This window comes from Antechinus flavipes, chromosome 5, assembly GCF_016432865.1.
Source record: "Antechinus flavipes isolate AdamAnt ecotype Samford, QLD, Australia chromosome 5, AdamAnt_v2, whole genome shotgun sequence".
In the NCBI taxonomy this organism is placed as follows: Eukaryota; Metazoa; Chordata; class Mammalia; order Dasyuromorphia; family Dasyuridae; genus Antechinus; species Antechinus flavipes.
This window is the reverse complement of record NC_067402.1, coordinates 50,284,872-50,506,422: the sequence shown is the minus strand read 5'-3', so window position 1 is coordinate 50,506,422 and position 221,551 is coordinate 50,284,872. Positions and strand designations below refer to the sequence as shown.

The window sequence follows — 221,551 nt, the reverse complement described above, 5'->3', positions numbered from 1 at the left end:
CCTGGGCAACCACACTCCCCAGAGCAGTGCTACTTGGCTACAAAGAGACTTTTTTTTATTTTGTTCTAAAATATGTAGTTTATAGGATTTGATTAGAATATTTTGAAAAGTCTTATGCAATTACAAAAGAAAAACACCATCAAAACATTCATACTTTTTGATTCTGAAATCGGATTTTTATATTCATATTGAAGATTAGTAACATGATACAAATATATTAATAGCAGCAGTTGTGGCAATAGCCAAAAAATAAAGACAAACTATATAACCAATGATTGTGGAATGGCCAAATAAGCTGTTGTATCTAATTGTAATGGAATTTTATTCCACTATAAGAAATGATAGAGTTGAATAATAAATGTGACAAGATGTAAAATAGTGTAGAATGAAAAAAAAATCAAAAAAACATTTAAACACTGATTTCAATGTTTAAAGGAGAGTGACATTAAACATCAGCAGTGATGGCAAACACAACACATGGCATGTGGATTGTCTTAAGATTCATGTACATTATTTTCATTTCTTTTTACCTTTTCATAACAGAAATATAGTTACATATACAGTCATTTGCAATCCCTTTTTATGTTCTTTGTTTAATTGTTTATGGGATTTAAGATTTTGGGGAAAGAGATGAAGGAAGGAGGAGAAGGAAGGAAAGAGAGAGAAATAAAGGAAAGAAGAAAAGATTAAAAGAGGGAAGGAAAAAGGAAGAAAGGAAAGGAGAGATGAAGAAGGAAGGAAAAAAGGAAGGAGGGGAAAGGGAAAGGAAGGAGAAAAGAAAAGAAAGAAGGAAGGAAGGAAGAGAGGGAGGGAGAAAGGAATAAAAAAGGAAAGAGGGAGAGAAGGAAAGAAGAAAAAGAAGGAGGGAAGGAAGGAAGAAAAAAATGAAACCCTTTCTACATGCACACACACACAAAAACAATTTCAAGCCCTTGATCATCAGGTAATCATTTTTCTTCTAGCTCTAATGCTAATTAGCTGCATCACATTAGAGTAGCCATTTAACTTCTTTTATCCATAAAATTAGAGAGTTGAATAATAACTTGATATCTAGAGTTTCTTCTAGTTCAATATCTATGACCCAATGATAATCAAATGAAACTAAATAATATCAAAGGTTGCTTGTTCTTTTAAACTCTTTGATTCTAGTATACTCATTCTGTGAAAAATGAAGGGTGTGTAGCTATCAAAGATCTGATAAAGCAAGAATTTCAAGGTGTTCCAAAGATTAGGTTGATTAGAGGAAGAGAATAATAGAGATAGCATAACAACTAGACAGGTGAAGTGAATGAGAGCATGGTTGTTTTGAAACTGTACATAGGTGACATGCTATAAACTAATAAGGCTGAATTCAAAAGATTAAATTTTGGTAATTCATTGTGGAATTGGTAGATCTACAGTGGAGTGTTCCAAGGATTTTTGCCTGTCCCTATTATTTAACATTGTCATCAATAACTTAGATAACTGGCACAGATGCTACATTTTCCACAGAATTTGAAAATCAGAAGAAACCTCAAGAACCATTTGGTCCAAACCATCCAGAAAAGGAAAACATACCTGACAAATGGCCATCAAACCTCTCTCTAAGGAATTCCAAGGAGAGAAGCTGTATCCTTCCCTCCCAGATGGCTCATTCCACTTTTGGACAGCTCCAACATAAATCTAATTATATTGCAATTTTTATCTAAGGGTCTCAATAGTTTCTAAAAATGTTACTTAACTGAAGGCATCCTTTTCTCATTTATAAAGAAGAAATTTAATTTAAAAATTATACAATTAGGGCAATTTCAACGATTTTAGAGATAATTTACAATGTAATCTTTTTCTGATCAAAGACTAAGAATATGGACCAAGTTGCACTAAATAATATGTAAAACTATTGAAGAAAAAACTATAGACTGATAGAAGCTAGAAGGGCTAAAGCTAGAAGGGAGTTTATTGTGAGAAAATGATATAAATGAGATAGGATGTTTGCAAGGAATAAAACGTAAGCTATATAAATGTTAGCTTAAGTACATCATAATATGAATCAAACACTTCTAGGTAGTTCCAAAATAACTATTTACAGTCAGTTTTAAATATTTGTTCTCTTTTCCCCCATCTTTTAGTTTATTCCCCTCCCTAAGAGGGGAGAGAAGAAGACAGAGACAGAGATAGGCAGACAGAGAAAGGGGGAATGGAAAGAGAGGAGACAGAGACCAAGATAGAGACAGAGGAAGAAGAGAAGAAAAAGGAATGGAAAAGAAAGGAAAAGAAGAAAGACTCATACATAATTAGAGACAAAAAGAAGAGTGAGGGAAAAGGGGAGAGAGACAAAGAGACAGAGACAAAGAGACAGGAGAGACATAGACAGAGACAGGAAGAGAGACAGAGAGATAGACATAGAGAGACAGAGGGAGGAGAAAAGAGAGTGAGACAGGGGGAGAGAGACAGACAGAGAGGGAAGAAGAGAGAGACAAAGAGGGGAGAAGAGAGACAGGAAGAGAGAGAGAGAGAGAGAGAGAGAGAGAGAGAGAGAGAGAGAGAGAGAGGAAAAGAGAGAGAGAAAAGAAGAGAGAGAGAGAGAGAGAGAGAGAGAGAGAGAGGAAAAGAGAGAGAGAAAAGAAGAGAGAGAGAGAGAGGAAAAGAGAGAGAGAAAAGAAGAGAGAGAGAGAGAGAGAGAGAGAGGAGAGAGAGAGAGAAAGGAAGAGAGAAAGAGAGAGAGAGAGAGAGAGAGAGAGAGAGAGAGAGAGAGAGAGAGAGAGAGAGAGAGAGAGAGGGGAAGAGAGAGAGAGAAAGGAAGAGAGAAAGAGAGAGAGAGAGAGAGAGAGAGAGAGAGAGAGAGAGAGAGAGAGAGAGAGAGAGAGAGAGAGAGAGGAGAGGATGGGGAGTAGGATGACTGCTAGCCTTTGAGTTAGGTAGCCTTGGTTCAAATCCTGACTCTAAAAATTAGTCTTCTCTATCCTGTATATACATCTTATGTTTATGTGCTATTTCTTCCCTTGAGAATATGAGCTTCTTGAGGACAATAACTGGTTTTGCCTTTCTTGGTATTCTCAATACTGGGCATGGATGCGTGGTAAGTATTTGAAAGAGGCAGTGAGTGGCTCAGGGGATAGAGTACCAGGTCTAGAGTGGGTAAGACTTAGTTCAAATTTGGCTTCAGACACTTCATAACTATGTGATTCTGGGCAAGTCCCTTAAATTTACTTTACTTCAGTTTCCTCATCTGTAAAATGAGCTGGAGAGAGAAATGGCCAACCACTCCAGTATCTCTGCCAAGAAAACCCCAAATGCAGTCACAAAAAGTTGGACTGAAAAGCACTTGATAAATGTCTGTTTGCTTACTAGCCATGGGATTACAGAGATCCAACTTAAAATTTTGAACTGTCCTCTTTTTTACATGAAAATTAGTTCAGAAAGTCCTGGGACCTCAAAAGTTATTAAGTTCAACCCTTTCATTTTACCGATGAAAAATGAAGTGTCTTGCCCAAAGGCCCAGAAATAGTAAGCATTAAGGGCAGAATTTGAACTCAAGTCTTCTGATTTCTAGCCTAGCGCACTTTTCTCTGTCTCATTATCTCCTATTTGCAATATTTGCTTCACAGAATTGTTGTTCAGATAGGCATGTTGCAAACTTATTAAATGTGTTATTCTCTCTCAGCTCTCAGTTTCTTCTTATGTGGAATGGGGATGGTGATACTTTTACTCCTCAAACTTCCAAGGTTGTAAATAGGAGAGTTTTTTGTTAACTTTGAAGCAGTTTATACATGTGAACTTTTATTACTAGCAGCTATGTATTTTAAAAATCCTCCCTGAGACAGTATTTATAATAGAAAAAGTTTCTGTTGAAAAGAAATGGCCAAAATGGAAATTTAAAATTTAATATTGAATCCTATCTTATGTCCTGCTGTGTACATGAGCATTTTCTTTTTTCCTTCTTTTATCATTTAAATTTAAAATGAATAAAAAAGAAATAGCCAGATTTAAATTAATTTTTTTTTGGCTTTCTCCCATTCTGTTCTGTTCTTTTTTTTTTAATCTTCTAGACAGACTAAAGAGAGATATATTCTTTCATTGTACACAAACAACTTTTCATAATTTCATATACATTATTTGATTTCTTGTCCTGGCTAAAAAGATCTTGTAGTGATTGAAACAGTTATTTTTCTGAGTTTATACATAAATAATGAAATGTTTTATATTTCGAAGTTCATATGTGACCCCCTCAAAAACTAGCAGATGACATTATTATTCAAAGAGAATGCTTTTTAGGTAAAGAGAATCAAATAGAAAGGTCAGCTTCTTGAATAAGATAAAATGTATTGAATCATACAAGATAAATTAGACTCTATTAGGTCTAATGTAGAACTGTATCTTTAATCCAGTGAAAATTGGCAAGTATGATAAGCTAAAATAAACTTTTTCATCTAAATGAAGGATAAATCTACTTAAATAAGATTTTACTAGAACTCACTTCAGTGTACTCACTTTGGGGAACATTACCCTTATTCCAATTGAGACTTTTAGAACTGCCTTCAGAGACAGTTCCCTTCATGGAGCTGAGGCACTGGTAAGCAGAGGGGAAAGAAAAGAGAAAATCCTACTGCTGTCAAGAACCCTTGGGTAGGATGGGCCAAACTCAGGCCCCTGGAACGACCCCTGCTATGTGTTTGTGTGGAGCCTGAACAAGGATCGAACCTGAGTGGGGTCCATGCACTGGGGTTAGGGTCCCGCTGTCTAGGCTGATTTTTCTAGTTGTCCCTGAGTCCTCCATACCTTCAGGGGAGTTCACTATAAAGATCAATGGAGAGGCAACAGTGATATAAAAAAGTTGGTCAAAGACAAGCCAGCTGGCACACTATTGGATGTTAGTCAAACCTTTTGTGCCCCAGGCTAGTGTTCTTCAAATTAATTTAATAAAGCATTCCTCAGAGTAAAAAATGTAGGTTGATTTAGAAAATTTATGCATGTACTAATAAATTACATTATGAACCACACAAAAATAGACATTAAAAAGAGATAAAGGTGAAATAAATATTTAGTAATGATATCAAAATCTTTTTACTCTCACTAAAATATTAATTTTTAAAAAAATTAAATATTGATAGTAGCATACTTTCTATGTTCTGAGCAGTTAACCAATTTTTTTTTTTTTTTTTTTTTTTTTTTTGCTGAGGGAATTGAGGTTAAGTGACTTGCCTAGGGTTACACAGTGAAGTATTAAGTATGTGAGGCTGGATTTGAACTCAAGTCCTCCTGACTTCAAGGCCAGGGCTCTATCCACTGCACCATCTACCTGCCCCACAATTAATCACTTTCAGTGACCTATATTTTGTTTCTTGGAATTTCTACTATGTCACATTGGCCATTTAAAACTTCTACATGCTTTACCTATATTATTACTAATTTACAAATTAGATCATTACTTCTTCAAATTTGTTTTTAAATATATCACCATTAATGTTTGACTATAATGCTCCCATCAGAAATCAATAAGATTTTGTTAATAGAATTGACATTTTAAAAAAGATGTGTTACCATCTGCTTTGCTGTTGTACTCTAGGATCCCTGGTACAATGCAGTCTGACTTATGTCTCTCCCAGAAAGATGTTTTACTTTTTAGTTTGGACAACCAATATTTGATACAATATCTAACAACAGAATCCTTCCTAAATGCTAGCTGCTTATTCACTCGTTCATAAGAGATGATGAGAGAAAATGAAAGTCCACATTGAGGGAAGCATCACGAGTAAACATTCAGAAGCAGGAAGTCACATGGTTCTTTGGGAAACACAGTTGAGTACTTAAGTATGACTGGAGCAGAGAGTATATATTGAAAAAGAATTGGAAATTACATTGAATAGGAAAAAATATAGAAAGATTATGTTCCAACTGAAAAATTGAGCAAAGGAGGGCTTTACAGGATGGGCAGTAAGAGCCCACTGTCAATTATTTATCTGGGGAATAATGTGATGAAATTAATATTTTAGAAATATTAAGTTGGAAAGGGATGATAGAGTTTCCATTAGATGGAAAGGGAGAGAGATTGTAAGTAGAAGGATCAGCTAAGAGATAAGTTTATTAATTCATGTGTGAAAGGAAGAGAACCTTGGACTAGGGTGGTAGAAGTGTGAGTGAAGGACCGACAGTCTATATTAAATCAAGCTGGCTCTCTTAGCTAAGCCAAAAGCTCTGGGTACTGGCTCCTGAGAGAGACCAGGTGGAGCCTGGCAGCTGCTGATTACTGCAATTTGGAAGTGTGGGTGAAAGGCAAGGACTGAAGTGTGGAAAAGGGCAGTGTCCCGTTGTCATAAGAGCTCAGGGAATGATTGTTTGGGTAGGGCTTTGTCAGAACCCAGGTCATTCAAGTTGAGAAAAGGGATGGAAGGAGGATAAAAGTCTAGAGAAGCATGTTCTGAGGACAAGTGAACTGAAATGACATGGATGAGAAAGGTATGAGAAGCCAACCAGCCAGTTATCAGATAAGCAGATGAGAGGCAGAGCATTTGAGTATCATAGTCCAAAGCAATAGTTGTAAACTCTCCGGAGATAACAAATTGTATTGTAATTTCTTTATGAATCAGCTCTTTAACTCTGTATCCCAGTATTTTTTTTTTTTAGGCTTGCCCTGGCCTTAAAGGACCTCACTTCTCAAGGATTCTGTCAGTAAAATATCTTTTAATTTTCTCACTTCAGAAGTAACATGAGTTAGAAGATAGAGGGATGTTTTGGAGGCAATCAGTCAACACTTATTTAGTACTTATTATGTGAATTGAGCAGTAGGATAGTATAATGGATAGAGTCCTAGATTTAGAGTAGGTAAGAACTGAGTTTAAAATCCTGTCAAGAACACTTTTTAGCTATATGACCGTAAACAAGGCTTTTAATTTCTCTGTGTCTCTGTTCTCTATAAATGATGCTGTTAGACTTCTGGTCCTAAACCTGTGATTGATTACTGCCAAGTGCTAGGAAAACAAATATATAACATGAAAAACGTTATGGAACCTAGAGCTATGGCCTATCCTTGCCACTCAGGGATTTCATAGTGAAAAATACTAGATTTCATAGAAAATAATAAATAGATAACACATAGTAACTCATAAAGTGCTCATACAATAATCCTTCCCTTTCCAATAAGTTCTACTTTCCACCTCAAAGACCTATTCAAGTCCATTCTTTCATCTTTATGTAAGACACTAGCCTTTCAATATTACCTTGAGAACTTGGGTTATCTTCAGAAGAAATATGAAATTAAAATCGCTAGAGAGTAAACCCTTCACTTACCAGAAGAGAAAGTAAAAGTCCAAGAGCATTGTCTAGGTTTTCAGGGACAATTAAATGTTCCTTGCAAGAATGGAAAAGATATTTCAAAGGAGAAATAAAAGCAAAAGCAAGTTCTTTTCTTGGATTAATAAGTTGGAGGAAGGAATATGATCAAGAAAAAGAAAAAGAGTCCCTAGTACCTTTGAAACAAAATCACAAACAGGGATATGCTTTAGTCATCTATTAACAAGACTGCAAGAGCTGATTGTTAAATTCTCAGTATGTTATTGACAATCAACCAATGCTATAAATCAGGGCTTGATTTATTGTTTTGTAGATTGTCTAAACTTAAGAAAGTGATAGATAAAATGATGATAATGCAAATTAAACTTAAATGTTGGTTCTGTCTCCTCCCTCCCAGAGAACTGATCATTAAACATTTATTAATAATACTAAGCAAGGATAGAACTAGACTCTTTTAATAAAAGCAGCTTCTTTCTATCTCCTAAGAAAGAACCAATGGAGTCTGAATGCAAATTAAAGCATACTATTTTTTTCACTTTACTTTTTCACGTTTGTTTTTGTTTTTGTTTCTTTTCACAGCATGATTCCAGGGAATGTGTTTTTCATGATTGCACATGTATAGCCTATATCAAATTGCTTACTATCTCAGGAAGCGGGGAGGAAAGGGAGAATGAGAATTTGGAACTCAAAATTTAAAAAAAGAGAATGTTAAAATTGTTTCTACATATAATTGGGAAAAATAAAATATTATTGAAAAAATAATTTTAAAATAATAAAATAATTTAAAAAGAGAAGGAGCTTCATATACTCCAAAGAATGATTGTGTGGGTACACATAATAAGAGATATTTTGGTTTGGAAAGTTACAAGCATTGTCAGGGGAGTAAATTGATATATTCTTTGAGGATCAAAAGCAGAGTTGGTTTGATTGTAGGAGGCCCAAAACTAGATATAGCAGTAGACTGAGATGCTCAATTTGGACAGTCCAGGATGGGAGAGTTTGACTATCCAGACACCTTCTAGAGTTGTTTTTTTTTTTTTTTTTTTTTGCCAAATAAAAAGCCAGATACATATGGCTTTATTGCCTTAGTAATCACTTCATTCTCTAAAAGAGAGAGGAATGATCAGAATGATTTTCTCCCACTGATTTCCACACAATCTGTTTCCCCTGGAATTCAAGTAGTCCCAAATCCTGCATTTGATTTTTAAAAAATTCAAATATTCAACTGGACATTACTTAGCTAAAAGATTAGTACAACTCTGAGGGATTTATTCCTTTCTGTCTCCATTTACTTTTCTCAAAGATTTATCATGCATAACTTTTCTAGTATTCTATTTACCTCTTTGACTTCTTTCTTATTTATTTTGTGGTTTGATTTATCTAATTCTGAGAGTGCAAGGTTGAGATCTCCCACTATTATAGTTTTGCTGTCTATTTCTTCTTGCAGCTCTCTTAATTTCTCTTTTAAGAATTTAGATGCTATACCACTTGGTACATATATGTTTAATATTGATATTGCTTCATTGTCTATACTACCCTTTAGCAGAATATAATGCCCTTCCTTATCTCTTTTAATTAGGTCAATTTTCCCTTTTGCTTGATTTGAGATCAGGATGGCTACCTCTACTTTTTTGACTTCACCTGAAGCATAGTAGATTCTCCATCAGCCTTTTACCTTTACTTTGTATGTATCTCCCCGCTTCAAATGTGTTTCCTGTAAACAACATATTGTAGGATTCTGGCTTGTAATCCAGTCTGCTATCTGTCCCTGCTTTATGGGGAGTTTATCCCATTCACATTTATGGTTAAAATTACTAATTCTGTATTACTTGCCAAATTGTTAACTGCTGCTTATGCTTTTCTCTTTTCTTTCCCCCTTACCCCCCTTGGCAGTATTAAACTTGTGAGACCACTTGCCTCTCACAGCCCTCCCTTTTTAGGATCCCTCCCCCCACCTTAGAGTTCCTCCCCTTTTCTTATCCCTTTTCCTCACAATTTCTGTATTCCCTTTCATTTAGCTTACTCCTTTCCTTTTCACTTTTCCCCTCTCACTTTTCAATGAAGTGGGAGAAGTTTCTCTGTAAATTGAATGTCTAATATTTTTTTCTCTTTAAGCCAATTCTGATAAGAATAAGATATACACTATGTTCATCTCCCTCTGAGAGATTTATGATGAAAAATCCTATTTATCCTCAAAGAATGAACTGATGGTGTCTGAATACAGATTGAAGCATATATTTTTAACTTATTTTTCTTGAGTTCTTTTTTTTTTGTTTTCTTTTACAACATGACTATTTTAGAAATGTTTTACATGACTCCACGTGTATTAAATTATTAATTGTTTGTGTTCTCGAGGAGAAGGTATAGGGAGGGAGGAAGGGAGAGAATTTGTAACTTAAAGTTTTAAAAATGAATGTTAAAAGATAGTTTTACATGTAACTGGGGAAAAATAAAATACTCAATAAATTTTTAAGAAAAAGACAATTTGGGATTACAAATAGCCACCTGACCATAAGGTTAGACTAAAGTAATTCATGTTAAGAAAAATGGTATGTTTACATTTTAGGTTCCAAGTAACCTTGCTAAATGTTTCTAAGCTTTAGAGCCTTACTTGAAAAATGCTTTTTTTAATGCTTTCTTTTGTTTACTTCTCTTCCTTCCCTTTTTTGAAACCTATCTCCATAGCTGCCTAGTTTCTTCCTCTCACCTTTTCTAGACTGGTCTCCCAAAGATATTGATAATTACCATCCTTTATTCATCCCACTTCATTTGGTTAACATAATAAATGGAAGTTTAATCATTCTCTTTTTTCCCTAGCTCTTTGGAGCCCAATCCTCTGACTTCCTATTCATCTAATTCAAGTTGAATATTAAATCTCAGACTCCATAAACTAAGTTTTTTCATTAGGTAAAGTCTTGGAATTACTGTTCCTTACATTGCTATCTCCAGCTAGATTGTTTTTTTTTTTTTTTTTCACTCACATGTAGCTCTTAGGTAATTTACGTGCATCAGTGCCCTTTAGTAAATATAGGCTTACTCATCTCATTCAAATTCTATGGAAGGATAAGGAAAGAAGATAAAGGTTTATAAATGACCTTTGGCTAGGGAACTTCTATGTTTTCTGGTGTTTGGATTTCTCCCTTATTTTATAACAGCTAAGAAGGTGTGTTCTTTTTTGGGTGGAGAAGGTGAGGAGTCACTATCATCTACTCATCCAGTTGGACAGGAGTTATGCTGGTAGAATTTGAAATACCATTTAAAATGATTTTATTGCATTTTTCTACTTTTATATCACATGAATCCTTAGAGAAATTAACTTAAATAATTGAAATATTTTAGAAAAAATCCCATTGAGCATAATAAAGACCGCAGAGGTATATAATTTCACAGCACTAACAATTATAAAGATATTGCATTTTCTTGAAAACCTTACATCTGGAAAAATCTTGGAATTAATGAATCACCAATGTATAAATTTTCTAGTTATATATTGCCCTCATGTGGCAAGTGAATGATATGCTGTATTTAAGGAAAACCCTGGCTATAAAGAATCCTATTTCTCAAATTTTTGTGGTTACAGAACACACAGAGATATATTTACAGTACTCACAAATGTAGGTCTAGGAAGAAAATTTGGTTCCCTTCAGATTTTCCTTAAATAACCTCTGTTATTATAACGATTTAGATTAGACTGTGATTTCAGTAGTATAGGGAACTCCCAGATGAAGAAGCTCCACCAGAGTAGATTACCATTCCCTCTGAAATTTATAATTATTATGCATTTGCCTAAAGTACCGAGAAGTTAAATGATTTGCCCAGGTCATGTGTCAGAAGCAGGATTTGAACTAAGGTTTCCATGATTCCAAAGCCATTATTCACCATTCACTACATCACACCACCTATCTTATTAAACAAATAGAAGGATTTATTAAGTACAAGGATAGGAACTGGACCTGTTATTTTATTGATGTAGGGAACTTCCAGATAAAGAAACCTTTTCAAATGAAGATCAGCATCAATAACTTGGAAGGCTTGGAGGAAAGGTTTTTAAGTTAGGGTCCATGAATCTTAAAAAAATATTTTAATAACTGTATTTCATTATAATCATCATTACACATAACTGTATTTATCATAATATTTCATTACCCATAATACTATATATTTTATCTTTAAGTATTTAAAATCATTATCCTGAGAAGGGCTCCATTAGCTTTACCACAGTGCCAGAAGGATCCATGATAATTAGCAGTGGCAACAGCTGCTTCCAGAGCTTTCAAGCCACAGCCAGCAGCTGGTCAGAAGGAGATTGGGTGGGTGGGTGGGGTCTCTTCATTAGCACTGAGGTAGGACTCTGTTGCTTTGCCCATACTCAGATCTGAGTTGCAGAGCTGGGTGGCAGTCAGAGGGTAAGGGAGAACACCAGCACACTAGGCAGATTGTTGTTGTTTGTCTTTTGTTCTCAAAGAAGACCATGACGTCAGGGAGACGATGCTATGACATGCAAGTGAACTGGACTGAAGTGAAGGAAGACTGGGCAAGGGCACTTGTCTCACTTTCTCCAAAGCCAATAGGATCCAGTGACAAGATATAGCTCAAGATGACTGAAAATGGCTCTGGAGCAATGGGAGACCTTGGGTCTCCATTTAACTGTGGCCATACTGATTCAGTGATTAAGACTAGGTAACAATTGAGGCAAAGAATCTCCTCTATCACTTAGTCTTAAAAAAATCTCAAAGAGGAAGAGGAAGAATCAATTTCTACAGTAGATCAGAGAAATACTACAGGCTATTTTGATTTTAGTGATACTTTTGGTAAAGTCTCTCATGGTATTTTTGAGGAAAATACAAAAAGATTCAGACCAGAGAGTATAGTGCGGTGGATCTGTAACTGTTTGAATATTTGAACATAAAGAATAATCATTAATATGTCAGTTTCATGTGGAGACCCCCAGGTATCTATGCTTGACCCAGTGACTTGAATGAAAGCTTAAGTGTCATGCTTATTCAATTTATAAATGGGCACAAAACTGGGAGAGGATAACTAACTTGCTGGATGACATCAATTTCTAAGGATAGAACATTGGACTGATTCTATTAAGCTGAAATTTAAGAGAGATAAATACAAAGACTTACATTTGAGGTCAAAAAATTAATTTTACAAGTTCAAGATAGGAGGAGACTTGGTTAAAGATCAGTTTTCTGAAAAAGAATAAGGGTGTTTTAGTAGATAGGTGAGAAAGATTTAATTATTGGATATCAACCCATGTATTGATCCTGCATTTTGAAAGAGTGCTAATTCTTCTCTGTTTGCTTTCTGAGACCAGAACTCCATGGAAAGTAAAGGAGTGGAGAGAGTAGAAATCAAATTACATGTCTTGTACATCATGCCTGCTTGTCTTATATAAAGCAGACAATGTGAATATTTTAAGTTCAGGATCACATAGCTAATAAATGTCTTAGACCAGATTAGAACTTGGGAAATTGAGTCTTCTTGAGTTTAGGCACAGCACTCTATCCAATGGACCATTGAGCTGCCAGTAGAGCAAAATGAATTATACAAGCAATGTTACATTGAGAGAAAATATCACACTGCTTCTTGATTATTCTTCACATAGGCCTGGTTGTCCAACAAGTGTCACTCAATAAACAAGCATTTATTAAATGACTACTAGGCACTAGATACTGTATTGGATGTGATGGGTAGACGGCCATATCTGTATTCAAATCCTTCCTCTAATGCTTACTAACTGTATGAACCTGGGTGTTGACATTTCTCAGCCTCAGGTTTTTTCATCTATAAAATGGGAATAAACATAATTCCTACTCATAGGGTTGTTGTATCAAATGAGATAACACATGTAAAGGGATTTGAAAATCTTAGTTCTGTATAATTGCCACTTATGACGATGTTGATTTTTGAGTTAAAGTCTGCCATTCCAATCTTGGGTAACCCATTAAACATTTCTGAGCCTCCATTTACTCTTCTATGAAATGTAGGGAATACTACCTGTAGTATCTATTTTCTCCAGCTCCTAAGAGGATAAGATAACATGAGATGATAACTATAAATCATTTTGCAAATCATGAAGCATTGTAGAAATGTTAGCTCTTCTTATTTAATCAGATTTCTGCCTTGTTGCATTCAAAAGAGGCACATAAGCAATTTAGAAAAGAATACTGTGAAGTATAAAGTAAACACAATATAGTTTAGAATATGTACTATAGGTAAAGAAAAGAGAAAGGCTGGTTTAGTCAGGGAAGGCTTTCTTGAGGAGTCAAATCTTGAACTAGACCCCAAAAAGTGATCAAGGTGTAAATGAGGAAGGGAGAATTGTGTGTTTAGAGTAAAATGAATTATAAAAGCACTATCACATTGGGAGAAAATATCATGTTGCTTGCTGATTAGCCTCCATGTAGGCCTGGTGGTGCAATAAGTGTCAGTCAGTAAAAAAGCATTTATTAAGTGATTTCTGTGCACCAGAATTGTCCTGGGTGTAATGGGTAAATCATCATACAAAGGTAAAAGTGAAACATTACCTGTCCTCAGGGAGCTCACATTCTATTGGATAAAATCATTTATATGAAAATTTATAAAAATACAAGATAATTTTTTGGGGAAGTACTGTTGCTTGTCCTTTGTTCTTGAAAATGGATCATGATATCAGGGAGGTGATGCCACGACATACAAGTGAATTGGCTTGAAGTGATGGTGGTGGTGGGGGGTGGACAAAGTCACTTGCCTCATTTTCCCCATCCAGAGGTATCTGGGTCCAGTGGCAAGATATAGATCAAGATCATTAGAGATGGCCCTGGATGCTTGGCCTAGAACCTGTTGGTGGCCAAGGAGAATCGGATTGGTTTTGGTTTAGGACTTGATCCTTAAGAAAGAAATCTATCCAGTAAATCCCAAGATATCTTAGGAGGGTTCAGAGATGCAAAAGAGAAATAACTGCTTTTAAGAGCATCTGTAGGTAATGGTATGATACACTATATGGACAGAAGGAAGAAAGGAGGGAATGAGGGAAGGAAGGAAGGAAGGAAAGGAGGGAGGGAGGGAAAAAGAAAGGGAGGAAGAAAGGAAGGAAGGGAATCTTTCAACCGATCAATTCCAATTTGGGGATTAACTTTACTCTTATAGGTTATTATTTGTCCTTCATTTTTGAAGAGGACCGTGACATCAGGGAGTTGATACCATGACATACAAATGAATTGGATTGAAGTGAGGGAGGACTATACAAGGCTACCTGCCTCACTTTTCCTTCAGAGCTATCTGGATCCAGGGGCAAGATGTAGATCAAGATGACTGGAGATGGCCCTCATGACAAGATAATATTTGTAACTCACAAGAACTTTCTTATGATTAGGAATGTTGGAAAGTATATGCATTGACAAAAGGTACAGGTGCAAGTTGAATACAAAGAGATGCTACTTAAAAATATTAAGGAATTAAAGAGGAATGAACTGGGTAAAAAAGGAAAAGGAGAAGTAGAATGTGGTAAAAATAAAAGAGGGAAGAACAATTTTTTACAATGGAAAAGAAGAGGAGGTAAATGAAGGGGAGTGAACAAACCTTACTTTCATCAGAATTGGCTCAAAGAGAGAGTAATATGTACATTCAATTTAGGGACTTGAATTTCACTCTACAAGAAAGTAGGAGGGAAAGGGATAAGTGGAGAGGGGATGATAGAAATTAGTCAGAAACAAAACACTTTTGAGTAGGAATGGGGTAAAAATAGAGAGTATAGAATAAATAGGGCTAGGGAATAGGGTGAAAGAAATACAATTAGCAAAAGTAACTATGAAAAAATTTTTTATAGCATTTTGTACAGCTATTTGAACTTTGTCCAACAGGCTACAAAACCATCCTTACCCTTTGAAGTAGAAATACCACTACTAGATGTATATCTCAAAAGAGATACAAAACAAAAAGGGAAAGGACCTATGTGTACAAAATATAACAGCTCTTTCCTGGTGAGATTTATTGAGGGAATGCCCATCAATCGGGTAGTGGTTGAACAAATTGTGGCATGTCGTTATAATGGAAAACTATTATGCTCTAAGAAATGATGAGCAGGTTGCTCTCAGAAAAACCTGGGTGAACTGAGGCAAACTAAAATGTACTGATACAAAATAACTGAAATGCTGTAGGATGTTCAACTAGGAATGACTTAACTATTCTTAGCAATATGGTCCAAGACAACCCTGAGAATTTAAGGTGAAAAATACCATGCATCCTCAGAGAAAGAGTTGATGGGGTTTGAATACAGATTGAAACGTACTTTTTTTACTTTTTGTATTTTTCTTGAGGGTCTTTTTTTTTTTTAGTCTATGATTTCTTTTACAACATGACTATTATGGAAATATTTTGTATGACCACACTTGTATAACTGATAATAAATTGCAATGAGGTGTGGGGAAGGAAGAAAGGAGAGAATTTGGAACTCAAAAATTTTTAATGAATGTTAGAACATGTTTTGTACATATAAGTGGGTAAAATAAAATAGTTAATAATTTTTCAAAGGGAATAGTAGAACTTTTATTTACATTTAATTATATCTAAATAAATTGAGTCAGATTGACAGTGGCATCTGTACTTGGTCTATATGGTTACATGTTATATACTCAATTCAAAGTATCCTTAAGAGTTGGAGTTCTGTTATGTCAAAGGGTTCATAGTGCTACTCTCTCTCTCTCTCTCTCTCTCTCTCTCTCTCTCTCTCTCTCTCTCTCTCTCTCTCTCTCTCTCTCTCTTTTAAAGTATCCTTAAGAGTTTAGAATTTCATCATGTCAAAGGGTTCACACTGGTCCTCTCTCATTCATTTGCTTTCAGAAAAATGTGATAGAAGCAGTTTATGTGTGCCTGATTAAATGGATTTTGGGATTACTTTAGGTTGTTTTTAACTAAAGTAATATTAACAAAATGAAGGGTTAGCTTAAAAATATTCCTGTTAAATATAATTTTATTAATTGAGCACATGCAAACAAGAAATTGGCAGGGTTAATGCTCTTTTCTCAGTATTTATTCATAATGTAAATTATGAGGTTAAAAACAAGGATGATCTAATGGGATCTGACAAGAGGTCAGCCAAAAAATTCAAAATTATCATTGAAACAAAGAATGACATCAGCTATTGTTAACAATGAATCTCTTCTTAATGTGACTTACTCCTTTGATATTAGCTAATGAGAAAATGAAACCGTCATGATTAACAGGGAACTTAAAAACTTTTCATTTTCTTGCTAAAAACTATGTCATTCACAAAACTTCTTATGTCAATATACTTTTCAAAATTTGGAAATCGAATCTTAAAACTTGATTTAAAATGTTGCAAACCAGCTATGTCCAAAGGGCTTTAAAATTGTGTATACCCTTTGATTCAGTAATCCCACTGCTAGAACTATACCTGAGAGATATCCTCAAGGAGAGGGGTGTGTGTGTGTGTGTGTGTGTGTGTGTGTGTGTGTGTGTGTGTGTGGTGGCTAAGAATTGGAATTCAAAAAGATATCCATCAACTGTGGAATGGCTAAGCAAGATGTACTATAATTGTAATGAATATTATTATAATGGGATATTATTGTACTAAAAGAAATAAGAAGCAGGATAATTTCAGAAAAACCCAGGAAGATATATATGAACTGATGCATAGTGAAATGAATTAGAAGAATATGTACAGTAACAGCAATTTTGTTCAATTAAGAATTGTCATTGACTTAACTATTCTCAACATTACAATGGACCATACTATCTGCCTCTAGAGAAAGTATTGATATTGATTGAATATAGACTGAAACGTGTTATTTTTATTTTCTTTCATTTTTTTCTTTTACTCATCTTTTCTTCTACAAAATGACTGATATGGAAATGTTTTACATAATTGCATATCTAACTTGTATGTGATTGTTTAGCATTTCAGGAAAGGAGAAAGGAAAGGAAGGATGGAATTTAGAACTCAAAACTTTAAATAAAAATGGTTTTTTTAAATGGAAATAGTACTGCCAAACCAAGACATTCAGTGAGTTTTGAATATGTTTGTTAAAAGTATAAAAATAAAATATCTTTTGATTTTCAGGAATAATGGATTAATACAAAGAAGTTTACTGGCCAAATTTCTACAATGACCTTGGCATAATGATAGATATGTTTGACAAATTAATATCATGATTTAATGAGGGTAGTCTATAATCATTGCTTCCATTAGAATTTATACGTCTTTGTGAAGAATCATTTTTAGTTCTGACAGCCATTTAAATCAAATGTTAAAATAAATGGAATTTAGAACCAGGCCATTGACTTGCCATTTCATAATGTATTAGATCCAGTTTTTAAAAAATAATAGAGCATATCCAACCACACTGCTTTTACTAAAGTAACAGCTAGATGGCACAGTGCTTCAAAGACTGGGCTTGGACTTAGGAAAACAAATTCCAATACTATTTTGTGTTTCTTTCACTACTGCTATTGTCAATGACAATAATAGTTCTGTTGACTTTGCCAGGCCATCCATTTTGTTTTTTTATCATTTATTCTTTATTGTACCTGAAATCAATTTTTTGAGATGCAAGAAAAGGTAAAATCAATTCTCAAACTGTAATTCCTAGTAGAGAAAATATCATCTTCACAAATTACAAGGCAAATGGAAAATCTTTATGGTCAAGTACATTGACATGTCATAAATGTACCAATGACAACTAGATTGTGTAATAATTTGGCTGGAATCAGGAAGAATCAGGATGTTTCAATCTGGCCTCAAGCACTTTCTTGTTGTTTTATCCTTGGCAAGTTATTTAACCTGTGTTTGCTTCCATTATCTCAATTATAAAATAGGGCTAATAACAGCACCTACCTCACATGAGATAATATTTGATAACATTTCTACAATTCTTAGCACAGTGCCTATTATATACTAGATGTTATATAAATATTAATTATTTATATTCACGTGATATTTCATTGAAATATTGCTATTTCTCACACACGGAATCTCCTTTTTCCAATGTAGATCAGCATTTTTGTGGCAACTTAACAGTCTTAGAGACCTGCCTATAGCACTGAGAAGAAGCAGCGCTAAGGTTTCCTCAGAATAATATCAATCTGGAGGCAGCTAGCTGGTATGGTGGATAGAGCACCAGGCCTGGAGTCCAAAAAACCTGAGTTCGAAACTGACCTCAGACATTTACTAGCTGTGTGACCCTGGACAAATCACTTAACTCTGCCTCAGTTTCTTTATCTGTCAAATGAGCTGGAGAAGGAAATGGCAAACCACTCCAGTATCTCTGCCAAGAAAATTCCAATTGGGTCATGAAGAGTTTAACATGAGTGAAATGACTAAACAACAAACACATAATGTGTCAGGGGAAGAACTTGAACTCTGATGTCATTTGCTTTTGCCTTAGCTATACTTTCTATCATTATATAGCATATGAATGAAAAGTTAACAGAAAAGGATTTCAAATTATTTCATCACAATTGATTCTGGTTTGCAAAAAATCTTTTCTACAGCGTTTTATATTGATAATAAACTTGGAAAAAAAGGCACAGAGTATGGATTCTTATTATTTTTTTCCTTCTTGTCATGAAACTCTTTAGTACCCAAGTGAAAACTATGGATTCTATCCCTCAGAATCATAAATTTAAATAATTATAGGAAGTGCTAAAATCTGTTTAAAGAAAAAAATATATATTTATTCCAAAATAATTAACATTTGTAATTCTAAGATTTTGTTTTATGCATTTAAAACATGATAAAAATAGCTAGGATGGTGCAGCACTTTAAGATTTGCAAAGTACTTTACAAATATTATTTTATTCTTATAACAACTCTGGAAGGTAGAAGCTATTATTATATCAGTTTTATAGATGAAGAAACTGAAGCAGACGTTAATAAATATGTCTTTTAATAAGCAAATGAAAACATTACTAATTAAAATAAATAATTAATAAAATGAGCAAATAATAAAGGTGTAAATTTTTTTCCTATCCATGTTAATATTCCCCCCCACTCCCGAAATCTATCCACAGATCCCCTGCCAACTCAGAATTAAGAATCCTTGACATAGAGTTAACTTTAGAATAATAATTATACCTTTATTTAAGAGATGTTGTTAAGATTCTTTCAATGACTCATTCCCTTGTCAGAAACTTTATAACTGGGGTAGAAATAACCTAGCCGTCATAGGACTTTGACAATGAGAATAATTGTATGAAAGTATTAATGAAAAATTCCCAATAAATTTCCATCCCAGTGCCTCACTGTGACATGGAGATAACCCTTCATTCTCAGAGGCTATTCCATTATTGAAAGTTCCAGCAAGTTCTGCTTTGCTGGAAAGGATTAACCCTGCTTGCCTCAGTTTCCTCATCTTTAAATGAGTTGCAGAATGAAATGGCAAACCACTCCTTTGCCAATGGCAAGAAAACCCCAAATGGGGTCATGAAGAATTGGATGTAAGTGAAATGACTGAATAACAGCAACATGATGACAGGAATGCAGCAAACAACTGCGACCTGAGTGCTAATGCTTTCACTACGAGATTACCTTCCACTTATTCTCTCTTTATTTTGTATGTATTCATTTACATGTTTTCTCCCCCATTAGAATGTGAGTGACTTGAGCATGGGTTTTTTTTTTTTTTTTTGTATTTCCAACCTGTGACATAGTATCTGGAACACAGTTAGTTTTTAATATATGCTTATTGGACCCATTGGCTAGCTAGTTTGAGGAGATACTGGCTACCAGATGTTAATTTTTTGGATTACAAATCCTCCTTTTAAAATATTGACTAAAATATGGAAACATTAAGGGTTGCTTCTATAGCAAGAATCCCAACTAAAATAATTTCAAATAGTCAAAAAAAAACCCTCTGTTTTCTTTGGAAGTCTTGGAGATGGTCAAGGGGAGAGATGAGATTAGGCTAAATTTAAAGGGAAATGGAAGAGAGAACTATTTCTAGGACTTTATTTTCATTACATCTACCACAGCATATTGTCACTGAGCTCAGTTTGCTGTTTTAATTTTTAAAAATGAGAATAATAATGCTTGAGCTGCCTCTTAGGATACATATTAGACTTTGTAGCTCCCCAAATCATTCACCCAAATTTCCATGTACAAAACTTGAAACCTATATCCGGTGCTTCCTTTTCCTCTTATAGAGTATTAAGTCCTCTTGTATATATACTTCTTTAGTCTTTCTTGCATTTTCTTTTCCTCCCCTGCTGAAATATCAATATAGGTCTCTGTCATCACTAATCTGTGACTATGTCAAAGGCATACCTATGCATTTTTCTAATGCTGCTTCCTTCCAATGTAACCTTTAAAAAATCTCTGTCAGAATAACTTGGTCATAGGGCACATAATTTAAAGCTGTAGGTAACTTTGGTGAAAATTGCAGGGGTTCTTGAACTGGATCCCCTTAATTAATGGACTCCTCAAGTGGTCAATTGATAGATTTCAGAGGGGTTATGAATTTAGATGGAAAATTATATCTTTATTCCAATGTAATTGATATCCTTTGTAATCTTACATATTTTATGTCTTTTAAAAAGTCGTTCTGAGAATAATAAAAAGCTAGCATTTATATAATACTTTATGATTGTCAAAACATTGTATGACAAAGTAATAAATGTTTATAAATATTTTCTCATTTTATCTTCACAACAACCCTGTTATTATCCCAGTTTTATAGATGAAGAAACTAAGGCAGTGAGGGGATCACTCAGGACCACACAGTGTCTGAAGCCAAAGAATTTCTTTATTCAAGGGTCAGTTCTATCCACAGCTGAAAAAAAAAAAAAGCTGAGATTCACTAAGTAGCTGAAAAGGGATCGTTAGGTTTCATTAGACTGCTGAAGGGATCTGTGATCCCAGAAAAAGTTATGAATTCCTGATCTATTCAATTCTTTCACTTTACAGATGAGGAAAATGAGGCCTCAAGAAATTACATATATTATTGCTCAAGGTCACACAGTTAATGAATTCTGTTAGTAGTAACAGAACCTTCTGGTGGCAAATCTTGGGATCCTCCCAGCTGCCGGGGTCCTGTTTTGCAATTCTGTAGTGTACTATTTTTAATCTATGATTTCATCCCTGTACTGACCTCTACCAACATAACTTGGCACCTTCTCTACAATTTGTAGTCGTAAACTGTTATTTGTGGTACTGGGAGAGTAAGTGACTTGCCAGTATATAGAAGAGGTAGGGTTTGAACCAGAGCTTCCTCATTCTGATATCAGCTCTTGTTGGGTTATCTTGTTTAATGCAAGTCCTTCTCCTATAATTTTGCCTGCTAAAGGTATCTGAGTTTGAATCATAGCCCTTTTAATAGACTAGTATCTCCATAAGGACATGGGATGGCATATGTGCCATCCCAGCATCTGTCTCCCCCTGGAACTAGCCTAGTGCCTAATATAAATGCTTAATCAATGTTTATTGAATGAATGAATGAATATTTAATGAGAATACTAATGTGAATGGATCACAGACTCATAGCTCTTGTGCTGACAAGGCCCTCGAAGGCCATCTAGTCCAATCCCGTTCATTCTAGGGATACTGAGGCGGGAGGAACTTCTCCAAGGTCACACCCAAGGTTCTCTGACTTCCAGAGACCGGGAGAACTAAGTGAAGGATGATGATGATGGTGATGATGATGATGGTGATGACTCTCAGTCCACGCTTGCTGCATGTGTCCCCAGGATCTAGCACTATCAAAAGGCCCTGGGAACAGAGCAGCTAATGGAGCCGGCCCTCTGGGGCATTGTTCTCTTTAGCCACATATCCTAACGAGCATCCCCTAATCATTCGGGGCCGCCAGTGGTCTAGCTCCAGGTTGGCTCTTTCCCAGGGAGCTGGCCCAAAGCCGAAGCCCAGAATTCCCACCACCCCAGCAGCCTGCGTAGTTCCCCTCTTCTTGCTCCTAGATTCTAGGGCAGGGCCAGCTGGGCTGGAGCAGGGCGCTTTGACAGCTCGGAGTGAGCCAGAGTAGCTTAGAACGCGCCTGGTTAAAAAGTCCCGGAGGCGAGCTCCGCCTTCTGGGCTTTTTGATTGGCTAAAGGGATGGATGGATGGATGGATAGATGGATGGTCTGGTGGGTGGTTGAAGGGAGGAGGGAAGAGAGAGGGGGTGGTGTGGGGTGTGTGAGCGGTGCGCGAGCGGTGCGCGTGTAAGCGGTTCCTGAGCCCAGGCTCGCATTCACAGGACCAGCAGAGGGAGGAGGTGGAAGAGAGGGACGAGAGGGGAGGAGAAGGGGGAGAGAAATGCTCGCTTGTGCGTGAGGATCTGCGGGTTACCAGCTGGGGTGCAGACCTGCGGGGCGGCCAGCCCCTCGGGTCTGCGGGGCGCGCTCAGGGCGGGGGTAGTGCGTGTGTGAAGGAGGGGGCGTTGGCGACGGCCGCGGTAGGAGAGGCTGCAGCCCGGGAGCGGGCTCGGGCCCCCACCTCTTCCAGACGCCGGTTTTCCTCCCCCGCAGCCTCACACCTCCTCCTACTTCTCTCCCAGCCCTCGCGCCCCTTGCCCGCCTAGCTCGGCCCGGGAGCGCAGTGGGTAAAGGACGGAGAGGGGGCTGCACAAGACAAAGGGGGCGCGGGGGAGCAGCTGGCGATGGCTTCTCTGAGCCTGGGGGGGCTGAGCGTGAACCGTAGCGGCGGCAGCAGCAGCAGCAGCAGCAGCAGTAGCTGCAAGAAGAGCTTGAACGCCCGCAATGCTGCAGTGGAAAGAAGGAACCTGATTACCGTGTGCAGGTAAAGAAAGCCCCGGGCTGGACGGGGAGGCGGGGGAGGTTAAGGGGAAAGATGGATAGTGTCTGGGCTGGTGGGAGCCCCAGCTGCTGGTGAAGCCTCCCGGGATTTCTCCCGCGGCCCTCTCCTCCTCCTGCCGGCCGGTGCCCCTCGGGAAGAGGACGCAGAGCATCTTTCTGCAGGGACCAGAAGGGAGGAGGAGCGTGCACCTTCATTTGCCAATTGCCAAGTCCCCCGGTGCTGGCTTTTCTTACTCCAGCCTCTCCCCGGAGCTCTCTTTTCTCCCTTCCCCCTACAAAGCTGCGTTACCTGCAGCATCCTCTTGGCTCACCTTCCTCCTCCCCACCTCTGCGCCGCCGCCAGGTGCAGGGGAGGCCTGGCCTCCGGGGAAGAAGAGGAGGAGAAAGGGGAAGATGCAGTCTCCTGCTCTGATCTCTCTCCTCCTCCTCCTATCTCTCTGCAGCTTAGGGTTTTTTCTTGGGCTTCCTGGGCCAGGAGAGAAGGTAATAACAGTGGTTCAGGGCGTATCCTTAGGGGACACCTCCACAGCTTTCTTTAGGGCCTGAGACATTCTCACTTTCCCCAGATCTCAGTCTCCGAGGGCTGGGGAGTTTTGGGTGACGAGAGAAGAACGAAGTTCTGGCTGTTAGGACAAGGAGGAACAGTCTTGCATGTAGGAGTGCGGCCTCCTTTTAGAGGTGCTCCCGAGATGGAGCAGAGGATCACTTTTGGTACAGTTATTCCGTAGGAAAGGAGGGCCGACGTTCCAATCAATTTTTCCTTCCTGCCTTTTTAGAAAATAATGCAGCGGATGTAATTAGAACTTTGAGAATATGTTTTATGGTGGGATGGGAGGTCTGTATTCAAGTGATACTTTTGACAGCTACTCAGTGAAGATTCTGGGCAATCCTGTCTGCCTCCAACCTGAGATCCTCTGTCTATTAAATGAGGGTGGGTGGTGCAGTGGGTAATGCTGGATTTCGAATAAGGAAGATCTGAGTTTCACTGTTGTCTTATACTATCTAGCTGTGTGATCCCTTGAAAATCACTTTCTTTCCCCGAAATTCACCCAGCGTCCTGAAGTTGGTGATGGAAATAGGGGAGTAGTGGAGGTAGCAGATGACCTAGGTGTGGAAGTGTTTTAATTCCACTTAATTCCATACTAGGTAGATCTTTGTTGTGGTGGTTTCAGTTTTAAAAGTTTCTGTGTAAGAGTTATAACGCATGATATAAGCATGTCATATAAGAGGAAGTATAGAGTAGTCTCAATATCCAAAAGACCTGGATTCAAGTTCTGCCTCCAACAAACACTGACTGGGAGAATCTGTAAATAATCCCTTAACTTCTTCCTCCAGCCTAATTCCCTCTTTGTCTATTAGAGGCAGGCAAGAGTGGTACATTTGTTTGTAGAGTGCTGGAATTGGAGTCAGAAGATTGTATACATATATATAAAACATATATATGTGTGTTCCTATCTTGCCTCAAACATTTGTAAGTCTTAACATACCTCAATTTCCTTATCTGTAAAACAAGAATAATATCATCTACCTTATAGAGTTGTTGTGAGGATGAAATGAGATAACATAGATAAAACACTTTGTAAATCTTAAGGGTCTATATAAATGCTACTTATTAACTGCAGAGCAGTGACCAAACTGCAGTTAGAGAAAATTTTCTCACTGGAATTCCCCTGCATCAAAGAACTCATAATCTGGTTTCTTTTTCTTAACTCTCCCTCCAAAAGACAGTTTGTCTCTGTCTTAATTTGCAAGGGAAAAAATAGTTATTTCAAAAGTTTGTTTTATGTAATCATATAAAGTGGTTGTTCATTTTAGAGATAATCATCACCTTTTTAGTATTTGCTAATCGTAGGCCAAAAATGTTAGATTTCCTTTGTTTACCATTTGTCTCTGTATGCTCCAGCAGACTGTATATTCTCTTATTCTTTGTGTTTTTGTTTCCTAAAGTTAATTTACTTTAATCAGAGAGGTATCTTTATTTTTAATATTGGACTTTAAATAAATATGGGATTTTGCTAGTGAAAATGCTCCCTAAACTCTGGTAGAGGAGTTGGGAAGGCTTGGAAGGTTTGGAATCACCTCTGACACTATGACCTTGGAGAAATCACTTGCCTTTAATTTTCTCATCTTTAAGAAAGGGAAGATTTACCACATGATCTCTAAAACTTCATTCTAGCAAGTGATTTTAAGTTTGTGTATCTGGGTTCAAATTTTATTTCAATGTTAGTACACATCTGCACATATTAATTAACCTTGGTTTCCTCATTTGCGAGATGAGAGCTGGACTAGATTTAAAGTACATGGTTTAAAGTACATGATCCTTCTCCTTGTGTGTCTTTCCTTTCCACATAGCTAATTTGCCAGACCCTGCAGTGGCTTCCCAGTAGAGAACAATTTAAGGGTTTTTCTTAGCCTGAGGTTCATGAACATTAAAAAAAAAACATATTTCAGTAACTGTATTTCAGTATGATCGGTTGCTTTGATAATTCTGTGTGTCTTATTTTGTGTATTTAATAACATTTTTGAGAAGGCTTCACCAGACAACTAAAGGAGTCCATGACATGAAAGAATTAAGACATAGGTTTAAGGGCATTTATAACTACTTTCTAAGTGAGATACTAATAGGATTCAGAAATCACTTATTCAGAGGTTAAACTTGTTTGTGTCACAGCCTCCTTTGTCATGATGGTAAACCTATGTACTCCTTCACTCAAGGACATTCTCAAGGTCTCTGAGGAACTTAGGTATTGATGGTGAGACATGGGAGATGCTGATACAGGATTGTCCAGCATGGAAAGCCTGCATCAAAGAAGGTGCTGTGCTCTGTGAGCAAAGCAGATTTGCAGTGGCTCAAAAGCAATGTGAGCTGGGCAAATTTAGAGATATCTCTTTCCCAAATGTTCATACCGACAATTTGTGCCTGAGCTGTGGTTAAAGGCTTCCATATTCACATTGGTTTGATTAGCTTCAGTCTGACATACTGTATATTGACCCTGACATAGTGATGTCATTTTGATCTCCTTCCATTATGCAAGATGATGATATATGCATATAAATGTGTATAATCAGTTACAGGATTACAATAGCATAAAATAAGGCCAGAATTATGCAAAAAGCCACTCATGTTGAAATACAGATGTCAAAAAAATTATTTTAAGTTCATAGAAGTCTTGATTAAGAATCTGCCCCCTCTAGTCCAACTCTATAATTTTATAGACAAAAGAAATGAGATTCAGACATGAAGTGACTTAGAGACAAGGTGAAAGCTCCTCATTGGCAGAACATGTTATTGACTATGCTCTGCACTAGATCGTTAGCTAAAAACAACACTCTTCTTTGCATCTAGAGGTGATCTTTCATGGTATGTGCCATATTAAAGGTGAAACCTGTCTTTATTATTCTGGGGATATTCAGTATTTGTTCTTAACTTCTAGTTTTTTTTTTTTTTTTGCCCTTGAGCTTTATGACTTTTGCTTAATACCTTCATTGGGAGCAGGATTAAGAAAGAAAGAGATGAAGAAATTTTAATGAAGTACTTTGAAATGTTTTTAGGAGTTATATTAAGCACATTTTTCCACATGGGAGGAACAAAGAGGATCCCTATTTATTTATTTATATTGCTAGCTGATTATAGTATATTATGATGAACAACAAAACATTTAAACAAATATCTTTTTTCCCTTAAGTTTACATGCAGCTTAAGTATTATGGTATACACATATATACATATATGTATATTATATATACATATATACATATATATATATATATTTGTTGTAGGCTCTTAATAAATTATTTTTAAATTAAGTTGAGAGTTTGCATGTTACATTGATTATTCATTGGGGGCTTGCCAAAACATTTCTCCCATTATCCTAAATAGAACAGAGTTGATGCTATATTTGAAATGTCTTCATTTTCCAGCTCTAGAAATTAGACCTATTTCCTAAATGTCCTGATAAGTCCTGAGCAAGGAGAGCCATTTAGGGCCATTTTGAAAAGTTTCTTTACTTAAGTGGAACAGTCAGAGAAAGTATTTTGTCTACGCCTCTTGCCTTTGACATCTCCATTTTCAGATCCTCAAAGTCTTAGCAGTTCCTCCTAATGTGTTCTGTTTTCAATTGATTTTGAGAGCCAGGTAATAGTTGAAAGAGGTCTGGAATCAGGAGACCTGAATTCTAAATCCTGTTAGCTTCAGTTTCCTCATCTGTAAAAGGAAATGGCAATTCATTCCTCCAGTGTCTTTGCTGAGCCAGACCCAACTGAAATGACTAAATAAGAAAATGGGTGTAATATTAGCACTTACTTCACAGGGTTATTGTGAGGATCAAATGAAATAATATATGTAAAACACTTGGCAAACTTTAAATTTACATAGATGTATATATGTGTGCATAAGTATACACATATGTGCATATATATTAGCTGCTATTATTTTGTAAATAAAGATTTGCTTTCTCTAGGACATTTTAAAGAGAACATCAAATGTCCCTGGTATCTCTAACATTATTCTACATAGTAGGTAATCATTACATATTTATTGAGTTAAATAGGATCTTGACAAGACTCTTCCTTCAGCCTTTTTCTATCTTTGCATCTTCCCTCTATATTTTTGTTGAACATTAACAATTCCAGTTCCACATTAACAACTGTCTACAAGACATTTATTTCTCTTTCAATGCCAGAATTTCCAAAATGTCCCCCTCAAATTCTCCTAACTTCTAACTATATTCCCAACTTCCCTTTTTTTTTTTTTTCGGAGGATACTTGCATTCTATTAATGACTCAGATTGACATCCTTCATCATCTTTTGCATGAAGCTCTTCCTGCTTTGCTCTCTGTTTTTAGTGTCTTTCCTCTTAAAGAACTTTGTATTCACTTACTTTGTATATACTATTTGCATGCATTTATATTATATTGTATCTATTTATACATTTATTTTTTCCTCAATAGAATGTAAGCTCATTGCAAATAGAAATTGTTTCATTCATTGTAAGAATCTACCACAGTGCTTGATACATAGTAAGTACAGAACAAATACTTGTCAATTGATCATCTTCCCCATCTAAACAATTGCCAAGAGACTTACATGAACTGATGCTAAATGAAATTAGCAGAACCAGGAGATCATTATATACCTCAACAATGATTCTGTTTGAGGATGTATTCTGATGGAAGTGGATCTCTTCGATAAAGAGATGCTAATTCAGTTTCAATTGATCAAAGATGGACAGAAGCAGCTACACCCAAAGAAAGAACACTGGGAAATGAATATAAACTGCTTGCATTTTTGTTTTTCTTCCTGGGTTATTTATACCTTCTGAATCCAGTTCTCCCTGTGCAACAAGAAAACTGTTCGGTTCTGCACACATATGTAGTATCTAGGATATACTGTAACCTATTCAACATGTAAAGGACTGCTTGCCATCTGGGGGAGGGGGTGAGGGAGGGAGGGGAAAAATCAGAACAGAAGTGAATGCAAGGGATAATGCTGTAAAAAATTACCCTGGGATGGGTTCTATCAATAAAAAGTTATTTAAAAAAATAAATAAAAAATAAACAATTGCCAAATGTTGTTGATTCTACCACCACAATTTTCTTTCCATTTCCTTCTTTTTAACCAAACAACCATGATTCAAATTTAGGGACTTATCATTTCTTATCTAGATGATTGCAAAAGCTTCTTAAATAATTCCAGTATTTCTCCACTTCATTCCATTAATTGTCAAATTGATTACAAAAAAATATAGATCTAAACTTATAGATTTATAAGTTTATAAACTTGTCAATGGTTTCTAAGGATAAAATCAAAGATCTTTTCTTTGATATTTAAATATCAAACCTAGATTTAAATTTAAATATTAAAATCTGGAATTTACCTATTTTCTAGTTTTATTTTATGTCAATCTCTTTCACATATATTCCAGTCAAAGTGGCCCAAACTTAGAGTGTGAAAGTGTTGTCTGCATCTCCACATATCAGAAGTCTTCACTGTGTTTTCCTGTCTTTCAGGGCCTTCCACAATCTTTGGTCACCCTACCTTCCCAGCAATGTCTATTACTAATCCACTATGCTATACTGGGTTACTTTTTGTCCACAGCTCAATTATTCTTTATCACTCTGTCAACTCCCCTTCCCAGTTTTCTGCTTAAAAGCAGTATACAGTTCTATTCCCCTTCATCATCATCCTACCCATCTTTTTTTTTAAATAGTATTTCTCCTCAATTACATGCCAAGGCAATTTTTAGCATTCATTTTTACAAGATTTTTGACTTCCAAATGTTTCTCCCTCCCTTTCTCCTTTCTTCCTAAAATGGTAGGCAATTTGATATAGATTATAGATGTGCTATCCTGTAAAACATATTTCAACCTTAATCACAGTTGTAAAAGAAGAAACAGAACAAAAGAAAAAGCAAAAAAAAAAATTAATAAAGTAAGTGAAAAATGTATGCTTCGATCTGTTTGTAGAGTCCATAAGTTCTTTATCTGGATGTGAATAATATTTTCCTTCATTAGTCCTTTATACTTATCTTGAATCATTGTGTTAATGAAAAGAGCTGAATCATTTGGAGTGGATCATTATATAATGTTGCTAATACCATGTACAATTTTCCTATACATGTAGGTCTTTTTCTGCTTTTTATTATTCTCTTTGGGATCCAGATATAGTAATGGTATTGCTTAATCAAAGCATATGTACATTTTGGTTGCCTTTTGGGCATAGTTCCAAATATTTCTCAGAATGTTTGGATGAGTTCATCTACCAACAGTACATGAGAGTCCCAGTTTTCCTACACTCTCTCCAATATTTAGCATTTTCCTTTTTTGTCATATGTCATTCTGATAAATATGAGGTGGTACCTCAAATTGTTTTAATTTGCATTTCTCTAATTAATATTGATTCAGAGCACTTCTTCATATGCTTTATAAATAACTTTGATTTCTTTATTCAAAAATTATCTGTTCATATCTTTTAATCATTTATCAATTGGGAAATGATTGGTATTTTTATGAATTTCACTCAGTTCTCTGTATATTTGAGAAATAAGATCTTTAGAAGAGATACTATGAAGATTGTTTTCCCCCTTTTGAGTTTCATCTAATCTTGCTTGCCTTGGTTTTGTTTGTACAAAGCTTTTTAATTTAATATAATCAAAACTACCTATTTTATATTTCATAATGCTTTCTATCTCTTGTTTGATTATGGACGTGTAACTTACTTAACTTTTTAAAAAATGTACATGCTCACCATTTAGTGCATCTATGCTGTGTATTGATATTACTTCATTGTCTATGGTCCTTTTAGGAAAATGTAGTTTCCTTTCTTAACTCTTTTAATTAGGTCTATTTTTTGCTTTTGCTTTGTCTGTCTGAGATCATGATTGCTATCTTTGCCTTTTTTTTTTTTACTTCAACTGAAGCATAACATATTCTGCTTTAGTATCTTTATTGTGTGTGTCTTTCTGCTTCAAGTGAGTGTTTTTATAAATAACATATTGTAGGATTCTGGTTTTTGTTCTATTCTGTTATCTATTTCCATTTTATGGGACAGTTTATCCCATTTATATTAATTATTATAATTACTGTGTATTTTCCTCCATTCTATTTTTTCATCCTGTTTATCTTCTCTCTCCTTTCATCCTTTCCCTCTTGACAGTGTTTTGCTTCTGTCTATTGCCTCTCCTAGTCTACCCTTTCTTCTATCAGTCTTCCCACCTTTTATTTCCTCCTACTTCTACATTCTGTTTGGTAAAATAGATTTCTATATTCAAGTGATTTTGTATATTATTTCCTTTAGTCAGTACAGATGATACTAAGGTTCAAGGGATACCCATCAGCTATCCTCTCATCTTTCTCTCCACTGTAAGAGGATTTTTGTGCCTCTTTGTGTGAAATTATTTATCCCATTCTACCTTTCCCTTTCTTCTGCACCAGGATACTCCTCTTTATCATCCCTTAATTGTTTTTATGTAATTTTCTCAAATTTGCCTTATATCTGTACCTTCTGTCTATATATTAGGAATACTATTAATGGTATAGTTTTTAAGATTTACAAGTATCATCTTCTCATGTAAGGATATAAATAGTTCAGCTCCATTGAATCCCTTATGTTTTCCTTTCCCTTTCCACTTTGTTATGCTTCTCTTGGGTTTTGATATTCAAGATAAAATTTAATTTTCAATTCTGATCGTCTCCTTATGAAAGCTTGAAATCTGTCTATTTCATTGAATTATTATGCTTACCTTTGTTGGGTGGGTGATTCTTGGTTGTAGTTCTAGTTTCTTTGCTTTCCAAAATGTCATGTTCCATGACCTCCAATCCTTTAATGTTGCACCTGCTAAGTTTTGTGTAATCCTGATTGTGGCTCCTCAATATTTGAATTGTTTCTTTCTGACTATTTGCAGTATTTTTCCCTTGACCTGATAGTTCTGTAATTTGGCTGTAATTTTTGTTGAAATTTTTATTTTGTGATCTCTTCCCTAAGATTATTGGTGGATTCTTTCAAAGCTTGTTTTAGCTTGTGGTTCCTGTAACAGCAGAGTTTTCCTTAATAATATCTTAAAAGATGCTGCCCAGGTTCTCTTTTTGATTAAGGTTTTCAAGTAGTCCAATAATTCTGATATTGTCTCTTTTCCTGGATTTATTTTCAGTTTAGTTGCTTTTTTCCAATGAGATATTTTATATTTTCTATTGTTTTTTTTTTCATTTTTTGAATTTGTTTTATTGACTCTTGATATTTCATAGAGTCATTAGGCTTCCAGTTGTCCAATTCCTCAGTTAGCTTTTGTACTTCCTTTTCAATCAGGCCAATTGTTTAAGGAAATGTTTTCTTTTTCTAAGATGTTGATTCTTTTTTTCATAATTCTCTTGCATCACTCTTGTTTCTTTTCCCAATTTTTCTTCTCTCTCTCCTTTTTTAACTCTTCCATGATTCCTTTCTGGACTTGAAACCACTTGCTATTTTTCTCTGGGGTATTAGGCATAGATGTTTTAATATTGTTTTACTCTTCTGGGTTTGTGTTTTGATCTTTCCTATCACCATAATCACTTTCTGTGGTCAGATTTTTTTTGTTTCTTATTCATCTTTTTAAGCCTTTTTTCCTTTCTTTTAAATTTGAATTCTAGTTCTAGGGTGTAAGGGATACTGTCTCACTCAGACTTCTTGTTTCAGGGGCTGCTGGGCCTAGCTATTTACCTGGTGTTGCTAGGTATCATTTTGTACTAATTACCTGTGCTTGTGGAGACTGTCAATTGCACAAGGGCAGTCTTATGCATCATACAGGGCTTGATAAATAATAGTTGAATTAAATTGAACCACAAGAACCTGTGCTTTACTGATTAGTCTTAATTTTTTATCCTTAGGCTTGTTCTTGATATATTTGGAATTTTACCAATTTACTAAATAGAAAGATAATTAATATTAATGTCATCATGAAATGGCTCAACATTACTAATTAACAAAAGACCATGAAGTGATTTTTTTTCAAGTTGGTATTCATCCCACAATCTAGCTAGCAACTGTTGCTATGGAGAGAAGTTTTATTATGCCAAGGCTTAATGGAAATATCTGATGATTTGAATGAGGTAAATGTATAGATGGGGTTTTCTGGGAATGGTAGGTGGGTGTACAAAATACTCAAAAAGCCAAAGATTCCAAGGGATTTATTATTTTTTGAAATGTTAGTATATGATAAGAAGAAGCAACAAATGAAAGAAAATGTTAGAAAAAGTAGGTTAGTGGTACTAGAGAACTTACTAGTAAGATTCCTTCTACTCACAAAGATTGTAGATGGCAGACTTAGAACTGAATGTGACCTCCAATGTTGCATGACATGGTACCCTTATTTTAAGATAAGAAAGCTAAATGAATAAGCAAAGTATTAGCAAACATTAGGGACACACAGATTTAATATAATCCCTGCCTTTAAGAAGCTTATATTCTTTAGAATGAGAGAGTGTAATGTGACATAAAAACAAAATTTGGGTTGAATCTGTGATTGGTATAGGGAATTCCCTGCACCAATGCGGGACCACTACTTCCTCACAACTTTATTTCTAATATATATTTTAAAAATTTTGAGTTTTAAATGCTCTTCCTTTATTCCATCCCATCCATTAAGAAGATAAGTATCATAAGCATAGTAAACATTAAGATACTGATTTAACAAAGAAGAGATTATGAAATTATGAAACCCTGAGCAGGGAGAGAATGGTACAATGCAGGGAGATGAAATTTCGCTGTCCTTTTATTATTCCCCCTGGGAACTTGGTCTCCCTCTGACTTTGCATTATGATTCAGGTGCTGTTTTTTTAACCTATTAATGTCAGCTCTATGTACTTTATGAAGCCTTGTGTCTTCCTTCTCTTTTCATCTTATAAGATAAGTCACTTATAAGGGCTAATTTTGCTATCAAATAGAAGATGTCAGTGATTGAAATCCTTATCTGACTGGCACAGATGGAACTTCGATTCTTGGCTGACACTTTTGGAGTAGGGACAAGATAAGAAAATGGGCGCCTTCCTTGCTTCCTCTTTCAGGGAAGGGGATATAATTTATTGTTTTCAGTCAAAGGACTCACCAGCAAGACAAACTTGGATTTATTTTTACAGTTCCTTCTAAATATGCTCTTATTTAGAGAATGCAGTATCAATGTTTTGCCTGTTATTCTATGTGTCTGTAATTGAGACTTGTATAGAACTGTCTGGGAGGGGAAAACTCTTAGGGTTTTTGGCTGAACCAAGTGTGTGTATATGTATGTGTGTAGAACAAAATCTTTGGAGCTAGAGATGTAGACTTGTAAGTTATCTACATAAAAGAGATAGTTGAGGTTATAAAGTCTTAGTTATAGAATAAGGGTCAAAAATATTTAGTTGATTGACTTAAACCAGGTAGATTTCAACCCCATACTCCAGAACTTATTTGGTTATAGTATGGTGTTTATGGGCTAACCACCTAAAATTGTATGTATATGTATTACATGTGTGTGCATTTATGTATAAACAGAAACTGTATGCACAACCTATATGAGATGATGTTGTGTTAGATATGGCCTGCTTTATCCAGGTAACATATCACTGTGGTAAATATTCAAGATATTATTGGAGGGACCAATTTTTCAAATGGTCAGCAAGTGAAAGTAAGATTTGGTTTTAGGAATAATTATGCAAGTCTTGGCTGCTCAGTATTGTATGTACAATACTTAACAAAGGGACTTGAAGTCATGACTGAGAAATTAATATGGAGAAATATGTCAATAGTAGCCAGAACAATGCAGGCAGCTATTTCTGCCTTAGTGAAGACTCAAGAAATGACATACTTTAGCAACTACCATAATGTGCTCCATTTGAGATGATAATTGATGATATAAAAAGCATGAAATCTTGATTGGATGCATAATGGAAAAAAAGTCTAAATAAATGAAAAAGCAAAAGAATTTCCAGAGAAAGAAATAAACAATGAAGATGAAAGGAAAGGGTAGACTGTTGAATGAAAATAGAGAGAAAAATTAATTTAAAAAATAAAGCAGTGAAAAGATTTCAAGGGAGAGTCAAATGAAATGAAACTAGAAAACTTCAATCAAAATGTTCATAATTAAATTAGCAATTTTAATTTTGGTTGCAATATACAAGCATCCACTAATGCATGCTAACTTAGCAGTTCATTTGTGTGTTATTGTCTTTGAGAATTGCCTGGGGTATGGAATCATGCAAACAGAATACTTTCTAAGTTAATTTTTCTTCCAGAATACTCACTGTGAAGGAAGTGGGATCTATAGGTATAGTAGATAAATGATATTAATTCCAGCTCTAGATATTGCCTTTATTACTGTATTAGATTCTCTAATTAAACTCATCTATCAAAAGTTGAATTCCATGAATGGAAAAAACAAGGTCATATATTGTAAGTAAGTGGATTCAAGAACTCTTGACATTCTTTTAATAAACATCTATTAAATCACTGTTCTGCACAAAACGTTGTGCTAGGTGCCTAGAGATCCAAAGACAAATACAAGCGTCTGTGCCTTTAAGGAATGTAAGTTCCTTACATTCTATAGAAGCTTTTATTCTGTTACGGCCATGTGGATGACCCCCAAGTCTGTATCTCCATCCCTAATTGTTCTCCTGAAGTCCAGATAAATGCCTTTTTAATGCCCACTATCTCCCCTTGGTAGTATTTTTAACTTTAAATTCAACAGTTCTAAAATTGAACTCATCTTCATTCCCCCCAAAACTGTATTTTTTGATGTCCCTATTTCTGTTTAAAGCAATAATGTCAGTTTCAAGAACAAATGCCTCTCTGCAATGATATGTTGGCTTAAAAAAGCCACAAATTAGCATTAGTTGTATTAATTTTTTTGTTTATTTTGCATTTAATCTGGTTTTGGACAAAACTGAGTTTGATAGCTGTGAGATAGACCATTTCCTGGTCATCTTTCATCTCTGCTCAGAATCAATGAGTTCTCTTTGGCCCCTCCTCTCCCTTCTTCCAAATCTATTAATAATCAACATCCATTATTTCTACTTCAACTTTGTCTCTTGATTCAGTCTCCTCTTTTCTATTTCTACTATTAACATTGTTATTTAGATGCATGATTTTTGCCTGGATAATTAGTTACAGCATTCCTCACCTTCAGATTTTCCTCTACCAAGCCATTCTATTCACTAAGCTCTTTCTCAGTCTATTTGTGTTGAATTGGACTATTTACCAGCCTCTAAAGTAGGTAATGACTTTTCTTCCCTCAATTCCTCACTTTTCTTGTGTTTTCTCCTCTCATATTTAAGTTGCCTTCCTTCATGAGCTTCTAAAGAGCTACCTCAAGTAACCTCCTTGATTATTAAAAGTCCCAAATAATATTTTCTTTCTCTGAATTTTCTTTGTGTTTTATGCCTTTCTTATGTACCTAGCAAACATTCTGTTTTTATATTTTAATCATTTTCCTACATGTTTGATGTCCTGTGATATAGTCCTTCAGGTTTGGGATCATGAATTATTTATCATTATATCCTATCCACTATCCAAAGTGGCTTGTACTTTTTTTTGACAGAGCCTTTATTTCCTTGTATAGGAAACTATATTACCAATGTATAACAGTACCTCATGTGCAACTCACAGTCTTAGATATTTCCTTGGGACACTCAGAAATTGTCAAGTGTTCAGTGTCTCACAGACAGTATGTGGCAGAAATGAAACTTGAATTGAGGTCTTTTATGTATTACAGTTCAGCCTTTTATCCACTCTGCCATGAGACTCAACCAATTGATTTTATATTATTTACACTTCTTTGGTAAATGGAACTTAACTTGTGCTGATGTCTATTCTTTTTTCCATTTCCCATTTTTCAGCATCAACATCTCACTTAAATAGAACAAGTTACAGTTGGTCTCAATTGGACAACATGTCTTCACATTGTTTGAATGTTTCTTTGAACTTTATATTGGTTTTCATCTTCTAACATGTCAGTGGTTTGACTATATATAGACTATTGATTTAGGAATGATTTCTAAATTGATTATCAGTTATTTCCTATATGTTGACCTAAAATTTGTTTCGTTTATTTTTGTGTAGTTATGCTACCCATATCTAATATTTCTTCTTGAAAATAGGGCTTCATAGCTTTACCAGATGGGTCCATGACAAAAAAGGTTAAGAAACCCTTCTATAAAATACACACTGGTACAGAAGCTGCAATTATTTTGATAGCTATCTTTTTGCAAGTGAGCATTGCAAACCAGATGATAAAGTGTCTAATGAGGTGATATTCTTTCCTTGTTGTCTTTAAATAAATAATAAAACTATTTTTGTTCTCTCTTCTCATCCAAGATATCTTTGTTTCTTATGCTAAATAGAAAGACGGCTCACTTGCTCTTCAGTTTTTATTCATAGCAAGAATATCAAGATTAATTTGACTCAGATCCTTCAGTAATGTGTTCACTTACTAGACCATCTCACATTTGGAGTGTTAACAGATACGTCAATATTTGAAGATGCGTGAAAAACTGTGATTTGGAGCACCCTTTATTCCCTTTTTTACTACCCTACAGACATGATTGAAAAAATAGAATGGGAGGAGCATAGGTCTGAAAGCCATTTTGTACTTGTTTACAAGTACAAAATAGCAACCCATGTTTCAGGAATTTGCCGTAGCCAAAGAATTCATCACCATGCAACTAGCCCACCAGTAATAAACTCCTCTGTACTTACGTTGGTCATTGGAAATTAGACATGGTCTGTTACCGGGGCCATATGGAGTACAATAGAACTTGCCAGCTCCTGTGTTCCATTGGCTCCTTCAAGAAATAAGTCATTTCCTTGCCAGAATGAGGCATTAGAGTTGGACTTAGTGCTAAATGTTTATTGAATTGAATTTATGCTGTTATTTTTTCCCCTCTATTACTGTGTCTTTGAGAACTGGAATTCTGTGATGTGTGTGTGTGTGTGTGTGTGTGTGTGTGTGTGAGTGTGTGTGTGTGGTGTGTGTGTGTGTGAATATATATGTGTCTGCAGATATGGTACTGATACCTAAACCAGGTAGGCTGAAAACAGAGAAAGAAAATTATAGACCAATCTCCCTAATGAATATTGATGCTAAAATCTTAAATAAAATATTAGCAAAAAGATTACAGAAAATTGTCACCAGGATAATACACTATGACCAAGTAGGATTTATACCAGGAATGCAGGGCTGGTTCAATATTAGGAAAACTATTAGCATAATTGACTATATCAATAACCAAACAAACAAAAACCACATGATCATCTCAATAGATGCAGAAAAAGCATTTGATAAAATCCAACATCCATTCCTAATAAAAACACTTGAGAGCATAGGAATAAATGGACTTTTCCTTAAAATAGTCAGGAGCATATATTTAAAACCATCAGTAAGCATCATATGCAATGGGGAAAAACTGGAACCTTTCCCAGTAAGATCTGGAGTGAAGCAAGGTTGCCCACTATCACCATTATTATTTAATATCGTATTAGAAACACTAGCCTCGGCAATAAGAGTCGAGAAAGATATAAAAGGAATTAGAGTAGGCAATGAGGAAACCAAACTATCACTCTTTGCAGATGATATGATGGTATACCTAGAGAACCCCAGAGATTCTACCAAAAAGCTATTGGAAATAATTCATAATTTTAGCAAAGTAGCTGGCTACAAAATAAATCCCCATAAATCCTCAGCATTTTTATACATCACCAACAAAACCCAACAGCAAGAGATACAAAGAGAAATTCCATTCAGAATAACTGTTGATACCATAAAATATTTGGGAATCTATCTACCAAAGGAAAGTCAGGAATTATATGAGCAAAATTATAAAAAAGTCTCCACACAAATAAAGTCAGACTTAAATAATTGGAAAAATATTAAGTGCTCTTGGATTGGCCGAGCGAACATAATAAAGATGACAATACTTCCTAAACTAATCTATTTATTTAGTGCTATACCAATCAGACTTCCAAGAAAATATTTTATTGATCTAGAAAAAATAACAACAAAATTCATATGGAACAATAAAAAGTCGAGAATCTCAAGGGAACTAATGAAAAAAAAATCAAATGAAGGTGGCCTAGCTGTACCTGATCTAAAATTATATTATAAAGCAGCAGTCACCAAAACCATTTGGTATTGGCTAAGAAATAGATTAGTGGATCAGTGGAAAAGGCTAGGCTCACAAGACAGAATAGTCAATTATAGCAATCTAGTGTTTGACAAACCCAAAGCCCCTAACTTCTGGAAAAGAATTCATTATTTGATAAAAACTGCTGGGATAATTGGAAATTAGTATGGCAGAAATTAGGCATGGACCCACACTTAACACCATATACCAAGATAAGATCAAAATGGGTCTATGACCTAGGCATAAAGAACGAGATTATAAATAAATTAGAGGAACATAGAATAGTTTATCTCTCAGACTTGTGGAGGAGAAAGAAATTTGTGACCAAAGATGAACTAGAGACCATTACTGATCACAGAATAGAAAATTTCGATTACATCAAATTAAAAAGCCTTTGTACAAATAAAACTAATGCAAACAAGATTAGAAGGGAAGCAACAAACTGGGAAAACATTTTCACAGTTAAAGGTTCTGATAAAGGCCTCATTTCCAAAATATATAGAGAACTGACTCAAATTTATAAGAAATCAAGCCATTCTCCAATTGATAAATGGTCAAAGGATATGAACAGACAATTTTCAGAGGATGAGATTGAAACTATTACCACTCATATGAAAGAGTGTTCCAAATCATTATTGATCAGAGAAATGCAAATTAAGACAACTCTGAGATACCACTACACACCTGTCAGATTGGCTAAGATGACAGGAAAAAATAATGATGAATGTTGGAGGGGATGCGGGAAAACTGGGACACTAATGCATTGTTGGTGGAGTTGTGAACGAATCCAACCATTCTGGAGAGCAATCTGGAATTATGCCCAAAAAATTATCAAAATGTGCATATCCTTTGATCCAGCAGTGTTTCTATTGGGCTTATATCCCAAAGAAATACTAAAGAAGGGAAAGGGACCTGTATGTGCCAAAATGTTTGTAGCAGCCCTGTTTGTAGTGGCTAGAAACTGGAAAATGAATGGATGCCCATCAATTGGAGAATGGCTGGGTAAATTGTGGTATATGAATGTTATGGAATATTATTGTTCTGTAAGAAATGACCAGCAGGATGAATACAGAGAGGCTTGGAGAGACCTACATGAACTGATGCTAAGTGAAATGAGCAGAACCAGGAGATCATTATACACTTCGACAACGATATTGTATAAGGACATATTTTGATGGAAGTGGATTTCTTTGACAAAGAGACCTGAGTTTCAATTGATAAATGACGGACAAAAGCAGCTACACCCAAAGAAAGAACACTGGGAAACGAATGTGAACTATCTGCATTTTTGTTTTTCTTCCCGGATTATTTATACCTTCTGAATCCAATTCTCCCTACGCAACAAGAGAACTGTTCGGTTCTGCAAACATATATTGTATCTAGGATATACTGCAACATATCCAACATATAAAGGACTGCTTGCTATCTAGGGGAGGGGGTGGAGGGAGGGAGGGGAAAAAAAAAATCGGAACAGAAATGAGTGTCAATATAATGTAATTATTAAATAAAAAATTATAAAAAAAAACAATATGATCAGAGAACATGATCAGAAAAATATTATGCTGTTAATAATTTTTGCCACAAATATTCCATTAAATATAAAGAGAATAAAAAAAAAAAAAGAATATATATGTGTCTGTATGTGTGTGTTAAGTGATTGAAAAAAGGCAAGAATAACTACTAATGTAAGAGTAGTTAAATCAGCAATTATTAAGTTGGAATCTCTGGACCCCAAAAGGGCCCTGAATTGGATTGGGGGGGAAAGCTCTTTATTTTCACAAAGCTCCAATGGAAATTTTATATTTCCTTCTATTATTTAAAAACATTATTCTTGGAAGGAAGGTCTCATAAGCTTCACCACACAGCCAAAAGGGATCTAGGATACTAAAAAGGTCAAGAATCTTTGCATTAAAACATGTGAGATATTGACAATAAACTATGGGAGGAAAAAATGGTGGTGCTTAAAAATGAAATGTCTTAATTTCTGTAAGCCTCAGATTCTTTGTGAATAAAAGGAAAATAATGCTGCCTGTAAGTATTAGCAGAGGGCTATTCTGGAGATCAAGTGAGATAATATGATAAGGCACTTTGTAAACTTTAAAGTTCTACTACCACAACAAGTACCACTGCTCCTAATATTAGTTAATGTTAAATAGTGCCTATCAAGTGCCAGGCTCTGTGTTAAATGTTTTATAAATATTCATTTGATCCTCATAACCACCTTGAAGGATAGGTACTGATGTTATCTTCAGTTTGCAGTTGAGGAAATTGAGGCAAATGGAGATTAAATGTTTTGCCTAAGTAGTGTCTGAAGCTGGATTTCAACAGGGGTCATTCTCATTCCAGGCCCGGTATATTATCTAGCTGTCCTGGATATTAATAATATTACTCCTCACTCAGGGCTCTAGGTTTTAATGTTTTAAAATTTTTGTTTTATTAAAAATAAGTCTCAAATTTAGTCAGAAGTTTTAAACCTGTGATCAATGAACTTAGTTTTAAAAAACATTTTGGTAATTTATTTCAATATCATTAGTTCCCTTTGTAATCTTATACATTTTATTTTTGGCAAAGGGGTCTATAACACTAGGATGATTTAAGAATCTCTGATTTTAGGTATAGTTAGATATTTCTCTCCAATTGTTTGAGGCCAAATATGAGTTCGTAAAAATGAGAGCTTTTGATTGTAGCACTAGTATTCTGTCTACTGCATCACCTAATTATATATTTTACACTCTTTTGTACCGTATATGTGATTTCATTGGTGGAGGAAATAGCATCTACCAGTGCAGAATAGATGGAGTCTTTCAGAGTTTTCAGAGAGTTCTGAGGGAGGACATAAAAGTTTCAGTGACTTGCAGGGTCCCACAGATAGGAGTTGGACTTTGACTGTGAGGGCTGACTCTTTATCCAATATACAATAATGCTTTCATATATTTCAATGTGCCATTTAATTTTGGGGAGCATTGTTGTTTAACTTTTATAAGTCTTCAAATGTATAAATACATTTTACAACCCTCTGGAAAAAATTTCTAAATTAGGATAAGTTTTTTTTTTTTTAAGGGAAGGGATTTGCAAATTAATTAATCATTGACATTAATCATGACAATCATATTGCTTTTTCTTTTCTTTTTTTTTCATCCACCCTTCCACTAAGAGGAAGATGGAGGTAGGAGGAGCACTAAAATTGTTCCAACTATTTAAGAAAAATAATCATCAACCATTCTAAAAGTACTAACTAATCAAACAATGACATGGTGATTCAAAGTTTTTTTTTAATTAATTAAAGCAATTCCTCTAAAAGCTGTTGTAGGCCATATTCTTTTCTGACATAAATAGGCACTTCTTTAAAAGTAATTTTTCCTTTAGCTTCTTCACTAAAGTAGGTAGGATTGGCCCAACAAGAGGATAATAATTGATATAGCAGACTCATTGTTGATACTGGAGCCAGGAAGACTTATGTTCAAATCCCACTAAAGAGAATTGCTGTAGATGTGACCCTAAGCAAGTCATTAAATTTTTCTGAGCTTCAGTGTCCTCAAATGCAACAGGGATCTAAACATGTGTAGTAATTGTTCCTTCACAGGGCTGTTGTCAGGGTTAGATAACATAATCTATGTAAAGTATAAATTACTAGCTGGCATTTATTGAGTGGTTTAAGGTTTATCCCAAGATGTAGGACCAAGGAGATATTTGAGACCAATTTCATTGTAGTAAGCTTATTATTAATTCAATTAGAAATAGCTACTGGATAAGGGTATACCAGTCATGTTTTCTGTTGTAGAATAATAAATGGCCATTTCTTGTATAGGAATTAGACTCCCATGTATTTACTTAGAATGAATCAGTTATCACAGCTTGATCATTCTTGGATAAAGTGATAAAATAAAATTTTTGAAATCAGTAAAACTTAAAACCATTTGGGCTGTGGAACAGATCCATACAACTTTGAAGGTAATGATCTATGTGACAGCTCATGGTTATATACCTTATCTCACAATAACTTTGTGAAATATAGCACAGGTATCAATTCTGTCATTTTCAGGTGTGGAAACTGAGGCTTAGTGAACATATGACCACACAGCTAATAGTAGGGATAAGATATAAGCCTCTTGAGGTTAAATTCAGTGTTCTTTTCTCATGTATAGCCTATCAGAATATCTCCTTATTTGTTAATAGTCAATGAATGATGGATCATGATTATAGGTAATAATAGGGTGAATTATTAAATTAGATATTATAACTATGTTGAAAAGATATATTGGAAGAATAACGTGATGACAAATTCAAGCAGAGTAGGTGACCCATCTTGGATTCTTCTAGATGGGTCTAGAGATTAAGGATCTATTTGAGTGACTGCTATGCACAATTGCTATAATATGTGTGTGTGTGTGTGTGTATTCAGAAATGAATTTTTATCAAGGCTTCCATTACTTAACGTAACAACAATTAAGAATGCTCAATTCCTTTTTGTTTCATACTCACTAAATAATATTCTGCTATTAATTGGGCTTCCTAGGGCACTAGTAACCCAGAAGGGGGTGCCCTCACCAAGCACACAAAGATGAAGTGCTTATTTAATTGAATTAGAAATGGCTACTATATAAGGACATGCCAGGCTTTAAGTAATGTTTTCTATTGTAGATTAATAAATGGTGATTTCTTGTTTATGAATAAGATTCCTATGTGTTTGCTTAGCATGAATCAGTTACCCAGAGCCTGATCATCCCTGAGTAAAGTGATAAAATAAAATTTTTGAAACCAATAAAGTTTAGGACCACCAGGGCTATGGAACATATGGGGAAGAAACAGAAATCGTCATCTAGACAATGCCCTTTGTTCACTCTATCTTCTAATTCAGGGTGGCTTTCCTTCTCTCCTGCCTCGAAAATAAAATCTGAACTTATGGCATTTTTACCGTATGTGTTTTTCTAGAGACAAACTCTTATCCATACTTAAGGAAAACTAAGAATAGCTAAAATTTGTATTCTCCCAAAGAGCTAGAAGCTCTGCCTCTATTCTCAGTAAATATCAAGGCTGTTATCAAGAAGAAAGATTAGTTTGTTTCATCTTTTTGTTTGTGTTTCATTTCTTTGTTTTTATTTCGTCTCTTTGTTGTGATTTCCTATCCCCTTTTCTTTCTGTTCATCCTTTTGGGGAACAGTGGTTAAAAGGCAGACAGGGAATGGCTATAATCTTTCTACTGGGTGATGGTGCCCCAAGGATTTAAGCTTTCTATAGTAACATTAAAAGCATGTAAAGTAAGAATATTGTACAGTCTCCTAGATTCCATAGAGGATCTGTTGGGTAATTAATTATTGATTATTAACAGTCAACAAGACACATATCTGTATATCAGAATAGTTGAATTAACTAGACCATGTCTATCCTGACTTTTGGCTTATCAGAGGTAGTAGTTTAATTGAATTTAAATATTACCAAATACTAGAATAGCAGAGAGCTCCACATGCATGTAGCCTGACTCACAGCTCCCCGAGGACATACCTGAGAAGTGGTCGTCTAGCTTCTGTTTGAAGACCTCCTGTAAAGAGGAGCCTGTCACTTCCAAGGTAGTACATTCTATATTGAGAGAGCTCTAGGAGGATATCCAGTCCAAGTTTGCCTCTCTTCCAACTTCCACCCATTGTCCCTGGCTCTTCCTTTTGAGCCCAAACAGAACAAATCTCTTCTACTTGTCAGCCTTTTCAGTTCTTGAGGACAGCCATCGTGCCCCAAAATCTTCTCTATTTTAGGTCAAATATCCCCAGTTCAAAGGCTTCTCTTTGTCAGAAATTAAAGGTCCTTAATTCTTGCTCTGGATACTTTCTACCTCATCACTAAATGCTTCATTTAAACTGTAGCAACCTAAAGTAAGCACTCCCAAAGCAGCAAGATGATCACAGAGATGTTTGAAGGGTCACTTCCCTAATAAAAATCTCCTTTCAAATTGACATCAAACCATTCATGGCTTTTTTTTTTCAGTCACTGAATACTTTTGAATTATGCAAGCATTTGTGTTCACTATTCTATTTAGATGAGGAGTTCTTAATCTGTGGTCTATGAATTTGAACTTTAAAAATATTTTGGTTATTATATTTCAGTACAATCGATTTCCTTTGTAATCTTATGGATTTTATTTTATGCATTTGAAAATTTTATTGTGAGAAGAGATCCATAAATTTTACCAGATAGCCAAGTCAGTTCATAACACACAGAAAAAGGTTAAGAGTCCCTGATTTAGAGGGTCTTTTAAATCTCAGCTGGCTAACAATCAGGAAAACCATTTATAGATTGTAAAAAACAAACAAGATTGAAAGATTTGAGAACTTCAATCAAAACAACGATCAACCACTGTTCTAGGGGAGAGTGATAATGAAAACTGTTGCCCTTCTCCTAATAAAGAAGCAATGGAGTAATCAGAATGAGGTATGGTTTTGGTATTTGGGAGCTATATTTTTTTTTGAGCGCATATTCATTGCAAGGGTTTTCTTTTTCTTTTGCTCTTTTTTTCAGGGAAAGGAGGAAGAAGGAGGGGAGAAAAATGAATGCTTGATAATTGAAAAAATTAGTTTAGAAAAAGAATCTTCTGAGAAGATAACCCATGGGGTTAGTTGTCTTCCGAGTAAAAGGGAGTCATTTTTTTTAACTCTAAGGATTGAGTGTCTATCAAAACCTAGATAAGTCTCCAGCACTATCTTAGTTTCCTAAGATATTTTTAAAGAGCTCTTGATTTAGCTGGGAAATGCAGGCTGGACCTTGTCTCTGCTGTGTCTGTTTTCTAGAAGCAGCAAGGAGCTCTTGGCAAAGCCTCATAGAGAATCCCCTGATGAGCAGTACAGAATTAGTTCTACTAAGCTGGAGCCCTGAGATTCTCAGGAGCCACCTTTTTTTCCTTTTCCCTGAATCTGTTAACTCTTCACTTACCTGTGAAGCTATCATTTATATGGTCCCTAGTATATGCTGTGCTAAGTGCTTTAGGTAATCCAGATGGCTGAAGAAATAATGCATTTCAGAATTTCTTTATGTAAATCTGCTCTTCCAGTAATTGCAATGTTTAAAAATGTATACCACCAGGTTCAAAATATAGGCCACACTGTAGAAGATTTTTGCACACTTGAACCCCTAAATAGCTGCTCCATTTTTATTAGAATGGAATGCTAATGCCTTTCAAAATCTTACGACTTATTCTGAGAATCAGACTGATAAATGGATGGCAGTATTTCCCATATGTAAATGGAACTCATTTCCCATGAGCTGACAGCTGTAAACACAATTGAAAGATTTAAGTAATTTTAGAAGTAATTATATGTAACCAGGTAATTTCTGAATCAACTGATTTGTAACTAGTGACAACACTACTGTAGCGTGTTGGACAGGGATTTGGAAGGTCTGATGCTATGGAAATTTAATATTTTGATTAATTTCTTTCCTTAAATAGTAGTAGTTTGTATCCTGAGGGAAAAGGTAAGGGTAGAAGCTAATAAAAGTGGAAGAGAGAAGCAGGTTTATTCAGTTCTTGGTTTGTTAACACTTTGTCCTTGTTCTGTGTTTTTTTTTTTTAAATTTCTTAGTCTTTACTATCTTTATTCCCTATTTAAATCTTCTCTGTCATTTGGAAATCAAGTAAATCATCTATTTCTTTAGCATCTGCCCCTATTATTTGGAAGCACATTGAGGTTGTAATGTGTTTGGAATTAGCTATAGTTTCAGGATAATGAGGTATAGTTCATTTGTCCATTTGTCATTAGCTTACCAATTTCTTGTGACCCCATTATGGATTTATATTTTTAAAAAATTTTCCCAGTGCTAATAACAAATTATCCTAAAACTTTTGTTGTCCAGGCCTACTTAAATATACAATGAGACTGGGAATGTCTTTTTTCTATCTATTTATATCATCTTACTTAGTTTCTACAGTTTACATGCCATTCTAGGGAAAGTAGTCTTAAAGATGGCAACTCAATGTTTTAAAGAGTCTGTCTTCCCTAGGAATAGTGCTCAGGAGAAAACCAATGATATTCTCATATTTTTTACTTTGGGCACCCATATCACAGTAAAAATGACAGCTACTAACATTGCCCCAGTCACACATTATCTGCCATGATGAAGATGAGGCAGCCTCTTTTCATTCAATGGGAAGTGTTTACTGCCTTGGAAAAGCAAGGTCACTCAAAACTTACTTTCTGTTTCTTGATTTGGGTTTTCTTTTAATGTTAAATAGTTTAATTTCACAATTTTCTTGCAATATAACCATGACTCAGTAGGGAATTCCCTCTCAAGGGATTTACTTTCCCTCTGAATCAGAAATGCCAAATGGTTAGCCACTTATCAATGACATAACATTCTAAACATAGTTGGAGTTTTACCCAAGTCTCCTATTATGAACAAAAAAATAATGACTTTCTGCCACATAGGTTAAAAATCAGCCAAAACCAATATATAGTTTTTCTATCTTTTAAAAATTGTTATTTTAATAAATGATAAATTTTTATCATTTTTAGCTAACTTTATAATTTTATAAGGTGTTCAAGCCAGACTGAGAATGAAGTTTCATCTTCATTCTTGTAGACACCTGGTTGGTAGAGACTGTTCAACCAATGTTTGAAATGAGATTAGTTCAATGTAAAGGCTTTTAATCCTTTGTTTGAAAATAGAATTTGTAAGAATATAAAACAGTAGAGAAAGAAACCCAATTTCCATTTACCTGTAGCTCATAAAAACTTTTGCACAGAGCTTCCTCATACTTGATTATCATATTTTTATATTCCATACTAATGTCAAAATATGTGGAGATAAAGCTCAAAATTTTGATATTAGCAGCTTGACTTTTGAGGCCCAACTGAGTAGCCCCTGATTATATTATTTTAAAATTGTACCAGGAGTGGGGCTAGAGGACTTTTCTATAGAGCTGATTAATTCACTCTGTCTACTCCTTGAGTAAATAAGTGATTGAAATCCTTGCCATTAGGGGCAGAGAACAAATTAAGAACCTGACAGAATGATAAAATAAATAACTTCGAGAAAGCATTTTCTGTTTGGAGAGGAAATTTATGGAGCTGCTTCAATTCTAAGGACAAGTATCCCTTTATAATAATAGTGACAAATGATGTCAATATAGAGTGCTTTAAAGATTATAAAGTTATACACACTCTCACACACATTTCTGTCATCCAATTCTTACCACCTCCTCAGTCAACTAGGTTTTTTACAAGTATTATTATCCCCGTTTAACAAATGAAGATGATAAATGTTCAGAGAGATAACTAGGTAAAGCTTGGGCTTGAAATTGGGAAGATTCATTTTCATGAGTTCAAATCTGGTCTCAGACTCTTACTAGCTGTATGACCTGGATTAATCACTTAGCCCTGTTTGCCTCAGTTCCTCATTTGTCCAATGATCTGGAGAGAAAAATGGCAAATCCTTCCCATATTTTTGCCAAGAAAACCCCAAATATGGTCAGAGAATTGGACATGACTGAAATAACTGAGCAATAACAAAAAGCTATGAGCATTTGTTACCTGTTTATATGCCTAATATGTGCAAGGAGGTGAATTTGAACCAAAGCGTCTTCCAACTCCAAGTCTGTGTTCTACATATTTATATAGTTTATAACTTCTCCCAAAATCTTAGTAGAATATTTAGGTCCTGTTCCCCTTCTAGTTTATTCTTCACCCAAAGAGTTATCTTTTTCTTCTTTTACTTTTTTCTAGCATTATCACAATACATATTACACAGCAGGTGCTTAATAAATGTTCTAAGTTACTAGTTTATAAATAATAGCTAATAAAATAAAATTAATAACTTTTGGGTACCTAATATGTACATTTATAAACAACAAAACAACAAAAATAGTAAGCATAAGTAATCTCATTATTTCATCCTAGGTTTTCTGTCAAGACCCTGATTGATCGATCCTGTTTTGAAACTATTGATGACTCATCACCAGAATTCAACAATTTCGCTGCTATTTTGGAACAGATTCTAAGTCATCGGCTAAAAGGTAAATACCAATTCCCTACCTCATTTCCCCCACCCTGGCATTATTTTTTATTTATGCTGAATTAAATGTTTAAAAATGTATGTAATTGATTGTGACTGGGGACTAAGGATGTCACATCCCTGAGAAATGAGAAACTGATCCAAATACTCTGAGCTGGAGGGTAATTGGTGAAGGGTCCTGCTTCTAGAAATTGTTGAACCAGTGCTCTCAGATAAAGTGAGACAAAAGCAGAAATTAGTATTTGTCAAGCAAAGAGAGTAAGAAAGCTATTTTCCCTGAGTATCCAAGCTAGGGCTTAAAGAACAATATATAATAACTGAAATATAGGCAAGATGGTTGCCAGCTGCAGCAGCTTGTCAAAGGCCTCCAAGATGAGGGCTTTGGAGGTTATCATAGGTTGTGATTTGCCTTTATTTCTTTATAAACTTATAAATGTGGTAGCATTGTATAACAGAGGGATTACATGAATAGTGTTTGATTTTTATTAATTATTAAGAGAAATCAGTCTTTACAAAAATAACATATCTATGCCAAAATAGCAGAAAATTTAAAATTAAAAAAGATGTCTTATCAGATATTGATACAACCAGCTTACATAAAACAAGTAAAATAAAAGATCATTTTCATGACTTTTCTTATATAGTATAAATCTTATTATAATTTCATTTTTGAGATTTCATTACCCTTGATATGCAATAATTTCATTTAAAATTGTCATTCCTTAAATTTTTGAAGGAAATTAGAAGTAGTGTTATTTCTACTCAGAGAAAGTATGTTTTTTGGGAGTATTACCTTTGTATTATTAAAGATAATTTCAGAAATAACTATGAATTAATATTCTGCTGTCGAGAAATAATAATATTAACTTCATTTGGGGAATGGCAAAAGAACACAAAATCAAAGTGTCTAAGAAGTCTTTAAGAAGGCATTGGGATAGATGGATAGAGCACAGTGGATATAGCACTTCCTGGAGTCAGAAAGACATGAATCTTATGTCAGACACTTATTAGTTGTATGACCCCAGGGATGTCACAGCCCCTCAGTTTTTTCTTTTGTAAAATGGATTTAATAATGTACCTACCTTATAGGATAGATATCAGAGGAGATAATTTTTGTAAAACATTTAGCAAAGTGCCTGGCACACAGCAGTCCCTTAGTAAATGCTTATTCCCTTCCTACTGAGAAACCCCCACAATGATGTATGCAACCTATAACATCATAGAAAAAATATTGAGAGCCTGCTGAGCCTAAAGAAATTGGATCCATAAAAGAAAGTGACTTCCTCTCTGATGAACATTTGTTTGTTTTTTAATTAATGAAAGCAATTATTTCAGAAGATACTTCCTTATCTTTCAATGATGTCAGCATAAACATTATTAGACTTGATTAAATAAATTTAATTTTGGAAAATGAAATAAATGAGAACTCATAGGTGACTAAGTAGTCTCGGCAAATTGTATAGTGGACTGGGAGGAAAGCTAATAATTTCAATGATGTTCCTATTATAGGCAAAGAATAATGGTGCATGATCAATAATTTATTACTTTATGTTTTGCTATTGTCTTTGGGATGACTTACTGTCACCATAAGTCACTGTGAAATTGAAGTAAGAATAGCTATAAACTGTGGAATAAATGATCCATAACTTTGGGAAAGAGAGATTTTAAAAGGTCTCATTCTTAGGGTCAATATAAATTGTTTTCTACTCCTTAGTTCTCTAATGGTTCATGAATGACTTTCATTTGGAGCACACTGGGGGTGGCTTTTATAGCTCTTATAAACTGAAAAACTTTACAGCATCATATGAAACCTGAATAATTCCTGGCACCTTGACATAGATAGGAATTCTGGATATATATATATATATATATATATATATATTTCCTGGCTTTCTTGTGTTTGATAATTTTGAAACTACTGCTTTTTTCAGAGTGCTAGGGTAGGAAAATAATAATGCTAACCATAGCTAGAATCTGGACAGTACTTTAAAATATGCAGAGTGCTTCACAAATATCTCATTTTATACTCATGATCCTGGGAGGCAGGTACTCTTATTATCTCCATCTTACAGATAAGAAAATAAGCCCAAGAGAGGTTTCATGCCTTGCCCAGAGTTACCCAACTCATAAGTGCTTGAGGCAGGTCTTCCTCACTCCAAATGGAATGCCTCATTCACTTCACCAACTTCCTAGAAAAGGAATAAATCCTCTTGACACATAGTAGGTTGTTTCAGTAAAGCAGGATGCAGAAAATTTAAAATTAAAAAAAATCCTAGATATTAATAAAAAGAGGTTTGCTTCCCTTGATTATGCTAGAATTACAGCTATAGATGTGAAAGGAAGACAGCTAGTTGAGCAATCTCATTTTACAGCTAGAGAAACTGAGGCTCATGAGGTTCTTTGGCCAAGGATATTAATCATAGTATAGTAATAATTCATTTATCCAGATCTCATTGACAGATTATCCTTAGTAGCTAGAAAAAATCAAAAAAAAATCATGAATTAGAAGCATAGAATCAGAATCTTAATGTAAAAAAGTTAAACTAGAAATAGATGATGGGTTGAGTTGCATGCCCTGGCCAATTCTGACTATTAGAGGTAGACAATCGAGTAGTTCTACCCATAGAACTTCCAATTCGAATGCTTATCTTATTGGAGGATGTACTTCACGCATGAACTGTCCCCTCTCTAGGATTAAAAGCGAACGTTATCCCAGGATGATTAAACCAGGCCACCCTAACCTTAGAGGCAAAAAGTTCTGGGTTCAAATCCTGAATCTGCTATTTACCGTTTGTATGATTATTAGTTTCTCTCAGGTTTAGTCTTCTAATTTTGTAGATTTTTTTGTTGAGTAACTGAGATAATGAAAATTGTTGTGGTTGTTGTTAGTATTATTTTTAAAGAATGAATCTCCCTATTTCGCTTACAAGTTTAGGAGCTACTTGAAGACCTGGCCCACTCCAATCTTCATGAAAACTTAGACCTTTCTGAGTTGGATTAGTTCATCCCTTCTAAAGCAACCTGTTATCCTTTCTACCCTCCATACCTTCATTCCCAGAGGCTCATCATATTAATTTGAGACAACATAGATATCCAATGATCCTGACCCACAACAGCTCAGAACCCCTGAGCTAATGGAATGTAGGTACCATCCCTCAATCTAAGCAGGAATTAAGAGTGGACACCACCAAGCTAAGAACTGAAAAGATCCACATGAGAGATTGGACTTGAACACAGCCATTCCTGACTCTACAGCCAGGTCTCCATCCATTATATCATGCTGCCTCTTATCTTCATTTGTAAAATGGGATTAATTAAGGTCTTTAATACTTTATTGTATTACTGTACTAGAAGGACTGAATGAGGTAATGTAAGTAGGATACCATATAAATATCTGTTAATAATACTTCACCTAATCCAACAATAACATTTATGATATTCCTTAAAGAGGATCACACATTGGTATCTTTGCTTTGGTGTTTCCAGTGACAAGGAGCTCACCACTTAGAAAGCAACTCATTCCATTGTTGTCAGCTCCGATTGGTGGAAAGTTCTTTATTATGGTCCCTTTGAGAACCAAACCAAGTAAATTCAGTCTACCTTCTAGATGATAGTTCTCCAGGTATTTGAGATTGCTGCAATAACTTTACCAAGTTGTTTCTCTTTGGGGGTGGATATCCACAGTATCATCTATATCCCACACTATGTATCAGACTTGCTGTTTTCTAAGTTATCCCTTTAAATTCCACTAGTGTCTTTAAAATGAGCCACCAAGAGATGAATTCAGTATTCCAAATAGTCTGTCCAATATAGAATCTTGGAGAATTAATGACCATCAAATCATAGAATATCAGAATCAGAAGACTCCTCAGAATCATAGAGCATAGATTTGGAGCTAGAAGAGAGCTTAGAGACTACTGTAACCAACACCTTATTTTATAGGCACTGAGGTTAAGAGGTGAAAAATGATTTGTTTGGGATCACATAGCTACTAAATATTTGAGGCTGAATTTGAACTCAAGTCTTCCTGACTCTAAATCCAGTACTTTGAGCAATGTGGTGTCCCCTAGCTGCCTAAAAGTGATCTAGTTATCTGGTTATCCAGAGCCTATCTCTTGTGATCTGGATCCTGCACTTCTGTTACAAGTAGTTACAGGTTAGATTAGCTTTTTTTGCTCACAAAAATTGTAACGGTGCCTTTTTTTTTATCTGAGCTTCTCAAAAGCTGTCCTATCATGTCTTAGAAAAGTTCATATTTTAAATCTAGACCCAGGTTTCTGAAAATTATCAGGAGCAAATAAATATTATGTCAAATCAGCAAGCATGTCTGAAGTGTTTACTGTGTGTCAGACACTGTGCTAAATGCAGGGAATGAACATAGAAGCAGAAAAACTGACACTGTCCTCAAGGAACTTGCATTCCAAGGCATGAAAAGAAAATGAAAAGTGACTGAGGGATGGGATGGATTGTAATGGTGAGCAGCCTTCTTTGGTGGTAGGAAAAATTCAGGTAGTCAGGCGCCTAGAAGTAAATGAAGACATGGTCAGCTTGGGCTTTTTTCTTAAAAATGGTACTTCTATGAGGGACCAACCAATAAGAAGAAGGGGATGTAAGGCCTAATCTTAAATTCAGTGTAAGAAGAGCAGGAATGAAGTGAACTCCTAGGGTGAGGAGACTTTATAGTGAAATTCCATAGGAGAAGAATATATGTTAGGGTGATATAGCTTCATTTTATCCTGCTGCCATTTAAAAAAAAATTCTAAATCTAATTCATTGTATTAGTATGTTTCCATCATTTTGGTATCATTTGCAGATTTGATAAGCAGTTCTTTTGGATCTTCGTTCAAATCACAGATAAACATAAATAAAAATGAGTTCAGAGCCTTTCAGCATGCTAGGAGAATGCTTGGATGACATTTATTGATTAGTCTTTGAAGTACAGTTTATTCATGATTATACCTAACACTACTATGTTTCAGTTCATATTTCTTAATCTCATATTTAGAACATGTGTTTTTGCCTTTCTTTTTATCCCCAATACTCAACACAGTGCCTAAAAGATAGTGAGCCATTAATAAGTACTAGTTAACTTACTGACTGAATGACTTGTCTACAAAGAGACCACCGACTTCTCAACTACCAACATATATTTCACAAAGTACCTGCTTTGAGGTTACATCTTCTTATTCATATGAGAATCAGTTTTACTTGAAATGAACTTATTCTTATTTTGAATGCAATTTAATTAAACAGTTCATCATCATCATCATCATCATTATTACTACTTCAACAATAATAATAACTACTACTATTACTACAACTACTACTACCACTGTCACCATCACCACCATCTATTATGTATAAGGGACTAGGCCAGTTCCTGGAGATTTAAAGCTGTATATGGCTTGAGCTTTGCTCTCAAAGAGATTAGTTTCGTGGATAGAAAGGTTGAAGTCAATGAAAAGAAGAAATCCAAGTGAGATAGTGAACAAAATTTGAATAGGGAGAGACCATTTTCCATGGAGTTGGGTAGACAAGGGTTAGGGAAAACTTCAAGAAGGTAGTGGTATATGAATTGAGCCTTAAAGGATGGGAGAGACTTTGGTAGGTAGAAATATTAAGAGAATCCAGGATAGGTGATAACATGAGCAAAAGCACAGAAACCAGAGAGGGCTGAGTGGTTCTCTAAATGAGCTGGGACAGATGATAAAAAGTAAGTTTGAACAGGTAGGCTAATAGATTGGAGAGCCAACAACAACAACAAGCAGATGATGGAAGGTCTTGAATATCAAAATCAAGAGTTGAACAAGTTTTGTGAGCACGATCATAGTAGTGCTTTTAGAATTAGCAATGTGGAAGCTGGAAGGAGAGAGAGTCCAAAAACACAGAGCCAGTTAGGAAGCTATTATAGTAATTTAGGTGAGAAAAGGGGGAAAACTTTTATGAGATGATTGCAGTCACTATGGAGCTGTTTTAGACATGTTGAGTTTGACAATCTAATAGGACATTCAGGTGAAAATACCCAGTAGGCTATTGGAAATAGGGATGTGGACTTCTGGGAAGAGGGAAGGATTGGGGGTAGAGAGATAAATAAGTAAGCCATCTACATAGAAGCAGTAATTGAAAGCATGGTTGTGATGAGATCACAGAGGAGAGAATAAAGATAGAAGAGGACCAAGGACAGAGCCTTGGACAGCATTAATATTTAAAGGCATAGCAGAGTGACTAGAGAAGTAGGAGGGGAGTACACCATGGTGACATAAAAATATCTCATATTTTCTGATGTTTAGAGGCTTACAGAACAGTTTCCTTATAACCTCCCTGTGAATATTATTATCTTCATCTTATGGAGAAACAAATTGAAGCTTGAAGATGTGAAGTGATTTGCTCAGAATGAAATAGTAGCAAAGTCAAGATTTGAACCCTAAGTCTCTTCTGAATGCCCAGCCAGTGCTTTTTTTTTTTTTAACTATATCCCAAAGCCTCTTTAAAAAGGAGAGAAAGTAATCAAGGAATCATTGTGTTATAGAGAGATTGAGGAGAATGAATACAAAGTAAAAAAAAAAAAAAAAGAAATCCTTGATTGTGGTCTGAGCAAAGGAGTGACCTTGAAAGCACTTATTTCATTAGAGAAGTGGGCACAGCAGCCAGACTGCAAGAGTTAAGTGGGCAGCTGGTAAGAGAGTAGAGAATAAGAGAAGATTCTCTTTTGATTATCACCAATTTATCTAGTTCACACAAACTTGTTTGACTGTTGTCTTCCCAACTAGACTGGAAGCTCTTGAACCCAGGAACTATCTTTTGTCATGCTTTGTACTCCCATTGCTTAGCACAATGCCTGACCCATAGTAGAGCTTCAATAATTGCTCGTTGACTTTTCTGAAAAACATGCTTTTAGAAAACTTCATTCCAGGGCAGCTAGATGAAGCAGTGGATAGAGCACCCATCCTGAAGTCAGTAGGACTTGAGTTCAAATCAGGCCTCAGATACTTAACACTTATTAGCTGTGTGACTCTGGACAAGTCACTTAAACCCAATTCCCTTAACAGAAAAAAAAAAGAAAAAGAAAACTTTATTCCCCAATGAGCTTGGATAAGAGAAGGACCTGGAGAAATATGAAACTTTTTTTCTCCCCTTCCTACTGTACTATATTTTGCCTCTTTAATAAAATTCTTTAGTTTACTTGTATAAGATGAGAAAATAGCTATTAGAGGGAGTTTGCTTTTCCATTATATGCAACTGGAGAATTTGCACATAAGAAATCTTTTGTAAAGTTATAAAAATTTATTGTGTAAATACTTGATGATATCAACTCTTTCATGTGAGGTTGGCTTTGAGATGGTGCTTTTTCCATTTTATTATTTAAAACTATAACATGCAATTAATTCAGATTAATTCATGACAGAATATTATATTGTGCTTTGAAACAGCACAGTTCATTGAAAAAAATGGAGGTAGAGTTCAGAGACCTGAGTTCAAAATACTGGTTTTGTCACAAATTATACGTAAGATGATATGCCTCAGTTTCATCATCTACATAACCATGAGCAAATCACTTTACCTCAGTCTCAGTTTCCTTATCTGTAAAATGGTGTTTATAGTTATACCATATGCCTTCCCATAGGGGCTGCCAGACAGTGCTTTGTAAATCCCAAGATAGTCTATGAACATGAGCTTTCAACAAGTAGTTAAAAAATTTTAACATAAATAGTACTTAGATTTTGTTACATACTATTTATGATCTCTAGATAGATTATTTATATCACAGATCATGTTTATGGTTTGAACCATTTATCATTCTATGGTGGATAGACCACCCACTCTTCTAACTTGGGGAGCATTCACTGAACAACTTTAGTGAAGGTCATGTAAAAATCCCATCCTCAGTTTAGTGACTTTAGGACTCTCTTTTCTTAGCAGCTCAATTCAATCACAAGCTATTTTCTAGTTTTGCTCTGGAGAAAACTTAAGGTAAACAAGATAAGTTCAAATATTTGAAATACAGTTGTGTGAAATGAGGATCAGATTTGTTTTTGTTGGCCCCAGAGGGAAGATACAAAGGGAGGGAATTTCAAAGACAGATTGAGGCTGTGTGTCAGGAAAAACTTCATAGAAAAGAAAGCTGTTCCAAAGTGTAATGGTCACTTCCAAAATGTGTGAGTGCCTCCTTCTCCTGGGCCCTTCAAGTCCAGGCTTGATGGCTGCTTATCAGAATGGTGGAGTGGAGAATTCTGTTCATATTAGGAAGACCTCCCTTATACATTAGCAGCTCTCTATGGTTCCCATCTCCTCTCTTCCAGATACAGGTGAATAAAGGTTTGTAACTTGTCTGGGGCCAAATGACCAGCAATAGACTCCCATTGTCCCCACTTCTAGGATAGTTGCTCTTTGCACTCAATTCTATCTAATGCAATATGCTTTCTCTCCATTTTCACAGTGAGGAAAAGTCTTTGATGTAACCCAGTAATACCGTCTATGGCTAATGTACCTTGGAGGCTTTTGTTCTTGGTATCTTACAGACTGAGATCTTTCTGCAATATAATTTCATGCAGTAATTGTTGCTGCAGGAAAATAGCTGAGTGATCAGAAATGTTTAAAGTGATTCTGCAGATTTATCAGGCAGTGCAAGTCATAGGCAAGAAGGTTTTATTTGCTTTTCTGTTTTTGACAGACACACAAATACACAGAGAGGTCATTATTGAAAAGGGAGAGCAGATTTGGCAACAAGAAAGTGTATTGGATCACCATTAAAGAGTTATCTTAAAGAAAGCCAATTTACCCTCCCCTCCCTTTTTTAAAAGAATAACTAGAATGAAATTTGTTTGAAGGCTGGCAGAGTGGAAGAGGGACTCGCTTAAGAGTCAGAGGTCTTGGGTTCAAACTCTGCTTGTAAAATATTCCTTTTGTAACCTTGGACAGATCACAACTTGTTCAGTTTCCTATCCATCAAATGAAAAGACTCAGACTAGACTTGGACATATCCTCCATCTCCCAACCCATGATCTTCTATTGATTTTCCTTCCCCTCATCTAGCACAACCCTTACTACCATTGGGAAATAATCATTCAATTTTTGAGACAATCTAAATAACTTCTTTATTTAATCCAAGCAATTCTATCCACTCCAGGGATCTTAATAAAATGGAGAAACCTGACAAGATTAATCTGAGCAAAGAACTTGGATCCTTTTAGCTCTTTGGCATACAATATGCTGCTGAAGCTCAAAAGCTAATACTAATCTTCTTACAATATTAAAATTTATTCAGAACCGGCATTTACACGGCAACTAATGGCTTGAGGCTAGATTATATGGAACTTTACTGTGTTATTTAAATGGGCATGATGAATTCGGTGACCAGAGTTCATCCAATCAAAATGTATTTTAAGTTGTAAAAAGAAAATACTTGTGCCAAAAATAAGGACTGTTTGTGTCCTTTACTTGGGACTAAAGAAGAAATAGATGAAGCTTTATTATACTTTTGATTCTATCTTGGTCATCATACTTAGTAGGCCTTGGAAAGCTGTGCGCTAGACCCTAACTATCTTTGTCACCCTTATAGCATTCAGATTTTTGAAGCAAATTTCCCATAGGTAACTCAGAATCAACATGCCCCAAAATAGGAATCAATATTTTCACCCCAGATCCTATGCTCTTCTAAACTTTCCTGTCATTGTCAAGGTCACCACTATCCTCCCAGGAACCCAGGCTTTCAACCTTGGGTCATCCTTGACTCCTCACATGGTCAAATCTTGTTGTCTCTATGTTCATATCTCTTGTGTGTAGGTCCCCTTATCTTTATGTATACAGACATAACTCTAATTCAAGCTTTCATCACTTCTTTCTGAGTTTGTTTTCATAACATTCTCTTCCAACCTTTAGTTTTAAGCCTCTCCAATCCATTCTCAGCCTAGAAACCAGGATATTTTTTCTAAGGAGTAGCTCTCATCACCATCCCTTTTTCTCCCTCCCTCCATGCCTCTTTTTTTGTCACTCTCTTGCTCTTCTTTTTTTTTTCTCTCTCTCTCCCTTCCTTTCCTCCGTCTCCCCCTCTCTTTATCTTTTTCTGTCTCTCTCTGTATGTGTATATATTTCCATGTCTGTATTTGTCTGTCTTTGTCTCTCTCTTTCTCTTGCTCTCTTTGTGTGTCCTCTCTAGTGACTCTCTTATTTCTGGGATCAAATATAGACTCTTTTGTTTGACACTGAGATTTCTTCATCCATACATAGATCTATATTTATATCCCTCCTATAGCAAATGGTTTAGGTGTGTATCACCACACTTAGCTTAAAGAGAAATTAAGAAATTAAGCAATGTACTCAGTAATGCAGCAGATTCAAGATTTGAATCTAACTCTTAAAACCAGAGATCTTTTTTGCTGTTATGTTACCTCTATTTAGCCTAATGAATTCTTGAACTTCTGATGTAACTTCCTTCAGACACAATCTTTTTTCTAGTGTCATCCTATCATAAAGCAATAGTTTATTTTTATTTCTTGAGAGACATTGTGACTGATAGCCCTTCTTAGATCAGATGCTGGCCAAAGAATCAACCCCCTGTTCATACCAAATAGCATTTGCAATAAGATTATGCAATAAGACATTTTAGAGTTATCCCTCCCTGATCCCAGAGTTTTCATTTCTAAAGTAATTTGGCATGATGATGCTTTCTCTCTGGACCAATCACACTGTTCAGATACTCAAGCAGGAACTCTGGCTTAGACCTCAAAGTTCTTCCTGGCTTAAAGGCCAAAGGTACCTCCCCATGAGGCCACCTTTTGAAGTACAAGATAAACACTGCATTTTGTTAGAAACAATGGATAAAGATAAACCCATCCAGTTGGCTTTTGAATTCCATGTGTTTATTTTCAGATTTATAGAAGTGTGTCCAACACTTGGTTCTCTGTGGGCACACACACACAAAAAAATGAGAACTTCATTGTTTCCATAGCACACACAACTCCCCCAGCAAGAACCCAGACAACTAGAGGCAAAGCCTGATTAGAAAGATAAGGAACAGGTTCTGAAGGCTACCGGAATTTGGATCCATTAGACAATGAACAAGGTCACTATGAAAAAACACCCTCCCTGTTTTTAGTCTGCCTTCCAAATTTGATGATTGGAAATGCAGAAGTACCTCAGCAAATATCTTCACTGCCAAAAGCATAAAAACACAGAATTCATTTTTGGAATATCCAGAGCGAAACTACATTAGGCAGAGATCTATTGTGATAAACAGAGTTAAATCATTTAAATTGCCTTTGACAATAAAGTTAACTCATTCAAACTCATTAACCCAAAATCTGGTCATTGCCATGTTATAGTAGTCCAGCTTAAGTATAATTGTGTACATTTTGAAGGGAAAAATTCTCCCTAAATCTATAGAGGAATGTCAACTTTTCATGCTCTAATGTTATGTGATTATGTGGTAGTTCATAGGAGCCCAAGATTTAGATAAAAACTTTAGAGATCAAAGACCTCATTTCAACCCCAATTTATCAAAACAAAACCAGAAAAATTAAGTGATTTACTTCTGATCACATTAGCTGGATAATCAGGATAAAGTTTGGGGTTTGTTTAACTCTTTAAAATAGTTATTGTCTCCTTTGGTGTTTTATTTTCTATTTTTCATTCATTTTTGTAGTCCTGAGTAGAAACATTTGTAAACTCTTCTCTTGTTTTGGGTCTTTCATACTCATAAAAACTTATGAACTTCATATCTTGGGAAGATAAAGAGTTCCCCCCTTTTTAACTTCAAGATTTTTCTTCTATAATCATGTGTCTAGATATTCCAATAAAGAAAAACCATGGGAGACAGATGGTATTGATTGGCTTCAGATCCACATCTGGTCAATAGCATTCCCATTTAATCATTCCCAGTTTGAAGAGATAGGACTAGAATTATGATCATTTTAGAAATGAAGATCTGTAATTATGTGGATGGAAGGAATCTCATTTGGTCTAGACTTAGACCTGACTTCTGAGGATGATACCATGGCCTGCCTCTAAAGAATTTTGGATTGAGGATGACTGGAATTCATGCATATCCCTTGAGGTTAGAATAGGATCCAATTCCCAGTGATTCTGAATAGCATAAAATGAGAATATTTCCTTGGATTCTTTCAGTACAGCACCTCCAAAATTTCTTTCTGTCTCTACTGCTAACATCCTTAGGACAAAGTGGTTGAGATAAGTAAGAACTAGTACCTCTAGGGTTAACTTATAAATATTTGGAGATGAATTATAGATTCAGGTAGGTAAGTGGTGTATAATGGATAGAGTAACTGTCTTGGATTTAGAAAGAACTGATTTCAGGTTCTGCCTTTGATATATATATAAATTGTGTGATCCTGACCAAGTCATTAAACCTCTAAACCTTAGTTTCCTTTTTTGGTAAAATGAAGATAATAATAGTGTCTGCCTTCCAAGGTTATTGTGAAGATCAAATGAGATACTATTGTATGCATAATGTCTGACACATAACAGATGTTTATATAAGTGCTAGTTATTATTAGCATTAATAGTAATTTGTGAAATTTTCAGATCCTGTACTTTTTGTTATGTCCACATATTGGTCATTGTATTACTGATTACCCACTTCTTGAGAGAGGTGAGAAGCTAAAAAGATGAAATTAGAAAAATTAAAATTAATTGGTTGATTGTTATTCTTAAATAACAATCATTTATTATAACACTACATTACACACTTAGGAAACTGGAACAAAAATAACAATCCCTGTTCTCTTGGAACTTGCATCCTATCTGGACAGCCACATACATACTGTGTGTGTATATGTGTATGTGTGTGTGTATATATATCCATATATATATCCATACACATACGTACATATACAAACACATAATAAAGAGTAGTTTGGAAATGGAATATATTAGCAGTTAGAAGGGCATCAGGAAATACTTCCTGTAAATTTAAGTGGATCTGGGAAGAAAATTAGGGATTATAAATTCAATTTAAATACCACCTTGTGGCAACACCTGCATCTGGTTACCTAACTATCTCAGCAAGGAAGTACTTCTCTGGCTTACGTGGTAGTGATGAGAGGCACCTTTTATCTGATCATTAGGGCTCTCCAGTATGTTAATAGTAAGTGGCTATTTATTTGATGGCACTTTGAAGCAGTTTACATGAAGTACTCTTATACCTGTAGCTACAGTTAAGCAATTGGAATAGAAATTTATAATATTCACATATAATATTAATGTTTTAAGTATATTTTAAGATATCTTTTGATTTTATCATATAACTCTTCCTGTTATGCTGAAATTTAAGGTGACCAACATTTTTAAGTTGAGAGAAATAAAAATTTGTTGGATACATGTACTTCAAAAAAAGAAATAAGTAGTTTTACTGTGGGAGTTATTTTCCAAAAACATATAATATCACCAGAATGAATATTTGACAGGAAATGCAACAGTTCTCAAGTAGTTTCCAAACTGTTACTTTTCTGTGAAACATTGGAGGATTGGACTCCATGAAGTCTACTTTTAAAAAATTTGCAAAATCTTGAAATGCAAGAGATGTTGCCCTGTAGGAAATTCTATGAGATTTAGAGGATGCTTCCCATTAACATGAGGATTAAAGCATTTTAAATGCCTTGTTTTTTGTATGGGGACTCAGTTTGATTTAAAAAAAAAAAATTCCAAGACATATAAAACACACAATAGTCACCTGTTGTCTCTCCCAGTGATCCAGTTCTTATTACAGCGCAGGAAGAATGCAGCTGGTCTCTGATGTCACTTTTATTTCCGTGCTTATTTGTCTATGTCCTGAGACCTTTATGCTCCTGCCAGAAAAATGATGGGATATTTCCAGTGAGTCCCAGGGATTTTTTTCAACATATTTGGTATAAAGCAATTTAGTGCAGAGGCTGATTACGTCTAAAATGACATTATGTATTTATTTTCTTTAATGGAATATATTGTGTTTTCTTTAGGTTTTTTTTTTTTTTTTTAGTGTAAATCAAAATTATACTTGAATCTGACTCAGGACATCTTGAGTCTGTGAGTAGGACTTTTGTGACATAAAAGTCTGCATTTATTTTGTTTTTGAGGACAACAATTACCCAAGTTTGTGCCTCTCTGATAATTTTATTTCTGTATTCCTAGCTCTTTAGTTCAAAACTCCTTATATATAGGTTTAAAACCTCATCAAGCTACAACTGAAAGGAACCTCAGAAGCTTTTGAACCTAATACTCATTTTCTAGACAAAGAAGCTGAAGCCTAGGGAGAACCTAAGGGTCCCACAAATAATAAATGTCAGATTGTTATGGGTAGCAGATTCCCAGTTTAAAAAAAAAAACTGAATTATCATGTTACTTTGCCAGAAAATTGAAAGTTAAAATCTATTCAATCTGACTCAGCTAAGTGATTCGGTATTTGGTGTTCTGGACTTGGAGTGAGGAGGACCTGAACTCAAATCCAGTCTTAGACACTTTTTAGCTCTGTGACCCTGAGCAAGTTCTCTGTGCCTCAGTTTTCCTAAATGCCACCTCCTATGACTGTTGTGAGGTTAAAATAACATGTTAAATGATAGCAATCCTTAAAGCATTATATACATTCTGGGTATCATGATTGCTTATTATTCATTGAAATTCATTATTTGCCCAATGTAATCTATTCCTGGGAATCAAAAATTGATTTGCATTATAAATGTGTATATACACATGTATATATATACATATCTCATACATGCATAGTTATAATGTATATATATATGTATGCATCATACCCATAGACATATAAACACACACATTCACATAAATAAATAAATAAATGAAATCCTTTATTGTCTATATGTTGTAAAATAAGCATTTCCTCCTAGTTTTGAAAGTATTTGAAAGTGTAGAATTCCACATGGTCCAATTGCAAGTGGATGAAAAGATTTAGATTTCTTTTTTAAAAAAATGTTTCTTTTGGTGATAATAATCCTGTTAGTTTACCCTATTTTGGTTCAACAAATAAGAAAACATCATGCATGCAATCTTCAACTTTAAAAGATTTAGTCACAGAATCTGACCTCAAATCCTAATTCTGCTACTTAACACTTAGGTCACTATTCCTCACTGAGTATCATGTTCCTCATCTGGAAAATGAGAATAACTTTTAATTCTTTTACCACTAAATCGATGATTCTACCATTTCTTTCTTTATAAAAGACTTCACAAAGCTCTTTGTGACTTAATACATCCAGGAAGTTGACAAATATTTAAATAATTTTTCCCATATATAATTTACATATGAAATTTGAAAGCAAATTTGTTGTAGTATAGAGTAACCATATCTCACTGGATATTCCTATTTCAAGCTCATGATCTTTAAAACAAAGATCTTTATAGATAAGAATGTAACCATGTCCCATATAGAAAGTATTATTGCTGGCTTTATTCAAGAGAAGGTAATTCTGTTTGTTTTTTTAACTACTAATTAGCTAGAGGGCAGCTAGTTGGTATAGTAGAGTGCTGGGACTAGAGTCAAGAAGACTCATTTTTTTGAGTTCAAAGATGGCCTCATAGACTTAATAGCAGTGTGACCTTGGGCAAATCACTTAATCTTGTTTGCCTCAGTTTATCTAAAATGAATTAGAGAAGCAATTGGCAAACCACTTCAGTTTCTCTGCCAAGAAAACCTCAAATAAGGTCAAGAAGAGATAGACATGACTGGAAAACAACAAGCAATTATCTGCTGTTGCTATCCTACCTATAAAATAAGTTGTCAAAATGTAAAAAGGTAGATTTACAAGCTAAACTGTCAAAATGTAAAATTTAGACTTTGAAATATTACATAGAAACTTTAAAGAGACACAATTAGTGAGGGGATGAAATATATGCTGTTTGTTCTCTGTGGTGTTTTTCTCTCCCTCTTTAAATCTAAAAAACATGAAGAGAGAACATCAAATGGAATCTCTTTCTCCCTTACAAGTTTCCTGTTTCTATTATGAAAACATCTACTACTCTACAAAAAACCCTTTGGGAGCCTGTTTTCAGTGAAAGATCTCCTAATGCATTCAGGAGTTGCAAAAGACATCTATATGCTCAGAAGTATCTCAAACTCAGCTTTGTTACATAAAGGGAACACAATGTATATGATAAGTAATCTGAAGCCCATCGTCAGTGTTTAGTATAACTCATCTTCACTATTGTTAAGGGGTTGCTCCAGCCAGATTATTCATTGTGAGGGGGATGGATTTTTGAAGCAGGGGAATCCTGGGCAAGTTAGAGCCACAGATTCCTCTTGAGTTGGACTCCATGGTTTTGAAGATCCCTCCTATATCTAATTCTAGAATTTTTTTGCAGTGAGTGAATGTAGAAAAAGTATAACAAGGGTTAGCATACAAAGTAGGAAAGAACAGGTAACAAATACATAAATCAAAGTTATTTTTACTCTAACTATTGCAGCTCATTCTTTGGGGAAAGTCAAATATTTAGCCTTCAGTAAAGCTAGTTGTAGCTAAGTAGCCCTTCATTCACTCAGCCCATTTGTATACCAACATTTGTTCTTCAAAGGAGAGTCAGACATGATTCAATAACAATTTTGTGAATCTGATGTTTTATTTTTTATTGTGAAGCCAGCAAGTGGCAAATTCATAGCATGTATGCAACCCTGATGTCCTGGGTTTCAGGTCTTTCTTCAACTTCCTCCTAACCCTCTTCACCATTTTACTTTCCTTTTTAAAAAGTAACAAATCTATAGAAATGTTTTTCTTTGTTGATTCTAAAAACTGAACAAAGATTTTGGCACTGAACTAAGATCATATGTATTTTAATATTTTCAAGGAAAAGCATTCCACTTAGCATTTCTACTTTGAGTGGGATAGGAGAGTTTAGTATACTATCTAGGGATTTTTTATTTTACAGTTTAAGTAAATGGTTGATGTGACAACTAGCAAGGTAATTATAACTGACTACTTTCTTTTAATCATCTCCTTCTGAGGTTACATATATTGGCATATGTACCCCCTGTACTAATGGAAGAAGGAAAAAAGAATGTGGAAAATGATTGCCACAAATGTCATCAGCAGGAGAGCTGTACCCAGCCTAACAGCTTTTTTTGTTTCTGAAATACAGTATGATTTAGTAAATGAGAAAATGCTTTTCTGAGAAAGGCATACATATAGATATTCTGATGAGTTCTTACAAGGGAAAAAATGTTTTTGCATATTACAAGTTTGAGTTCAAAAGTTAAAGATTCACATGTCCCTCCTAAGAAGGAATGTTGGGGATTTGTTTGATAGTTAACTCAAAATTGTATAAAACTTTGGCTGTCTGGGGATCCCACACAGATCAATACAGCAAACAAAAAGAGAGAATTTTAACCCATCTGTTTTTTCATCTTAAAATTCACAATGAAAAATTACAATCTCTTGAAATTAAAACATTTTGTAATATTAATATTGGTTTTCTATCAATAACATGGCTTCTTTTTCTACATTGACTAAGATCAATATTCCAGATCAATAAACTGAGCTCTCAGGTATAAAGCCTAAAGATACAGGTAGCTTCAAGGCATTTTTAGTTCAACTCATAAAAGATGGAGAATTAAATCAAAATGGAAAGATATTGTAGCATCTTTATCTATAGACTGTCTATAGACGGGCTTTTCTTTTAATTAGGACAGACTGATTTTCTTGCTGTAGCTTATTTCATTAAATTGTTGCATGCATACATACATTATGGGAGGGAGGTTATTAGATAAAAGTAATATTTATTACTTTAAAACCGACTGTATATACATCCTATTTAGGTTACTCAATTTGGAATCTTAAATTGGTTTGCAGGTATCTTAAATTTGTATGTTTCTTGTGTGTTTTTTTTTTTTTGTTGTTTTTATTTTTTCAAAGAGATTTCCCAAAGTTGCAGATGGCTGGCTCATCTCCAAATAACTCTTCAAGGTACTCTATGCTGGTGATATCTCCCGCCACTGAACTGCTCGGGAGCATGGAATTGACTTACTGGGGAGGGCTGTATCAGTTAAGTGACCTTTTTTAGTACATTGCATGGGTTTGCAAAGCTTCCATTTTTTTTCTACCCTAAAGGGTACAAAAAAATGTTCTGATCTTGATTTAAAAATTAAGTTATATTGTAAACCCACACAATATAATAAACCATTAAATCTTGCAACATTCTTTCTTACATTGCAGTTTTATATTTCTGCTAGGAGTCATGGTGCCTAATTGAATTTTAAAATTATTTTATTAGTCATATATAAAGCAATTTCCATATCCTGAGTTCTTTCTGCCATCTTTATTATTTATTTTGAATACCATCTTTTAAAAAGTTAGTATCCCAGTTTTGGAGGTGCTTAACAGTAATTTGATATTCAGAGAAGTCAGGTCAATTTCCCAAAATAACTCCAAGCAAATGGATAATCTATAGTCAGTGATTCATTGAGCTCTTCTTGAAGTCATTGAGAGATCATATTCATTGGTCACCACATTCTGCAGACTGTAGATCACATTGTCACAACCTGTATAGTCCTAACAAGATATAAAGTAGTAATAGCCCTCTGAAGCAGTCTACAACAAAACCATAAAATCAACACCCAGTGATTAAATGCTATTTTGTGCATGTAAAAGGCAGAGTAGCATACTGACCAAGAGGGATGGCTTTAGAATAAGGGAGACCTAATTTCTGGTTCTTTTTCTTATACATATTAGCTGAGTGGCCATGAGTAAATCAAATAACTTCTAGTTAGAAACAAGTTGTTGATCTGTTTTGTGGAAGAATTCCTGACAAAGTATTCAAGATCAGGTATGTTATACAGAAACTGACCACAAAAGAACTTACATTTTACTGAGGGATATACAGTACAAAAGGATAAGTGAATATAAGGTGATTTGAGAAAGGACCCCATTTGGGAATCACCTATAGAAGGTGAGCCTTGAAGGAAACTAGGGATGAGAAGCTGGAGAAGGAAATGGCAAGCCATTCCAGTATCTTTGTCAAGAAAATCCAAATGTCAGACATACTGGGAAAAAAACTAAGGACAACAACAGCCAAGGATTAGAAGAAGCAGAGGTGAAAATAGAGGGAATGCCAAGCTTAGATTATTAAAGATATATAAGTGATAAATGAATCAAGTTCAAGAAGTTCAATTTAATTAGCTTTCTAATTCCCAGAGAATCTAATTTCCCAGAGAAAGAAGAAGTTAATGATGTTACTTTGCTTTGGCATTTAAAATATTCAGGGAGGGAAAATCCCTTATAGCAGTGGTTCTCAAACTTTTGTTTTCAGTATCTTTATCCCATTAAAAATTATTGAGGATTTCTCCAAAGAGTTTTTGTTTATCTGGATTATATTTATAGACATTTACCATATTGGAAATAAAAACTATTTTTTGAATTTGTAGACCCTCTAAAAGGATTTCAGAGATCCCAGGATTCTCTAGACCATACTTTGAGAACCACTGCCTTATAGCTTTACTGGGGGGTGAATATGTAGCACTGATTACAAAGTTGGCTAGTTATATTTCTCTCTGTATGTGAATAACATATTAAACCTTCTTAAGTCAAATTTGAAGGATGATATTTATATTTATTAGATGGAGTTGAGAAGAACCTATCTTTTTTAGAAGGAAAGACAGATACAACAGATAAGGAAACAAACTGATCAAAGATATTAAAAGACATTTAGTGACACAATTGAATGAAATTGTGGGAATGTACTTGTCTTTCCTTATTTGTAATTGTAGCATTTCCTGAATCCTAATCAGGGGATTGCATATTCAAATAAAGTCACATATTGATTAACACCTTTCCTTAATTACCAAATTTCAGATTCTTCAGAATCAGGAGGGTTAAGGAATAAGTAGTGGCAGTGGAAAACACAGAATTTATCATTAAAAATTATCTTATTATTTGGTCATGCTGCATTTTTTCCTTTTTTTGAAACAAAAAATACTTCTGGTATTTTGATAACCTGAGGAAATTTTATAAAGAAATTATCCATTTCCACCAAATTTATTGTGCCTTTTTATATTTGTCTTTTCAAGACCTTAAATGCAAGTTAGAGGTCAGAGTCTAAGTTTGCCTAATAGGCTATTTACATCATTTAAATGAAAGGCAAGCTCTTTGCTTGGTTTATTGGGTCTTTGGGGAATGTTTCGAATTTAGAAGTACACAAATTTTGTTATACCAAATGAAGAAGGAATCCTGGATGCTTTCAGGTTTTTTTGAGGGGAGGGCTCTGTTTTGCATAAAAAACAACTTGTATTCTTTAGTTATTTTTGACAATATAAAGAAAAGCATCATATTCAAAAGTATTGGTATAGGTGAGGAAAGCTGCAATCAGGTATTCTTTTCATCAGACTTTATAAGTAACAACTGTTATTTTCTAAATTTTATATGGTAAAGTTAACAAATTGGTCTTTATTCTAGTTTTGCAAACCTTATGGACAAAAACATAAAAACTGAATTGTTTTGCAATGTAATTAACTTTTCAAATTCCTGGGAGTTTTATTTCTTTTTTAGTAGTCTCCCATTATATTGAAAGGCTCTATATCTTAATAACCATTATTTATTTGACGAAGGCTATGAATATTAAATTAGTCAGCTGAATGTTACCCAGCAATTTAGTTGATTCAGTTTTTCACAGTCAACTTTCACAGCCCTGTGAATAATGAGGACATAGCAATACTATTCTAACAAACCTCTATGATCAAATATAAATAATTTAGACCTACCTGAGTCTGCTATGTTTGAATAGATATGATCTTGAGCTGAAAGAAACTCATTTGCCTTTCTTCTCTGAATATTATTACTTAGGTCTTTTTTTCTTAAAGGAATTAATTTTCATTTGTGGCTTTATCACAAAACTTGTTGAATATAAACCATGATCAAGAATGATGAGGATAAAATGGAAAATAATCAGTTTCTCCCATTTAAAAAACATAAAATTGTTCAATTAAAAGTGAGTTAAAATACCAGATTAGCTTTGATTAAGTTATTTGTAGACAAATTTAGGACTGATAGAGTATAGAATTGTGTTCTCAAACAACAGATGAAAATGAAGTTGAAAACTGTATTTCCAAAAAGGATAAAAACTATGATGAGAAGGAATTTTTACATATATAATTGTCTCAGGACCTTAAAATCTCACTGGTCTTCAGGATAAACCATCAGAATAACTTTGGCCTTTTAAAGAGACAACAGCTTTATTTCCCTAGTATTGCTCACTTATTAAGAGAAATTACCTTAAATATTACATTCTTTGAAACCAACAAAATTGTATACCAACAGGATCTAATTTGACATTTTTATGTGATATGAATGCTGTTAAGCTTTGCTGCAGAAGAAGAATAGGGACCTGGTTTGAATCAGCCACAAATGTATAAGATAATAACACAAATTAGGTAGTGTTCTGTAGTATTTTGGAGGTTCAGAGAAATATCAGAAGATTTTTTCCCTGTACTTTTGAAGTCATTATTCCAAAACAGTATCATCATCAGATATAATAGATAAGGAAACATACCGATCAAAGATATTAAAAGACATTTAGTGACACATTTGATAGAAATTGTGGGAATTTACTTGTTCAGTAAATTTATTCTCTGTAGTAGGCTAGTGTTCTGGATGGCAGAAAAAGTCAATTATTTTTATATCCTTGTGAAGATTTGGGGCAATATCATCTTTCCTAAAAAATAAACAAAATGGCCAGAGAGAATGCATGAGTTGAAAAAAGTACCCCTCTATTTCCCTAGTCATTGCTTATCAAGGGTAGGCTCCTTGGAGGAAAGATCCCTGAAGTCTTTGTTGACAATATCTAAAAAGTTCTAGCAACATTTCCTGTCAGAGGTAATTAGAATTTCCCCAAACTAGAATTGTTCCCAACTTGAAAGCCATAGTTCTATAACACATTGATTTTATTTTGAATAATATTTTAACAATTGTCTTTCCCTAATTAATTGATTGGATAATTAGTTAATGCTTTTTGAAAGTATGATCAAACATGCATCTCTCTGACTTTAACCTTGCTTAGTGAAGATTATAAATTAAAAACTTTTTTTTTTGGTTTAATAGTCAATGTATTAGGCACAAAGGGGATGTCTGCTAATTACTAATATCCAAAATAATCACCTACAAACTCTCATTTAACATTTTTTTAGATTTTTCCCTAAAACATAGCGGATGTTGAAAGGCTACTATATTTAACTATAATTCTAAGGTTTCCATACAGTTTGATAAGTGGATGAAGATATTTTAAAGATACTTTGTTTTATTTGAAGTTCTTGGAAGCCATATTGATATTGTTCTCTCAAACTGTTAGTGTCTCTGATTATCCAGTTCATTATTTGGAAGGATATACTGCCATTTTTAGTATTAAAGCATATAAATTGAAAGCCATTGAGATAGGGGAGCAGCTGGGGCTTCACTCTTTGTTCGGTTATGAGTTTACTCTGGCCCAGATAGATCTGGTCTTTTTAGTCTCACTGTGTTTGTTTCTTTCCTACTAGAATGGAAATGAGAGTTTGCACTATGGCTCTAAGAATGCTTTATAAAATAATTATTAAGAAGCTTGTTAAGAAGTCAGATATGCCCTCATGTCTCTCTTGGGTTTCTGTGGTCCAGTACAGATGAACTGCTTGTTCATTTGGTATATGGTAGACCTAGTCCTCTGATTTCTCCCTGACCATGCCTCTAGGCTTTTGGGAAATTGAACTGCATCTTAGGTATGGGTCTCATATGTGTGTATTGCCCTTGAGTACCTTTTCCTCTGTTCATGATCCTCCTTCCCCTGACACATCTTCCTCTCTCCTTAGTTGGTTTCTTGTTGGGGATTGGGGGATTCTTTGTGTGATCTTCCTCAGATTTCTTCCTCCAACTCATAGATGCTGCCTCTTGAAGGAAGGAGTTCTTTTGTAATTGAACTCTGCATAAAAAGCTATTAAGTTATAAGATATGATAGAAGAGGAAAAATAGCTAAAGGTGGAATCAGATATGATTGCTTGAGTTGACCTATACTATTTAGCATATTTCCCCATCTCCATAAAATGTTTTCTTTGTCCATGTCCAGTAACTAAACTGGCCTGTTACTGTTGCTAAGATGGTTTCCAAATCATTGACTGCTGACAGTTAACTCTTGGAGGTTGCTGGACAGCAGCCTGCATTAGGAGGAAGTGGAGGATAAGAGATGGAAGGACTCTCTATATATATAAGCTGAAGACGTCTAAAACTTGTAAATAGGAAAGCAAACAGGGCTCTTCCTATCCCAGGTCTTCAACTGTCCCTCATGGAACCATAACAGGGGTAGTTTCCACATTGCCTTTCCTCATCTCACCCATAAAAGCAGACAATTAATCAGTCCACAAAGAACTACATACAAATGAATGTGGTGGTCTTGGAGACTTGGCTTATATGCTTATTGGCTATGTGGCATTGATCAAGTTAACATGGATTTCTTGAGCCTCAGATTTCTTAGCTGATAGAATTACTCTTTATCCTCTTCATAGATATTAAACCAGTATAGACACACGAATGGTTGTTCTTGTTCTAATTATGCCCTAGAAGAGAATTTTAGATAGGTGAAAACATTTATAGGTTTCTGGGTAGAAGAGAGGTGTGTAGATATAGGACAATTGAGAGAATTGAGTAGGAAGGGCACTGAATTAGAAGAAAGTAAATGAACTAAAGAATCCTCATTTCAAAACAATTTACATAATACTTTAATTCTGAATTATTTATAGCAGAAAGGTGGCTGGCTTTTAATCTTCATTTTATATCTAGATAAACTAAAGTTGGGAAATTTTTAACTGGTTAGAGCATAGCAAGAACCATATTGATTCCATCTAATAATCTATTAAATTGTTTAAAATCAGAATTTTAAAGCTCTTGTAGATATTGAAAATAATTGAATCCAAATGCTCAAATGAAATGAGGAAACTGAGGCACAGAAAAGGTAAATGACTTGTTCCCAAGGTCATTGGCAAAACCAGGTCTCCTGACTCTCAGTCTACTGCTCTTCCAGCTCATTTCTCTTTAGCTTATGGAATTTAGGAATTCTGGCATTTTGAACTTTCCAATCTAGTTTTTTATTTCACCTTTCCCCCTCCCCCATATTGTAATTTGTCTCCTGAAGGTCAAGTAACCTGGTTTGGCTATGAAAGCCCTCGTAGCTTCTGGGACTATATCAGAGTGGCCTGCCGAAAGGTTTCACAGAACTGTATCTGCAGCATTGAGAATATGGAAAATGTCAGCTCTTCAAGAGCCAAGGTAAGGAAGAAAATAGCCCAAGCATAAGTATATGTATGTACATATGGTATATAAGCTACACTAATATGTAGCAAGTATAATCAATGTTCAACAATTCTGATTCTAGGAAAGAAATATTCATCCTGATTGTAATTTGTTTCAGTTTTAGAGTTACACTTGTTTAAGGCAATTAGCCTTCTTCGGCTGATATTTTTCCCACATTTTGCTTATTTTTTGGTGTTGCTCAAAGATGTTTCCTTCTCTGGACTGCCATAATGCTTTGCTTAACAAAATTGTTTTATAAATAGAAGAAAGGTGTGAAATACTTCCATAATAAGGCAAGAAGAGAAACTTCATTGTCTTGGTATAACTCAATTAAATTAATATTAAAGCAAAACTTTAAAACGTAGTCTTTGCCTTATAGAAGCTTATTCTCATGTTACTCTGATTAAACCATGTACTAGTGACATACGATAACACCAATAAATAAATGTCTTCAGAAAACAAAATGTTTTTCCCCTAAATCCATTTTGCGTTTTGTTTTTTCTTGATAAATTCATATTTGGTAAACATCAACTCTGTACCAATTTAAAGTGTTACAAATAGCCATCACATCATTTAATATTTAAATGTAGCTGTAGGATTTAATTAAATATTGAATTCTTCATTTTTAATTTGTTCATTAAAAATTGGCCATGTGGAATATGCTTTTCTATGAAGTTGATATTTATGTTTCCAATCTCCTTCTGCAGAGTGAAATTTTAGATAAAACTTAGGGGGCTTTAATATTCTATTAGAGACTGTTTCAACCCCACAGTGAACAATTAAATATTTTTACTTCATTACCTTTCAACTATCAGGCCCAGAAGCACATAAAATCCTGAAGAGCACCAATTATCCTTTTTTTTTCTTGTATCTAGCATGATGCTTTGCAAATGGTAGGTGCTTAATAAGTGTTTACCAAAGTAAATTCCTAGGAGTCATTAACTTACCCATTCAAACCATCCCTTTTCTTGTGACATCAGATTTCCTTAGTCAATCTATATATAATTCTTAAGTATTTACAGCTACTGGGCATGAGGCTAAATGCTGAGGATTCAAAGATACAAATGAATTTTGTGTCCCTAGTACTTAACATAGCACCTGGCCCATTATAAATGCTTAATAGATGCTTGGTGATTTGTTGCCTTCAAGGAGATTACAACATAAAGAGAGACAACTTGTATATAAATATGTTCAATATATATATGTGGCATTAATGGAGGGAAAAACTAGTATTTGAGGAATCAGAAAAGGTCTCATATAGGAGAAGCCATTTGAACTGAGCTTTGAAGATAATTAGATAATCCTAATGCAGAGGGAATGATGGTATATTCTAGGTATTTATAAAAGTCCCCCAAACCCTGAAATAAAAATGTTATGTGTGAAAAATGACATAAAGAACAATTTAGATGGACTGTCTGCAGGGTGAAGGGGATTCCTGTATAACAAATCTAGAAAGCTGGGTGGTGCAACTTTGTAAAGGACTTTGAAAGCCAAAGAGAAGATTTTTAATTTGATCCTAGAAATAATAGGGAATTATTGGAGTTTATTAAGTAGGGGGAGTGACATGGACAGATCTACATTTTAGGACTCTAACTTGGGTAACTATGTGGAAAATAGAGTATAAAGACTCTTAATATATTGTCACAAATGTTTTCCTGAATTCTCATTCTCCTCCTTCTCTTCCTCCTCCTTCTTCTTGCTTTTGTTCTTCTCCTCCTTCTCCTCCTACTCCTCCTTCTCTTCCTCTATTCTCCTCTTCTTCCATCTTTTCCTTCTTCCCTCCCTCTCATCCCTTGCAAATCTTTCTTGCATTCAAAGTATCATTTTAAAAAAATTTAGGTCCACTCAGGAGAATTATGATCATTATTACCTTAATCTTCTCCTTCAAGCTTGTAATTAATTTGGATTTTTAGATTATGATTATAAACTGTTTTATATATTATCTTTTAATTTGGTTTGTATATAAAAGGTTGCTAAGAATTGGAGAACACCTGAAATTGCTAGATAAGGCAATTATCAGATAGCATCATGAAATGAATTCCCTTTATTTAAGTAGGGGTCATTCTGAATCTGAAAAGCATATAAAGATATGTTATAAAATTAAAAGTTTCTAAACTAAGTAAGCTAGTAATGAAAAAATGGGAAATGGATGGAAGAAAGTACATTAACACAGATTTTAACAATTTCCTAAGGAAGTTTTATCAATGTAAATCAATTGACATAATGAGAAGGCCAAAAGCCTAAAAGCTGTCTTAATCATCCATCACAATCTACTTGCAAAACTAGGAGATGTGGCAGTTAAAGGGAGTAGTGGTTCATAATATAAAATTACTTGTAAAATCTTACAGAAAATATGATAGAGGATTATGAGGAGTAGAACAGCTCTATTAAACAGTGAGAAGCAATGAAGGAAAACCATATTAAAGAAAAGTGTATTGAGAGATTTAAAAAGTGGACTAGAGAGCATTTAGGGGTAATAAGGGCTAGGGGGATAACAGACAAAAGGCGGGGGTGGGGGGGGAATCTATAAATATTTTTTACAACAAACTTAAGGACCATGAAGTTGGAAGTTAGCCCCATAGTAGTAGATATTCTTCTAAAGGTGATAGAATTATCTCTGAAGAAAACAAAAATGACAAAAGTAGCTGGCTTAGACCAATAATGTCCAGAGGAGATCCTTGCAGAAAATAAAACAATTCTCAAGGTATATAAAGGAGAACAAGATACCAAAAGTATGGGGGGGGGAATCTTGGAACTTCTTACCTCCAAAAGACAAGAGAGCATCAATAACAACTGATCCATTTTTTTTCAACTACATAAAATTTTTATCAAAATAATCTACTCACATATCTAAAGAGCATTCTCAACATGGCCCTAAGAAAGAGGATAGCTAGGCTCACATAAGCAGTATTCCAAAGTGGACTATATCTTTACTTTCACATAGTTGACTGAAATGTGTAGCAAATATAAATCCCCACTATACTGTTGACCATTAATCAAACAAACAAAAAAATCTATTTCTTTTACTATAACATGTTAGCTCAGCACTTAGTCCACTTACTCATCAGGAAGGCAGAAGTATCAGGTATCTTAAATGTGCATCCAAATACTGAGCAACCCCATATCATACAATATCAGAATTGGAAGACCCTTACTTGTTCAAGTAATACAAGGACAATCTTTTCTTCTTTAATGTCCCTGACAAGTGGCTATCCAGCTCTTGCTTGAAACCTGCAATGAAGGGAAATCCACACCTTCTGAAGCTATTCATTCTGTTTTTGGATAGCTCTAATTATTAGGAAGTTTTCCTTATATCAAACTCAAATCTGCTTGTCTCAAACTTCCATCCATTGTTTTAATTCTGTCCTCTGAGACTAAGCAGAAAAAAATCTACTCTTTCTTCCACAAGGCACTCCTTCAAATACTTGCCATCAGTTCTCAAGTCTTTCCAAGTTCTCCTTTCTCCAGTCTGTACATCCTCAGCACTTTTAGTACATTCAATATGGCCCTAATTATAGATAATAGTTTTATCAAACAATTATCAAGCATTTTATGAATTCTCACACGACATGCCTAGTACTGAGCATAGAAATACAAATAATGAGGCAATCCCTATTTAGAAGCAACTTACATCCTAATGGAGGACACAACAAATAAAAAATATTCACCATAAATAAAGTATATATGAGTTAAATATAATGTATATAGGGAAGGAGAGTACTAGCAGTTGAAATCTGTATCTTTAAGGAAGAAGGGGACTCTGTGAAATGTAGGTAAGAAGGCATGGAGGATGGCTAGTACAAAAACTTTGAGACTAGAGATAGAATGTTACATGAAATAATGTGATTCTTAGAGTTGTGTATTTTTTGCATCTCTTAAGCATTTACATGCACCTCCCCCAGGTAGAATGGGCAATTTAGGAAAATGAAGACTGAGAAAAAAAAGGTCATTATCTTATTATTTAGGAAATCATTGCTGCTGTTAAATGGAACAATTTGAATAGACTGGTGAGAGTGGAAACCAAATTTCAAGTGACTGAGGAATGAATGGGCAAGTGGTGACAGTGAGAATAAATTCTTTTTTTTTCACGAAACTTAGTAATGATAAGGCAAGAAATTATATGATATTTCAAAGGGATGGTAGGCTGAAAGAAGACTCTTTTTAATGCCCTGCTATGGATTTGATAGGAAATCAAGAGAAGATAAATAGTTCCACTAAGTAACAGTATACACCCAACTCAGGATAGTTTAGAAAAAGGACCTGTGATTTTATTGCTTCAGGGAACTTCCTAATAAAGAAACTTTTTCTACCAATGCAGGTCAGCACATTCTCAATATATATTCTTAAAGAATATCTTAGACCACTGGGAGGTTGGGTCTCATCTATTGTTGCACAGTCAGTGTGTTTTAGAGGTAACACTTGAATTTGTCTATATGGCTTTAAGGCCCACTCACTGTTCACCACCATGTTGCCTCCTTGGCATAGGAGCATGAAATTGTATTGCATCAACTCATAATTTTGCAGTTTCTCCAGATATGCTTTTCAACATGAGAGGAGATTAGAACTTTAAGAGTTGGGTGTACACATTGGTGGGGGGGTAGGGGAGAAGTGTGTTCTTTATAGTTAGAAATTGTCAAAGTAACTACAGTTAAGAGAATCTGATTGAAATGTTATTTGGAAGTCAAACATTTTCTCATTGTAGGAAAATTTCTAGCTATTTGTAGATTGCTGCTCACAACAAATTAGGTTGAGAAATTAAACAGGAGAAGGAGAATGGGGAAGTTGCAAAGGGCTTTTCACTCCAAATCCTTTCCCAGAATTAAAGGCCCATGTTTTTTAAAACTAATATTCTGTTGCTGTGCTATGGCTGTAAATCTCTGGGGATAGGTGGGGGAGGAACCAAACCAAAAACTCAAAACTAAAAATGATTAATAGGCAAAGGAGAAGCAATTGCTTGGGGTAGGCAGCCAGCAATATATAACCAAGAAGAAACTTCAAGGAACTCTAAACTAAAAGTTAGCTGAGTGAAAAAGAAGCTATTCCACTTGAAATTCCAAGAGAAAAGGAAGAGGATCCCTGGAACATTAGGTTGATGTCTATGGATGAACTTGGCAGATTGGAGGACATGGATGAAAGTCACATGGGATGGGTAGGTTGAATGAGTTGAACTCTATATTAATGAAGGAAATATCAAAATTGATGTTATCCTGGATTCAATTGAGTATTTTAAGTATCACTCACTAACATTCAGATTAAATTGTCTGATCTTGTGACTTTGTGCTTGCAAGAGATATCCTTGGCTTAGGTACCCAAACAGTGGTTGTATAAAAATTTCTGGGGATCCTAGAAACATTGGGATAACAATTTATAAGAGATCCATAGTAGATAAGTTTGGGAGTCTGTTATTGGTAGTATGATGCCAGTGTAGGACCACAAATTTACTACTGAAAGTTAGAGATTATCTAGTTCAATCAACCCCCTTCATTTATCTAAAAGTATGATGAAACCCTTTCTTAAACAATGGTTCCTTGATCTTCACTAAGAAAACACATCTTTTAATATGTCTGTCCTAGTTAAAGGACAGAGGATTTTGCCTAAGAGTAAATGTCAGAACAAGTTAGGAAGAAGAATTCTGGTTACATAGCCCATTGATTCTTTTCAGTTCAAAATTGAACTTTGATCCCTCTAACTACTAGAAAAGCTTCCTAAACTTTGTACCTCCCCAAACTTTCCTTAGCTGCCAAAATGATCCTGCTCATTCACAGATTTGATTGTTTTACTTTTTTGCTCCTTCCTCTACCCCCCCCCCACATTGAACTATTCCCTATTGCTTACTAAATAAAATATAAACTTTTATTTGCAATCAAAAACCCATATAGTCCATCTCTGTTCTACCTTTTTCAACATTTTAAACTCTCTCCTCTTTATATCAAATTTGACTATCTCTTCCCTGACCTCATTGTTTCTTCTCTTCTCTTTTTTTCTTGCTCAAAATGCATTTATTCTCTATCTCTACTCTCTTGTAATTCTTTTCTTCCTCCAAGACCCAGCACAACTTATATCAATAATCATTTCTTCTCTGAATATTTAATTACTCTTGGTTTTATTTCTCATATGGATAACTCATTCTAATTTTTAAAAAATATTTTAACAAATAGGCATTATCTTCCTAGATTGTATCTTATTCTAATTTTTAAAGAATAGTTTAAATATTCATTCTCTTCCTGGATTGTCATTCTTTTAAGTTTAGTTATTAAGACCTTAAAAAAGAAGAAAAATTTTGTAGTGATAGTAACATGGTCTAAATACAGTAGAAACTTAATAAACTTTTGAATTCTATTGAATTAGTTTCAAACTTGGGTATGAAAGAGAAAGTATAGATAAGTCATAGAGAAATTGCTACTGCTGTGAAATGGATCTGTAGAAATTTAGGACTTGGAAATACTTGAGCAAATTGAGAAGGGTAGTTACTTTGCTAATTTGTTTTCAAAGTTATAGAACCATGATATGTTAAAGCTATTTGTTCACTAGTATATCCTTAGTTTCCTCATCTATCAGATGAAAGAGGTGGACTTAATGGCCTCTGAAGTCATTTTAATCTTTAAATCTAAGACTCTATAGTCATACAACTTATTAATTTTGCAAATGAAAGGTCCAGTTAAGTAAAGCACCTTGTCCAAAGTCACATAGCAAATAGTAGATCTCAGATTTGACTAGAGGTTATCCAATCCTAGTCACATGCATTTTCATATCCTCTAATCATCCTAATTAAATTGTAGAATCTTTTAACATGCTCCAAATGATTTTCACCCCTTACACTTCTTTCTAATAAGAGGTGTTAGATCTTTTTGGTGGTAAAAATAAATAAATATCAAACTCATCAATAGCTTCCTTATATCCTGCTCCCCCAATTCCTTAACAACAGCAACAAAAAAATAAGGAAAGAAAAAGAAAGAAAACAAAAAGCAGATTTTGAATCTATATATTATTATTATTCATAGTTTTTCCCCTGATTCAGATACACAAACAAATTCTCTGTTTCCCACCATTACAGCAGTGCAGTAGCTTTTTGTTGGGGATCTATTTTGGAATTTTTTTCTTGCGTTCCTTGGGATCTCTTTGGAAAATGGGGATTATGTTCATAGCATGACTTTGAGAAAACATAGACGTCATCTATTCAGTTTTTTCATCTTATAGATTAAAAACAAACAAACAAAAAATTACCCGAGGGGGTAAAGTGATTTCCCAAATGATAGTAGAGTCTGTTTAAATTTAGGCCTTTGTACTCTAGATCAGAAATGCTTTTTCCATTACATGACCTTGATCCTTAGAGAGAAAATAATTATTGTATTAATATACTAAGGAAAATATGCCATCAGAGAAACCAGTGTGCAAGTAAATAATTCCTATATATTTAAATATTTTGTCTGATTCAGTACCAAAGTATTAAAACATCTGGTTAAAAATATATGTTTAAAAATCAAATCAAAATATATTGTAAATGGCAGATTGCTAAGATATACATACTATCTCTAGTCAGTGCAGTTTTGACCTTCAAAAGTCTAAAACTGCACTAAAACTTTTGGGACATTCCATCATTCTATTTGCTTCTTGGAGGCATGGTACACAGATTATTTTTCTTTTTAATTTCTTGTTGCTGTTTTTAATTAAGTATTGATTTTGTTTCTTCCTCCTTTCAGGGAAGAGCCTGGATCAGAGTAGCACTCATGGAAAAACATTTATCCGAATATATCTCCACAGCTCTGAGAGACTTCAAAACAACCAGGTTTAAAAGCCTTTTTAAAAAATCATTTTGGCATATTTTGTAGGTATGAGATAAAGTCTTAGCTTTAGGAATGGATTTAAGAGTTCTATTTCATTTCTGCAATCCCAGACTGCTTTATTTTTCCTGTTTTCATACTTCCCCAATGCTTTCCCACATACTTTCCTGGTCTCAGGAAAAAATAATCCTCTTTGAATAAACACAATTTCTATCTCTGAATATTTTCCCAAGCTGTACCTTGTGCTTGGAATGCTCTCCCTCTAGGTTCACCAAAATCATTGTCTTTATTCAAACTATTATTTGCGAAGCTTTCCCTGAGTAGTTTCCAGAGAGGTATAGTAAATTTTCTCTATGTGTACAATTCCCAAGTTTTCTTTCATACCACATCTCACAGTGTGCATTTATCTCTCTGCTTTTGCATAATGTTAATGTGTCATTTAAAAAAATTGTAGTTAACTTATTTATTTCATTATTTCTTCCTGTAGTTTTTCTGTATTTAACTCATAAATTTTCAGGGGTCAGTGACTGTTTAATTAAGTGTTTAATTTAATTAGTTTAATAGTTAACTAATCAAGTAATGGTACAAAGACTCAATCTGTGCTAGGTAAAGACAGGTACTTTATATACATGGAGTTATAGGCATATATATTTATATATACACACACAAATATATACATACACACATCTAAATATATATACACATACAAATATTATATATACATATACATTATATATATTTTTTACTTTCCTCCCTTCTTATTGAAGAAGATGACACAAAAATGCATAAAATTGAGAATGCACAAAAATATATAATGCATACACAAAATACACAAAAATGCACAAAGACCTAAGAAAGGAATTATAAAAGAAAGTAAAATTCTATTCCTTCCTTAAGTGGAGTTTCCTTCTTATAAGTTATTAAACTGATGATGTCATTTATTATCAATATCTTGAGTCAATGGTGTTAATAAGGAAATGGTAGCATGAAGAGGTAGAAATTTCCCCAGTGCCTTAAAGCAAAAATTGAATTCTAAACTCCAGTATCTTGGCTCCCAGACTTTGGAAGACCCTTTTTGGAGGAAGTTGCCATGTTTGACATTCTAGAAAAGCTTGAGAAAAGCAGCTTCTAAATGCTAGGAAGTATATTTGTCTTTGGGTCATCCCAGATTTCATTTCTTTTCCTTTGGGGAACTTATATAATATAGCACTACAATATAGTAATATAATATGTAAGACTTTTGACTGCTGTAAAGCTAGGAAGAGACTCTTTTATGTATAACATATATATTTAATTAAGAAAAGGAGAGTTGAGACTTTGAGAAAGTTATATTGGGAAATAATTATTAATATGTTATAAAATCATTAAAACCAGTGCTTTTAATCTAGGATATTTTCAAGGCTAGATTGTAGAGAAAATGGTACCTACCTATAGAGAAAATGGCTTTGTGGATTTATTTATGTTTTTCTCTTATATAAAATGTAAAATTTAAAGATCATTTAAAAATCATTACTAATAATTAAGTTGAGTTAGTCAATTTGAATATCAAAATAAGTAAATTTGATCTTTTGAGCCAGAAATCCTTAATCCTTGGGTTCCATTGGCAGATTTCAAGGGGCTGTGAACTTGGATGGGAAAAAACAATTGCATCTTTTTTTTTTCACTGACTTTTAACTGAAATTCAAGATTTCCTTCAATTATTTAAAAACATTACTCTGAAAAGGGATCCAGTGGCTTCATCAGATTGTCAAAGGGGTCCACGGCATGTTCTTTTTTAAATTCTAGATTTGGAATTTTACCCAAATCAAAGATTTTATCATGAAGAAAACAAAATTAAAATTTATATGCATAGATAAATATATACCTACATATATACTTAATATACTTATTAATGCTATCACATGAACATTTGAAGGACAGTAACTTTTACCATAAAGTATCTAGTAATGTGTTAGGGATTGGTAGATCATAAATGCTACCTTGGCTTGAGCGATTGGACTGAGTAAAAATATTGTTCAGATAGGATATTATTAGAACAGTCTTTTAAATGTTTACAGGGAAATGCTTGTTGCCCTGCTCTGAGGTGTGAGCCTTCCTTTTTGTTGTAAAGGAAATGATTCAGCTGTGACAAATCCCACAGAATGAAAGTGCTTTCTTATACACTGTTCAGAGAAAACTATTTCTGGGCTTTTTTTTACATATATATATATATTAATCAGTATTTTATTTCTGGAAGGTAGTCTGTAAGTTTCAGGGGAAAATTTTTCTCCTTACAAAAATGGTTCATTGAAGTGGAGGGCAGATGTGTTGTATGGACAGTTATTTCAGCCCCCTACCTCCCTGAGCTGTATAATTGCAAAACAAAATAAAAGCCAAAAGGCTCATTATGGATTTCAAGGTGAAGCATTACTCCAGAAACTAAACTAAATAATCACTGTGATTGAAAAAACAGTACCAAGAGGAGAAAAACACTTGGAAAATGGATTTGATAAATGCAGAACCTAAAACAGAATATTGGAAATAGTAATAATCCTTACCTTTGGCTTGGCTGTTGCCCCACCAACAAAAGCTATGTAGGTAGAGGTGAGAAACAAATGCACTGGTCTTCTAGCCTGAGAGCACTTAAATCAAGTGGATTTCTTCTTGTTCTGCCCTTCACAGATAAAGAGTAATGAAATCCTAAAAAGTGGTGATCCAGGAGTTCACCCCAGTGCAGGAGGAGGAGCTTCATGAGCCAAGGTGGGCAAGCTGGAAAGCACTGACCAGTGAGAATCCTAGAAGGGACTAGGAAGGGAGGGGATAAAGTAAGGCTCCTTCTTGGGAAGCTGCATATGCTTGTTGTTGCAGAACAGGAGAGAAGTTCAATGAACCTCTTTGCTAGGATGGAGCTAACCATGGGGAAGAAATGTAATAAAATCTCAAGGAGTTTCATTTGGGGTAGAGAGGCTTGCTTGGCTTTGGCTGCCTCTGGAAAATGGCCACAGCTGGCAACTGACAAGGAAAGCTAGAACCTGAAGCTGAAAAAAATGGGGAATTGCATATTAGTAGGTACGAGGGAAGAACAGTGAGTCTCCAAAGGAACAGTTTTCCAAAAGCAAAGGTTTGGTCATGTGGTCTCCTTGATCAATAAACTCCAACAGCTCCCTATTATGTCTGGGATCTTGTGTAAACTCCACCATTTGGCATTCAAATCCCGTGAACTACCTCGTCTTTTCCTATCTTTCCAGCCCTCTTCAACATTATTTCCCTTGCCACACTCTATAATTCAGCCATAAGGATCTTTTAACTGTTCTTTAAACATGTAACAAAGTCAATCAAGAAGAATTTATTAAAACACCTACTATGTTTCAGGAATTGCGCTTCTTGACATAGACTCTGAGATAATAAAAAATAGTTCTTGCCCTCACAGATCTTATATTCTATCTTGGATTCCTGGTTTCTTTGAAGTCTCCCATCGAGGTCTCCCATTAAGATTAAGTTGTGTCTGTTTTGTATACTTTTAAACATGTACATATTGTCTCACACGTTAGAATGTAAGATCCTACCAGGAGAACAATTTATATAATAATAGAAATGTTGCAAAGACAAATAATGGTGAAAGATTTAAAAACCCTGACCAACACAATGGCTAACCACATTTCCCAAGTGCTGCTGATGAAGCGGGATACCCATCTCTGAAGAGAAAGATGAGGCATTCAGTAGATATAGAATGAGTCAGACTTTTTTTTAATTGTGGTCATGCTGGACTCTTCATGTTTATTATTAGGATTTTATTTTTATTTTCCAATGAGGGGAAAAATGAGAAGATTTAAGTAATACTTGCTAGTTAGGGGAAAAAATTAAAAAGTTATATTTAAAAACTCCTTAGAGGAGCTTTTCTTTAATTTTTGTATGTCTAGCCCTTTGCACTCTGACTTATAAGTGCTTAATAAATGCTTGTTGATTGATTCAGTTATATTCTGAGGAATTCAACTGTGGAAATAAGTGAGAAATTGAACTTTTTCCCTTGTCATCTCCTCCCCCAAGTATATCATAACTTATTCCTCCTTCCCCTGACAAATTAGAAATTAAAGCTGAAGGAGTATCCAAAATATTGGAAATTTTAAAATAGATTTAAAAGTTTTTAGTTATAAAAATTTGAATGAGCAAACAAGAGAGATACATATTATGGCGATAAGGTGCTGACATTTGGTTATTTTTTTTTTTAGGATTATGGCCATCTATCCTTCTAATTTACTTTGTCAACTATGACAAGTATATCTTGTCTAAAAGTGAACATGTATTTGCTTTCAAAGGAGTGTGTCCCTTATTCCAGACACTTATATTAGGGGCAAAGGGAAGAGAACTTAACAGTAACACTTCAGAATTTGTTGAGTTGTTATGGAAAAAAATTAATTGGTTCATGCCATTTATAGTTATGGTAATATTGAGCAGGAATAAATCATTAAAATGTTTCAATAACTAGAATTTTTGTAGTTTGTAGTTGCATACAAGGATTCTTATATTTGAGATAAGACATTAAAGGGGGATCTGTATAGGCTTATAGAAGTTAGTCATGGAATGATTTCTTGGGTTTGTTTTGCAAATGTGATTTTTTTGTATAAGGAATGGTTATTGACAACTGTATAAGAAATGTATGTAGATTGGAAATTACAATTTATAATCTCAGAGGGTTATCTGAGGGCACTGAGAACATAAATGATTTATCCATGGTCTTAGAATTTGTATCTAAAGAGGCAGATCTTGAAACCGGCCTTCCTGATTTTAAGGCCAGCTCTTTACTCCATTTACTCCACTTGATATCTCTTCATAGAATAAAGGAGATAAATTATAAATGATTTCATGACTGAAGAAAAGACATTGTAGGTGGAATATGAAAATCAGAACCCATGTGAGTAATGAAAAGATATTTATGTGCTTTGAGTCAGCATGTGCCTTAGATCTAAAGATGTTGCCCAAGTGCTTCTGAGTTTAAAACTCCTCACATTCTGATAAATTCTAATACTGGGGGAGGGTTTTGATTCTCAGTAGGAAGAAAAATCAAATGATGACTCAGAATTTAGCGGCTTGTCATGATTCATATTATAATAGTTTTATTCTCAGCTTATATGTTAGAAATAATAATAAATATTCATTGAATCCCCATGCCTAGGACAGTTCCTTGTCAACTGCATAGCTTCATAAATGCTTATTGGGTTTGGAAGCATCAAGGATGAATCCTGGACTATGGGCATTACTCTTTTAGTCAACATTAGAGATAAATCAGCTTAGCCATCTGGGAAGAGATTTCATCTATAAAGAGCAAATGATCCATGGTATGTCTTTGCTGCTCTGCTACTTAGGGAGAATTAGATTTAGTAGAAAGTCTTTCTTTTTTTCTGCCAACAATCCTTTGGATAACTAACTAAATTCCACAAATCAATTATATTGCATAGGTGATTTTTAAAGATTTAAAAGTGACACTGTGGTGTAATAAACAGAGAGGTAGTCTTGAAGAAAGAAAAGTATGGAATGAGGTCCTAGATCTTTTTTATACACCCCTCTGTGTATACACATATATGTACATATACATACACAATACATACACATGTAGATAAACTTCATGATGCTGGTCAAGTTGCCTAATGTCTCAGTGCTCTAGGCAACTCTAAGACCAGAAGTTGTGGAAAACATGTTGACCTTCATTGGCAAATGGAATTTTCACACTGATATCCCCTAAAATGATAAAGGGTTAAAAAAGCCAAAGAGTTAGTCACTACCCTATCCCTATGTTTCAAATGTTCTGTAAAGCACTGATGATAAAAATATTTAAAAAGAAAAGAAAATGGCTATATAATAGGAAGATGTATAGGTTTATCTATCAAGTGTCTTATAGTGTTTAATCATGATTATTGAACAAATTCAGTTCACTATGTCTAGAAATATATACCCTATTCACTTAATGGATATGTGATCTCAGCTGCATGGGTACAGATGATTTCTAATCTTAGGTAATTCTTGCTTATGTACTTAAAAAAAAAGAACTAATGATTTTATGAGTAATGTATAACCTTAATTTTGACTATTAACCCTGAAAGTAATGACTGACCCTGTGATTTCACTGGCAACTGGTAATACAAGAAAAAGGAGAAACATATATACATATATATGACTAAATACACATATATAGACACACACACACATATAAGAATTGTATATATGAAGGATCTAACTGAGCTACCAGGAGTTGATAAGATTATCAAGAAAGAGAGTGAATAGATGAGAAGCAGGAAAAAACATTCAGGGCATGGGAGATAGTGATGACCAGCAATAAGTTGGAGGAGTTCTTAGACTGGTGAGAGGAAAAGGAGGCTATACATGGGGCACAAAAGCAAAAGGGGAATATTCAGGAGGAGCAAGTGAATCACTCAATGGTTTTTGCCACAGCTGATAGCGTGTAAGGACTAAGGAGAATCCAAAGGATTGAACAATTAGGAGGTTCAGTTGCATGGTAGGAATGGAGTGTAGGCTATAAAAAGTTGAAAAGTGAGCAGGTAAAGAATTAAAGAAAGGCCGTGAATACGGACAGCTTTCTGGGAGTTTGTCACTGAAAATGAAGCTGGTTCAAGGATGAATAAAGCCAAAGGACTTTAGTCTTTTAGTGACCAAAAGTGTCTAAATGACCTTTCGGAACATTGTTCAGAATGGGAGCCATAGGAGAGCATCACAAAATTCTAGTAAGTTTCAGTTGTAGTATAGTCCCCATCAGTGATTTCTTTGTGATAGGAATTCCTGGCAACAAAATTCTCTAAAATTGCAACTAATCTTCACCTGATAGTCTGAAAGACTTGCCTGGGGCACTTAGGGTCCTATACTCTGTCTCAAAGATGGAATTTGAATTTGGATCTTTCTAACTCCAGCTCCAACACTCTATCAGTTGTACCATATTTCTTCCATATACTTCCATTGTAGATATATTTTATCAATGAGCCAAGTATACTTGGAAGTACAGTTACTTCTTAGAAGTCTTTACTTGTACCTTAAATGTCAAAATAATAAGAAAAAAAATAGTCCCTCCAAAAAAAAGTGAACAGGATTCTTCCTGATCAGAGTAAAGATGTTTGTTATGTGTTTGTTTTTTAACCAAAAAAAAAAAAAGGACAGGGTTAATTTACCATTGGAATTAATTTGCTTTATAATTTTTTAAGCTTGAAGATAGTTCCTTTGTAAAATTCTTTGGAATGTATTTTTGAAGTTCACTATGTTATTTTGGCTAGGTTCTTATTATAGAAATATTTTCTTTAGGACAAAGAAATATTTTTCACAAAAAAAGGGAATGTCTTGAAGTACATATTTGAATATTATTTGAATTAGTCACCCTGGATTCTTATTCTTCTTTCATTTATTGTATATTCTTGTTGACATGACCATATCTCATTTATGCATCATTTTTTCCATGAGGAAAAAATGGGAAAGATAATATTTGTTTGTAATCATGTGAAATATTTTGAAATTGTTGGTAATAAGAATCCAGTTTCTTGTACAAAAATATTGACACCCTAGATGTGATTAAAGCATCAAAGTTAAAGGCACATTCAAAGACTTCCACAGAACTTAAAAGCACAGAGAATTTATTAGAACCTGGTTATCAAAGCACAACACTGTCAATGACTACCTGGAGAACCTTGTGGAATCAATCAACAAATACTTTCTAAAAGCCTGCGATAGACAGTATGCTATGTTATGCAGACAAAAGTGAGATAGTCTATGGTCTCAAAGAGTTTATAGTGTAGAAGGAGGTGCATTGTGAATGTGTGTTTGTGTATATGTGAAATCACGTAATTTTGTATCTGCGCTAGCAGATAGTGAGATTAGGAAAATCTTCATGTGGCATATGAGCTGAGCCTTGAGGGAAATCATGAATTCTGACAGATTTAGACAAGGAGTCATAGTACATTTTGGTGAAGATCTTTTGTGTATAATGGATCCCATTGACAATGTCTGGGGAAGCCTATGGACCTTTTCTCAGAATAATGACTATAGAGACACAAAATAAAATACCTTCCTTTGCAAAGGAAACCCCTATATTGAAACCAGCTATAATAATAATAATAATAATTCATATTGCTCTGCAAAAGATGACATTGATATCTTTTCCCTTAAAATTAGCATTATATCTTAGAGCTTCCTTTAGTAATACATGGCATTTACATATCTCTTTAAGGTTTGCAAAGTTTCTTACATATTATCTCATTTGATCTTCACAATAATCTTGTAAGATTAGGGTTATTATTATTCCCTTTTACAAATGAGGAAACTATGACAAGTTAAGGACTTAGTCAGGATCATACAACTAGTAAGGTCTCCTTTCTGAAAATGTATTGCCTAGCTTATAGACAGAGAGTAAGTAATTGTTTTTTATTTTCCTCTGTGCTTCTTGTTTATTTAATGTTCTATATCAAGTGTTATGATATTAATAAATTGTTCTTTTCTACTTCCCTTCTTGGATTCAAAATTAGTTTGATATATGCTGAAAAAGTAAGCAAGGCAGATGCTACTCCTAAATAGATTTAGTGAAATTTTCTTATAAAAACAAATTATCTTCTTCATTACCTGTGTTAATGTAAATATTAATTTAAAACCATTAATTATAGTTCATTAGATTAAATTAGTTATATCTTGATTCATTAATGTTATTTTACTACAAGATTCCCATCTATTATCATCTCATTAATAAATCTTTCCTAACATCCTACTCAGCTACCTCATCATGACATAATGATGACTTTGATTCTTGAAGGAGATGTTAGCCAAGAATAGATTCTGACCTGTGCTACCAAGTGAGAAAAAGACTGATGGTCTGCTTCTTAAGATAAACTAGCCTAATTAAATACAGAGAAGTTCATTACCAGAAGCCTGGCCACTAGATTAGGGTTAAAATTTCTTGGGAAACAGCTTATTTCATAGAACACAGCCAGAGGAGGTATGGAAGAGGTAGTCACCATGATTTTAAGAGAAAATATGTGTTATATAAATATATGAATAATATAATAGATTTTGGATGCATTGACATGATAGGTTAAAATTTCCTAAATTCTCCTATTAAAAGAGGTGCATAAGGAGTCACATCTCAGCTTTTCAGAAATATTCTTTTTAACATTAATGGAAAAATGGAGCCCTGACTGCATTTAGATGAAAATGGCTTCCTTATTCAGATTTGGTAGTGACGTTGACCTGTAAACTTTTTTCATGCATTATTCTTTACTTTGACATCTTATCTACTTTATCACCACTGCAGTATTGAAGGTTATAATATTTTGCAAAAATTTAGGCTTTCCAGAGTTTGTTTTACTTTGTTTTTTAGTATTAAAAAAAACATCCACAGAAAATATAAACATTGATCTGTGTTTATTCTGAGACCCAAGAAAATTCATACTCAAAGAATAAATATTTTAATTGCTTCTTTTAAACATTTTTTGTGTTTAGTCTGAGAACTTGAATATGCAGGCTGATGAAATATAAGAATAATATAGGAACTAGTAGGATGTAGGTATAAACTATGGACCTAACAGTCTATAAAAATTTGGTAAATTCCTATGAATGGAAAAAATTCATAGATTGAATTTGCATTTTTGCATTATTGAAAAATATGAATGACCCTGGGTTCATTAGTAATTTTATGTATCAATAGTTTTTCATATATCTTACAAAGCCTAGTGTTGATTTTATATAAGTAAATCATATAAGGAACCCCAGTTTTTACTGAGTCCAATGGTTTATATATCAAATTTGTTTCTTTTAATGAGTCTGCACATTCAACTGTTTCTTTTTTTCCCAGGAGATTTTATGAAGATGGAGCAATTGTCTTGGGTGAAGAAGCAAATATGCTTGCTGGCATGCTGCTTGGACTCAATGCGATTGATTTCAGGTATTCTGGCAAATTCTGTGTAGTTTATAATACTTTCCCATATGTTATTTCCACCTCAATGGGTTCTACTTTTATTTTATTGTTTTTAGTTTATATGTATGCAAAAGGATTTATGTTGTTAGTTTTTTTTGTTTGTTTGATTGGTTGGTTTTTTAGGATGGAGAAGAGGGTCTGAACTTGTGATTTCATCAATTAAAGAGCTCCTTGTGTGGAAATAATAATGACAAATAAACAGCATTTAAGTGATGCTATTCTCTGCCAGGTACTGGCACATAATGGGTACTTAATAAATATTTGTTGACTAATAATTTTTTATCTCGTTTGATCCTCACAACCACTCTGCAAAATAGGTGCTATTATCAACTCCATTTGACAGATGAGAAAACTGAGGCAAAACAGATTAAGTGAGTTGCCTGGAATCATACAGGTATTAAGTTTGTGAGGTTAACTTTGAGCTCAGGTATTCCTGATTCCAGGGCTGGCACACTATCCACTGGGCCACATAGCTGCCCTGAATTGGTGGGAATTCCATCCACCAGTACAGATCAGCAATTGTTCAGTAATTTGGGGACACTGAGTGCTTAAATGACTAGCATATGGTAAAACAGAATCTTCCTTATAATATAGCTAATCCTCTATAGGTTGTACTATGCTGCCTCTTATCACAAGCCTAGGTCCTGATATTTGATTAACATTCTGATTTTTTCTTTTTGGTTTTAAACCTTGATGGAAAAAAATCTAAAAATGGTTTGTTTTCAGAAGGGAGTTAGTGGCAAATGAAATGAAAGGAGCTGCCCAGTGGTTGGCATCTGGCACTTACATAGCCAAAGCACCAGTTGTTATACTTCTCATTCCAAGCACAGGAGTATGATCTGACTCCCTCTGCTTAGATTGGAATATTGCCCTTAGAGGAGCTTTTCTTGAATGGGGCGTGGGAGGTGGGAAAGGGAAAATGTCTTTAATGTAGAAAGAGATGGATTTCAGTGGCTTCTATACTGATAAGACCAAAATCCCAACATTATATTTTAAACCCTTCTAGGTTTTGTTTTTGTTTTATTCCTAAGATTATACATTATTTTTGGAAATTGGCTCTCACTTTGATCAAGTACATTTAGTTAGGTTTTTTAGATCAGAAGTTCCAAAAAGTGGTAGTGTACTAACATGCTACTACTGAAAGGGGCAGTGTGATATAATGATAGAATACTGAACTTGGAGTGGGGAAGACCTGAGTTCAAAGTTCACCTCTGACACTTTCAGGCGATTATGGGTAAGTTACTTAAGCTCTGTGAATCTCAAACAAAGCTCTTTACGTCAACAAATGGTGACATCCACCTTGGTGGAGGGAGATCAACAAAATCACAAGAACTTGATATGTTGACTTATTAGTATAATTAGTTCTAAAGGCAGTTTTTTAAAAAAAATTAGCTTTTACCATACATGGCCTTTAACTTGAGATGTAATAAAATCAAGATTGAAAAGAAGCTATTCCTTCATTCTTCTAAAATTTCAGAATGCCATAGAAATTGTACAGTTAAAAAAAACTAGATCATGTTAGTGAAGTGTATGTGAAGATTAAGTGAGAAAAAAATCTTCTAAGGATTTGATTTTTTTTCTAAAATGATAACTCATCTTACAAAATTTTCTTTACTTAGAAAGTGAGAGAAACATTCATTGAAGTAAGCATAATCTTTTAAATTAATTTCTACCCCTCTTAATTCGTGAAAATGGGAGCTTTTTCAACTTTAGTAGGTTAGAATGATGAATTCAATTAGACTGAGCATAATATTGATGTGGCTGGGGTTGTAGGATTGATGTTTTTGAGAATATGATTTCATACAAATACCATCATTACCACTGGCTAGTTATCTCTCTTTTCCTTCTTTCTTTCTTTCCTTTTTTTTTCTTTCTCTGTGACTTGTCCAGAGTCACACAGCTAAGAAGTGTTAAGTGCCTAAGATCAGATTTGAACTCAGGTCCTCCTGACTTCAGCTGATCTTCTATCTATTTCACCACCTAACTACCCCTAGTTATCTCTTTAGTGTATACCATTGATCACAAGAGGAGCCTGGCAAAAAAAATGTATTAAAAAAATGGATTACTATGGATTATCTCACGGGTAATTAAAAGTTCATGTGTCATATATTGGAAAAATCATCTTTGTAAAGAAAAGAGTGAATATATGTAGACTGTGTTCCATTCTTCTGCTCTTTCTAAAAAGGTTCATTTCAAATGGGAAGACACACTAAATTGAATGAATAAAATGTTTAGAGAATTATGGGTTGTAGGGTATTTAAAAATTGATTTTTCTTTGAAAGTTCAGCCCATGAACTTTTAATATTTGGAATGGCTTGTTGCAAAAATGTTGTCATTTTTGTGATGATCATTTCAACCAAAACTTGGGGATATAGAATCATGTGATTTTGGAAGCAGTACAGTAGCTTAGTATCTTTAAAGGTCATGCAGTTAAGGTTAAATAACTTGTTGAAGGTCACATGGCCAGTAAATGGCAGTTAGATTCAATGATCATTCATCGTGTGTCTATCCATTTTAAGTATTATTTCTATTCTTTTAAAACATTCTAAGCTAAGAGAGGTACTATGGTATAGCAGATAGAGAAGCTGCTTTTGGAATTAGGAAAGTCCTATCTCTACTTTATACCACCTTTATAAGAAAGTCATTTAGCTTCTCAGGGTCCCCCAAACTCAGGACTTTAAGTTGTATATGGTGGAAAGCATTTCTTAATCAGAAGGTCCCTACCTTGATGAGATCTCAAATCTAGTTCAAAAACAAACTTGTAAATGAAGTCTTAATTTATGTAGACAGTGTTAGGTAGATTAATTCTTCAAAAATAGTAATTTTCTTCAAAATATCTTACTTTTATTTAAGACTAAAGTAAGCCTATGCAATTTGTAGAAAGATTTATGTAAAGAGACCATATCAGCATTCTGGTAAGAAAAATTTTTTTTTAAATCTAATGAAAGAAAGAAGAAAAGATAGCTCTGAATCAAAAGAATACTTCTGGGACTTGATTGTTTTTCAATAAAGTACTTAAATGCTATACAATCCATCACTGTGTAAAATGCCTCGTCAATAGTTTAGAAGTGTTTCTTTTGAAGTTTTAGTTGGCAACTACTGAAGATGACTTAATGCAAACGTTATTCTACCACCAATTTGATGACAAAATCAATGTATCAATAGAGCTAGGCTTCCTCTTTTAATTTTTTAATGCAAAACACTTATTGATTTTTTTTTCTATTATCTTAGCTTCTGCCTGAAGGGAGAGGGTTTGGATGGCAACTTCCCAGCTGTCATAGATTATACACCATATTTGAAATTCACCCAAAGGTATTTCATTTTTTCAACTATTTTGCTGTAATGAAAACTTCTTGCACATTTGTATAGCTTGTATACAAAATTTATGTTAATCTAATAAATTTTCAACTGCCTTTGGTAGCTCATTTTTAAGAAACTGAAGATCTATATTTCCTTCCTTTGTGAAATTATAATAATTAAACAACTGTTATAGACTTATCTCAAATAGATCATTAATTCATTAGTAATTAATTCATTAAAATCAGTTAATCCAAATTTTCCGTATTGAAAAGTATACTTGTAAGCAGCATAGTACTGTTAAAAACACCACAATGAAAAGATAGAATCAAATCAACTCTGAGAATGATCAAAGAGTTATAGATATTGGATTGGGAAAAATGTAGATATCATCAAGTTTAATCCCTCTTTACAGATGAAAAAACTGACTAGTAGAGCTTGAGCCAATGGACAAGCATTTATTAAGCACTTATTGTATGCCAAGGATTGTGCTAAACCCTGGAGAGCATAAAGAAAGGCATAAATGTTAACCCGGCCTGAAATCATTTACATTCTATTGGTTTGGACAGAGTTCCAAAGTGTTGGAAATAAGTTTTGCATCATTCTAGGTTGATGTCACTGATGTCACAAATCAAGATCACTAGTTCAAAGAAGGATTACGTATACCTGATAGATGGGGAAAGGGGATTAGAATCATAACATAATAGTGACAATAATATGGGAAGAACATACATTTACCAACACATCAAACTGAAGTTGAATAAGATACTACAAAAATATTTTTAATGGCTTTGTAGCATCCTGAACAAAAGGGATATATCTTTCATTTAAATATAAACTCGGTAGGGGCGAGGATGCCACAAAGTCCATAAAACATATCTAATGTCTTCATTTGTTTTCTTTTGGATTATAATTTTCCATTTAAACATTATGCAAATGGTTAATGGAGATTCCTACTATTCTTTCTATAATAATGTCTGATTATTGATGTTAATAGATAATTAAACATTATCTATTGACCAGCACTGTGCTATTCTAAAGAACTAATGTTAAAAACATATTCCTTGATTTTTTTCTTTCCAGGATAATGTCCTGTTTCTTAGAAGTTGTCATTAAATACCTGAATTCATTTAACTGTTATGAAAGTAAGAACACATGAGAATAATTAGAAATTTGCTTAGAGCAATTACTATAATTGGTGCAAGCCCAGCTATCTCATGACAGAACCACATTATTGAATTCATGTATTTAAGAACAGGAAATATGTATTAGCTTCATTTGCTTTCGTGTGCCATTGTATTCCCAATTGAAAGTCACCTTATTTCCTTCTAGTATTGTAGTTCTTCCTGTCCCAATTTTTCATAGACACTGGGAATGGACAACATATTGTTTCTGCAATATGGTAGAATTCTTCCAGGTGTGCATGACCTTGTCTATGTTCATACAAAGCTTTAGATCTTCTTCTTTAGATCATATCTCCAGGGATGAGAAGATTGATTTGACTTGGGCTCAGAAATATTTATTGCTATTAAATTAATTGTTAAATTAAAATTAAAGCTAAATGTTATGGATTTTTTAATTTCAAAAGTTAATTTTTATTCAAATGTTTCATATAAATAATATTTATTTTTATAATATTTTGTATTTGTAGTTCTGATAGCATCAGCAGTGATGAAGAAGAATTAAGGACTTTGGGAAGCAGTGGTAGTGAAAGTAGTACTCCAGAGAATATTGGTCCTCCTTTTATCATGGATGAAAATAGTTGGTACAACAAGTGTAAGAGAGTTAAGCAGAAGTATCAACTCACTCTGGAACAAAAGGTACTTAATCAAGTCATCACAAATTAATTTGATCCTTTACCTCAGCCTAAATTTATTTTAATAATATATTATAAGGACTGTATTATGTGGATCATACGGATTATAATTATAATTATAAGGATATATATTATATTTATTAGTATAAGGAAAAACATTTTAATATTCTATTTTTAATTTTTGAGTTCCAAATTCTCTCCCTCCCTTCCTTATTTCACCAATTCCTGAGACAGCAAACAATTTTCTATAGGTTATACATAGACAGTCATGCGAAACATTTCCATATTGGTCTTTTTGTGAAAGAGAATAAAGACCAAAAAAAAAAAAAAGCCAAGAAAAAAATAGAAAAACAGCCTGTTTAGATCTATATTCATTCTTTCTTTATTCTTTCTACTTTCTTCTTCAAAGAATCTATTATTTTTTCTCTGGTGACAGATGGTATTTTTCATCATAAATACAATGGAATTTTCTAGGGACATTGTATTGCTGAGAATAGCTAAGTCATGAATAGTTGATTATTATATAGTTTTGCTGTTACTGTGTACAATATTATCTTGGTTCTGCTTACTTCACTTTGCATCATTTCATAAGTCTTTTAAGGCTTTTCTGAAGGCATCCTATTCATGATTTCTTATAGCACAATAATATTCCATTACAATCATATACCGCAACTTGTTCAGTCATTCCCCAATTGATAAGCATCCTCTCAATTTGCAATTCTTTGCCACCACTAAAAGAGCTGCTATAAATATTTTTGTACATACAAGTCCCTTTCCTTTTTCTTTGATCTCTTTGAAATACAGACCCCATAGTGGTATGGCTGGTTCAAAGTGTATGCACCATTTAATAGCCCTTTGGATATTGTTGCAAATTGCTGTCCAGAATGATTGGCTCAGTTCACAACTCCACCAGCAGTATATTGATATTTCTCACATACCCTCTAACATGTCATTTTCCTTTTCTGTTATATTAGCAAATTTGATTTGTATGAGGTGGTACCTCAGAGTTGTTTTAATTTGAATTTCTCTAATCAATAATGATTTAGAGTCTTCACATGACTATAAATAGCTTTGATTTCTTCATCTAAAAACTGCCTGTTCATATTATTTGACCATTTGTCAATTGGACAATTATTTTCATTCTTATAAATTTGACTAAGTTCTCTATATTTTTGAGAAACAATGCCTTTATCAGAGAAATTTAGTGTAAAACTTTTCTCCACCTTTCTGCTTTCTTTCTAGTCTTAGTTTTATTTGTACAAAGTCCTTTAGTCTCATCCTAAACTTATACTATATAATTTCAGGATTGTTGTTGTTGTTCAGTTGTTTTCAGTCACTTCCAACTTTTTATGACCTCATTTGGGATTTTCTTGGCAAAAGTAATCAAGTAATTACTTCATTCCTTCTCTAGTTCCTTCTCTAGTTCAATTCCTTTTCAAGCTCATTTTTACAGATGAGGAAACTGAGGCAAACAGGGTTAAGTGACTTGCCTGGGATCATTTGACTAGTAAATGTCTAAGGCTAGATTAGACTTTAGATCTTCTGTCTCCCTCCTAATACTATTATCTGTTGCACTAGCTAGCTGTCTATAATTTCTGTAGTACTTGCTTAAAAGAGATGCTTTTTTTTAAATTTAAATTTTTATTTTTTTAATTTAATTTTTATTTAATAATTACTTTATATTGACACTCGTTTCTGTTCCGATTTTTTTTCCCTCCCTCCCTCCACCCCCTCCCCTAGATGGCAAGCAGTCCTTTATATGTTGGATATGTTGCAGTATATCCTAGATACAATATATGTTTGCAGAACCGAACAGTTCTCTTGTTGCATAGGGAGAATTGGATTCAGAAGGTATAAATAACCTGGGAAGAAAAACAAAAATGCAGATAGTTCACATTCGTTTCCCAGTGTTCTTTCTTTGAGTGTAGCTGCTTTTGTCCATCATTTATCAATTGAAACTCAGGTCTCTGTCAAAGAAATCCACTTCCATCAAAATATGTCCTCATACAATGTCGTTGTCGAAGTGTATAATGATCTCCTGGTTCTGCTCATTTCACTTAGCATCAGTTCATGTAAGTCTCGCCAGTCCTCTCTGTATTCATCCTGCTGGTCATTTCTTACAGAACAATAATATTCCATAACATTCATATACCACAATTTACCCAGCCATTCTCAAATTGATGGGCATCCATTCATTTTCCAGTTTCTTCTTCACATGACTATAAATAGCTTTGATTTCTTCATCTTAAAACTGCCTGTTCATATTATTTGACCATTTGTCAATTGGACAATTATTTTCATTCTTATAAATTTGACTAAGTTCTCTATATTTTTGAGAAACAATGCCTTTATCAGAGAAACTTAGTGTAAAACTTTTCTCCACCTTTCTGCTTTCTTTCTAGTCTTAGTTTTATTTGTACAAAGTCCTTTAGTCTCATCCTAAACTTATACTATATAATTTCAGGATTGTTGTTGTTGTTGTTCAGTTGTTTTCAGTCACTTCCAACTTTTTATGACCTCATTTGGGATTTTCTTGGCAAAAGTAATCAAGTAATTACTTCATTCCTTCTCTAGTTCCTTCTCTAGTTCAATTCTTTTTCAAGCTCATTTTTACAGATGAGGAAACTGAGGCAAACAGGGTTAAGTGACTTGCCTGGGATCACTTGACTAGTAAATGTCTAAGGCTAGATTAGACTTTAGATCTTCTGTCTCCCTCCTAATACTATTATCTGTTGCACTAGCTAGCTGTCTATAATTTCTGTAGTACTTGCTTAAAAGAGATGCTTAAAAAAAATCTTCTAATTTCTACCTTTTGGTATCTTGTTTGTTCTTTCTAATTAAGAATATAGGAATTCATCACTACATCAATTAGACTTTTATTGTTTGACAGTTCCTTAGTGCCATAATTCAATAGCCTAATTTTCTTTTCTTTCACATTTTGTTTATTAATATTCATAGGACACAGAATCTAGAAAAGATCTCTAAGATCATCTAGCCCATTCTCCTTATTTTATTGATGTAGAAGCTGACATTCCCAAATGGTATCTCTAATACCAAACTAATGGCTCTTTTCCACACATGTATTTATAGTTTTAATTTATCAGTATATATGACATTCATTGGATTTAGATAAAGCAGTAAAAATATATAACTACTTTTTCATATAGTGAAGTACGTGTACCTATTGGTTATTTTCAATTTATTTATTTTTTAAAAAGATTTTATTGATGTCTTTTGTTTTTAATAGCCTGAATTTCTCCTGTATCCTCACTTCCTAGAGATTCATTTCATATAACAAAGAATGTTTTAAAAAGAAAAGAACAAAGAGAAAAAACAGTGAAACCAAATTATACAGAAAAAACTCTGAAAACATGGACAGTATTCTGCAGTCTTCAAAGGAGAAGGGAGTCATCTTTTTAAATCCTTTCTCTGGGGTCAGGCTTGTTCTTTGTGATTTTTTTTTTTTTGTAAATTACTTTTGAATTATTTTGTTCTGTTTCTGTCCATTTACATTATTATTTTCTTGGCTCTGCTTTACTCACTCTAATTAATGCAGGTGATTCTGTTTTTTTTTTTTTTTTTTTTTTTTTTTTGTATTCACCATATTCATCATTTGTTTTAGACTAGGAATATCCCATTACATTCATTACTTCATTTAACTATTCCACAGTTGGTGGACATCTGCTTTGTTTCTAGATATTTGCTATCACTCAAAGTGATACTATTATAAATATTATGTACATAGGTACTTTTTAAAAAAATTGATGACAATTGATTTATTTATTAAATAGTTTTTCTATTAACATTCTATTCTGATGCCCTTTGTAGTATGGAGGTAAGCATTAGTTTTCTCATGTTATAACAGTGAAGTTCAAGCTCTGGCAGGTAATTCTAAGCTAGGAACACTTCCGATCTAGATCCTTGCGTGGTAATGAATTATTCCCTATTGTTAGAACACTAGACTCCTAACATTAAAGTATCTCATCATCAGAGGTCTAACCACTAGGCGATGATTTATTTTGGTCATTACAACTCCCTTATGCTTTTCACAGTACCTGGCACATAGTAAAAGCTTTGACTTGCAGAGGTAGAAGTCTACATTCAGTTTGTTCAGTGATAGTCTCAGCACAGACAGACATATGAAAATAAGAGAAACTGTCATTCCCTTGTGTGGTAGGATAAAGTATAGGTTCACAAGTCCCAAATTTCCCCCTTCTTTAGACTTCTGTTCTTATTCATAAATTGAACTTATTTCTTTGGGCACTCAGATATTTAAAAATTGTAATATTGTTTGCTGATGGAAGTGTTCTTCCACAGGGAAGATTATGAAAAGATCCTGGATCCTGGATCCAGTTGACAGTTTTCTCAGGTTCTTAGCATTCTCATATATGATTTTTTCCTTTGTTCTTTGAAAATATCTCTTTAAGGATCTAGGAAAACCTATATTAGGCTCTTTCTTTACACAAATTCTCTTGGACCTCATAATATCAAGTAGTTAATATATCTTCTAAATTAGCTTAAAATAGTAATAATGATGACAAAAGTTGATATGATGATGATGACAAACCTTGAAGTTTGGAAAATGTCCCAAAAGTTTTAATATTGTGTCAAGCTTTAACATCTTTACATGGTCCTAAGGCTTCTAGGAAACTCCTTATTATCTCATGAATGCCTCAAAACAATTCTGCACATTAGGCACACTAGGTATTATTATCCTCATTTTATAGATGAGTGAATTGAGCTTCAAAGGGCTTAAGTGATTTGTCCAAGATCACACAACCAGTAAACATCACAGATAAGAACTATGCTTGTAGGTCTTCCTAATTTCAAAACCAATGTTCTCTCCATTATGCCATGTTGCCTCTCTAACACAGCTCTATTTGGCCTGTCACATAAAAATAGGTCTTAAGTGGCTCTTTTGCACACCTACAGATGTGTTTGAGTATAATCCTATTCTGGAAGTGCTGTGAAATCCTGAAGCTCTTTCTCAGGCATGGGAAAGATTAGATTATCTAAGTATATTTTGGATGTTAAGTACTCTTTATTATGTTCTAAGACTAATAGAAAGTTGGTGTGCACAATGTACAGAGATGAAAACCCTTTAATATTTGAATGACCAGAAGCTCATCCCCGGACCACATTTGATTATAGGGAGTTTCCTGTAGCAGGGAGTGACTCAGGCAGAAGAATGTCAGGAGAAGGAGTGGCTGTCCTAGATGTTAGTAAAGAGGAGGAATACAGGAAGAGGATACCAGAGTGCTTTTAGGGAGTGCCTGCTTTCCTACCTCAAATGTTCTTGAATGTGATTTCCTTGAAAAACAGAGTTTTATTACTTCGTATTCCAACTCCACTGAATCTGGAAGAAATTTTGGGTATGTTTCTTTAGGTTGCAGTTACTGTACACATTGAAAATAAAGGTATACCATTGGCCTTTGGGTACCTGGAGATAGAAATTGTGGCAATTTCAGGGCTCTATAAGATTTCGTCCTGAAACTTAAAACAGATTCTTCCAGAGTCAGTATGGTATAGAGGATAGGAAATCAGCCTTGAACTAACATAAGGAAGAGATTCCAGTCTCACTGACTCTACCAGAGCAAGGCTAGCTAGTGTCTCTTTGTAGTGGCATCCTAAGTAGCTTTTGGTTTCTCTTCTCTAATGAGATTAGCTCAAACCCCTCTTGATTAGGTGTACCCCATTGGTGACTGCCACTGACTAGTCTCTTGGTTCCATTTAATTGCCTAACTTTAGAGGTACTTTTGAAGTAATTTACTTTGAAGATATAGCAAAGAACACAAGTACAAATATTCCCTTCAGTGTCTTGAGGGTACATTCCCTATCTCATTTTAGTTCCTAGGGAGAATGGGGCCCACGTTTAGCACAGTTTCATAGAAAACTATGAACAGGTCTCACCCGATTCAGTTCCAAATAGGGCAATGGTTCTAGATGGATTCTCTTGTTTTTCCCTACTGAACTCACTCCTGAAAATTGTTCTTTTACTCTATGGAATTTTGATTCTGGGTTGCATGAACTCCAATTTCAAGTGGATAAAAAGTGAATATTGCCCAGATTGTGACGTGCTGTCATATAGATAACAGAAGCCTGCTAAATTATCAACAAAGATTTATAGGCCATGGAGTCAGTCCATCAATTTGTGCATCTTGGATGGGCATAACTGATGAAATGTTTTCAATAATTCCAACTGCTTCCTGCCTCAAAAGTCAGTCTCTTCCACAATAATATTCTGCAGGAGATGCTGTGTAGCTATAAATTGTGGCACACCATAATCTCTGAAGAATTATAATAAGAAGTAGCCCTAAAGATAATTGGCTACAGCCTGTTCTTTAGAATGACTAGTGTAAAGAGTTGTGTGTAAAATAACATTATTAAGGACATATGTGACTAAAATATGGAGAAATATGCCTGTCATGGAGTAAGAGTAGAAGCAGCAGTTGGATATCTTGAGGGAATACATTTTCATATTATATTTTGGTAAAGTTTCCAAGTGCCATGTGGCTCTGTTGGGCAGTGCTACAGATGGTAGTTTTCAGCTTAATGAAAAGAAAAAAAATTCTAACAATTGCCTCAGCCCAATGAATTAAATGGTTCATCACTGGAAATATTCAAGAAAAGTTTGAATAATTACTTTTCAGCCACATTGTATAATGGATTCACGTATTGCATAGGATGAGCAGTGGATGAGACCCAAAGTCTCTTTCAGCTAAAAATTCTGAGATCATTTATGGTTAGGTTTTTTAAAACTATTTTGTTATCACACATAAAATACTATACTTTAAAAAGTTTTCATAATATTATGAGACCAAGATGCCAGCTATTGGGAGGGTGCCAAGGAAATGTTACATTACGTTGTCACATTGTTGTTACAGTGAGCTATCTTGGTGTTCCTCTTTTTCCAGGGCTATCTTGAAGAATTGCTACGACTTCGAGAGAACCAACTGGCTGAATCTGTTTCTCAAAACAAGTTACTGCTTCAGAGGATTGAGGATTCTGATTTGACCCACAAATTAGAGAAGGAACAGTTAGAGTACATTATTGTGGAACTGCAGGACCAGCTGTAAGTGACAACCTTAAAAATATTCTTTCCCTCCCCCACATACACACAAACTCCAAAAAAGCTTTGGTGACATACAGAAAAACATGAATGTCAAAGTCAATCCCTCTTCTTTTATTTGTATCCTGTAGGACAAGTTCCAGCTTCCTTGATTATCTGAAGTGCCAAGGTGGCTGGGTGAAATTCTTTATTTAAAAATCTTATCTAAAGAAATTTTAATTTATTTTGTTTTATTTCTGAACTTAAAGTACCCTCAAAAGAAGCATTTCTAAGTACACAACAGAACCCTCCCATCTACCCACACCCCCCCCCCAAAAAAAAACGAACTCACATTATGAAACTATGACTTCATATTTCAGAGTCCTTGCTTTTCCTGGGGGGGAAGAAAACATATAACAAATTCTATGTTATTTTCAACACTTCTGTCTATTTGTGCTTCCTTCTGAACTTCCTCTGTTCCCTCCCATGCATTTCATCTAGCTATGAGGACAGTTTGTTTCATAAGAACACAGGAAGCTTCTGTCCTGTAAGTTACTTTTCTTCAGGTTGCTTCAAATAAAATTGTTCTCCTGTTTAAGGGAGTTTTTCTTGGATTGGCAAGCCAGATTTGTTCTGAGCTTTACTGATTAATCTAGCTTTAATGATAAAGTCTTTTAAATGATTCTTAAATTAAGTTCTTAAAGTCCTTAAGTGGTAAAGAAAAAAAATTGGAGAACAACCAAAAAAACCCACTTTAAATGTGTTATTTGTGTCCATTTTCTCAGTTTTACATAGCAGTGAATCAGTTTCCTCACTTATGATATGAGAAGGTTTGGAGTACATGATCTTTGAGGTCTTTTCTGGTTCTGAAATTCTTGCTCATACATAGTGGATTTTCCTCATCTGAAATTAACTAATTTATGGAATGGAATGGAATGGAAAGAAATTAACTAATAATATTGTTGGGAAGTGATTTTAGTTTTCCTTAAATCCATGAAACAGGCATTTTTTCCTGATTTTTTAAAACTAAAGTATGAAAATAGGAATTTAAAAATTATATAAACTTTTATCAAATTGGACTTTTTTTATTTAAAAAAATCAAATTCTGAACCCACGAAAGTTACCAACCACTTTGTTGGTTATTTGTTTATAGATCACTTTACAGGAAAGCTCTTGTCATTTGTCCTTTTTTTGTTTGTTTATTTGTTTGTTTAAAGGCAGAATCATGAAATTTAAAGATCAAGCAGGGAATAGTGGATAGAAAATTGTCCTCAGAGCCAGGAAGACCTGATTTCAAGTGCTGCCTCTGACACAAACTGACTGGGTGATCCATGGCAAAGTTACTTCTTGTGTCACTCAACTCTATAGGATTTAATACCTATCAGAGAAAATCTGAGAAAAGTTGCAATCTACTTTGATAAGAAGAGTTCCTATATTTGGAGTTTGTGAGACTGACAAAATTATTAATCCTTGCCATATTTTTCTAGTTAGAAATTGCTATTGCAGCAACTAGGTAACTGAATGGATAGAGGACCAGCCTCAGAGTTAGGAGAATTTGAACTCAAATCTGGCCCCAATCTCTCACTAACTTTGTGAACCTGGACAAGTCACTTATTCCTGATTATGGAAAGAAGAAAGGAAGAAAGAAAGGAAGGGAGGGAGGGAAAGAGGAAGGAAGGAAGGAAGGAAGGAAGGAAGGAAGGAAGGAAGGAAGGAAGGAAGGAAGGAAGGAAGGAAGGAAAAGAAAAGAAAGAAGGAGGGAGGGAGGAAGGAAGGAAGTAAGTTACTATTAATGCTTGTTGTTGTGTCTTACGCATAGTTATTGTTGTTGCTATTGAGTCATGTATAACTTTCCATGACTCTATTTGGGTTTTATTGCAAAAATACTGGAATGTTTCACCATTTCCTTCTTTAGTTTATTTTTCAGATGAGGAAACAGAAGTAAACAGGGTTAGGTATCTTGCCCAGGATCACATAACTAGTAAAGATCTAAGGATGGTTTTGTTAAAGACTGTGAAGGATTCCTCTGAAATTGTCTCTTTGAGTTGTCATATTTTTCAGAAACATTGGATCCAGGACATGCAGGAGGCTTTGAATGAGTCAAATGTGTGTTTGAATGTGTGCCCCTTCACCTCAGTTGACTTAACTTGTTGCATGCACCCCAAGCTGGATCTCTTGTGTGCCCTTGAGAGGCAAGACAGGTGCCAGCCAATGTGTGCCAGGCTGGGAAAATGCTTGTGCATATGAGGTTCTTTGAAGTTAAATGGATCCTCCCATTTTCATAATCTAGTAAGGAAAAAAAAATGTAGCTTTTGCCATCATCTTTCTCCTCTCCTTCGGGAGAGGTTTTGTCCTTTTTCCTCACTTTTTCCCTCCCATATATGCCCCTTCCTCCTTCTGTCATATTGTCATAAATATGCAAACTTCTGAAAGGACTATGAACTCTTTGAGTTCTGCATATATGTTGATTTCTCCAGTAATAACCTTGGTTTTTCACATAAGTCTCCTTGATGTTGTTTATCCATTGACAATTTGAACTCAGGTCCTCCTGACTCCAGGCCTGGTGTTGTATCTACTTCACTAAGGTGCTGCACTAAAGCACATAGCATCTATTTGGTAAATGTCAGTCAACTTGATCTTCTTATTATTTTATTTTATTTTTTACTATTTCTGTGATTTTATTATGAATGGACGTCCCCCATGAGAAACTTCTACAAAAGCAAATGGCCTCTTTTTCTATAACTTAGTTTTAGGATTGCTTTAGGGCACAAAGAAATTTAAGAGATTAAATAAGTGTCTTGACAAAGATCTCATAATAGGTGTCAGAGACGGGTCTTGAATCAAGTTCTACCTGCCTGAGGTCACCTTTCTATTCACTAGCCATATTGCTTCTTCTCATGCTTGGTTATATTATACAAATTAGACATATAATTAGTTAACTAATCATGATGTTAGAAAAATATAAATAGCATTTATACAATGCTTTAAGGTTACAAAGTGTTTTAAATATATTAATTTAATTTTTTCCTTGCAACAACCTTGTGTGTGAAGTAGGTGCTATAACAATATCCATTTTATAGATGAGAAGTTTGAACCTTAGAGAGATTTAAGGGAATTACCCAGGATCCCACAGAGAATAAAAGCCTTTTTTCTCTTTGGGCCTTACTACCATCACTAAATACTTAAATCCTTTGAGAAATTAGTAAACTAATTTTACCCATCTCTAAAATGGAAAGGTTAGATGTTCTATAAAATTCTATGATCCTGTGATGAGTAGAGAAACAAATAATGAACTAGTACCTGAGAACAGATTCTCTTGTGTCTAAAAATTTAACTTAATGACTGGGCTGTTACAACCCTAAATGTATTTCTCAGAGAGAGATCAGCTGTCTGACATGGACTTAAGAATCCTGGATCTCTGTTGAAAATACTGAACACAATTTTAGCTTTACCCTAAAGTGATCTAATGGGATTTCATGAGAGCGTGAATTATTACTCTCTGAGCCGACTGGGGTATGGCCCTGTAATCAATGATCTAAAACGTTTGTGATACTCAATACATGGAAAGGTATGATGGTTGGAGATGGAATTTTTATATGGGGACAGCAAATTGGCTGAAAAAGAGTTTCATGGGATTGATGTGATATGCTTAAAAAGATAGATTGAAATCAGACTAAAAAAGCTATAATTATTTTGTAGAGGAATTTATTTTTTTATCCTAATGGGAATAAGATATCACTGATGATTCTTGAATAAAGGAGTGGTATGTTTAAACCTATGCTTCAAGGATAGCAGGAATATGTAAAAGACAGTCTGGAGAAGGAGAGCTTAAGAGGCTGGAAGACAAATTTGGAGATTGTTACAAATATCTGGATATGGTGGCAATAAGGTCCTGAACCAGGTGGTGATCATGTAAATACTGAGAAGGTGATGACTAACAGAGATGGCATGCAAGTAGAAGAATAAGATTTGGGAAAAGATTGAATATTAAAAATAAGGAAGTGGGGAAAATTGATCATTATCAACTTGGGGAAAGTTGATAATGATTCTCAGATTGTTAACCTTAATTGTCTAGAAAAGGTAGTGGTTTCAATAGAAATAATCGGTTTTTGGCTAAGAAAATAAAGACTTATACTTTGAACATATTGAGTTTGTGATGCCAGTGGGAGTTCAACTAAAGATATCTATCAGACAGAGACATGGTATCAGGAAAGAGTCATGGGTCAAATAGAAAGTTTTGAAGTTGTCAGCAAAGGGATTGTAATCAAATTGTTGAAAACAAATGAGATGACCAAGAAAGAGAGTATAAGGGAAGAGAGAATAGGAGAGCACCCAGGACAGAACTCTTAAGCTATATAACCAGAGTGGGCAAGACACGGAAGATGACTGATGTCATGAAAATCTAGAAAGGAAAGTCTAGGTGGAAGGAGACAGTGTTTGCAGAGAAGTCAAAAAGGTAAGAAATTATTAAGAGGCCATTGGATTTGCCAATTAAGATCTGGTCACTGATAACCTTGAGAGATTTATTTCAATTGAGTGGCAGTCTCCAAATAAGTGGAAGCAACAACTATAACCAGCCTTTTCAAAATAGTTCATTGGTGAAAAGGTAATAAAACTTTTAGAAATTGGAGGGTCAAATCACAACTTATTGAAGATGAATACTATCTAGGTATTTTTGAGGGCATCAGAACAGATAACAGAAAGTAAAAAATTGAAATTTGGAAGGGAAAGGGATTAACAATTAGGTATTCAGGAATAAGAAACAATATAGTGAACAATAATTTACTTTGTATCATAAACTGGAGGAATGAATATAAAATGCAATGTCATTCTCCACCATCTATCTTATTGTATCAATCCCCAAAGTATGGATAAAGCATTTGCCCCTTAAAGATCTTACAATCTATTGGAATACACACACACACACACACACACACACACACACACACACACACAACTTACATGCAAATAACCATTATTCAAAATAATATGCAAGTTTGAAATGTTTTGAAAATGAAATAATTTGTTTTTTGGAATGATTCTGCTAAATAGAACTTCCTGAGATCAAATGTTCAGGCTTGTTTTCCCACTGGAAATTTTTCATTCCCCTATTTAATACATTGTTAAATTTCTATAGGTTATTATGCTAGACAAAATCTGCACAAATCTCTCAGATTGTGTGAGATATTTTGTTATATTGTAGAATAGATCATGCTTGAAAATTATAGCAGATGGTACGTTTGAAGAAGAGATTAGTTGTAGGATGCTATACATGCTTATTCCCTCCCCGCTCCTTTTATTATCAGAATCTTAATAGGATGTGCAACAGTTTCCTGTGTAAGATTTTATTTTGTATGCTTCTTACAATTATAACATTTCACATGTTGATTTTATTTAAATAAAATAAAACGTTCAATGGCCTTCTGATGATAAATAAGGAGACATTAAACAGGAAGAACCTGCTCACCAAAAGACATTTATTTTGTGAGAGAAGAGATCTATGACAGAGTATAGATTCAAGAGGATTCCTTTGTGGACAGGGAGGTACTCTGGATACTTTAATTTGAAAATGAGGTTGTGTTAATTCCTTCAAGCTACCAAACACTAAAAAGTTTCTCTGACAAGATTCAGAAAGACATTTAACCTGTCCATCCACAAAGGGAATATCAAGTGGATGAGGAATGTATATTGCCTAGGTTACAGTTTGCATTTGGATGTCTATGGAGAGAGATTTTTCATCAATGTATGTAAAAAAGGTTGGTTACATGTAGCTATATCCCCTCTCCACCACTTTTCCTTCACATGCTAATCCTAGCAAACATCCTAGACTAATGTTTCTATCTTGTTTCCATTTTGTAAAATTATCTGATTCAATGTCTCCTCATTCTTACTTCCTTTCTTGGGACATGGGAGATTATTTGTACACTGGGTTCTCTCTTTGACCTCTATTCCTCACCATGCAGAGGACAGCTAATTTTACCATAGGCAGCTTTTCTCAAATATTTATAATTTTTAGTCTCCCTCTTCCTTCCCTTCTTGTTTCTAGATTCTTATAGTAGGGGAAAAAATGTGATAATATTTTTGTCTGGTGTCTTTTATTGCGGATGTTGAGTATTTGAGTTCCATTTAGGGTTATAACCTTTCACTAAGGTTATATTCAGATGTTTCATTGTCTCAGATGGTGAACTTGGGATCTTGACAAGAGGACACAATCTGACAGGTCCTAGCAAAATAGGAATGACTTTGAGTGTGGTTTCCTCATTGTACTGTGCATATGTCATTCAAAGAACAGGGTAAGTTTGGAGATTCATGTTACCAGAATGATCACCACCAGGGATAACATTTCTTAGTCACAGCAACTCATGAAGGCCATTGGCTAAAATCTAAAGATAGAAGGATTGGCCATTATATCATTGGAGGGAAGACCCACATTGAAGAAGCCATAAGACCTTGAAGTGACAGTATAAAAATGAGCCCCCAAGATCGTTATCATTTCATTAAATGGGAGCTCATTATGCTTTGGTAGACTTATTTTAGGGACAATCTACGTTTATAACATTGTTTCATGAGAAAAGGATTCCAGATTCCAAATGATTGACAACTGTTAGAACCTGATCTAGTAACAATGATACCTCATGTATCTATAGAAGCTTAAAATAAACAAGATGCTTTTCTCATCACCTTGGAAGGGTGGGTATTGCAAGTACTGTCTTCATTTTACAGATGAGGAAACTGAGGGTCAGAGATACTTTTGGTCACATGGTGAGTGGGAGAGCTGGGACTCAAACCAAATGTCCTAAATTCAAGGTCAGTGCTTCCCCCCCAATATACATTAAGATAAGGACTATTCCATAAGATAAGAAATTTGGGACAACTATAGTGTAATAGGATTTTAGAACTCCAGCTGGAAGAGGCCTTAGTGACCATCTAGTCCAACCCTCCTCATTTTACCAATGAGGAAACTGAGATTCAGATGCCCTTTAAAAATCTCTGTCTTTTTTTTAATATTCAAATACAGGCTAATATCCAAATCTGTCTTAGTAATCTTTATCTTCTTCCTTTGGGAAGAAAATTATGTGAAATTGATCAACTCACTCATGTATTATAGAGACAATTTAGCTAGTAGGGAAAAGTCATGATTGCTCCGTTCATTAATGTCAGCTGATAAATTTTTATTAACATCAGTTGATAAATTCAGCATATTATTATTGGCCCACTTTTTTTTTCACTTTACCCTAATAACTTCTCTGTCATTTGAAATTCTCACTAAACAAAGAAATATAATTAAAGAAAACAAACTGACCTATTGACCATATTTAATAAAATGTGCCCCTTTTGTCATTTCTAGTTCTATACCTGTTTAATGAGAGGAAGGAGGTATGTCTTCTCTTCACTCCTCTAGTCAAAATTAGTCATTGTGTTGATTTGAGTACTGATGTTTTAAGAATTATTTTCTTTTATATTATCATGCTTATTGTGAGTATTGTCCTCTTTGTTTCTTTCTGATTTAGATTATACAAATCTTATTTTTTCCAAATTTTTCATATTAATCTGTTCTTATGGCATAATATTATGTCATCGACCTATGTCAAAATGTATTCTCTATTGAAGTTCATCCACTTTATTATATTTTGCTACCCCACACCCACACAAATGCTGTTATGAATATTTTTTGACATAAACCCCCCTAACAGCCTTTTTTTTGCAGTGCTGCTATTCTCAGTTTACTTTTTTTACCTCCTTGTAGTATTGTCTATAGTATTTGTTAAAGGATGCTAACATCACATGAATATTATTTATCTTTTTGGATTTTGTAAGGTAAGACTGCTTAAAGTGCTGAGAGATTCAGTGACAGAGCAGTTCTCCCCCTGTTTGAGGCAAATGCTTAGCAGCAATTGGAAGCATATGGAATGGTGCTACTGATTATAAAATGAATCATCTTTTTCTTTTAACTGGCCGGAAGTGACTCATTAAGAGGAGAGAAGTAGCAAGGAATGTCATGGTTCTTGCTAATATAAATGTTGCTAATATAAATCTTTTAAAATGCATGCAAAAACAACAACAAAAGAACCCCCCTGCATTTTACTGAATATTTTTCTGTCAAGTTTTTTTTTTTTTTTATCATTTTCCAGTTTTTCAAAATCCTGTTAAATTTTAAAGAAATTAAAATTGCACCTTAGGTTCTTAAAATTTTTTTTTTATCATTTTAAAATGAAGCCTACACATGAACCCTTTGTTAGTTCTTTAATTTCAATTAAATTGATCATTAGTGTCTATATATATTAAAGAGATACTGTTGGATTTAATCAACTAATTTGAAAACTTGGAGCAGCTTGGTTTATTTATACTAACCCCTTTCAAAATCCCCTTCAAAGGAAAGTAGTGAAATGTTTTATTTGTCATTGTTGAGTTGTTTCAGTAATGCTCAACTCTTTGTTCCTCCAATTTGGAATTTTATTGGCAAAGATACTGGAGTCACTTGCCATTTGCTTTTCCAATTCATTTTAGAGATAAGGAAACTGAGGCAAACAGTTAAGTGGCTTGCCTAAGGTCACACAACTATTAAGTGAGGCCAGATTTGAATTAGTGGAGATAAATCTTCCTAATTCCAAGTCCAGTGCTCTTATGGGAGTGTTCAAAAGTTAGTATAACTCATGACTTTGTAAGTAACATTTCTGTGGTAACAATGACTGGAAAAATTTTATTACTCACTTAAAAAAATAATAATATATTTGGTACCTTAAGGAGACACTAAAGGGTTCCCATTGCATTTTTTAGGAGGGGAATATTTGTCTCTTTTCTAATACTCAGAAGGTCATTTTTTTTAAGTAAAAAAAGACGTGGAGATAACTGATTCAATGACCCTTTTATTCTTAGCTGTCTTGGGGGCAGGGATCACTGTGTTATACTTCCATTGCTGGGTGTTGAGCATTGCCTGCCAACCTTTTATAAAGCTTTTACAGTCACTCTACTCTCCAACATTAACTTCGCAGTTGCTCTAGTTCAAATTAGTAGGATATTATGCCTGAGCTCATAATTTAGATTCTAATACGACCCAGCTGTTGAGAACAGCAAGAAGAAGTCAGGAGGGAAAAGGCTTTGAATCTACTGTTATAAAAGCCCCAATTTTTCAACAAAATGAAAGGGTAAAGAAGGACCTGAGATGCACTGATTTCAAGTACCAAAGGGTTTTAATATACATGATCTTGATATTGTTCAAAGAACATATAGGCTGTTAACCATCTGATCAGTAAAGAAGCAGAGAGGGATATTATTTTTTCTTCATTTTCATTCTCCTTCTCTCTACCATTTCTAAGGTCCTAATCTCAAATGTAACTTAAAGTCAGTTTTTGAGAGGGGGAAACCTTATCATCATGTGGAATTTAAGAATATTTGTGGTAAAGATGGAATTAACCACATTATCTAGTTTAGCAACTCTTGGCTTAAATAGGATCTGAATTTTGATTTTTCCAATATTCAAATGCTCTATACTTTCCCAATTTCTTTTTTATTCTGTATTATGAAACAAATTTTTAACAAAGTGAAACACTTCTCTGTGATTAATGGTAGTATTGCCTTATGTGCATGTATGCATATTTACCATTGTGATAGAAGTAAGTCAACCAAGAGAACAGAATAAAGAGAGGTTCCATACAGATGGAGAGATCCTCCAAAAGCTCCTAATAGTAGATGATATTATGTTGGTTGCATTAAGCTGTAGTGTTTGTAAAACCTCATGAAAAACATCTGTAACTTTTCAAAGGGAGGTCAAGTTTTTGTTGAATGAGGTCAAGTTTTTGTAGTCTTTTTGGTTGGTGATAATTATTTGATAATGGTTAAATTTCCTTAGATAATAGTATGTTTTTGATATTTGTTCCTTTACCCATTTCTCACTTTTCAGCATCAATTGTCCATTTGAACAGGTCAGGTTAGAATTTTTTTTAGTTGTTCACCATTTTTTCTACTCATCTTTCTAACTTGGTATTTACTTTTATCTTTGTTATAACTAGTTTGTAGTAGAATCATATGCTACTGTTAATTTTTAAATGTCTCACACACCTATAATCTGTCCTGTATTTTCTCTTAAAATATATACAATTTCATATTTTGGAGTTGATGTTTGATGTTTGCCATGCCCAGTGCCTCCTGACTCCCTTTATGAAAAAGAGAGGCTTCAGTTCCCATAATGAAGAAAGGATTCATGTTATAAAGCATCAGACTTATGTATAGTCTACTAAATAGTGTTTTCCTTCTTTTATTTTCTTATTCCTGAGCCATATATTCCAACATTTTCCAGTCCTCCCATTTGTCTACCTTTGCTTTGAAACCAGTATTAAAGCATATTTATTTTAATACAAAGGAGTTTAACAAATTCTTCATAAAATTTCTCTACCCCATTCTCTGCAATGAATGGGTATAAATTGCAGCAACATTAATGGTGGATTTTTGTTTTTTTTGTGGGTTTTTTTTTGCCTATGTTCATCACAATCACTAAAAAATTAGCTAATGAAGTATCCTATGAAACTATGTTTATTGTGGCCTTTGGGCATATATTAACACCAACAGTCCCACCTCCTTTATTTGCTTCTATGAGGAGAACCGTTTGCTTGGCTGCTAACTTCTAGTTTCATTGATAAAAAGAACACCAAGAATGTCTCACTAGTAAGTCAGTTTGGGGGTTGTTTGTCAAAAGATACTCTATTTAAAATACAGTTAAGTTAGTTTTTAGAAATGAATTAAATGTATGATTCTTAGGACTATAAATACTAAAAATATAATTGGGTCAAATTTTCTAAGTGGAAATAAGTAAAAGATTTCTTTAAGATAGAAGATAGAATCTTTTAGAAAAATAACTGAAGTGCTAAATGATTTTAAAAATTATTTTCCCTTCTCTAGAACTTTAACATTCTGTGATGATTCTTAGCCTTAGGACTGAAGATTGGCAGCTGATTTTCATGAAAGAGCTTCATGCGAGAGTCAATGTAGATTAATGGAAAGTTTCTATTGGCATCAGAACCCCTGATTTAAAATTCTCCATCTGATGTAATCATTTAACTTTAGCTAGTAGCTTAACATCTCTAACTAGTTGTTGTTTTTTTCTTCTTGAGACTAGTAAATAGTGATACGGGTGCTACCTATCTGATAGGGCTATTATGAGGAGAATATTTGTTTTTCCTACTTAAGAACTTTATTATTATTATTGTACAATTAATCAAGCAGGACTTATTTTTTTTCTTTTTTTCCCTACTTAATATTTTCCCAATTACATGTAAAGATAATTTTCAATGTTCACTTTTATAAAATTTTGAGCTCAGGATAAGCTGCATGGCTAGATGGCACAAGGACAGCTAGATGGCATAGTAGATAGAGTGCCAGCTCTGAAGTCAGAAGTACCTGGGTTCAAATCTGGCTTCAGACACTTAATATTCCTAGTTGTGTGATTCTGGGCAAGTCACTTTATCCCAATTTCCTCAGGGAAAAAAAAAGATTTTGAGCTTTAAATTTTTTCTCCCTCCTTCCTCCCCCTTTCCCTTCCCAAGGTAGCAAACAATCTGATATTATATATGTATAATCATAGATACTACTTTCTTTAAAAAATTTTTATTCATTTTTAAACTTAAAGACAAAAAGACCAAAAAAAAAAATCATGTACATAGCACAACACAAAAGATGCAATATGAAACCATGAATCTCCACATTATTTACTTTTTTGAAAAATTATGTGATAAATACTGTATATAATTTTCAAAGCTACCCTGCTTTTCCTTATGAGTTTGCTGCTGTTGTTCTTTGCTGTGCACTTTTCCCCTCCTTCCTCACCCCATGCTAGATCAAGAAGGTCACCATTAGATACAGATGTGTGTATGTGTATATAAACACATACACACACACACACACACACACACACACACACACACACATATATATAACTGTCCTATAACTATTTCAGTTTATCAGTTATTTCTCCAGAGATGGATAGCATCTTTCTTCATAGGTCCTTTTTAGTTGGTTGGAATGTTTATAATGCTCAGAGTGATTTAGTCCTTCATAGTTCTTTAAATAGTATCGCTATTATCATACAATGTTCTCATGGTTCTGTTAATTCCATTGTTTATTATTTCATACAACTTTTTCCATTTAAAAAAAAAATCAATCAGCTCATCATTTCTTAAAACACGACAGTATTCCAGAAGACAATTTCCAAACTATAAAGCAACTATAAATTTTAAGTTACTGATACGAGTGGTAATATTTGGTACCCTTCTACCAATAATGTCAGTGTCATAGATTTTCAGAATCTCAGATGTAGGAAAAACGTCAGAAGTAATGTTGTCTAATACATCCCTACCAGTCAATTCCAGGCAAAATGCTAAGTACAGGGGATGCAACAAAGGCAAAAACATAGACTTAACTCTCAAAGAATTAATTCTAATAAGGGAGATAATATGGAAAGAATTGTGCTTTCAACATAGATAGAGTAGATAAATGAAAGATATTCTCAGAGGGAAACTAGCAATAGAAAGGAATGGATCTATTCAGGAATTCTCTGGTTCCAAGTGGTCATTTAGCTTCTGATTGAAGACCTTCAATCTTGAACATTTCCTAAAATATTATTAGCAAATAGTTTTGTTTTTCCCCCCAACAGTTTTTTGGTGTCATTGTAAATATCAGCAAGTCATCTTTTGATGACTAAATATGTGTTGTTGGAAAAAATTCAAATTCTAATGCAACAAAAAAATTGACGTTATATCACCTTGGTTACTTGGCTCTATATAAAAAGGAGAATATGTTAAATACCCTTTTCAATATTAAATGATTGAATAATTTTGATTTAGGGTATAATTGGGAAAAGCTACTACCTATGTCTTATTGATATCTGTTTCATGATTTAAAGATAAGACTCAGTTTCCTCTGAAAATGTGTGACTAAAAAAAGGGAAAGTCTGTTATGCTCTAACTTTTACTGTTGATTGTAGCAGTAAGGACAAGCTAATTTAATAATCTTTTAACTGATCCATGGTAACAGAAGCAGAAGTTTCTGTGTCATTATCTCCTAGGAGGCAAATTGTAAATGTGGAAACATTAGGGCCTTTTATAGATGGTAGCCGAGTCTCAGCCCATTTCTACTAATAGTCTATGCCAAATACAGCTTTGATGCATGCAAAAGAAGGCATAGGATATAGAGATGCTTTTCCTGCAAAGAAGGTAGAAGACAGTGGAAGATTATGAACAGTTTTGCCTTTTCACAGCAAAAAGCATTAAAAGGGAAAACAATAATACAGAAATCTTGAGTCTTATCATTTCTAGAACATATATGTTATGAGGATTGAAAAAAGATGTAAAGTGAAAGAAATTTGCCTTTCTGCAATATATTTTCATAGTTACTGATAATAGAATTCTTTTTTTTTTTGATAATAGAATTCTCAAATTTGGATTTTAACTCCTCAGTTTCCAGTATACTATGTGAAGATTTTCAAATGGTATTTAGAGAAGATTAATTGGGAAATTATTTAATAAGGATTTAAAATATTGGCAAGTAGATGACTTTCTTTGTAATTCTGTGAAAAATCAACATTTCTGTTTTGCTGATTTTCCCAGTATGAAATTATTTAATCATTTGCTTATGATGAAAAAATCTAGCTTTTATATTTTATTTTTTCCAATTACATATAAAAACAATTTCTAACCTTCATTTTTTATAATTTTGAATTCCTAATTCTTTCCCTTCTTTTCTTCTCTCCCCCTCATTGAGAATGCAAGCAATTTAATAAAAGTTATACAGTGCAGTCACACAAAAACAAATTTCCATCTTAGTCATGTTGTGAAGGAAAACACCAACCAAAAAAAAAAAAAACCACCCCCCAAAAATAAAGTTTTAGCAAAAGTATGCTTCAATCTATATTCAGATTCTAAGAGTTCTTTCTCTGGAGTTAAATAACATTTTTCATCATAAATTGTCTTGGGTCTTTGTGATGTTGAGAATAGCTGATCATTGTACAATATTGTTGTATGCTATTCTCCTGGTTCTGCTCACTTCACTTTGCCTTGAGCTAATAAGCTAAGTCTTTTCAGATTTTTTTTAAAAGCTCCTTGCCCATAACTTCTCATAACACAATAGTATTTCATTACAATCATATATAATAATGTGTTTGGCTATTCCCTAATGGATGGGCACTCCTTCAATTTCCAATTTTTTGACATTACAAAAAGAGCTGCTTTAAATATTTTTGTACAAATAGATCTTTTTTTCCTTTTTAAAAAAAATCTCTTTGAAATACAAAGCTAATAGTCATATTACTTTGTCAAAAGCATGCACAGTTTTCTGGCCCTATAGCTCTAATTTATTCTCCAGAATGGTTGGATCAGTTCACAACTCCACCAGCAGTGCATTGCTGTCCCAATTTTCCCATATCCCTTCCAACATTTGCCATTTTCCTTTTCTGTGTTATTATCCAATCTTGTATGTATGAGGTGGTAACTCATTTGCATTTCTCTAATCAGTAGTGATTTAGGGCACTTGTTTTTTTTCAAATGACTATACATAGTTTTGATTTCTTTATCTCAAAACTGCCTATTTGTTTCCTTTGGCCATTTATCGGTTGGAAAATTCTAGTCTTATAAATTTGACTGGGTTCTCTATTCATTTGAGAGATGAGATATTTATGAGAGAAACTTGCTGTAAAACTTTTTTCTGCAGCTTTCTGCTTTCTTTCTAATCTTGACTGTCTTGATTTTGTGAAAACTTTTTAATTTAATATAATCAAAGTTATCTATTTTACATTCCATAATGCTTTCTATCTCTTTTCCCCTTCTAAAACATTTTCACAAAATCTAAGAATTTCAGAATTGTAAGGGATTTCAAAAGGTATCTAGTATTTTGTACCTGAACAGAAGATAACTCTGTAGCATCTTGTAGCTTGCTAGCTTCTATTTGAATGTTCACTATTTCCTATCGTCAGCCTAGTCCATGTTGGATATCTCTGATTGAAAGGAAGTATTTTCTTATGAAAAGCAAAAATCTGTCTATATGAAATTCACCCACTAATCTTAATTATGACTTTGGATCCAAGCAGAACAAATACAAACATTTATCCATTTGTCAGCCCTTGATACTTGAAAACAACTGCTTATTAATTCATCTGGTATTTATTTCTAAAGGACCTGCTATGTGCTGATCATTGTGACACTAAAGATGAAACCAAACCAGTCCCTACCCTCAAGGAACTGATCTTCAAAAGCTTTTCTTCTTTGGGATAAAACTCCAGTTTCTTCAAATGATATTTGTATAGCATAGCTTCTAGTGCTGTCTCCATTCTAACAGCCTTCCTCTGGAAACATTTTAATGTGTCATCATTTTCCCTAAAAATTACCCATAATGCAACTAGATGTGGTCCTAATTATACCTTTGTGAGCTACTGATAACATATCTTTGTCAGTTGATATGATGGCTCCCCGATTTTTTAATCCTATAAAAGCATGTAAATAGGATTAGAATTATTATAGAGTTAGATAAATCCAATTTATATTTCAGGTCATTAGAGGAACAGTTGGACACCTACAGCATATACATCCACGATAGCACATGGACTAATTTTTCATGAGTGTGATCAATTGCTTTCAATATCCTCCCAATCTTTGAGACTACCTCTTAACATAATAAGAATTGCTTCACCCATGAGCATCAGTGGCAGCTTCTGAATCGAATTCAATCTCTGTCATTACTTTCATGTCCACTTGTGAGCTGGTTAGCTCACATACCAAAATAGTACTAGTAGAAGTAACAGCAGCAGAAGGAACAGCTAACATTTATATACTATGTTAGTAGTTTACATTATTATTAAATTTGAATCGCTCTCCTGGGATAGATGCTATTATTGCATCCATTTTACAGATGAGGAAACTAAAGCAAACAGATTAAGTCAATTATCCAAGGTTACATAGCTAATGAAGATTGCTCTATTAAAGGTTAAGGCTATCTGGAATATTATTTTAATAATAATTGAATAAAGTCCTTCTAAATGGGAAGTCCTGCCTTCACATAACTTCATCAACCCTAATATTAGATAATACCAGATAATCTCTTCATTTGCAAGATTAAAAAGGTTGGATTGGATGACTCCAAATCATGTAAGATTTTATGATAACTATCAGTTTATCCGTAGAGTTTTCAAGACTTATTGGAAAAACAATTTGCAGCTCTAATTGTTCTCAGTGAGTCATAAATACTGGATAAATTAGATCCCCGAAAAAGCAAAAGATGAACACCCATTGTGTGTTGTACCGTTCTCTAGTTGAGTTACTATGTTCCTTCTTTGGTTCAGTGATAATATTGTTTAAATCTGGGAGTAATCCTTAATAAAAAGAGTTTTTGTCATCTGCGTATTAGGATTTTATATTTTCTTCCTCTCTATGTCCCTTCTCCCCCCATCCTCTCTAGTTTTGGTTTTCTGCTTAATTTTTGGAATTTTTCTTTTAAAACTTAATAAATTATTCCTAGATTATTATTGAGCTTAGGTACTGGGAAATTGCCCAGATGTGGTTGCTATTTTTAATATTTGTGTCCCTAGATATCATTTTTAAAATTTTTGATATCATTTGTAACATTCTTAAAGACAGTTAAGCAGATAGTTAGTTAGAATCTTGAGTCTGGACTCAGAAACATCTGAGTTCAAATTTAGTCTCAAATATTGTGTGACCCTGGGCAGACCAATTAACCACTATTTGCTTCAATTTCTTCAACTATAAAATGGCAAAAATAATAACACATCCCTAAAAGGGTGTTTGATAGTGAGGATCAAGTGAGATTATATTTGTAAAGTGCTTAGCACAATGCCTGACACATAGTAGGTCTAATAAAAATATTTATTCCTTTCCTCCTTTTTAAGATGCCACCATCATTGTTTCACTGGGGGAAAAAATACCATTTGGGTTTTTCTTTCTAATCCCAAATAAACACAATGCTTCAGTAAAGTCTCTGAGGAGACAACGTGCAGGGTATCACAAGCACTGCCGTACAGCACTCACTGGGGACAGAATTTTACACACTTCAGGGAAGAGCTTCTGCCCACCTCACCTTGCTAGCTATCATTTTTTTTTGCTGTGTATTCACGTACCTGTTTAAAAGATGAGTTGTTGGGCTTCTATTGATGTCGGTAGGCTCATCTACCATTTCAGAACAGTGGAAACAAAAGCACTCTCCATCTGAATGTTCACAGGACTGTGCTAAAGAATAATGATTTAAGATCAAGACAAGAGTTAACTACCCACCTCACCAATCAGTGGCCTTCCCCAGGAGCTCTGGATGTCAATGCTGTTGCCTTGGATACCTTGCTTTACCGAAAACACAATAAACAGTGGGATGAGTAAGTGGAATGCTTTTTCTTTTCAAACTAATTAAAAATTTCAGTTGTACTAAACTCATATGACCATCCCTTTCTTTTGAGGCAATGGGTATAGTCTGAATCTTGAAGTAAAACATCAAGTCTGAATCCTAGCATTTACATAAAATGTGACTTAGGGAAATTTACTTACCATCTCTGATTCTCAATCGAGTCATTTGCAAAGTGAAAATAATACTTATTGGGCTAACCATCTCACAGGTTTGTTATAGAGAAAAGCTACTTATAAACCTTAAAGTTCTGTATAACCAGGAGTTATTATTATTTTGATTTTTCAATATCACTTGAGTTGGACATTAGCTTAGGATTAGAGAATAAAAATGTCACAGGATTCAGAGCCAGTTACAAGAAAGTGCTTTCCAATGATTGGAGGAGCTAGGTTGAATAAATCATTATTTTCAAGCCAAAACATTTGGGAACGCAAATGGTACAGATGGGGTTAATACTTCATCAACTTCCCACCTCCTCTCTCTACTCAGTTTGAGAAAATGCATAATCATACAATATGAATCTGGGCCCAAGACACCACTATTTGTTGAATTCATGGCTTTGGGGTCAGAGTTGCTTCAGGATTCATTTTTTCTGGAAATTTGAAGGTACCAAATTGAATGTTATTAATAGCAAGGTAGAAAATCTTCTCAGTAAAGAATTCCACTCTGCAAGTAGCTTAAGTAAATTTTTATATATCCAGAGAATATGATTTCCATACCATACCTTTTTTCTGTTCAATGTGACTGGATGGAATGGTAATATTTTAAGTCACTGGAAAGCTTTGCCTATAAGTAGCCTTTCTTTACTTATTAAAATGAGAGGGATGACCTTGATCCAATGGAGAATCAAATTGGATTTGTAATCACAAGACGGAAGTTCAAATTCTGGCTCAGATACTCATTAGCTGCCCTGCCTCAGATTTCCTGTTTTGAAAAAACTAGTGCTTATATCTATGTAAATATGGATATTGATACAGAAATAATACAGATGTATATTATATTTTATATATGCTTATATAGATAGATGGATGGATAGATAGAATGAGATAGAATATTTATTAAATTCATATTATGAATGCCACATATAGTGTAGAACACAAAATATAAGAAAAAAAGACAGTCCTTTTCCTTAAGGAGTTTATCTTCATATGGGGGGCAGATAAGGGGGAAGGAAGCCAACATATACTTACCTGAGCTAGGGAAAGGTGGAAAAGTTCAAAGAGTAAGGAGCAGGACTGAGAGAGAAATGAGCACTAATTTATCCTATGCCTTGAATTCTTCCCTGGGCCTAGCAGTGAGCTTGTAGAAAGGTAATTTCAGAAGTGTGGACCTCTTTGTTACGCTCTACCTCTGCTTCCCTTCTGTTCCTAAAATGCCTGCTCTCCTCCAGGTGCCATAAGAAGATATTCTCCAATTAAGTCTTCTTCATATTTAAAAAAAAATGGTTTCTGGATTGTCTGAATAGAAAAATTCTCAGTAACTTATGTTCTTTTATCTGAAGATAAGCCAAAGGCTTTCTCCCTGGAGTGCTCCTCTTCAGCTGAAGGCCAGCTCAGTCTATCTGTGGTTGCTTGCCTGTGCGTGGCAATCAGGCCCTTCATAACTAAACATCTTTAAGGAAAGAAATGATTTTCACGAGTTATACTTTGGGCCTTTGTAAGAGTCTGGACCTTTACTAAAATGACTGTTCTAATACCAGCAGCTTTAATCCTCTACTAAAGTAAAAAAATTTCCCCCAAGAACTCAAGATTCCAATCACTTTTCTGTGAGAGCAGCATTTCTATACCTCAATCTATTCTCAGACTCAGCAAGGCCAGGGCTATTGTTAAGAGAAAGGGAGTGTCTCTTTTAAGGTCCCTATAACCTCAATTAAGGCCATATTAGGGAGTAAATTTGACCAAGTTTACGGGATATGATCTTCAAACATGAAAGATTGTTCAGAATGCATCTCAAATGTTTATATAACTTTGGTATGGGAATTCCAGTTCATTAATTGACTTCTTAGGTCTTTAATGTTCTGGCTTTAAAGGATTTTTTTAAAGTACCTAGTCACTTGGAGAATTGTAGCTTTCTTTAAGCTTTTTTTTTTTTTTGGATATATTCCTTAAAATATAAGTTTTAGATTACAATGAACCTTTAAAATAGCATTTTATTTCTCTCCAAGATGATTTTTTTTTGTTAGAAGGTTTTATTATTTTATTTTAAAATAAAGATTATTTTTTTGTATCCTGAACTTAATGGATACCAAAATAATTCCATATAAAAAATATAATTGAAAAAGAGGATCTGTGAAAATCTGAATAATTATTACACATTTCTTGCTTTTTTCTCAGTTTATTTTCAGTTCTAAATTCCTTCCACCATACATTGAGAAGGCAAGGAAAACAAAGCTATAAAATACATATAGTCTTAAAAAAAACAACTTCCCACATTAGCAGTGTCCTAAAAGGAAAAGAATCTAAGTTTTGCTCTGCTGAGCATTTTTCTATGGAGAAGTGGGCAGTATATTTATTGGGAGAATTGTGGTTGTTGGTATGTTGATCAAAGTTCCTAAGTCTTAAAGAGTTGTCCTTATAATATTGTAGTCATTGAATAAATTGTTCTCCTGACTGCTTATTTCATTTGGCACCAAAATAGACTATAATCTTACCATAATTACTATTCACTTTCTCGTTTATCCTTTTATTCTTATCCACATTTGTCAAATTTTCTTTTTGCTTCAGATTGAATTGCTACTGTGTAATTGACAACTCTGAGTCCCTTTATACTCTTCTATAATATATATCTAATATAATGGTCTATAGTAGATATCTTTTGTTTGTCTTAATAATTTAGTGCTGCATAGATCACATCATTTAAGAATGTTTGGGGCTCCTGGTACACCATTTGCATTTATTACAACATGGCCTAGTTGGAGAAAGAGGATGTACTTTACTGCTTTTTTATAATGAGCTGTCCTAAGTGCTGAGGTTGCAAAAATCTTATTTGGTTTGTACAATTTGCATTGCCTCTCCCCACACCTCCTATTTGACTTTTCCATTCTGACCCAGTCATCTTTATCACTTTCTAGCATCCTATCAATAGATTAAATGAATACAAACATCCTACTTTTACTGCAAATAGCAACTTTTTTTTCCCCAAGCATATTCTTTGAAATTGAAACCATTAAACAAGTGAAAGTGAAGCATATAAGATTTAAAAACTTATGTACAATTTGATGTACAAAGGTGTACAAAGTCTTAATTAAGTGCATGTGGATGATATGCTTTGTTGATTATCTGTGGAAAATTAAATTTATGGTAGTTCTTCTCCCTTGCCCAATGTCTGTTAAAGACTCTCAACATACTATCTCTGCTACCCAGATGGTAATTGTTTGGCTGATACAAATGAATATTAACCTGTGCCAAACCATTCGGAGGATAAATCACTTAGATTATACACATCTCTTGTCCCCTTCCATTATAGATATAATTAAAAGTTTTTTGTCTCAGGCTTATACACGGTTCTATTCCTATTTCACATTATTTTAAAACAAAATTTAACTTAAATACTTGGGTTTATATTTTAAAGGAAAATCTATCTTAAAGTTACAAGGCATAGGGCATAGTTACTACAAATATCATTTTTGAAAATACATACTGCTACAAGTACCAAAGGGGAAGAATGTAGGAGGTTTAATGCCTTTAATCTTTCCTGGGGATGTAGGCAGCTAATTCCTTTTTTGTGTTCAAATACTTATGGTTAGATTAATGTCTGATATAGTAGATTATTTGATTAAAAATACTAGTCTAGTGAGACTAAGGTTTAGGGATCATTTTTCATATTAGACCATTGCAATAAAAGAAACTGCTATTTCCAAAAAGTACTCTCTTACTATGGCTAAGTGAAATATGAATGATAGAGCTAGTAGTCACAAAGGAAAACGAATGGATAATTTCGTTTCAAAGCTATACCTAGGGAAGGTGATAAGACTTTGCCTCCAAATCACTAGAATTTAGAAAGTACAAGAAGTTCATGCAAAAACAATTGAGTTAGACACTTAGTTCCTGGTTAGCTAAAATACCTAACATTCACTATTATTATTTATTAAGCAAGTCATGATAGTTACAAATTCTCCTTTATGTTCAAATGAATTTCTTTAAATTACTTAAAAAATTTTTTCACATTATGAATTGTGAAGTTGATCTGAGGCTCTTTTTCATGTTGCTTACCATTGATGCCTATCCTGTTTCTTGTCCTGGGTACCCAAAGGCTTTTATTATTCTAGTTGGCACACATTTATAATTGTTGCTAGAATGAACTCAAGTCATTTCATTGCAAATGGTCAATTAATCAATGAACACTTATTAAGTGTCTCCTATTAAGGTTCTGTGCTAGATAATAAAGCAGTAATGTCATATCACACATGAAGAAAATTGCATGGATCAATCTTTATTAATATCTTTTATAAAATTGCTTCTTTAGGCTAGTAATTTTCCTGATTTGGGTTTCTTTATTTCAGTATTTATCAACGTAAGTTAATCTTGTAGATATTCACTAAAGCCGAAGAAATCGTAAATGAAGGATCAGGTTCTTAGACGTAGCAAGTTGTCTTTCAGAGTCAACATTCCAACCATGATGTAAAATTCAATTAGTTCAAGAAAAAGTTATCTTACTATAGCTAATAGATAGTTAATATGTAATGAAGAAGACTCCTTTTATTATATTTCTATCTACCCTCCCCCTTTTTATTTTATTTTAAAAAATAATAGCTTTTTATTTTCAACATACATGCAAAGATAGTTTTCAACATTCATCCTTGCAAAACTTCACGTTCCAAATTTTTTCCCTCCTTTCCCTCCACCTTCCCCAGATGGCAAGTCATCCCGTATATGTTAAACATATGCAATTATTCTGTACATATTTCCACAATTATCATGCTGCACAAGAAAAATTAGATTAAAAAGGAAAAATGAGAACGAAAGCAAAAAGCAAACAATAACCAAAAAGATGGAAATACTCTGTCATGATCCACATTCAGTCCCCATAATTCTCTTTCTGGATGCAAATGGCTCTCTCCATCACAAATCTATTAGCATTGGCCTGAATCATCTCATTGTTGAAAAGAGCTTCTATCAGAATTGATCTTCATATAATCTTGTTGTTGCCATGTACAATGTGCTCTTGGTTCTACTCATTCCACTCATCAGCAGTTCATGTAAGTCTCTCCAAGCCCCTCTGAAATCATCCTGCTGGTGATTTATTATAGAACAATAGTATTCCTATAATATTCATATACCATAATTTATTCAGTGATTCTCCAGCTGATGGGCATCTATTCAGTTTCCAGTTCCTTGCTACTACAAAAGGGGCTGCTACAAACATTTTTGAACATGTGGGTGTTTGGGATACAGGCCTAATAGAGACTCTGCTGGATCAAAATGGGATGAACATTTTGACATCACTTTAGGCATAGGTCCAAATTGCTTTCCAGAATGATTGGATCAGTTCACAACTCCACCAACAAAGCATTAGTGTTCCAGTTTTCCCACATCTGCTCCAACATTTCTCACTATCGTTTCCTGTCATCTTAGCCAATCTGAGAGGTGTTTAGTGGTATCTCAAAGTTGTCTTAATTTTCATTTGATCAGTGGTGATTTACAGCATTTTTTTTTCATATTATTAGAAATGGTTTTAATTTCTTTGTCTGAAAATTGTCTGTTCATATCCTTTGATTATTTATCAATTGGAGAATGACTTGTATTCTTAAAAATTTGAGTCAATTTTCTATATATCTTAGAAATGAGACTTTTATCAGAACTCTTGGATATAACATTTTTTCCCCAGTTTTCTGCTTCCCTTCTAATCTTATCTGTATTGGTTTTGTTTGTACAAAACTTTTTAATACACTCAAAATTATCCATTTTGCATTTCATAATGTAGTTTTGAAGAAGGCTCCTTTTCAATTTGATATTTGTTATTGATGATCACCTAGATTTCTGATAAAGATGATGCTTTTTTAGACTACCAGTATTCATTTTGAAAATCCACATAATTCTCTTCACATTTCATTCAATAATTTATATGACATACTTATGCGTTTGGGGTATATGGGATGTTCAGGAAGATTAGCTCCTCTAGGGTATGGGTTTGCTAATCTCTTTTTAAGGGCTGCTCATACACTTCTATTGTCCACTTTCACTCAACTCTAAGAAGCTGTAACACACACAGGAGTTACACTTCAGTAAACCATCTTGACAGATAAGCTACCAAGGTTAAGGGCAATTAAATCTAACAGTGAGTTAGGGAGTGTCTATCCCAAACATGTGAAACTTCCTTTGGCAGAATGGGCAGACGAGAACAACTTATTGTAATGGTCATGAAGGCAGCTGAAGCAGGCGCTGTGAAATGTTTAGAATTTGGTCAGACATGGAAGAAGTGAAGATCATCCACTTTATTTTTTTTTCCTTTAAAAACCATTAGCAATTTTTGAAGACTAAAATAAAAAAAAAAAAAAAAACTATGAATCTTTTGAGCTAACCTTATGAAACCTCCCCTTGAAGGCCTCCTTCCAAATCCTCATTATTGTTTGGGATCACCCTAATCATGAAGCCATAATAAAAGTTTAGGAAACTTTTCGCAAGTTGGAAAATCTTTAAGTATGGACCCAGTTACATAATTGTGTATCTTTCCTCTAAGGACCAATTTAGCCAAGTTAAAAGAGACATATTGATAGTTTGACTACTGACTAACAAGTTTTTTGGTTGCCGTAATTCATGAAGATAATATCTTTACATGTAGATGATTGGTAGATTTAATAACTTATATTCATATTGAATATAAAAGTACTTGTACGTACATTGTACATACTGAGGCTTACAACAACTTTAGTGTTGCTAGGCCTGTTTTAAAGATAAAGGAAGCTCAAGGTAGTAGAATCAGGATTCACAGTCTAGGACTTTTGAATCCAAATCTCAGTGCTGTTTCTATCACAGTCCTTTGCCTTGCCTTTTCTGTGTTTTTGCTTTCTTTCATCATCAACCAATTAATGTTTTCTTTTGCAAATGGACTAATTTTATAGAGCTTAGTCAGACATGGAAGATACTAAAGTCATACACTGCATTCTAGGTTATTTCCAGTTATCTAAAATACCAAAAAATATTTATTTTTCTGTTATTATACTGATGAAAAGGGACATTTTTAAAGTCATCCATCTTTCCCATTCAGGCTAGCTATTGAGTTCTCATAAAACCAAAAAGTACTTTCCCAATAAGATTCTGTTATCTTAGCAGAACCCTGTAATAATAGAATTGAAAATAATCTCTTTGTTTTTATACTTGAAAATGTTTATAAAGCTATTACATAAGAAAATGAGAGCACTAATTTCACATGCTGGTAAAATTCTTCCATTATAGCAATATGTGCTTCATTTCTAAAAAGAAAAAAATTAAATTGTCTTTCCCCCCCCTAATAAAACCCTTTTATCTTTCCTTCTTAATAAAATTGATCTGAAGAACACGGACAAAGGGCATCTAAAATGCTACTGTGGACCATTTGCTGGGTTCTGACTTCAGAAAAATGGTGGGCATTGTTTTTATAAATTGGTTCTTTACATTGTCATTCTGGGACCTATTGATTAACTTGAATTTTGATGAGTAGGGATGTATTTTACCCTACCTAGCATTTATTTGTTATACTAGGATTCTTTTTTTCATGCACATATGATGGAGAAACAGTTATAGCAGAATGGAATTCAAGTTCTATCTGCTTTTCTATCTGTATTTCATATAAAATACACCTCATGATTTCTGGAAAAAAGGCAGTAGATTTTGGTTATTTTTTAAAACTAAGGCTTAACCTTAAATATATGTCAAATATTTTCAGCATGTACTACTTAGCTATGGATATAGTTAAAAATGACACACAAAACACGTAACTAACATCTTCATCTTTTAATTTTACATTGAAGGATAAGTAGGAGAAATGATATGAAATTTTCATGAATTTATTCTTTTAGTCTTGAAAAGAATTACCATTTTTCTTCTATCATACAACAGCTATAATGGAATGGTTTTCCAGACAAAAAAAGGACTGACTATCTCACTCAGATGAAGGAGGTCCAAATCAGGAAAACCTTGTTAGTGCTTAAATACAGCAAAATGTTATCAGATATTCTATTAACCAGCACTTTAGTATCACAGTGATAATTGATAGTGAGAATCCCAAGACTTAATAAGGTCTTAAAATGCCTTTGGATCATCAAATAAATATTAGATTACATTCACTAGATTTTTAATGTAGCATGTTGAATTATTGATATTCTAATTCTTTGAAGATTTGCAATCTATATATCTCTCCATACAGTAACTAGCTATGAGGCCTTGGCAAGTCACTTAATCTAGCAATTAAATTTTTTAACTGATTCAGCCATTCTGGAGAATAGAGATAAAAGTGTAAAAAGATATGAACTTGTTTCATAAGCATAATTTTCCTCCCCTTTTGTTTTCAGTGATGAGTGAGATAAAAATAAGGTCAGAATATCTTTTTAAAGCATTCAAGAAAAATGTGGATGAGGAATTTGCTCAAGTCAATGAATCTATCAATATATCAATTTATCTATCTATTGCACCTGTAGTTCTTCAAGTGTCCTTCTTGGGAGGAAATTCAAGTGGTACTTTAATTCCTGTTTTACAGCAAAAGTTTTCAAAGTCTGGACCAGTTATCAGCAGAAGTTAGTCTATCGCAGACATCTCTGGGTCCAGCCCATTCACAGGATGGAGATGGCAAACAAGACATGTTAAATTTATTAAGTGAAGGTAAGCAAATTATCAATTAATCTGCAACATTTTTTTTTTCGATTCCCTTACTATGTTCATAGAGAATCAGAATATGCTCTTGGGGATGGATTTTCCATAAACCATACTGGGAAAGTTATCTGGACCTATAAGAGGTCTTAAAGATATAGTCCCATTCCTTTATTTTGCAGACAAAGACACAAGACCTAGGAAAATGAAATAACATTCCAAGGTCAGAATGGTAGGAAGGAATAGATCTAGAATTTAATGACAGTCTTCTGAATCTAAGACTTTTTCTGTCACTACCATCATACTATGGAAGTTTTTTTTTTTTTTTCCTTCTCATGCATTTAAATATAACAAGTCAGTTAGACAAAAAGTTCAAGGAAAGGGCTAGTTGTGCTTAATTGGATTTTCTAATCAATCAGCCATCTTTTGTTTCATGATGAAGTAGAAAGTCTAGCCCCACCTAGCTTTGCATCCTAATTCTGATACTTACTACCAATAAGTCGCTGAAACCCTCTGAACCTCAGATTAGTCGTTTATTTAAAGAAGAGTGAGAATGGAGGTTTGGACCAGATGACTTTGAAGGTCCTTTCCTGTGGTTGTTCTTTTTTCATTCACGTATGCATTTTACTACAAATAATATTTTGCCCATTTTATAGATGAAAAAACTGCTTAAAACTGGTTATAAGATGGTTCTTTCTGGGAGCAGGTTTCTTGGGGAGGTTTTCTGGAGGCAGCCTTAGTTTCAGTTCCAAGTAATAATTACTTCATACGCAGCCAGGAATTAAAATCCAGTCCTTTATTGTGTCCTTCAAAGTCTTGAGCTTCAGGCCCTAGCTCTCTCCAAATGTCTCCAGCCAGCGCAAAGGTGGAATATGGAATGACTCTGTCTCCGCCTCTTGCTTATATGCTGTACAGAGTCCACACCGATCATTATATCACTAGGAAACCATTATTTGTTGTAAGAGTAAATCAATTCTAAACTAGATTTAAACATTGTCTCCTCAATTCCACTTAGTACCTTGTTTCAAGTTCTGACCCACAACATCTCCTTGTAGGACCAGATCAATCATACTGAACCATGCTAAATTAGATAACTATTGCCTCTATCAATTCTAATGACTTAACACTTTGTAAGGATTCCAACACTTTCCATTTCTAAATCTATGATCCTTGTTAAAAATATATGAACATGTTAGTTTATTTTATTTAAATAAAAAAAAAGTAGACTTTAATGGGACCTTCTCAAAAGCTGATTGTTAAATTTTCAAGTATAAACATTTACATTTTGGAAATCTGCAAGTACTATAAATCAGGTTATGATTCATGACTTTGTTGCTTAAGAGATATTTTGTTGTTGCTGACTTCAGACAGTGATGAAAAATATCTAATATTTTTATCTAATAATTATCTAATAATGCCGATTGATCTTTAAAGTGCGTCATTCCTTATACTTTTTTTTTAAAGTCGGAGAATCAGTTGTTAGACATTCCTGCCTGTACATCCTTTGATAAGAATTACTCAGATGAGCTACCCTAAGTGCTTTATAGTTTACAATTATCCTTGGCAACCCATAAGGTGATTACTACAAATAATATTTTGCCTATTTTATAGATGAAAAAACTGCTTAAAACTGGTTCAAGGTCTCAGAGCTAGGAATCGGGAGAGTCCAAACTAAACCTCTGGTCTGCTGAGTCCTTCCCTATTCAGTGTTTTTCCCACTAGATCCCAGCTGTAGCACTTCATGATCATTATGCGTAAGATTCTCCAGCATTTTCAACACTGGCATGAGTCATTGGGCTTAGACTGTCCAGTTATAAAATGAGGTGATTTAAAAAACAAACCCTCCTGAATCCCTGCGGCTTGCTTTCGTGTGACTTTATTGAAGTGGAATGCAGAAGAAGTTTTATGGATTCTGTTGAATAACTTGCCCACAAAACTGAGCTGCCTTCCCGTATTCCTTAGAGCCTGAGAAAATAGGAATTGAGATCGGAAAATAGAACCCAGCGAAAGCCCCCGTTTTATAAATTACGAAAGTTCGCCATCTGGCGGCCGGTCGCAAACACTGTACGGGTGTAAGACTGCGACCATCCCGGTCAGGTGGGGCTTAAACAGAACTTGAAAGCAATCTGGGATTTTCAAAAATCACTTATCAAGCTCGGTAGTGGCTTGGGCGAGTCACTTCGGTGTCCTCACGTCCGACCCGGGGAGAGGATGGTCTCTGAGATCCCTCCAAGATCTTGCATTGATGATCAGCCGACCATTAATTTGCAAGGATCTCCGCAAGGTGTTAATTTGATGAGATGCATGTGCACACTGCAACCTTCTTGTTAACTTAATATACCCATTTCTAGAAATCCTTCAAAGAATTATTTTAATGGTACATATTTTGAGCAAAGTATCTGACAGTTGGGTTAGGATATATGTGCATAAATTGATACATTGTGTGTGTGTACTTATTGGCTGTGCCTTTTTCTTTCTCCTCAGATCAAGATTTGAACTATCCCTGTTTTAGGCATGGAAAGCATAAACCAACTTTGTCTGATGACTCTCCTTAGTGCTAATTCCCTCATAAGGAAAGCTTTAACAAATCTGCAAATTTGTATTTGTAATACAAATGCTATGAAAGTCATAACTTACTGGCGCTCACTGCTAAGGAAAAAATTTATTCTCAAATGAGTCATTTACTCCAACTTTCAAGTAGCTGCATTTTATCAATGTGGCTGCTCCCATCACTGCCCCAAAGTACCAGTCCTCTTAAGACTTAGCAGGTGGTGGTAGAAAGTTGCCATCACAAAGAAATCTCATCACCTAGGTGATGAAAATCCAGCTCCTCAGACCTATATCCTGGTCCATAATCAAACCTGTACAATAAAATCTTGTGGAGTTTGTACTTTAACTTTCATAGTATTTTGAAAACCAGGGTCATCATTCATTCTGTGCAAAGGCATCTGACAACTTTTGTGGACATGTCATTTCATCTGTTTACACATACATATATGCATGTATACATACATATATGTATATACACACATATTGATGTCAAGTTATCATCGTTGGCACTAAATTCTATCATCAGAGTCTGGGGGCAAGGAGTAGATGCTAATTCATAATCTTTCTTGGGCAGTAATTAAATCAAGGACAAAATAGCCTTAGATGTAGAGACTTTGTCTTCCTTTCATTACATATCTTATTTTTCATTTTTTATACATTAGAGGAGCCATGTGCAGCTTTAGAAATAAGCATGACCACATGCCTCTTCTCAACAATGAGACGATTCAAGCCAGTTCCAATGATCTTGTGATGAAGAGAGCCATCTACACCCAGACAGAGGACTGTGGGAACCGAGAGTGGATCACAACATAGCATTCACTCTTTTTTGTTGTTTGTTTGCATTTTATTTTCTTTCTCATTTTTTCCCTTTTTGATTTATTTTTTCTTGTGCAGCAAGACAATTGTATAAATATTTATGCCTATATTTGATTTACATATATTTTTGTCGTGTTTAACATATATTGGATTACTTGCCATCTAGGGGATGGGTGGGGGGAATAGGAGGAAAAACGGGAACACAAGGTTTTGAAAAACCATCCTTGCATATGTTTTGAAAATAAAAAGTCCAATAAAATAGACACACACACACAAACACACACACACACACATAAAAAAATAAGGCTGACAAACTTCCTTGATGAAGATTTTACTGCTAAGGATACCCAGGACCAAAATATTGATAGTTTGTTATTGATTTTCCCTGAAAAAAAGATAACCTACCACATTACTAACTTTGGAGATCTCTCTTAAGATACTACAATAGTATTTTTTGAGAAACTTCAATTTTATGCTGTCAAATTAATGCTTTTACTAGATACACAAGACTTGTGATACAGTGAGGCAGCATAGCAAGACTCTGAGGTACCCTCAGAGAGGATAAACAATACAAAGCCATGCAAACAAGCATAAAAAGTTAAGTATGTTAACAAGTAGAATAGAGAGATGATGGCTTTTTCAAAAGTCCTCAGAGCTCATTAACAGGCAAACTTGGTTTATGCTTTCCATATGAACCCAGTCCCCTATCACAGATTTTAGAATCTTTACTTCTAAGCTTGGCTCAAATGCCATCTTCTACAGGAGGCTTTCCCTCATACCCAGATATATACAAAATGGTATATATTACTGTGTGTACATTTATCTTCCCCACTAAAATAAAAGCAAAGGCAGACATCTTTCTACCCACAGCTTCAGTACATCTAGCACCTAATCCTTGCTGAATGACTTCTTCTGCAGTCATTGATGAGGAACTTAAGGACCCAGGGAATTGTTGGCTCAGGCTTTATTAAAGCTAATGCCAGGCTTGGTGATCTAATTCGAAGCAAATCTTGCTACAGCAGAGCCTGAGCCACAGCCAATACTATCAATCCTGAATGATCAGGGCAAGGACTTCCAGCTGAAATTTGCTTTTAAATGACATGTTACCTCCCATTAGGGGAATACAGTGTTCTCTCACTTCTGTCCTCAGAAAGCACTTTCTTCAAAGCTCAATTCGAATCCAAGATGCCAGCCTTCATCTTCCTGTGTCTCACTGCCACCCATCATTTCATACTTTGTACTACCAATTTTTGAATTTTCTTCCCCTTGCCCCCATCCTAATACATTGGAAGCTTCTTGAAGGCAGACTCTTCTCCTTTTTCTGCTCACAGCATCTAGCATATGGCACTTTGTTAGAATCCTAGTGTTAACTCAATGGAATTGATACAATGCTTATTGGTTCACACATTAGAGCAAATCCTTGCAAGGTGTTAAACTTTTGAGAGTTCACGCATTAGCTCACACATCGGAGTTCACAAGTTCTGGAGATTCACAAGTCAGAAACCCACAATCCCACTCTCTCAGAGGAGGAGTCAACCTTTGGGTTCACATCTTTAAGAGATCATATATAAGAAGCTCTTAGAGCTTCAGTCAGTCAGTCAATTCGGGAGATTGACAAGCTAGAGACTGCAGTCGGGCAGAATGAAGGATTTGGAGGAGGAGAACCAAGATTCAGAGGGAGCTGGAGGCGACAAAGGACAAGTTGCAAGAGCTCTTGTAACCAAGCAGAGAGATAGACCTCTAAGAAAACTAACCGGGCTATTTTGGAAGATACAATAAAAGACTGTACTTAAATCCCTGACTGCGCTTGAAGTGATTATTGATTGGAACTGAAACTAAGACTACCTCCAGGAAACCTCCCCAAGAAACCTGCACCCAGAGAACGATCGTATATTATAAAAAAGAAGAGAACACCACATTTGTTAGTTGTAGTTATAGCTCTGGTCTCACCAGATCAAGCTCAACATGCTCCAGAAAAAACATAAATTCGCTTTCATAGCACGGTGTTCAAAACAACTTTGTGGGAGAAGTATTGCAGCATTAGGTGAGGAAACTGAAGATCGCAAAGGCTAAGTCACTCGCTTATGATCATACAGTATCTGAGCCAGGCTTCTGACTCTGATCATTCAATAAACATTAAGTGCCAAAGGACTGTGCCAAGTGCTGAAAAGAGGCAGAAGACAGTCTCTGTCCTCAAGAAACTTACAATCTATTGGGGAGACAACATGCAAACAAATATATAAAGAACTAGCTGTATACAGGAAAAATTGGAAATAAGTAAAAGAGAAAAAGAGCTGGAATTAAGAGGGGATTTCCCTCCTATAAAAAGTGGATTTTAGGTAGGACTCAAAGGAAGCTAGGGAGTGGGGAAGAAGGAAGAATATTCCAGCCATGGTGGGGAACAGCCAGATAAAATGGCTGAAACTGAGAGATGGTCTTGTTTATCAAACAACCAAGAAGCCACTGTCACAGTATCCAAAAGTATGTGCCAAGGAGTGCTATGTAAGAAGCCTGGAAAGAAGGGGTTAAGTTATTTTGTATTTGTTCTTGAAGGAAATATCGAGTTTGAGTAGGATGGTAACATGATTAGACCTCTACTTTAATTAAATCACTTTAATGACTGAATGGAGAATGGGTTGAAGTGAGGAGAGAGTGGAGGCAGGCAGACTCACTAAAAGGCTATTGCAAAAATCCAGGCTTAAAATCCAGTAAACTATAATCATCTTTTTGTAACCTTTCTAAAATTCTGATTCTGTGAAGCTTACTTAGGATATAAAAGGCTCCCAGATGCTCTGCAGTTTTAGTATTATCCTATCTGAATTCTCTTCCTAATTAAACTTTCCTTTTTTTTTTTTTTGGGGGGGGGGGTGTGAGGGAAGGGCTTTTGAATATAGAAAATATTTCAAAATTATACCACATCTCAAATTTGTGAAAAATAGATATCTTTTTTGACAGGGTTTTAATAGTAATGTTGAAAATAGTGAAAGCTAAAATCTGTAGCTGTAGCAGGCAATGTAGTATTGTAGTGACATCTCCACTAGCAGGATTTTTAAATGTGGCAGTTCTTAAAGACATTTTTGCAGGCTAATTTTTTAAGTGACTTATAATTTTTATAATTCTCTGAATTCCAGGTAAAGAAGATACTCCTTCATTACTTGGTCTCTGTGGCTCTCTGACCTCGGTTGCAAGTTATAAATCTTTAACAAGTCTGAAATCAAGTGACTACCTTGCAAGTCCCACTACAGAGATGACAAGTCCAGGCCTAACTCCTTCCTGAACAGCGAATGTGATGGCAACCAGAAAAGATCTCTTATGTTACATACATTCAGTCTACATTCCATGGGTTTGACTGCCGGGGTTTGACTGCAAATAGTTATATGCTTTTTTTTTTTTTTTTTTAAAGATTTCATTTATATTCTCTTATTTAGAAACCAGTTCATATACTCTCAATGAAGAATGTCTTAATTTCTCCAATAAATGTACAATTTTTAAAGGTGAACTGATAAAAGATTTTAACAAATTTAAATCAGATAGCGTCCCAAATAATTAAGGTGTGGCAAAATGCACACACTCTTCAAGTGATTTTTCACATGTTTATTTAAATATTTAGCTACTAGAACCTGAGTTCATGGGATTTAAACAAAGCATTTTCATGGATTAATGCCGATGGCATATTAAAGGAGAAATGATCCCCAAAGAGGGCCAAGATAAGGCAGTTGTATGCCTCGGACAAGTCTGAAAAGTCTATGCCCTGTGTTATTGCCCACTGGAGACATTGTGCCTCCATGTAACACATCTTTGCATACCCCCAAATCGATACCTATATGGATGGCTTGGAAAGTAAACTTTTCTGGCATAGTGTTTTTTAAAAAATGGTACTCCTTGCCCTAGTCCTCCATGACCCAGGGTGAGTTGAGACCTCCTACCTGCCTCTCCATAGTTTAGCTGTAGCTTCACAACTTCAGGTTTTTCATTAAATTCTTGCAGTAATCCAACACTTTTAAAGTCTTCTAGTGTATGATTAAGATTGTCAGAATTGTTCAGATTTTGAAGAAGCTTATTCAATTAATTTAAAAATACTTTTCAGTTTTTAACATTTACCAGTTGATACTGACATTCCACTTTACCTTTTATAAATTTTATAGACATTTACCTTTTTAGACAGTTGATAACGATTTGATAAGGTCCATGAAAAACGGATTTATAATAAGATAGATGCACTTTAGGGAAACGATTAACTAACCAAGTAACCTTGGACAGGTTTCCCTGAAATTTTCTAAAAACATTAACTGGTAAATTGCCATGTGTATACACACACACACACACACACACACACACACACACACACACTCCAAAAGGAAAACTGTAAAAAGATGGGGAAAAAAAATAGAAATAATTTGGATGGATGGCTTAAATTTAAACATACCTGATAACATCATATATACCATGCTAAAGTTTTTTCTCTCCAATGTTAAATAGCAATAAAGTATATTTTTTCCAGGCTTTATAATTAATTACACTATTCCATTCATTAAAAACAAAATTATTAATAAATTTTGCTCCATATTTCAAATGATAATATTAACCTATGTGACATTGGGCTTTCTGATAATCAATATTCTCATCTCTGAAATAAATTTGGACTAAATCTTATAACATTTTATAATTAGCACTCACATTTTGTTATATAGAAGTAGAGAGCTTATTATAAATAAGTCCAGGAATACTTTTTGAGGCTTCAGTTTCCATAGCTTCAAGTAATCACTTATTTACATATCCCACTATACTAATTTAGAGTTATAAATAGATGATTTCTTTCCCATAGCTGCTTTTTGTTTGGGATGGGGGGGTGGGGGGGAAGTATAGTGTATATTTTGTTGTGCCAAAGAAGTTTTAAAAATTGTTTACATGAAGTTACTGAAATACTGGAAACTTCATATCTTTGTTTTTAGATGGCATTTATTTATGATAGATGTGAGTGATTTATATTTTAAAATACAAAGTAATATAGGACTTTTAAGTACTTGGCACTACTCATTTGCTTTATTTCCATGAAAAAATAATTGGAATAACAAAAATTTAACCCAATTATTCTTTGAAGTACAAAGCAAACAAATGTGGGAATTTATTGAGTTACTTAGATGTTATTTGACCACTCTAATAATTTACACTAAAAATAAATAATAGTTGTAGGTGGAATAGGCTTATATTGTATGATTTAAGAAGGAAAAAAAAAAAAAAGAAATACTGACGTTAAAAAAATTTAAATCCCTTCCATCTCTTATAATGATAACTTACAATTTAAGCTACCTTGATACAAAAGAAGGATTTAAGAGCAGTTTTAATAGCAGCAGTAGGGGCAGTGTAACCAAATAGCTGCCTACTTAATTTTGCCTTGGTCCTGGATTAATAGTACTACTTTCACAAGATCTGCCACAGAGAATGATATCACTTAATTGTAATTATCAACCTACCTTTATGACATTCTATTTTTAGGTTATTTATTAAATAACTGATTTGCATACATTTTTAGTATACAGAAAAAGGTGGAATCCTTAAAAGTGTTCAGATTTTATTTAATGGATATGATCAACACCTTGTGCATTCTTATATTTTACTGTGTGCAGAATTAAACATTTTTCTTCACCCATCATATAAAAGACACAATCACAGTTTTTTACTTCTGTCATGCTCCCTTTCTCGGAGCTCTTAGAGTAAAGTTCATTTGCTCTTGTGGAATTTCAGCTTTCTACATAAGTCATTTCATATTAGTCATAGAATTTATAGTTGTCTGTGCATGAGGAAACTGATTGTATGTCTCAAGCCTCAGTTTTAAGTGGCAATGTTCATTGTTCAGGAAAAAAAAAATACCATGAATGTTGAATTAATGCCAAAACTTGTATGGTGTATTTTGTTGCCTTGATATATATTTGTTGCATGTAAATTAAATATTTTATAGCCATCAATAGTGACTTTTTTCCTTTGTTTCTACAAGCTAATCCTAAACAGAATATAAAATACGGGAAGAATTTACTGTTTCTTATTTTTAATGGGTATTTATTTGGAGAACTACATTTCAACACAAGTAAAAACTCAATTATCATGTATTTATTTTAAGCAAGATATTAACAAGCTATTACTGCTTAGTGATGTGAGAGCTAAGGCTTGGGATTGACAAGAGCTTTAGATTAGATAACTGGTAAATCTTGTTATTTATTGTCTAATGATGGTGGTGCTAACCTAGCAAAAAGAACTTAATCAAAAGAAGAGGATTCTTCTTGGTCCAGCTTTGCTACTGCTCAGCTTTATAACCCTAAGTCCCCCAGTGTCTATTTCTTTGGTTTCTGAAATCTTTAATAAAATGAACTAGTTATAAACATTCTTTGGATAAAAAAAATACTTCTAAATTTGAGTTTATTTTCTTGCTTCCTGAGACAAAGTGATAACAAGGTAACATTTTGTCCATTTTTGTCCTATCTGTGGTTTCCAGTTGGACTTATATTTGTGAGTATGAGCAAAATTCAAAAGCTGCCAAAATCTCTGTTCCTTCAGCTTTAGAATAAGGATAATAATACCCAGGATTTCCACCTCAGGGATATTATGAGGACTAAATGATAAGCATTTATTTTTAATAATAAACTTTACTGTTTCAAATGGATGAAAATGACTTAAAATTTCCATTTAACTTTAAAAGAAAATAACCCTAACATAAAGTGCCTATAACATTATAGACTCTTCAAATAAGAAATGATGTGTGTTGGTTTCTCTTTACCAAAACATTAAATGCTTAAAAATGATCATCCCAAAGTGCGTCACTTGGCTTTCTTGAGTGAAGGGAGAAAAGTCTACTTTTGCAACATTTGTCTCTCTTGAAACATGTTAGAAATCAGGGAACAAAGATTATTCAGCTGTCATAGTGCCATATTTCAGAGTATAGTTCACGCAAATCAAAGATTTTCTATTATTTTAAAGAGGTCTCCTATATAGAATAGAAAAATTAAAAATTACTTAAAACTGATGTCTTAACATTTACACAATTATGGAGCCAAGTGGAAACCTTAAAATGACGCACTAAATCAAGCTTCAGGTGATTTTTTTTTTCTGGAATTCTCCTCTCCAAAAGGAATAGTTTAAACCAGAAAAGGATTTATATTAGGATAAATAAGCATAATGAATCTAATCTAACAAGAACGATTATTTTTAAGCAGGTACTCCCTTATATAAATAAAACTATTCAATCTAATCTTTGGAGAAAAAACTTTTTCTTCTTGAAACAAACCATATTTAAGGATATGCAATTAAAAACAATCAGACTTTTCATTAATTCACTAAGAAAATTAGCATGCATGGTGTACACTTTAAAGAAAGGAAAATTGATGATATTCCTGGAATGACATAGCTGATCATCAATCACCTGAATTCATCAAAAGTCAAGAATATGAGCATAGCACTCCACTGATTAGACAATGTTTATATAATTTCTTCAATAGAAGTGAATACCAAAGGCTTTTTTTTTTTTTTAAGTATCCTTCTTTGCCTCTAAACCATGAAAGAGATAGATTGTGGTCATGTATTCACAAGCAATTAACCCTTACTTGCTAAAAGCATATTATGTCTTCAATTAAAAGGTGAGACCTTTATTCCCATTAAATTCCATTTTGTTAAATTGGGTGCAAAGTGTAGAGGGCCAAAACTCTGAAAAAAAGTGTGCTTGAATCAGACAAGAGAACACTTAAAGCTAATTACCTACTCAATGTAAGACAATAGTTCTATAAGCACATATTTAGATGATGGCTCCCCTCACCATTGGTGCTTACTGAATGGGTGGTAGTGAGAGAATCTTAGGCAAGGATTGGAGGGCTGAGGGAGAGAAGTTAGACCACTTGGCTGTAGGGCAAGGAAAAGAGAGGCTGGAGAATCTGGACTCCAGAATCCAAGATATATATTTGGTAAGCCTCGTGGCAGCTTGCTTGCCTCCTTCACTCCTACCCCTAAAGATCAAGGACTTCGATTTATTCTGACTCTGGCTGATGCTGAGGCCATCCAGGGAGCTAGCCCATACTTTATAGGAAAGTTCTCCAAGTCCTGTCTGTCAGATGTCCTATATCACTACCTGTAGCTTTGTTCAGAGTCCACTTTGAAATGAAGATGGTTCTGACAGCACAAAGTGCTAGCACTCTCTATCTCTTTCTATTATTTTGTATAAATTGACCTGTTGTTATGGTATATCCTCTCAGGAGATCTGAGTCTTTGAAGATGAGGACTGTTTTCTCTTTATATCCCCTTCTCTACCACATGTAATATGGGATTACCACATTACTTCATACATACACACATACACCGTGTATTATACAGGATTAGTAAATAACTTGTTAAATCCATCTGAATTCAAGAAAATTTTCTATTTTTCCTCTGTAGAAAATGATAGGGCTTAGATCTAGAAAGGGCTTAAGCTTGTCTGGTCCCTAACTTTACAAAGCAGGAAACTGAAGTCCAGAGAAATTTAGTAACTTAACTTAAACTTATACAACTTAGCCATGTTTTTAAAAATAACTGCTAATTATACTAAAAACAATGCAAGGTAAATAGAAAGATGAAATTTTGTTTATCTCTCATATTTACCCATTTGGTTAAACTTGAAATACACACAGGAGAAAAGATTATCACTTGAAAACATAGATTTATAAATTTTCTTCATTCCACTATCAATGCAAATAGAAAAAAGAAAACTGTGTGATGAATGCCAATAAGTATTTTAAGCTTATTAGTAAGTGGTAATCTAGATAAACCAACCTGGTGTAAACACATATCATTCATATAGCTGGTCTGCACAAAATTTCAAGATATTGTCACTAAAAAACATTACAGAAAACTTAAGAAAGGAAGCAAAATATTTAATGAAAATGAGTTAAAAACAAATCAACATAGGATGAAATAAAATACACACATGGTTACATTCAAAACTTAGAGATAAAAAATTATTTTTAGCAAAATATGTGAACTTTCTTAGTTTAGTATAGAATACATTAATTTCCTAACTCTTTACCAGATAATATTTAAATACATACCATCTCCTTCAACTATTCCACTTTGAAATGTTTCACAATTTCATTAAAAATATTTAAAGTGCTTTTCTCATAACATAAATTATTTTGAAGAAAAAAAAATCTCTGCTACTTTTTATTTTGTCATTATAGCATATTTTCACTTTGACATTTAGTCACACACTATTGGATTAAAAAAAAAATTTTCTTTAAAAAGAAATCCCGCCACCCCTGATTATTGCTTATTTTTAGTCAGCCTACTAATATGAAATGCAATAATCTGTGGAATCTGTAAGCAACATGAAAATATTTAGTCACTGATGATAATTTCTATCATATTAGATAGAATAAGCCTACAAAATTGAGCTGGAAAAAACAATGAAAATAACAATGATACCTATTAATCACAGAATAAAAAGCACAAGACTTCTTCTGTACATTAAATATAATGTAGTCTTTAAGTGTAAAACTGAATGTGTAGAAACAGAAGCATTAGAAAGCATTGAAAAACTTCCTTTTTACTTCTTCTACCTCAACTGCAGTAGGACCTAAAAGTACCCTACTTAGTTCTCAGCAATTATCCATATCACAAATAGGTTCAACTTATCTGAATCAAATAGAGGAGTAGTTTTCTAAAGCAATACATCCTGTGCTGCTCTCCCCAATTAGGATGAATTACAATATGAAATAAGCAAGAAATTTCTAAGAACAGTATCCATATTCTTCAAAATTGGCAGAACACAACAAAAGATATATAACTTTTGCTTAGAGTAGCAAAAAAGGATTATTTCTGGACATAAAATAATCATGGTTTGTCAGCAGAAATCCTAATATGAATAGGGGCCCCAAGACAAAAAATTTAAGGAACATCAGAATTAAAACTAAAAACACAGTGGTAATATTTGGCAACTACAAGTATGGCGTCATTTGATAACTGGCATCCGCTTCCATATAAAAAATACATATTTGTGCACATGATTAAGATTTGAACAGAAGACTTATTATTAGCCTTTTCTCTTTAAACACTTCACTCCTATCATGGTTTAGATAAAGTTAATAGATTCAGAGGAGACAAAAGGTAACAAAAGAAAATGTGGAATTCAATAAAAAATTCTTGCTGTTTCATCAAGCTTTTCTCTTATCCTTTGTAACTGTCTCACCAGAGTTATGGACACCCAATAAAGAATTTTCTAAAACTCTCCCAAAGATAGGACAACATAGAAAACTTGTTCTTAAATTAAAATTAGAATTGTGAAATACTTTCTTTAAAATAAAGATATTTAAAAATAGAACTGAAGTTTGCACATTTCTGAGAATCTTCCAACCAATAATGTGACAATAATTATTTCAAGACCAATGCAGAGGTATGGATCTCCTGATTTTTGAGGTTTTGTTGAAGGAAAAAAGTTTTTCCAAATTCATATGTACTGACCATAATGGCACAAGCAGGAGCAACTTTAATTAACCGGGGAATTAGTCCTGAAAAAAAATCAAGAAAATAAAAATATAATTTTCTTCTTTTTTAAATGATAAATGACATTTGATTTGGTAAGTTATATTAAATTACTTACCATGCATTATGTGAAGAATTCTGAGCAAAAATAGAAATCTAATGATTTACAATTCCTTTACATTATGCTGTATTCCCTTTAATGTAAATAACTCATTAAATATTAACAGAATAAATCTCTGCCCAATTAGTTATTAGAAATATGTAATAATTATAAATTATCTAAGTTACTTGATATCAACTTCTAATGTTTCAATTTATTAAAAAAAGGGAGGGAAAATAAATGTGGGTAATACTATTTCTGAAATTTGATAAATTTGGAATTTGAAGAATTTAAAATATTCTATTTAAAATTTTTTCAGTGATTGAAAATTTGAGATTTACCTGCAAATAAGCCAGAAATTCCATCTTTAGAAATAATCTGCTTCATAATGTTCCATGTTGATGTGGATACAGGGTTTTGACCTTTATAAACATTAAAATGAAAAATATTGTTATGAAGTACTTATTCATTTCTTCTATTTTAGCTATAACAATTAACATTTGTTATATCAACAATGTACCAATGTACAGAGAATGTAGGAGATTATTTGAAAGATTGAAATGATGTGCAAATGAATAAATATAGCATTTATTATGTGCAAAGTAGGTCAGTTAGGTGATCTTGTGAATAGAATGCTGGGCCTAGAGTCAAGAGGATTTATCTTGCCGAGTTCAAATCTGGCCTCAGACTCTTACTGGCTCTGGGTCAGTCACTTTACTCTGTTTCTTAGTTCCTCATCTATAAATTGAGCTGGAAATGGAAATGGCAAACAACTCCATATCTTTGCCAAGAAAACCCTAAATGGGATCACGAAGAGTTGGATAGAACTGGAAAATTGCTGAATCACAACAAAATGTGCCAAAGACTGAAGTGAGTCCAAAGAGAAAAAGAAAGACAATCCCTGCTCTTTAGGAGCTCACGCTCTAATAAAGTGAGATAATACATATAGGGCAAATGGGAAAAACTCAGGGTTCCCAGTGGTGTAGTGTCAACCGGACTGGAACAGCCTTTAATCCATAGGTAGCTGGTGCTGAACACAGCAGTCTAGAGACAGGAGAATCAGGACCCCCACTGCTCCTCCAGTCTTCTCTGTGAGACCAAGCAGAGGAGTCTAATCTTTCTTCCATAAGACTGTCTTTCAGATGTTCTTGTCTATAGACTAACTTCTCTCAATTCCTTTATTTTATCTCCATTTCCTTAACTATCCTGATTACTCTCCTGTGGTTGTTCTCAATCTTGTCAATGTTCTTCCTGAAATATATGTACAAAGTATATACTAAGACTTTTTTTTTTTCTGGACATGGACAAGGAAGAAATGTTTTGCTTCCATATTTATTACAAGGATTTAGCTTGTCTTTTTCAATTAGAAGGAGGAGGTATGCAGAGAAAGACTGATTTTCGTTACTGGAAACAAATAATAAAATGTTGTTCCAAGAAACAAACACTCCAGATGCGATCTAAACAAATAAATTCTGTTTCAGATGCTGTGCTTTTTAATACAGTCCAAAACTATGTTTTTTGACTGCAGTATGTATTTAACATACAATTTATTAAAATCCCAAGATATTTTTCAAATGAACTTTCTCTTCATCATACACACACACACACACACACACACACACACATATACATACATACACTTTTGAAGATCATTTATGAATCTAAGCTAGATTTATACTTCCTCTATTAAATTTTATTTGGCCCATCATTCTAAGTTTCTTGAGATGTTTTTGAATCCTACACATTCCTTTCTAGCTTTCTGTCTTCTAAAAATTGTGATAAACATGCCATCTATACTTTCATTCAAATTGCTGATAAATACAACTCAGGCAAGTCTGAGAGGCCTCCCTATAAAGTGACATTGCTCCATTAATGACTACTCCTTGGATCTTTTTATTCAATCAGTTAAAATCTTATTGACTACAATACTATCTAATCCAAATACCTCAATTTGGTCCAGAAAGATATGAAAGACTTGATTATTTTTTTAATTTTTAATTTATTTTATTAAAAAAACAAAATAGAAAAACAGAAAAACAGAAAATGAAAAAAAAAATTGTCAAGTGCCCAGCAGAACATCAGGAAGGATTTGAAATATTTAACAATAAATTACCAGTCCAAGAAAGGATATATAATAGTACAAGAGATTAAATTCAAAGTGCCCATCTTTTCTTTACTTCCTTATAGATTATTTCTTTGTTCTCCATTGTGAATTTCTTTTTTTCCCCTTTCAGCCTCCCCACCTCTCCCAAGCAGGCTATAATTAAGCAAAGATACACACACACACACACACACACACACACACACACACACACACGTATATATATATATATATATCTATATACTTATCTACCCACACATCTACACATACAGAACATGCATACATATCTACATATACTCAGACACACATACAATTAAATATACACATACATTTGCCCATATGTAAACATGCATCTAAAACAATACTAATATGGCTGACATATAATGTAGATTTCTTTCTTGTCCCTGCCAACTCTTCTACCTTAATTCTGCTCCTTAATTTTCCTTGCTATTACTTAATCTTTTCCCACCCATGGATCTTTCCCTTGTCTTCTTCCCTCACCCACTACTTCCCCACCTGCCTCTCTCTCTCTCTTTTCCCTTAGAGGTCTTCAAGCAAAGACTGGATACACTTGTAAGTTTTGTTATAGAAAAAAAAAAAAATTGTCAAGTGCCCAGCAGAACATCAGGAAGGATTTGAAATATTTAACAATAAATTACCAGTCCAAGAAAGGATATATAATAGTACAAGAGATTAAATTCAAAGTGCCCATCTTTTCTTTACTTCCTTATAGATTATTTCTTTGTTCTCCATTGTGAATTTCTTTTTTTCCCCTTTCAGCCTCCCCACCTCTCCCAAGCAGGCTATAATTAAGCAAAGATACACACACACACACACACACACACACACACACACGTATATATATATATATATATATACTTATCTACCCACACATCTACACATACATAGAACATGCATACATATCTACATATACTCAGACACACATACAATTAAATATACACATACATTTGCCCATATGTAAACATGCATCTAAAACAATACTAATATGGCTGACATATAATGTAGATTTCTTTCTTGTCCCTGCCAACTCTTCTACCTTAATTCTGCTCCTTAATTTTCCTTGCTATTACTTAATCTTTTCCCACCCATGGATCTTTCCCTTGTCTTCTTCCCTCACCCACTACTTCCCCACCTGCCTCTCTCTCTCTCTTTTCCCTTAGAGGTCTTCAAGCAAAGACTGGATACACTTGTAAGTTTTGTTATTGAAAAAAAAAAAATCCAATTGCAAGTTTGGATTAGGATGGTCACTGAGAATCCCTTTCAACTCTGAAAAGTCTGTTTCTATGACTGTAGAGTTCAATAATAATAATGATAATCATTTTGTAATCTTCACAGTAAGATACTTAATTAAATTATATGCAATACATATAGAATACATTAGAAAAATTCCTATCAAAAAATGTTAACTAAAAAGTAAACTTTCATCTGAAAAACTCACTTATGGAACCTCATTCTCAGAAGGTGGTACATAAAACATCATTGTATGTGAAAGTATTATTATGAAATATAGTAAAGATAATAAACCAATCTAATAGCACTAACAAGTTTTTTTTTTTTGATAGCTACTTCCAAAAGGAAAAAAAACGTTAATGAGAAAGTATTTATTCTGTAAATAATCATGGAATCTTCACTTCCTAGGTCAAAGCTGAAATTTACTTTAATATAAAAATTAAATTCAGTTTACTTTACTTCAATAACTATAAGAAAGTTTATTTATGAAATAAGTATATTGCTGACCAAATTAAATTCAACCCAAAATTATGTGTATGTTTTATCAGCTAAGCAAAAATAGGTTAAAAATAAAATGCATGGCGTGTCAAAAGTAAAAGTAAGAAGCAACATTGGCCATATATAAAGGTAATCACTGAAGAGATGCCAAAAAAGATGGAGCTAGCTCTCTGGAATCCCTTAAAACTGTCATTGATGTCTCTCTCTCTGTGTTTTAAATATCACACTCACTTCCTGTTCTCTCCCTTTTAAGTTAGGATTTGCCAACTCCAAATAGCATGGGAAATAGCCCAGAATACCCCATCTCACAAATCAAAGGGAGATGCATTTCCTCCCTTCTTGCCCAAGGAGCGAGATTGATCATAGTAATTATATAGCAATCAGCTTCATCTTACTGTGTTTGTTTATATTACTACTGTTATTGTGCAAATACATTTTCCTACAATTATTTTTACTGTTTATCACTTCATATTAATGTCATATTTCTCTGAAATCCTCATAAACATAATTTCTTAGGGAACAATACCATACATTACATACATACCACTATTTGTTCATCTATTCCCCAGTGAATGAACATTCACTTCATTTTGTGTTTTTGCTGCTACAAACAATTTGATACACATAGGACCTTTCTTCTTTTTACTTACTCTCTTTGGGATGCATGTCCTGGAATGGGATCTCTGAGTCAAAAAAATATGAATATTCAAGTTAGTGACTTTTCTTACATAATTCTAAACTATTTTCTAGAATTGTTGAACCAATAAACAGATCTACTAAGAGTTTAGTAGTGTGTCACTCCTTCAGTAATCCATGTAATTATTTTTTAAATTATCATTTCCATCTTTTATCATTTTTCCAATATCATGGTTATGAGAGGAAACCTCAACTTTTTAAAATTTGTATTTCTTATATTACTAGTAAACTGGAGCATATATAATCCCTGATAGTTTGTAAAATTTTTCTATGAAAATTATTTGACTATATGTATCTTAGGAAATATACTTTAAAAGGGGTTTTTATATTCTGATAATTCCCTTTATATCTTGGATATCACTTTTGTTAGAGTTATTTGATGCAAAGATTTATTTTTTAATTGACTGTTATCTTTGTATAAAATACAAAAATAACTCTTAATGTACTGATTAGATATCTGCCTGAAAGCTTTTTAGCTTTATCTAGTTTAATCTTTCATGGCTACCTCTATTTCTGGATTTGTTTTAGAATTCTTTCTAGAGTTGTGAAAGATATCTCTTTTAATTGTATTATAATTTTTAACATAATCTTTTATATTTAGGTTGCATATTCATTTGGATCTTATTGTGATTTAAGGTATTATAAGCTGATCTACACTTATTTATCCAGCAAGGTGTGAGGTCCTTTAAAAAATAATAATCTTAATTTTATTTTTTACAGTAGACACTATTTTTTTTCAGTTTGAAATCCTCTCCTTTCCCCCAGAAGCTGTCAATAAGGAGGGAAGCAAAACAAAACCTATTACAAATAGGTATAGTCATGTTAAACAAAATTCCTACTTGGCCATGTTAGGGAAAAAAGGAGGGAAGAGAGAAAAACAAAACAAAACAAAAAAACAACTGTTTCACTCTGCATTCTGAGTCCATCATTTCTGTATATGGAAATGAACAGCAAGTTTTATCACAAGTATTTCAGAATTGTGGTGGGTCATTCTATTTATCAGAATGACTAAATCTTTCAAAACTGACCATCTTTACAATACTGCTGTTACTATGTAGATTGATCTGGTTCTGCTCACTTTCTGAGACCATTTCCAGCTTACTCAATGATTACAGATAGGAGATATGATCTAATCAATTAGCAATATCTTTCCCCAAAAAAATTATTTTAGGAATGAGAAGAAAAAGGAGTAATGGATGATACCTGAATCTAGTAAATAACCCCAAAACTTTAACTTGTATTTATTAATTTTATTAAAACATTAACTTAAACCTGTAAATTAAGAGTTTAGGTAATGAATGCTATGATTTTAACAACTGGTTTTTTTTCTTAGTAGTAGTTTTCTTAGTAGAAAACACCTAAGAAATTAAACATATAGTATATTTTAGATGCTTGATCATAGATTTAAGAATGGCAGGGACCTTAGAGAGCTTACATTTTATTTACAATTCCAAGATGGTATCATATAAGTCCCAGCTTCTCAAACTGGGTTTGCAATCCCATAGTCATGTAACTGAATGTGGGGATTGCAAAATTATTATTTATTATCAGCAAATATTTTATTTGTGTACCTATATAAGTACCTACTTTTGCATATATCGATGTCTTTAAAAAAAAACCACAAATAAATCTTCCCCTCCATTTTTTTAATATATTTTTTTTATGTGAACTATATTATGTAATACTAGTTGCTTGTGACAATATTTTTCTATACTGTAAATTTGATTCTAGGTTTTATCAAAAATAAAACAAAAAAAATTCTAGTATGTAACCCCTTGTGTAAGGGTATTTTTTCCCCCCTCAAGTTTACTTTGAAGACTATACCTAAAGTTTTGAAGACTAAGAAACAATCTTTAAACTAACCACTCCCCAATCTAACAGAAATATTGCTAGCAGAAATAATATGTAGAAAAGATCGCTAGGTTGCAGTCCTTCTGGAAGGAACCATTTTTTTTTAAGTAAAAAATGGGCAGGAAAACAGGAAAAACACTATGTACCAAAGTGAAAGGAAAAAAAAGAAAATAAACTAATGCAGAGAATAGAGAAAATATTTCCTTACATTCCCCATATATATTCCCTTCCTCATATGTTGGTTTACCTATTATTGATATTAAAAAAAAAATAGGAAAGAAAGAAAATAATAGAAGGTTGGGTTATAAAAACAGAAAAATGATAAATATCATTAAAACCTCCAATTTTAACCTCATAGATGTTCTTTTTGTAATCATTCTACATACAAATGTGGGATTTGCTTAATGAGAATTTTTAAAATTAAAATTTAACATCTGTTAATTTAATATTAACTGTGATTAATGGGACAAATAACAAAAAAGGAAATACATTTAGCATATTAAACTAAAATTTATCAGATAAGCATATGAAAACAGAAGACTTTTTTTTATTTCAAATTTCCTAACTAGGTTATTCTATATAACAGAATATATCCACTCAAATAGGAGAACAGAAAAAATCTTTAAGGAATAAATATTTTTAAAAATTGAAAGAGGCATAACACTTACCTTGAGGAAAATCATATTTCCAAAGTTTGGTTTGTCTGTGTGTTTTTACGACATCAAATGGTAAAGTCACAATAGATGCAATCTATCAAAAAATAAACCATTAATTATTCTTTATTTTTAAATAGTGTATTAACAGTAACATTTCTGCTTCCCTTCCCCCAGATACCAGAATTTGTACAATTAATAAATTATTTAACATGAATAATTTTAAAAATCCTAAACTTGGGACTATTCAAATAAGACAGGAGCAAAAAAGATAAATGTTATCTTCAAATAGAAAGTAAGCATCATTCATAAAGTGATAAGTTTTGATTCTTTCATTAGTACCATTGACCACTAGAAATGGAGGAAGATAAAATATTTTTAAAAGAATAATTTCTTCTAACTTGAAATAAGGCAAAGGAAAAAACAAAGCTAGAAAATGAACTTCTTATATAATAATAGTGTGACATTCTCATCTTATTTCAAAAGATATCATCTTACTTTTCCAACAAAAAGTTTTTTATTAAATGAAAAATATTTGAACTTTCTGTACTGGATGCCTTTTCTAATAGGAAGTGTAGAAAAAGACTGGTGACATTTAATATATAATCCCAAGGTCAATCCCTCTACTTGCACCCTTTATTCTGTCTCTTGTATAATAATTAACCTTTAACTATAAAATAAACTCCTTCTTAATAGTAGCCTAATAGGGCTCCTTTATCACTTAAAAAAATCTTCCCTTAATTGCAGCAGTCTCTTCTGTTATATACTACAACAACTTTTCTCCCTTTCACAGCTAGTTGCTCCCCTCCATTTATTATCTTATTTGCCATCATATATTATAAAAAAGAAGAGAACACTACAGCAGTCCTTTACAATATGGCTTCTGATCTCAGCACCAAAATGAAAATTTGTTTTCTACAAAGTTAATAATGATCTCTTGGTCAAATTCAACAACCCTTATAAAACACCACATAGTTTAAAAAAAATGTAAAGGTCCTTGAGGGCAAGAACTGTTTCATTTCTGGTTTTGTATCCTTAATTGTATAAAATAGTGCCTAGAAGATAGAAGTCATATGAGTAATTGTCGATTAACATCATCTGATACTTGATCAGAAGAGTCAAACATGAAGTGTCAAACAAACACTTGTGGGTCGCAACGCTTTTGGATGTGGCCTAAATCAGACAAAAATACTATTGGAAAATATTTAACAAAATAAATAAAAATATAATAAATCAGAGGTAGTATTGCATCTTAAAACTAAGTTGATATGCGGCCTGCAAGGATTCTCATGTACAGATTAGTGGCTCCCATTTTTATTTGGACACCACTATTGTTGCCTACTTTCTCCTCTCTGGATTTTCTTGAAAATTGCTCTCTTGAGTTTTTTCCGACCTAAACATGCCTTCTCTTTCATTGCAACAGTGCTAAGCACTTAACAGACACTTAATAAATGTTTACTGACTGATTGGCACATCATTCCTATCCCACTTCTGTAAGAGCACTCCAAGGCTATGTCCTGGGCCTTCTTCTCTTTGCAACCAGCATCCTCAACAGTTCCCACAGGTTCAATTATTATTATTATCTCTTTGTAAGTGACTCTTACATCTCGAGGTCTAATCCCAGTCTCTCTCAAGTCCAATTCTACATTATCACTTACCTATCAAACAATTCAAACCAAATACATACAAAACAGAATGCACGATCCTTTTCTCCAAACCCACCTCTCTGCTATCCAGGGGACAACCAGACTTCCAGGGAAGCAGGCACAGAGCTTCAGAGTCACTCTTGAATTCTCATTGGCTTTTACTGCATATTCAATTGCCTTGTCTTGTGAATTCTCCTTCTACAACATCTTTCATCTGCCCATGCCATGACTCTGCTTCTAACCTTTGCCTCCTTTTGCCTAGAGTACTGCAAGAGCTTCCAGACTGGTCCCCCGTCTCATGTGACAAACTCATTCATTGAGTCTGTCTCTTTAAAATCAAAATGGAAATAGCAACACTTGTACTTCCTGCTTCATAAAGATATAATATGGTTTAAAAAGAATCAATCAACAAGCATTTATGAAGCACCTGTAGTGCCAGAATCCTTGGTGCTCTGGGGATTAGGATTCAGCACTTCAGCCACCAGTCTAGGCCCAATTCTCATCAGAAAAGACCTGATGGCAGCCAGGGGGTGCAATGGATAGAAGGTCTGGCCTGGAATCAGAAAGAATAATTTTCCTGCCTTCAAATCTGTCACCCTGACTAGCTATGTGATTCTGGACAAGTCACTTCACTCTATTTTTCTCACTTTCCTCCTCTGTAAATTGAACTGCTGAAGGAAACAAAACCATTCCAGGATCTGTGCCGAAGAAATTCCAAATGGAGTCACGATTCAGACATGACTGAGAGACAACTGAACATTGTGCCAGAAACCATGCCAGGTTCTAGAGTTACAAAGACAAAACAGCCCCTGTCCCATAAGGAGCTGACTTACAGCTGGAGATACAACATACTCAGAGACAAATCAACATGTGATGAACACAAAATAAATATCAAGTGATTAGGAGACTCTCTGAGGCCTTCAGGAAATCAGGATTGCTAAATGGAGTAATGCATGTGAAAGCACCAGTGAGATAAACATGAATTACGGCTCCTGTTTACCTATAGACACTAGTGATCTAATAAGGTTCCAACACAGGCTCCTTCAGCTCTGACTCCACTTGTGTGACCTCAAATAAGCCATTTAAATTGTCTGGGCAGCTTCATCATTTATAAGATGAAGGAGTCAGATTAGATGGCCTTTGAAATCCCTTCCAGCTCTAAATTTATAACCCTATAAAAGTTAGTTAACAGTTTGTCAATATAAGATAGCCTTTTAAGAAAGCATTTATTTTCATATCTATATTTTAATGCATTTAAAGCATTTGATCTATTTTATTTAAGAAGTATTGTAAATACTTCAGAAAACCATTTTAAATTAGTTGAAATGTGTTGTAAAAACATTTTAAATGTCCAGAAAAGCTACATGAGATGAAGCACTAGATGCAGTGGCAGAAGCCTTGGAGTCAGAAGACACTCAAGGGTTTTCTCTGACAAAACATGGGTAAGGTCACTAGCTACAGAGAAACTGGGGATCTGCATCATTAAAGGGAGTTTCCACACAAAAAGTTTCCTATGCCAAAACATTTTAAGATCAGGATCTTCCCCCCTTCAAAAAAAGGTGTATTCACACATTACTTCATTTAAGAGTTACATATGCAATTTTAAATAATAATACCATCGTTATTCTGAAATATTAATAACATAAAAATGACTCACAGAACCAGACATTGCCCCTGCAGTAAAATTAATCCCAAAGCTTGGCTCATATTTGTCAGAGTTTTTGCAAAGCCACTTCTTAAACATTTCAAAGTTATACCAGTACAATGCTGTGAAAATAGAAAAGAAATATTTTGAGAAGTGAAATATAAAATCAGGTATTACAAATGCATATATTAATAAATAGAGAGAAAAGAAACCAACTGTGGGATAGAACCAACATAGACCATTGATTATTTGTTTCCTGATCAATTTTTTTCTGCCCACTAAACATTTTAGATGGTATACACCAGAGGTGTCAAGAATACAAATGAACCAGATTAAAATGTAATTGGGGAATATTTAACAAAATCAGTAAAAAATCTAAAAAAGACAATGCTGATAGATGGTTTTCTAAGTTATCATGATGCCTGCAGGAATCCTTACATATGATTTATTGGCCTGATTTCAATTTGAATTAGATACCACTATATAATCTATGTAAAATCTAACATGTTATTCAAAATCATCCACACCAACATCTCTACAAAAATTTCATCTTATTCCTCTCTATGTTAAAGACATACACTTAAGAATTTCTTTAAAAACTATGTACCATGATTACTTATCACTCTTATGAAAGGAACATTAAAACAAAATGGCAAGCTCTATAATTACAATAGACAAGTTTTGACTGAGAAAAAGAGTTAAGAAAATGCATCTCCTTTTACTTACTGTGGAGCTGGGAGAGACTATATAATGTACTATCCGATGTAATTGATTTGTAATTGAACTTGCTGATTTTTTTTTTTATGTCTGTTACAATTTTTTGAGGTCTTTTAATATGTCTGTTAAGGGACAGACAGACTTTATATAGAAATGAAATATGATTTAAAAACAAATAAAAATATGATTCAGTACTTAAATGATGTACTGATAAATGGGAATGGGGAAGCGGGGGAGGGGGGAAGAGAGAGGGAGGGTAGTAAGGCACTGAAGGGAAACATACAAGCAGCTATTGGCTACCTTTTTCCTAACTGGAAAAAATGGTAATTCTAGGGAAACTAAATGTAGAGAGTCCAACGTTTTTGTTCTCTTTCACCTGAGACCTTTTTGTAGTGACTGTGAATGGGAACTTAACAGAGAATTGCAATTTAGTCAATTAGGTGAGCTGAGGACTGCCCTATTTTTTTGATAACACAAGGTAGTTGAAGTGAACATTTACCATATAGGAATGCAAAGTTCAGAAGTACTTCTTAGAATGTTTCTAACTCCTAGAAAGGAGTTAGGATAAACTGCAGCTTAAGTCTATGAATTAAAATCAAAAGTCAATGATTGGTAACTTTTCTTGCTTCCATATGTTGCATCTTGAATTACATTTATTATTCAAATGCTACTAATTGCTAGTTAGTTAATTTCTATGCTGTAATTGCGTTTAGACCTGTGCTGTTTAGACCTTCTCTTCTTCTATTCCTCTTCTCCCCCCCAAAAAAAATCCCGTAGAGATAGCTAAATATAAAGATAACGAAAACATCTTGGTGGCTAATGGTAATGAAATTGTGGGTTTAGCAATGCTAAGACAAAACATAAACACAGCACAATAGGATGTTTTAAAAGGAGAATGACATAAAAAACCAGTAAATGATCTTGACATTTAAAAAATTCACTACTGTTCAAACTGTTAATAAATTCTGTGGTCCAGCTTCTTAAAAAGGATGTGGAAAAACCAGAGAGAGTTTAAAAATATATATATATATGTTATATATATATGACAAACAAGGGAAAAGATACTATGGTGAGAGCATTTTGAACAGCTGAAGTAAGGAAATCTCTAAGAGAAGTTTAGAGAAGCAGCAAGCCTTTATGGTTTTCTTTAAGGTTTTCAGAGCACTGTACATGTTATCTAAATGATCTTCACAACAATTGAGGAGGAAACTGAGGCTGAGAAGGGTAAGTGACTTGCCCAGGGTCACATGGCAAATACGCAACTGAGGCAAGATTGGAATTTCAAGTGTCCTTGGCACCAAAGCTAGCAATTGCTGCTGTCAGCTGCCTCTGGCAAGGGACCTAATTTATAAGAACATAAGAAGTTACTGCTTCCTGTTTTCTTTTTCTACAGAAGACTAGAAGATAAAAAGTAGAGTTAATATGAAGACAGCTTTTACTAAATGTTAAGATCTGAATGATTAAGATTAAGCAATGGAATAGGCTTCAAAGAAGTACACATAAGCCAGAGCATCATCTTTGGACACTTTTAAAAAAGATTAGACATCTGTTTGGGATTGAGACACTTATTCAACTGATTTTAAGTTATATAATTCTATGATTACATATTTTATATTTCAAAATAGTATGTGGTAACATATAGGAGAAAACAAGATAGTAATAAAGGAGGAGAAACAAGAGAAAATAGGGAGGAGGAAAGCACAATTTATTGACGTTTCAGACAAGTAGAAATTGTTGTAGTTTGATATTAAGTACCAATCATCCCTCAATTGTACAAAGAGTGGGTATTCTGTACTGGTTTCTGTTCAAATCTTGTAATTCCTCAACAATTATGATCCACTTGTTTATAAAATATTTTCCTACTGAAAACCAATACAAGGAAAATTCATATAAACCAACTTTCAATTAATGTTGATGATTCTATGGATAGCAGTGATAAAAATAATCCTATTCCTTACCTGAACCCCAAATCATTCATCGGTGACCTTAAAGTTTTTTTTTTTTTTGTACCAGCACTAATTTATCCTACTAATCAGGTTATACTTAAACTGTATTAAAATAAGCTTACATTCACCAACCATAATTTGGTCAGATGTGAATCAAATGACAGAATAAGAGATAAAACTTATATTATAAATATCTGGAATATATGTCCCCTCATTAAATTCTTCAACAAATACTATTAAATGTCTAGAAGCACAGAACTGATTTTGATGTTTTCTAGGTACCCTAGAGAAACTTAATATGATTCACTCACAAAGTGTACATATAAATAGACAAAAGCAATCTAAAATCCAGCATATATTTAAAAAAGGTATATCCTACCTGAGAAAGGTACATCTCTCATAACAGTAGGACTCCAACCTCTCCAAAGTGAAACCCAACCATCGTGTGAAACTTTATGTTTGACAAACAGATGTAATTCCTTATAAGAGAATGCCTTGGATTGCATTTTGGTTCTAATCAACTCCAAGGGACTAATTACAGTTACTGCACCTACTGAAAATAAAATATACAGATATGTTAATATGCATAGAAAAAGACATTTAAGATTTCACTGATAATAAAAGATTCATAATTCTTTTGAGCTAAGCCCAAATTTTAGGACCAAGATACATATATGGCCAACACTATATTACATCTTTTTTTTAATCACATTAGATTTTCCACATATTCAAGAGACACTTTTGTGAGACAGCATTCAGTGAAATACTCTTTCCTGTGATAAATAGTTTCTTCTCATTACAATCTCCTATCCATTCAAATATAACACCAGTGCATTCCCTACAATTCAACAACAACTAGGGCAGAAACTTCTTTCAAACTTCACTTCCATTATGGATGTAATCTATCTTGCATCTTACTCAACTGAACATTTATGTCCAGATGGAGAATGATCTGGAGTTCTAAAATGAGTCCATGAAACTCAGAATGATCTTAAAGCTGATTTTACAATATCTAAACACTTAGACATCAGCCAAAATTGGAGTAACCTAGTTTTGGACTGGATGCACTAGGTTTGCTGAATTCTGGATCCATATACTCAAAGGCTAGGTTTTCTGAAGGAGAGGATTAGCAAGGAATTTCTCATTTTAGGACAGATACCTCACACTATTGTGAAAGTGTATATCTATTTATAAAAAAGTTTTTTTTTTTTAAATCCTGATTGCAATAATGTAATTCAACAATGATTTACTAAGTAACCAATATCTACAAGGACTTCAATATATAATGCCTGAGGAAACAGGGTTAAACAGAAAGCACCTTAGACCAGGAAACTAAAGCCCTTCTATCTATGAGCCTTAAGACCTTGAATAACTGCTTCATCTTTGAGTTTCAGCTTCTGTATTGGGTTATTGTAAAGAATAGTTCTCCATGAACAATATCAAATGATATTCAAATGATTCTGTACGGGGAATGTGCAAATAAAATAACACCACTACAGAAAGAAAATAATAATAGACTTATGACTTACATCTGGCAATAATTCCAGCAAAAATTGGTACATAATCTTCATTTTCTACTTTAGATTTCATAAATGAAGATAATTGGTCATAACACGTAAAATATATAACTGTAGCAGGAACTGCCATCACTCTGAAAAAGATAGATCAATTAAGACCACAAAGACCAGAAACCATAGAGCATGATCAAAAACAAAGTGTACTACTCACTATGAAGGCAAACTAAGTTAGATTAAATCTAAAATCTTAAACATTGCTTTGATTGAAGAATATAGCAAAATACTCTAAAGTAGCGATTTTCAAACTTTTCTTCCTTGTCTTGTTCACTTCTTCAACAGAACAAACAATCTATCCCATACAAACCTACTTTTGGGGAGGAAAGAAAAATCAAAATACGTTTATGATTTAAATATCCTAAAGGGATGCTGGATATTACACTTGATAGAACACCAAGTTATGATTTTAATTAATTGCATTTTATTCAAACCAGGAACCAAGGCACAGATACTCTACTCTTATAAACATCTAAAATACATTTATAACATAACTATATAAATTACCTAAAGAACTATATGGCACTTAAAAGACCTCAGTGATAATATTTTTTAGGGGAAAAGTCTATAATAACATTTAATAGAAAGAATGACAGTCAGGTGGCATTAATTATTAGCTTTGTGACTGGGAAACTCACCTACCCTTGATGCCACAAACAAAATTTGATTCTGTCAACTTTAAAAGAATAGCTTTGCTACTTAAATAGCAGACATATTAATTCATGTGGTATAACAACTATTTTATGAAATGTTAAGAGAATGAAAGCTATCTGAACAGGAAATGTAAAATCAAAATACATTTCATATTATTATATATATACAAAAATATACATATATATGTGTGTATTTGTATATATCTCAGTTCTTTAGTATGAAAGGCAAGCCAACCTAGAGAATTAGTAATACTATACTTTTTTTTAACAAATGAAATAAAGTAATGATGTTATTAAAATATATCTCTAGCTCATTTCACTGTCATAACATCATACAAACACAACACAGATAGTATAAAAAAATCAAATTCCAACTCACAGTGTAGGAGGCAGACCACTCCATAAGGATTTTATGCCCTCATTTCGAATAATTTTCGAAAAGGCATCCTAAAATGTAATTGGAAAAGAATGACCAATAATCTTATAATGTTCTTCTGAACCTTGTTTCTCTCTCTCTCTCTCTCTAACACACACACACACACACACACACACACACACACACACAGTTTTTGTTAATCTACTTTGTAATTTTAAAACTTTTTTCACCTCATGTTAAAAAAAAAAAACTACCTCCTCTAAAATATAAAAAGAACAACATTGAATTAATATTATCAAGATCTCTGCCATTTATAAGTTGTATTATATATGCCAAATTATTTTCCCTCAAGCAACTGAACTAATTGATTTCTAAGGCTTCTTCCACTCTAATATTTTGTTATTCTGATTTATTACACATGTACATTCAGAAGAAAAAATTATCGCTCAAACACAAGAAATCAAAATCAACCACCATACAAATGACTTTCCTTATTGCCAGAATCAATTCCAGCCTTAGTAACTCCTATAACTACCTAATCTAGGTACTCATATGTATAGCAAGCAGTATAACTTTGAGAATCCCATTCTGAAGCTTTTGTGTGGCTTACTTCTTTCTTTGTCTCTATTTCTCTAATTGATAGTATTCTTAGTGACATTCCTTATATTTTCTACTCTTTTAATAAATGTGGATATTAAAAACGAGGTCTACTTAGCATACCACTTTTGAAAGTTTCCCTTTTCCCTACTAATATCCTTGTTAAGTTGCTTTTTGTAGTGATAGATAGACAGACAGACAAACACATAGATAAGATAGATATAGATGGTAAAGTAAGAATATAGGGCTATAGTATTAATTTATAAACACCAACACAAAATATTACATATACACTGCCAAGAAGAATACAGCCATATGTCAAGAACTTAAGAGCCAGAAGACTTTTAAATTCTTCCTTATTAGGAATTTAACTAGTTATATGATTCTGGGCAAGTCACAATCTCTTTCAGTCTCAGTCTCTTTATGTGGAAAAGGAGAATAATAATAGCACCAATTTCAAAAGGGTTATTGTGAGAATAAAATAATAACTATAAAGCACTTTGCAAATCTTAAAGTGCTACATTATTACCAAATCTAAGCTGTTATTATTATCAGTAACCATTATTTGTGATCAAATATTAATTCTAGGATTTCAAGGATGGTTCAGGATTTCCTAATCAACTTAATATCTTAGTAGTAAGAAAATGCATAAATTATCTATCAATTAACTTCAGGAAAAGCATCTGACAGAAATACATTTTAAGATAGGATTTTCTTTAATAAGATTAAAAATGATTTGAAACTAAAAAAAAGCAGTAAAATAAAGAAGTAATAGATAATCGTCTACAAAGAATAGTAAAGTAGTAAAAGCTACTTTTATCATTATGATTCTACATCAGAAATATGAGAAAAGAAAAAAAACTGAGGGAAAAGGTATAAAGGAGAAATTATATTATCTCCAATTTGTAGCTCTTGTGATGGCTATTTAGAAATCCCAAAAGTCAGTCAAAAACAGGATAATAAATTGCTTCAGCAAAATAAAAATATATAAGGTCAACTGACAAAAACAATCCTTTTTAATCACTAATAAAAAAAAAAAGAAATTGAAAAGCAAACATTATTTATAATAATGACAAAATGTGCTAAGTGATGGGGTATTAATCTAACAAGACAAATAAATCCAGTGAAAATCAATTGATAAAAAAAAATTAACAAAATTTTTAAAAAGTCTAATGGAAAATTATTCCATGTCATGCCTAGGTCAAACTAATATAGTAAAAGTGGTCAGATTACTCAAATTGATTCACATCTACCATAATAACCAAAATAGCAAATGGGATACTTCACAGCAATAAAGATAGAAAACAGCCATCAAGTCAAATACCATGAGAAGTAGCTACAATGTGGAAATAAGAATTATAGTTGAAATTTGTAAAAAACAAAATCCAAGAAAGGAGCCATGAATAAAACTTCAGATGTTCAGTTCAAACATGGCTAAAAAGCAAGGTGAACTAGAGATTTTATCACAAAGAAAAGAATTTGAACTCACCCTTTAAACTTGATGGGGATTAGACCCTAACTAACACATGATTTTGTAAGTATATATTTTACTCAAGAGAAGTAGGATAGGTAAAAGATAATGGAAGCGGAAACACTGGTAGACATTTGTGAGAGGAAGTCCAGACATATACAATGTGAAGTTAATGGAGTAGAGATCATTGAGATGAAAATAATAGAGTCAGAAATAAAACTCACATACGATCAAAGCATGTTAAATATTGAACAAATAGAAAAAGAAAATAAGTTCAGAGAATAAATTAAATCTGGCACAAAGGAATGATATAATAACGATGGGAAACTTCCATTATACATCACTGGAGGGGAGGCGAAGCTACAACAAAACTTGAGCAGCTAACAATTTCTTAAGTTTTATTTTTTCAAACTTGTAGAAAACTATTCTGAACCTGATTCTGAACTTACTGCTAGGGTGTCAATATTGGGGATAAATTTGTGACAAAGGTGAACAGCTAGCTACGCATGCACAGATCGTATTTCAAAGAATTTAAAGGGGAAGCAGTCAAATATATGGAAAGAGATGTATTTATTAAATACCAGGTATATTTTATACTGGAGATAAAAATAAAACCAAAGAAAACTTAGATTATATATGGTTACATTCATGTAGCTTACATTCAACGGGGAAGAGAACACAAAATGATGAACTTTACATAAAAGGAGACAGAAGGATGCCTATGTAGGGGAAGGCAGGAGTAATCAGGAAGAAAAGATATCTGCAGCTCTGTGTGTGAAGTACAGCTGGAACCCTTCCCACAGAGTGGCCTGATCAGAAATGGTTAAGAATAAAAAGTTCTCAAAAGAAACACTTTTTAAATAACCACTTGAAAAATTGTTCAAACTCAAAGTCTCATAAGTTAAGGTATATTTATCAATCCACTAACAAGCATAAATAATTGCTTTCTATGTGTGAAGCATTGTGCTAGGAACTGGAAATTACAAAAACTAAAATTAAACAGTCTTTGATCTCAAAGAGCTTACGTTCTATATGGGAACTGCTTACACAAGAACATATAGATACCTATATATGTGTGTATGCCTACACATATCATATACTTGTATACACACATATATGAAATTACATACAAAATAACTACAAGAGAATGGGGGGAGGGGAGGTGGGGAGGAAGAAAGAGAAGGAAGCAGTACCAATTGAGAAAAAGAGTGTTAGGAAAGATCTTAGGAGCAAAAGGTGCTGGAACTGAGTTTTGAAGGAACCTAGGGATTCTAAGACGTAAAAGGTAAGGAGGTAACAAGGCTTTCCTTGCCTGTACAAAAGTAGAAAAGAGAAAAACCTGATTCCATTACATTGATACACAAAAATTTATTCAATTACTACCAATCAAAGGCCACCCATTTTGTTTTCATTTCACTATTTCTTTTTTTTAACCAAAAAGGATGTTTTTATTAATATCTGTTTTATATATTGTCTAAAGATTGGACCGATGAGTTCATTGGTATATAGAGCTCCTGCTATGGATGTCCATCAATTGAGGAATGGTTGAACAAAAAAATAGGAATTCATTTATATTGTATGTAAATGTAATGGAATACTATTGTTCTATAAGAAATGACACAGATCAAAGCATACTATTTTTATTTTTGTTGCCTTTTACTTTCTCTCCCTTTTATTCTCTCTCTCTCTTTTTTTTTTTTCACAACATGACTATTATGGGGGAAAAAAACCACAAAATAATTCCCTCCCTGCCATCGAAAGTAGACACCTTCTCTACAACTTACAGTCAAAGAGAGTTGCCTAACTCAGAGTAAGGTAGGACTTCACTCAAGGTCTTCCTAAGGCCACCTTTCTCTCTGTTACACTTCAATGGTTCTCCTTTGTTATATATAAAATATATTTTTTCTGCCTTTGACTATCTTGATGTAAATGTCCACTAAATGGGTATCAGTGGGTCACAAAATATAAACAGATTACTGATTTTTCCCATACAATTCCAAATTGTTCTCTAGGATGGTTGGACCACTCCACAGCAGATATTAGTGTTATGATCTCCCCAATACTTTTTTATCCTTTTATCATTTTTGCCAATTTTATAGGGTATGAAGTGAAAGCTCAGTTACTTTAATTTGCATTTTTCTTCTTACTTACTTTGCAATTGTTGGCAAACATGTACATTTTCCCTCCTGAAAGGTATCTGTATACCTTCTTAGTTATATGGGGGAAAATATATCATATTATAGATTTCAAATGGGAAGGGACCTCAGAGGCCATCTAATCCAATGCTTTCATTTTTAAAAAACAATAAAACTGAGGCTCACAGGGGTGAAATTGCCCAAGATCCCAAGAGTAATAAGTGTCAGAGGTGAGATTATGAACCCAAGAGCTGTGACAATAACATCTATATAGTGTTTTGAGGTTTGCAAAAAATTAAACAATGTAAACTCATTTTATTTTCACAATGACCTCAAAAGCTCAGTACTATCATTACCTTTTTACAGATAGGAAACTGAAGCCTAGAAAGGCTAAATGAACCTTCTGTGGCTCCACAACAAAAATCATGAGGCAGGATTTAAGGTTGGGATTGCCCAAACCCCAGGGCAGCATTCTGTCTACTCTAGCCTCTACTTCAGTCTTCACTGAATGTGCTGCTTCTTGGTTTGAAATAATCATATCTACATCTATTGAACATCAGACTTTTATCTTAGCTAATTAATGGAAACATCTTTCCAATTTAATATATTTTCTTTTTAGCCTATAATCATCAGTTGTTTGTGTGGAAGTTTTTTTCATTTAACATAAACAAAATGGCCAATTTTATGTTTTTAATCAGCTTTATCATTTGTTAAGAATTTTCTCACAGGATAAAAAATAAAGCCACATAAGTCATCAGCATTCTTATATATCACTAACAAAACCCAACAGTTAGAGTTACATAGAGAAATTCCATTTAAAGTAACTACTGATTGCATAAAATATTTAGGAATCTATCTGCCAAGGGAAGATCAGAAACTTTATGAGCAAAACTACAAAACACTTTCCACACAAATTAAATCTGATCTAACCAACTGGAAAAATATTAAATGCTCTTGAATTGGGCGAGCAAATATAATAAAGATGACAATTTTACCTAAACTAATCTATTTATTTAGCGCTATACCAATCAGACTTCCAAAAAACTATTTTTACGACCTAGAAAAAATAACAACAAAGTTCATATGGAAAAACAAAAGATCGAGAATTTCAAGGGAATTAATAAAAAAAAAATCAAATGAAGGTGACCTAGCTGTACCAGATCTAAAATTATATTATAAAGCAGCGGTTACCAAAATCATCTGTTATTGGCTAAGAAATAGACTAGTTGATCAATGGAATAGGTTAGGTTCAAAGGACAAAGCAGCCAATAACTTTAATAATCTAGTGTTTGACAAACTCAAAGACCCCAGTTTTTGGGATAAGAACTCATTATTTGACGAAAATTGCTGGGAAAATTGGAAATTAGTATGGCAGAAACTAGGCATTGACCCACACTTAACACCTTATACCAAGATAAAGTCAAAATGGATTCATGACCTAGATATAAAGAATGAGATTATAAATAAATTGGAAGAGCATAGCATAATTTACCTCTCAGACCTGTGGAAGAGGAAGGAATTTATGACCAAAGAAGAACTAGAGATCATTATAGAAAATTTTGATTATATCAAATTGAAAAGTTTTTGTACAAACAAAACTAATACGGACAAGATTAGAAGGGAAACAATAAACTGAAAAAACATTTTTACAGTCAAAGGTTCTGATAAAGGCCTCATTTCCAAAATATATAGAGAATTGACTCTAATTTATAAGAAATCAAGCCATTCTCCAACTGATAAATGTCAAAGGATATGAACAGACAATTCTCAGACGAAGAAATTGAAACTATTTCTAGCCATATGAAAATATGCTCCAAGTCATTATTAATCAGAGAAATACAAATTAAGACAACTCAGAGATACCACTACACACCTATCAGATTGGTTAGAATGATAAGGAAAGATAATGTGGAATGTTGGAGGGGATGTAGGAAAACAGAGACATTGATACATTGTTGGTGGAACTGTGAATACATCCAGCCATTCTGGGGAGCAATTTGGAACTATGCTCAAAAAGTTATCAAACTGTGCATACCCTTTGATCCAGCAGTGTTTCTAGTGGGCTTATACCCCAAAGAGATACTAAAGAAGGGAAAAGGACCTATATGTGCCAAAATGTTTGTGGCAGCCCTGTTTGTAGTGGCTAGAAACTGGGAAATGAATGGATGCTCATCAATTGGAGAATGGTTGGATAAACTGTGGTATATGAATGTTATGGAATATTATTGTTCTGTAAGAAATGACCAGCAGGATGAATACAGAGAGGCTTGGAAAGACTTAAATGAACTGATGCTAAATGAAATGAGCAGCACTAGGAGATCATTATATACCTCAACAACGATACTGTATGAGGATGTATTCTGATGGAAGTGGATTTCTTCGACAAAGAGAGCTAATTCAGTTTCAATTGATCAAGGATGGATAGAAGCAGCTACACCAAAGAAAGAACACTAGGAAATGAATGTAAGCTGTTTGCATTTTTGTTTTTCTCCCCTGGTTATTTTTACCTTCTGAATCCAATTATTCCTGTGCAACAAGAGAACTGTTCAGTTCTGTACACATATATTGTATCTAGGATATATTGTGACATATTTAACATGTATAGGACTGCTTGCCATCTGGGGGAGGGGGTGGAGGGAAGGAGGGAAAAAATCGGACAGAAGTGAGTACAAGGGATAATGTTGTAAAAAAATTACCCAGGCATGGGTTCTGTCAATAAAAGGTTAGGGGGAAAAAAAAAAAGAATTTTCTCCCACCCATAATTGTGAAAGATATTCCTTTTGTTCTTTTATTTCTTAACATAGCATTTTATATTTAAGATACTTCTGAATACATAGCTTACTGTGAATGTGGCATATACTGTTGTGACCTAAATCTATTTTTGTCAAAGTGCCTTATAATTTTCCCAGCAGTTAGTGATAGAGTCTCAATAGTTTATCTATCACTGGATTTCTATATTTATTTCTGTTTTCAATATAAAGGTCAATATGGCATTGGAGAATATGAGCCATAAAACTGAAATTTCATATGCATATTTCATATCCCTTGACACAGTGATACTGCTACTAGGACCATTGACAAGGAAAAAAAAATAGAAATAAATACAAATAGAAATTTTAAAAATCATAGGATAAAAACCTTAGAAACAAAACATTTGAAATAATTGGAGACTAGCTAAATGAAGATATATAAAGAACTGAAGATTTGACCCTCAATTATCATTTACATGCAGTCCATATGTCAGTTATTTAGACATTTATTAAGACCTACTATGTGCCAGGCACATAGTTGTCCTGTGCCCATCCCTGAAGACAGGGATTATGTTTAATGATTTGCCTACATAGTAGTGGCAGGATTAGGGATATTCAGGTAACAAACTTTCAAAGGAGTTCATAAAAGTGGCATAAAGGTGTATGACAGCAGCCACTGGCCTATATATACAAATGAAAGCACAAATCGAAACAAAACAATAGTATAGTATAAACAAATTGCTTGTTTTGTTTCGATTTGTGCTTTCATTTGTATAGCAAATTCCTAAATAAAGAAATCTCTAGTACTAATGCAAATCTGCAATTTATTCTATTATTTAAAAGTCTTGAAAGAGCTGCTTGGGGCATTGAAAGGTTAATGGTTTTGCCCAGGGTCAAGCTGCCAATACATATTAGAGATGTGCCTTAAATCCCAGTTTCTATCCACTACCCCATGCCTTCCCAAAGAATGTATAATATGTCAATCAATTATTCACACTACAAAGATTGCAAAGTCACAAAATTAGAGATGCACAGAATATCAGTGCTGGAAAAAACAATGGAAATTATATATTCCAACTCCCTTAATTTACAGATGAGGAAATTAAGATTCTGAGAGAGCAAATAAATCAGTCCAGTAGGAATCAAACAAGTGAAAAGGGAAAATTAAAAAGCATTCAATTTAATCTCTCTGTTCTTAATTTTTAACACCTCCTTGCTTTTTCTCTCCTTACTAAATTATCTTTCAAACTTTACTCTGCCCTAAGCAAGACTTCCATATTTCCCAAAATAAATAATGGAGGAGAAATAAAGAAATCTTCAAGCAGTAGAATGCATATGGAGAAACCATAAACAGAACAATAAGAATGTAAACAAAAGAATGAACAGAAAGGCATTGAGGATCACAGATCTTAAGCCATATGGCTTGTGAAGAAACTTAACATCACACTATAGGACTTAACAATGAAAAATTATTATTTAGAGTAATTTCCTTACCAATGTTCCTCTGAAGCGGCCAGGCTTCTTGTACCATGCTTTGTTGCTACCCTCGTCACAGAAATGTAGATGATCCATCAATCCATTACAATATAAAAAACATCTTCCTAATGAAAAATACCAGAAATCATTTCAAATAATGGCATTCCCTTTAGAGATATCCACCTGAAAGTTTACTTGCAGACACAAAATTAACTTCTGATTAGACAATTGCAACTGGCAAAATTGTAAAGGATTCCAAAGACCATCGAATTCAACCTATATTTAAACAAGAAAAACCTTTGCATTAGAGCTAACTAAGGAGGATCCCACTACCTCCTCAGACAGCTCATTCCAGTTCCAGACAAATCTAGTTAGGAAATTTTCCTTGAATCAAAAAGAAATTTACTTTTTTTTTTTAAAACAACTCCTGTCCAGTGATGTTAAGTATACTCACTTAGTCCAAGCAGAACAAATCTTTCTCCTAATACACATGAAAGCTCTTCAAATACTTGAAGGTAACCATAGCCTCTTTTCTGCAGTATGAACATTCCCAGTCTCTTTCACCAATCCTTACATCATTCTGTTTGTTCCTCATTCAACAATTGAGCTAATCATCTAGAATGTACAAAATACTACATCCACAAATTGTCTGAATAGGGAAAATCTGAGCAGGTTGTCCATCTCCACTGTCCTGGAAGCCAGGTTTTTTTTTTAATGCAGCTTAAGATGACATTATCTTTTTTTGCCTGCCATATGACAAAGTATGTATATATTGTGCTTGCAGATCACTAAAATGCATGAGGCCTTTTCAGAATGTTATCTAGCTGTACCTACCCTATCCTGAACTTGAATTATAAAATCAATTTCACAAGTGTAAGACTTTGAATTTACTATTAAATGTCTCTTTCTGAAAGGCAATGTGGTAAAGTGGAAAGCTGGCCATTGAGCCAGGAAGATCTAGGTTCATGACCTTTTTCTGACAGACACAGATTCTGTGATCTGGAGAAAGTCCCCGAACCTCACAATTTTCTAGGCAACTCTCCAAGACTATAAGCTTCGAGAAGGTGTTGACCTGTACTAGTAGAGGGAGATTACCTATATCAGTGAAATCACAAGTCCAATGACCTTAAAATTCATTTTATAAGATATGGTCAAACATTCCAACATGGTTTTGGATCCTGACACTGTTAACAAATCTATTGCCTATGCCTTACTACCTGTCTTTATATCAAATTTGACAAATATTCCATTTATTACTTTATCTACATCACTGGTAAAAATGATCAAAGTATAGGCCAAACACAGGTCTTGGGTCACTCCACCAGAGTCTCTTACAAATGCTCAGGATTCTTTGGACTTGGCCAGTTTTCATTTCACATAATTGCCCACAACTTTTCTACCAGAACAACATGAAAGACTTATTATATGCTTTATCAACATCTGGGTAAAAAAACTCCATAATTTTTTTGATCTGACAGTGTAGTAACCCTATCAAAAAGGAAAATGAGATTAATATTAAATGATTTATTCTTGATGAATCTGTGCTTGTTCTTTGTGATCATTATTTCCTTTGGAAAGGCTCACTCTTTATCTCTTTAAGTAACCCATTCAGAATTTAGTCAGGAAAAGAACTGAAGCTCACTGGCCTATAGGTTCAGACTTTATTTTCTCCCTTTTTTTGGAAAACTGGAGATCACTGACAGTATCTGTGCATTTAACATCTGCCAGTTCTTTTACTAAGTGAGAATGGAGCAGTGACTTAACTCATTAAGGGAACAGAAATGGCCTTTTATCATCTTCCTTACTTATCTGAGGGCATTAATCTCTTACTACCTACTTTTTTGTATTCTCTAATCTAGACATTATTTTTCTTGGTATAAAAAAAGAGAAGTAAAATAAGAGTTGAACAACTCTCCCTTCTCTCCGCTATCTTATAATTGCCCCACCCTTGCCAACCATTGTTCTTATCCTTCCTTGATGTTCTTTTCCCTGATGTATGTAAAACAAAACCAATTTTTTATTGTTGTTGTCCTTACCATTCTTTTCCTCCCTTATCTCATTCTAAGTTTTAGCACCTTTGGATGATTCTTAAAGGGCTATACTTATATACATTGTTCTAATAACTTCAGTCTCATCATGTCATTCCTTTGCTTAAGATCGAATAAAATACAAATTCCTTTATTGGCATTTAAAGCTCTTCACAATCTGGACAACTTTCATATTACTCTCTTTATAACTAATGTATTAAGATATTTCATATGTAGGGCATTGTATCATGTGCTGGGGAAGCAAAAAGAGAACAAAAACTGACCTCTAGGCACTTGTATTCTAGTGGGAAGGAGAAAAATAAAATATATAACATAATGATCTGAGGAAGGAGAGACTAGAAAAAGATTGGGAAAGGATTCCCACAGAAAGGTGACATATGAGCTGAGAATTCTCAAGAAAGCCAAAGATTCTAGGAGGTAAAGGTAAAGAAGGAATGCATTCTAGGTAGGTAAAAGGGCATCCTGTGCAAAGTTGGAAGCAGGTTTTATAATTCCAAGTATAGAAAGAAAGCAAGAAAGTTATTTCGGCTGGAACAGAGTGCACTGCACAAAGGGCATAATAAGCAAGTTTGGAAAAAAAAAAAAAAACAATTGAATGAATCCAATGTTCAAAAAGCCCAAAATCAGGGATCAAGGATTCATACCCAGAGACTCCAGAAAGAGGGACTTCAAATCATGTGTTTTTTCCACCCCACCCTGTTCTATTCCTTAATTAGTATTAGCCTCTTATCCTCACTTAAGAGGTATGCTAGCATCATCATAACAACTTACTTTCAGACTAATAAGGATACTTTGTTCACCACAATTCTGTGAGGTTACCCACAGTTATTTGTTGTTGTTGAATTCTTATGGATATAAATCAATGGGGAAATGAATCCCTGTTTGATAACAACTGCTAGGAAAATTGGTTTTGACAAAAATGTTAAAACAAACAAACAAATAAATAAAAACAACCAAACAGACTGAAGGCAGAGGACTCCTGGTTAAGGAGTGAAGAAGTAAGAGAGATGTGAGAATAGGAGATTGTAGTCAATGATCAGAATTTGGAGTTCTTGATCACAGAGGTAGCATAGTTATGAAGTGAGGACAAGTATGATCTTCCTTATGTGTGGGTGAGATAGGATGAAGATACACTTTTTGCTGGTTCAGGCTAATGATCTGGAAAGTCAGGTGTTTGAGGGAAACACTAAAGTGACCAAATAAGAAGGAAGAATCAATATAAGGTGCCACAGAATAACAATAGTATTAATAATAAATATAATAAGCAATTTATATATCACATAATACTTTTAGAGATTTGCAAAGCACTTTATAAATATAATCTCATTTGATTCCCCTAACAACCCTTAAAGAAAGGCAATATGATTATCCCCATTTTATAAATGAGAAAAATGAAAGCCAGCTTAGATTAAGTGGTTTGTCCAGATCCATACAGCTAATAAGTGTTTGAGGATTGTTCTGAACTTAGGTCTTTCTGACCCCAGGTGCAGCATTCTATCCACTGTGCCACTTAATTAATAATAACTTTGAGATCATGGTAACAATGAAGAAACTTTACTACGGCCAAGAAAAAAAAAAGGAATAACATATAAATACAAATGAATTTGGTACAATAAAAAATCCCAGAATTTTTACATATAACTTTAAAATTGTACATACTTTTGGAGTAAGGGTTGTTCTGAAGTTGGAGACGAATTTTAACAACATCCAAAGGTGTCACTAAAAAACATATAAATAGCAATTAGAGGAGGTAATACCTTTAATTGATTAGAAATTCTTCTCAAATATAGCATCATACAATATTAATTCTTACAAGATTCTATAAAGGATAATTTAAAAAATATCCTCTCAGAAATCTATAACTTCTAAATAACATTTAACTTGCACCATTTTGAATCTTTTTCAAAGAGAAGCACAGAGAAGAACTAAGGTGAAATTGTCTCCCAAACACTAAACTGTACTCTAAAATTAAAAAAACAACAAAAAAACTTTAATTATATTATGGATTCTATCAATTCATTAATACCTAAAATTGACTCAATACACTGTACATGGGAAAAAAAGTTCTTTAAAACAAAATGAAAGCTTTCACAATTCTGCTCAAACATTCAAGAAGTCACAATTTCACATTATTAATTATTTCCCTAATTAAAATTAAACTGATTAAAATAATAAGTTATGACAAAGAGGAAGAAAATTTAAACTGAAGAGTTAAAAAATAATTCTATCATCATGCCATGCTATTTTATTTGTGAAATTTTTGGCAGGAGAATCTTTAATTAATGATAGTATAGTCAGGTTCAAGTATAAATAACCACTTCAAAAGTCAGGCAGTTTTCATTAAGAATGTATATTACAAGGATTTTTACTTGCTTTTATCTGTTATATGTTTTAAACAAATTAGATATTAAAATTCAATTATATCTTTGCCATTGTGGACCAAAGTGGTTTAAAAAACTACTTTGTGTTAATGCAAACAACTGACATTTTTGTACTATGAGTATTTAGTCATCTGTCATTATACAATCAAAATTCTAGACCATAAAAGACTTATAGAAGAAAAAAATAAGCGCTAAGATGATTGAAAAGCTGCACAGTATAGCATTCACAAGTCTTGTACCTAATTATCAGGAAAACCTGAGTTACCAGTGCTATGATTCAGGAAAACTCATTTAACTTTTGGACCTTAGTCTCACCACCTATAAAATGAGGGGGTTGGACTTAAAGACCCATTTAGCTCTAAGCTTACAATACTATGATTAAGTTTCAAAACTATCACATTAACTCTTCATTTTTTGATTTATCAAAACATTTTGACTGTGTTATTCTTATATACTCTTATACTGTTTCATATTCTATCATAATTATTTGTGTACAGATTTTATTTCTCCTATAAGGTTTTAAATTCCTGGAGGATATATTATTTTTTCCTTAATATTTAACTGAATTAGGAAAATGAACAATTATTCATTTCAGTTTTTTCTCACAATTTTATTTTTTAAATTGTTTTTAACTTTTTATTTTACAAGTACCAAATATGTTATTGATCTCTATATCAATCCTACACAGTGGGTATTTATTAGCACCAAGTTTCCTCATCTCCCATTTAATATCCTTTTCACAAAGTTACAGTAATTCCCAAAGTTTGAAATTTGGATATTCCTTTTACCCATTAGTGATGTAAGAATAGCTCCAGTACATGAGGCAATCATTTGTTGCAAAGGTGTTACTTTAGGAATTGCTGGTTTTGCCTGTTCAGTCTCCATGTTGTTAATACCTGGTTTAAAAAAAAAAAAAAAAAAAAAAACAAAAACCATGGTCCTCTCAATTACTAAAAAACTAGTAAAATTGACAATTATAAAATTAAATAGTAGACAGCATATAAATACCAACATATTTTAAATGTTTTGGTATACTAATATCAAATGCTTTAAGAATAATAAAGAATATACAGGACACAGCTCATTGTCATCAAGAAATTAACAAGATGAATACGAAGTTAACAACTGCATATGAAGTAACCACTGCCAGCAGGACATTTTCCAGTAGTGATAAGATCAGAATGTTCATTATAACCAAGAGCACCGATTTGTTCAGATGTAACATATATACTGTGATTTGTGTCTTACCAATAAGATGTAACCCGTCATATGCTATCAGTAAATACAGTATAAATGACTAAAAATGGGAATTAAGGATGAAGAGCACATATAATCAAAATGTAAAGATTTTTTTTCCAAAAATAGTTAAGTTTCTATAAAATTTTTAAAACATTTGTTATCAGGGCAGCTAAGTGGCACAGTAGATAGAGCCTCAACCCTGAAGTCAGGAGGAGCTGCGTTCAAATCTGGTCTCACACTTAACACAAGCTTGTTGTGTGTCCTGGGCAAGTCACTTAACCCCAATTGCCTCAGCAAAAAAACAAAAACAAAAAACAAAAACCCATTTGTTATCATTTCCAATTATAAGTGTCCTTACAAAAAAGTTAGAAATCACAGAAACCATGAACTTCAAATTCTAATTTATGGTTGACAAATCTTTATCTCAGAAAGATTAAATGACTTGTCTGTCTCACATGGCTCATTAACAGCAGAGCAAGAACTAGAAATCAGATTTTGACTCACTTCAAAGATCTATCTTCTAACATTAAATAGCATTCTGTACCATAGCAAGACTGGAATGTCTTGAGGACCCTGAGACTGCCAAGAAATCCACTGGATGTCATAGTTCAGCACTGGATCCAAAAGCTATCAATGACCATTTACTTATTAAATCAAAGAGACCTTTCTCAGTCCTGATCCCAATTGGTTTCCCTTCAAGCATTTGACACTATCAAGGACTGTCATTTTGGATACTCTCTCAATAGTAAATTTTAGGTGTCCCTGTTCTTACCCAGTTCTCTTCTTATTTTTCCAACTGCTTTGGATTTTCCTTTGTTAGCTCTTCATCTATATCACACTAAGTGATATCCCAAGACTTTCTGGGCATCTCTTCTATGTTTACTCTATACTAATTTGCTCTCCCAGATTCCATTATCCCAGTGCAGGTAATTTCCAGATCTATATATCCCACCCTAATCTCTTTGCTGAGTTAATCTCACACATATCCTACTGCTTTTTGAGTATTTCAAGCTGGATATCCTGTAGTCATTTCAAGCTCAACATACTTAAAATAGAGAACTCATTATCCCACAAAACTTCTGTTTTTTGAACTCCCATATTACTGCCAGATTTGGCATCTTTTTTATGCCAAAATTACACCATCTCCCAACCTTCTTGCAACCAAGTATCACATACTCAAATCCATACTCACATTCATCTCACCACTATTCAACCATGTCTTTCTAGCTTGTCAACATCTTTCAAATATATTCCTTTCTCTTTCCATTCATATGGAGTTCAGGTACTCAACATCTTTTATCTAGACCAAGGCTTCTTAAAATTTCCCACATGTGACCCCTTTGTGCCCAAAACAGTTTAAGAAACTTTGGCCTAGACTACTGCAATAAGACTGTTAACTTGGTCTCCCTGCACCAAAGTCGCTCACTACTTGAATTTATTCTCTACTCACTTGTGAAAATGACTTATCTTAAAGTGTAGACAATCAAATCACCACTCTCTCTGGCAAATGAGTTTATTTGTTTTATAACCTGTTTTATAACAGGTCAAATAATAAGTCCTCCATTTAACATTTAAAGCTTTTTACAACTTGATCCCTTTCTACCTTTTACAGACTTCTTTCCCCTTATTCATTTCCATCTCTGCAATCCTTTTATACTTGCCTACTTGCACCATCTCAAATAGTAACAACAACAATAACAACTAATATTTATATAAAAGAATACAAATACTCTATCTCTATACCTTCTATCACAGAAATTTCACTCTCAACTTTTAAAAGCTTTTCCTTTCCGATGATCTATTCTTCATATCATCTTATATATACCTAGTTATTCATGTCTCCCTAATAGAAATGTAAATTCTCTAAAGCCAAACTCTATATTTTATACTTTTTTGATTTATCCTAAGAATTAAACAGTGCCTGGAATAGAGTGTGCACTTAATTATTTCATGACTTGATTGATATAAGTCAACCCAAGCAGCAGATAGATTAAATTAGTCTGCTATGGAGTCAAGGTGAAATTTTCAACAGATATTTAAGAACCATATTATCTTAATGCAAGATAAAGGACATTTGGGAAATAGGGTTGACTAAAAAGTGAACCTATTTGTTGTTTTACTAGGAAATATGTTGCTAATTAAAAATCAAAAGTTTTTGATATAGAAACAAGGAACATTATAGTAACTAATTGATGATTTATTGTTTTAATCTTTAAAACTCAATTTAGCAATTAGCCATAATCTGTTATATTCAGTAATGAAAAAGAATGGTATACCAGAAAATCCAACAGATAGCCAGGAAGTAGTAGCAAAACAATATACATCCTAGAACAGTTTCCAAATTCTCAGGCAGGACACTTTGATAATTTACTATCTTGTGTTTCTAATTTTGATTGACTAATTTCCTGAAAATTACATCTTTATGACACAGGTAAAACTATCCCTATTTGCTGATAATGACAGCATATTGAGCCTGGGGTGAGGAAGACCTGAGTTTAAATTTGACTCAGACACTTACTAGCTGTGTGATCATGAGCAAGTTATTTAACCTGTTTCCCTCAGTTTCCTCAGCTGTAAAATGAAGATAATAATAGCACTTACCTTCTAGTGTAATTGTGAGGATCCAATAAAAAAAATCATTGTAAATACTTAACAACTATTCAAGACTGCACACTTAGGTTTTGGGAAAATGTTCAGAAGTTATTTTCTAAAGGTAGCTTACATCTGGACTAATGCTGTAGTTATCAATTAAAAAGAAAATGATAAAACAAAGGACTCAAGGATTTCAGAGAAGGCAGGGATCACTATGTGCTGGGACATTAAGATAAAGCTTTCTGAAGGGGATAAATCTCAATCTTATGTTTGTAACAAAACCCAAGAGCCTTGGGAATGGCTATGTTTCCAATCCAATGTCCTTTAAACATAGTCTTGGGAAACAACTATTGTAAAAATGTAATCTGGCAATTGGTTCTATAAGTGCTACAGCAATAGCTTTTAAAAATCCAGAAAAAAAAAAAAATCTTGAAACTAAAGATGTTAGCACAATCAAATAGGTCATTATCAAAAACTGAGATGATGTTTATCAGTGGAAATGACATAAAAGAGAAAGCATTACCATCTAATTTGTTACTGCATCCTAAAAAAAAATTGGATTTTTCCAATTGACTAGAAGCTGAACTTTTCCATGTGTTATCTCCACTATTAAGATGTGAGTTCTTGAAAATAACCTTATTACTTTCTATATGTACCATCCCTAGCACTTAGCTTACCACATAGTAAGCACTTAGTAAATGCTTTTTTTCAAGACAGATTTATTCAAGACAGAGCTGCAAAATAACTCCTTTAGTTCTTGTTTCTCTACAAAAGAAAATGACCTTTGGGCTGAAAAGGACAGGAAAAGAATGGCTAATAGGCAGGTGATACCCAGGATAAATAAGATCATAGATAATGCTGGAAGCACTCTCTTGATAAATACAAGTCACCTGGCCTACAGCATTGAAGAACTTAAAAAAAAAAATACATATTGCCCACTTAATCACTATCAGTGATTTTTGAAAAATTTTGAAGAACAAGAGAGAACAGTAAATGATCTGATTTCCAAAATTATGAATAAAATGAAATCATTACATTATTAGGGATGACTCATGAAAATTTTCAAAAAAGGTTCAGAGCAACCATTTCTTTTTCTGACAGCTTATGAATTTATAGATGAAGAGAAAGTTAAGTTAAAATTTATCTACATATTAACTGAAGTATCCCATGGCATTTTTGATAGAAAAGATGGAGAGACAATTAGATGGATTTCAATGTCCAGACTCAAAGAATAATCCTTAATTACTCCTTATTAACTTGGAAGGTGTTGGGGAGGGGGGGTGCCCTAAAGATGTGTAGCTGGGCCTGAGTTGTTTGACATTTTTATCAATGATTTAGATAAAGATGTAGATAGTATATTTATCAGATTTTTTCAGTGACATAATCTCAATAGAGACAGCTAACACACAAAAAGAGTTGGGATTCAAAAAAAATCTTGAAACTATAGAAAATTGGGCTGAATCTACTGACATTAAATTTAATAGAAACAAATATAAATTATACTTGGATTCAACAAATCAGTTTTAAAAGTTTACAAGCAACAAGGCATGGGTAGTTTAAAAACAAAACAAAACTGGGAACTTTAAAGAACTGTAAGTTTACTAGAACAACAAATTAATTTAAGAAAGATTGCTTTTTGGAAAACGGAAGCAATAATCTTATTGTATTCTCCCCTTCAGATAACAAACTAAAAGCAGAGTACTATGTTCAATTCTGGATACAACATTTAAGGAAGGATGTTCACATGAAAAAATGCTCTAAATCGACAGTGATTAAAGAAATGGAAATTAAAACAATTTTGACTTACTATCTCACATCTATCAGATCAGCCAACATGACAGCAAAAGAAAATGACAAATACTGAAGGAGATATGGAAAAATTGGGGCACTAATGCCTTAAAGAAGAGGGGTTGTGAACTAGTCCAAACATTCTGGAGAACAATTTGATACTATGCCAAAAGAGCTATAAAACAGCATACTCTGATCCAGCAATACCACTACTAGGCCTATTATCGCAAAAGATCAAAGGGAATAGTACAAATATTTTAAAAAATATTCATAGCAGGTCTTTTTGTGGGTAAGAAATTATTGGAAATTGAAGGGATTAGAATCAATTGGAGAATGACCAAACAAACTGTGATATGATTGTGATGGAATATTATTGGATTATAAGAAATGACAAGCAGGATGATTTCAGAAAAACCTGGGACGACTTAGAAGAACTGTTGCAGAGAAAAATGAGCAGAACCAAGAGAACGATGTGCATAGTAACAGTATATTATAAGAATGGTCAACTGTGACTTAGCTATTCTGACCAAGACAATGATCGAAAACCATTCCAAAGGACCCACAATAAGAGGGAACAAATGAAATGAGCACAGATTAAAGCATACTTTTATTTTTACTTTGGTTTTTTTTTTAATGAGTTTTCTTTTTCAACATAGCTAAAATACAAAAATGCTTTGTATGATTTCACATGTATAATCATTATCATATTATTTGCTTTCTCGAGGAGTGGGATGGGGCAAGAGAAAAAGAATTGGGAGCCCCCAATTTTTAAAAAAATATTTTAAAAATTTACATGTAACTGAGAAATATTATGTATGCACATGTTTGTGTGTTTAGATATAGATATAAGGATAGTGACTTGCTAGATAGCCTATGAGGAGAGCAACTGGACAATGTTCTCAAGTCCATATGGAGATTAGTTGAAAAAACTAATGAGGAATGATGTTAAGCCTGAACAAGCATCTGATAAACATTTTAGTTTGAATTCCTACTAAAAGGCTGTAATGTGAAAAAGCAAATATTTGTTTTTTTTGGTCCTAGAGGAAAGAATTAGGAACAATGTATTGAAGCTGATGACAAATTTAGGTCTGATGAAAGAGGAGAAATTCTTACAATTAGTTACTGAAAAACAGCTATTTTTGAGGTAGTGAATTCTGTCTTCACCTCATGAACAGGAGTACAAGCAGACAGAAATATAGGGTGGTTGATGTGGCTGTGGGGATACCTTCCAATTAAAAAATTCTTGATGTAGCTATGAAAACTACAACTAATAATGATAGGTATTTCCATGTTTTATTATTTGAAGGTGCTTACATTTTTTTCTCTCATTTGATCCTCACAATAACCCAGGTCAGGTTTTTTTGTTTTTATTTATTCATTTCAATTGTGTCCGACTCTGTGTGACTCCCTTTGGAGTTTTCTTGGCAAAGGTACTGGAGTGGTATGCCATTTCCTTTTCCAGCCCATTTTACGATATGAAAATTGAGGCAAAGAACATTGATTTGGCCACAGTCACACAACTATTAAGTATCTGAGGTCATATTTGAATTAAAGGTCTTTGTGACTCCAGGTAGGGGCTTTATCTACTGCATCACCTATTATTATGTCCATTTTACACATAAGGAAATTAAGGCTGAAAGAAGTTAGATGGCTTAGTCATACAGCTAGTTACTGTATGAGTCAGAATTTAAATATATGTTTCTTCTTGACTCCAAGTCTAATACTTTTCTATTTTACCTCTTAATTGCCTTAATGATGAGTGTTGTTCTAAGATGATTAATTAGATCTGTGCCTTACAATACTAAAACCCAGAATAAGTATGGATATATGCATGGGGGGATGTGAAGAGTTTCTAATTGGCAGGTGAGAAATAATCTTTGGAAAAAGACATTATTTCATACTTACAATAAAACAATATAGTCAACTATTAACATCTTAATATTTTCTTTATCAATCTGATTTATGTTTTTTCCTCAGTTCTCTACTCCAAGTTTATTTTTCTAACACTAGTAATTAACTATCTGATTTGAAAACAATGTGTGTATTTTAATATACAAGAGGAAGGATAAACCTAAAAGGCATATTTAAGCTTATATGTTGCAACCATTTCCAAGGTTTTCTCAAAGCTTACTGAGCAATTTGTTGTTGTTGGGTCATTTTATCATGTTTGGATCATTTCTCTATGATCCCATTTGGGATTTTCTTGGCAAAGGTACTGGAGTGGTTTACCATTTTCTTGTCCAATTCTTTTTGCAGATGTAGAAACAGAGACAAGTAGGGTGAAATGACTTGGCCAGGATCACAAAGCTAAGAAATATCTCAGGACACACAGACACATGCACACACACACACCCTCTTTGAAGTCCTCAACTTTTTCTTCAATTTCCTTGTACAATGTATACAATGTATAACCTTGAACTTGGCTTTCTTCATTGCATCTGGTCTAAACTCTGCCCCTAAGGCAGACACAGTTCTAGGGTCCTGCTATGAAGTCCAAAATTTTCTAGACCTTTGGAGGAATACAAAGTCTTCCTCTGGCCATGTGAGGATGGAGGATGAGACTGAGACCAAACCCAAGGCTCTCCTCCTCTTTTTTGCACTCCCTATGCCCCCAAGTCCCAGGCCAAAAGCTCCTGGCTAGAGGCATTCTTTGTTCCCCTGCCTCTTTCTTCCAGACTCTCAGGGACCATGCTGCCCAGGGGACTTTGCAAAGATACTGGAGTGCTTGGCTATTTCCTTTTCCAATGGATAAAAGGAAATAAAAGTTAAGTGACACCCCAAGGTCAACTAGACAGAAAGGGTCCAAAAACAATGTGAACTTAGTCTCCCTGACTCCAGGCCCAGGTCTCCATCCACTGAGTCATCTAGCTGCCATCTTCATCTTGGCAGATGCAAACTGGCTCCCTGATTTCATAGAAATCACACACAAGGTTTGACCAATTCTCAACTCATTCAAATCTATTTCCTAATCCTTTTAGAATTCTAAAGGGATAAGGGCCTTCTACCATCTACAGAAGGCATAAGTGGGATCCCAGATTCAATGGATTCCCAAGCTATTGTACAGTGTTTCAGTGGCAGACTCTTGGTGACCGGCAGGTGGTGTTTTCTTGGCAAGGAGAGGAGAGGTCCAATCTAAATAAGCAAGACTTTATCATCCTCAGCAGTTCCGGGAGTGTCTAAAAGAATAGAGTATGTTTATCTCCTGGTTAGAGGAAATAAAGCAACTTTAGTCTGCCCCTCAGACCAGAGTATGCATTTATCTCCATACCTTTTAGTGTCTTTTTATTTATACAAAGAAAATATAACCTAATTACCTCCTGATCACTGCCTCATCGTGGCAGAGGGATTTAATGAAACTATAAATTATGCCTTCCCTGTTTACAGAAGAAAGTCACAACAGAGAGTTCTGACAAAAGATGATCAACCACTAGAGAAAAAAATGGCAAACCATTCCAGTATCTTTGCAAAGAAATCCCCATAGCCTGGCATGGTATATAGTACAAGGGGTTGGGGATGATTCAATGACATCACATTGCCTAACTGGAGAAAAAAAGCACAAGATTTGTACTTCAGGAGTGTGTGATGGGTCACTTAATATTTCTGAGACTCAGTTTCCTCATATGCAAAAGGCAATATAATGATACTTGCATTATCTACCTCAGTGTGTGGAAATTAAATCAGAAGAAAAGTTAGTCAATTAGCATTTATTACACATCTACCAAGTGCCAAGCATTATATACTAAGCCCTGGAGAAGCAAAGAAGGGTAACAAACAAACAAACAAAAACCACTGTTTTTAAGGAGCTCATAATCTAGTGGGAAAGACAACAAACAACAATGTACAAATAAAATTTATTAAAAAAAAAAAAAAATCAACCACCACCATCACCTGGGAATAATCTGGTCCCAAGGGAGTATTAGGAAAGGTTCTTTAAAGAAGGTGGGAACTTAATTGAGACCTGAAGGAAGCCAGAGAAGAGAGGAGGCATATGAGACAGCTTTCAATGTCATCCATTAGAAAGATTATATAGGGGGTTTTAAAAGTCAAATAGTTTTTTATATTTGATCTTGGAGGTAACAGGGACCCAAAGAAGGAAGGAAAGAAGGAGGGAAGAGGGAAAAGAAGAAAGGAGGGAGAGAAGAGGGGAAAGAAGGAAGGGAGGGAAAGGGAAAAAAGTAAAGGAGGGAAGGGGGAAAGAAAGAAGGGAGGGAAGGGAGAAAGAAGGAAGGGAGGTCAGATTTGCACTTAGGAAGATTAATTTGATATTCAAGTGGTAGATGGATTAAAGCAGGGAGACTTGAGGTTCACCACCCAGAAAGCTGCTGCAAACAGTCCAGGTATGAAATGATTACCTTATAAAGGAAAGCTATTGTTTTATAGAGTTTGTATATTTTAGTCTGAAATATTTGACTTTTCCATAGAGTTTCCTATGACTGCAACTTCCGACCTTAAAGAGTTACTTGGAGCATTGAGAAGCTAAGGACTTGTACTCAGGATCACAGTTAATAAGCTGGACTTGTACCCGAATTGCCAGGACCCGGAAACAGGTTCTCTATGTACTACACCGTTATCCCTTTAAAGTAATTGTTTTTGTCTTTTAACGAGGATAAAGATAACAATGACAGCATCGGGGAACTGATACATAATGTAATAAATAAATATAATAAATGCTCAGCTCCGTCTGTTTCACCTTTCAGTGCTTCTCCTGGTCTTAGAGCTTCCTCAAATCCCGAAGGTACAAAGGAAGCAGCCCCGGGAGCACGTGGAGCACACGGGGAAACTCCTGGCTCGGCCACTCCTTAAGTGCGTGTCCTCGGGCAGCCCCCTTCCTTCCCTCCCCCTTCGCCCCGCGGTGACAGAGGCGCATGGGGCTAACCAGAGGAGCTTCGTCCCAGCTCTACAGCTTGAAGGAGGGAGTGGTGGTGGAAGGGGGGACTAGAACCCTAGGACCCCATAAAGAAGTGCTCGTGCCCAGCCCGGGACTCTCCCGGGGAATAGGTAGGAGAAGCCCATCGGGGACTGCGGCCAGATGAGGCCGCAGGGGTCACCTGGATGGCCTCGGGCCTCATAGGAGGAGCCCAGACTACGCCTCCCGCGGGGAGAGGGAGGGGCTGGGACTGGCCCGGGAGGAAGCTCTGGAGGGACAGTGTGGGTCCCGGCACCCACGGACCCTCCCGAGCCTCGGTGACATCATCTGTCAAGGAGGGGGGAGGAGTGCCGGATCTCAGCAGCGAGTCAGCTAGCGAAAGGCTAGAAGTGCCCACTGCGGAGGGAGCGCGAGAGCCCCGGGAGAAGCAAGGGGGCGGAGGCGGCTGTTCGGAACCCCCAGCCCGCGCTGGGTCTTTGCCCCAGTCGAGCCGTCCGGTAGCTCCCGGGCCGGGCCCGCCTCCCGCGGGGCTCAGTCTTACGGCCCAGGCAGCCTAGCCCTGCACCGCAGCCCCAGTCTGCCCCCAGTTCGCGCGCGGGCACTCACCTTACCGCCCGGACAATCTGGGCTCACTAGCCGCCCCGGGCAGCCCCAGAAGACGGGAATAGCCCTGGAGGAGGCCGCATTAACGGCTTCTAATTTCCAGAGAGATTGAGATTCGCGGCCGCAGCTGCCTCTTCGGGGCAAAGCCACCAAGCCGGCTGCGACCCAGCAGCCCGTAAGGATGAGAAGGGGCGGGGCTAGGCAAGAAGGGCGGGGCTAGGTCAGGCGGAGGGGGTGGGACGGCAGAGGAGGCCCGGCCGAAAAGCATGGGGTGGTTCCTCGAGAGGAAAGGAAAAGGGGCGTGCTCTCAAGGCAGGAGGGGGCGGGGCAATGACCCAGGAAAGGCTAGGCCCAGCCTTAGGTAGAGAGAGGCGGGGCTGCGGATGGACTGCGCGAGGTCTCCGCTCTTGTGACTGACAGGTTTTCAAATCTTCAACTGCCGGCAGACTCCGAGGCCCCGCCTTTTCTCTTACCCTATTCCCGTCCCTCCTCCCGGCTCGCTCGCGCGCACTCGACCTTTCCCCCGCCCCCCAGTCTGCCCCGGAAACGGAGGCGGCCGATTCGGTCCGTTCCCTTCCCGCCCCGGCTGGCGGCCCGGCTAGAGCAGCGGCGGGCCCCGCGGGAGCCGGCCCCAGCATGTGGACCGCGGCGCGGCGGCCATGAAAGCCGGCACCATGAGGATCCGCAGCAAAGGCCATCATCCGGGTAGATTTCACTTCTGGTCCCTTTCAGCCCTTCCTTTCCCCTCTCTTTCTTCCCTCCTTTCCCCTTCAGAATGGCCCCTTCCTCTTGAGAAAAGTTGTTCTCCCTCCGCCCCGCGGGGTGCCCGGACTCGGGGCCCCTTGGACCCCAGCCATCGCCCCTCCCCCATTCGAAATGGCATTTGCTCTGTGGGCCTCAACCTTTCCTCGCCTCGGCCTAGCCTCGGTTCCCCTGAGAGAACGAGGTGTGAAGAGTTTGGTGGGATTTCTTACCTCGATGGCATTCCCTCCTCTGAAATGAGGGAGGGGAGAAAAGTGGGTTTGGGTATTTCCGGGCAGTGTCTGAAAAAAGTACCTGTTTCCCTAAGTGTTGGACCGCCCTGTCCAAGGGCCTGCTTTTTATGCAAACCAAATGAACAAAAAAAAAAGCCGGGCCGGCTCTGCGAGTCCTGCTAGCAGTAAGGGGATCGCGGGGTCAGGAGTCGCGGTTCTGCCCGTTTTTTTGTTTGTTTTTTTTGGTCTGCTCGGGGATTAAGCCCCCTCCAAAACACCCCAAGCTTTGAAATGCTTGTTGACTGACACCCGGGGAACTGAGATTCTGTTCCCCATTCCTGGTCTGCTCCTCGCCGGTGTGCTGACTTGGACACTCCGTCAGCCCTGGGCCACGGCTGCTTTGGGGTGGCAAGAAGGGAACGGTACTTGGGGGACCCCCATCCTAGTCGGAATTTATTCTCCCACAGATTTATTCTCGGGAAGGGAGTAAGCATTGGTCTAACATCTGTGGGGTGCCAGGTACAGGTTGTCTCATTTGTGCTGTGGGACTTGTTGATTATCCCTGTTTTTATTGTTGAGCAAACCGAAACCGACCTAGGTATGTTGGACTTGTTCAGGATCCCACAGGCCAGTGATTGCCTAAAGTCTTCCTGCTTTGTCTCCTTCACCTACCTGTCCCTGAGTAGTGAGTAACTCACAATTTCTGGTACTTAGGAATTTGAAAGTCCTTTCTATGTGAATCCTTAAACGTCTCCCCTTGAGTGCAACGTCTTACTCCCAGAATTTGTATTTCTTTTCATCGCTGTATTTCTAAGGAAAGTTCCTATCTAGAGTGTGCACTGAGCTCTTCAATGCCACAGGCTTTGTCTCCTACTAGCCCAATAGCTCCTCTTTCAAAACTTCAAGCCATTTGATTAAACAAACCTTTATTAACGCCCAAGACACTCGAAGCACTTTTTCTCAGCACTAAGGAAACTAAGATAAAAATGAAACTGCCCTGCCCTTGAACATATAAGTAGGCAGAGAGATGGTAGAAAGATGACAATTATATAGATAATTAATATAATTTGAAGAGGGAAGTAGAACTATCAAGACAGCTAGGTGATACATTGCATAGAATGCTGTGTCTGGAGTCCGGAAGACTCATATTCCCGAGTTCAAATATGGCCCTAAGCACTTATTAGCTATGTGAACTCTGAGCAAGTCACTTAATTCAGTCTGCCTCAGTTTTTTCCTGTGTAAAATAAGCTGAAGAAGGAAAGTATCTCAGCCAAGAAAACCATCCAAATGGGTCACAGAGTAGGATGTTACTGAACAGTAGCAAATAGTATTACCGATTGTGGGGAATCAGAAAAGACTTCCAATAGAAAAAAGAACCTGACCTAAACTTTTGAAGGAAGCTGGAGATGGAAGGAAAATTAAATAACAGAAGAAGTCTAATGTAACAGGAATGTGGACAGGATAGACCAGTAATACAAATCAAGATTGCAAAGTCAGATTGGGAAGACTGTGAATACTAGCTTTAGGAGTTTATGTTTTATTCTAGACTTAGTAGCCACTGAAGCATTTTGAGAAGAGTGGAATTGAGAAAATGGTCTATTTTGGAATAGCATTTGACAGCTGTGTATATGAAGAAGTAGAAAGAGTGAATGAAGGCCTATTGGAAAGGCTTTTGGCAGTAGTCTAAATTTGAAGTAAGGACCACCTGACCTTAGAGAGTGGCTTTGGATATTAGTAGAGAAAAGAGAAGATGATAAATTTGTGAAGATAGAATGTCAGCAAATATTTATCATGGGTCCTTGTACTAGGAACTTGGAATAAAAACACAATGAATGAAATAAGCCTCACTGGAGAGGAGTATACCTTCAAAAGGGGAAGAAAATATATAGTAAATACAAGATAGTTTGAGAAGGTATTAGCAGCTAAGAGCATGAGAAAGAGAAATTCTTTGAAACAAAGGGGAGTGAATTCCAATCCTTTGGAACAGACATTTAGGAGAAGGGTATAGAAATTGACCTCCAGGAGCCAGTTTGGCTGGATTTAATGTGACAGAGTAATAATATTGTACATTGTTTCAGGAAAGATGGAGTGGGTCCAGGCCAAAAGGGTACAGAGTTTGTATTTAAATCAATAAGATTTGGCTGGGTGCTTATTGGACATCTCTACCTGAAAGTGCCTAGGTGTTGTTCATTTGTGCTCTACTTCTTTTTGACCCTATTTGAGGTTTTCTTGGCAGAGATACTGGTTTGCCATCTCTCTCTCTCTAGCTCATTTTACAGATGAACTCAAACAGGTTTAAGTGATTTGCCCAGGGTCACACAACCTAATAAGTGTCTTGAGACTAGATTTTAACTCGGATCTTCCTGATTCCCATCAAGATACTAAAAAGAGTCTGTTCAAAAGAAATTCATTATATTCTGCCCTGTCCCACCCCTCCTCAAGCTTCCGTATTTTTTACAAGGCTGCCACTGTTCTGATCATTCATGCTTGTAACTACAATCATCCTATAATCTTATATCCTGTCAGTTGCCAGGTTTTGCTGATCCAAGTATAAATTCTGTCCAGCAACATGAAGGGGCACAGAGTAACTCAGGGTTGAATTTTGTCTACAGAGCAAAGGATTCGAGGGTACAGTATAGTAGCTAAGATTTATAAAGTGTTTTAAGATTTGCAAAATATTTTACCTAAATTAACTCATTTCATCTTTATAATCTTTATAATCCTGTGAAATGTTGCCCCCATTTTTCATTTTTGGAAATGAAAACTGAAACTCAGGAATTAAGTTAATGGTCCAGGATCATGCAGCCACTAAGTTCCTGAGGCAGAATTTAAACTCGGTTTATCCCTGCCTAAGCTAAACTGGTTGAACTAGTCATCTACAGGATCAGTCTGTAATAGAGAAAATGATGACAGAGCAGGAGTAAATACTTCAGGTTAGCAGAAAATGGGAGGAGATAGACAGGAGATTGTGGTGAAGGCAAAGAATTGGTTTAGAAATGTTGAAAGTTAAGAGACCATGAAGGTCACCAAGCTTGATGATTATGAAACCCAAACAGGACCTTCCTTGTCCTTAGCCCAGCTAAGTTGAGGCTTTAGGTTATAGGAATTAAAGAGGCTGAAGAACTAGGAGTTCTAGAAGAGGTCATTGACATATATACTGAAATTTTTCAGTGTGAAAATAGGCGTTGGAGTGGAGAGTGAGATGGCGCCAGTATTCAACTTCTTCAGTAAAGTGGGGGATCTAAGCTGGAGAAGTGCAGATCACTGCCTCAAGGTTTCAGTAATGCAATGAGTTAATGAACTACAAAGAAGATATTGCTGAAGCAGGGAAGCCCTTTGTGTCAGGGGACTCAGAAGAGGAACACGAAGTGCTAGAAATTGGCCAGGATTGTCATGGTTTTCAGAAAACCTTCATTTATTAGCAGCAATTGATTTACTTCCTATGGTTCAATTCTTAGCGAAGCTGAAGAAAAATGGAAGATCTTCAAAATGAACTGTTTAATCTTTGCTTGCTTTGGGCTTGTGTTTGCAAAGTACATTTATGAATCTATTATTTGGGACTTGTGTCTCTTTAGTAAAATTCACAAAAGGTGAACTGAGGCATGCTTCTCTGAGCAAGATAATCATTTTATCAACAAGGGCATGTCTCTGCCAGTAAGAGTCAGGGGCCTCTTCAGTTTCCAACCAGAGACCCTGAGCAAGAGGATAGCTCTTTTATAGATTTTGAGGAGTGTGGTGTTCTTCTTTTCTATATTATAATGTGTGGAGTTCTTGTTCTTCTTTATAATAATAATCTGGGTGAGAGAGGTGCAGGTTTCTCGGGGGAGGTTTTCTTGGAGGCAGTCTTAGTTGCAGTTGAAAGTAATAATCACCCAAAATGCAGCCAGGTAATAAAAGTTCAGATCTTTTATCTTCTCTAATATAGCCCGGTTAGCTTAGAGTCCTAGAGGCTATCTCTCTGCTTGGTTCCAAGAGCTCCCTCCGAATGTCGCTAAATCCAAAGGTTTTATCCTTCAGCCTCTGCCTCTGCTTTCTTCAGCCTCCAGCCAGCTCCACTCTTCATGTCATTCCGGTGAAATCTGTCCAAGAACCTCTGTCTGTTTCTTTTATACGAGAGAGAGAGGAATTGTGGGATATGAGAAAGAGGGATTATGGGTTTTCTCCCATAGTGCTCTCTGGCCCCAAGAGCTTCAAGGGAGGTGTGAATTCACAAAGTTACACAGTTAACTTTGTGAACTCCAATGAGTAAAGGTGTGAACACAAGCATTGTATCAATTAGTTCTACTTAGTACCTTGTTTCAGGTTCTGGCCCAAAACATCATCTTGTAAGATCAGATCAATAATCTATCAACTCTAATGAGTTAGCAGTTTGTAAAGATTCCAACAATACTGGTTCTCTGGGAGAAGGTTTCTTGGGGAGGTTTTCTGGAGGCAGCCTTAGTTTGAATTCAAAATAATAATCACTTCAAATGCAGCCAGCTGATAAAATCCAAACATTTATTTTCTCCTTCTAAGTCTTATCTCTTTCCTTGGGCCAGGTTAGCTTTCTTAGAGGCCTCTCTCCCTCCTTGGTTCCAAAAGCTCTTGCAAGTTGTCTTTTAGCTCATCCAGCTTCTGCCTTTAGCTCAACTCCGACTTCGTGGCTTCTCAATCTCCAACTGACTCTCCCCTCTCAGTCTTTTCAACTGAACTCTCCTGATTGAGCTCAGATGTTTTTATGGTCCTTTAGAGCTCCTTTAGAGGTGTAAACTCAAAGGTTGACTCTTCTTCTGAGAGTGGGATTATGGGAGGTGTGAATTTGGATATCTCATACCAACCCCGAAATCTCCCAAACTTGTGAACTAACATGTGAGCCGAAGTATGAACTCTCAAAGGTGTTAACTTAAGCATTGTTTCTATCAATATTAGTGACTTAACACCTTGTAAGGATTTGGTCTAATGTGTGAACCAATAAGCATTGTATCAATTCCATTGAGTTAACACTAGGATTCTAACAGAGGAGCACAGTATAGAAAACAGAACGGGATAGATGACATCATGGTGTTGAAGACAACATAATTGGTTATATAGTTGAGGGATAGGAAATAATGTGACTGCTTGGAAGTTGAGAATGGGGACCAGAAAAAAAAAAAATCCCCTTTCTCTCCTGGAAGTAAGAAGTATTTGTTTATTTAAGTTCAGCTGCAAGAAAGTGGGCCAGACTTATAACAGAGGAAACTTTTTTGAAAGTTAGCTTGGTGGTGTAAAGATAATAGGCTCAACTCTTTTATGGCAAGCTTTATCCCAAAGGGTAGCAGAATTTCTTGAGGCAAGAATATAATTGTGATTAAATGCTAGAAAATTGGATTTCTAAACTTAACCCATCACAGGATAGCAGTCTAACCTAAGTTCAGGGAGAGAATCGTAACTTTTAAGCAGTTTTAGGACAAAATCAATTAATTGTAAATAGGATCAATAAGAAAATGATACGTGATTAGTTTTAGTCTTCTCAAACTCAAATACATTTTCCTTTAGAAACAATATTTTGATGGTTAGGTTCCCACAAAATCCCACTCAACATGTAAAGTCAGAGCTGCAATTTGGGCAGGGAGCAGTGCAGAATATAGAGAACATTGGAATTGATTCTATTATATGCCTGGATGATGTTTTGGCTTAAGGTCCACCAGGAGTGGATGGTGTGTGGACAATAAAGATAGGCCTGTCAAGAAACCAGGCCTTTCCTGAACCTGGCCCTACAAGGTATCATACCTTATCTAGGATAGTGTTTCTCAGATTTTTGGTCTCAGGATCTTTACACTTAAAATTTATTTAAAACCCCCAAATAGTTTTTGCTTATATCAATATATGCCATATTAGAAATTAAGGCTTATTTAAGAAAAATATTAATTCCTTATTAAAAGAGTGATGAACCCACTAATTACATATTAACATAAATAACATTGTATAAAAAGAATTCATGTTTTTTCAAACATTAGTAAAAGAATGTCACTTATTCTACATTTTTACAAATCTCTTTAATGTCTGGCTTAATAGAAAACCACTATTTTCCTCGTATCTGATATGTTGTTTTAGTCAAACTAGATGAAGAAAATGCAGTCTTACACAGATAAATAGCTAAAAAAGCTAAAAAAAAAAACTTAATAAACTTTTTCAGATCACTGGATACTTTGATAGTAGAACAAAAACTGACAAGTGGTTGTACCTTAAAGTTTACTTGCAGCATAGAATTTGAAGCCATGTCAGTGAACTTTTAGCACCATATTACATTAAACTCATTGGTCTGTGTAGTACTTTGAATAGATCTTCTACTTGAGTCATACAGAGCTTTCAAATTTTGGGATATTTCACTATAATAGTTTTTAAAAACACCCATTAATATTACCACTGACTGTATAAGACTTTTTAAGTACTTGGAAACTGCTAAAACTCATGGTGCTAATACTTGAAAGCTCAGATTTTTAATCACAGAAAACAAATACTGTCAGTATATCTTTCTTGAAGGGACTCATTTCATTGCTTTTTAAGATGTTATCTCCCAAATGTCCAAGTTCAAATAACCATAATTGTTAATCTTTCAAGTAAAAATGGTGTTCCCTGAACAAAAGCAACCAGTTCAGCTCTTGACTGACCCACACAATTGCTTGTCCTGGAGATCACCTTCATCCCTGATGAGTGAGCAATAGAAGTGTTCTGCACATCTTTCCATGCAGTCACATAAAATATCAAAAAGGCCCGTGGCTCATGCATCAAGACTTAATAAAATAACCATTCTTATGTTATATAATCAAATAATCATTCTTAGTTAAGAAGATTCTCAAATGATGTTGATATTTACCATTCTGACTGGCACAGTTGGGGTCTGCTACCTTCTTGCCTTTAAAAGAACGGACAGTTTTACCTGCCATCATGTGTCAGCACCTTGTTTTTCCAGGGTAAATCAAGAAAATTATTCAGTTCTTCCAGTAGTTCAGTAACACTTTTACTTCCAGTCACTTCTCATAACGTCTCTTAGAAAATGTCCCCTTCTCTTCTGGGGAGAGAGACTGTGATAAATTTGTGAAGATAGAATTAGTCAGAAAGTATTTATCATGGGTCCTTGTACTAGGACCTTGGAATATAAACACAATGAATGAAACAAGCCCTATCACCTACTGAAGTCAGCCTATCCAAAAAACATAACATTTTTACCTAGAGTGAGTTTGTAGAACATTATCTATAAAAGGGACCCAAGAAAACTGCCCCGGGGGGAGCATTTAAGTTGAGGCTTGAAGGAACCTAGTAATTCAGAGTATCGAAGATGCAGTGAGCATTTATTAAACCCCTAGAGTATGGCAGGCACTATGCTGAGTGCTGGGGACACAAAAAGAGGCAAAAGCCCCATGTCTGTCCTCAAGGAAATTACAAACTAGGTTGCCCAAAGATTAAAATGTTGGGCCTGGAGTTAGGAATTAGTCAAATCTGGTCTCAGGTACTTAATTAGCTATGTGACTCTGGACAAGTCACTTAACCCTATTTGCCTTGGCTTCCTCATCAGTCAAATGAAATGTCAAACCACTCCAGTATTTTTTGCCAAGAAAACTCCAAATGAACAATAAATTCATGTCAAAAATCTAAGATGAATTGGTGCTGATACTGAATTAGTACAAATAAAATGTTGAGTATGGTCAATCTCTGTAGGTGCATTCATTTGTAAAGCAAAAAATTCAATTCAGCAGACTCAGTCTTCATTTTTAAAGCTAAATCTTGAATTCATAGGCCAGGTAGCATCTGAAAAACTATGTACTTGAGATAAAAATGAAGTAATATTTGATCCAAGAATCATTAGGGAGTCCCTGGAGTTTATTAAATAGTACAGCAATGAAATGGTCAGGCTTGTCCTTTAGGACAATCACTTTGGAAAATGGATTATAAAGAAAATAAGGAAGGCCCAGGTTGCAGTAGTTTGAAGCGGGAGGGCGATGATTAGCCCCTCTGCAGTATTGGGTTGTTGACTGCCTAATTAGAAATTAAGGAGATAAAAATGACAAGATATGACAAGTGATTGGATTTGTTGGGATAAGGGAAAAAAGGTGGCACCAGATTTACAAATCTAGATGGCTAAAATTTTAATGGGTATCCTGGACAATACTAGAGAAGTTTGGAAGAAATGTGGATTTGGGGAAAAGGTAGCACAATCTGAAATATAGATCATATCTCCTCCCTGCCTGCTCGTGTTGTACCTCCCACTCTGTCTTACCCAAAACGGAGAAGTGGAGACCTTCCTTCTCCATCAGTATCCTAGCAGAGAACTCACTGAGTTGAATGTCAGGAGATGGTTATGTTGATTGGGGAGCTCCCCAGTGGTATCTGAATAGATTCTGCTGTGGGTGCCCAGTTAGCAGTCAGAGTATGACTGCCCAGAGTACCCAACATAGACTCAGAAGTGGGAGGGAGGATGGAGAGGTAAGTGGATTTGTGAGCTTTCATTAGAGATGGAAAGAATGTAATGGGGGGAAGTATGAGTGGTTAAAGATAGGTGTGTGTGGGCATGTTGGAAAGAAGGGTTACCTTTCATGGGGCACATGTTTCAGGGCAGTTAGGGGCAGGAAACGGTTTTTAAGTTTGCCTGATTTCTAAGTTGCAAGTTCCAGCCAGAACTTGCTCTCCATGCCATTTGATATATTAAAGAGAATTTTGGACTGGCCAAGCTGGTACCATGTCACACTTGCTGTTGTTGAAAAGTTCCTATTAGCATTGGGACTAACAGTCATAAATCTCCATCCTCTCCCCACTACAGAGGGTCTTCTAAAAGGGATCAGGAAGCAGAGATGGGTACATGAGTCTCAGGGGTGGACACAGAACATTTCTATAATCCAATTCTTAATTCCTTTTTGATTACCTCTCCCCCATGGTGGGGATGAAATCACCCTAACACATTGATTTGAGTCAGATCAGTAGGTCAGCTTCTCCGTTACCTGTATTTACATCGTGATATGCCTCATGTGCGCTCATAGCTTATAAATATCTGCACATTGGATCCTTACAGCTTTCCTCATGTCTAAGCTCCTTTATCTTCATTCTCTGTTTTTCTTGCTCCCTCCCTGCAACATGCTTTCTTCTTCATCCTTAAAAACTTTTCACTATACACATAGTTATATGTAAGCTATCCATACTCCTTGATTCTGACTTCCAACCTCATTTCTTGCTAACTTCGATAACCTTTTTCTTAAGTCTTCAACCTTCTAGAATTCTACAGCTTTAGAGAGTGTTTCCAGCCTCATTTTGAATACTATCTCTGTTGTGTTTCTCCTGCTTGGCTGACTGCTCCTCATCATTTTTTGATTCATCAACAATGCCCTGTCCTCTAAGCCATGGCTTCTTAAATTTGTTTCTACTTGTGAGCTCTTTTTGCCAAGAAATTTTTATGCAATCCTGAGTATGTGGACATAAAAAATGATAATACAAATTAATTTACTGATAATAAATCAAATTTATTTTAAACCAATTCTTTGGTATAATTTATTAAAGATGAAAGCAAATTTGCTTACTAATGAAATATGCTTATTTATTTTTATATAAAGAATTACATCTTGGGTGGAATATTTGATACTTTTTGTCATTACCAAATTTTTCATGACTCTCTACATTTAGTTAGCTGACCCCATGCAGGGTCATGGCCCACAATTTAAGAAGCTTTGCTGTAAACAACCCTCCTCAAAGCTGGAATTCTTCACTTGACTTTGAAGTGATTCTGATCTATATATCCAGACCTAGTCTTTCTCCTGTTCTCAATTCTGTCACATATCTCTAACCAGCCTATTAAGCATCTCAAACTCAACATGTCCAAAGCAAAACTTATGATCTTTCTTCTTAAACTATTCCGTTCCAAAGTATTTCTCAATCACCTTTCCAGTCATTCAGATTCACAACCTCAGGCTTTCCAGACTTCCCTTACCTTCACTGTTCCTAATCAATTAGTAAGTCTGATATTATTTCCATGATATCTCTTAGGAAAAGGGCCTCTTCTCTCCCTTCACAAAGCCACCACCCTAGTGTCTTATCACCTCTTATCTGAAGTATATTAGCCTGTTTCAAGTCTCAACCTTCTCCATTCCAACTCCTATGTAGCATAATTTTTCAAAGGATCAGGTCAAGCCATGTCAAATCCATATTCAATATACTTCAGTGGCTCTCTGTTACTTCTAGTAACAAATATTTCATATTTATCACATCCTTTGTAAGTTTTATTTTTGTGTAAGTTTTATAATGTATGTCATAATACAGTATATAATTTATAAAATAGAAATGGTGAATGGAGCTATTGCTACTAAAATGAAGGTGTCATAATGTGTTCCCCCATGATTTCCACTTACCATCCCCATGACTTTGCAAAACAGAATATCCTTCTTTGGCCAATCCTTCTCTAGTCTCCTTTCATTTAAATGTAAGCTTCTTGGGGGGGGGGGGGGGGGGGGCTCATTTTTTCCTCAACTTTTTTTGTTTCTTATCCCAGTCCTTAGCACAGTGATTGGCATATAGTAGGCACTTTTTCTTTCATTGACTCATTCAGGTCCCTTTTTATCCACTAAAACAGCCACCATGCTACTTCACATCCTCATCACTTCTTTCTGGTCTATTGAAATAGACTCCTAAATAGATTGGTTTCATTCCAATCCAGTTTCCATCCCACTGTCAAAAGAATTGTCCTAAAGTGCAAGTGTGATTCTGTCACTCCCCTACTAAGTAAATTTCTATGTTTCTCCATTATTTTTTTTTTAGGATTAAGTTGTAAATTGTTGGTTCACATACTGGTTTTATCACATTGACCTTTAAGTCCTAAATAAAATCCTGTTTTCTTTAAGAATCCTTTCCTAGCCCCTCTTAATTTTGTACTTTCTCTCTTAATTTCTTTAAATTATTATCCCATCTCATTTACACATAATTTTTTTTTGTCTCCCTCTTTATATTGTAATCTCCTTAAGGGCAGAGACTGTCTTTTGCTTCTTTTTGTGTCCCTAGCACTTAATACAGTACCTCGCACACAGTAGTAGCTTAATAAATTCATTACTGACTGGCTAACTGTACCTTTGCTTCTTAAAATCACTAGCTTTCTTCAAGGCTCACCTCAAATATCCTCTTTCTCTATGTGAAGTTTTCCCTGGCTCCCTTATGGAATGTTCTTCCTTAAAACAAATTCAATCATATAGATTTCCCATGTGCCATTTAGATACTCTAAATATGCCCATACTTTGATAGGTGATGGGATTGTAAGCACCTCAAGGACAAGGATTTTAATTTCAGCATCTCTGCCGCTATGAGTACTTAAATCATTTAAATGTATTGATTTAGATCATTCTTCTGGTAGAGGACTTTCAATGACTTCATCTTGCCTTTTAAAGTCCTTCAGAATCTGCCTTCCACCTGCATTTCCTACTTTATTTCACATTGTTACCTTCATATATTCTGTGTTCCAGCTAAATTTACCCATTGGGTGACTCTATAGATGACATATTTTCTGTTCTCCTGTGCTTGTACAGGCTGTCCACCTGTACCTGGATGGTGGTACACTTACCCCTGTACCCTACCCTTTCTCCATCTCTGCCCATGGCCTGCAAGAAGGCTTTTCTGATTCATCCTAATTGTTCTTGCTCTCTTCTTAAAACTGTGGTGTATATTCTTTTCTGTGTGCATATTATATCCCCTCCTCTTCCCACCAATACAATGTCTCTTAAGTTTCTGTATTTAGGTGAGAAAACATTCTGTATTGTAGCATTATGTTTAGATTACATTAAAATTGTCAGTAGTTCTCAAATGACCATCTGAAGTAGAGTTATTACTGATAACTTTTTAAAAAATATTTTTTGTGTGAAATTATACATAAATTAATCATTGACCCACAGTGGAAACCAAATGTTTCCCCATTAACTAGTTCAATGTGATTGGAGGTTGTATTATCTATCTCCAAAGGAAATTTAATTGCCTTCTCTTCTGAGAGACATAGGCTGAGAAACATAATAGACGTAACATTATCACATTAGTTCTCTACTCTGGGTTAGAGAAGTGACAGTTTCCCCGATTAGCCTTTCAGTCAAGGTCCACTTAGGAATGTTCTCCAAAACCTTACATGATGATTCAGTCACCTGGAGTCTCCCAAGAATGACTGGGTAGAGAAAAGGTGATAGGACACACATGCCTTTTGAATAAGCCTCTACTTCTCTTCAAAATCTTACTTTGTAATTTCATAGAGATTTTTTTATGTCCTGAGTTGTCATTTTTGTGGATTAGTCATTTACTTCTCTGAAGGTAAGAGGTTGAGCAGAGCCCTTCTCAAATTTGCTAAATCTCAATTATGTAAAAACCAGCTTTTCTATAAAACATAATTTAATTATAAAACTTTTTTTTTTTTCATAGCAGGTGGTATCCAAATAAAAAATGAGAAGAATAGACCATCTTTGAAAACTGTGAAAAATGATAACAAATCAGAAAAGTCTAAATATAAGCCACTCTGGGGAAAAGTCTTTTATCTTGATTTGCCATCTGTTGTGATATCTGAAAGGCTGGAAAAGGACCTCAAGGAACTAGGAGGGGTAAGTTAAAATGCTGTTTCAACAAAAAAATTTTTCCATGAATTTGTTACATAGTTTCAGCTTGGGCCTTCCCTACAGCAGGGCAGTCCTTTTTCATGTCCCTACTCATTTCGGTGACTTCCAAACTTTTGATGCCATCTCCAGTCTGTCTCCCCTTCCCTCCCATCTTCACATCATCTCATCCTCTTCTCTTCTTCCCGGCCATGGCCTTCGGCAGATTGTCCAACTCTCCTCCCCACTTTGTAACTTTCAGTCCCTGCTTGCTTGAGAGTTTGGCTAAGCTCTTGGAGGAAGGCATCACACTAGATTCCCATCCCCACCCCTCACTAGCTTCTAAACTGTGATCTCACTTCTGACCTCAGGCAGCTGAAACTACCGTCCCCAAAATGACCTTTGATCTCTTTGCTACCACATTGGACCGCCTGCCATCAGTCCGCGTACTTGTTGAATCCTCCTTAATCTCTCACATTGTTGATAGCCTCCTCCTCCAAATTGGAAGGCATTTTTTCCCCTCAAGCCTTTCCCCACTTCTCAGGTGCTTCCCCATCTCCATGAGCCCCTCAGCTCTTCACTGGCATCCACCATCCAGCCAGTCTTGCTGCTTCTGGCTTTTCTGCCTCTGACGCAGTCGCTGGTACTGGGCTGGGCAGTCACCCAAGCTCTCCCCTCGGACAATGACTTCTATCCTCTGGCTTCTCCCATAGCGTTCCCTTCTCCATCCAGTGGCCAACATGATTTTCCAGGAGCAGGGATCCTGTCAGGGTCACCCCCTGATCCTAGGAAAGTCTAGGGTCAAATGTAAAATCAGCTGCTCATCATTCCAAGCTCTTCCCAATCCATCTTCACACTTTCTTCCCTCCATGTGCTTTCACAACCCTCCTACTCTGGCCTTTTTGCCGTTCTTCCCATGGACCTTTTTGCCTGTCTCTGAATTTGTACTGACTATCCCCACTTGCCCTCCTCACCTTGGGCTCCCAGCTTCCATGGCTTCTTCCAGCCCCCACTCTAATATTGCCTTCTGATGAAGCCTTTCTTGGTCCCCTGCCCTGGCAGTGCTTCTCCTCTGAATCTTGTATGTACCTAGTTGTTTTACTTGTCTAATGTTAGAATGGAAACCATCTGAGGGCAGGGACAATGTTTTTACCTTTCTGTGTATCCCAAGTACAGACACTAAATGTGTATTTATTGACTGACTGACTTAGTCCACATAGAACTTAGGATTCTTCTCAGACATAGAGCAAGGTAGTTGGAAAGAAAGCTTTCATTTTAAGGATAGCATGCCTTAGTGAGAAGAAAGGAAGCTTTGGGTTGGAGTCTTGCCTCCGGGTGCCCATGTCAGCACCAGAGGCAGCTTGTTAAGCTGGTGACTGCAGGTGAACTCACTGCAGGTAAATTTCCACTTTGGGAATTGCCTTCACCTGTGGAATCAGTGATTTTTGTGGAGGAGTAAATAATGCCAAGATTGATGTTAACTCTTTTCAAAACTAGCTGATTATTGGAAGCTGATTGTAAATTGAGTAGAGGCCCCTAGTGTGTTCTTAACAAGTTGGAAGTCATTGTTCTAGGACAGGTAATAGTGTGAGAGCTCCTGATTAAGGCTCTCAGTAATGATAAAAGTTTTGTGGCCATGTTCAAGTCACTTAAACCCTCTAAGCCTCAGTTTCTTTGCAAAAAGGCTGTAATAATACCCTGTCTAACTTATAGTGTTGTAGAGAGGGAAAAATACAATTGGCAAATAATTAATTTGTGCCAAACTCATGCTTAGATTCTTGGCTTGGGAAAGAACTCTTTAGCTTATTATTTACTGGTGTTATTATACATCAGGGTTCTGGGGGGAAAAACCATAATAGTCAAAAGTGGACTCCCATCCCCTAAAAAAAAGAATGAGGTTTTATGTGAAATGCTAAAATTTTCCTGGTTATTAATTGATATTTATGGAAATTCCTTGTTATATATTGATTTAATATGTACTTAAAATTGTAGTCCCTATAAGAATACTTTTTAAATAGAAAATCCTGCTTTTTTCAGTACTTAATTGTTTTTTACAGAGTTGAGAAGGTTAATTGATATCTAAGAGGACAGAATTAAGATCCAAAAAAATTAAATCTACTCTGTAGTGCAGAATAATATACTGATTCTAATAAGATGACATTAAATAGGATGTGTATATCCTACATGTGGAATAAAAATTCTTCTAGTTTTATACATGAGATAAAAAACTGCATCAGAACAGGATGTACTGCCTCCCACTAGGTTAGATGACAAGCTCATGGAGGTTGTGTGGATAACAAGCCCCGTGTGAGTCAGCACCGGGAGACCCCGGCCAGATAAGACCAAGTGTCTTCCACTGCCTTAGACTGCAGAGAGCCAACTCTGCCATGTTTTTTTCTACATTTAAACTAGTGATTACAGGAGATTGTGAGACTCTTATATCCATGTGAAATAGTAATTAATCAAAGATGTCTCTACAAGGTTGCAAAGAAAGCCTAATAGAACTCATATGATGAAGAACAGCAAGGAAGAAAATGAATGAACTGTGAGCCCAGTGACAAGAAAAGAAAATAAAAGCCTGAAGAAAATAAAAGTTGATCTGCCTAATGTCATAGCCTTGTAGACTCAATTGAACTCTGCCCTGATGTTCCCTGGTCACCAGTGGCTACTTCATTTAGGAATTGTGTTGACATGCTGGAGTGCATGTAGGTAGAGAAAGGCCTTCAGGATGGTGAAGGGTCTAGTAGCATGTAAAGATTGCTTGAAAGACCTGGAGATACTTGGAAGTAACTTAAGTGGATATAAGATTACTTTCTTTTAAAATTTTAATGTGATATTAAATGAAAAAAAAATTAGATTTATTCCACTTGATTCTATTGGGCAATCTAAAACCAATTCACAAAGATAGATTTTTGGCTGAAAATAATGAAAAACTTTGTACAATTAGAAGTGTCAAAAATTGGAATTGGGTTCATTAGGAAACTTTCTCTACAGTTACCCATCCCCCATCCTCCTTCCAGAAATGTTGTAGAGGCAGTATCTGCTTCAGGCATAAGTAGGACTTAAATGATGGCCCTTGGGAATTCCTAGGAGATTTGCATTATTAATTTAAGTTCTCCTAACTCTTATTAAGCGCTTTACCTACATTCATATGTTTACAAATTGTAAGTTTGCTATGTAATTTTACAGTCTGGTTATGAGGGCCAGCCAATGGAGAGTAGCTTAAATTGGCTGGTTTGACCACATGCAGTCACTATTCCAACTGGGATTGGATAGACTGGGAGCTCCAGAGTCCTCAGGGTCCTTATTTGACTGAAATCCAAAACAGGTAACAGCATTGCTTGCTTAGAGATGAGAAAAGTGGGACAGACAGTACTCTGCCCAGGATCATACCATATCTGAGGTAGGAATTGAACTCAGATTTTCCAGATTTCAAGTCTTTTGCTCTATCCACTTATCCTCTTTGGGCCATCACCAGCTCCTACTTACATCATTATCACAAGACTTTTTGTTTTACAAGTTGGTGTTCCATAAGACAGTACTGCTGAGTATCTGAACACATACCTCTCAGTACCAGCTCTGCCATCAGGGACAAGTTACTTCTTTCATGTTTTAAAAAAGAGCTAGACATGCCCAGAGTATCTGTTTTTTGGTACTGTTATGAGATTCATATTGGGGAATGTGTATAAAGCATTCAACATACCTCAGAGCATGACAGATATTAGCGGAAACCATGCTAATCCCAGTCCTGCCAGCCATTCTCCATGTTAGGAAGCGCCAGAAGGGCTTCCACTGACAGTTGGCATCCATTACAGTGTCTTGGGTCATCTTGTTCAGTCTCCTCTTTATTCACATGGAATAAAGGAGAAAACCAAGAAGGAAAACAAAGATCAAAAAAGCCAGTGAAAGGAGGAGCTTGCAGTCCTTGTACGTTCAAGGAGTGTCTCCTGACTCTCGTCTTGAGCAAAAAACCCTTGAGGGCCAAACAGCTTTAGAAACCTTGTAATCAAGAGACTCAGGCCCAAATTGCTTTATTATTTTGGGCAAGCTATTGACCCAACACCTGAGCCCAGTTTCCTCTCTAAAAGCAGGACAGAATAGCAAGTACCTAACAGTGTTGCTGTGAGGATCAAATCATGTAAAAGTGAGTGACATGGCAAATCTTATAATAGCAGAGAAATGTCAGTTATTATTATGTCTCATTTAAAGATGGGACTTTAATACTTCCATCATATTTTTCAAAGAGGATAAATACCTCCTCCTGGTCAGGAAGGTTGAAAATAGTCTATTTTGTCTAACCAGTCTTCTTTCAAGTGCTAACGTCCCCATCTGCTGGAACTTTATTGTATTGTTACAAAATATTTTGAGTTGTATCATTTTGTTTTGTTTTTTGGTCAGTATTGTATTTTTGTTCTCTATCAGCATGACTGAACATTCTTCATAACCTTTATTTGGTTGCAGTAAATTTTATGGCCCATTTTGAAATATGATTGGAGTAGTTATTCCCATTAAGAAAAAAGGGTAGTATCATATTCTCAGACTCAAGAGGAAATATTCTTTTTTAATGTTCCAAATCATGTAATCTTATTTTAATTTTTCCTGCTTAAGCCCTGGAAGAATTATTTTCATGTTACAAGTTATTTTTCAGAAGTCATACTTCTTGATGTAATAATTGATTGATAGAATCAGTGTAGATTCTTGTGTAGAATCAATATTAGCAGTACAGTTGGTACATCTCATTACTATAATTATGCCTTTATTGTAAAAATAATTTTTGGGAAAGTTCATCATTTGTAAGCTAGAGGGCACTAAACTAAATATGTTTAGTTTATTTTGAGAAGCACAAACAACACATTATTGATGTTTTATTTATTATATTTTATTCATTATTTACATATTTATTATTGATTCTTTTTTCTTTTCTTAGAGAGTTGAAGAATTTCTCAGCAAAGATATAAGTTATCTAATTTCAAATAAAAAGGAAGCAAAATATGCTCAGACATTGGGGTGTATTTCTCCTGTCCCAAGTCCGGAATCAACATATACAGGAGGAAATACTTCACCTCATCCTAGCTGTGATGGAAGTTCATTCAAGACTCCAGATCCAGTAAGTTTCTTACACATATTAATTAGCAGAGTTTACAGCCTGAAATCCTTGTGACTTTATATTAATTAGCTTTGTTGCTTTTCTTAATAATGTATTGTCTTTTTATTTTTTATTGTCACTTTCTTCTTCCTTTTTTTTTTTTTTTTTTTTGGTGAGGCAGTTGGGGTTAAGTAATTTGCCCACAGTCACACAGCTGGGAAGCATTAGTTATTCCACTTAATTAGTGTGAGGCTGGATGTGAATTCAGATCTCTCTGACTCCAGTGCTCTATCCATTGCATTATCTAGCTGCCCCTTCCATTACTTTCAAGGGCAAGGCCATTCTATAATGTCAAATTAGATGCTAATCCATCCTTACAATATAAATAAATATGTAAATATATGTTGTTCATGCCTTTAACGTTTACGGAATATTTCTTTCCAGATGCATTTTGTTTTTCAAATGACAGCAAAAGAGGATTAAAATAGGAAATGCCCTGTTATCTCGTTGGCGTGAAGTGCTTCCAATGGGGAATGTCTTCTACCAATGCACTTTGGCCCTTCTCTGCAACTAAAATAATCCTAAATTTGCCTTGGGCCTTTAGAGTTCTGTGACTTCCCCAGAGCCAATAAGCTAGTTTGTGTTAGAGACAAGAGTACTAGCTTTTTGTCATATACCATACTGCCTCTGACAACTTGAAGAATGTAATAAACTGGGCAGTGGTAATAGAGAAAGCTAGCTCAAAATCATCTGGAGCACAAAGTGATTCCGTTTCAGTGGTAGGGAGTTTTTTGGTAGGAGAAAAACCACCTAGCTAGCTTGGTTTTAAAAATAAGAAGAGGAAACAGACTTTTCAGTAAACATAACAAATATGTTTTAAATGTGCTTCAGTTATATTTTATAACCATTTTAAGGAACTGGGAAAGGGGAGGAAAGGTATGAAAGGATGGGAAGATAGAAGAAGGGAGAGGGACAAGAAGATTCAGACCAAACTACCCATTCTTTCCTAAAGGAAGGAAGGAAACACAGATACACAGAATAAAATAGTAATGGTTGATAGCACTATAAGGTTTACATATGTTCTCTCATTTGATCCTCACTTTCTCTGTAAAGAAAGTACTATTATTGTCCCTATTTTATTGATAAGAAAATGAGGCAGTAAAGGGTTAAATAGTTCCTCTATGGTCATACAGTTTGTAAGTATCTGAAGCTGAATTTGAACTCATTTATTCCTGAATCCTTAAGTTCAATTTAATTTCCACTATAGTTGCTGCCTCAAACAAACAAGTGGAGTGGTCTTGTAGATTTCCACAGTGACCTTGAAGAATTGACATAGCTTTGCTATCCATGGAAAAGGAATTGTACCTTTTGTATTAGGAATTAGACATATGCAATAAATTCACTGTGTTTTCAGATATTTCAAAGGGGCAAGGCAAAACTAGGAAAGTGCTCAGAAAAACATTTTCAGTGCCATTTATCTGAGAGGCATCCTGAAGAAAGCAGAACATGACATAGCTTCAAGTCTGGTTCTTATTAGCTCTCTAATCTTGCCTGCTGTGAAGTTAGTTTTCTTTGTCTTTAAGATAAGGATATTAAATATAAAATTATCTAATGTTATATATTATACAAATAAATTGTTATAGTAATAGTATGCTTTGATTATTTATTATACATGACCGTTGTGAAGATTGAGTGAGATAACATATGTGAAATGATTTGGGAAAATGTTACCAGCAAAACCTGGAAAAGAGAAGAATTAGAAGAAATATAATCTTCAACTCTGAGAAACTATCAAGTAGAAGAACTAGACTTCCTCTGCTTGATCTGAGAATCTAGAACTGGGACAATTTAGACTAGATTTCTTCTCAGAATGAATGATTACTAGACTTCTGAGGTCCCTACCAATTCTGGGATTGTATGATTAATCATCAGGTGCTATATATGTCCAAAATGCTAATTAAGGTCTAGTAAAAGTACTCAGGGAGTACAACTGTTTTTATTATGTTAGTAATCATTCTAGAATTGTTCTGACCTATTTATGTGCTTTGTAGAAATGTGTGTTTCTTTAAAATGATTAGGCTTAATTTTTCTTCAGTTTATAGCTAACCAGTTTTTTCCCTGTAGGTATGTATGAGCAGAGGAAAATTATTAGTTGAAAAAGCTATCAAGGAACATGTAAGTTAACTTTTTTTTTTAAATTTCATTTTTGCTGAGGCAATTGAGATTAAGTGCCTTACCTAGGGTCACACAGCTAGGACGTATTAAATGTCTGAAGTCAGATTTGAACTCGAGTCCTCCTGACTTCAGGGCCAGTACTCTATCCATTGCATTATCTAGCTGTACCAAGTTGACACATTTTAAACAATAATCATATGGGATATGAGGATGATGTGGTTGCCTTGCAAACTGTCACCCCGTTGATCGTCAGGGCTAATCTAGCTAGCTAGATGGGTGTCCCCTTCTTCTCTTATCACTCCATATGCATCTTCTTTCAGTCAAAGAGAAGGACCTTCCCCAATAAAGGTGTACATGTCAAGGGTACATGAGTAGCTGTGCTCCCCCACTCAAACAAGCTCTCAAAGCCCATTTGTAAGAGAATGTAGGGTTTTCATACTTGCAAGACTCCGGGCACATCCAGATGAGGGACTTCTGAGGTCTGCCTTCCTTTTAAAAAAATAATAATAATTGAATAAAAATTTAAACCATATGATTAATGTATAGTTTTATTTTCTTCTGAATGCTAGCACTTTGTGCCCCTTCTTTACATTGTTAGTGTAGCAATTCCCTAAATTCCTAGTTTCCAGCTATTCAAAGTAAATATGATATGTCTCCTTTTTTAGAGCACAGCATCTGCTTTAAGATGCACATTTTGGGATCTTTCTAAAGACTTTGACACCTCATTGCATTTTTGTAACTAAAAACAGTTAAATTTTTGGTACATTCCATCTGTAGTTTTTACCCATTGTATTACTGTCTTCCTTTTGTGGTTTCTTGAAAATCTGTCCCTAAGTATCTTCTAATTACTGTTATCTGCAGCCTGCATTTATTCTATTTGTGATTTTATTCGATTCATTTTCTCTTCCAGATTTCCTCTTCTTCAACATCATTTTCCTTTTTTTTCATGAAGCACTCTAGGTGCCAAAGTGATGACATCCAAGTGCATTATTTGAGAGAGCATGATACAGGGCATTGGCTCAAGAGTCAGAGAACTTAGATTCAGAGACTGTTTTTTATTGTAACTCCGAAGGCAATCTTATGGGAATCACTCAAGTGCTCTGGGCCCCAATTTTCCTACTTGTAAAATGGGAGACAAGACTTAGTCTTTGACATCTTTTCCTATTCTTGAGCTACAATTTCCATTGTCAGCAGTGATACAGCTGCTAATCTCTTTATCCTATTTTGCATCTTTATCTCAAAGTCTTGACTTCTCTTAGCCTTAGACCTGTCATCCAAGAATAGCGTTGGCTGAAATGAATATCCCTTTCTCACATTGCTGTCACCCAACTGAAGCTCCTCTCCTCTTCTAGAAGATTGGGTCCAGAAACCTAGAATCAGAAAAGGAGGAGTGTGGTGGCTGCTGAGCCAAGAAAGCCTGAGTTCAAGGCCCAGCCTGGCCCCTGGGCAAGTCAGTGATGCTGAGACTGCAGATAAAGGCCTGAGCTCTAGGAGAGCGCAGTCTCTTCCCAGGGGCCCCGACCAGGCGACATTATAGGTTTGACTTTAAACAAGAAATTGGGTAGTGAATAGAGATTGCCCTCTGACTCTCCCTAAGTCAGTCCCTTCTTTTTTCCTCATGATGATCTCAATCTCATCCACCTCTCCCTGTTCTAGCCATTTATCAGTTCTGCTCTGACCTCATTGTCTTCCCATGTGGTATTCTTTCTTCCTGGGTTCCTAGGCAAATAGTTAGTTGCTCTCAATATCCTTCCCTACTCATAACTACTTAATAATAGCACTTACTTTAGTGGCGACTTAGCACCTAGTAGGTGCATAATACTTATTGATTGAAGAATGGTGAGGTCAGTTAGCTGTAGGAACTGCTTCTACTATGTAATAATAATATCTAATCAGAACTGGATTCTGAAAGTGCAATCCTTATATTTTTTCCCATTAGTTACCTCTTCATAGTCTCCAAAGGGCTATTTCAGACCTTCTCTCTTGAAGGTCCACCCCCACCCCTCTCAGATATTTCCAAGAGGACACAGACTATCATTCAGAAGTGATTTCTCTTTCTTTCCTCTCTCTCCCTCCTCTCCCCAATCCTTCTAGCATCTCTCCTCTGTTGCTCCAGTCTCTGAGCATGAGATGGCTTTCTCTTGGCTGTGTCGTTTCTTTTCTACTCTCCTCTTTCATAGTTGATCCAGTGTCTTCCAGCTCTCTTGGGGATTGAACTCCAGATCGTTTCCTCCCCTCAGCTTAATTCTTTACTTTGTCTCCTGCCTCTTTCATGTCCCCTGCTGCTCTTACCCTTAAAGTCTTCTCTTTCTTCTTCCATCTTCCTGCACCTTCTAGTTCAGCAGCTGTATTTATACCAAAGGAATCAACCTTGTGTCAGCCTGACTATGATAAAGCTCTCTTCAAACAATTGACAGTCTGTTACTGATGCTATCGTTGAAGTCTTTCCAGGTTATCAGACTTTGGTTTCACTTACATAACAATCAGGTCCTTGTAATGTTTGGTAGGACTCTCGTGGCTATCTGCTTCTTAGACATTTTTTCCTCAGTATCTCATAGGCCTTGAAAACTTGAAACATTTGAATGAATATAAAAATTTCCTCCCTGGCTCCACCTTCTCAAACCCATACTCTAGTCTTTTGGGTTGAACACATTACCATCTTTCCAGGCATCTTTATTATGGCCTACACAATCTGTTTCATCCTTGATTCTTCTGCTTCAGCTCTCTCTATCCAGTCAATTGTCATCTCACAACAAGAATTGCATCTGTTCCTTCTCACTATTCATATAGCCACCATTGTTGTTTAGACCTCGTGAGTGGTCACTTAACTTCTTAAACCAGCTTCCTAATTGTCCTGCTGTCTCATTCTCTCCTCTCTTAAAATCTATCCTTTATGTTGCTGCCAAAAATAACCTTATGAATCTGACTGTACCACTCCCCTCTTCAGAAATTATTTGCTTCCTGTTACTTTTAAGATAAAATAAATTCAGCTTGGCACAGTAAGGCCTTTCACAGTCTGGTTCCAGCCTACCTTTCCAGGCTGATTTCCCATTCTATTTCATGCATTTTTTTTTGTTCCAGTCAAAGTGACCTAGTTGCTGTTGCTTGACACTTGGTGTCCTGTTTTCCATCTTTGTACCTCTTTGGCCCAATTTGTTGCCCCATCCTGAAAGGCCTCTCAGGCTTCCTTCATGTCCACCTTCCTATAGATAGTCTTTCTTACTTTTCAGTCGTTAGTGCTTCCTCTTTTTGTAGGTAATTACATACAGGCTTATATTATAGATGACATTTCTCCATTGTAAAATAATAAGCTCGAGATGGAGGACTGTTTTTTTGTTTTGACCATACATTTCTAGAATTAGCACAATACTTTCATGTGCATTGGATTGGATTTAGATGACTAGCCAAAAACTCATTTTTACCAAAGCCATGGATTTAGTGACCTTGTAGAGACAATATTAACTTTTTAAACAAGATTATAATATTTGGATTAACTTTGATTGATTGTTTCTTTATCAAAACACTTTTCTAAAGGAGAGAAAGCAAATGCATTCACAAATGATGCTCTGATAGTCAAAAAAAAGCAAATGCCTTATTTCTTCTGCTCTATTCAATCACAATTGTATTTAGCACTTTAAATAAACTTCTGAAAAGTATTAATTGCCTTTACTTTTTACAGGAATTCATCCCTTCAAATAGCATATTGTCAAATGCTTTATCCTGGGGAGTGAAAATTCTTCATATTGATGGTAATTTCTTTTCCTTTGGTTGTCGCAACTTATCTATGAAAATCATAGAAAAGCAATAGTCTTTTATGTTGCATGGAATTTTTCTGTTTGTAGCTTGTTCACATCCAATTTCCTTTTTGGTCTTTATCTTAGTGTCATTTCTTCATTTTAATTTTTAATTCTGAAAATAAAAATAACCTTATACCCTTTTTTCTTTTAATAAAGATATTAAATACTATATTGAACAAAAGAAAAAAGAATTGTATCTGATCAAGAAATCAAGCACATCAATACGAGAAGTGGTGAGTATTTTCTAAATATAGAAAAATATCCTAGCAAAATTATGTTTTTGCCAACCTGCTTTTAAGTTCCATAGATAGACCTTCTCTTGGATCTTTTCGATGCAAACACATAAACGTGAGAGAGGTGTTACTGCTTTTCATTTAAACCTGATTCTAGGCCAGGGAGAGAATCTGGCCACGGGGCCCTTCTGTGATCTTTTGTGTCATCTCAACTTAGTTCAGATAGGGACAGAAAACAGCCTGCCCTTCTCCATTCCCCCAAGGCCAAGGCAGGATCTCATTAGCCAGCCTTTCCTTGGGCTGGGCACAATGCTTTATACCTGGTAGGCACGTAAAGTAAAAGCCTTGTTACAGAGTAAGTTAGGATTTAGAGGCTGAAACAGTTGCTTTTTAAAATGCCTTTTTATCAAATGAATGCTGTCTTCCTGTTGCTTCTTCCCATTTTCCATGCATAGCAGTAAATGCAAGGACAGTGCTTTATACATTGCAATCATAGACTCTCATAATTTAATGATTGGAAGCTGTCAGCAGTCATAAGCCCTGGATTCCCATGTCCTGTCTGTTGCTGCCATTTATAGCAAGGCTCTTAGTCTCTCAAAGCCCTAGTTGCTTCATCCGTAAAATGAAAGAATTAGATTCACTTATTGTTTCTTGATCTAAAGTTCTATTACCTAAGTAACCTCTCTTATTTATGGGCAAAGAAACTACCCTTAGTAGAGGTAAGATTATTTAATTAGTTTGATTGTAGCAGAAAATCTTAGAACTAGTCATAAAAAGCTGGTCAAATGCCTTCTGTTTGTTTAAAAAAATATATAAAAACAACAACAACAAAAAACAAACAAGGAAAATTGCTTGCAACCACACTTTAAATCAAAGATCAAACTCTTTTTTTCACAGCTTCCCATAGAAGGAAATAACTTATCCACCCTAAGTCACCTGATCCATTAATTGTTTATTAAACAAAAGTTCTATATAAACAGATCCCAGAAATACTGGTCTCTAGAGCTGCTGCTGTCCAAGTGCTGGATAAACATAACATTTACTGTCCATAAAGGAATGATTTGGAATATGCTGCCAAGCATGAAGAATAAGCATTTATTAAATGCCTGCTTTGTGCCAATCATAGTGCTAAATGCTCTTACAAATATTTTATTGGTCATTTCCACAGCAACCCTGCAAGGATAAAGTAAATTATTTTTATCCCTATTTTTACAGAGGAGGAAACTGAAACAAACAGATGAAGTGGCTTATCCGGGGTGACATAACTAGTCAGTCACTGAGACTGGATTTGAACTTGAGTCTCTGTGCATTGTGGCACCCCAAATGCTTCTGTAATGTCATCATTTGTAATTTGCAATGCTTCTGTTGAAATTGTTGGATTCCATCTTTGAACCACATCCTTTGACTCTGGGTTGTATGTGTTATCACTCCCTTTCATATTTGGGGATTCAGACCAACTTTCTTCCAAATAGTAGATGGATGTCCCCTCTTCCATGGACCATTTCCTGGTCCAAAATGTGCCTTCCTCAGTGGTGAGTACGCTCTCCACTTCTAGAAATTATTTTTTATTTACATTTCTGGGTACCTGTGATTTTCCCTTAGTACAATGTGAGCTCGTTGGTGCCGGTTCTCTTTCATTTTTGTCACCTACCACATTTAATAGGTGCTCATTAAATACTTAAAGAATTGACTATAATAAGTTGCATTTTTAAGAGAAGTTTTCCATCCTTGTACTTGTTTAAAGTAAGTGATTTTTTTCATGATATGTCTTATATTCCATGCCTCTTGTAAAATGTGGTAGAGCCTGTCCTATATATTTTTAATCTTTTAAATTCTTGTTTTCATTTAGCTTATATAAAAACAAAGGGAAAGCACAGTGTATGATGGATTTTTAAAAAACTTAATTTTCTAGTTGCTTTATTATCAACTACTTTTATGCATTATGCATAATGTATAAAATGCTTTGTATGCATTTTAAATGGATTGGTGAAGTTATCTTAGGTGCCTACCTTAATTTGTAACTTGTATAAGCTTGAATATTTAAGATAAAAATTGACAAATTATTTTAAGTTGAAATTTAAACCTGTTAAGTATATCACATACTGTATAGCTTTTTCCTGAAATGGCAATCTCTTTCTGTGAATACATAATTATAGTGGGCTTTTAAGAGATCTTGGCTATGTTCTAAAATTAAATTACTATTACTGATTTCTTTAGTAAGTAATGAGATAGCTTCTTTATTTTTTTATTATTACTTACTTTTTTTGTTTACAATTCATTGAAAGCACTTTTAAAAACCATTATAATTAGTTGAAAAAAAAAATTAAATATAAATTTTTTAAACCAATGTCTACATGAAGAATGAGGCCAGGAAAGCAGTATGGGATTAAAAACAAGAAAAAGGGGGGGGGGGGGGCGGTCACTAAAATAGAGCTACATAAGTGTTAGCCTGCTTGGCTGGAGCCTTCATGTCTTGTCATAGAGTGAAAGTCACACTTGTCATTGCCTCTTTCCTAGTGTTCTAGAGGAAGCCCTTTATGAGCCCTAATGTCCTGTGTTAAGGAGAGTTAGTATATGTCAACTACATTTTTATTCAAAAGACTCCAACAGTCTCACTCTGGCTTAAGAGAGTTTGTCAGTGTCCTCAGATCCTCAAAAGCTTTTTGTGTGGAGTTTTTTTTTACCATCTCCAACCAAGTTGGGAAAGACTTGATGTACAACCCATGCTTAGAGTGTATACCTGTCCTATAAAAGTTAAGTGTGGAGACACTTATCACCAGAAAGGTGGCCACCAAGGAGTGAAATTCTACTAAGTTGTGGAAAGGTTGTGAATTGTATTGCTGCCCTCAATAATAAGACAATTCATGAATCATCCCAGTTTTTGACAGTATTTTATCTACTTTTAGAATTACTGACTAGTGAAAGAAATTGACAATGCAGTTAACAGTAAAATGCCTCATTCTTAAATTGAATATTCACACCAGCCATCTTTTCTTTCAGGGAAAACGATTGGGTGTTCAGAAAACAAAAAGTAAGTATTTTGACATCTTTGAAAGTGCTTTCTTTTTAAAACAAAAGTAAGATTATATGAATGGGCCTTTTATGATACTCTGGCTCTCTGGCAGCAGAATTCAAGTTTGAAAGTAAGAAAAACTAGACTGTTTATAATGCTGCTACACATGCTAGCAGCATGACAGTGGATAATTACTTAAAGCCTCTGAAACTCACTTTCCTCAGCTATAAATGGGAGTTATCATTCCTCCTTTTTCTCAGGCTTGTTGTGAAAATAAGTTCATGTCTGCAATAGCACTCTTTAAACTGGTGATATTGCCATTTGGGTGGGAGGTGATGAAGAGTGATAAATAGAATAGGCCATAGGCTGACTATAAAGAGATGAAAATGTTCCATTAGGATTCTTTTTTTTTTTTTTTTTTTTAATAAAAGCTCTTTGCCTCTGGATTTTTTAGTATTTAGTGATAAAGGAATGTTTTGTGTTTCTCAGCAGGAAGGCTCAAAAAGCCATTTGTAAAGGTGGAAGATTCAAGTCAGTAAGTATAAAGTAAAACTGGAAGAAATATTTTTTACTTTTGTTTAAGGTTTCTTCTCCAGTTTTAAAGGAAAAAACAAAGATTGTACAGTTACATTGCATAAAGTACATTTAATTAGTGAAAATACAAGTTTTACCATAGAATTTTATTCAGTATAAATGCTATATAAAGGCAGATTTGATCTAGCGATATGAAAACTTATTTGATTACTTTGAAGTAGTGATTAGAAATCAGCCGTGATATTTCATGTAGTTATAGGAAAAGTCAGGAGATATGTCCTCCCCATACCCTAGCTCCTCACCCCCAGTCTTCCTCCTCTTCTACTTGGAGCTTCCTCTCACCAGAGACCTAGGCCTTCCGGGGCTTTTACCTATAACTGTTATTTTCACTATCATATGGCAAGAAGGGTTTTGAGGGAGAATTAGAGCCTGAAGCAACATCGAGTCTGGCTTCGGACCCACACTGATGGGGATTTTGGTGTGCCCCCGGCATCTCTGGAGGAATGGAAAGTGTGGAGTGGATATAGATGTGCTTAGGAGCTCCCAAGGCCAGTGAAGTCACAGCCCAAGTCTAATTCAAAAAAGCGCCTGTCTTCAGTTGCAGAGAGCAGACTGTTAAGATTAGTTTTGGCTCAAGGACCCTGAGAATGGCCCTCTTGTGCTCAATTAATCAGGAGGCGCTGGTTGTGGTTGGACAGAGCACTGGGCCTGAAGTCGGGGCCCAGACACTGCCCGGCCGGTTGACCCTGGGCAAGTTCCTTCTCCTTTTCTGCCTCTGCTTCCCATCTGGGAAGTGCGCTGGAGAAGGAAAAGGAGCCAGGAAAACACCAAGTGGGGCCAGGAAGAGTCAGGAGGGACTGAACAGCAGCATGTGCATGCACGCATGTGTATGTATGTGTGGTGTGCGTGTGTTCGTGTGTGTGCATGGGCTGTGCACTACATGAGTGCTATTACTCTTTCTTATTGGAAATCAGAATTCCTAAGAAGACATTTCGAACTAGGGCAAGTCTTTCCAATTGCTATTCATTTAAAAGAGACTTTATGTCGCTGGCTTCCAGAGTGTCTGGTGAATGTTATGATAAAGAGATTAATGGAATATTTGGTTCTGAAATTTAAGATTTATGTTTATAAAGCAGTTTTAGTTGTTTCATTTCATCTTAAAATTTTTTTTCCCATGTTCCAGCCATTACAGACCATTTTATCTTCAGTTGTCCAATATACCTCTTATAAACTATTCCGTCCCTAAGCCTTGCAGCCCTTTTGATTTGGATAAAACATCTAGTCTGCAGAAACAAATGCAAGCTAAGCAAAGGTTGGTTTGAATCTTTAATTTTAATAATAGTAATGATTTGATAATAATAGTACTGTGTTGCTACTCTGAATAGATCTTGTCTTTGAAGCTAAGCAGAATCATATCTGATTGAATAGGAAAACAGCTCTGGATACCATTTCTGCAAAACCCTGCCCCCTCCAATTTTACAACTCTCCTTTATGTAGGAATTTCCCCTACTGAAGTGAAGACTCTTTCAGGACAGGAATCTGCTTTTTTGATTTGCATGCTTGTATCTGTGTCCCCTGGACTTGTGTGTGGTACCTGACCATCCATCATTAAGAAATCCCCTTCCCTCCCTGGGAATCCTCCTGGCTCAGCCTGAGGACCTCCTTTCTTCTCTCTAAAGCAGGGTTTTGTAACTTTTCTGGTATTATACACATCTAGCTGATAATGCTGAATACCACCATGGTCTTCTACCTTTATTCATAGTTGAAGGAAATGCTCATTTTCTGTTGAAGGTTAGTGAAAATCAAGACACAGATACAATTTCATATCCCTGTTCTTGGAGTCTCAGAAACCTCTTCCTGGCCCCCTAGACCTGAGATCAGAATGTCCTGCTCTACACTCTTGCTTCTTTCATCAGCTTCTTGGTTTCTGTTATCATTTCTGCACAAATAACTCCATATCTATAGAACTATGAAAAAAGATTTTGCAATATTAAGCTATCCTTAACAGCTTCCTTTTTCTCTCTCCCACATCCTAAAGTAATAAGTGGCATTTTTATAGTCTCAAGATTTGCAGAACAGTTTACATATATTATTTTCATTTGGTATTTACAGTAACCCACTAAGTGAGTGTTAAGCTCATTTTACAGATGAGTATACTAAGACCTAGAATAGTTAAGGAACTTGGTCCCATTGCAGATGATCTTCCAAAATGGGGCAAAAGCCCACTTCTCTAGGTGACATGGAGACTGCACCCATCTTTTGGGGAAGGGCCATGGTCAGACCTGTGTTTCATGATTCTGTGGCTACTGGGCAGGCTACAGCTTTCACTGGTGAGAGCTCAGCCCCAGGTAGACGCCCAAAAGGCATGGTTAGCTCTGAAAAGGGTTCTGCAAGCTCTCGGGCCCATCACTGAATTAGAAGGATGTCCACCCCAAGCAGGAGACGACTTCCCCCCACAGAGGGGGAAAATGAGTGCTTAGATCTCAGATGCCAAGGTGCCCCACTGGCAACACTCGTCCTGACTTCTGTCCTGCCACTGGCCCTGGAAGAGAGGGGGGAAGCCAGTGCACTGGGGCTGCTTGGCTAAGTCCTAGGGAGCCTGTGGCCCATCACCAGGTGTCTGAAGCAATGGAGGACCAGTAGCACAGGGACGTAGTGGTGTGCATCCACGATCTCATTTGGCCCCCACAGCAGCTCTGCGAGGTAGAGATTGTTAGTATTTCTACAGATGAGTAAATTGAGATCAACAGGGAGTCACTTTCCTAGTGAGAGGTGCTGGTCACACAGTGGACAGAGCAGTGGCCTAGAGTCAGGAAATCCTGAGTTCAGGTTCCAACTCAGACATTTGCTGCCTGTGACCCTGGGCAGCTCATTTCACCTTTTCTACTATAAAACATAATAGCAGCACCTGGCTCCCAGGCTCGTTGAGAGTCAAGGGAAAGAATCTTTGTAAAAGGCTCTTGGCACCTAAAAAGGTGCCAGATAAATGATTATTCCTTTCCCTCTCCATAAGTGTCTTGGGGGGTTTGACTCCAGGACCCACCATCCATCCAGTCACTGGGCAAGCCTTAGTCTGTGTTCTCCTGAATTCCCTCTGGGTCCTGGCCAAATTGAAGTACGAACTGTTCCCAGCCCAGCAGTCTACTTTCTGCTTTCCTTCATTGACCTTGACACTGTCTTCAACTCCCTTTATCCTCTTGGCTCCTGCTCTGCTCTCAGCTACTGCCTCAGCTCCCCTGTGAACCTTCCCAACTCACCAAAATGGACTCAAGCGGGAGCTTTCTGAGAGAGGAAATAATTCACTTCTGTCTTCATAGTCCCAACTTCTTACATGACAGCTGACAGTCTTCATTGAATTGGATCTTGGGGCATCTAATTTCTTAGATTTGGATAAAACTTAAAAAAAAAAAAAAAGCACAACCTTTCTGTCTTAACTTCTACTTCAAAGGTATTGCCCTATGTTCTTAAATGCTTCTGATGTCCATGAAATAATTTATTAGTTGGTTCATAATCTTTTAAACTATTTAAATTTCTAGTTCTATGAAAAAAGATTTTGCTAATCAAGAGGAGTCTTCAGGTCTTTGTTAAATGGAGCTACCAAAAAGGGCATTTTCTGTGAAATAACTAGGATTTTCTTTCCTCTCATTTAGAATAGTATACTATCTTTCTGATAAGTATTTGACTATGATAAGTAATTATAATAAAATTTATTTTTGTTTTTAAATGAGAAGTTCTCTTATGAAAGTTGTATATCCATTGAAAACAATTGTCATTTTATAGGAACAGAACTGGTTGTGAAGCTGATGAAGGGCGCTGCACCCCCGCACAGCCCCGCCTGCGAGAGAACAAGAGGAAAGGTTACTGTGAGTGCTGCTCCCAGAAGTATGAGGCGCTCCAGGCCGTAAGTTTATCTTTATGTTTGGGGGAGAGCAAGTCATTTGATGAGTAAAGCCTCTTTAGGTTTCACAAGAACAGAAGTATAAGCATTTTGAAAACTTTTATTAGATAAATGAATGTATTTCTATATGGATTTATAGTTTTTCCATGATTCAGATCTTGTTGAGTATAGACAAAATAATTTAGTCAAGAAGTATTAGAACCATAATTTTACAGGCATTCCTCAACAAAAACTGAAATGGTCTGGAAATGATTCTGCCATGAAGTTGTTTGCAAATAGAAAGTATTGCTTGCTTGTTTACTTTGTTTAGGAAAATATCCATAGTGGTGACCATGAGGTTGAGTCTGTGCCACTGAATTAGTTGTCAGGATGGATATACCCAGGACCTGTAGCCTAGAGGAGGAATAAAGGCATTCTTTTCCTTGGGGGTTGTTTATGAATTGGTTTTATCTTCAGGTGCCCAGCTCTCTTTCCTCTTTCCTGTCTGAGATGTTTTTCTGTTCACTTGGATGTGATGGGTCCTCTAAGAGAACTGAAGAGTTTAGTTGTGATGGTCCTTCCTAGGAGAAACAAACACAGAGCAAGCTCGTAGTGACTGCTTCCTCTTGACTCTCTGCTGTGGGCTGGGATGAGCCAGAGGGTCTAATCTCCCCCTGCCACCCATATTGCCCTCCAGTTCCCTTTTCACAGGCTGATTGTGTCTTCCTCTCTATCTCCTGGCCCCCTGAATTTTTCAGGTCTCATCTCAAATCCCACTTTATAACAGACATCTTTCCTGGTTCCTCCATCTCCCTTAATCCAATATTTTCTCTGAGGTTATCTTCTATTAGAATGGGAGCTCCTTTAGAACAGGCCTCTGGCTTTGTTCTTTCTCTGTGTCCCCATTGCTTAGCACAGGATCTGCTACACAGTGTGCCTATTTGCTAAAGATAGTCTAGCTCTTGCTTTAAACAAGAAGGGACTGAAGTCTTCACCAAGGGAAGTGATTTACCTAAGATTGTCCACCTTATATTGTCCAACCATCTCAAAAGCTCAGGCTTCAGTCATAGTGGGACTTTGGAATTAATATATGCTCTAAAATACCCATATCAGGGATGTGTGTGTAAATTCATTAATCAAGTAAAATAGTAATAATAGCATTATATAAAAGCGGAGCAACAAAACATCCTTCATCCTATATGTAACTTTGTTTGTCTGATGCAAGCAAATGATATAACAGGTATTCTGGGAAAACCCCTGAAAAGATACTCCTCATCTCACATATTTTCTGCATGGTCTATTCAGGACACAATTTTCATAATCTTCTTGGGGGGACTTAATCTCTCCTCACCTCTTTTTTAAAAAATCACGAATTATGTTGTAGATAGATGGACTCTTGTCTTATGACATCTCTCACGTGAAAAATAATTCATTTGGACCCCTATTTTGATAGTTTGTACCCTTGTACATTTCCTCCTGCCTAAGGAGAAGCTTGTCCATCTTGTGTAGAGATACTTCTTCATCCATCCAACTTGTGATCCTGCTGTCTTAATGTTATTTTGCTTAGCTTATGCAGCATATGTCAGTGGAATTATTCTGTATTTGGCATAACCTTTCTGGAATGTCTGGATATCTAAACATATTAAAATATGGCCCTGGAAGGACAAGGCATCTCAGGTTATGAGGAAGATTTGAGTCCCACTTTATTAGAGGGGAATATAGACACTTTAATAAAGTGCCATTGATGCAGAGTCTTGTAGGTGGCATAATTTTAATCCCCACAATATTTGATAGGTGACATCAATTTATTCAACAGTCATCATCTTTAATCTTAAATATGCTTCCTTTCTAAATACTTCATAAGATTTAGGCATTTCACTTTTTATTTTGTTCTCTTCCACTTTTCATGTTTATTGAAGGATCCAGAATTGGACAAAGAATGACCTCTGAAATTACTGCTGGATCAGAATTATCCTCAGATTCTTCCCTTTAAATTTTTGTATGTATTCTTACTTGGGAGGATCAAAACAAAACAAAATATCCTTCCCCTCACACCGCTTAAATTCAGGCCTGTCATGACTGGAAAGTTTTGTGATCTTTGGATTCTCAATTACTCATTTTATACTTGTAAAGGCAGTATAAATGCCAGCCTTTATTTATGGGATTGTCATAAAGGTATAAATGAAACTAGAAGAAAAAAGTGTTTTTAAAATGATTATTTTGTATTTGGTATATCCTTTCTGGCTATACCTTAAGTCTTTCTTAGCTGCTTCGCTCGTGTTTGGGTTCAGTGGGATGCCTTCCTTACCAACACTGAAAGACCATGGCCACCCGAAAGTTGATCTTTTCTCTCAAAAATGCTGTTTCTCCTTAACTTTTTTTGTCACTTTGGCTCTTGGTGGCTCTTTCTTGAAATGTCACAGAACCTTCTTGTCATGAAATATGTTCAGACAATATGATGTTAGGGAAAAAGATTGAGCGGAGATGTTTTTTATTTGTTTTGCAAATTTGCTCTGCTGTGTCCCTCACGTGCTTCTCTTTTTCATTTTTAGCATCTTCTAAGTGAACAACACAGAAACTTTGCACAGAGTACTCAGTATCAAGTTGTTGATGATATCATATCGAAGTTGGTGTATGATTTTGTAGAATATAAAAATAATATATCCAGAAGGTAATTTTTATTTAGATAGATTTTTTTTAAAAAAAAATCATTAGATAATAAATGTTATTTACATTTTGAAAAAAAAATTACAAATACTCAGATTCAGAATTTTTATACATATCAGTCTTTGAAAGAATTCCAAGTTTCTGATATCTCTTATAGGCTTTAGAAATGCATGTTTTGCCAAAACATATTTTCAGGGAGTAACATTTTTTAAACACTATACAGAGTGAAGGATACAGAACTCTGAAGTTTCAGGATTTCTTTATTTCTTTTTTCCTGCCTAGAATAACCTATAGAATTTTCTGGTCAGTTCCTTGAAAAGATGATTTTTCAGACCAGACCTGTTATTATTTCATTGGAATAGTTAACTCCTGGGTGGATACTCCTCTACCAGTGCACATCAACTCCCTGAGACTTGCTGGGAACAGCTAGTTGATATAGTAGATAAAGCATTAGCCCTGAAGTCAGGAGTACCTGAGTTCAAATCTGGCCTCAAACATTTAACACTTCCTGGCTGTGTGACCCTGAGCAAGTCACTTAATTCCAGTTGCGGGGGAGGGAGGGAGTTGCTGCAGGTGATGCTGCCAATTTGTGTTAGGGCAGGGCTGAAACTTTGGGTCTTGCTGACCTCTATGCTAATTTATTGTTTTTCCTCTCTCCCTTCAAGTACAGAGGCTTTGACTTTAGATGTCCAGATGACAACAAAAATCCATTCACAGAATAAAATGGATTTTAGTGATACTCATTTAGAAATAAAATAATGTTAAAAGAGTATTTTTTCAGGGTGATAATGGAATTCCTAAATTTCCCTTAATGTAGTCTTTCTATTTCCTAGTTTCAAGGATATTCACTAGTTAAAATTTTGTATTAACTCCTAAGAAGCTGGTCTAATGTTTTTTCTTTTTTTTTTCTTTTTTTTTTTAAGAGTAAAATGCAGTATTGGATCTTTTGCCCCCATTACTGGAAATACTTTTAAAAGGAATGAACCTGAAAAGGAACTGGAATTGCACTGTGTTTCCCCTAATGACCCTCAGGGAAATCCTACCAAACAGGTGATAAAACAGAATTTCCAATATCAAGAAAGCAAGGATCCTTCACAGAAAGTTGCCTTCAGTTCAGAGCCTATAGATTCATTTGCTTCATGCAGCCCATGTCCTTACAATTCAACAAGCAAGCTTGGAGAGCATTTGGATTGTAGAAAGTCTTCTATAATAAATCCAGTGAAAGAGAACATTAAGCTGGATTTGGTACAACTACCTCTGAATAATGATACGCAGGGATATACTCCTGAAGTTTCTGACCATAAAGGAATTAGAAATGAAAAAGACTTAGAAGAATTAAAAACAGAATACTGCCCATATATCCTAGAGACATTTATGCACGTTTCTGATTTTGATGAAACAGACAAAAATGTATCTCAACTAAAACGAAAGTCAGATAGTACACTTTTTCCAGATACCTGTCAGAAGAAGAAAGGCACTAGCTCCCCACATCGTAATGATTCTAGTCTTAGAGTCATTAGCAATTCACCAAAACAATCAATAGGTCAAGCCAAGATAGTATCCTATAGTCCTTCTGGTGAAGAACCCAAACAAGTGGATGACGAAAGTACAGACAGTTTACCTTCAGGGCGGCTGCACCGCAAAGTAAAAATTGTATTAGGAAGAAATAAAAAAAGAAGTCAGAAGAAAAATGTTGAATTACATTTAAAGAACAAAACAGAATTTCCTGCTACAAAGGAAGAAAACAGTATTCGTAGTTCACCAGTACAGTCTTTAGTGGAATTATTTCAAACCAGTGAAGACAATTCTGAGTTTTTGGGTTTTACAAGCTGTTCTGAAAACCATGGTTCGTGTGATGTTTTAGAAGTTTGGGAAGAAGAAACTGGAAATAGTTTATTGTCCATGTTTCTCTCTTCCCCTTCTTCAACTTCTACATTTACTGGGTTTTAGAGGAGTATTTTTTTTGTTTTTTGTTTTTAATTTGTAATTTTTTCACAAATGGCGAGGATTGTATTCCTGAAAATATTTTTATATATATGTAAAAATTTTTGTTTTATTATTTGTGTCACCTGTACATTTAAATAACCATATGTAAATATTAAAAATAAAGATGATTATTAGTATTTTCCTAAGAATGAAGTACTTTTACATAAGTAAATGCAACTGAAGCTAAGGTATCTGCTACCTCTTGCATATTGTTAACATAATTTCTAAATAAAATTGTTTCTAAATAATCAATTAATTATGAACTTGCGCTGCAAGAAAATGATTTGCACTGGAAACATAATTTTGAGTAACAGAATTTATATAAAAACTAGTGTCTCTCATTTGGGTGTTGTAATAAAATTTATTTTAGATCTGGGACATGCATAGCACTGATAACTACATATCATGATAAAGGGAACATGTTTACAAATGGATGAATGAGTGTTGCCTTAAGAGCTAAGCTTGGTTCCTGTTGAGCATTGTTTTCTAAGGTATGTCTCGTTGTTTGTCCTTTGATTTTCTTGAACTGAGTATGTGCCAGTACAATAAAAACAAGGCTCCCTAGTGGATTTGATCTTTGGTTTTTTGGAGTGCTTATGCAGATTGGCAAGTTTTTCATTTAACCACCTTAGCAGAGGGTGGTGTTTGGGAGGAATTATGGGAAGATATTGGTATTCAGATGTGGCAGAACTCAGATGCCACATGAATGTTAAGTTCTCAAAATGTGAAGAAACAGGGAGGGAGGGAGAGAGATAAGCGTTTATATGCCTACTGTGTGTCAGGCACATTACAGAAAACCAGACATTCCTCTCCAGATTACCGGTTAGCCGCTGTCCTGCAGAAACATGGACTAGAGACTAGCTGGGGTAGATGGAAGGGAAAGCAAGAAATGGCCTGATTCCAAAGCAGGAAAATGAACGGAATAAGTCCATGGAAAGGAGAAACCCAGCACTGGTCAACACAGGGGCCCCATCCATGGGAGGAGGTGGGCCCAAGCCAACTTCCAGGCTTTTGTGGCCTGACTTGAACTAGAAACTCAAAAGATTCAGTTAAAATAAGGACATGGAGTAAAATCTGTTATACTTTAAAGCTAACTCAAAACGATTTCAGGCAAGGCCATAAAAAATAGACCAGTATTAAAAGATTAGCTGTGAAATTTATGCTTAGTCTCACCAATCAATAAGATTTGTCCATTGAACTGCATAACATTAAATACTTAAACTATCAAATTGCAGGGAGAAATAGACTGAATAGAACTTGAGAACAATTTGAGTTGATAGGAGAATTGTAAAGCTCAAGAATGATTTGAAAAAAGATCCACACTTCCTCAATCCACTTTTTTGGTAGGTGTGTAGTTTGATGTTGCACGTTAGACATTTTCATTCTGCGTTTTGCTTTTTTTCTCTTAAAAATAGTATATGAAATGGCTCTCAGAAGAAGAGGGATACTGGAGAAAGCTATGAGGTTATAAAAATGAGAAACTACAGAAATTACAGAATGTCTCTGCCGTTCATCTACCAAAAACGCATTGAAAGCTATAAGAATGGCAACTATGAAACACTTTTTAGTGGGAAAAGGAATCGGAAGTACTGACTCAAACTATCAAAATGACATTGGGTTTTTAAAAGGAGGTCCATCAGGATAATTCAGGTACATGGTCTGTGGAAGCATAATGTTTTGGTAAATCTGAAGAAACACCTAATCACCAGGACTAGGACTTCATATTTCCACCAAAAAAGTCTGAGAAGTAATCTTAACAGAAATTCTGTGGATAAAGAGTTGGTAACCAAACAAGGAATAGAAATAATCACAATAGGTAAAATGGATAGTTTTGATTATATGAAATCTGGAAGGTTTTACCCAGCAAATTAAGCCATTTAAGTCAGATGTTGATATTCTGCGATGCAGTTGACACTGTGTATGCCCGGGTAAAGGACAAAAGACAGGCCCTTTCTTCAAGAAGCTTACCATCTAATGGGTAAAGACAACCTATAAAAATACTGGAAAAGGATTAGGGTTGCTGGGGATAGGGAGGGGTGTTTAAGCTGCCAAGGTTCAGTGGTCTTGTAAGAGATGAGTTTCTGAAGGCCGTAGTGAAATTCAGGACAGCTAGGAAGGAAAGAAATTGAAAGAAAAGTCTTTTCACCAAGTTGCTCTAATATCTCATTTCTAAGCTATATAAGGGATTGATTCAAATTTAT

The 221,551-nt window shown here is 34.9% G+C and overlaps 3 protein-coding genes across 8 annotated transcripts; 2 read left to right on the top strand and 1 right to left on the bottom strand.

Annotated features, from left to right (window-relative positions):
- Nucleotides 1–21,399: 21,399 nt before the first annotated feature.
- RUNDC3B (RUN domain containing 3B) lies at nucleotides 21,400–138,269 on the top strand. 4 transcript variants are annotated; one of them, XM_052000922.1, is made up of 12 exons: nucleotides 21,409–23,002; nucleotides 48,525–48,640; nucleotides 66,495–66,545; nucleotides 72,727–72,860; nucleotides 80,585–80,670; nucleotides 90,483–90,572; nucleotides 93,837–93,917; nucleotides 95,554–95,722; nucleotides 102,633–102,790; nucleotides 119,982–120,128; nucleotides 128,828–128,949; nucleotides 135,435–138,269. In XM_052000922.1, exons 1-12 carry the CDS (start codon nucleotides 22,863–22,865, stop codon nucleotides 135,578–135,580), a joined length of 1,440 nt encoding a protein of 479 aa, XP_051856882.1. In that variant the 5' UTR covers nucleotides 21,409–22,862; the 3' UTR covers nucleotides 135,581–138,269. The 4 variants fall into 4 exon arrangements, with proteins under 4 accessions (XP_051856884.1, XP_051856885.1, XP_051856882.1 ...); XM_052000924.1 differs by lacking the exon at nucleotides 119,982–120,128 and having other exon boundaries at nucleotides 21,400–23,002; XM_052000923.1 differs by lacking the exon at nucleotides 66,495–66,545 and having other exon boundaries at nucleotides 21,679–23,002.
- Nucleotides 138,270–141,176: 2,907 nt separating this feature from the next.
- Nucleotides 141,177–182,857, bottom strand: SLC25A40 (solute carrier family 25 member 40). The gene is made up of 12 exons (XM_052000927.1): nucleotides 182,455–182,857; nucleotides 172,151–172,258; nucleotides 170,641–170,700; nucleotides 166,952–167,058; nucleotides 158,508–158,575; nucleotides 157,434–157,555; nucleotides 156,284–156,457; nucleotides 153,254–153,363; nucleotides 149,966–150,047; nucleotides 147,401–147,433; nucleotides 143,242–143,322; nucleotides 141,177–142,826 (listed from the first exon to the last, which is right to left on the bottom strand). The coding sequence occupies exons 2-12, from the start codon at nucleotides 172,245–172,247 to the stop codon at nucleotides 142,690–142,692; spliced, it is 1,071 nt and encodes a 356-aa protein (XP_051856887.1). The 5' UTR covers nucleotides 172,248–172,258; nucleotides 182,455–182,857; the 3' UTR covers nucleotides 141,177–142,689.
- A 159-nt stretch (nucleotides 182,858–183,016) lies between these two features.
- On the top strand, nucleotides 183,017–219,919 carry DBF4 (DBF4 zinc finger). Of its 3 annotated transcripts, none has more exons than XM_052000920.1 (12): nucleotides 183,017–183,156; nucleotides 195,819–195,991; nucleotides 200,910–201,089; nucleotides 203,193–203,243; nucleotides 206,923–206,992; nucleotides 207,197–207,273; nucleotides 210,274–210,304; nucleotides 210,776–210,821; nucleotides 212,004–212,132; nucleotides 214,601–214,721; nucleotides 217,250–217,368; nucleotides 218,288–219,919. In XM_052000920.1, the coding sequence occupies exons 1-12, from the start codon at nucleotides 183,111–183,113 to the stop codon at nucleotides 219,312–219,314; spliced, it is 2,070 nt and encodes a 689-aa protein (XP_051856880.1). In that variant the 5' UTR covers nucleotides 183,017–183,110; the 3' UTR covers nucleotides 219,315–219,919. The 3 variants fall into 3 exon arrangements, with proteins under 3 accessions (XP_051856880.1, XP_051856881.1, XP_051856879.1); XM_052000921.1 differs by having other exon boundaries at nucleotides 195,816–195,991; nucleotides 210,779–210,821; XM_052000919.1 differs by having other exon boundaries at nucleotides 195,816–195,991.
- Nucleotides 219,920–221,551: the final 1,632 nt, after the last annotated feature.

Coding starts and splice junctions, on each gene's coding strand:
- RUNDC3B (XM_052000922.1), top strand. CDS start 22,863: ATGGCTTCTCTGAGCCTGGGGGGGCTGAGCGTGAACCGTAGCGGCGGC. Junction 66,546..72,726: donor TCTCCAAATAACTCTTCAAG/GTACTCTATGCT, acceptor TGTCTCCTGAAG/GTCAAGTAACCTGGTTTGGC. Junction 120,129..128,827: donor CACAATAAACAGTGGGATGA/GTAAGTGGAATG, acceptor CCTGTTTTACAG/CAAAAGTTTTCAAAGTCTGG.
- SLC25A40 (XM_052000927.1), bottom strand. CDS start 172,247: ATGGAGACTGAACAGGCAAAACCAGCAATTCCTAAAGTAACACCTTTG. Junction 158,576..166,951: donor GCCGCTTCAGAGGAACATTG/GTAAGGAAATTA, acceptor ATTACATTTTAG/GATGCCTTTTCGAAAATTAT. Junction 153,364..156,283: donor GAGAGATGTACCTTTCTCAG/GTAGGATATACC, acceptor CTATTTTCACAG/CATTGTACTGGTATAACTTT.
- DBF4 (XM_052000919.1), top strand. CDS start 183,111: ATGAAAGCCGGCACCATGAGGATCCGCAGCAAAGGCCATCATCCGG. Junction 207,274..210,273: donor GCACATCAATACGAGAAGTG/GTGAGTATTTTC, acceptor CTTTTCTTTCAG/GGAAAACGATTGGGTGTTCA. Junction 217,369..218,287: donor AAAAATAATATATCCAGAAG/GTAATTTTTATT, acceptor TTTTTTTTTAAG/AGTAAAATGCAGTATTGGAT.